The 288,358-nt window shown below is 41.1% G+C and overlaps 2 protein-coding genes and 1 long non-coding RNA gene across 12 annotated transcripts; 2 read left to right on the forward strand and 1 right to left on the reverse strand.

Annotated features, from left to right (window-relative positions):
• Positions 1 to 11,974: 11,974 nt before the first annotated feature.
• KCTD18 (potassium channel tetramerization domain containing 18) lies at positions 11,975 to 39,256 on the forward strand. Of its 2 annotated transcripts, XM_040228844.1 has the most exons (7): positions 11,975 to 12,060; positions 14,823 to 15,057; positions 16,924 to 17,135; positions 19,412 to 19,605; positions 20,695 to 20,789; positions 28,880 to 28,982; positions 33,825 to 39,256. In XM_040228844.1, exons 2-7 carry the CDS (start codon positions 14,898 to 14,900, stop codon positions 34,327 to 34,329), a joined length of 1,269 nt encoding a protein of 422 aa, XP_040084778.1. In that variant the 5' UTR covers positions 11,975 to 12,060; positions 14,823 to 14,897; the 3' UTR covers positions 34,330 to 39,256. The 2 variants fall into 2 exon arrangements, with proteins under 2 accessions (XP_040084778.1, XP_040084779.1); XM_040228845.1 differs by lacking the exon at positions 19,412 to 19,605 and having other exon boundaries at positions 16,924 to 17,113.
• A 5,852-nt stretch (positions 39,257 to 45,108) lies between these two features.
• Positions 45,109 to 227,222, reverse strand: SPATS2L (spermatogenesis associated serine rich 2 like). Of its 8 annotated transcripts, none has more exons than XM_040228846.1 (13): positions 226,033 to 226,251; positions 202,438 to 202,486; positions 139,952 to 140,012; positions 111,549 to 111,657; positions 106,770 to 106,819; positions 104,005 to 104,251; positions 84,548 to 84,754; positions 83,057 to 83,192; positions 61,688 to 61,746; positions 54,512 to 54,621; positions 51,141 to 51,243; positions 48,091 to 48,311; positions 45,109 to 46,012 (listed from the first exon to the last, which is right to left on the reverse strand). In XM_040228846.1, exons 3-13 carry the CDS (start codon positions 139,988 to 139,990, stop codon positions 45,617 to 45,619), a joined length of 1,677 nt encoding a protein of 558 aa, XP_040084780.1. In that variant the 5' UTR covers positions 139,991 to 140,012; positions 202,438 to 202,486; positions 226,033 to 226,251; the 3' UTR covers positions 45,109 to 45,616. The 8 variants fall into 8 exon arrangements, with proteins under 8 accessions (XP_040084780.1, XP_040084786.1, XP_040084785.1 ...); XM_040228848.1 differs by lacking the exon at positions 226,033 to 226,251 and adding an exon at positions 226,861 to 227,222 and having other exon boundaries at positions 45,188 to 46,012; XM_040228847.1 differs by lacking the exon at positions 226,033 to 226,251 and adding an exon at positions 226,360 to 226,578 and having other exon boundaries at positions 45,188 to 46,012.
• LOC120854646 lies at positions 225,086 to 230,719 on the forward strand. 2 transcript variants are annotated; one of them, XR_005719033.1, is made up of 3 exons: positions 225,086 to 225,155; positions 227,571 to 227,731; positions 230,114 to 230,719. It is a non-coding gene; the product is annotated as an uncharacterized LOC120854646 (long non-coding RNA). The 2 variants fall into 2 exon arrangements; XR_005719032.1 differs by lacking the exon at positions 225,086 to 225,155 and having other exon boundaries at positions 226,248 to 227,731.
• Positions 230,720 to 288,358: the final 57,639 nt, after the last annotated feature.

Here is a 288,358-nt window from a genome sequence, read left to right on the forward strand (position 1 = left end):
AAGGAGCAAGCATCTTTTGATTTCATGGCTGCAGTCACCATCTGCAGTGATTTTGGAGGCCAAGAAAATAAAGTCTCTGTTTCCATTGTTTCCTCACCTATTTGCCATGAAGTGATGCATGCATGATCTTAGCTTTTTGAACTACGCTAGCTTTTTCCCTCTCCTCTTTCATTTTCATCAAGAGGCTCTTTAGTTCCACTTCACTTTCTGCTATAAGGGTGGTGTCATCTGCATATCTGAGGTTATTGATACTTCTCCATGCAATCTAGATTCCAGTGTGTGCTTCACAGTCTGGCATTTACCATGATGTACTTTGCATATAAGTTAAATAAGCAGGCTAACAATATACAGCCTTGACGTACTCCTTTTCCAATTTGGAACTAGTCTGTTGATCCATGTCTGGTTCTAACTGTTGCTTCTTGACCTGCATACACATTTCTCAGGAGGCAGTTAAGGTGGTCTGGTATTCTCATCTCTTTAAAAAATTTTCACAGTCTGTTGTGATCCACACAGTCAAAGGCTTTGGCATAGTCAATAAAGCAGAAATAGAACTGGAACTCTTGCTTTTTCGATGATCCAACAGATATTGGCAATTTGATCTCTGGTTCCTCTTCCTTTTCTAAATCCAGCTTGATTGAACATCTGGAAGTCCTTGGTTCATGTACTGGTGAAGCCTAGCTTGGATAATTTTGAGCATTACTTTGCTGGCCTGTGAGATGAGTGCAATTGTGCGATAGTTTGAGCTCTGGCATTGCCTTTCTTTGGATTGGAATGAAAACTGACCTTTTCCAGTCCTGTAGCCACCGCTGAGTTTTCCAAATTTGCTGGCATATTGAGTGCACCACTTTCACAGCATCATCTTTTAAGATCTGAAATAGCTCAGCTGGAATTCCATCACTTCAACTAGCTTTGTTTGTACTGATGCTTCCCGAGGCCCACTTGACTTTGCACTCCAGGGTGTCTGGCTCTAGGTGAGTGATCACACCATCGTGGTTATCTGGCTCATTAAGATGTCTTTTGTATAGTTCTTCTGTGTATTCCTGTCACCTCTTCTTAGTATTTTCTGCTTCTGTTCGGCCCATACTGTTTCTGTCTGGCCCATACTGTTTCTGTCCTTTATTGTGCCCAACTTTGAATGAAATGTTCCCTTGGTATCTCTAATTTTCTTGAAGAGATCCCTAGTCTTTCCCATCCTATTGTTTTCTGCTATTTCTTTGCATTGATCACTTAGGAAGGCTTTCTTATCTTTCCTTGCTATTCTTTGGAACTCTGCATTCAGATGGGTATATCTTTCCTTTTCTCCTTTGCCTTTCACTTCTCTTCTTTTCTCAACTATTTGTAAGGCCTCCTCAGACAACTATTTTGCCTTTTTGCATTTCTATTTCTTGAGGATGGTTTTAATCACCACCTTCTCCTCCATCCATAGTTCTTCAGGCACTGTATCAGATCTAATCTCTTGAATTGATTTGTCACTTCCACTGTATAATTATAAGGGATTTGATTTGGGTCATACCTGAATGGTTTAGTGGTTTTCTCTACTTTCTTCAGTTTAAGTCTGAATTTGGCATAAGGAGTTCATGATCTGAGGCATAGTCAGCTCCTGGTCTTGTTTTTGCTGACTGTATAGGGCTTCTCCATATTTGGTACAAAGAATATAATCAATATGATTTGCTTCAAAGAATATAATCAATCTGATTTTGGAATTGACCATCTGGTGATATCCCTGTGTAGAGTCTTCTCTTGTGTTGTTGGAATAGGGTGCTTGTTATGACCAGTGCATTCTCATGGCAAAATTTTGTTAGCCTTTACTCTGCTTCATTTTGTACTCCAAGGCCAAATTTGCCTGTTACTCCAGGTGTTTCTTGACTTCCTACTTTGCATTCCAGTCCCCTATGATTAAAAGGACATCTTTTTTTGGTGTTAGTTGTAGAAGTTCTTGTAGATCATCACAGAACCATTCAACTTCAGCTTCTTCAGCATTAGTGGGTGGGGCATAGACTTGGATTACTGTGATATTGAATGGTTTGCCTTGGAAAGGAACAGAGATCATTCTCTGACCCTGCCCATCAGAACAAGACCCAGATTCCCCTGCCCATGGCCTCACCCATCAGAATAAGACCCAGATTCCCTCACAGCCAGTCCCTCTCATCAGGAAGCTTCCACAAGCTCCTTATCCTTATCCATCAGAGGGCAGACAGAATGAAAACCACCATCACAGAAAACTAACCAAACTGATCATATAGATCACAGTTTTGTCTAACTCAATGAAACTATGAGCCATGTCGTGTAGGGCCACCCAAGATAGATGGGTCATGGTGGAGAGTTCTGATAAAACACAGTCCACTGGAGAAGGCAATGGCAAACCACTTCAGTATTCTTGCCTTGAGAACCCCATGAACAGTATGAAAAGGCAAAAAGATAGGACACTGAAAGATGAACTCCCCAGGTCAGAAGGTACCCAGTATGCTACTGGAGAAGAGTGGAAAAATAACTCCAGAAAGAATGAAGAGAGAGAGCCAAAGCAAAAACAACACCCGGTTGTGGATGTGACTGGCGATGGAAGTAATGCCCAGTGCTGGAAAGAACAATATTGCATAGGAACCTGGAGTGTTAGGTCTATGAATCAGGGTAAACTGGAAGTAGTCAATCAGGAGATGGCAAGAATGAACATTGACATTTTAGGAATAAGTGAACTAAAATGGACTAGAATGGGTGAGTTTAATTCAGATGACCATTATATCTACTACTGTGGGCATGAATCCCTTAGAAGAAATGGAGTAGCCCTCACAGTCAACAAAAGAGTCCAAAATACTTGACACATTAAATGCTTAATATATGTTATATGTACCTTATTTCACAGTTTAGAGAACATAATGAACCAAACACTTTGTCAACTATAAAAAGCTCTTCAAAATGTAACTTCTTATGTATGTGCATGCTAAATCACTTCAGTTGTGTCCAACTCTTTGTGACCCTATGGACTGTAACCTGCCAAGCTTCTCTGTCCAATGGATTCTCCAGGCAAGAATACTGGAGTGGGTTGCCATGCCCTCCTCCAGGGGATCTTCCTGACCCAGGGATCAAATCCACATCTGTCTCCTGCATTTGCAGGCAGGTTCTTTATCACTAGCACCACCTGGGAAGCCCAAATTCTTATCACACACAACCACAAAGTCAAAAAGTATAATTGAAAGCGCTGAATTTAACCTAATCTCAGCTTGTTTTAGGGGCTTCCCTGGTGGCTCAGATGGTAAAGAATCTGCCTGCAATGTGGGAAATCTGGGTTTGCTCCCTTGGTTGGGAAGATCCTCTGGAAAAGGAAATGGAAACCACTCCAGTATTCTTGCCTGGAGAATTCCATGGACAGTACGGTCCATAGCGTCGCAAAGAGTCGGATATGACTGAGCAACTAATACTTTCACTTTTACCTTGGTTTTAGGTCATTTGCCTCTTGGATGGAGACAAGTAGGTAGAACCATAAGCCCTGGACTAGGAGTGTGAAGATACAGTTAGTTGTATCTTGAACACACATTACCTCTGGGTTCTTTGTCTCAAGTTCCTATCCATAAAATAAACCAGTTAAATGAGCTCACAGTTGTGTTGTGGTACTCTTATGCAGAGGGCACTGATTTTCCTCCTCTCCCTCTATTTCAATTTTCATACTCATTAATTGCCTGATTTTCTCTTCCTAAGAGTAGATTCCAGTCCATTAGAATTTGATTGTACTGAAACCCTCCCCTGCCCTCCACTCGACACACACCCAAAAAGAAGACAGAGGGAAAGGGAGAAGAGGAAAGCTTCCTACCAAACAACAACAATGAACAATCCTCTTAAACATCTCAGCATTACTAAAATAAAAATCATCTAAGAAAAACAGTCCCTGAACAGGAGCACACTGCAAATCAATAAGCCAATAAAGGTAGAAATAATGTATGTGCATCTTATTAAGCTATCTGATCTGATAGTCTTTATCAGTCTGGCAGGTTGAAAAATTAACCTAAGCTGATAGAAGCAGTAAAGGACATTGGGTTATTTAAAGCATTTCTGGAGAGGATACAGCTACAAGCTTGGAAAACAGGCAGGAACAAGGGCTCTTGGCAGCAGACAAGACTCACCCACAGTCACAGCCTGTGAGGATGCTGCTGATCCTGCATGGCCAGCTGTGGCCTTGCACGCTGCTGCTGGCACCATTGCTTCCACTACCTCTGAGAAAAGTGGGCATACTGTATTGCAGTGCTCCCTATACCTGCCACTTGGCTTCACTAGCTCCTGTTCCTAGGCCTGGGTTGAGTGTACCTGATTGGTCCAGCTTGGATCTCAGGCTACAAACGCTACCTGCAAGGGAGTCCTGAACATGCAACCTGTATCGGGCACTGTCAGGTTTTTAGTGATAGGCCATCTCTGCCTCTCACCTAGACTTAGAAGGGCATTTTGAATTGGGTAGCCAAAAGCATGACAAAAGGTTGTTTCAATATTTGGTACTACCTTACTGCTAAGCTAAGTCATTTCAGTCATGTCTGACTCTGTGCGACCCCATAGACGGCAGCTAACCAGGCTCCCCCATCCCTGGGATTCTCCAGGCAAGAACACTGGAGTGGGTTGCCATTTCCTTCTCCAATGCATGAAAGTGAACAGTGAAAGTGAAGTCGCTCAGCCGTGTCCAACTCTTAGCGACCCCATAGACTGCAGCCTACCAGGCTCCTCCGTCCATGGGATTTTCCAGGCAAGAGTACTGGAGTGGGGTGCCACTGCCTTCTCCTACTACCTTACTACAATCATTATTTCTATCCTCATTAATGAAAAGACTTCCTGCTGTGCCAGGTGAGGGACAGGTAAAAATGACAACAGCAGCAGATAACATTTATCAAGTGCTTACCATTTCCTAAGCCCTATGTCACGGAGAAGGCGACGGCACCCCACTCCAGTACTCTTGCCTGGAAAATCCCATGGACAGAGGAGCCTGGTAGGCTGCGGTCCATGGGGTCGCTAAGAGTGGGACATGACTGAGCGACTTCCCTTTCACTTTTCACTTTCATGCATTGGAGAAGGAAATGGCAACCCACTCCAGTGTTCTTGCCTGGAGAATCCCAGGGATGGGGGAGCCTGGTGGGCTGCCCTCTATGGGGTCACACAGAGTCGGACACGACTGAAGTGACTTAGCAGTAGCAGCAGTAAGCCCTATGTCAAGTCCTTTATATGCCTTTTAAATTCTCATAATGATCGCATGTGTAGTTATTATTATTTCTTTTTTATGGTTGAGGAAACTGAGGCACAGAATATATAAGTAACTTCTGTAAAGTTTAGTCCGTAGTGCAGCTGGCATTTCAACCCAGGCAGTTTGGCTTAAGCCTCTTTCTGAAAGAGCAGAACTGACTTGTCATCTGCCACTTTGGTTTCGAGGGATGATGTCCATCATGTGAATTTCACCAGGCCACTTGCTTGCCAGCCTCCTTTTTCTTCAGTATACATTTTTGGGGAGTCCCTTTAGGCATTATGCTAGAGGTAGAGGTGAATGGGTACAATGCGAAGATTATCCATTCCCATATATTTCCATAAGTAGAGGCTGGAGGTGATTTTAAACTATTTCTTTGGTTTAGGCAAGAACAGAGTGAGTGAGTGAGTGAAAGTCACTCAGTCATGCTTGAGTATTTGCGACCCCATGGACGGTGGCCCACTAGGCTCCTCTGTCCATGGAATTCTCCAGGCCAGATTACTGGAGTGGGTAGCTGTTCCCTTCTTAAGGGGATCTTCCCAACCCAGGGATCAAACCTAGGTATCCTGCATTGCAGGAGGATTCTTTACTGTCTAAACCACCAGGGAAACCCAGGGAAGGACAGGGAATATGGAATAGGAATACCAAGCATTCTTCTTTCTGATCTGGGTATGTGTATACGTGGAAGGAGGCTTCCCTGAGGAAGGACAAACTACTCAGGGGTTATGTTGGGCTACCATTTGTCCAGCTGCATAGCCTCTAGCAGTAGCTCTCACTGCACCTCTTTCAGCTATACCTCGCTGATCCACATGCTGGGCCATACTGAGAGAGAGGGAGGGGTGAGGGCAGTGTCTCCTTCCCAACCTCGATACTGTGCCTCCACAGGAGACTCCAAAAAGGTTCAAGCATTTCTTTATTCAAGACTTCCAGTGATGAAGGCTTCCCTAGTGGCTCAGACAGTAAAGGATCTGCCTGCAGTGCAGGAGACCTGGATTCAGTTTCTGGGTTGGGAAGATCCCCTGGAGAAGGGAATGACCTCTCACTCCAGTATTCCTGCCTGGAGAACTCCATGGACAGAGGAGCCTGGGAGGCTACAGTCCATGGGGTCACAAAGAGTCAGACATGACTGAGCAACTAACACTTGGGGTTTCCCAGGTGGCACTAGTAAAGAAACTGCCTGCCAACGCAGGAGATGTAAGAGATGCAGGTTTGATCCCTGGTTTGGGAATATCCTCTGGAGAAGGAAAAGGCAACCCACTCCAGTATCCTTACCTGGAGAATCCCATGGACAGATCCAAACCATACAAACTAGAGGTTTGGGGAAGGTTTGCAAAGTCAGCTGTTGTGGTCACGGCTTTACCAACAGACTTATATTCACATGTACTGTCCAACAATGTGGGGGCCCTGAAGCCCACATCTCCAGTGTTCTCTCCATGCAGACATTTCCCTGGATCTCAAGAGGTCTCTGTCCCCACACTTCCTTATCTATACTCCTTCTCCCTTCTGCTCCTCACTGCAGATGCAAAGGAATAGCAGTTGTGGAAAACAATGAATTCTGCTGTTTTCAAATCCCTTTGGGTTAACTATCCAAATAGAAATGTCCAGCAGACACACAGGTATAAAACATGGAGCCTAGAAGAAATGTCTGGATTTGGGAGTCAGCAGTTAACAGTTATAGAAATCGTTGGAGTCAGTTAAGGAGGGAGAGCATGTGTAAGCACAAGGAGGGTAGAAGATAGAACCCTGGTGAGCATCAACACAGGAAGGAAAGATGAAAGGGCAACAAAAAAGGCAGTGAAGGGGAGGAGGAGGAGACATAGGCCTCATGGAGGAGCTCACTTCAAAGAGGACACAGCCACTTTGTCTTTTGCAAGTGGAGATACGAGTGCAAACAGCCTCAGAGGTTAACAGTGAGGATGCAGCAGAGAGGATGCAGAGATGAGAGAGGAAACGATTCTTTGAGGATGAAAAGAGAAGTGACAATAGCTCCAGGGTACCCAGGGTAAAGGGATGGTTTGTGTTCTTTGTACAGGCTGGAGGAAAGGTCAGTAGAAAGAGAGAACAGATGACACAGGAAAGAAGTGGGTCGTGATGAAGCAGACTTCCATGGATGCTATGCCATGGGCTGAAGGGTTGCCTCTTCCTCTGAAGCAGGAAGAAAAGATGAAAGGCCTGATGTCGTAGACATAGATGAGTATGAAAGCAAAAGAGCTTTGTAAGCTTTCAAATTCATACAAAAGTAGGACTATTAACTATCATTTTATTTGCTTCCTTAAAAGGCCATCTCTACATTTAAAACAGTTTGATGCCTTAATTTAGTAAAAACTAAGGTCAGGGACATTAAACAAGAACCAAAACTTTCCCATCTCTGTAAACAGTTTCTCTAACAGAATGAAAGGAAATAGTTTGTGCCTAAAACTCTCAGCTGTTATCAAATCAACCATTATACAAAGTTAGGACCTCTTAAGATACAATTAGTTATAGAAATAAATATAAAAAGCGCTGGTTTCAAACTGGGTTGCCGGCTGACTAAAGCACTGTAGAATTTGAGAGGGAAAAGGTAAATACAGTGGATTGCAGATTTCTCCCAAAGTAAAAATGTAGACAATGAATGTAAATAAACTCAAACAAATAGCGTCATCAAATCAAAATTTTCTCAGCCAAGGCAGGAGCCGTAAGTAGCTAAATATTCATCATAATAGTTGGCTACAGAAAACTTTGCTACATTCACCCTTAAAGCAAATATGAAATACTTTTCTCAGTTAAAGGACAACACATAATTTTTTAAACTCACAAAACACATATTTCTCATTCTCAAAGACAGGGGACCTCACTGACCACAGGTGAACAGAAAGGCTCCTTGGAAGTCAAAGAGAAGTGATGTTAAGGGATGCTCTATCCATAGGCCTTTGCAGTAGAATTCATCCTAGCTAAGACATATGTGCACACACATGGGAGAATCCTGAGACATGCTAAACATGGACTGTGAACAAGGCAAATAAAAATGATTAGCCAAAAGAAACCCCGGAAGAAATGCCCCATAACAGTAACTTAAAATGCCATGAGGGTACGACTCAGCAACTCTCCCTCTGAGTCCACCTGTGTTTCTATCCACACATACTGTATACTCTGCCTCTAAGTAAATATTGTACTTGTTTCACTACTTTCCATCTTTGTGGAAATTCTTTTCTCCAAAGCTGAAGGACCTTGTCACTGACCGCTGGCCTAGCGGCGAAGATTTGGTGCTCTCACCACCGTGACCCAGCCTTAATCTCTGGCTGGGAACCCAAGTCCCGCTCCAAGCCATTGCACGCTGAGGTCACCAGAGATCATTTCAAGGTGGATTTTTAATTCTCTTGGGAGTTTCTGTTGTAGTTTTTTTTTTTTTTTTTCTTTTCTGCTTTGGGGTAGTTTTTTTCGGGGGGAGCACTTTTTATTAGTTGAAGTTGTCTTGTTTTTTGTTTTCTTCTTGTAACAGTTTTGTGTATATTTACTCTGTTGTCATCTATTCATTTCAAAGATTTTTGAAAGTTTTTTCTTACTGGATGGTTCTTATGTGTATATACGTCTATGCATGTGTGTATGAGTGATCTGGGCTAAAGTGAAAGTGTTAGTTGCTCAGTCGTGTCCTACTCTTTGAGACTCCATGGACTGTAGCCCACCAGGCTCCTCTGTCCATGGAATTCTCCAGGTAAGAATATTGGAGTGGGTTGCCATTTCCTTCTCCAGGAGATCTTCCCAACCCAGGGATCAAAACCAGGTCTCCTGCATGGCAGGTGAACTGTTTACCATCTGAGCCACCAGGGAAGTCCAGGGACTTATGGGCTAACGATTGCATATTTTCACAGCTTTGGATCTCTTTTTTTCTTACTTGACCTTAAAATTTCCTTTTGCTTCTTTTCTTCTTCACCAGATTCCAAAAGGGGCTTCTCCTTTTTTACCTTCTATTCCAGAAGCAAGAGTTTTACACACTGTCCCCTTGAAGTACGTCCATCTTTACTTTTTAAAAACATATGCAAGTGTTTTGATTTACCAGGGTTCTTTCCCCGTATCTTAGCACAAAAGTGGACTTTCTCCTTTTTGTGGTTATCCGAGACCAATCATACAACCACCAGTAGTCTTCTCTTCTATGTATTTTCTCTGTACTGTCCCTTATTTCTGTGTAAGTTTGCGGCAGGAGAAGGGGCACAGCTTGCTGAGATTTGGTGTTTATTTTTCTACTTCCAGATAATCTGAAGTTTGGGCATTCTCTTTTAGTTATGCAGATGACATGGGTTTTCTGCAGTTTTGTTATCTATTTTGTATCCAGTTTTATGGACAATGAGTTCAGATTTATGCTGCAATGGCTGCTATTATCTTGGCTATTCAGGAATTCTACCCCTAGTGTTATTTTGATAGAAGTGTGGTGATGCTAGTGGTAAAGAAGCCACCTGCCAATGCAAGAGGCTTTAGAGATGCAGGTTAGATCCCTGGATCAGGAAGATCCCCTGGAGGAGGGCATGGCAACCCACTTCCATATTACTGCTGGAGAATCCCGCAGAGGAGCCGGGCAGGCTACAGTCCGTAGGGATGCAGAATTGGACACAACTGAAGTGACTTAGTACACATGCACCAGAAATTTTTAAAAGAAAAACAATGCAATTCACTCAGGTTTTGCAAATAAAGGAACAACCAGACCCCTCATTCTCTTTCCAATACTTTGTCCTGGCTTGGAGGAAGAGGGTTGCTTATGGTTTGGGAATCTTTTCCTGAGGGATGAACATAAAGTTATTTACTTCTCAAACATGACAAGTCCCTATCTTTCCCATTCCAGGAAGAGCCAGAAGAGGAGGGTAGTCTTGAGTCTGATTAGGTCTGTGACTCAGGCTCTTGCTATCTCCCTTCTCCTCAAGCTCCTATGCATCAGAGCTAGGGTTGTCCTTTACTTCTGGGAGAGCTGGTGGAGGGAATAGTCACCCAAAGGCTTTCCTAATGCTTGGGTTCCTTGTAAGGCCTGCCCATTCACTCTGTTTACCATAGAATTGGGAGCAGCCAGAGGGTGACCTCAATAACTACTGAGGCCATCCAATACTGCTAAATATCTGGATTTTGGCTTTAACTTTGAACTAATAGAACATTAGGACTGCTCTCATCATGGTTCACATCCCTGTCTACCTTAATCCTCCCAGTAATTCCAAACCCTCAAGTTGTCCACTGTTCCCTGAGCTTCAGTTGCCATACTGCCAGTATGTCCATCACTCTGAGCCAATCCCCCACTCTTTCCATTCCTCTCAAACACTTCCACTGAGCCCTTTAAAATTCCTTTTTAAAACGTCCCATCTTTTTTTTTTTTTTTAATGAGAGTTCTCTGCTTCTCGTGTCTGTTTCTCCCAGTTGAACAAAAGTAGGCAAATTCTGACCCATGGGTAGCCCACACTCTACGAATGGTTTTTACATATTTAATGGGTTTTGAAATATTCAAGAATATTTCATGACACATGAAAATTACATGAAATTCAAATTTCAGTATCCATAAATAAAACTGGAATAGAGTCACTGTCATTCGTTTATGTATTATCTATGGCTGCTTTAACACTACAACAGCAAAGTTGAGTAGTTATGTATGGCCCACAGAGCCTAAAATATTTACAGACAAGGTCTTTTGACAACTGCACTAGAATGGAAATGCCGTGAGACATTAGGTCAGGGACACTGATCAGGGACATTGTTTAGTCCTTCACTTCCAGGGCCTACTTTATAGTTCTGTTGTTGTTGTTCAGTCGCCCGTGTCTGACTCTGCGACCCCATGGACGGAAGCAAGCCAGGCCTCCCTGTCCCTCACCAACTCCTGGAGTTTGCCCAAGTTCAGGTCCACTGCACCCTGGACACAACAACGGACAATATAATTACTGAGTGCTAGTTAACTAGTTCGTAGCTAGCACTCAATAATTATAGGTTGAACAAATCTTCTCCCTCTCCTGCATACTATCAATATCTGAGGGGTAGGTGGGCTTATCTCATGCTTATTCCCTTCTAAGACCCGGTTAGAAAAATTAGGAACCAATTATTATTGAGTCCGGGAAAGTACTTTGAGAATAGTACTGTGTTTTATCCATTTTGAAATACCTAGCAAAGTCTCTTCCACAAGTTAGACTGCAGTTGGAAACCAAAAGCACTCTTGGGGTTATTGTTAAGAGAAAATTAGTGCATGCAAAGGATTTAGAAGAACCTCAGGTGTACAGAAGTATTCAACAAATGTTTGCTCCTGCCTCAGTGTTCCTTTCTGTAACAGGAATAACAATACAGGACTGTCATACAGCTAATTTAAACAAGAACGCTCTGTGTGAAACATCTTTGTAAGCCATAAACACCATCCAAAAGCACAAATATTCCACTGCTTGGCATGGCATTGGGCAGCCCAGTTTGGAGGGAAGGGCCTTCATCTAGAGGTGAGAAAACCTAGACTCAGCCTCTTACCACTATGAACTGACCCTGGACGACTGCAGTTTCGGCTTTGTTTTCTCCAAGTGTAAAAGTAGCCTCTGAATGGTCAAGATCGTTCCTCGGGCATCCAGCCTGCGTCTCCGTCCAGTGACTTTTCTTTTCCCAGCAGGATAGGGAGACGAGGTGACCTCCCACCAGCCCTTCCGCAGCCTCCTCTGCGGCGGCTGAGGGGCGGGGCGCTGGAGGGGCGCGTCCGAGGCGTATCCCGGGCGGGGCCTCCTCTCCCAGGCTCTGCCGGGACGCACGGGGGCGCCGCTGGGCTCGCGCTTCTACAGGAGTTGCCGAGCAGCAGAGGAGGCGCTCACTTCCGCGTCGGGCCAGGCGGCGTCCGGCGGCGGCGGCGCCCACGGCCAGGCGGGCCGCAGGTCAGTCGGGGGTGCCGCCTACCCTGCCTCTCCCATCCGGAGGAGCGGGGCTTTGGGTGGGCCTCAGGCCCGGGAGGCGGCGCGGCGCCCTGATGAAGGCCCGGGCTGCAGACTCGGCTTCCAGCAGATTCGGGATCCCCGGAGTGCGGGGAGACCCCGGCGGGGCTTTGTGGTGTCCCAGCCCCTCCCCTTTCGTCCAGCGTCATGGGAGGAGCTCGAGGCCCTTGAGCAGCGTTTCTCAAAGTAGGGTCCGCTAGCGAACTCCTGACCCACTTCATACTTTCTGAACCGGAGTCTCTATCGTGGTCGGGGAATCTGCATTTTCAGCAAGCCTCCCTGATGGTTTTGATGCAGGTGGTCACAGGCCTGCACTCTGGGAATGCTTTCTTAGAGGACTGGGCACTTCCGACTCCCTCCGACCCAGCAGGGAGCCCAAGTGGGTCCGTTTGAGGATGGGGCCCTATGACTGGCCTGGAAGTGGTAGTCCTCTGTCTTAGGGGTTCCCTTGAATCCTTGCGCTCAGGGTGCTGCTGTGTTACTGTTGCCATCAGCAGGAGTCTTCAGATGGACAGATGTTTGGTGAGTGACGTGCCCGGGTCAGGAGCCTTAGTGAGAGTGCTGAAGGAGGCTGTGTGGCGTGCGGCTGGAAGAACTTGGAGTTGGTCCAGCTGTCCTGGATTGGGCTGACTTCACCATTTATAGCAGGGCGCGCATTCTTATATCTTTCTCCAGTGTCCTCACCTGGGGAAGGCAATGGCAACCCACTCCAGTACTCTTGCCTGGAAACTCCCCTGGGCGGAGGAGCCTGGTACGCTACAGTGCACGGGGTCGCGGAGAGACCGACAGGACTGAGCGACTTCACTTTCATGCATTGGAGAAGGAAATGGCGACCCACTCCAGTATTCTTGCCTGGCGAATCTCAGGGACCGGGGAGCCTTGTGGGCTGCTGTCTATGTGGTCGCACAGAGTCGGACACGACAAGTGACTTAGCAGCAGCAGCAGTGTCCTTACCTGTCAGTAGGGACAGGAACGCCTACTGGGTAGTAAGACTTTTCTGTGAATTAGGTAAAATCAGTCCAATGACTCCTACAGTGGCTGGCATAAAGCACTCAGTAAATGGAAATTGTTAAGGGTGACGCTAAGGGTTAGATGTCATCACCTACTCCATGGACATGAGCTTGAACAAACTCTGGGAATTAGTGAAAGACAGGGAAACCTGGCATGCTGCCTGGAGTCAGTAAGGTCTCAGAGTAGGACACAACTTAGCAACTGAAGAACAACAAAGGTGATGCAATTTATAGTCCCCCAAGCCAGAGATTTAGTCAAGTGGAATAGTATGTGGAGAGGGGTACAGAGTATATCTGGACAACAAAGATTCTAACTGGGGTTGCTTGGGAAGTTCATGTAACCAATGAGGTTTGCCTGCAGATTTGAAGAATAGAGAGGATTCCAGGGAGCTGATAACAGGGACAGCGTGAACCAGTTCCACCCCAGGCCTCAGAAGTGGTTCTTTCACATGGTTTGTTGCTGGGCTGCTGCTTGGACTTATAGGCAGTGTAGGAAGTCACACTGAAAAATGGATTTTGAAGGCTGGACTGTTGGCCCATAATAGTTTCTGTCTACTGATTATGTTTCACACACATGGTATTCCTCAGACTCTAATGGTCTCCTTCTCTTATTTCATTGGAAGTTGGCTAAATTGGAGCATCTAGGAAAAGATCATAGTTGATGGCATAGCTGAATGGCCATGGATGCCATTGAGCCTCTTGGCAGCCATTTTACACTTGCTATGAAAGGTCCAGATACATTGGGAGTGCCTTTTTCATCATGGTATTGTTTTAGGTTCCATAGAAACACTGCGGTCACCTGTGGTTCACCTGTCTCCAGAATGGATTAGGAAATAAAATCTATAAAATGTCCCCAAAGCTTCAGCTATTTTGGAGGGAAGAAGCCAGATGATTTACAGATATCATTTTGTTCCTCTAGACCAGTTTGTGTTTTGGTATACATGGAATTCTAACCTTAGTTGACAAATTATATTTGCTTAATTTAAGAATTATCATTACCATTGTTAGTAATGTCTGCTCTTAGGTTTCCTTAAATCTCTGGAGCCAATATAACGTCTTTCAGTATATACCTTCTGGTAAATTTTTATATCATTATAGATGCTATTTATCATTTATTGAGTACTTACTTGGAGCCAGAGACTGTTCTACATACTTTTAAAATTTTCTGTCAGTCATTCCTGTGATAGTCCTTTAAGGGAAGCTTCATCCTTACCTCCAGTTTAGACATGGGGAAACAGGCAAAGGAGGACTGATGTTTGCCTAAGGTCCCAGGACAGCAAGTAGTAGCGTCTAGTAGCCTGATTCCATGCTACATGCTCATAACCTCTGCAAGTCTACATTGCTCCCTAAGACTTATTATAGTCTAAAAAGATGTGTGAATACAGGAGATCATAATCACACCTCACCTATGCTCTAAATGTAACAGGCAATGCATTAGGTATCTCGTTTAATTCTTTAAGCAGTCATCTCAACACCTCGATTTGGTTATAATAGTTTATTATCATTTACATACTTGGGGACAGAGTTTTCCAGCTTCTCAGAATATCTGAGACGTCTTTTCTGTTACATAAAATCCTTCAATTCGATATTGCCAGTGCTGAGGAATTTGTTTAAAATCACATTTGACTGTATACTTTTTATTCTATTTCATGTATTATTGGAAATGTCAATGGTGATTGTCCTTTGCTTTTACAGAGGGGGACTGAGACCACATTGTTTTGCAGTTTCTGAAAGTATTTCAAGGCAAAACTTTGGGTGTTGGAGAGAGCAATGGAAGGTCACAAGGCAGAAGAAGAGATGTTAGATATTCTTCGACTGAACGTGGGTGGCTGTATTTACACAGCCAGGCGGGAGTCCTTGTGCCGCTTTAAGGATTCAATGCTGGCATCCATGTTCAGTGGTCGTTTCCCTTTAAAAACAGATGAATCAGGTAAATACCTCAAGTCTATAAGCATGATCGTGAATATTCATTAAAATAGGAGTCTAGTTTAAATTCCCTTTAATTTTTCTAATTACAACAGGATGTATTAGCTCAGTATGCTGATTACTAAGATCATTAGGACTGTATGGAGTTTCATTAAGTACCTGGAGAAATTAAATACCAGTTTCTAGAATATGTGATGCTGTTGCTAAAAGTTGACAAAAAAGTGAATGTATATAAAGGTCAAAAAGTGAAACTGTCCAACTCTTTGCAACCCCATGGACTGTAGCCCACCAGGCTCCCCTGTCCATGAGATTTCCCAGGCAAGAGTATTGGAGTGGGTATCCATTCCCCTCGTCAGGGGATCTTCCAAATCCAGGGATTGAACTCAGGGTCTCCTGAATTGCAGGCAGATTCTTTACCATCTGAGCCATCAGGGAAGCCCATATACAGTCCAACCATGGATCTGATTTGGGGGATTAATTATATTTAGAAAGGTATTACATTTATGCAACTCAGTGGGTCTTTGTATTGAGCTTGATTCAAATATATTAGCTTCTGTATGTGTTCTTCAAGTTAAAAATTGTGTTTCTTGGAGAAAGCAGCTGGCTTCATAGCTAAGGGCAGGCACTGTCAATGTAGAATTAGTGTTAAATTCACTCCTAGTCCAGCTGCAGAGCCCTGTGTGGGCTGACGTGTGTGTCACAGAAAACGTCAGTGCAGTGATACTATCAGTCAACCATGGGAGAGGACTGAAAATTGGTGTTTCAGAAGAAACTGTAAAACGCAAGGATTAGGGTCCTAGTGCTGCTCTTTGCTTCAAGTGTTTTGGGGTACACTGAACCTACTGCTGGTTGTAAAAAAAACTTCAGCAATGCAAGTAGGGCTTTTTGTACATCCTAGGGATTCTGGGGCTCAGAGCACCCACTCTTGCTTCTGTGTCAGATTGAGGAGTTCTGAGCCTGAAGGGCTGTTAGTATCCCTGGGTCTTGTTTGCCAGATGAATGGCAGTTGAAAGAATGGAAAACTCACTGATGTGTGGTGCCCAGGACTTGATGTCCATCTGGACAGAAAGGCTGTGGTGAAAAAGTGGTCAGCGGGAAGTGAGTGTTTCCTCTGCCGCAAAGTTTATACCTTCTTAATCCTTTTATTCTAAACTAATCAAGGGAGAAAAGGAATTATTGAATAACCTCATGGTGGTGGTTTAGTCACTAAGTTGTATCTGACTATGACCTCATGGACTGTAGCCTGTCAGGCTCCTCTGTCCATACAGAAGTTTTTTTTTTTTTTTAATTCTGCTGAATTGTCTAAGAAAAGCCCTTTTTCATAAAGTAGTACCCACATAGCATTTCTCTTTTAAAGTTTAGTACAAAAGGACAAGCCTAGTAAGTCCAAACATATGATGTGTCCAGGTCTTGGAACCATGGGTTTATATGTCAGTGACACTACAAGTTGATTTGTACGATCACTGACATACGAATGCCAGATGTAGTAATGAGCACTCACATACCCTCATTAGGGAAGAACTCCATACACCTCTCCTGGGCCAGCCAGGAGAACTTAGAATTCTAGAACTTAGAATTTTACCAGCAGTCTGAGGCTTCCATGGTCTTTGTGGTGGCCAGCGGTGGGAATGTGGTCATTGTATCCAAAATTCTTGATGGAGCACAGAATACATTTTCCTATGTAGTAGGTGTGAATACAGAGGATCCCCAAATTTGACTAAATCTACTTGAACACATGATATTAACTTTCTTATGAGAAAGAAACATTTCTACTTGTAGAGGTCTGCAGTCTAATTTTAGTTTGACATGTAGAAACTTTATCATGGTTATTTGTATCTATGCAATAATTTTTGAACTGAATGTTTTCTAGGAGCTTGTGTTATTGACCGTGATGGACATCTATTTAAATACCTTTTGGATTATCTTCATGGAGAAGTTCACATTCCCACAGAGGAGCAAACTCGGGTTGCTCTGCAGGAAGAAGCTGATTACTTTGGCATCCCTTATCCATACAGTCTGTCTGACCACTTGGCCAATGAAATGGAGACATATTCTTTAAGGTCAAATATAGAACTTAAAAAGGTCTTGGCATTTTCTTAAGCTTTAAAATACATATATGAATATATAATATTCATTTATTATTCACAAAGCAGTGTATGTTATTTTGCATAGCCTGTGTTGTAACATAAGCCAAAATAAGACAGTTTTACATCTTACAATTTTTGAAGTTGTCTTTCTTAATTACCAATATTCATTTTTAGGCCAAAATTCTATTTTAAGAAAGTATATTACAAAGTCACGTAAAGGTTTCTGGAGTTTTTATTCCTTGTTGAAAATTTACCACTTTTTGATGGCTTTTTATTTTTAAAAATAAAACTCTTCTACTCTTGAAGTGTTCCTTAAATTAAGAACAGCACTGTAGTATGTAAAGATATAGTGGTAATAATTTCTTTCCCAAAATGATATTTTGAAAAGATAGATATGTTAGTTGCTTAGTCATGTCCAACTTTGTGACCTCATGGACTGTAGCCCACCAAGCTCCTCTGTCCATAGAATTCTCCAGGCGAGAATCCTGGAGTGGATTGCCATTTCCTCCTCCAGGGGATCTTCCTGACCCCAGGATTGAACTCATGTCTCCAGCATTGCAGGCAGATTCTTTACCATCTGAGCAACCAGGGAAGCATAATTTTAAAAGGATGGTGATAAATAAATAAAAGATTGTATAAAATCTTTCACCTGATTGAGTGTAGCAGTTGATTATTAAGTTGAAATATGTTTGATTAGTTCACCTTGAGATCAGTAAATCTTTTTTTTTAAACTGCTTCTATTTTAAATCACATTTTAAAGGTGTTTACATGACTTGAACAGCTTCATCTTTTTTTCTCACTAATAAGTATCATATTTGTTATTACTTAGCACTTTGGGGCATCTAAGAAAAATATTTTTCCTAAAGAATTGTGCATAGTGAAAACTGGTCTGGATTGGTCTGAATTCTTTTGACTTAGACGTCAGTGTTTAGGAGAGCAAGTTGATGGTATAGTTATTAGTAATGCAGCATGAAGAGAAAGTTGATTTGGTTCCAGATTCCCTTCGGGAATTTGCATGGTTGTATAGATTCTGGTACTGGAGTTATTTATAAATTGAGTTGTTAAACAGTCTCTTGGTACTGTTTGTCGCATCTGCAGAGTGGGGCTAAAAAGAACCTAAGTAGGGTTAGTTGGGGTGGATTAACATTCACCTTTATCATCTTTCATTTCTGATTTGTATGCACAAAGGACAGAGCATGCATACGTTCATTCTATCAGCCAACTCATATTTATTTTTCATAAGACACTGTTCTGGGTACTGTGTGGGACATTCAGTTTTTGCCCTTGAACAGTTTATAGTTGATGATTTTCACTGATGTGCAAGTGAAGAGAAAAGCCAGTTCAGGAATTAGATAGCAATATTAAATGCAACGCACGTTACGGTCCTCTTTTCCTTCTCTGAGTCAGTAAATAGCAAGCATCTCCTTTGTGTGTCAGACCCTTTTCTAGGCACTTGGGATACAAAACCAACGAAACATTATTGCTCACAGCAGTAACGCCATTTCTTCCAGGGAAGGCCTGAGCCACCCCACCGGGTGAAGTCCTCTTGCTCTGTGCCCCTCAGCACCTCGTAGGCTTACCTGGTCGCACTTATTTCACTGTGTGCTGATGACTTATATTTAATGTCTGTCTGCTTCGTCAGCTATAAATTGAGGAGGGCTGGGACCCTGTCTCCAGGACCTCACACACATAGTATTCACACATCACTTAGTATTCAGGTGACTGAATGAATAGGTGGGTAAATGCCAAATGAGTTCAGATAGTAGGCATTTAGTTTCATATATTCATGTCCTTCAGTGTGAAAGACAAGTTGATCTGGTTCATCCGTGATTGGATTTTGAGTTCAGAATAAGCATCCACCATGGGGTTAGTGAATAGAAGGTAAAAGGAAAATTGAGTCAAATGGAAAATTTGGGGGAAAAGAAAGAATTCTAACTTTTAGTGATCATATGAAGATTTTAAAATGATGGTGATAGCGAGTCTAGAGGAGGAGGAAATGAGGCATAATTTCCTAGTGGAAAAGGATTCTCTAGATGAAAAGGTGTTGGATTTTGGGATAGTGAAATGCCCAAGCCCCCTCTACAACACCCCAAATTCAACAAATGTTTTGTTTTTTAAAGGCATAAAAAGTAGATTATATGTTTAGTCTTTTTATTTCCCTCACAACCAAGTGAAATGATAGCTTTACAGGAAAGTAATAGAACAAATTCATTTTTACTTTGCTCCAGAGTTAAATTCAAACTTTATATGTATATATATATTTTGCTTCAGGCTTTAACAGACTTCTGTGATTCGTATGGTTTAGTATGCAATAAACCAACAGTTTGGGTTCTCCACTATCTTAACACATCTGGTGCAAGCTGTGAGAGTAGAATTATTGGTGTATATTCCACAAAAACTGATGGAACAGATGCTATTGATAAGCAGCTGGGAGGAAGAATTCACAGTAAAAGCATTTTTAAAAGGTATGTTCATATTTAAATATGAAAAGGAACAAAATAAAGTCTTGGTCTCTTCTAAGAGGTGTTATTGAGTTTAATATGTGGTTGACTAGGAAAGACCATCAATACTTCTCAATAGACAGAGTGAGTTTCATAGCTGTTGAGATAAGCCTGCTTCATGAAGAGATTGCAATTCTGGCCATTTGTTATCTGTAGAAGCAATAGGCTATCCACCTGGTCTTACAGAGGTTCTCAGCTAGGAATAGTCACCAGAATCCCTTGAAAGGCCTTATACAGAGAGAAAAGAAGGAAGAGAAAAGCCACATGCTTGGGTGTCTCCCCTGGACAACAGTTCATGAGCAGAAGCCTGACCTAGAAGTCAGCAGGCCTGCTGAGTGACCCAGGACTGGCCTGTGTCTTGGTGTCCTGGTTTAAGAAATGCCAAGAGTCATACATGACTGAGTGACTGAACTGAACTGAAAGGCTTTTTTATCCAGTCCCATCCCAACTTGAAAATTCTATACCTTGAGCATGTTAAATTCTTAAGGGTTATTCTGTTAATGTTTTCCTTGTAATCTTATTTATACTGGTCAATTCACCTAGCAATTTTTTTTTTTAATTCTCTGGGAGGTTGGATTGGGTCATGTATTAGTGACTAATGCATGACCACATGAGCTTGCTTTTTAGACAATTAATATATCATCATTTTCTGAATTCTTTACAGACAGATGTTTGTATATAAGTACATGGCATAGTGTTAGAAAAGTTTTAGTCAAAGTTGAACCTTTTCTAACTTTGCTGGAGTTAGGTGATTTTTTAGAAAACTTATTTTAAAGATTTATTAGTTTGTCTACACAGTTTATATTGTGGAGTTAACAAATACTTTGCCACAGTAAAAAGAGGTAAAATGTAGATTAGTATGTAAGTTTAGTATATTATAATAATATAGCATGTCATATATATGCTTAAGGATCACAGAAGAACAACTACTCAGTACCGACATATTTTTTTCCTTAATTAACAAGCACTTATTAAGTATCTTATTTGCTGTATACATATACATACATTCATACTTAGGTAGTATATTTTCATTACCTTTTGTAATATTTCTAGGGAGGCGGGAAATAATGTTCAGTACATTTGGAGCTACTATTCAGTAGCAGAATTGAAGAAAATGATGGATGCCTTTGATGCCTGGGAAGGAAAAGGTACAGTACAATTTTTCTATTTCAAGGCGGAAGGTAGACTTTTCCTTAATAAGACAAAGCAAGGTCATATACTGCATTGCTGTTTTAGAGAATGTAATTTTTGGTGTGGGTCCAGGTATTTGTCACCTCATAGTAACATTGAGGCAGTTTACTTAAAAAATTTTAAAACTCATGCATTGCTGGATATTGTTAATAATTTATAGTTCAGTAACCTAAAATATTCTTTTGTTAGTTATGCTTATTTAATTCAATTTAAAAAGATTTCCTGTAACACCTTTTGGATACCTAGCATTGTCCTAGGAAGTATACATCTGGATTAAGCATAAAATGTATAATCAAAAGGAGAGAGAGAGAGAGAAAATGAAAATAATGCTGGGAAGATAGCTAAAGAGCCCTTAGAAAATAAAATATTCTTTAAATGCACACTTTGAAATTTGACCATTTTTACCAAGCTGCTAATGTGGGTTGATAATAATACTCCTACTTGATATGCAGTGTGATATGTAGTTTACACTTAGTATCTGTTAGTCCTAAAACTTTGTGCTGTTTACCATTTGTTAATGAGGAAAAGAAGTCTCAGAGAGGCATACCACTTGTTAAAGATGGCAGAGAGTTAACTGTTCTATGCTTAAATACTTTTTTTCTTATTTAACATGTATTAACACTTCAGTATTCTTGCCTTGAGAACCCCGTGAACAGTATGAAAAGGCAAAATGATAGGATACTGAAAGAGGAACTCTCCAGGTTGGTAGGTGCCCAATATGCTACTGGAGATCAGTGGAGAAATAACTCCAGAAAGAATGAAGGGATGGAGCCAAGCAAAAACAATACCCAGCAGTGGATGTGACTGGTGATAGAAGCAAGATCCAATGCTGTAAAGAGCAATATTGCATAGGAACCTGGAATGTCAGGTCCATGAATCAAAGCAAATTGGAAGTGGTCCAACAGGAGATGGCAAGAGTGAACATTGACATTCTAGGAATCAGTGAACTAAAATGGACTGGAATGGGTGAATTTAACTCAGATGACCATTATATCTACTACTGTGGGCAGGAATCCCTTAGAAGAAATGGAGTAGCCATCATGGTCAACAAGAGAGTCTGAAATGCAGTACTTGAATGCAATCTCAAAAATGACGGAATAATCTCTGTTCGTTTCTAAAGCAAACCATTCAATATCATGGTAATCCAAGCCTATGCCCCAACCAGTAACGCTGAAGAAGCTGAAGTTGAACGGTTCTATGAATACCTACAAGACCTTTTAGAACTGACACCCAAAAAAGATGTCCTTTTCATTATAGGGGACTGGAATGCAAAAGTAGGAGATCAAGAAACACCTGGAGTAACAGCAAATTTGGCCTTGGAGTATGGAATGAAGCAGGGCAAAGGCTAATAGAGTTTTGCCAAGAGAACACAGTGGTCATAGCAAACACCCTCTTCCAACAACACAAGAGAAGAGTCTACACATGGACATCACCAGATGGTCAATACCAAAATCAGATTGATTATATTCTTTGCAGCCAAAGATGGAGAAGCTCTGTACAGTCAGCAAAAACAAGACCAGGTGCTGACTGTGGCTCAGATCGTGAACTCCTTATTGCCAAATTCAGACTTAAATTGAAGAAAGAAGGGAAAACCACTAGACCATTCAGGTATGACCTAAATAAAATCCCTTATGATTATATAGTGGAAGTGAGAAATAGATTTAAGGGACTAGATCTGATAGACAGAGTGCCTGATGAACTATGGACAGGTTCATGACATTGTACTAGAGATAGGGATCAAGACCATCCCCATGGAAAAGAAATGCAAAAAAAGCAAAGTGGCTGCTGGGGAGCCCTTACAAATAGCTGTGAAAAGAAGAGAAGTGAAAAGCAAAGGAGAAAAGGAAAGATATACCCATCTGAATGCAGAGTTCCAAAGAATAGCAAGGAGAGATAAGAAAGCCTTCCTCAGCGATCAGTGCAAAGAAATAGAGGAAAGCAACAGAATGGGAAAGACTAGAGATCTCTTCAAGATAATGAGAGATACCAAGGGAACATTTCATGCAAAGATGGGCTCGATAAAGGACAGAAATGGTATGGACCTAACAGAAGCAGAAGATATTAAGAAGAGGTGGCAAGAATACACAGAAGAACTGTACAAAAAAGATCTTCATGACCCAGATAATCACGATGGTGTGATCACTTACCTAGAGCCAGACATCCTGGAATGTGAAGTCAACTGGGCCTTAGAAAGGATCACTGCGAACAAAGCTAGTGGAGGTAATGGCATTCCAGTTGAGCTATTTCAAATCCTGAAAGATGATGCTGTGAAAGTGCTGCACTCAATATGCCAGCAAATTTGGAAGACTCAGCAGTACCCACAGGACTGGAAAAGGTCAGTTTTCATTCCAATCCCAAAGAAAGGCAATGCCAAAGAATGCTCAAACTACCACACAATTGCACTCATCTCACATGCTAGTAAAGTGATGCCCAAAATTCTCCAAGCCAGGCTTCAGCAATACGTGAACCGTGAACTTCCAGATGTTCAAGGTGGTTTTAGAAAAGGCAGAGGAACCAGAGATCAAATTGCCAATATCTGCTGGATCATGGAAAAAGAGAGTTCCAGAAAAACATCTATTTCTGCTTTATTGACTATGCCAAAGGCTTTGACTGTGTGGACCACAATAAACTGTGGAAAATTCTGAGAAGAGATGGGAATACCAGACCACCTGACCTGCCTCTTGAGAAATCTGTATGCAGGTCAGGAAGCAACAGTTAGAACTGGACATGGAACAACAGACTAGTTCCAAATAGGAAAAGGAGTACATCAAGGCTGTATATTGTCACCCTGCTAATTTAACTTCTATGCAGAGTACATCATGAGAAACGCCAGGCTGGAAGAAGCACAAGCTGGAATCCAGATTGCCGGGAGAAATATCAATAACCTCAGATATGCAGATGACACCACCCTTATGGCAGAAAGTGAAGAGGAACTAAAAAGCCTCTTGAGGAAAGTGAAAGAGGAGAGTGAAAAAGTTGATTTAAAGTCAACATTCAGAAAACTCAGATCATGGCATCTGGTCCCATGACTTCATGGAAATAGATGGGGAAACAGTGGAAACAATGTCAGACTTTATCTTTAGGGGCTCCAAAATCACTGCAGATGGTGATCACAGCCATGAAATTGAAAGACGCTTACTCCTTGGAAGGAAAGTTATGACCAACCTAGATAGTATATTGAAAAGCAGAGATATTACTTGGTCAACAAAGGTCTGTCTAGTCAAGGCTATGGTTTTTCCAGTGGTCATGTGTGGATGTGAGAGTTGGACTGTGAAGAAAGCTGAGCACAGAAGAATTGATGCTTTTGAGCTGTGGTGTTGGAGAAGACTCTTGAGAGTCCCTTGGACCTCAAGGAGATCCAACCAGTCCATCCTAAAGCAGATCAGTCCTGGGTGTTCATTGGAAGGACTGATGCTGAAGTTGAAATTCCAGTACTTTGGTCACCTCATGCGAAGAATTGACCCTTTGGAAAAGACCCTGATGCTGGGAAGGATTGGGGGCTGGAGGAGAAGAGGACGACAGAGGAGGAAATGGCTGGATGGCATCACCGACTCGATGGACATGAGTTTGAGTGAACTCCAGGAGTTGGTGATGAACAGGGAGGCCTGGCGTGCTGTGATTCATGGGCTCGCAAAGAGTTGGACACGACTGAGCGACTGAACTGAACTGAACTGAACATGTATTGGTATCTGTTAGGTGCAAGCACTATAATAAATCCTAAAATATCCAAAGAGAAATAAGACACATCTTAGTCCTCAAATGATCTTAAAAGCTGGTAGAGACGACATTGCAAGTCACATAAGATTGAATAGAGAACGGAAGAGCCTTTTAAAAACTCTTCATCAGCTGTTCCTCTTTCAGGCAGGGTGCTGGTCCCAATCCTTTTTTCCTCAGTCCCCCGCCAACCCCCACTTTTCCTCCTTTTTCTTTTCATATCATACCCCTGAAACAGATAGGATGAAGTGTAATGAACAAAGTGCTATTCTCTCTAAGCTTATTTACTTGAGACTTAATTGACTTTGAGGCACTTGGGCTTAAGTTGAGGAACACCCGCCCTGGTGTTCTCAGTCTCCTTTTGTGCCCCTGGACTGCCAGGCTGCCCAGGAAGCTTTGGGAGGGCCTGGCTGGGATTCCTTCTCCAGTGACTCAGGAAGCTGGGATCTCTGACTCTAAAGAAAGCATGTATGTGTGACTGACTTTAACTTTTTAGAAAGCATGTTATAAAGTATTATTGTTTTCTTACAAAAGTTCTGGGAGGCCTGTGGAAAGCCATAATACAGGAAACAGAAATGAGAGAAAGAACTATTGAAAGAAAGAAGATGAAAGTGAAAAAAGTGTGCAAGTGTTAGCTGCTCAGTTGTGTCTGACTCTTTGCGACCCCATGGACTGCAGCCCTCCAGGCTCCTCTGTCCATGGAATTCTCCAGGCAAGAATACTGGAGTGGATTGCCAGTCCCTTCTCCAGGGTATCTTCCTGACCTAGAAATTGAACCCAGGTCTCCTGCATTGCAGGCTGATTCTTACTGTCTGAGTCACCAGGGAAACCTTAAGAAAGCTTTAAATACCAATAAAGAAGGATAGGTTATTTGAGAAACATGCTTGGGAGAAGAACATAACTTTAACCTCACAGCATTTATCAAAATACTACCAGGTAAATTTATGAATGAAAAATGAAACTTTTATAAACTATAGTTAAGATATAAGCAAATAACTGATTTCTTAATTGGAAAAGAAATTATAAGCTTAAAATGAAACATAAAGACAAAGATAAATTTGCTTATACAATATTTAATGTATTAACTTTAAAGCATAAAACATTATAAATAAAATTTTAAAACTAATTTAAAAACTTGCATGAAAGTGTTACCTTAAGCAAAGATTATCCTTACAATAAATAGAGTTTATTTAAATTGACTAGAAAATCAGTTCAACCCTATTAAAAATAAAGGTATAAGATTCATGACCATAAAATTCCCAGAAAAGGAAATAAATGTGTCAGAGGTTCAAACTCATTATTAATGAAATATGCATTAAATGAGAACTATTTTTATATACCAGATTAGTAAAGATTTCATACGTTCTTGGCAGGAGTAAAATTAATATTACTTTTTTGGAAATAATTTATCAGTATATATCAATAGCATCGATATTATTCATATCTTTTGACTCAGTAATTCTACTTCCAGAAATCTACCTTATAGACATAATCAAATGCAGAAAAAGGCTTATGTTCAGGTTTGGGAATGCATGTACACCCGTGGTGGATTCATGTCAATGTATGGCAAAACTAATACAGAATTGTAAAGTAAAAAAAATAAAAATAAAAAAATAAAAAATAAAATAAAAAAAATAAAAAAATAAATCCAAGGGGGGGGGGGAAAAGAAAAAGGCTTATGAACAGAGATGTTCAACTAGGCATTATTCACAATAGGGAAAAAGTAAAAACAATGTAAATGTCTATAATACAGGGCTAAATACATATTGGCACATCCACAGGATATAGATGGGATATAGCTATTTGAATTACCTTGAGTAACTTTTTACATTGATGAGTGCCTATGATTAAGAAATGGTCAAAAGTAGGAAACAAAATTAAATATAATGTTTTCAATTATGTGCATATCACATGAATAGAAAAAAGACTCGAATGACACATCAAAATGTCATGAGCCATGACTCCTAATCCCTTAATTAGAAGTGATTTTTATTTTTTATATATACTTTTATATATTTTCCAAGTTTTATACAATGCACATGAATTATATAGAAAAAAATAAAGTTTTAAAAACAGTTTGCTGTATATCCATATAATGGAGTTCTACTCAGAAATAAAAAGAAATGACTGTTGATACATATCTCAACACGGATGAATCTTCAAAGCATCACGCTAAAGAAGCCAGACACAAAAGACTGCATACATCGTGTATGATTCCGTTTATGTGACCCTCTGACAAAGGCAAAACTAAGGAATGGAGGGCAGGGCATTGACTATAGAAGGGCACAAGGCAACTTTTGAGGGTGATAGAAATGTTGTATATCTTGATTGTGGCCATAGTTACATGACTGTACACACTTGTCAAAACTCAGAGTACTTAAAAACAGTAAATTTTATTTTATGTAAGTTATATTTCAATAAACCTGACTTAGAGGTGAAAACTTACTGGATGAGATTTAGGAATGTTTTTGTGGTGTTTAAGTAGGTTTGGGAGTATGATCAAGCAGTTCTAGAAAGTTGCCTTAAAATGAGGTCCACAGACTTTGAGTATTGGACATGATATATATAATAATTTATGGGCTCACCTTGGTAAGTTGGTTGTTATTACTGGACCTTTAATGATTAAAAAGAAAACGCCAAATTCTTTCTTGGGATTTAAAGATTACTTTTGTTTTTAATGCCAAGCCATTTTTATTCAGCATCATTCTTTAAACTTTTTCTAATGTGTCTATGTATAATTTTTATGGTTCTTTTTTTAAAAAATTGAGGTGAAATTCACATAAGAATTAAAGTACACATTTCAGTGACATTTGCTACACTAACAGTGTGTGTAACCAGCACCTCTGTTTAGTTCTAAAACATTTCCTTCACCCTAAATGGAAACCCAGTACCCATTAAGCAGTTCCTCTACGTTCTCCTCTCCCCTCAGCCCCTGGCAACTACCAGTCTGCTTTCTATCTCAATGGATTTGCATATTCTGGATTTTTATATAAATTGAATCCTATAATATATGACCTTTTGTGTCTGGCTTCTTTCACTTAGATAATGTTTTTAAGTTTCATAAGAATACATTTTCAGCTTTCAATTAGAAATGTATCAAACTGTTACCTATAGAATAAACAACAAGGTCCTATTGTCCTGAATCCTGTGATAAACATAATGGAAAAGAATATGAAAAATAATATATACATATATATGTATAACTGAATCACTGTTGTACAGCAGAAATTAACACAGCATTTTAAATCAAGTATACGTCAATAAAATAAATTTTAAAAAGAAACAGCAGATTTAAAAATTAAGTGAACTTGACTGGAATCTTGGCTTACCATATTAACTCAGATTATTCTTTTTTTTTTAAAGTCGTATTTATTTACTTTTGGCTGTGCTCTGCTCATTGCCGCGTGTGGGCTCTCTCTAGCTGTGGTGAGCAGGCTTCTCATTGTGGTGTCTTCCCTTGTTGCGGAGCACAGGCTCCAGGCACGTGGGCTTTAGTTTGTGGCATGAGGACTCTAGGGTGCTGGCTTAGTAGTTGTGGATCACAGGCTTAGTTGCTCCCTGGCATGTGGGATCTCCCCAGACCAGGGATTGAACCTGTGTTTCCTGCACTGGCTGGTGTATTCTTAACCACTAGACCACCAGGGAAGCCCCTCAGAGTATTCTTGTTTGAACAGGTGCCTATAAAGTATTGACACCTCCTGTTCATATAGTGGTTGCCTTTTATAAAGTGGTTCACAAAATTTATCTGAATTGATAACTACCCCACAGCAACCTAGTGAGGTAGAGAGGGCAAGTGTTAGAACCCCCAGTGTCCAGTCTTCACGTTACTACCGACACTGTGACTTACGATAAAGGTACCGAACATCTCTTGAGTGCTAAGTCTGTGCCAGGCCTTGTTCTGGGCACTTTGCTTTTATTTTCTCATTTAAGGTTTGAATTCTCATCATCATTTCACAGATGAGGAAATTTGGACACAGAAAAGTTGTTAACTTTCCCAAGGTGTTATGATTAGCGAATGATAGAAATGAGATCCAGACCCAGGCAGTCTTGGCTCCAGAACCTGTGGCCTTAACCAGCATACACTCAGTTGCCCAGGTTTATATAATGACCTGCTGATTATCAGTGGCAGAGCTGGGCTGGCAGCTCTTCGTAGACCCAGGTCATGAGCTGTGTCCCTGCTGCCCTGGCTCTTCGTGGGACCTTTTCCTGTGTGTACTTTTTGTTAAACAGGAGGCATGAAGTTTAAGGTTTTCCTGGCCAGTTTTATACAAAACAATGTTGCTGAATCTTTGGCAGCGGACAGAGGTTCTCTAAATTGTCTTTTATCTTCCAGGTGTTAGCTACTGGCGGGTGCCTCACGAGCTGATAGAATGCTGGACTCTGGAAGAGCGCCCTTTACTTGGAAGTCTGAGTCACATGGCTCCAATTCGAAAGAGGTTATTTGTTCTCTGTTGATTTATTATTATTAATCTATCACCTTTATTTTTACTGCCTTTATTGGGAGAATAAATAATGGTTCTTAACCTCACTGAGCTTACTAATCACCTTGATAAATATTTTGACTTACCATCAAAATATAAATCTAGATAAATGCAAAGTTACCAGAACTATGTAAAAAGTAGAAGTAATTCTTTAAAACTGAGTTATATAGTTTATTATTATTATTTGGGGGAGAGTCTGATTTTAAAAATACTATTGGACACAGTGGGAATGCTGTGGTATTTTTCCCCACTAAAGTGAAATCTCAGGCTTTATTGGCAATAGTCAAAAAAATGTATTAGACTTAATATTTGAAATTTCCTGTGATCTACTCTGAATTCTTTTCTGTAACCACAAATACTAATAGCATTTTTATTTAGTAGTATTTTCTTATGTTCTATGAAATAATTAGCATTAAATTCACTGCACATCTGTGTCTTTCACTGTGCTTTACATACATTTAAAATTATTTCATTTTCATTGTCTGGGTATTATTCGTGGCTTTCTGATGTTCTAATTTCTTGATCATCTATTTTAGACTTTGTTTCTGTCCTATGAAATTTCAACAAACTGCTTTCTTTTACTCTCTGAATCTTTCACAGAATGCAGAGAATTTTACTTAGTGTTTAGTATTAATCCTATATTATTTAAAAAGATCTTTTTTATTAAGGGTTCTCATTTTATTATCAGTATTTCTTTTTGCCATCTGAACTTACAGCGAGCAGATATCATTTGGGTCTAGAGCAGTGGTTCTCAACCAGAGGCAGTTTTGTTATCCAGGGGATATATTTGGCAATATTTGGAGACACTGTAGGGTGGGGGATGCTGCTGGCATTTAGAGGTTTGCTTCCTAGAAGGCAGAGGGCAGCCCCTCACAACAAAGAATTATTGAACCCCAAATGGCAATAGTGCTAAGGTGGAGAAAGACGGGACTGGAGTCTTCAGTGGAAGATGCATCAAAAATGCGAAGCAAGCGGAAGGGGCTTTATGGAAGCTCTCCTCTGTGTTGGTTGTCTTTCCTCTGGGATTGTATTAAGCATTATTTTTGATTCATGGTCAAAATGGTGATAATGATGACTTAGCAGCACTTGTGAGGTCCCAAAGAACCATTTTTCACCTACAAAATTTCGGTTGTGTTCAGTAGAGTTTAAAGGTCAAATATATTCACAGTTTTCAAATGAGTATGCTGTTACGATTCCATTTCTAAGAATCTGATGTTAAGTACAGCTACTCTAGCTTTCTTTTGTTTTCTTTTGTTACTTTTGGAATATCTTTTCCCATCCCTTCACTTTTAGTCTGTGTGTCCTTACATCTAGAGTGAGTACTTTGTGGGCAGCTTAAGATGGGTGCTATTGTGTGATCTATTCAGCCACCCTATCTCTTTTGATTGGGGAATGCAGTCTGTTTTCATTTAAAGTAATTATTGATAGGTATGTATGTATTTAATTGCTCTGAAGTAGGAATCGGCAACCTGCTCCAGTATTCTTGCCTGGAAAATTCCATGGACAGAGGAGCCTGGCAGGCTACAGTCCATGGGGTCACAAAGAGTCAGACATAACTCAGTCAGACTGAGCACACACGTACTTATTTCCATTTTGTTAATTGCTTTCTGGCCGTTTTTGTAGTTCCTCTCTGTTGTTCTGTTATCTTGCTCTCTTCCTTTATAACTTTGATAACTTTCTTTAGTGGTACAAATCGTACCACTATTTGTACGTATCAATAATTGTACTATCCCATTCCATGTTTTTATGTTTTGATGTCATTTTTATACTGTCTCTTAACTGATTACTTTAATCATAGTTATTTTTATTACTTTTGACTTTTAGCCTTTATATCAGCTTAAAGTGATTAATATACTACCTTTACTACATGTTTACCTTTCCAGTAAGATTTATTCTTTCGTATGTGTTCTTGTTACTAATTAGTACCCTTTCTTTTAAGCTTAAAGAAGTTCCTTTAACCTTTCATGTAAGGCTGGTTTCAGTTCAGTTGTGTCCGACTCTTTGAGACCCCATGGACTGCAGCACGCTAGGCCTCCCTGTCCATCACCAACTCCTGGAGTCTACCCAAACTCATGTCCATTGAGTCAGTGATGCCATCCAACCATCTCATCCTCTGTCGTCCCCTTCTCCTCCTGCCCTCAATCTCCCAGCATCAGGGTCTTTTCAAATGTCAGCTCTTTGCATCAGATGGCCAAAGTATTGGAGTTTAAGCTTCAACATCAGTCCTTCCAGTGAACACCCAGGACTGATCTCCTTCAGGATGGACTGGTTGGATCTCCCTGTAGTCCAAGGGACTCTCAGGAATCTTCTCCAACACCACAGTTCAAAAGAATCAATTCTTCAGCGCTCAGCTTTCTTCATAGTCCACCTCTCACATCCATTCAAGACTACTGGAAAAATCATAGCCTTGACTAGACAGACCTTTGTTAGTCTCTGCTTTTCAAAATGCTGTCTAGGTTGGTCATAACTTTCCTTCCAAGGAGTAAGCGTCTTTTAATTTCATGGCTGCAGTCACCATCTGCAGTGATTTTGGAGCCCAAAAAACAGTCAGCCGCTATTTCCACTGTTTCCCCATCTATTTGCCATGAAGTGATGGGATCGGATGCCATGATCTTAGTTTTCTGAATGTTGAGCTCTAAGCCAACTTTTTCACTCTCTTCTTTCACTTTCATCAAGAAGCTCTTTAGTTCTTCACTTTGTGCCATAAGGGTGGTGTCATCTGCATATCTGAGGTTATTGATATTTCTCCCAGCAATCTTGATTCCAGCTTGTGCTTCATCCAGCTCAGTGTTTCTCATGATGTATATAAGTTAAATAAGCAGGGTGACAATATACAGCCTTGATGTACTCCTTTTCCTATTTGGAACCAGTCTGTTGTTCCATGTCCAGTTCTAACTGTTGCTTCCTGACCTGCGTACAGATTTCTCAAGAGGCTGGTTTAGTGGTGATGAACTGCTTTAGCTTTTGCTTGTTTGGAAAACTATTTCTCCTTCAATTCTTAATAGTTACTTTGCTGGGTAGAGTATTCTTGGTTGGATTTTTTCTTTCTTTTACCACTGTGACTATATTATGCCACTCCCTTCTGGCTTGCAAAATTTCTGCTGAAAAAATCTCTTGATAATCTTATGGGGGTTCCTTTGTATATAACAAGTTATTTTTCTCCTGCTGCTTTTAAGATTTTCTCCTTTAACTTTTGACATTTTAATTATAATGTGTCTTAGTGTAGGTCTCTTTGGCTTACCTTATTTGGAATTCTCTGGGCTTCCTGGATCTGGATGTCTTTCCTTCTTCAGCTATGTAATTTTCAGCTATTATTTATTCAAGCAAGATTTCTTCTCCTTTCTCTCTTCTGCTGCTGCTGCTAAGTCGCTTCAGTCATGTCCAACTCTGTGCGACCCCATAGACGGCAGCCTACCAGGCTCCGCCGTCCCTGGGATTCTCCAGGCAAGAACACTAGAGTGGGTTGCCATTTCCTTCTCCAATGCATGAGAGTGAAAACTGAAAGTGAAGTCACTGAGTCGTGTCCAACTCTCAGCGACCCCATGGACTGCAGCCCACTAGGCTCCTCCATCCATGGGATTTTCCAGGCAAGAGTACTGGAGTGGGGTGCCATTGCCTTCTCCATCTTCTTCTAGGAGCCCTGTAATGTGGATGTTAATTTGATGTTGTCCCATAAGTCCCTTCAGCTATCTTCAATTTTTTCACTCTTTTTCTTTCTGCTAATTGGGTGAATTCCACTGCCCTGCCTTTGAGTTGAGTGATTCTTTCTTCTGCTTCATCTGGCCTGCTGTTGAACCCCTGTAGTATATTTTACAGTTCAGTTATAGTATTCTTCAGCTCTGTGACTTCCTTATATTTTTCATATCTTTGTTGAAGTTTTTCACTGTGTTTGTTCATTCTTCTCCCAGTTCGGTGACCATTTTTATGACCATTATTGAACTCCTTATCAGCCAAATTACTTAATCTATGTTTCATTAATGTCTTTTGGTGAGATTTTATCTTGTTTTCTCATTTGAAACATTTTCCTCAGTTTTTTCATTTTAGTTGATTCTCTGTGTTGATTTCTGTACAATAGATGAAACAATCACCTGTCCACCAATGTTCCCACTTAAGGCTTTTTACAGTGAATGGTAACTCAGTTCAGGAATCTTTGAAGGTTTGTCCAATACTTCTTGAATTCGAAAAGCATCGAACTGTACCGTGGGTTTTACTAGTCTAGCAGTTCCCAGAATGTGTTCTGTAGCATGCTAATTTTACTGGGTGCCAAAGGTTACATTACAGAATGATTGGTAAATGGAGTCAACAAAGCTAAACAGGTGTCTTTACTATGGAATCTTTGTTAACATAGAGTTTAAAACTTCAATAGAATAAAATACACTTAGCATTTCTCAAGTTTTATTTGTGAAACCCATTTTTTCCCTTAATAAATCTTTTGCAGCTGCTTTTCTGGGAAAAACAACTTGGGACACTCCTGGTTACCCTCTGCATTGCATCAGGCTTTGTGAGAACAAGTGTATAATTCTAGTGTACACTTCAGATTTTAACCTATCGTTGGTATTAACATTATGCATGAGTTTAAAAGAGTGTATTTAAATTGAAACAATCTTCTGCAATCTTGCTAATTTATTTATTGACCTTGGGCAATGAGAGATGAGGTAGGTAGGTTATACGGCTAAACCTCTTGACTCAAATTCTTGACAAAAACCTTTTTGTTCACCTTGAAGTTAAACTTTGGAGACATTTTCATTAGCTATTAAACCTCTAAATGCTGACAAGGACCCACTTCTGTATTTACAGGCGACTAATAGTCAATGAAGAGGAAGAAGAAGGTGTGAACTCTAAGACCGGACCTAAGCCAGTCCGATTTTTGGGTCCTTCCACCAGCACCCAAATTAAGGTCAAGAACTCTGCTTCCATCAGGGTGTCTCCAGCCAGTGCCCCCCAACCTTGGCCCCGAGCAACGGCAAACTTGGCTGCAGGAGGAAGGGCAGCGCAGCGCTCTGCCCAGTTGAAAGCACCAACCCCGGTGGGGACCGGGCTCCCTGGGCATCCCCAGGCTGCCCAGGGGACTGGGGCTGCTGAGAACGGGGCCGTGCACCTACCTCCAGCTAAGGTTCTGCTCTCGGACAAGACGACCACCCCGCACCGAGTGATCAAACTGAAACGGACTCCCCTGTGCACCACTGGGTCTTCCCTGCCTGCCTGCACCACACCCAGGCCGACGGGTCCCCCAGAACCGTCCCCTGACGCCCTTAGCCCGCTGGGCACGTGGAACGGGCACGGGCAGGACCAGACCAAGTGATGGAAATGGGGACTCGGGACCGTTTGCCTCTCCAAGCTTCCAACCCCGTTAACACAAACAAGCAGCTCTCTTTCCCCATACTGTCTAGGTGAACACTTACGTTTCTATTTAGGATGATTAGTGTGAAGCAGGAATGGAGGAGGGAGACGGTAAGTGGTTGGGCCTATGTTTACTTCTCATTTTCCCAACGTTTAAATTATTTGTCTAGGGACAGTTTTAATTTCAGGTTTTTTAATGTGTAGGTTTTTTATTTTTTTAATGCTTAATTGGTATTAAGGCAACAAAACAGCTGGGCAAAGTCAAACCTAGGAAGCCTACTTTGTTGCTGAAATAATTATAGATTTTAGGCACTTATTTGATGTTTCTCATTTCAGCAGAGAGATAAAAGTGAAATTGAGCTTAACTCTTCCTGCCGGTGAAATAGAGGGGGTGATTTAGTGCTTCCCTGTGCTACGGTGCCAGATGGGGAAGATTTGAGAGAATATGTAGATTAAGGTGAACCCCCTGCAGGTGACTCTCAGACTCAAGAGGTAACATGAAATGATGGGGAGGGAAAAACAGTAATTTGAGATCACACTTTGACTCTCACTTAATGGAACAGTTTTCTTTCCTAGATTGACTTTTCTTACTCTTTTCCCTTAGCAGATTTATTTTATACATCACAGGAAGATTTCTTGGGTTTAGAATTATATAACATGTTTTTGGACTGAATTGTGAAAGTATTTTATTTTCATTTGGATCGTGAAGTTTTCAAAGTACTTTGAAAAAGAAAAAAAATTCAACTTTTTAACTAAACTTAATATTTTTTTTCCAGAAATGACTATTAAAGAGTTATTCTGATTATACAATATGGTTTTTATGCATAAAATTTCCACATAATTTGAATTTAATATTTTAAAACAGTATTTTGATTAATCTTCTATTTTTTCACGATTCAGTTGTATGTGTTTACACATACATGTTATATTTTGTAGTTGGATCACATATTTCTATCTTTAGTGAGCAGTATGTTTTCACTGTGTTAAAAATAAGTTCATAAAACAGGATACTTCTTACTCAGTGCTTATCATTGTACTTGCATTGGTTTAAAAAACTAAAGTAAATATACTCAAAACATTGCTTTCTATTAAATAAAGCAAAACCTTTCCATAAAAAGTGATATTTTTCTGTAACTGTAGTTATTTTTAAGTCCTGGAGCCCTTTAGTAGTTTAAAAATTTGTTCATTTATATCTGTTTCTGCTCACAAAATTGCTTTCTTGTATAGTTAATGTATGAAGTAGTTAAACCAATTTGGATAGCTATCTGAGTACCATCAGCTTTTAAAAATAAATGGTTTATTTGGGTAGAAAAAGTGAATATTTAAAGATTCATGAATGATAGTCCCCTGGGGAATATATAAAATATGCAGTCACCTTGAAAAACACTAAAATCCAGGTCTTCTGAAAATTAAAGACCAGAGTGAGTTTTAAGTACTTTCATTTAGGATATTATTGGTGTTGCTTGATCTATGACATTTTGAATTGCTGATTCATATAAGAAGATTTTATCGTAATAGATGTGTATTTTATACATAGTAAACATTTGTCTGGAGAGGAAACATTGAAAGTTAATCATGGTTGATTCAGTTGACAGCTGGCCTTTCTTTGCATCAAGTAGTTTAAGGGACATCTATTGAGCAGATTTGGCCTTTACAAGAGGTGCGTTTTTGGAATAACTACTGGGCCATGGCACAGCTAAAGTTGAAAGGTACAAACTTTCCCTTATAAATATCAGGAGTCAAAATGCTCCTGGAACTTGAAAATTACTTTATTTTGGTGTGATTGGGGCGGGGGGGTGGGGGGGGTGGTACGTTCATTTTGCATGAAGAAACATTTTTCCTAACACCAGACTCTGCAAACATACGAGTTGGCAACTCATCATAACCCCTGGCCCTTCCTGGAAAATAAAAAATTTTTTAAATGAAAGAATGCTTTATAAAATAGTAATTCAGTATCATTACTTTAGAGAAGTAGGTTTGTGCAATTGTTGGGTCAAAGGACACAATAGAAATTCTGAATGGGATGAGTTAGGGTATTTAAGTATTGTTCATTATCTTTTTTATAAAAAAGATAGTTAACTATGCCCTTCTAGGTAATCTGTGTTGAAAACTGGTTTGCCCTGATTAAAACTGGTTAGTTATGCGGTGGAAAGCCTAAGGCTGACAGTAGGAATCTACTGAAACAGTTGTTTCATTTGTATTTATAAATACCAAGTTTCTGTTTCAATATTGCCTTATGTTATAGTTTTAAAGTATTTTCATATATTTTATTTCATTGTGTTTATTTTGCTTTTTAGTTTCAGAACAACATAATGAAGGTTAGTCTTTCCTAGTCCTTTAAAGATCAGGAGGATGAAGTTAACATAGTTAAGACTGTACAATAATGACTGCGCTACTCCCAACTCACATTTTAGCTTCATAATCTAATTTTCAGACTGACACAGCATCACTGACCAAAGGAAAAGCTAGATGTAACTGACTTCACATGTCTGTCTTCTAGAGGGACTCTGCCACCTCTCTACTGGCAATGCCTGGTACATAGTAGGCCTCTAGTATGTTGCTGACAGTTAGGGCAACCACTCCACCCCCTCTTCTACCCCAATTATTTTATAAAATGTATCTGGTAGCAGTCTTCATGGGGTGCAGAAACTGATTTCTGACCTTGCAAAATTTATCTTGTCAAACAAAGGAGATGCTTGTGAAAGTCCCTTAATTTGACGATTGTTGTTCATGACCACAGTTACCATTAGTAATGATCATTACAGTTACATAGCTTGTCAAGTTGTTTAAAGTAATTCAGAGATGTGGCTCATGAGACCCCAGAGAGGTCAGACAGATGCTGCCTGACTTCTGAGAAAGGAAAAAAGCAGCCTGGCCCCTCCCCTCCTGCCTTACTGCCCCTGCTAGAATTGCTGATGCAATTTTTCATTCACAGACTGAACCCTATTGCTTCCTTAGCAGGTACTAACATTGAAAAAATTGTTGATTCACTTCGAAGTCTATGGTTAAATACAGTATAATTATTATCAACTATACCTTGATTTCTAAAGAAGGAATTGATATACAAGCATATTTGGCCTTCCCTGAGAAATCGTTCATACAGGAATTTTTATTTAAATAGCATTTTGAATGTGCCTATAGACTTGTGGTAGTAAACTGTGCTGTAAAGGCAAAACTGCTAACCTTTACATGAATGTGAGGTGCCTTGTAAAGGGTTGCCCTATTTATATACTTTCAGTCCCTTTGAATAGCTTTAATCAACATTTGGTAGGATGTTGGTTAGAAACTAAGTAGAAAGTATGAACTTCATAAAATGAAGGGAGAGAGCTTCTGCTATAGCAAGTGAAAAATATTTTTAAATGATTTACATATGTGTATTCCTAAGTTAGCCAGGAACATTTTAATTCTGGAAAATACTGTCATTCTTCCATATGCTGAAACTCTCCCTCGAAAACTGTCAACAAGTTGCTGAATTCCTCAGCCAGTGAAGAGCAGATGAGTGATGCTTGAGGGCGGCAGTTTTCAGTCAGATGAAATCAAATGCAGATTTCAAGCATGTAGTATAGTCAGGAAAGGAAACATCATGAATAACAGAAACAAAAAAGATTGGTTTCCAGCTGTTTTCAGAATTTTATATGCACGAAATTTGGTTGGTGGTGAAGCCTCAAAGGGACCATTTTCACTTACAGTTCTGTCAGCCTCATGAGCTACACATGGTTTACGTTGTTACAGAAAAGCTAATTTTTCTTTGTTCACATGTGTTGCCTCAGACAGCCAATACGCATTTTAGATTTGCTGGCTAGACACTTCCTGATGCAAGCTGTGGCTAAGACAAACAGAATTTTACAGTAACTGTCAATTGGTACCCTGTCCTACTTGTTTATTTAACAGCTTTTCATTTTATAATGTTGCTTCTCATACTTTCCCTTCTTTTACCCTAGAACTTCCATTACCTTAGTAAAATTTTGTTCAGCTACAGGAATAAATTTGAGGGCCTGAAACTTAGAAGTAAAACATTTTAAACAGAGAGCACTTTATGGAAAGAAAAAGGTCATGTATTTGCTGAAGTTGGAAGAAGACGAACATTGCTTCTTTCTGCCAAGAGTTCTTAAAAATGTGGACATTCAACTTCAGTAGCACTTCTTTCAAGAACTTATGCCCTAATTTCTGGGTTTGGAAGATGTGGGAATCCAGCTTCTATGTAGATGACATGAATAGCCCAAAGACATCAGAGAGTGTACACTGAGATTCCAGCTGAGGGCCAGATGGTCTGGATTTGCTAACGTGGGCTGAACCAGGTGGGAACCCAGTGCAGCTGGAGGAACAAGGCAGGACGTCCTTGCTCATCTGCTATTTCTGTTTTCTTTCTCCAGAGCCCTTGGAACCTCCAGATTGGGGTTTTCAGCTGTGACACTTTTGGCCTAGATAACATTTTTGGACTAGACAGTTCTTTATTGAGGACAGCTATACTGTGCACTGTGGGGTACTGAGCAGCACCCTGCCCCAGTTGTGATGATGAAAATGTTCTCAAACTTTTCCAGATGTCTCCTGGGGTTGGAGGGTGGACACAAAATCGATTACCCCAAGTTGAGAACCATTGTAGTAGTTGAATAACTTAACCTGAGCAAAATACTGGTGGCTGCCTCTCCTAATTGGGAGGTGTGGATGAGTAAGGGAACTTTAGAGCTGTCAAACACTGGCAGGAATGGAGCCCTGGGAGTTGAGGGGGAGAATAATAAAGGAAGGCTGTCCCAGGCCTGCCAATTAAAAAATTCGATCCTGTTAGTTCTCACATTTCTGGCTTTAGTATAATATTAGAGACATTTTTGTTTGCTGTTATAACCAAGCAACTATTAATATCTAATAAAAACTAAGATGTATCCTTCTAAGCCCTTTATATGTTAACTTAATTGAATACACCAACCCTATGATGTAGGTGTCTTATTATTTCCATTTTTCAGATGGGGGAAACTGAAGCACAGAAGGGTTTGGTAAACTGCGTTGCCTCTAGCAGGATTCACATGCATGTCACATGCAGGCCTTTCAGCTCTATTCTAGGCCTCTTCTTACAGGAGCTTGACATTGCTTCCAGAAATGAGCTAGATAGGACTTAGTACATCTGTGTGTCTCACAGCTATGATCTATTTATCAGGTACTCTTTTAGTGCTTTCTAAGGGTATGTGGGTGCTGTGCTTAGTTGCTCAGTCGTGTCCAACTCTTTGTGACCCCACGGACTCTAGCCTGCCAGGCTCCTCTGTTCGTGAGGATTCTCCAGGCAAGAATACTGGAGTGGGTAGCCTATCCGTTCTCCAGTGGATCTTCCTGACCCAGGAGTCAAACTGGGGTCTCCTGCATTGCAGGCGGATTCTTTACCAGCTGAGCTGGTAAGCCCTTCTAAGGGTATGCCAGGTATCAACTCTTTGCCTCTTAATTTCAAATCTACTCTTCATTGTCCTGTTTGTGATCCTAGAGCTGGACCCCATAAGCACTTCCCTTTAGCCAGCTGACTTTGCCACTGGAGGGACCCTGAAGGAAGAGGAGGCTTTGTTCAGTGAGTGTCCCTGTGTTCTTGTTCCTGCAACGAGTGCTCAGTTGGGGTGTGGGAAACCCATGGGCCCAAGTTTCAGCAACAGCAGGTTCCAGTCCCACAGGTCTCCTTGTTGGCTCCACAGTTAATTCAATACTACTTCCTGCAGGAAGTTTCCTAGCTGGTGCCCAGCAGGATTCCCAGTGAATTCAGTGGCATCCCTGGGGTTGGACCCCTGGTGAGTTGACCAGCCTGTCAAGGGAAAGTTCCTTGGTTCTCCAGTGCCCTGTAGGGAGCTTCTCTTTTGCTAGCACCTCAGGGAGCTTCTTGACCTCTACTGGAGCCATAGCCATACCCTCCCCAACAAGGTCAGAATCTCAGCCTTGGGAGCAGGGCTGGTGGGTGGTGGTGGTGAGCTTTCGCAAACTTGATCCTTTTCCTCTGCCTCAAGCTCTAACAGTAACCATCCCAGTGTCGGCTATTCCTGTTTTCTTTAGTAGCTACTCCCATTACTATTTATAACTTCATATATACATACATTTTTCTCTCTATAAAGCTTCCCCATATAAATTTATAAAGCATCTCCATTCAGATTACTCTGTGGTTACTATCTCTGTTCAAAGGGCTAGGCATTATTCCAAATTATTACTTTGCAAATATTAACTTATTCAGTCCGTGTAGCAACCCTTCAAGGTAGGTATGGTTATTAGTCCCATTTACCTGTGGAGAAATGGAGATATTGAGCTGTTTAGAAATGTGTCCACACTGACACAGCCAGGACCTGATATGGGACCCTGATATGAATCCAGATAGCCTGCCCCAGGGCTGGGACTTCAGCTGCTGGTCTCTTCCCATATTCTCTAGAATTGACAGACTGGATTATTTTGCACAAGTCATTTAGATTCCAGAATTCTCTAGCGCATTGGAGTTGGTCATTCTTTCATAGTTGCTCTCTCCTCCTTGTATTTATTGAGTACCTACTATGTGCCAGGTCTGATGTTCAAGCTGAAACTCCAGTAATTTGGCCACCTGATGTGAAGAGCTGACTCATTTGAAAAGACCCTAATGCTGGGAAGGATTGAGGGCAGGAGGAGAAGGGGACAACAGAGGATGAGATGGTTGGATGGCATCACTGACTTAATGGACATGGGTTTGGGTGGGCTCCAGGAGTTGCTGTTGGACAGGGAGGCCTGGTGTGCTGCAGCTCACAGGGTTACAGAGTCGGACACGACTGAGGGACTGAACCGAACTGAACTGGTGTGCCAGGTATTCCCTTTTAGCTCAGATGGTAAAGAATCTGCGTGCAGATGGAGGAGACTGGGCTTGATTCCTGGGTCGGGAAGATCCCCTGGAGGAGGAAATGGCAACCCACTCCAGTGTTCTTGTCTGGAGAATCCCATGGACAGAGGAGCCTGGTGGTCTATAGTCCATGGGGTCACAAGAGTTGGACATGACTAAGCGACTAAACCACCACTATGTGCCAGGCACTAGCAGAGGAGTAATGATGTTATTGGCCAGCTTAATGGTAATTTACAAAAAGTACCTGTTCTCCCAGGTACTTTTACCTAGGAATAGGTAAATCTAACTCAAACTTAAGTTAAAAATAGAGTAGTTTTCTGTCCTTGACAGGAAGTCTTTTTTATACTTATTTTCTGTAGAAGTGTCTTTGGTCATGGTTGCAATCATGGTACTAAAATACATTTTTTTTTTTTTTTGCCAGAAATCTATGCACACTCTCAGGCAAATACAGTAGACAAATTTGCCATTAAATTTATGTATTCTGTAAAAACTGTGTGTGGTTATTTCTGCTCTGAAACTTGAACTTAATAGTAACACTGAAAATGCTTCTGAGCTGTAGGAAGAAGCAGAGTTCACAGATAAGGGGACTTCTGAGAATCAGTCACCAGAAAGAATTAGTGAGAACCTTGTGTGTTTCTCTGACAGCGTGACTGAGTCCACACTGGAGTGCCTTTGCCTGAGGGGCTGCTATAATGAAATTAAACTCTCATTTGGGCTAATCTGCCTCCAAGGATCAAGGACCTGGTTCTTGGAAACTAAGAATGGACAGAAAACTTCTTTAGGATTTATAAAGCTTTGCTGGGAAAAGCAAAAGTATGAAAAACAAAAATTCTTTTGAATAGTTTGCAATGAATAGTATTAAAATTGTGCTTCAAATGAAACCCTGGCTAGCAACTCTTCCTATTTTTTCTCACCAAATTAGATCAGTTAAGATGGCTCAGTACTTTCTGAAAAATGCTAGAGCAAAGTATTAGTCATTGAGTCATTATTATTTTTTATTACCTTTCACTGTGATATGGGCTTCCCTGGTGACTCAGATGGTAGAGGATCTGCCTGCAATGCGGGAGACCTGCATTCAGTCCCTGGGTCAAGAAGATCCCCTGGAGAACTGAATAGCTACCCACTCCAGTATTCTTGCCTAGAAAACTGCATGGACAGAGAAGCCTGATGGGCTACAGTCTATAGGATTGCAAAGTCAGACACAACTGAGTGACTAACACACTTGCTATTTTATAGTTTAGGAAATTTGGGAGCAAGTGACTGTTTCTTTCACCTTTATTGTTTGTCACCCGAGGGCAGCCTGGACTCCTAGCCTACCTGTGTCTGAATTTGAGGTATAGGCTCTGAATCTAGTGTGGTTATTAAAAAATAAAGGTGTCATTTTATGTTTTATGGATGCTGTCTAGAGTATCTGCTGAGAAATGAAAATGTTACCATATCCAGACACAAGAGGGCACTCTAAACAGGCCAAGGAGGATACAGTATTGACAGGGAGGAATGGAGGGAAGGAGTAAGCTTAGTCAAAGGTAGTGTTGAATTCAGGGATCCCTCTGTCTCCAATGTTCCCCCTTCTTCTCCCCGCTAAACCACCCCACCCCCCGCAATCGTGCCTCCACTTTGCTCTAGGAAAAGAGCTGTTCAGGCCCTAGATTACCTCTTCACATGGTTAAATCGAGATTAAGGCTTTCAGAGTCAGAATTCCCAGATCTCTTACTTTGGCAAAAATCTGCATGTTGCCTTTGCTCTGCTAACTTTCCCCATTGGCCTCATTGGATATTGCTTCGATAAGAATGTTAAAATGGAATCTTTTTTTCTGATGCCAGCAGAATTGAACTGCTAGTGAACTGAGCTTTACATTGGATATAGAGTGTTATTTTTTCCCTACCCACTCTCCCCCCAGCTCTTGTAAGTACAGCCTTTATTAAGGATGAATTTTATACAAACTTGTGTTTAACCCTCTGAACCTTTCTTAGCCCCTAGAATAAGCTGGATGATTGAGCTGGAGTATGGAGAGATTCTCAAATGAAATGTAAATTTGGAATGTAATTGGTAACCCAACTGAGAGGTTTGTCTTTAACAGATGGGAGTCTTGGTGATACAGTGTAGGTGAGTTTTGAAGTTATTCAATCTTCATGAGTATTAACCTCTACTAGAGGAATGTTTAAGAAAAAAGAACCTATTCTTCTGGCTACTCTGTATTAAGTAGAGAGATTGGAGTGCTCATAGCCCATGGAATTTTTTTTAAGTTTGACACAGTTAAAAAGAATCACAGAATTTAACCCAGATTTCTAGAATCACACCAATGATTCCATCAGAATAGACAAAGATATATATTGAAATTACCATTTCAAGAAATATACATTGGTAAATGTTTACATACCTGGGTCTACAAGAAAGGCAAAATCTAGGAAAAAAACATAAACAGGTCTGCATATTTCTTAGCATGCTTTCTTGTTTTTTTTTTTCAGTAACTTCGAGCATTTGTTATGTGCTTAGGAACGTGACTGTGCTTTCTTAACCCTGAGAACAATGTGATGGGTGTGTCAAGGTTGAGAGGGGGTCCACCCCTGACAAAGACAGGTGTGCTCCTGACCTGGCAAACCCATTATTTTCCTGTTGCACGAATCACTTGACTCCTCTTTAAAGCTGTCACATTTATTTCAACTGACGTTTTCTGTGGTGAGCCAAATCTTGGTACACAAAATTTGTGCAAAGTCCTTCTGTCTTGTAAAATATAAATCCAGGGCCTCAGATGGACTAAACGGAGATTGCAGGCCCAAACGTTTATCTTTCTTATTTGAACGAACAACCCTTCCTTCCTTCCTGGAATGTGACTTAACATTTAAAATTCCTATTAAATCTCTGGATACACCCAGAGACCTCAGAAAGTTCTCTCCAGACAGAGCAAACATCCTCCTTGTATTTGGCAAAAGAAGAAACGGATGCTTGCATGGTGTGCAGACTCAGCTGCTCAGGGCTGCTCTTTAGAAGAGAAGCCCACTGAACCTGGGCTGCCAGAAAAAAATGTTAACACTGAGCTGAAAATAAGCATTTGCGCTTGAAAGAGGCCAACAAATCTGCAGAGTACATGGGAGTTCGATGGAAGCAGTAGCCAAACTGAGGCACCTTGCTCTCAAAGACTGGGGTACTTGGGGCTACTTGGGCTGTGGGCCCCTGGTATCCACTCTGTATTTCTCAGGGAACAGAGGCCCTGCTCCAGGCAGCCCCTGTGCTTTTGGGGAGCCTGCAACAACCCAACTTGGGGGTGGACTCTGATTAGTCTATGCCCATTAGCACATCTCATTTGCCGATTGGTTGAGGGACAAGCCTACCCGCAATCTGGGGCAATGATATGCAAGACCCTCCCTGGGACTTTTGAGAAAGACACTTGCTTCTTGCCGATGCTACCTGGAGAGCTTCTCTTTTCTTCTAGACCGTGTTGGGGATGAACATGACTCTGAATCTTAGGATCAAGGCAGGTATTTCACCCCATTCTGAACACAACATCAGCCTAAGGAGGAAGGGAGAGCTAAGATAATCAGGAGAAAGGAGCTAGAATCCTGATTCAGTTGGACCCAAGGCATAATTTTATGCTGGGTTTTTCAGCCACTGAACTAATTAATCATTTTCTTTACTGTTTAAAGTAGGCTGAGTTGAGGTTTATATTACTTGCAACCAAGGTTTCCAAACTGCCAAGTCATGTCCAAGATGATTGGGGTACACGTGCACCTGTATATGTGTAAGGTACTGGCAAGGCTATGGTAAGGAATTCTTTCTTCCAAAAGGACCCTTGTTCCAAGAGAAAAGAGCATTGTTCAAAGCTCTGTGTCACAACCGCTTAAGTTTTCTTGAAAGTACTACATGGTACATTTTATGATAAGTGGGCTTCAATTAAAAAAAAAACCAAGCCAGGTGTCAAATGCAGCATATTTTAATTTGTTTCAAATAAAGCAATATATGTATATATATATATATTTCAGAAAAACACCAGATGTTAAACTCTACAAAAGCGCATGTGTCTTCAGCAGATCATGTTTGTCTGATCAATAGGAATTTTGTTTCCAACATTAACTCTCTAAAGACGATCAATGGACTGACATCACTGCTACAACATAGGTTGCTACTGAGCCTCTGATCTTTAGCCACGTCTTGATTTTCCTAACAAATGAGTAAATACTGCCTGGCTAAAATGCTGCAATGTGTTGATGAGAAAAAGCGCCAACAGATCAAGCAAAGCCATGAAAGTTATGAAGCAAGCTAGAGCTGATTATTAGAATTAGTAAAAATGATTAAGAGAGGATGACACAGCCGTACAGGATTTGTGTATTCAGATTGACTCTCTTTTGGCAGCGAATTGGGTCAGCACCTCCGGCAAGGAACCGAAACTGAGTGAAAACGGCCTTTTTTTTCCCTCTCTCCACGCTCAGGCCACCAACGTCACAGCCGGGACTGAGAGAACCGTGGCATCTGTGGAAACTTCTATTCTGGTGGGGCAGAGGTTGCACTGGGAGACCCTGGCCACGTTGCCCCGGAAAGGCCTGGCCTCCGCGTTGTCCGCGGCGTGCTGCCTTCGCCGGGGCTTTTCCGGATGGGCGGGGGCCTCGGGGGTCTTTGTCCCCAAGGAGGCCTCTTGGTTTTTGGCGCCGCCCTTGTTTTTGGGACGGAAGCCGTTGTGTGGCTGTCTTCTGTGTTCGTGGCGGTTGTTGCTCTTCGCCATGGGATCGGCTTCATTACCACTGCCCTGGGGCTTGGCAGATCCATTTAGCCTGTTGTTGTGATACTGCGGATTAAATCTTCGTCTTTGGCTAGAAGACCCATTCTATAAAAAGAAAGAAAGAAAGAAAAAAAGAAAGAAAGAAAAGAGGTAGATATTAGATGCCAACAAACCCAAGGTGACATCAAACCAGGGAAACCAAACCTCTAAGTCACAGGTCACCTTTTTTTTTTCACACCCCAGAAGAATGTGACAACATGCAAATGAGGTCAAGCTGATAAAACCCTCAAGCTTAAAAGAATGGTGGACTATCTTGTAAATGGAAGTTCAAGAAAATTGCTGATGTTGAAAGAGAGGTTACAGAAGTGTAAGACAGACAATTCCAGAACCAGGCCAAATAAAACCCATCAAGTATAAACCTGAAATAAAGAAATGTAACACAGAGGCAGGGGAATGACGGTTCTCTACCATACATATTTCTGGGACATTCTGTATGGACTATATATATGCATTCTCATGATCACATTACCAGTTTACACACCCCTAGGTCTAAAGGGCGATTATCTCTGGAGGTGGGGACAAAGCTTAGGTGTGCAGGCAGGAGTGTCCACATTCCTATCTCTGTGCACAGCTCCCTCACAATGTGGGATGAAGCCAGAGTTGGGAAGAGACAATATTCAGACACATGGGATGTGGGCCTCTGCCTTTGTACTCCTGCCCTGGGCCCTGAGTTACTAGCGGCGGGTCTGCCCTAAACCAATACCATCCATCACAGTACACAAACTAAGAACTTTATATATTTGTTTCTTACAATATGATCCATCCAGGGAAGTAGTCCAGACAGACCCTGAGAATAGGCTTGGGACATTTGGGAACAGAATTCCAGGGTCTTGGGTATTTGAAGAACTTTCCAGAAGGGAGAGCGTAGATTCTGGGTAGTCACCTCTTAGTCTTACTCCGAAGGGAGGGCCATGGGCCATGGCTGGGGAGGGCCAAAAGGGTTTACTATAAAGCATGGGGCTCAGAACAAGGGCCTTTCTTGGACTTGGATATATTTTCAAATTTAAACATGCTGTCACCTGAAATGCTTTGCTGAAAATGTATCTATGTGGTTAACATTTAATCTGGCCTCCTTTGTTTTTAAATAAATTGTGACAGAAATTAAAACTAAATTTTGGACTTAATTTTAGCATGGGGTTTAATAATGAGCAAGGAACAAAATCTGTGAAGGTGTATTTCAACGACAGTGAAACAGCTTTGATTATGATCTTGAATCGAGGACTGTATGAAACACTCCTTGTCAAAGTGCAGTTTTAAAGTTCATGAAGACATCTGGGGCTAGAGAAATGCCTGTCAGAGTCACTAATGAGAATTCTAACAGACCAAGACCACAAAAGCCAACAGGGCATCTGTCAGAAAACCAGCATTTTGGAATGCTTAAAAAAAGTCTCATTATTCAAGCTCCCTTTCTGAAAGAGGATGAAAAATATCTTTATAGCATGCCCAACTTCTGAATCATCAAATCCCATTTCATGGTCATTCTTTAATAAGCAGGGATCACTTCTCAAGAATATAATGGAGAAGCAGAAGGAGAGAAGACTGTCCTTTGGATATTTCTGTTTTTAAGGATCATTGTAATGAGAATTAATAATGTCATTTTGAAATGCATGCTGAAAGCCCAAGAGAAGAAAGAGCAGTGTGAACTAACTTTGGCCTCTTATGGATAAATTAAAGATAAATGGGAATTAAAGGATCTTAAAAAACATGCCAGATTTCTTCTCACTAATGGTGTCAGTAGCCTGGTTCTCAATCTTGCTCCCGTGTCTGTGAGTCCTTTCCATGTGTGGGCCAGTTACCAGTACCTGGGTGGCACTCAAGCCATGAGAAATACCATCTCATGCAGAAGGACTCTTTGCTAATGCTATCAAGTGTGTGAAGACTACTTCCTCCACAGGGGAGAGTGCCTGTGATGGGGACCAGATGGACTAGGGGAGCTCAGGGAGGCTGGCCAGGCACATGGAGGTTCCACAAGTCAGGCTGCTGCTGGGGGCAGATGGAGCCTAGGGTGACTAGCAGTGGCTATTTTCTTCTGCTGCAAATGGGTGGTTTCTTGCCCAGGCAAGGCACCAGGGTCTGCGGGACCCCCGGAGGCAGGGCAGGGTGGCTTCCTTGGGGCGGCTTACCTGCTTATTAGCCGGCACAGCCTGGTGAGAGCTGTCGGCGGTGCTGGGAAGGTTGCTTGCCATTTTGGGGTTTGCTGCTTTACCTTCGGAGGGCTTGTTGTGACTTGATGACTTCCGGGTAAAGTTACTCTGTTTCCCAGAGGTGGCTGCGTGAGCGCTGAGCAGCGGCAGCAGGGAGCTGCAGGGAGTTCTTGAGGAATAGTTGTTCTTTGGATGTGTAACTGCAACAATAAGTGCTTGGTGTTAGGGGCTGTGCCTCAGTGGGCTCTCCTGGTGGCTCAGATGGTAAGGAATCTGCTTGCAGTGCAGGAGACCCAGGTTCGATGCCTGGATTGGGAAGATCCCCTGGAGAATCCCATGGACAGAGGAGCCTGATGGGCTACAGTTTGTGGGGTCGCAAAGAGTTGGACACAACTGAGCAACCAACATTCACTTGCTCACTTACTCACTCAGTAACCTGTTAGGAGATGAGAAGTTGGCAGGAACTTCATAAAAACCATAAGGGAAGACTTTTTTTTTTTTTTTTTTTAAAGATGTCTTTGAAAAAGCACTTAGGTGCTTGGAACCACAAAATGTCTTCTGTGGGAATCAGTGAATAGCATAATCATTCAAGCTGGGAGACATTTGTAGGAAAAGAGACAAATCTGAGCAACTTTAATATTGTCCCTTAGGTTGAGAACCACCTGGGCAAGAGGGATAAAGAAGCCCCAAAGTACCCTCTCAGCCCTGTCCACAAATGCACTCTGCCCCTTGGGTTCCCCATTACCAAACCCATTCTTGCTGTTCTTGTCAGATCCCTAGACCAGCAGGCGCTGCGGAGATGAAGAGCAACCTAGGGGCACATCCACATCCTAGACCAGCTCTGACTTGGCCGGTCAGAGCCACGGTGCTGGGAGCGTGGGGATGGAGTGATGCTCGGTGTCAGGGATTCCGTCACCCCAACTTTAAGGCCAGGCCTGCCAGCCCAAAAGATGCATCTTCTCTCTTCCATTAGAGCTATATTATCATTTGTTATCAACTCTAGAACCCCACTGCAAATCTGCAACAACTCCAATGCTAATGTCAACCCAGGCTCATCAGGCAGATTCCCAGCAGGGATTAGGAAGGTCTGTTCAATGTTTGCTATCACCCCTCCCGCTGGTTTCTGAAAGGGGTGGTTTTGATGGGATGGTTTCTATGTGATTATGCTGAACTGGGGCTGGAGGGAATCAACTCAGGGATATATTCATGACCTTCCTGTCATAGTTCACCAGAATTTGACTGCCAGTCTGGACAGCAAGACCTTTGGATCTTTAAAATGGTCACCAGTTTTGAAAAGCCATTTTCTCTACTACCTGTGTTGGCTTAGACTTAATCCCAGCATTCTTCCTGAGGATCTGGAGCATGGGTAGGGATCACAGCACATTAGAAATGGAAAGGACACGGATGCATCTCCAGGCCCTTCATCTGACAGGTCAGGTGTGATGGCATGTTGGGGGTTGTCCAAACAGGACCAGGGGATTTTAGTGGCTCTTTGCTAACAATGTTCAGTTTCTAGGGGTCATTATTAGGGTCATTTTCTAGGGTTCAGTAGCTGTGGGCTTCCAATGTGCTCTCAACAAAGCCCAGAAGTAAAGGGCCTTTTGAGGACCACTGTCTCCCAACAGGGGAGGCTGGGTTCCAGTGTGGATACTTGGGATTTGGTGAGGGATGGTTCCTCCCACTAGGTGGCACTGGTGGGCTCTGGAGGAGAGCAGGGGATGCTGCACTGGCCTCCCCTCCTCAGATGGTGGGGTCACTTGGCGTCAGGGGCTCGCCCGTTATCAAGCTGAAGTGGAAACTAGTCTGCGTAGTTAAATTTCCAACTGTGAATCATATAGTCTGGCTTTTTTCTACAAAATCTTGGGATGGAGAATGGCAAATGGAGTAGATTCTTTCATAAGAGAGGAAGTATATAGAAAAAAGAAAGAAAATAATTTAAAAGAAAGGCAGTCAGAAATTCAGATATTTGTCAAAGATAGGTGAACAAGGATGCTCACAGCAATGTTATTTTAATGGTGAGAAGATGGAAGCAACCTAAATGGCCACAATCCTGGGACTGTTTATGTCAATTATATTTAAGTAAATTATGGGTTAAAATATATTGACATGGAAAAATGTCAACCATATATTGTGAAATGATAAGAGCAAATTCTCTTACTATATATGTATGTCATGTAGTATAGTAAATAAGATGCAATATAATTAAATACACTGCATAATTTACACAATAGATTACATGTGCATAGAAGTGTGAATGAACCTCAAAAGTAATGTCATGTTCTATTTAATATAGCTGTGTAATTTTTAGATCAAGATTGTATTTTTTATACTCAGCAAAAAAATGCAATTTCCACTTTGAAAAAAAAAAGTGCAGTCAGATCTCCATTTCTTAGCTCACTGTGAGGCTGTAGATATTCCATGTCCTTCATCTGTCCTTCCTACCTCCTTGTGACTGTCCTTGGAGCCACTTAATGCAGGTTCCCACCTCCCCCAGTGGGTGGGCTGGAGCAGGGGGGAAAGAATCAGCCAATTTTGTTGCATGTTAACTGCTCTAATTAAGGGAGAGGCTCGGGAACTGCTGAGCAGTGCGTGTGTCACACACACACACACACACACACACACACACACACACACACACAGCTGGGCCTTTCATGACAATAGCCCATTGTTCCCAGACTTATTAGGGAGACTTGCTCTTCCCATAACAGGTCTCTGTAGAACCAGACTTTTGAAATGAGAGACACTTGATCCGGCAATGCTTAAGAAAAGTTTGCAAAAGGTATAAACTAGTTGACCTGTTCTGTTCTGCTTAATAAATCCTGGGGATTTACTGATGGGCAGTGGCATTTGAAGACTCGAAGTTCAGATCTTGACATTTTTAGTGACTCGTGTCATGACCTTAGATCATTAAACTTCTTTAGACCTCACTTTAGCCCCTTGGGGGACCACACACCTGACATTTCCCATACTGACTCCAATAGCGCCAGTCTTACTCACACAGAATTATTTAGCAAGTATGCAGAACTCACTTTCTCCGCAGAGCATGATTTGGGCCTTGAGCTGTTCAATGTCACAGGAGAACCGGGCAGCTTTCCCGAGCTCTTCATCATATTTACGCTCGCTGACAAAGTGCTGCGGGGAAGAGACAGAACCCCATGATGACAGAAATGACTGGGACATGCTGCTGATCCATTCTCTCTGCTCTCCCACCCCTGCTGTCGGTGTGAGAGCACCACCAGGTGGGGAGCAGGGTGACCCTGTGCTGGGAGGTGCCTTTCAAGAGGGCTTGGCTTTGTCCTGGAGCACGATCACCTTCTTGTTCTTGGGAACTTGTGCAGGTCCTGTCTTTACCCTACCTGGGCTTAGACAAAACTGTGGTTCAGGCAAGATGAGTGTCTGGACTCATCTACTTAACCTTTCAGCATCCTATGCCCTCTTTCTGGCACTTCCTGTCCTGTTGTAAGTTATGGGGTTGCCTTCTGGCCGTCTTACTAATCTGCCCAATGGCCTGCTCAGCTATCATTCCTCAAAAGAAAGTGTGTCAACCTTCCTAGACATCCGTCTCCATTTTTAATAGGGGACCAGGAAGTGGTAAAGAACCTGCCTGCCAGTGCAGGAGTTGTAAAGACATGGGTTCGATCCCTGGGTTGGGAAGATCCCCTGGAGGAGGGTGTGGCAACCCACTCCAGTATTCTTGCCTGGAGAATCCCACGGACAGAGGAACCTGGTGGGCCACAGCCTACAGGGTCGCAAAGAGTCAGACACGACTGAAACAACTTAGCACGCTTAGTAAGTCCAAAAAGCCTTTAGTAACTGGAAACCATTACCTTGAATGGTAGAATTTCAAGTGCTGTTAGGGGAAGTGGGAAAGAGATTACTTTTTAGTTCATTTAAAATTAAGATCTATGTGCAGATGACAGAGGGAGAAATACAGAAATAACTATGACTCAGTCCCTCTGTGAGTTTAGCAGGGAGTTCACCATGTGGCAAGAGAGACAGATACCATAAAATAAAATATAAGGTAGAATGTAGTAGGTGCTTTAGGAATATGAAAGGGAAAGAAATTATTTCCTGCTGAGGGGAATTAGGGAAAGAGTTATGTAAGAGGAAGCATTTGAGCTGAAACATTAAAAAAATATTGAACACTTACCAGACATGGGCCAAATTCTTAACAGATAATCTCATTTTTATCTGATCACATTATTATGAAGTCAGTACTGTTATTAACTCTGATTTACAGAGGGGGAAATGAGGTTCTAAGAATCTAAGAGAATATGTAATTAATCCAAGTTTGCAAGAGCTGGGCTATTGCATTCCAAAGCCTGTGCTATCAACCATTTTACAATGAGCAGGGTTTTGATAGGTAGAAATGAAACTTGGAAGATGAGTGGATTTCAATAGAGCAGGAAGCTGGCAATTTCCTATTCATCAAAATAAGTGTTTGTTATTTGTTTTGCCTTCCAGGATGTCTTTCTGGGTATCAGGACAGGTTTCACCAACCAGCCCCACTCTCTATTCTAATCTCCTTTGCGAGCAGAGAATGTCTGTGACATTGGAAGTGTATCTGTGTCCACAAGATGAAGGGTTTCTTCTACTGAAACTAATCAGCAATGATCATAATATATGGGGGCTTCCTAGGTGGCTCTAGTGCTAAAGAACCTGCCTGCCAATGCAGGAGACGCGGGTTTGATTCCAGGGTTGGGAAAATCCCCTGGAGGAGGGCATGGCAGCCCACTCCAGTGTTCTTGCCTGGAGAATCCCTGTGGACAGAGGAGCCTGGCAGGCTACGGTCCATGGGGTCACAAAGAGTTGGACACAACTGACATGACTTAGCACATATGCTCACATAATGTAGACTGGAGTCTGGTGGTGGACTTCGTTCTGAACGGAAGAGTACCTCAGTGGGGAAGACCAGATCTGCTCTAACAACTCCAGTCTTAGGGTGAATGGCTGAGCTGGAGGAAGACAGTGGAGGCAGAAAGGCAGGCTGGGGAGGCCGTTACAATCGACTGGTTGGAGGCAACAAAGACCAGGAGGGCATGTGAGAAGGGAAAGACCTCTAGAACTTCTCAGAAGCTTCAGGGGAAGTCCTCATCTCCACCGGGCTCCCTTTCATGTCTAACCAGGACAGAGGGGACCAAAGAGTTACTTGCCACTTTCTACTATCCCCAACCACTTTTATGCTGGGATGGGCAGATAACCCGAGTTAAAAAGCTAGCAGCAAATGTGTCTGCCTTCAATGAGGGAGACTCGGGTTCAATCTCTGGGTTGGGAAGATCCCCTGGAGAAGGAAATGGCAATCCACTCCAGTATTCTTGCCTGGAGAATTCCATGGACAGAGGAGCCTGGTGGGCTACAGTCCATGGGGTCACAAAGAGTTAGACACGACTGGGTAACTAACACACACAAATGTGACTTCAGAGCACCCCAGTTCCCTGGAAGTTGATCAGAAGCAGGGGTGCATGTGTATGTGTGTATGTTGAGTATACTAGAGAAAAAGATGGTACGGAAAATTTATTAACTGTAACTTCCTATCTTGTTGTAGATACTTTTTCTGCCTTTCTGGTGACAACTTCTTCTGGTAACTGTACCCTAACACAGTTTTGAAGATTCACAGCATTGGTGGATCTGTCAATCAAGACCTCTCTTGGCCAAATGGCGGATGTGACCCAAATGGAGGCGGTTCAGAATCTCTCTCTTTGGGATTTGAATCAAGAGAGGGTGGCTCAGGGGGTGATGACATCTGGAGGTCACTCACTCGGATGGTGGCTGGAAGAGTGTCTGGTAATTACTGCTGCCTACATCCCTGGCCAGTTGTAGCCTGGAGTCTTCAGAGCACACTTTGCTTTGGGGAACTACCTTCATATTTTTTCCAATTCTACTTGTTCCAGAGGTTAGCAGAGTCAGCTTCTGTTGTGTGCCATTGAAGAAATCCAATAAATACATATTTGTGGGTGGTATTCTTAATAAAAGGGCAAGTAAGCTAGAAAAGGATACAGGGAAGAAGTTGCCACATATTGTGCATTCCTTAGAATCCTCACTGTTATACTAGGTTCATACTTTGTGTTCACATGTGTGTGGTTTATATGCATAAATTATATATGGTGAAAATAATATCCCCTTTCCCAGATATAATTTATGGTTGAACACATTTTATTTGGGTCACTTTCAATAGCCTGTACCTCTCCTCTGTAATGCTATATCCCTTCAACCCATAGTATATTTAAATACAGTGATTAGGCGGTTCTTTACCCTTCTGTATTCTCAATTTCAACCCTGTGAAAGAGAGCGGGGTGTCTGATTTAGATCCTCAGAGAGCAGTGCTCTGTGGATGCAGAACAAACATAATAGGGATCAGAACTCTGGCTCAGGGTTCAGGCTGTGATATTTTAGAACTGACCTTAATTTCTGCCCTGAGTTCGGCCAGCTGCATCTCTGCCATCTGACTGGCTAGATCAGTAAGTCTTTTTAGTTCTTCTGCTTTCTTTTGACGAGCAGTCAGGATTTCCACTGCCAAATAAGAAGGAATAATACATTAACGCCAAGGATTTAGACATATTAAATGACCTAATTTCTTGGATCAGTTTTCCGTCTGCAGACTGATCACTTTGTTGGGCTATGACTGTTTTCTGAATTGGTCACTGAGGTGGGCTGTCCCTGGGTGCTCAGCACCAACCACTCATTTCCATATGTCTTTATCCACCACGCGTCAAACCAAACATGGTCCTTTCTGATTCACTGTACACCCACAATCTTCTTCATTTTCCCCACTGGCATCTGATCTCACTTACTTAATTTGGACTTTCAGATTTGTGCATTACTCAGAACAACAATCTCCAAGAAAAGAAACATACAAATCCTATCTGAATGATACTGCAAAGACAGGAGTCCACTAAGCAAAAGCCATTCTTCTGCGTGTGCTGTACTATTAAATTTGAACACTGGCCTCTCTGAACTTAACACATATTCATGTAGGGCAACTAGCTGTGTTATTGAAATATGACATAAAAGTTTTCTTTTATTAGCTTTCTGTGAGCTAGAAAATGCCTCTGCTTTTGCTACTCTGCAGATTTGTTTCCATTTTGCAACCAAAGAGAAGTTGCAGACCAGAGTGTCTTGTTTTTGTTACGTGTCCACAATGGAAAAATTTCCAGAGTGAGTCAAAGCCTGCTTGAACTGAATTCATGTGCACTCTTTAGCATCTGCACATACAGAGAAGACACAAAGGAGTTTTCACCATCACATTTCACACACTTGCCAGTTGAACTAAAGGTTCAAGTAGATGTGTGAGCCCACAGGTTAATTCGTATGTTTGTGTATGTTCCCCAAAAGATCATGGAGCTCAAAGCAATCAAAGCAATGAATACAAATACATTGGGTGAGATTTAAATAAGAAGTTTGATTTTATAATACATAGACTTGCAGTTCTCTCATTCCCGTCACATATGAACTGCCTTCATTTCTTTTGCACAAAGATTTTGAGTTATAACAAAAGAAAAGTCCATCTAACTAAAGGATATGCACACGGAATTCACATTCCTGTCTCAGCTGAACAAAGGTCAAGTGCTTTATTAGACCAGATTCACAGAGCACATGCCCAGCAAACAATGTGATTTCCCATTCTAAGAGTTCTTAATTTATAAATGTCCAAAATAGTCACTTCAAAAACCCCCAAAGATGTTCAGAATCAATCAAGAGTTAATATTTCCTGCAAACCATAAACCATTCTTCAGACAGGCTGAGAAACATCTATTTTTTATGCTGATACCAATGTCAAGATGTCAGTAAAATAACTGATCTGTAACTCATAAAGCCTAATCATCTGCCAGACTACTCTATTTATGCTTTGATTATTTACTGGGATGCCCCCTGCCTCCCATTTACAATACCATGTATCTGGGCAGAAGCTGAGCTGTGCCTGGTAGCATTTTAGGATACAGAGGAGCTGGAGAAAGCTTGTCCTGATGATGGGAGGCAAAGGAATTTTCATCGTATTACTGAATGACGTCCCAGGTTACCCAGTCACACTGGAAGTCACAAAAAGGTAGCCTACTATCACTTTTGGTGACAGGGTACATATATTTTGTTTGGGCCACACATTGTTGTTGTTCAGTCGCTCAGTTGTATCCGATTCTTTGAGACCCCCATGAACTGCAGCAAGCCAGGCTTTCCTGTCCTTCGCTATCTCCCAGAGTTTGCTCAAACTCATGTCCATTGAATCCGTGATACCACCCAGCCATCTCTTCCCCTATTATCCCCTTCTCTGCCTGTCCTCAATCTTTCCCAGCCTCAGGGTGTTTTCCAATGAGTCCGCTCTTTGCATCAGGTCCACACGTTACTTTTACAAATAAATTGCCCATATTTGAAAATTAAGACATTCCATTCAAAAGCTGGATTTCTGGCTATTTGTGGCCACAGTTGGCCAAGCATTCCCATATCAAGACCACCAGAGCTGAGGAGTTGCTGCCATTTTTACATGGAGCATGACATCCAGTGTGCCCTAGTCCACTGCTCCTCTGCCCCCACTCACCCTGTTTGACTCACTAATGGTACCTTCCTGGCCCCTGTGGGCATTTCCAATTCTGGCAGAAACTGCACATTTAGTTCTTTGCATTTATGATAACTAGGACCTAGTACACAGTGGGTGCCCAGTATGTTTGCTGAATGAAAGATTCCAATGAACAGATCAGTGCATTACTTAATAGGAATATGCAAAGAAAGGCAGAAGTTCCTTTTCTACAGGGCCACTTAAGAATATCTAGGACTCATACCTTTGATTGGGCTTCCCAGGTACTGCTGGTGGTAAAGATGTCCAATGCAGGAGACATAAGAGATGCAGGTTCAATTCCTGGGTGGGTAAATTCCCTGCAGGGAGTAATGGCAACCCACTCCAGTATTCCTGCCTGGAGAATCCCATGGGCAAAGAAGCCTGGCAGGCTACAGTCCATGGGTCACAAAGAGTTGGACACAGGTGAAGTGACTTAGCATACACTCACGCATACCTTTGATTAATCAATTATTTCCCATTATAATTCAACATATGGGTGGGACTAAAGCCTAGAGAATGAGAAAATGATTCTTGAGTGGAAGATGAAATGAGGTACTTTCCTCTAGCCAGAGATAAATGAGAAATTCTGAAGGTCCAGATTTGATGAGCAGCTAGTAAGGAGTCAGTAGACTCCGAGTGACTACATGGTTAAACAGATCTGACTTTTCTTAACGGATCATTTGTGGGACTGGTGACAATTAGGGGTGATTGTTCTTTTTGATTACGTAGAATTTGGGCATTCATACCAAACAAAAGATTTGGTAGAAATAAATATAAATGGGCCCTAAAATAGGAATGCAGGTGCAAGATCACCAATAAATTCTGAGTTTACACTCATGCAAATGTGCATGGGAATGAATACTTTGCATCAGCAAGTATTGGGATGAGTTTTACATATAGTCTCATTAACATTTCAAAGATTTCCATTATGAAAAAGCCCTAAAACTTGAGATCAAAAGCCAATATTCTCTGGGGGAGAAGTCAACATTTTCACCTCAGAAAAATCAATGACAGAAACAGAAAGCAAAACCAAAACAGATCAGTTCCTAAAATTCATTGATCCTATAACTTAAAATAGAATAAGTATGCTTTGAAAGCACCATCCTTTCAGAAATTTGTAGAAGGAAACAGTTCCATATGGCTTTAGATTTTCACTGCATTCAAGACTCGATTAATATTATTTATGTAGTTTTATAAACAGTCATCATCTGGTATGCTGAAATCCATTTCCTCAATAGGATTTATACTTTCCTTGAAGTTTCTGGAATACATTGGAAGCTTGTTCATATTACCTGAACCATAGAAAATTTCAGGGCTTCTTGAATAATACTCCTTAGCAGAGGGTGTATTTGAAATCCTGGTGGGTAGGGGACCAGGAGCTGGGGCAGAAGTAGCTCTTTAAACACAAAGTGTCTTTGAAATCCTTTTGATTTCTTAAAAATTCTGGTGAGTTTTGCATTTTGCTTCATAATAAATCTGTGTTCCATTAATATAATGTTTTCTTCCCATTTCTAGTAAATTCGACACTCTGGGAACATGCTTGTCTAGGCCTCCAATTCCCTGGGCATCCAAAGTTTGAGATCATAGCACTACAGCATCTTCAGTTTCTTCATCTGTAATATATAATAACTGTATACCCCTCACAGGATTATTATGGAACTAAATGAAATAGCCTATGTGAACTGTTTTGACTAGTATACTAAAAAACCCTAAATAAAAATACTATTAATATAGTGAGATATATTTATCTACTCTCTTATTGCACTTGCATTAATGCTCACTAATACTGGATCCCACAGCCCATGGATACTCAATTAACTATAATGATTCACCTAACACAATTAAGTACTCACAGTCTTCCCAGCTTTGTGTTAGGTGTCATGAGGAATAGAGACGCTTACGTTATAATTGGGGAAATGTGGCTTATATCATGTGCAGGAAATAGAAAAAATCTTGAGACAACAGGTAAGGAGGCTCAAAACGGTGGTCGTAAAGACAATTTGGGGCTTCCCATGTGGTGCAGTGGTAAAGAACCTGCTTGCCAATGCAGGAGATGCAAGAGATGCGGGTTCGACCCCTGGGTCAGGAAGGTCCTCCGGAAGAGGGCATGACAACCCGTTCCAGAATTCTTGCCTGGAGAATCTCATTGACAGAGTGGCCTGGTGGGCTATGGTTGACAGGGTTGCAAAGAGTTGGACACGACTGAAGTGACTTAGCACGCACAAAGACAGTTCAGTACTTTATAGAGAGATTTAATGGTTTCTTCTCTCCGTAAAGAAGACTCACGGTTAACAACATGTGTCACCTGAGAGAGGCTGCATAACTTACCCTCTGACTCCTGTTTTCTCAGGGGGTTGAACTAACTTCTTTACTAAGATGAGCTTTCTCTTTTGGACACACTGCATCAGGCACTGTGCTAAGGGTCCGACATGTGTCTCCTCCTTCTATCTTTACAGTAACTATTTGAGATAGACACAATTGTTATGCCCCCCTTTCCTTTTATTTTTAATTTTAACAACTTTCTGTTTAACCCAGTATATCACAATATATCATTCTTTCAACAGGTCAGCCGTACAGAAATTATGAATGTGAAATTTACTTTTTTAAAAAAAAGATATTCAGTCTTTGAAAGCTAGTGTGCATTTTACACTCATAGCACATTTCAATTTAGCCTAGCCACATTTTAAGTGCTTGGTAGCTGCGTGTGTTATGTCCCCTTTTCTGATAAGGAATCTGGCTTTGAGAACATCACAGAATAGTTCAAGGTCACACAGCCAGTAAATGGGTGGAACTTGGATATGATTTCAGTTCTGTTCACCTCCAAGGTAAGTGAGCTGGCTTCTCCAGGGCGTTGGGCAGTTCTACACCAGGAGAGATTCTTGAAATTAGGGGTATCCTGTGAACCCATCTGGCTGGTTCAGCTAGCCTGAAAGTTCTGAGTCTGCAGTTCCAGACGTATCTGTCTGCTGTGCGTCCCACTCTCCACCAGTGCTTAGCACATACAGAGCACACAGTAAATGTTCACTGACTGAATCAGTTTTAAAAATAGGGATGCTCTCCAGAGATGCCCCAAATCCCACAGGGCTTGGGATCGAATATTATTGTCCCAAGGAGGAAGAATGAACACTTGAAATCTGAAGCCTTCTGTTAACCTCTGAGAAAGTGATGTGCTAGTAACTTTCTATTTTGGTGCTAGAGAAACATTTCTGTTTGCGTTGGAAGTTAGCATTTTGGTCATTAGAAAATGGAACTGAAAATAAGCTGTACCCAAGAAATAGGGAAAATCCCGTCATGGGGTAATCTACTGCTACAGAAGAAATCAACAAATTCCATAAAAATAAAATGTTTTCACAATCAAAGGTATTGTGAAAGTATCTAAATATTCCACAGCTTCACCCCAGATCATTTTTAGTTTTATTTAATAAAACCTGCTATATTTTAGATTCTAAAATGTTGTTTAAAATTATTTAGAAAAGTCATCTAATAAAAATAATGATAGCTATTTTTCATAAAATGACTACTGAATTATGGCCAAGGGCCAGGCAAGAAAAATATTAAAAGAATGAAGAATTTAGTCTGATCCTCCACTGATTTAAAAAAAAAAAGCACTGAAGTCAAAAGTACAGGAATTTAGCTGAAAGCTTGTTGGGGATGCAGACTGCCATTTATCCAATTTATGAGATAAGATTTGGGTAAGGATGAAGAATTTAAAATGCCTAGGAGATAAAAATTGTAAAACTAAATCCCAGTTTAAAAATATGGTCTTAGGTTTCCCATTAACAAAGCAGATGAATTTAAAAATAAAAGAGGGATCAACATGTCCACTGGTGTTGAATTTGACTGAGCAGTCTTGTCTCAGCTGAAATTTCCAACTCATGAATCTCAGCCTATCTGAGATGGCAAATCCACCCTACTGGCTGTTGAGCAACTTTACAACAGTGGAAAGGTTTAGAAATAAGTGTAAAAAGAGTAAAATAAATCAAACCCAGAGTACTAATATTTTCTGTTAAATTTAGAAAAAATTTTGTAATGATCAAGACTGCCTATGTGTGTTCATTATTTTATATATAGAATATTCTGTATCTTAAAGCAATCTCACTTGTGATTTCAATTTAAAACATTTCTTTTGGAGTGTTAAGTTGGTAGGTATCAGTGAATTCGACTGAGTTTGTAAACAGAATTGGAGTGTTTTAAGAGAATTTCATTTAGTACATCTCTGAAAGTGAAAGTGTTAGTTGCTCAGTGGTGTCCCACTCTGCAACCCCATGGACTGCAGCCCACCAGGCTCCTCTGTCTATGGAATTCTCCAGGCAAGAATACTGGAGTGGGTTGCCATTCCCTTCTCCAGGGGGTCTTCTCGACCCAGGAATTGAACCCAGGTCTTCCGAATTACAGACAGATTCTTTACCATTTGAGTCACCAGGCAATTATTAATCTTATAAGTGTTGGTTAAGAGCTTGGAATACTTTGCTGGTTAGGTTTGTGAGTTTGCCTTCTCAGGTTTCTGAAGTGTTTGAAAAAATAAGCTATGTTAAATTTACAAATGTAATTCAAAATATTATATTTAAAAAATTTAATATTCAGTATCAGTTTAAACCCAGTTAATTATAAGTAGTCCTATTTAGGCACAAAAGTCTCCTGGACTTTAAATAAACCCAAGTGACACCTATTTTTTGCTGCATGCATTGCCCTCTGCTCAGTGGGTGCTTCTGTTCCATCCTTTTGGCCCCACTCAGAATCTGACTTAGATGGTAAAGAATCCGCCTGCAGTGAAGGAGACCTGGGTTCAATCCCTGGGCCAGGAAGACCCCCTAGAGATGGGAATGGCTACCCACTCCAGTATTCTTGCCTGGAGAATTCCATGGACAGAGGAGCCTGGTGGGCTACAGTCCATGGGGTCACAAACAGTCAGACATGACCGAGTGACTAACACTTTCACTTTTATTCAGAATCTGTATCACTGTCATCTGACCTATTGATTACTTCTGATTGGGAGGCTCCTAATCGAACAACCATGTGTCTACTTACTGGCTTCTTCTTTAACTTTATCCATTTCTGCCATTAATGAAACTTCTTTGTCAATGATGCTGGGGGGAAAAAAAACAAAAGCAAAGAATGCTTAATCAAAGATAAACTTTTAATAGGCACAGGAAATAAAAGAAAAATTATTTTCATTAAACAAAATACAAGATTACCATAAATATTTCTATGTTACAATGCCAGCAGTAGGCTCTGCCTTTCCAAAAATGAGGCAACATGGAAGGGATGCTCCCAGTGTTACACAGTGACATCTGCTGATTAAATCATTGTCAGCAAATCTAAAAACACAAGCCTTTTCAGACTTTCAGAATTGCACTGCTTTGAATTTCAATTTGGGAGTATTTTTGCCCTATGAATTTTCAAAGTTCCAAAACAATATAATAAGTATCTAAAAAGCTGGCACTCAGGTTATCAAGGCCAGTAGTTCTCAAATGTCTCTATGGTTCGCTCTCCCAGAATCGGTCTGGGAGGGAGAGAGAGGGCCCAGTTCTGATGCATGGGTCCTGAGAAACATGGGTCTGGGTCAATCCATCCACATGTTCTGTATTGAATCCATGCTTTCTTGTTCACCCAAATAATCATTTCAAGGTCAAATTAACCTTTTCCATTATATTTAATATATTTATTGGTTAGTCCTTTGAAAAGGTATGATCTGGAAAAGTAATAATTATCTGTCCAAAAGTTCCTCTCTCATCCTAACTCCTTGCTCCCCTTCCAGAATCAACACATCACAAATCACTTATATATTCTCACAGATTTTTATGTGTATGTAAGTAGAGATGCCAGACTTTTAAAAGTTTTCATCTCAACCATAAATATTTCAATATAGATAGTTCAAAGATAAAAACTTTGGGGGGATGTAACCACAGTATTACTACAATACCTAAAAACAATAAGTAATTTAATGTTATCAGATATATACTCAGTATTCAAAATTTCCTAATTGCTCCATACATTTTTTTTTAACTGTTTGAACCAGGATCTAAATGAGGCCTGTTCATGACAATTGGTTGACTGTCTCCTATATCCATTTTAATCTATACATTTCCTCCCATTTCTCTTTATTTTTTTCCTTTGAAATTCATTTGTTAAAAAAACCAGGCTATGTGTCCTGTAGAGTTATTCAAGGTCTTAATTTTGCAGACTGCACGTCCATGGTATTATTTAACCCAATCTTTTCTATTTTCTATACATTTGCTATGATATAGAAATTTGATTAAATTCAGATTTGTTTCTTATTTCAGGAGAAATTACTTTATGTTATATACTTCTATCAGCAGACACATAACAGGACACACTTATAAATATTCCTCTTAAAAAAAAATAAAACCTGAATGTGCTCAGACTTCTACATTTCAAAATAAATGTAAAGGAAATACAATGAACATCTCTAATGATTATTATATTAGTAGCTGTTGGTGGTCATTGCCTAGATCAACAGGATTTGAAAAATGAGAATATTTGAATTCTCTCAATCTTTCATTTATTTACTGAAAACTTCCCTAAAGAAAAACCTTCCTTTACCAACTATTTGGTTATCATGAAGTACAGTTTGCATAGATGAGTCAGGATAAATGTTCGGTTCTCTCCTTTATTTATCAGTTTTCAAAACAATAGTTGGTTCCTGCAAAAGTAATCAGTTAGATGATTTTTTTGTGGTTTGTATAGTTTAATTATGAAGCCATATTTAATGTGCTTCAATACACTTCAGTTATTATCCTTATTACTTTATTATACTCAGATTGTTCCAACAGATGTACTTTTTGTTCTCCATCAGAAGTACTTTTAAAATTTAAAGTGTGTTGAAAGTCTATTTCCCCTTAAGAGAAAATATTGTGTATTTGTCAAGGTAGGAAGTGGTTCCTGGGATGTAACTATGTCTAAGAGTTTACGGCTCCTCAACCAAGGATATAACCTAAGCACTTGCAGAGTAAGGACTGTTTGCTGAAGAGCTTGGCTCTTTCCACCCAGGAAATCCTAATGGAAAGAGCTGACGTGAACAAGGAATGGCAAATTCTCCAGAACTGGGCTTGAAGCCTAAACCATCAAGTGCAGACACGTGGCTTAAGGTCACTGGCTATGACCATTTTGGTGTAATTAGCATATTAGGAGGACTGTGCCTAATTTATTGACATTAAGTACATAGGATGTCAGTGTGTTCTAAATATAGAAAATACATGATGCAGAAAGATGGATGGCGAGAAGACAGTCATTATCCCATCTCTGTCCCAGTTTACTCAGTCCCCGTGCCTAGAGGTATCTATCTGCTACCAGTTTCTTGTGTTTCTTTCTGGAGGTCATACACCAGCATATGTTCATGAATTGTATGAAATGCTGGGTTAAGTCAATAGGCTTGTACTCCTGCAATTATCAGGTATATTTAGCTTTCCTTTAAAGTTCACAAATGCAGCTACTTAGAGGCCAAGTGAATGGAGCAGGCAATTCTATGCTAGTTTAGGAAAATAAGGGTAATGGATAAGCTGGTAGGGAGCTTAGGTGAGAACCTAGAGATCTGGGGTCAGGAGCCCAAATGACGACAACACGCTAAGCTATTCTGCCTGAGAAAATGCTTTAAATTTTTATAGTCAATCCTGAAGGAAATCAACCTTGAATATTCACTGGAAGGACTGATGCTGAAGCTGAAGCTCCAATACTTTGGCCACCTGATGTGAAGAGCCAACTCATTGGAAAAGACCCTGATGCTGGTAAAGATTGAGGGTAGGAGAAGGGGACGAAAGAGTATTAGATGGTTGGAGAGCACCACTGACTCCATGAACATGAGTTTGAGCAAACTCTGGGAGACAGAGAAAGACAGGGGAGCCTGGTGTGCTGCGGTCCACGGGGTCGCAGAGTCAGACACAGCTTAACAACAGAAAGAGAGATGAAAAGAGAGAGAGTCAGCCAGGACGGTGTAAAGGTGAAGAGGCTGGGAGAAACAACTGGTAGTGAGGTAAGCAAGGAGCTTCCAGAAGCAGGAGGACCACAGGTGCTACTGTGAGGTGTCCACTGTGTGGTGTGTGAGGTAAGCCTTGCTTGGGGCATCCAGACCTTCACACTTGGTGTGAATGGTCTGAGTGTGTGTGGATACACATGCACACACACCCCCCACAGACCCTCGCACACACAGACTGAGGAAGCGGCTGAGTTTCATGTCTGCATCAGTGCAGGGCTGAGGAGATGCGAAGAGGTCACAGCCGGAAGGCAGGGTGCAGGTGAGAATGTGGGGGTCTGGCCCACATCCCTGAACTAACACAAATCTCAGGGCTCTTGACTTTCTGCACTCATGGAACTGGAGTCCAGGGGACTGGGACTCTGCTGACTTATGGCTGCAGGTCATGTGAAACTTGCTCTATTCTCTTCATCAACACAGTGAAGCCGGGTTGCCCGGGGGGGTGGGGGGGGTGGCTATACAGGCTATGCCACAGAGAGCATGAGGGAACTCTAGTCTGTGGGGAGACTGACACACCATTCAGCCCCTGGCCAAATACTAGCTGAGGGTGGGGCTGGGGATACAGCTGTGGATTAGAAAACCCAGATTCCTGCCATCCTTGTGGAGCCTACATTCTTTTGGGGGAGCTGAGAGGAAGAAGGTGAGAGGATCTGTTGAGCTTATGGGGCAAACAGTGAAACACAGATGGAGAGAGAAGAAAATGACAATGGTGAGAAGAGGAACTTAGGATTCCCCACCCTCCATCAACCAGAAGGCTAAGATTAGAGTCTCCAGGTTCTGAGATAATGCAAGGTGCACGTGATGCCAGATGGGGTGTCTTTAGATTTCGAAGGACAGGATGGGGCAGACTGCAGTCAGAATGCCACGACAGTCTCCACAATCCCCATGGCCTCAGTCCCCAAACAGGACCACGGACCCAGCGGGGTGTCCATGTGCTAGGAGGAAGATGGTGTAGGAAGGGGCCTTTGCTAATTTCTTTATCAGCTATAAGATCACAGTTAATTTTTGTTGATTAAACTTGTTAACATAATTATGTGCTCAGAGAGTTTACAAGATGGACATTTGGGGTATAATCTGTATCCCTAGGTCTAACATGTATTAAACAAAGCTGGACATTCACACCACGGTTAGTTCAGGCCTCCTGGGCTAGCAACAGTAGGGATGAAGGCCACACACAATAAATTGTTAATCTGTTTAATGCCCACTGGAGGATGTGAAAAGCCTGTGAAGTTGGCATCAAACTATGTCTCCATTCCTCTGGGTATTTCAACAAAAAGACCGTCCTCAAGCATTTTAGTAATTCAAGCCCTGCTATGTATGATTGCTTTCAAAACTCATGCATCAAGGCGAGCCAAGGGATCTCTGCTGCGTCAGGACCCTGCTCAGAATATATGAGCTGGATGCAAAGCAGGATTAAGGTGCTGGCCCCAGGCAGCGCCCCCAGGACCTCTCCTGTGAGAATCAGTAAGGTGAACCTGAGAATTCCACTGTATTCTTTTGTCCTTTCAAGGCAGCAGGTTTCTGGAAGGGAAGACTAAGGGACGAGGATGTGGGAGTTGCAAAGGAGGATGGGACAGTAGAGGCTGGCCAGCCCTCCGGCAGGCTGTCAGACAGCAAGGAAGCAGCAGCATAGCGCGCTGAGAGCCAGTTCAAAGGAAGGTCCAAGCGGAAAGGCTGTGTCTAATCTTAGGTCCTCGACCAAGGATCAACCCGTGCCCTTAGCAGCGAGATCGTAGAGTCCTAACCACTGGACCCCCAGGGAAGTCCCTGAGCCTAACACCTTCTAAATGCCCACAGTGCCTGGTGTCATGTCCAACTTTCTGAGCAATTTCATCAGTGCCATTCACAAGTCCCACAAAAATTTCTTAGAGACACGAGGACAGAGATACACACTGAAGGGCTGTCTAACAGGAAACAACTCTCTGGGCTGGGCAAGGGCAGAGGGTGCTGGGCAAAACCCAGGAGGGAGTTAGGAGACAGGGAGGGGAGGAGGGAGGAATGGCACTGGAGAGTTGACGAGCCACAGAAAAATTAGTGTCACTGTCCCATCCCTGCTGCAGAAACAGAAAGGTCATGTGTGGGCTTTCAAGGTACCACTGTGTGTAGACAGACAGCAGCCTCCAGATGAGAGCTGTTTGTAACTTACACCCTGAGAGTGTGCTCTGTGTCCCGCACATTAGGGAGAGCATCAGTGCATCACTACAGTGAATTCATTCAAGTGTCCTAACAAACACCCTGGGAGGTATGAGCTCCTCTCTCCCCGCACCACAGGGCTCTGGCACCTGACCTTCCTGTTGCTGGAAGACCTTTCCTCCCCAACCCTGCCTTTCTTCATCTCCTTCACTTGGTGGCTTCCTTCAGGTCTCTGCTTAATCATCCATTCTTCAGAGAAACTCTGATGGAGTTTTTAAAAACTTCCATTCTTAGACTTTATGATCTTAGACTATTGTGGGCTGCTCGACAAAAATGGCTTGATAGTGATGAATGGAAGGGAAGACAGCATATTCAGTTTTCTACAGCATAACAGTAATGAAACTCCTTAATTGGTATATTGTAGTGCTTGCATATAAATCATGTTTATGCAAAAATTTATATAACTTTTGTCACTGATGGAATCTAATCATTTGAGACACAAGCTTATGAATAAAGAGTACAATGATATTCACAAAACCTCACAGGGTTTGGCTCAGAATCAAAACATGTAGAGAATGATTCTGTTTGCAAATTGGGAGGGTAATAAATTATTGAAATTTGTACTTTCCCCATGCTAATCATCTGAGATTCTAGATTTGGGGTATATTTGCTTTTCAAAGGTGACACTTGGAAGAAACACGGAAGTCTTTAATCAGCTTTCTGCTGACCACTGAAAGTTTTCTAAATGGCTGGATAAAATCCTCAGGAGGGCACCAGACTGAAGACAGACACTATCAAACATGTTCTACATAAACTGAGCTCACAAAAAACTCATGCTGATCTCACGTGTTTCAGACGTGCTCTTTATCCTTCCGAAAACACATCTTCTCGTTTTATCTAAACTGCCTAGATAGTAAAATTTTATCCTGTTGCCGTAAAAAAGCTTTTATTATTAAAGCAATAAGGTGTAAGGAGAGGAAGATTACCATGGCCGAGGCTTTAGGGTTTATTATATAGTTAATCACAGAGATAAAGTGTCATTTTATAAAAATGTTTCCACTGTCTTGATTCCTTTCTAATCATAACAATAATAAAAAGAATCAGAAAGGCACTTCCTCAGGAAGAGATTTATCATGTTCTTCTCTGTGAAAGACTTCTTTAAATGTGGAGGCGAAGACACAGAGAGACAAAATGGCTTCATTTGAGAGCGTGGAGGAGCCATGTAGAGTGGGGTGTGTTTCACGAATAAAGATGCCCTGATGGGGAGCAGCCAGTGGACTGTCACTGGGTGAGAAGCCGGAGAGCAGAAGCTACTGGCAGATACTGAGGAAGGGAAGGTAGGATTTCAATGGAAGCTGAACAAGATCAGTCTCCAACAGCAGCCGGAGTCAGATGTTAAAGAGTTAAAACTAGGCCACACTTCATCTTCCTGTACTGACTGGCCTCAGGGAGGCCGTAGTGAAAGAAACTGCTTGTGAGCATCTGATCCCAGACAATTCTGCTTCACGACCTTCTGGTGGATGAAGTGCTTCCATGTAGAGCTTTAACTCCTGGGCTGCCAAGCAGAACCAAATGGAAGAAAAAGAGCTTCAGGAAACAGACACAGCCCGTGCTCGCCAGGAGGATGAGCCTCCGGACCGCTGGTCCCTTAAGAGAGAAAAACATTGTATAGACTGGACTTCCTGATGATCCCGTGGTGAAGACTCCACCTGCCAAGGCAGGGTACACGCTTCGATCCCTGGTCTAGGAAAATGCCACATGCCGCGGGGCAATTGAGCCCTCACACCACAACTACTGAAGCCTGCGCTTGGAGAGCCTGAGCTCCACTGAAAGAGAAGCCACCACGAGAAGCCCATGCACCACAACTAGAGAGGAGCCCCCACTCACTGCAACTAGAGGAAAGCCCACGCAGCAACAAAGACCCAGTGCAGCCAAAAATAAAAAAATAATTTTTAAAAAGAAATGTGGAGATGGCTAGGGAGGTAGGATTCTACTGAATGCTAAGGGGGTAGCTATTGACAAACCTAGACAGCATATTAAAAAGCAGAGACATCACTTTGCCAACAAAACCTGGTATAGTCAACTTTTTCCAGTAGTTGGTTTTTCCAGTAGTCATGTATGGATGTGAGAGTTGGGCCATAAAGAAGGCTGTGCGCTGAAGAATTGATGCTTTCGAACTGTGGTGTTAGAGAAGACTCTTGAGAATCCCTTGGACTGCAAGGAGATCAAACCAGTCTATCCTAAAGGATATCAACCCTGAATATTCATTGGAAGGACTGATGCTGAAGCTCTAATACTTTGGCCACCTAATGTGAAGAGCCAACTCACTGGAAAAGATTTCAATGCTGTGAAAGATCAAAGGCAGGAGGAGAACACGGCAACAGAGGATGAGATGGTTGGATGGCATCACAGACTCAATGGGCATGAGTTTCAGTGAATTCTGGGAGATAGTGAAGGACAGGGAAGCCTGGTGTGCTGTAGTCCATGGGGTCGCAAAGAGACACAACTTAGCAACTAAACCTGTAACAACAACAAAAGGGGATGTTTCACTTCTTGTTGTTGCTCAGTCACTCAGTCATGTCTTTTCCTGGCCTGTATCAAATAGCTTAAAGCATGTCAATGAGAAGCCATAAAGCCAGAGCTCCTCTATAAACAATTTCCATTTCTTTCACTAAAGAGAAAGGGTAATGTACAAATATCTCCCCTCATCTTGGGCTCTGCTCCTTACTGCGGCATCAGGAGTAAGAACTGTGACCATGGGAAGAAGGCTAGCTGAGTGCCTGGCAGCCTCGTCGTGCCTAGTGGCTGCTATGTGGACCCTGAGCTGGGAGCAGGTGCTGATGGGAGAGACCACCTGTACTGCCCAGGAGTTTAGGCATCTACATCCCTTGCCCTGGAAGAAAGGATTGTGCCCACCAGGTAGAGGGCAGAAAACCTCCCTTTATCCACCTAGGGTGTACTATACTATTACCATGGGAACCATTTCTAGTCCACTCCCCACATATTGCCAAGAATTCTTGGGCCCAGGGCAAAACTAGACAGGGGTTTCAGTTCACCCATTTCTCAACGATTGCTGCTGTCAACAAAGGTGTTCCTGGCCCGACAGTCACACACACACAGCAAGACTACATGTGCTTCTCTATTCCCGGGGTCAGGAGAACAGGTTACCTACAAATGGTGCCCATGTGCTTGCATCGCTGCCAATTCCGTGTTTCTCCTTTCTTCCTTTTGCTCCCTGAAGACTAGCAGAATGTGCCACCCCAAAATACGGCACTTCGGTATACTGATTACTGCAAACACTATGGGCAGTGAAAAACAGCAAATGCAGGGACACACTTTCTCCAATCTGCTTCAAGACAGACTGTCCAAAAGGAGCTCAGTTGTCATACACCCACTTCCTTTCCCAGGAGTTTTCATCAAACAGGGCGGCTGCTGACTCTCATCACAGGAGAGACTAGAATTGACACCACAGTCAGACTTTGTCACAAGCTTCCCAGGTGGCGCTAGCTGAGCGTGCCACGGGGTCGCAAAGAGACACAACTTTGTCTCTTGGTAAAGAACCTGCCTGCCAATACTGGAGACATAAAGAGACATAGGTTCGATCTCTGGGTCGAGAAGATCCCCTGGAGGAGGGCATGACAACCCACTGCAGTATACTTGCGTGGAGAATTCCATGGACAGAGCAGCCTGGTGGGCTACAGTCCATAGGGTCACAAGGAGTCAGACGTGACTGAAGTGATTTAGCAGCAGCAGCAGCAGCATGCCTTCCATTTGCTCTTCTAAGGACCAGTTCATCTTTCCTAAAAATCATGTACTCTCCCCTCAGAGATCTACATGTCTCTCTTCTCTCCCTATTAAGATGGTATTTAATCCTGAATTCCAGGCCACTGTGGGGACTTCACTTTTCCCTAAGTGTCTCCCATGTGTACATGAGGTGCCCACGTTAATACACGTTTGTTTGTTCTTCTCTTGTTAATCTGTCTTTTATAACAGGATCCCAGTCAAGAACCCAGAAGGGTGGAGGGTAAATATTCTTCCTCCCCTGCATGTCCATCCTGGCCCCCTTCCTTGCCCTGACTGCTGGTCATTGTTCTCACCACTCACCAGTCTCCACGACACCTCTTCATTCACTTCGCATGTGATCAGGTCCTCCTGAGTTATCCCAGAAATGGCTCTCCTAACCAGCTCCACCTGCCCATGTGCCACTACAGCTCATTATCAAGGAGCTGGCTATGCTCATTTATTTAGCTTTCTGTTGGGATTCCTGAGTCTTTTACCTTCTACTCTGTCCACGATTGCATCTCAGTTTCACAACAACCCATGGTCTTCTTATAATTGGAATTTCTTTTTTCTGAATGCAGCAGTGATTTGACAATCGATCTAAAGATTTCTTGAATTCCAACGTGTTGTGCAATAAACATATGAAACCCAACATGCAAGTCTACAGCCTGTCAGCTGGGGTTGGGAGGCAACTCTTTGAACAGCTGCCTAGAAATCGTGACTCTCAGGGAAATAAAGTGGAATGTCTCTGAGCACGAATCGGAGTTAACACGTACGGCAGATCTACACCACTCTGGCAGCCAGTGAACACAGCAGCTGGGCTTCATTTGCCAATCAGGTTGAGGCCATTTTTTTTCCCTTTTTTTAAAATCAGAGGTAACATAACCCATTAATGTTAATACCTCTTAGTCTGCATATTTTATATTGGAATTAGATAATGATTTAAATTACAATTGATGAATATTTCACCACATCATCTGAGGCGCATAGACATGTGCAGATGAAGCATAATGACTAACTCTCAACACAAAATCCTGGAGTTCCTTACACACAATAGTTAATTGAAAAACAAACAAATATGGACAGGGATTCCTTTTTCTTCTTGGAATTTAAGAAATGACATCAGAGTTGCAAAATCCTGCAAATTCTACAAATCCCACATCATCACATGTTCAATTAGAAAGTATCTACATTCCTTATATACTTCTATTTAGAATTTTACATCTGATTTGATTTAATAATATAATGTCTTATCTTTGCTGACTACTTCTTAGTTTTGTTTCTTTCTATGGAGATCAGCATTCAGGGAAAGTAACTTATCTGTATTTCAGCTTGGCAACCCCACTCCAGGACTCTTGCCTGGAAAATCCCATGGACAGAGGAGCCTGGTAGGCTGCAGTCCATGGGGTCACAAAGAGTCGGACATGACTGAGCGACTTCACTTTCACTTTTCCCTTTCATGCATTTGAGAAGGAAAAGGCAACCCACTCCAGTGTTCTTGCCTGGAGAATCCCAGGGATGGCGCAGCCTGGTGGGCTGCCGTCTATGGGGTCGCACAGAGTCGGACACGACTGAAGCGACTTAGCAGCAGCATAGGTATAAAAAAGATATGACTTACTACCATCTCCTTTTTTAAAAAAATAAAAGAGCAACAAAACTACATCTATGAAAAAGAAAGCAAACTTCTATCTGTGGTGTTGATTGTCTCACAGCACAAGGGTACCACTTAAGGAAGTAACATTCTCCATTTACTTCATTTTGTGCTAAGTCACTTCAATCGTGTCTCACTCTTTGCGACCCCGTGGACTGTAGCCCACCAGGCTCCTGTGTCCATGGGATTCTCCAGGCAAGAATACTAGGGTGGGTTGCCATTTCCTCCCCCAGGGGATCTTCCCGACCCAGGGATCGAACCTGCGTCTCTTGTGTCTCCTGCACTGGCAGGCAGGTTCTTTACCACTAGTGCCACCTACAGCTCTACTTCATGTTACATGCTCATTAAAAACAAAAAACTGGGAAATGTAGAAAGGAAGATAAAACAAATTTCAACATAAAATCTCTGTCTCATACCCAAAATACAGCCAACCACTCTGAATACTGGTGCATTTCCCTCCAGCTTGTGGGGGAGAGGGCATCTAGGCAGAAGCCGTCATGGTGATGAATCACCGTTAACACAGACTCAGGAACAGAAACTAGAAGAGATTGGTAAGGCCAGGAAAAGTCACAGAAATGCTGGCCCACTTCCGACCCAAGGCGGTCAGGCCTAGCCTCCACTGCTCTGGCCTCCGGAGGACTCCTGCATCTTTTGACTCTTGTGTGAAGAGGAGAGAATGTGTACTTCTTGGTTTGGGCCAAAAGGCTCTCACCAGCCAGCATCTCCAGGCTCATCTGTTGCCCCTCATCTTCAGGACCTGCCCCAACCAATGGCTTCCCGAATAGGGGCATAAGGAAAATAGTAAAGAGCATGTACACACATTTTTTTTTTAAGTTGAGCTAGGTGGCATGCAGGATCTTCATTCCCCAACCAGGGACCAAACCTGTGCCCCCTGCATTGGAAGTGCAGAGTCGTAACCACTAGACCACCAGGAAAGTCCCAGTGTTTACTTTTCATTCCCCAAAGTCTACTTTCCCAATCTCCAGTATACAGATTAACCGTAGCACACACAAGTCATTTATAAATACTGTTTTTGGTTTGAGAGGGATGTGCTCAAAATTCACTGCGATGGAGTGAGACCCAGGGCACACACTCCTCTCAAATCATGTTGCGGTCTCTCTTATTTTCCGGTTCCTTGTGTTATTTCTTCTGCATGGAATCCTTTTGCCCTCTCAGGATGACAAATTCCTAGTCTTCCTTCAAAGACCAGCTCAAATGTCGCCTCTGTGGTCAACCCTTCCTTAACCAGGCGGTATTGATTTCTCCTCCCCCAGGCCCAGCTCCATTGCAGTATGCCTTTGTGCAGTTTCTGCATTCACCCACTAGCCCTGCGGTTCTACTGTATTGGGTGGATGAACGGAGAGAAGGGAAGGGAAGGCAGACAGAAGGGAAGGGATGGAAGAGAGAAGGCATGGCAAGGAGGCCTGATGTGGTGACAACTGTGGCCATTCGGAACCAGGGGTTCCTTTGCCTTACATCTCTCTTCACCAGGGAGTAGACAGTAAAAAGCTGTGATGAAATATCCATGTCTTATAGCCGCAATCCAGTGTAGGCTCAGTAAACGGAAAGGTGGAATGGATTCACTTCCTCCCAGTGTCTTGGTAGAGAGGAAAAGACGTTTATTAAATGCTTACCTGAAAGAGAAGAGAACCGGTCTAGACTGAACTTCTATCATGGACCAGGCAAGAAGTTTTCTAGAATAATCTGCAGAGTGCATACCTTGTACATGAATCTTCATAAAACTCCAGAAAGTGACAGTAGCCCTGTTTTGCATCTGAGTAGAAGTTAGGAAACTCCACCATATTCGGTACTAGAATATGTGGAGAGGAGATTTAAATCCTATCCTGTCTAAATCCACGCCTCATGCCTCCTAATTAAGTTGTTAATAAACCCAGGAAGATGTCACTTTTGTTCCAATATGGCCTATCAAGCACCAAAGGTAACAGTCACTGGAGCAATAATGTAACATGCATGTAAGAAAATCTACCGTATTAGCTTCAGGTACAGCTTTTATATGACTTGTTGCTGTGCTAGATGGTAAATTGTCCCAAATGGATTATATTTTAAATTTAAAAAACACACACATACAAAAGATACACACTCTCTTGGGATTGTATAGTTAGAACACTTTGCTTAATTCCTTTTTATATTTCTGTTCTATGATAAAAACTTGACGATTCCTATTCGGGAGCATGTTCTGAAGCTGATTTGACGGGTAGCCTTCATTTGCTGAAAAGATTCAGAAATCTTTTCAGATTTCAAGCTGAAATCAGAACCAACTTCTTATCCTCTAGCTCTTCTCCTGGGTTTACTATTCTGCAAGAAGGCTGCAGTGAAAGAAAGCTGACTTCCAACACTAAGTGTGCTGCTGACAAGACGTATGGAGGTAATCACACGTGGAGCTCACAAGCGCTATTAATACAGGGAGGTGCTATCTATGCTGGTTTCCCGGGGACCAGTTCTGTACTTTTTGTATTTATCAGCCTGCTCTTCCTTCATGTCGACTGATTCACTCTGTCCTTACAGTGGCCCTGGGGAAACATCTAACGTGGAGAAAAACCTTGGGGAGGAAAGAAAAGAGGCAAAGAGAAGCTTTCGCTTCCCAAGAGTGAGCTACCCCTATTTAGAATCACACATATTCATGAACAAGGCAAGATTTGAAATGCATTGTGCCACGGGGACTTGCCATAGACACAAAGTCACAGGAACCTTGAGCTCCCCCATGGTAGAAGGTATTTACCCTTTTCACAGTTTCAGAAATGGATCCTGGAACTGATTTCTGTTTATTAGACTGGTGCTGAGTAAGGACAAGGAGTCATTTTGGGCAGTTTGTCAGCTAGGCCAGTGACAGAAAAGCATACATACGGCTCTCTTGAGGCATAAATATATTTATGAGCTTCTTCTACTACTGTCTCGATATCTTTTGCAGGTGTATGCTCATCTCCATAATGTGCGTTCTTTTAAATATGCTGGCGTAATCTCCAATACTGAGTGTGGGGAGAAGGAATGGATTTGTCTAATTTCCACAGGATAACACAAATCACTAGCAGGTAGGCACTTGGAAAAAACATCTGATGAGAAGAAAAGAGATTAGCCAGAAAGTCTTGTTTGGATAGGCTTTGATCAATGAAAAGATTGTATTCCCTTGCAGGGCAGAAGGACGTAGAGACTCTGTATTAAACTTCTTGGAAGAAACATAAAATATGTAAACTCTTGGTTTTATCTGCATCATGTGTGTAGGCTAAGGAGTTGGCAAAATATAGCAATTATTTAACATGCTGTTGATATTTTAACAGGAAACCAAAGGCCTGTTAAAGTCCTCACGTGACAATACTAAGTGACTACAAAGGTTCCTAACGTCAGCTCTCTCTCCTATTGGTAATCCTGTGATAAACATCCTTTGTTGAAGGGCTCAGAGAAAAGCATCACTTTATTACTGACCAACACCCTGCCCCAGACACTCTCGATGCACTCAGAATGCTTCCTATTTCAGTCACACGGTTTTACAATGGAGTCTCAACTCATTACCCACACTGACATCCACATCCTCCATGTGACTGACCTCAAAAGCCAGATTTGCTTGTTGTCATAGCATCTGTTCTGAGGCGCAGATCTGATTCTAGGACCTGTTTCACCTAATATATATTTCTCCTGTACTTACCTATCAAAGTAGACAGAGTGCCTTAATTTCAATATTCTCCTAATTAAAAGAGGGTAATTCTCTAAGAGAGAGTCACAAATACTTGCCCAACCACTACAACATGGCAAGACTGCAAAGAGACCTTCTGTTGCCATTCAGTTTAAATAGCACAAGGGCAGGCCCACCTAAGGATGTCACTGGCACCAGAGTAGTTGGATATATACCATGTGTAGCCAGATACACCAAGCAATATTGCTGGCTGGCTAAAGCCAGAGGAAAATAATACTTCCCCAGACAGACACTTAATGGAACAATTCCCTACTGTATATATCTTTACATGCCTCAGATCTTCGTCTGAATCCGGGTCCCCACTGCGTTATTTGGTTTTATTACAAAATGAGAAAAAACAAAAAAAGACTCAGCAGAGACAGCATGGTGAATGAAAGTGATGGTCTATCACCAGCTACAACTTTCAGTTCTTAATTTTTCCATTTTCTCCTAAGGACTGACTTGAATTCTATAATGAAAAATAGGCAAAGAAGCAAAGTCCTCAATTTTCTACACTTCAGTGTAATTGTTTCTGCTGGTCTTAAGGAAACAAAAATGTAATCTGACCTTTAAAATATATAGCAAGAAGGTTTATGTTTCAGAAAGTATGGGAGAAATGCCTCCCTACTGTACTGCTGTGAAAAGAGAAAACACTATGGCTGCATTGGGGGGTATGTGAATGATCTGGGCATGGAAAGGAAATCTCCCTTCTCTTGTCTGCAGTGGTGGATTAGGAGAGCTGCTGGAGGAGGGGCAGAGAGCTACTGGGTAGTGGTGGGGGTGGGAGGGTGCAAAGGGAGGACTCTCCACCCTTCACCCAAGGAGCTGCAGCAGACCATGCAGAAGGACGGTGCAATCTTCGTCTCCCTTTCCTCTCACTCAGGCTTTCTCAGCCTTATTGATGTCTTGGACTAGATCGTTCTTTGGTGAGGGTGGGGGGTGGGGTGGAGGAGACTGTCCTGTGCTTACTAGGATAAGTATTAACAGTGGCATCCTGGTGTCTGCCTACTAGATGCCAGTAACACTACCTCTCTGCAGCTGTGACAACTTGAAATATTTCCAGACATGCCAACTGTCTCCCTGGGGGAAGACAAATTCATCTGGTTGGGAACACTGCTCTAGCCCCAGACACATCACCCTCCTTTGCGGGACTCTCAATCTGTGGTTTTCAACCACAGATGCACAAGAGAATCCCCAGGGGATCTTTAAAAGCAAAAACCCTATTTCTGGGTTCACTTATGCCCAGTGAAATCAGCATCTCTGGGCCTGGTACCAAAGCAGAGGATGACCACAGAGCTCTAGAGTTTGTAATTATAGTGCATACACACACATGTACTTTGGTACTGAGAGAAGTAAATATTAATTCTCAGGCATCATCTTTCAGTCAATGCTAAGTTATTCACAAAGAGGACAAATAAAAAACCTAAAGGGCACAGAAAAACTCGGCGTTTAGCACTGTATGGAGAGCCGGATATTAGAAAAGGCAGCTAAAAGCTTGGGGAGTTTGACCAGGGGGAGGGGAGGAAACAACCAAAGAAGAACAATCCTGTTATGGGATAAATCTGCAAAAGTGAAGACAAATGGTCTCATCTGGACTCAAGCTGAAGTAGTTCTAAGGCTGCCTGCTCCAAGAATTTGATGTTATTCGGGCACCCGAGAAGCAGCAAAGTGGGAATATGGGACAGACTGCTGCCTGGCTTGCTCTGAAATGCAACAGCCCCACTAACAATTTCTTCTTCAGGAGGCCTTCTCGAGTTCATATCCCAGAAAAAGACACAACATTTAAAATGTCACAGCAGTGATATCTGGTCTGTGCATGGGGCCACCCTGCTGACCACCCTGGTGGTCTGTGTGTGGTTCTGCTTGGCTACCCACAGGGCTTTAGCAGCAGATAAAGAGCCCTCCTTCAGAGGGGGATTTGAGAGATGCACAAGATATACTTATCTCGAAGTGGCTTTCTCTTTAGCCGGCAGTTCTCACATTTAGAGTCATTCTTTTGGCTGGAGGAGAGCTTTAACAGACTCTGTTAGCTGGTTAACATGCAAATCTGTCACTCGGGTGGGGGTGGTGGCGGGGAGGATCACATGGTCATCAAAACGATGAGATTACCAGTGACACAAAATGAGTTTCAGTCATTAAAAGGAACAAAAGAAAAAGGAGACAGAGAGCCCATTACAAGGTCCTGCGGTGTAGCAGGGGTTTTCTGGGTGGCTCAGCGATCAAGAATCCACCTGCCAGTGCAAGGGACCCAGGAGATAGAGGTTCAGTCCCTGGGTTGGGAAGATGATCTGGAGGGAGGACATGGCAACTTGCTTCAGCAAAATTCCATGGACAGAGGAGCCTGGTTGGCTACATTCCGGGGGGTGGGGTGTCTGTCACACAGTGGGGTCACAGAGTCGTTCACGACTGAGCAACTGAACACAGGCGTGATGTAGTGACTGGGGTCGCTGTGAGGAGCCCCTGGCCTGTAGGGGGCAGTAGGAAGCACACCTGCCCTTGCAGGGAGAGAGTGAACTCCAAGATTAAGGGAAAGCCGACGGAGAAAGGGAAGGTGGGCAAAGGCTTATGGTCGGGGGAGCTGGGAATCTTCTGACCTACTTCTAATTTCCTGGCACTGTTTCAGGAGAAAATAAACACAGGTCCAGGAACATGTATGGCCATTTTATACAGGAGGCATGCTTTGACTGATTTCCCTTTCCTTTTTGAAAGCAAAACGGCCTAAACATTATCCCCTCCAGCCCCCATTCTTTGCAACCTGGTTACCCAGCACATACCCTAACCCTTTGGCTCCTTACCATCTTCCGTTTTCTTTAGGAATGCTTTTAATTAGATGTTAAACTGACAATAGCACCTAACAATTTTTTTTACAGCTCTATTTTGGAATCCTTTCTCCCCCAGCATATGGCAAAACTATCAAGCATTACTCTCCTTCCTCAATGTTTTTTGAATTTAGTGTTTTATTGTTCATTTAAAACCGTCAACATCAGCTTGGTCACGCACACACAGATTTGTGAGAAGTTAGACTAGTCTGCACACAAAGCAATTAAACCTGGCAGCTATGATTCGAAAGGATGAATCTTTTCCAGTTGTGGTAGGGGGCCAATCATATAGGAAAGAAACCAGCTGCTTCATGTTAGTTCCTGATGTGACTTTTCACACAGACGCTCATGTTGCAAAATTTATTTTCTGTGAAGACATATTGAGAGGGTATTGTGTCATCTTTGTTCCCCCTCTTAAATCCCTAATTCTTTCTGGAAAAATGAGAAGGAGCCATGTAATGATCATTTAGCCCCATGCAACTGTGTCCTGGTTAAGTGCCAGCTCTGATATTATAAGTTAGCTACTTGATGGATTTCTTCAGTAACATATTGAGCAAAACATTCTTCACAGCCAGATTGGGAAGGACAAGGATTTCCTTCATTTCACTCAGACACCCGTGACTCAGTACTGAGCATGTGCAAACCACGGCTTTCTCCCAACCTCACACAATTCATTCCGGTGAATTTCAGCTTGGGGGGGGGGAATTTAGTTACTTGGGATTCACCTCCTGAAGCTGGTGCTTTGGTAGCAAAGTGAAAATGAAGGGTTTTTTTTTTTTTTTTTTTTTAACTGAGTGTCTATTTATTTCTAAACTACTCACAGCGCCTATTGAGTGCTTAGGTGAGAGAACAGGGTGGTTCCGAGGAAGTGTAGGAGAAGCTGCAGAGGGATGTACTCCACACCCCTGCTGCTTATGCCCCACATGAGTCAACATCTGCCTCAGAACCGGCACTCCTGGAAATCTCCAGAGGACACCACATCCTCCAAGTCTGGACACACTCTATGATACAACCCTGAGGTTTCCATCGTACTAAATGAATAGCGCTGCATTCAAAATTCTCTAGTGCCTAGAGTTCGTGATTTCAGCACCACTAGGGAAGTTTCATTTTTTAAGCTTTTAAGCTGCCTTCTTCTATTCCGTGACCTACTATTTTTTCAAGAGCACCACAACCCTTAAGATCCAGCCTTTGCTCCTCAGAAAATCAGAGGCTTAATTCAAGCACATCGCCCTGTTGCCTGGGCAGTATACTTATTTTGAATAGAGGCCAAGTTTTTCCCTTTGGCATAAATGCATGTTTGTGGTTGATAAAAAATACTTTAGTTTTATGTTCAAGTTAACATTTGTGTAATTATTTGGGGATTGTTTTGCTGAAGGGTTAGGTCAGAAAACAAGGAGTGGTGTTTTCCCCTTTCACAGAAATACCATACAGAAAGTAGTTGGTCTAAATGTTCTCTTGTTCATTTTGGAGGGAAAATGTCCTTTTGTCAAGGAGGTGACTTTTAAACAGCCGTATTGCTTTGGCAGAGCTCATTCAGAAGCCGTCCTTCCCATCAGTATAAAACACGATGTGAATTACAAGCAAAGATATGCATCTTCCCTGGATGCTGACTTTCCTGGCCCGACACTTCCCGTTCTTGAGGAGTAAAGCACTCAAAGAATCTGTTATAAATCTCAAGATGTCTCATGAGCCATGCGATGTTCATTTTACTAAGGAAATAAAAAATAAAAGGACTCAAAGCAGCTGGAGGAGAGAGGTAATTTGAGGTCATTGCTACACTCTGTCGATTAGTGTGTGAGTCACTCAGAGGGAAGGTGTCAAACGTGGGCCTCAGAGGAAGACTGTATCCTAAAATGCCACACCAAAGGAGAAGACAGAGCAGTCTTCTGTGAGCAGCCTCCAGACAGAGGCTCCAGACAGAGGCTGGTAAACCACGAGCCCCCTGAGCCAGATTTGGCCCCTGCCTCCGAAGGCTCTCCAGCTGCTTCCACACCCCAACAGCAGCCCTGAGTACGAGCACACAGACCTTACAGCCTATAAAGCTTAAGGTTTTTTAACCCGCCGGCACTTTACAGGTGATGTGTGCTGACTCTGGCTCCAGAGAGGAAGTCTGGATATTGCGTGTTCTTTTATTTATTTATTTTTGGCTGTGCTGGTCTTTGCTGCTGCAAGCAGGTTTTTTCTAGTTGCAGAGAGCCGGAGCTCCTCTCCAGTTGTGTGCAGGCTTCTCATTGTGGTGGCTTCTCCTGTTGTGGAACAAGGGCTCTAAGGTGCTTGGGCTCAGTAACCGTGGCACTCTGGCCTTGTTGCTCCCACTGCATGTGAGATCTTCCTGGACCAGGGATCGAATCCATGTCCCCTGCACTGGCAGGTGGACTCTTAACCGCTGGAACATCAAGGAAGCCCCTGAGCATGTGTTTACATATTAGGGTAACTTAAGGATCAATTAAGGAGGAGAAGGGAACGACAGAGGATAAGATGGCTGGATGGCATCATGGACTCGATGGACGTGAGTCTGCGTGAACTCCGGGAGTTGGTGATGGACAGGGAGGCCTGGCGTGCTGCAGTTCATGGGGTCGCAAAGAGTTGGACATGACTGAGTGACTGAACTGAACTGAAGGATAAATTGGAAAAGTTGTGTAACTGTAAAATTTAAAAATCAATGATATTAATAGTAATAATAACACTTTTTATTTGTGTAGCATCTTTACCTTCTCCGAGTACTTTCAAACATATTCTTAGAGTTTGCTTTGAACAATTAGTGAGGTTATAATCTGATCAAACAGAGAAGTGTTCCACTGGGTGGAGAGTAAATGATTCCTCACTGAATGATAACTGAAGGAGATGGTTTGTTTTCAAGTCCCTGGTGACTTATGCACCCCTGGAATCTCACATCCTAAGTAGAAGATGATTTAAAGTTTGAGACTTTTACATTAGGTTACTGTTTGACATAATCCTTAGTTTTACACTATGCTACAGTTAGCAAAAAAGCACATCAGTGTCAAAGAAAGGACTTAGAATGGGAAGAATATGCAGAAACTGTGATCAAACTCTGGAATCATGACAGGCCAATATAGCGAACATGCTATGTGAGCCTGGACATTGTGGACACGTGTTTTCTTTGTTCTAGTTTTCTCTTTAACACCACTATTTTTCTCCAGGGATCCAGGGTTCTTTACCTCTCAGTTCATGGAGTTCAGGTGGGGTTTCCCCTCCAACCTGCCAATGTCCCACCGCTAACTCTCTGGGCAGGCACGTGACTCTGGCCTGGCTAGTGGGAAGACTGTCCCTGCGGCCACAGGGACTGGTTTATGGACAGATATATGACTCAACCCAGCCAATGGGAATTAGCCCTTTTGGACTTTTTTGTCAGAACTACTGGAAACAAAGTCCTCTCTCAGATCACGGGGCTAAAGATTGTGTAAGCTTGGAGCTGCCAGCGTGTCATCTTTGCTGCTACATGGAGACACTGTACCTAAGAGTGAAATGAAGAATAGGCAGAACCAGGAGACTGTGGGGGACGCTGGGCAAGGAAAGGAGGCAGAGAGAGAGAGAGAGGAATCTGAATCCTGCTAACATACTGGGCTTAGAAACAAATTTGCCTAAAGGAATTTCCTGGGATTTTCATGTACATCAGTAATAAATCCTCTTTTCTCTTTAACTACTGTGATTTGAGGTTCTGCACTTGAAACTGAAAGTGTCCTGATGGATACACTGAGAACATTTTTCTACTGATATTAACTTAATCTTTTTACTAACAGATATTTCACTCTGACTGTGGACATAAGCAAAAGTATAAGGCTGAAAGAAATGTCTTCCATCAAAATCCATTGCAGAGCAGGGCAAGGCAGGACCTAAACCACACTGGCATACCATTTCTTAATTCCAGTCTTCAAGATACCAAGAATGGGGGTCTATCACTAAGTTTACATAAGCTGTTTCTGAATTTTGTTAAGGGAGCTTTTCTTATTTTATGATGATATCAGGCTGGAAAATATTCTTTCTGAGTAAGCATTCATGATGTTAACCTTCCAAAGATTTGTCAAAAATATAGTTTTTGAAGTTTTGTCCTTTATTGAGGTTGTGTTCTAAATCATTCATATACTTTTGACCCAACATCAAACTCCAGTGAATAATGTCTATCAGGTTTCTCTTTATTTCGAATTTTCTCTTCTTTTCTATTCCCAAGATATGCATCTGTCAGCAGGGTTTAAGAAAACTCACTGAAGTGTTCTGTGATGTTTATGTATTAAATAAACATTTTCCATCTGATGCTTTTACCTATAGGAACAGCTCAAGTACCATAAATTGATAGTTTCTAAGTGAAATTACTCACCAGTTGTGTAATTCAGCAAAGGCAGCTTTGATCTTCTTCACGGAACTATCTACTTCTTCCTTGATCATGACACGGTATCTAGTTAGAGACACAGTACAGCGTTGCAAATCCTTCACTGATTTCTCAATATTTGGGCCTGAAATTAATGTCAAGAAAGAACATGTTAAAGTGATCAGTTTATTTTTTTTATTTCTGAGCTAAACAACAACGACAAAGGCAACTATATCCCCTTCCAATAAAAAGAGATCTTCTTTTGTTTTTCAATTAAAAAAAAAAAGTTCCATTAAGAGAATATTTATAGTCCAAATTTTTTAAAATCCAGAGTGGGTGGTTTGTGTGGTCCCTGAGAAGCTGTGATCTCACCAGTGGGCTCTCGGCTGGGCCATTTTGGGCACATGTATCTCCTTTACCCTTTGCAAAGAGGCTCTGATCATTATGTTCTATTACAAACCGGAGTTTCTTAGAATCTGATACGTCTAAAGACCATTTGTGCTGCTGGCTCTCTCTATAAACACCACTCTGTGTGGTTTAAAGCCAGCAGGGCTTTTGGAAGAGGAAAATGACATAGAGGTTGGGAGAGGTACAAATGAGCTAGAGAGAGGACAGAGCATCCGTGCCAGGTATCCTGGCTCTGGCCCCATCAGTCCTGAGCCAGGCCTGTAATTATAGCAGCAGTACTTAAAGCAGCTCTGTGGGTGCCAATCTTGCCTGATTTCCTGAAACTGTCACCAGGGTTTACAGATAGTGCAGAGCAAATAGGCAAATTGTACTTATCCCAACAAGGGCATGGTTTTTTAGAAAAAAGAAATCTCTCTCAAGAAAAGTGAGAAGGTATAATCAAACCCAAGCCAAGGAAATCAGATACAACTGAGGCCTGAATGAGAATATTATTTAAATCCTCTGGTAATCAGAAAGGAAGCGATTTAGCCCCTTTCATGTTTAATACTAGTTATGCATAAAGTATCAATATATCAAAGTTCAAAAAGTAATCAAAATACAGTGTATCCAATATAAAACCCTCTTTCAGTGTCTTTTGTCTGAAAGTTCTAACACAGAACTGAATTTACATGAGGAACATCATATCAGAAGACCCGGTTGGCCTCTAAACCCATCTTCAGTCAATGCAAATTCAGAACCCATATATCAGGGAAACATTCAACATTTATGTGGCTAAAGAGGCTCCTGCATTAACATTTGCTTTATAGGATATTAGGGTACCAAGTGTTTGTGGTGCAAATTTATCCATCCCTAGAAAGAGAAGAATGGCCACAGAGAGGCAGAAAAAGGGGATATAATTCCACTTAAACATTCAAGACCTTTGATTAACAATGGAGGAATCATATCTGGTTTTCAATCTATGTGGCTCACAGAAAGAAACACAATTTCTAACTCTCTTTACTAAGCGGCATCTTTTGGAAAGTTCTGTCATTCAGGTACTTCTCTGTGTGTGCAAAATATGTTGAATCATTTGTGCAAAAGAAATCACTTTACCTCTTTTCTTTGCCAACTCATCTGGCTTTATTTCAAGATGAGCTGCAGGGGCATTGGACTTAACAGGAGATGTTTTGGTCTTAGGCTTGCTTGGGTTACAGGGCTGCTCAGCTGACCACTGTAGGCCATCTGACCTCTCTGGTGTTCCATGTATAGGTTTGGGGTTCCCATCTAAGGACAGTTTCTGTTGCAGTGGTCTGTTGCCTTCTGTAAGAAAACACCAAATAATGTCTGTGAAGTGATAAACTAAAAACACTGATGATCAGCTGATGGGGATGCCACAATTTTGGGTTTTGTTAACATGTTGGCAATAGTTCCTTTCACTGCAAACAGTCAAGAAACTGTTTTAATAGACTCCCAAGAAGATGAAAGGATATACTAGAAAAAGCCTTGTACTTGGAGTTAGAAAACCTGAGTGGGTGTTTTGACTCTAGTAATTACTTACAGAGTGACCCCAGGCAAGCCACTTATCTCTGAGTCTTAGTTTCCTCACCCATAACTACCCAGGAAGGTCCTTAGGAGCCTTATATGCATGAACAATTCCCCCACTATTCAGTAAAGGCTTAGATGTCTTTAAGTGTGATTTCAAATTGAGGCTATAAAAACATAGCCCTCCCACCTCCAAGTGCTACATCAATGTCTTGTGGTATTTTATTCGGAATTAATGAAGGCAGAAGAGAAGCTAGGGCAAGAATGAAGTGACAACAGGTTCTATGATCATTTCATCTAATTTATGGAAGGATTAAATCAGGAAACATCATCACAATAACTCAATTATATTTAAAATCTAGAGAGTCAGATTCCCTCTGGAGCTTTAACAGATGTGGCAATAAATTAGCAGCACGTTGCTTTCGGCATCTTTTAAAGGTAGGTTCCTATTTAGTTATTGCTGGAGTGGATTAAATGGCACCTCAGTGGCCTGAAAAGGAAATGTATCACACTTAACATTTTACTAACAACCAGAGAGAGCTCTGAGTATGAGAAAAAGGGAAGCCAGCCTGCTTTTGCAGGTCAGGTTCTTGGAGAAAGTTGGGTGTAATGGAAAGAGTGTAGGTTTGGCACTCCTGACCTTCCTGATGTCTGGATTACCCTGTATGAATGAGTCCATTTCTCTGGCCAACTATGGCTCATACCCAAACTGAGCACAACATCATCGCTGTGAAGCCCGGCCTCTGCCTCACCTCTCTCTACTTCCTGGTGTAACCTGGTGCATTAAATTCAACACAAAGTTTTCATGTCTGCTCCTTCCCTGCAGAGGCTAAGATGCCCTTAAAGGCGGATGCAAAATCTGATTCGTTTTTGAAGCTCCAGTACTTGTGTCTAGCTCAATAGCTATTTGTAGGATTGTGACTGAATTAAAGTACTCTTAAAATGATTTCATAGGAAAAAAAAAAAAGAAACAAAGAATACCTTTCCTGACACTGTCACAAGCATTATAGAGAATACACTTGGAAAGTACAAAAGAATAGAATTTGGTCCTAGTCAGTTTGGTTTTAGACATTTGCCCATTTATGATGGGTAAATCTGATTTTAGCTGAATCCATCATTTATTACCTGTATATCAAAAAGGCACAGCCTACGTTTTATAGGCTGAATATTGAGTGCCTCTTAAAATTTACTTAAAAGGAAATTACAGCACACAGTGGAATGTTCAGCCCAGGTGGTGAACAAAGTAAGTAAGTACTGAAAACATCATTTCCTCCAGTAATAAAACAGATTTAAATGATAGTATACAGTTTTATCTTTAGTTTTACTAAAGTTTGGAACTTCACTGCAGGGGCAGTGGTTGTCAAACTTTAGTGTGCATAACTTTCCCCCTAGTACTTATTGCAAATGCAAATTCCCTGACACCACCTGCAGAAATTTCGATTTAGAAGTGGATCCAGAATTCAGCTTCCAAGTGTTTCTGGTGGGGTGGAGTTGGATGGTACCTGGGTATTACCCTCACCAGGAGAAACTCTACTGTGAGAGATGAAAAACTAATTTTTTGATGACTGTATAAATGTTTTGTTAAAAGTGAGTAAGTATAGGCTGGTTCTAACTCTCTCTAAATCACAGTTGAGATTCAGGCTTGATGAAATTCAATAAATTAAGACTCTAAAATACAGTTCATTGTGCACAGTGTAGTAAATTAATGTTATTCTTGAAAATAAAGGGGATTTCCATTATAGCCTAGTGGAAATAATGACCTTAGAACAGAAGAAAGAAATTATTCTGTTGAATGCAAAAGCATTTTAAATGGAAGACCAGCATGCAAATGAGTTTGGGATTATTAACCTAGAGCTGAATATATTTTGTGTATCAGAGAACTGATATGAGGGCTACTGGTTCATTTCATCATTCATCCAACAAATGTTTATTGAGAAATTTGAATAGTAGTATTTTTTTTTAGGACCTGAAAGCTGTCTCAACGGTAGGGTCATTGAATGCTGGAAAGATCTGAGTTCTCAAAGACTACTTGGGTATATTTGCACACTGGTGGTACAATTTGTCTCCAAATATAGTAAAATGCTAGGATTCTTTCAGATGAAAACTGGTGAATTGGTGGAGGGTTAGAGAACTATTGACTATAACAGAATTAGTTCATTCTGACCACAGGTCCTGATATTTCTAGCAACAGAATAAAAAGAGTCCTTTCCTGGATACAGTGATTTTCCTCTAACATTATGAGCTAGAAATACCATCAGTTTTCCACCTTTCTGAAATCTACTTGTAAACTTTATTATTTTAATTAGAAATTTTTGTTTATTTATTTTTGGCTGCACCGAATTTTAGTTGTGGCACATGGGCTCTGTAGTTGTGGTGCAAGGAGTTGCCCCATGGCATATGGGATCTTAATTCCCTGACCAGGGATCGAACCTGTGTTCCTTACAGTGGAAGGCAGATTCTGAACCACAGGTCTACCAGGGAAGTCTCTCCACTTGTAATCTTCAATAGACTACAGCTGACTTGGAGTTGAATCATATCACTCTCCAGTAAGGTAGCCACTAGCCACATGAGGCTATTGAACACTTGAAACATGGCTTGTCTGAATCAAGTTGGCTCTAAGTGTAAATCACACACTGAAATGTGAAGACTTAGTACAAAAAAAAAGGAGAATTAAAAATATTCCTTTGATCAATAAAAAATAGTATCACATGTCAATATGATTGTCAATATATTTAGATAGAATAAATTACTCAATTTAAATCACCTGTTTATTTTTACTTTTTAAATGTGTCTATTAGACAATTTAAAATTACATGTACAGCTCATACTATTTTTCTATTGAAGAGCCCTAATACAAACCAAAAGAAGCATGAGATTTGTTGGCCTACAATCTATAGTCGTTACAAATTTATATTCTAGACTAAGAGTATTGATTTTAGTGAAACCTTAAAATATCCTTTTCAATTTCTACATGAGAAAAGTGGAGACAGTGATGTATGTCTTGTTCATCATTATATGCTTGGTGCCCTGTGGGTACATGATGAATACTGAATGGATGGGTGAATGAATGAATCAGTATTACTTTCGTACTTTGCATGCCTGGGGCCTTTCCAATTATAGGGAGCCTAGTTTGATATGAGTCTCTGGCTATGTCTTTATCCAATATTCATCAAATACTTGAACCAAAGGAGCTACTTCTTGGAAAGAAAAGTTATCTTTGGAAACACCCAATCTGCCCAGATTTCAATAAAAATTATATTTGAATTTAATCCTTGTCCATGTGTCTAAAAAATTGCTCCTAGAAGCTTATGTGTTTTTGGATCTATTACCCAAGGCTTCCTCTTATTAAAATTACTTATCAAATCCCAACATAGATGTTATATAGCTGAGTATGGATCTGATTTCTGATTCAATTTAACTCAACAGGCCTGTACAGAATGACCACCGTGTGCTTGCCCTGGCTAATTTGCAGGAGTTAAATGGGACATAGTCTTTCTGCCCTTAAAAACTACTATGTAAAATGTGAAAAAAGAATATAAGACTCCAGTATGATAAATCTGAGTTGACCTTTCTCCACTAAACTATTTTGGCACCTCAGCTGAAAATTTGTTGACTGTATCTGTGTGTTCTATTGCTGAACTCTATTCTATTCCACAGATCTAATTGTTTCTCCTCACCCTGATACCACACTATCTCATTTACCAATTACTATATTGCTGTTGTTGCTAAGTCACTTCAGTCGTGTCCGACTCTGTGCAACCCCATAGACGGCAGCCCACCAGGCTCCCCAGTCCTTGGGATTCTCTAGGCAAGAATACTGGAGTGGGTTGCCATTTCCTTCTCCAATGCATGAAAGAGAAAAGTGAAAGTGAAGTCACTCAGTCGTGTCCAACTCTTAGTGACCCCATGGACTGCAGCCCATCAGGCTCTTCCATCCATGGATTTTCCAGGCAAGAGTACTGGAGTGGGGTGCCATTGCCGTCTCCGAATTACTATATAATGAGTCTTAATATTAAACAATGAATGTCCTTCAATTTTACTCTTCTTTTCCAAGATTGCTTCAAGATCTTAGGTCCTTTGCATTTCAATATAAATTTAACAATGAACTTGTATATTTCTTTTAAAAAAATCTGATGGGATATTAACTGCATTTGCATTCAGTGTATAAATCAATTTGGAGATAACTGGTATCTTAGTGATACTGCATCTTTTGATTACTGGACATTATATATCTCCCCATTTCTTTAGGTTTTCTTTTATTTGTTGCATCATTTTATGGCTTTTGGTGTCTTGTGCATCTTTAGTTTTTATTCCTAGGACATCAACCCTGAATACTCTTTGCAACGACTGATGCTGAAGCTGAAGTACCAATACTTTGTCCACCTGATGTGAACTGCCAACTCATTGGAAAAGACCCTGATGCTGGAAATGATTAAAGGCAGAAGAAGAGGGCAACAAAGGATGAGATGATTGGATGGCATCACCAACTCAGTGGACATGAACTTGGGCAAACTCTGGGAGATGGTGAAGGACAGGATGGTGAAGACTGGAGTGCTGCAGTCCATGGGGTGGAAAAGAGTCAGTCACGACTTGGTGACCGAACAAAAATTTTAGATGACATGCAAAATGTCATTGTATATACAGTAATTTTTTAAAACTTCATTTCCCAATTGCTGGTTGCTAGAATACAGAAATACAAATTAGCTTTTATATACTGAACTTGTACCTAAAACACCTTGCTAATTTCCTTATCAGTTTTTTGTTTTGTAGCTTTCTTGTAATTTTCTATATGGGCAATAATGATATCTGTAAATGAAGTGTAATTTCTGTCTTTCCAATCTTTCCTTGCCTTATTAGGCTGGCTAGGAATTCTAGGACAATGTAGAACAATTACTCTTGCATTGTTCTTGATTTTAGGAAAACTACATTCAATATTTTATTATCAAGTATTATATTGGCTATACAGTATAATTTTCATATGTTTATCAGTAAGTTTTCTTATCTACTGGGAGTTTTTATTTTATCAAGTGATTTAAGATGATTATGCTGTTATTTTCTTTGATTTTGTTACAACATTGGTTGCTTTTAAAATGTTAAACCAATGCTGCATTCCTGAAAAAAACTACTTTGGTTATAGGGTATTAACTTTTTAATATATTGTCCTTATTTTGGTTTGCTAATATTTTGTTGAGGATTTTGCTCTTTTATTTATGAGCAATGTGGTTCTGAGATTTTTCCTGTAATAATTTTTGTCAGGTTTTGATAAGGCTATGCTGGCCTCATTAAATGAGTTGAAAAGTGCTGACTTCCTTCTATTTCTAAACTATTTCAGGAAATAAAGATTTGTTTAAGACTGCTATTATTTTTTCTTAAATTAAGAGTTACTGGTGAAGCCACCTCAGCCTGGAATTTTAATTACCAATTGCTTTGATGGATTTAGAGCTATTTCTATTTTCCATTTCTTCTCATGTGCATTTTAGTGACTCATATTTTTAAAGAAATTTGTTCACTTCCCTTTTCACATAAAATTCTTTTATAATATCCTGTTGCTAGTCTTTAAATAAATAAATGAGGGATCAGAATCGATTTCATTACAGATAGTGGTAACTGGGTTACTGTATTTTCATTATGGTGCAGTTCAAATTATTTTCTAGTATCTCTTGTGAATTTTTTTCCTTTGATCAATAGAGTATTTATTTTTGTTTATTTATTTTGTTTGTGCTGCATGGCTTGTGGGATCTTAGTTCCCTAACCAGGGATTGAACCCAGGTCCTCAACAGTAAAAGCACAGAGACCCAACCACTGGACTGCCAGGAAATATCCCATCAATGAATTATTTAGAAGGTTGATTAATTTCTAAATTTTTGGAAATTTTCTAGATATCTTAGTGCTATTAAATGTTATTTCACTTTTATTTTTGGTCAAAGAACATAATCTAAAGATTTTAATACTTAAATTTTTTTGAAACTTATTTTATGGTCTAGCAATTGGTAAATTTGGGTGAAAATGTCATGTGTCCTTCAAGTTGTCAGGTGTAGTGTCCTACAAATGCCAATTAGGTCAAGTTGGCTGACAACACTATTCAAAAATTCTGAAAGATTTTTGATATACTTGCTCTATCAGTTACTAATAAAATGGTGATAAAACCCATAACTATTGTGAATTTGGTCTGTTTCTGTCTTCATGTGTAAAGTGCATTTCTTTAATTAGCATATGATTGGGTCTTGCTACTGGTCTTGCTATCCAGTCTGTCAATCTCTGCTGTTTAATTAGAGTCTTTTGTCCATCTCCATTTAATATAATTATTGGTATTACTGGGTTATGTTTACCATTTTGAGTTGTGTTTATTCTTTGTTTCTTTGATCTTTTTTTCCCTTACTTCTTTTAGGTGAAATGGTTTTCAAGAAATTGTTAGTCTTATCTTTTTTGTGATACCTCTTCATTCTTTGCTTTTAGAGGTTGTTCCAAGGATTATAGTATGTATCATTAATTTATCATAGTGTCCTTTGAATCAATATTATACTGCCTCATGTATAATGTAACAATCATACAATAATAAATAAATAATTACACATACCCACTTCTATCAACTGTCTACTTATAGCCATATATTTTACCTCTGTGTTTGTTGTGAACCTCATAATACATTGTTATTATTTTTGCTTTAAGCAGCCAATTGATTTTCAAAAAAAACAAAGAGGGAAAAAAAAACATTTTTCTTTCTATCCATATATTTACCATTTTCAGTGTTTTTCATTTCTTCCAGCAGATTCAAATTTCAATCTAGTATCATTTACTTTCAACTTAAAGAATATCCTTTAGCTTGTTTTGTAGTGCAACTCTGTTGGTGAAAAATTCTTTCCATTTTTGTTTATCTTAAAATATCTTGACTTTATCTTCCTTTTTGAAGGATATTTTCTCTCTCTCTCTCTCTCTCTCTATATATATATATATATATATATATATATATAAAATTCCATATTGGCAGTTATTCCTATTACATTATAGATTTCATTCTGGAGTTTCCTGGCCCATATCATTTCTGATGAGAAGTTAACCTTTACTCTTCTTGTTGTCTCCTGTTTGTTATGTGTCTTTTATCCTTTGACTGCTTTTAAACTTTTATCTTCATTCCTGACTTTCAGCAGTTTGACTATGACACGCTTTGGTGTGATTTTCTATCATTTACTCTGCTTGGATTTTGCTGAGCTTTTTGGATATGTGGGTTATTGTTTTATGTTAAATTTGGAAAACCTGTGGGCATTGTTTCTTCATATGTCCCCCTGTTTCTCCATTCTCTCCTTTTTTCTTCTGAGATTCCAATTACATATCTATGAGAATGCTTGATATTGTCCCTTGAGTCACTGAGGCTCTGCTTCTTTTGTCACCATTTTGTTTTCTCTTTTCTTCAGTTTGGATAATTTCTTTTGACCTGTCTTCAATTTCACTGATCCCTTAGTCTTTATTGTCCAAATTGCTACCAAATTGCATCTGATGACTTCCAAAAACTTCAAATACCATACTTATTAGTTCCAGGATTGTCATTTCATTCTTTCCATCTCTCCTGAAATTCTCCTCCCTTGACCTATTAAGTCCACTTTTTTGGGCAAAATTTTAAAACATATTGATAATCCTTGTCTGTGGATTTCAACATCTGGGTTGTCTATGGGTCTGCTTCTAATGACTAATCTTTCTCTTCACTAAAGGTCACATTTTCTTCTTGCAATGTCTAGTAGTATAGTAATACTTCAAACTGGATACTGAATATTGTGGATGACACTTTGAGAAACACTGGGTTTTGTTATTTTCTTGTGAAGAATTTTGGATTTTATTCCAACGGTCATTAAAATACTAGCATATCACTTTCTGCTCTCCCTACTCCCACCCCTCCCTTTTTACCTTGAAGGCAAATGTTAGACATCTTATAAAACAAACTGGAATGTCTTTATTTAATTACCCTGCTTTATACCTCTCTTTCTAAGCTTGTCCCCCATCCTAAAAGCCAACTCTAGATCTAGAGTTTCCCCATTTTCTGCCAGGCAGTCAGCATCCTTCCTGCCAAAGCTCCCTCCCTCTGAAGTCTTTGCTGCAACTTCCCACATTCTACTTCATCAATCCTCTCCCATCTACTTTTCTTCCTCTAGAAACTGGGGTTCTCTTTTCCCTTTCCTTCATCATTGTGGATTTCCATATTTTAAAATTCCTTTACTATAATTTAGTAGGGTTTGTGATGAAGAAGACATAAATTCTTGCCTTTATTTTTCTTAAAAAATTATTTATATGCTTTGCCAAATTATTTGCTAGTCACTTAGACCCACTGACACTCAACTGTAGTGCATGTAATTGTACTTACACTTAACTCTTGTCAATACTGAGAACTATCCATTTTCCAGTTACTACATCTTAGTATCTACTTACATATTTGACTTGTCCTTGATTTATTTTACAGAGTAAAACATGAACAGAGTTGATTGTTTTCTATTAACAGTATCAAAGAAAATAAATCTTCTTTTGGGGAGAAATATATAAACTTAGATCCAAAGATTTTCATAATATATGTACAACTATGTATGTGTTCAGATTTGAAAGTCTGTGAAAACTCCCTTGTCTCTTTAGCTTTTTGGTGAAAGCCTTTTGTACTTAAAGGTAGACTGAAGGAAGTATACACAGAATTCAAGTCTAAATTTAAAGGATGTATTAAGGGACTTCCCTGATGGTCCAGTGACTAAGACTCCTTGCTTCCACTGCAGGAGACATGGGTTCAATCCCTAGTGGGGAAACTAGATCCAACATGCTGCAACTAAGACCCAGCATAGTTAAAAAAATAAAAATAAATATTAAAGGATATATTTATTATAGAGTAGTTCTAAAACAATTATTTTAACTCACTGAGTTAAGATGATTTCATAGTCTCCCATACAAATGTAATTTCAGTAAATCACATCATCTCATGATGATTAACTTAGTATTGTAAGTGGTTCTATCAAGAAAAAAAACTTTGATAAAATATAATTTTGCTATTATAAAATAATGCCTAAAATTTCTAATGTCTGTGTTACTTAAAGCATTACTATTCTCTTAAAAGGACTTATGCGAATACAATAGTGTTTTCTGATAACCAATAATACAGTAATTGGTAGTTTTTTGACCACTGATCTTAGTGCTCTTAAATATTCACAAAAAAAGAAATGAAAATGGAAATTAAACATCGCAAAATGCTCCATTTTCTTACTAATCAGTTTTACAAATAAAACAATGAGATTAGTGCAATCTTTTTGGACAGCAAATATTAAGAATTTTTAAAATATTCATACCCTTTGAACCCAATAATTCTACTTCTAAGAAAGTACGTCAAGAAAATGATTGTTCATAAAGATTTATATACAAAAAAATGTTCATTACAGCATTGTTTATAATAGCAAGTGGAAACAATGCATATGGACAACAGTTTGGAAATAATTAAAATAAATGGCAAATTCATAAAAACACAGCACAGCTATTAAGGTCATGTTTTTAAAGAACAAAATGATATGAGGTAATGTTTATAATGTCATGTTAAGTAAAAAGCAAGATACAAAAGTTCACACACTACATTACATTTGTAAAAATGACCCCTATATATCTATAAATCTAAAACATTCTGAAATGAAATTTAACAGTGGTTGTTTCTAGGAGGTAGGCTTTTTCCCCCTAAACCTTACTGTATTTTTCACATCTCTTCAATTAATATAAATGTCTTTTAAAATCGGAAATACAAAATCCACAATGATCTTTTAAAAGCAGCATAGGAACTCAAACATTTTAAATTCAGGCAAGAATACCGGAGTGGGTTGCCATGCCCTCCTCCAGGAGATCTTTCCGACCCAGGGGTTGAACCGAAGTCTCCCACAGTGCAGACAGAGTCTCCACCATCTGAGCCACCAGGGAAGCCCCAAATTAACCTATACATAGCCATCTATTTATTATTAATAACTCAATACAAATCATGAAAAAGGCTTGAGTGCTTATTATGTCCAGTTGTTGTTCTAGACACCAAAAAGTGGTAAAAGACATCTGTGGTTTCCATCTCATAGAGCTTGCAGCCTCAGAGGAAGACACATAAACCACACCACCACACAAACACACGTAGAATTACAACTCTGATAAGTTTTATGGAAACAAAAGTACACAGTCCTGAAATCTACACTTGGTATTTGACTTAGGGATATCAAGAATGAATTCTCCACAGAAGAAACAACTAAGCTCACCTGAAATCACATAAAAAAACTAATCAGATGAAGAGGGAAGAAAGCTGCATTCCAGGCAGAGTGTTTGAAGCAATTATCAAATTATTATCTCTTGACTCTAAATCTACCCTTGTTTGCCCTACTTTGTGATAACTAACAGTGGACCCTGTAAACAATTTTCTTTTGCCAATTGGTAGATTGTTAGCTTTGTTAGTAGAGGGCAACAGAGAGTCCCCTGCAAGGTGATGAGGGCATAAATACACTTCTGGTTTTGGTCCTTCATCATTATTGTTATTCCCTACAGGAGCCAGCAGCCATGCAGAGGAGTGGCGGATGCACGCTCCTGCCATGTTCCCTGACTCCCCCCGGTGGCAAGGGCTTTGAGCAGTTCCAGTCCATCCACACTCTCCAGAAATGGCAGGCTTCTTCTATAGGACAGCTTGGTCCAGGCCTTATGCCAAGATCTTTTGTCACCACAAGGCTGCAAGCATGTTCCCCTGGTAGCCATGACTATTGACTGGAAGGACTGATGCTGCAGCTGGAGCTTCAGAACTTTGGCCACTGGATGTAAAGAGCCAACTCATCGGAAAAGACCCTGATGCTAGGAAACATGGAGGGCAGGAGGAGAAAGGGATGACAGAGGGTGAGATGGTTGGATGGCATCACCGACTCAATGGACGTGAATTTGAGCAAACTCCGGGAGACAGGGAAGGACAGGGAAGCTTGGCGTGCTGCAGTCCATGGGGTTGCAGAGTCAGGCACGACTGAGTGACTGAACAAACAACAACTGGTAGCCACACACTTTATTTGATGAGGTCAGAATCTAGTTTTAGACCAGGGGAATCTCCCAGTCCTACTTCCTTTATTGTCCAGCCTTCTTGGAAATAGTAACTGTTCTCTTGACAAGCCTAGACCCCTGAGAGTCCTCACTTACCCATTTAGTAGTTAGCCACCTCTTACTATTTTAGTTAGCAGTTCTTGCTATTACATTCCACCTATTCAAGTAACCAGTGTGCCTTCTCTCTCCTGACTTAAACCTGACTGATGTACACAGCCCCTTTGTGGGACTAAGAGGAGACCAGTATGGCTGAAGCAAAGAGCAAGAATCAACACACCAGATCCTGAGGCTGGAATGGGACACAGGGGCCAGAATGTGCAGGAAATGGCAACTCACTCCAGTACTCTTGCCTGGAAAATCCCATGGACAGAGAAGCCTGATAGATTACAGTCCATGGGATTGCAAAGAGTCGGACACGACTGAGCGACTTCACTTTCACTTACAGGCCAGAGTAAGACTTTTGGTCTTTATCTTTAAGAGTCCAAATATGTGTTATCTGAAGAGATTACAGGATAGAGAATGATTTAGAGGGGAACAGAATGAATGCCAGGTGATTAAGGAGTGGATTACTATAGCAGCAGAGACAAGAGAAGATGGTTTGGATGGGAATGTAGAGATCAAGATAGTGAGAAATGGATGGATGCCAGGAACATTTGAAAAAGAAAATCAAGAGGACTTGGTGATCAATTGAATATCAGGGGAGAGGAAGATGTCTTGACTGATGCCTAGATTTCTGTCTTGCTTCAGGATGGATGGATGGTACACTAAGATCAAAAAGCTAAGACTGGGAAGGGAGATCAGGAGTTTGTTTTGAGCATGATGTTAGAGTGCTTTGAAATATCAAAGTGAAAATATCAAGTAGGAGTCTAAGTTCAGAGAGTAGCCTCAACTGGGATGAGGAGTATGTGAGCCAGCATACACAATCAAAGTTACAGCACGACCGAGATGATCTAAGAAGAGAGAGCTTTATGTGAGAAAGGACTTGGAACTAATCCAGCCATGATGAGCCTCAACAATTAACAGAGAGTTAGAGGAGAAGAACCCTCAAAGGAAACACAGAAGCAATGAAGATGGAGGGGAGAAATCAGGAAAAGTGTCAGGTCATAGATACCATGATGGTTGAGGAAAGAGTGGTCAATAGTCCTGCAAGGAAAAGGTAACTTAAGGATTGGAAAAATGTCTGCTAGATTCAACACATGGAGGCCAATGGTAAACTCAGTGGGGGCAATTTCTTTGGAGTGATGGGATCTTAAAAAACTGATAAGTGAGAGAGAGGTGAAGACATGGAGACAGTGAGTAAAGATAATTTTCTTAAGATGTTATAGTGATGAAACCCCAAGGAAACTCTTTTCACATTACAATTATTGTATACCTTAATTTTCATCTTACATCATTCTTCTATCACTACGTGACAGGGCAATTAACAGAAATTCAGAGGAGCCAATAACTTTGGAACAAAGACTTAGATAGGTTTAGTCCATTCTGTAAAACTGGATTGGCTCAGATCAAGCTGGGAACTTTCTGACTGGAAACCAGTCTTTTAATTTATATTGTCTTTACAAGGTCTTAAATATCATTAATACCTTTAAAGGTTTCAATTCAATTCAGTTCAGTCGCTCAGCCCTGTCTGACTCTTTGTGACCCCATGGACTGTAGCACACCAGGCCTCCCTGTCCATCACCAACTCCCGGAGTTTACCCAAACTCATGTCCATTGAGTCAGTGATGCCATCCAACCATCTCATCCTCTGTCGTTCCCCTTTCCTCCTGCCTTCAATCTTTCCCAGCATCAGGGTCTTTTCAAATGAGTCAGTTCTTCGCATCAGGTAGCCAAAGTTTTGGAGTTTCAGCTTCAGCATCAGTCCTTCCAATGAATATTCAGGACTGATTTCCTTTAGGCTGGACTGGTTGGATCTCCTTGCAGTCCAAAAAATTAATGGAAGGCATTTTATTCTTTGCAAGGAGTGCATTCCATTTAATTAAGTCTGTTTGTAACTGAAACCTTGTAACTAACAAGGTTTGAGTGGGAAGTTGGGAAGGTATCAGCTATTCAGAGATGAAAATGGTTTGAATTTTTGCTGTAGAGATGCAGCAAAAGTAGTTTTCAAATGAGAAAGAGAAGGGAGAGGGCTCTGGAGTTCACTCTCTCCAGGTGACAGAAAAATACCCGAGGGGTTTTATATATCCCGTGTCCCTGTGTCACTACATCTTGTGTCTGTTTCCGTCTCCTGCTTTATCACACACAGAGAAAGGAAGCACAGGTCTAAGACACGGAAAACACAACGTAAGGCTGCCTCTGATATTACCTGAACTATTCAGACACCGTGCTGCTGGAAGCTGAGTTTGAGACTGAACAACAAACAGCTACAAACGGGAGTTAACACTAAAGCATTAGATGCCAAAATAACAGAGTGAGAATAATGATAAATGTGCTTTAAACTATATGCTTCAAAATGCCTGTTCACATGACTGTACTTAATGTCAGCTATATAGCCTAACAAAGCACTATATCTTTAATTAAAAACCAATGGTTACAACGCTACAAGGGCTTTAGCTAAAATAATCCTTAAGTAAGGTTTAAATAAAACATTGGCTGTTTAGACCAAGATAGCCTGATGTCAGAGAACGTGAACGGGGGCTCCCTCAGCATCCACATATCCTCTTCTTCACCCATTCACACAGGGCCTTATCTGAAGTTGCTACACACACCCCTCTTCCTGCCCCAGCCTCTATCCTACTTGCTGGCTTCACAACATTTACTACAATCTATAAACATTTAAACTTCCCTGGCAGCTCAGATGGTAAAGAATCAGCTAACAATGCAGGAGACCCAGGCATGATCCCTGGGTCAGAAGATCCTCTGGAGAAGTAAATAGTAACCCACTCCAGCATCCTTGCCTGGAGAACTCCATGGACAGAGGAGCCTAGTAGGCTGCAGTCCACGGGGTCACAAAGAGTTGGACACCTCTAAGTGACTAACACTTTCACATAAACATTTTGGTGTATTCTGGTTTACTGTGCATCTCTTCTCCCCATTCCCACAAAAGAACGTAAACTCCAGAAAGGCAAAAACTTTTTTATTTTGTTTACTTCATCTAGAAGAATTGCTGGCACATGTTAGATGCTTAAGATATTTCCTATATAGATAAAGAAATGACTTCAGGGTTTACTCTGTGCCAAATACTATGCTAATCACTTTATTTATCTCATTTACTCCTCATCACAATTGCAGAATATTTTGCAGGTGAGACACGAAAGGGGTCACACAACTAGTAAGTGACGAGACCAAGATTTGAATCCAAACATGTTTAATGCTAAAGCCCTGCTTCTTAGCAATGATATTATGTTGCTTCCATCTGAGAGCTGGAACGGCTGAAACCCTGGAATACACACATTTCGCTTTTCTATTAAAGTTCTCAGCAAGCTGCTTTCTTCTTGTTGATCTTTTCTAATCCTCTGGTCCAATATAGCATTCAGAAAAGCAGAGGAGATAATCTTGGAGCTAGGGCCAACAACAGGATTTAAAAATCTGCTTGGAAATCTTATAGGGAACCCCACACCACAAAAATATTGTACAATAGTCTGTTGTTGTTTTCTTCTTTTTTATATGAAGCACAAATGAGCGACAGGCAGCCAACATTCTAAAATAACAGGACCCTTTCTCTCACATTTGCTTCAGTTCACCTAGAGAATAAGAAAGCGGTTCTGTTCCAGAGAAATGCCACATGCAGAATCTGCATGGCAAAGGTAAAATGATGAGGCTGCCCCTGTTCTCCCACACAGGGCAAAAGCCCAGACCGTGGAGGTCAGTGAACATAGCATGGGGCCTTCTGTTAGAAACTAGTAACAGGTAACAGAAGAGCTGGCTTCCCAAGATGCTTTACAAGATGAGAGGAAATAAAGGAAGCCTGCTGGGAAGAGGAGCTGAAGAAAAGGAAAGCCCCGCCCCCAAGCTTATCTCAATGGAGCCAATTGGTAGCCCACAATCCTGCTTCTTTCCTATTGGATGGGAATTGTGTCCAGGGGGAGAAGGACAGCAGAGGAATCTGAATTCCTATTCTAGCCCATGCAGTGATAAGCATATAGACATTTCAGCAATCTGACCCTTAGGGAAAATAGAGTAGGAGCCACATTTGGGAAAAATGAAACCTAAGGTCATAATGCACTTTAACCATTTAGATAGAGCCTTAGAAATAAAAGTGACCCTTGGCATTACTTCTGTGAAAATAAATCTTGATCTACTCCTTGTCTGACTTTGTACTTAGATGCAGATAATCTTGATTGCATTATGTAAAAGATCTAATTTGAGTGGTTATTAAAAATTCTGAAATACAGAAAAAACTACTCCAAGGCTTAAAAAAGTAATTTTGTACTAAGTTTAAATCAAACTCCCCAACTTCAGAGCTATACGCTGACTTGCAGCATTGTCCCACTCGACAGTACTATATTTACAGCCTGAAACGATGATGCCTTTGGTGGTTATTTTTCACGTGGGAAGTCACACTAACACCCCGGAACCACCTGCACATATCTTAAGGCTAACTTTTCCCCTACCAGCAAATGATCCTTTTTAAAACCTTTAGAAAGAGAGATCTTGAATGTCAAGGTGTTATAAAAGATAAAACACGCTTTCCACATGTTCACAGCCTGCTGCCCAACTGGGCATTCAGGGCAAGCTTCCCTGAGCCAGTTTCATCACTGGAAAGCTTGATAAATGTTCCACCACCAGCAGACTGGAGATTTCTTTAAGGCTCATACTTTGAACTCACTCAAGTACAGCATATAATTATATGGTTTTGTTATGATTACTTTTCCCTAATTTTTCAATTATATACATCTTTCAGGAGTTATGGAGCCTGTGGTTTTAGTAATAACTCTCTAATGCATGCATCAAATTGCATGGATTTGAGTCAGGCTTTTGCTAACCAGACAGAGTTACCCCTGGGGCATAGATCTTCTCAGCTTTTCGACCCTGGGGCCTTGGTCTACTCAGCTATAAAGTGAGGGGATTAAGGGATTGTTCCCATCCTGCCCAGTTTCAAAGGTCTACTCAAAAGGGGGTGCAGTAATATGCAAGATCCGACACTCATCTGTAAAATATTTAGCAGAGATCTCAGGATTTCTGAAAAATTGAACAAAGCACTTCAGAAGTCATTTGATAGTTTTGGCATCAACCTCCTGATTAATCTTCATTATCTTTGCAAAGAAACTTAACTAGCTATAAACTCATTTTGAAATTTATGATCACAAGCTGTTGGTGAAGTTAATGGTCAACCAGAAGAATTTCCTTCCTTTTGCAAAAACTTCTGATAACCTTCCACTGTTGTCATTTATTCTTTAACAGAAAGATTTACATGAGTAATATATTTATTAATTATTAACAAATAATACTGATATACCTTAATGACTTCATGCTAAACTTACAAAGCTGAGGGATCCTGGGATGGTTCTTTGTGCAATAAAGTATTCTTTGCCAACAGTTTCATGACAGGGTTCACAAAAGCCCCCTTGTACAGAGAACTCATCTGCTGGGTATTTAACTTTCAAGGCAGCTCTCCACTGTGAAGTGAAGAGCTTCAATATTGCATTTGCTCTAATGTCATATACTTGATAGAGTTACTGAAATTGTTTTAGGAAGAAGGTATAAATTATAAGTAAATGAACAAATATATGTGCTGGGCTTTTAATGTATGATTGATATCACAACAGCAACCTGAGTAATTAGATTTTGAAAGTAATTCGTGTGAAAGCAATCACAGGCAAAGTTGGGAATGTGCCATTCGATTATTTAATTTCTTTCTCTTGCCCTCACCATAAATCAAAACATTGTCAAAATTGTAGGCAGAGGAAAAGCTGAATTAAAAGATGACTGGAACATCCAGATTCTAAAGAGAAATAGGTTATTTTTGTTGTTTGTTATATCATTGTGTAGTAAGGATTTTCTGAATTATGGCACTATTAATAGTGTTGTTAGGTAATGTTTATGGCAGAAAAGCAGAGCTTTGTGAGCAATTAGAAAACTTCTTAATGTGTTACACAGTGTCAGTTATTTCATGCTTCCTCATGGTAATCTCTGATTTAGAACAGGTTATCATGTGATTTTCTGTTTGCCCCTGTCTCTTCTGCTCGACTAAACTCTCCCCGTAGGTTGTTGTTCAGTTGCTAAGTCATGTCCAACTCTTTGTGACCCCAAGGATTGCAGCATGCCAGGCTTCCCTGTCCTTCACTATCTCCCAGAGTTTGCTCAAACTTATGTCCATTGAATCAGTGATGCCATCCAACCATCTCATCCTCTGTCACCCCCTTCTCCTCCCATCCTCAATCTTTCCCAGCATCAGGGTCTTTTCCAATTTTAGTCAGCTCTTTGCATCCGGTGGCCAAAGTACTGGAGCTTCAGCTTCAGCATCAGTCCTTCCAATAAATATTCAGGATTAATTTCCCTTAGAATTGGCTGATTTGATCTCCCTGCAGTCCAAGGCACTCTCAAAGTCTTCTCCCACACTACAGTTTGAAATAATCAATTCTTTGGCACTCAGCCTTCTTTGTGGTTCAACGGTCCCATTCATATCATACATGACTACTGGAAAAACCATAGCCTTGACTATACGAATCTTTGTCTGAAAAGTGATGTCTCTGCTTTTTAAGCCCCTGTTTTATTCATCTTTGGTTTATTTTAGGAGATGTTTTGAAAAACTTTTAAAATTTATCTAAATAATTTTGTATGGGTGGGTGTTGGGGGCAGGATGCTAGATGACTCACAATCACAGGAATCCCACACAACGAAGAACTGCCCAGTGACCTGAATTTTCTCATGTCTTCCCAGACACGTGACATATAAACTCAAAGTATTTTTTGTACAGTTTTCCTGTGGATTTACAAGATTTACTTGGATTTCCAGGGTTTAACTACTATATACATTAAGAGAAAACTGTACTCTCTGGTGTTTATAACTTTACCAAGAGTTTTTCACCATTTGGAAAATTCCATGGCCAATCACAAGGGCAGTCACAGTATTTGAGTGGATAATTAGCAATTTTCACTCTGCATTTGTAGCAGCTGCTTTCCCAGTGACCCCACGTCTACATTAAAATATACTTATTTAGTTTTTACTTCACATGTTGAATATAAAGGAAGTATTCATGTTATCCAGTTGACTACTGTCTCCCTTCCTGTAAGTGTAAAGCGATTCATGATAAGTGTATGGTATGAACATTTGACCATTTTATTAAGCCTTCTATTTTAGCTATTCTTGAACTTCTTATATTTTTATATTATTGATATTCTGTTTCTAGGTAGATTTATATTATCTATGAATTTTACTCTAGGACTTGACATAAAAATGGAGCTTTGGGCCAAACAGTATTGAAGACCACAGATCTAGTAGAATCCTGTACAGCTGCCATATTTTACAGAAAGGAAATGGGACACTAGAGATGAAATGATGCCTTAAGGTCATACAGTTGATTAAGAAGCAGCCTTTCATTGAGTGATGACTATATAGCTGTAGCACAAATAAAGAATATTCCAGATTCTAACACCCTGGAAGATTATATTCTATTGCACGATATAAAATACCAGGAGATAAAATAATTTGGTCTACCCTTTTATTAATAACATTTCCTTTGGTCACCAATTATCTCTCCCTTATCCTAGCCAAAGTGCCTTTAGAAAGAAAATTTCTTTAAGCTGGAATTTCTATTTTCCTGATGATTCCAATAGAGACTAGAAGTATATTTTTTAGATTAAAAAAATCCTCTGACTTTTGCAGGGCTGGATTGGACATGTCTTCTCTGGGCCTGTGACTTTCCTCCCGGCCCCTACCATCCTGCCTAAAGACCATTTGAATGTTGCAGGACAATCTTTTCCTTTCACCACCAACAACAGTAGCAGGGACGGTCCCAGTGGGTCCCCTGCCATCCTTTTCTTCTATGTCTTCCTAAGCAACTTTACTTAAGAATAACTGACCTGTGACCCCACGGAGTGCCTTTGAAGGCTCCTCGAGTATTGAGATCTTTTTCTCACGAGGGGGAAGGGCTGGTTTTTCACTGGCAGAATCGGTGGATGAGCTGTCCTTCTCACAGCCGTTGATGTGGCCATTCTGTATCTGGGGTGGTGGTGGCTGCATGGGCCCTGCCTCAGGCCTCTCTGCCTTGTCTTTAGCATCTTTGTTGCCTTGATGCTGCTTGGACTTGCTTCGTTTTCTCTTATTGTTCTAGAATGAGAAACAAATGAGAAATGAATATCATGCAGCTCACAAGCACCTTGAAATAGAATGTGAATCCGAGAAAGCAAAATAAGATATGTTATCCTTTTGCTTTTTTTTGTTTTCTGACTCTTCAAATAAAATGGGTGAAAATACTGATGTCTTTATTAACCACCCAAGTTACTATAAATATCTTCTTTCCCACAATGAGTTGTATAAACTTTTACTTCATAAACATAGAAGACAAAAAGTTTCCTTTACAAGCAAAAAACAGCAGGAAATGGCTTAAAATAGCTGACATATCATTTGAGCAAACTGAGGACCTACATATCTGAATGGTCATAGAGTAAAAAATCTCGTGGTTACTACCCTAGAGGAACTTGAATTCAGCTACTGTGCTATTGGAGAAGAGTTCTCATTCCTTATAGAGACCATGAGGTTGGGAGGAGGGCAGGGAAGACCCTGAGGTTCTGCTCCTCTGGGGAGGAGGGAAACCTGAGGGGAGGGTGGGAACAGAAGAGGCTGGCGCCTCCTTGCAGAATGAGGAAGTGGAGTCAAATCCCCAAAGTCCAGGTTGGGTCTTTGAAAAGGCACCCCCCCCAAACCAGGCCACCCCTGGATTGCTGCCACACTATCCAGGAAGTCCCAGAATCATCCTCATGAACATTCAAGCTGGAGTGGAGAACTACTACAAAGCATTGCCAAACCAACATGGGCCCATCTGAATTCTGTGCCCCTGGAATACTTGGCTGCTAGCTCAACAGCACCATAAGACTTTTCTCACATTTAGCTCAGAATAACACAACTATGCATTTTATTTCATTTTTTATTTATATCTTTTAGTAATTTAATTAATGTATTTATTGGCCACATCTTGCAGTATGTAGGATCTTAGTTCCCTGAAGAGGGATCGAACCTATGCCCCATGCAGTGGAAGTGTGGAATTTTCATCACTGAACCACCAGGAAAGTCCCTACCCCGAATTTTAGGTAACTGAAATTTTTTAGACCTTGGTACAGGCCTCAGCCAACAGACAAGGGACCTGTCAGGACAGACCCTGGCCTGCCTGCAGCATCAGTGTCCCACCAGCTAAACATCAGCCCGGCTTTGTTCTGCAACATGTTTGAAAAGAAATAAGAAACAATTTTCTCTTGATTCTCCTCCCTATTCCCTTTCTTTTCCTTTGAAACCGCAAGCATGGCTCTTTGTAAGGGCTCCTCCAGGGGAGAGAAGTGCAATGACTGGGTGAAGGAAAGGCCCAGGGGCACCTATTCCTACAGGAGCCCTGAGTCTCCTAGGCTGGGAGACATCTTCCCATTTAACCTTGAAGAAGAAGGTTTGGTAATGAGTTGGGTCTGCAGCTGCTGTCTGCTCTTTTTTTTTTTTTTCCACATCAGAGAAATTTAATACCCAATCCACACATCTGAAATTTCTCCATGTAAGTATAAATACTGCCTTTCAATCACTTGCAAACCACCTTCATTTCATACAGAAGTCTGGGAAGCTATGATTAGAGATAAGCAGACATTGTCAAAGATGGTGGCATACAAATGTTGAACAAAAAACCTCATAATTCTCCCGGTTCTCCATGAAGCGAGGAGGAGAAAAAGGAGGAAAGGATCATTCCAGTAATTCCAGTGATCTTGGGAATTTATGAAAGTAATACTGCTTTCATGCGTGAGTTTGTTAAAACCTATTCCTCGGGCCGGTGATCCTCCCTCAGTGGGAAGAGGATATACTGGGATTCCCCTTGGGGAAGTTACTTTGCAAAGAGAAGCAGATTTTTTGTCAAAGTAATGAAACAGATGACAGGCCTAAAACAGGAAGTTGCACTTCCAAGGAGCCAGCGAGCACCCATAAACGCTCACAAGACCGGGAAGGCCAGTGTGCGCACGGCACACCACACCTGTGCCCGGAGGTCGGAACGCTGTGACTAGATAAGAAAGAAAAATCACTCGAGTGGGGCGGCTTAAAATCTCCCCTCTGCTCACAAGGAGCAGTCAGTCTGCCAGGGTTCGAAAGAAAGGAAAACAGGTCCCTGACTTACTATGGCTTTAAAGCACATCCTTTATTAAAAATCTAGCTTATTAGAACTCAGGAAAAATGTTTCTGGGGGCAGCCCTGGACAGATTCTCTCGGCTGGAAAAACATGTGAAAATGTATTTAGAGCTTTTCAAGTATCTTTAAAAAGCTCCTTAATGTTTTCCTTTGTGCTGTGGGATACGTTCAGGCAAGTTAACATCTAGAATCCTTTGAATTCTCTGGTTGGGCTTGCCTTAATACTTAAAAAGAAAAACTCTGGGACTTCTAAAGCACACCTGGTGGTTAAAAACACTTGAACAGAAAACAAGGGCATTAGTAGGGAGGGTGGCTTTTAATTTAAGAGAGTCATGAATCTGGAAGCTTCCTGGGTATACATATTAACACATTTGAAAGCAGCACAAAATTGGCACCCTTGTTAAAATGATAACAACCACGAAGATTCTGATGGAAGATGTTACTAATTTACAATCCATATCAATCTTACCTTCTTTTTTCCTGTCATATTCCATTCTTTTAGAACTTGAATTGCACTGCCTAGACAAAGACAAAGAATCTTCAACATGTATTCACATAATAAAACACCACACAAAATTCATCTCTGTCTTTCCATCCTGGTAGCGATTTTTTTCCTGGCTTTTTCATTTGTTTTGATACATCCTACCTTAATAAAAATGCCAGTTTCATTTTTTATTTCCAGATTTGCATTTAATTCACTGCATGATCTTGGTTTTATCAAAGTATTAAGCCCCACTACATGAAGCTTACTTTGTTTTATCATTATGTTGTCTTAGAGAAAATGAAATATATCTTGAGAATTTTCTGATAGCTTCATTGCCATAGGTAGAATTAAAATTGTTCTGTTTTATATATGAATCAAAATACCTATAATCTTCTAGGCCAAACATGGGATTTTGAATATTATTAACTATGTGAATCCCAACTTTTTGTTTGGCTATTTCTGCTCATTTTCTGCCTCTACTCATTATGTTCACAACCTACAGGGTGACAAGAAGGACAGATGATCTGATGTTAGTTTTGTTCATGTCACTGTGGATAAGGACAGGACGCAGTCTTTGCAAGGTTCCACTTTGAAATAAAAGAAGCTCATTAAATAACAAGTGGAGTCCCAGGTTCTGAAATACTCTTCATGTGAATATGTGGCATCGCCCAGATGCAGAGGAAAAGTCTAACTTGATTAAATTAGAAAATATTTTAAAAGAAATGCTTAATCAGCGGTCAGCTACAAGAAGTATCTTCATGTAATCTAAGTTTCTTCACTCACTCCAAGGTGCTAGTGGTAAAGAACCCACCTGCTAACACAGGAGATGTTAGAGACTTGGGTTCAATCACTGGGTCAGGGAGATCTGGAGGAGGGCATGGCAACCTACTCCAGTATTCTTGCCTGGAGAATCCCACAGACAGAGGAGCCTGGCGGGCTATGGTCCATAGTGTCACAAAGAGTTAGACACGACTGAAGCGACTTAGCATGCACTCACTCACTCACTCCAAACTGCTGGGGGTAATTTCAACAAGTTATTGGTAATGAGTAGACTGGCTGTTCTTATTTAAATAGGTATTTCTAAAGAGCAGCTCTTAAATGTATTCTTTCAACAATTTTAAGCATTCTCATACAATTTCATTAGACTAATAGTTTTCTACAATGAGTATGTTGGCTAAACAAAGATAAACTTCAGGCTAGTCTTTATAACAGATTTCAAATTAGTAGGGCCCCAATTATTGAGTCTACTGTCACTGTTAGATAAGCAGAAGGCCATATTGCTTTGACTAATGTTTAAAATGACTAATTATTCCTGTCCATTCAGAGTTTCCAATTCAATGCCCCTCGAAGGCTTTTTGCGTTACATGTACTTGAAATAGTAAGACTGCATTTAAAAGTAAGCTATAATTCAGACTTTTTATTAACTAGGCTGATCTTTTCCTAATTTGCCTAGAGAATTAATGTTTCATAGTAATTTCCTTTCGAAGAACTTTAGGAAGTCACTTTCACTAGGTTACTTCCTAAGTCACACCAGTGGCTAAGAATTATTAGGGTAGTTCTTACTTACAGCTCAACTTCAGTATTCCAGATAAAATTAAATTAAAAAAATGTTGAAGACTGTTCTTTTAAATCAGAGAAAGGGGGTGAGTTGTTTACTACTTTCAACTGCAATATTCAATTATTCCTCTAATTTTTATATTTGGACATAAATTCTATTTGCAATTTGGACCATGAGCTTTTACAGGGTAATTCTGAAGAACCTGTGTTTACAGACAATTCTGAGACTGTTATTATTAAACTTTAATTATACTAAAATTGCTTGGAGTTTTTTTTGTATACATCATTTAGTTCATTTATTTTTGGCTATACTGGGTCTTCGTGGCCTCAGGGACTCTTCTCTAGCTGCAGCCAGCGGGGTTACTCTCCAGGTGTGGTGTGCAGGCTTCTCCTTGCACTGGCTTCTCTTGCTGCAGAGCACGGGTTCTAGGGTTCCAAGACATCAGCAGCTGCAGCGCGTGGGCTCGGGCTCGGTAATGCCGGTTCCCTGGCTCTAGGGTACAGGCTCAAGAGTTGTGGCACGGGGGCGTAGTTGCTCCAGGGCATGTGGGATCTTCCTGGATCAGGGATCAAATCCGTGTCTCCTGCAGCGGCAGGAGGATTCTTGACCAGTGAGCCAGGGAAGTCCTGTTTGGAGCTTTTTAAGCCACTCAGAACGTGTGCTTTTAGTGTGCCTCATAAGTGATTCCTAGTGATTACTTCTGATTTTCAGTGATCTTTAAACAAGTTTTCCTATTGACCCCCATCCAAAATGATATCTCAGCAGTCGATGAGTTTTTTAAAATGAAACCTTAATCCTGACAAGGTGAAAATTTCAAGAAGGACAAGTATGGTGCTGTATTTAAATACAGTTGGATTTGATGACACTCCATCAGTTACTGAGCATCTGGGCATCTCATCAGGGTCACTTTGTAATAAAAGCGTTCAGGATGGAGAATGTGGGGGCCTCACTCCAGCTGAGGGTGGGGAGGCATGGGGATAGTAACCTGTTTGCTTTCCTAAAGCTTTTTCCCATGTGAGTGATGCTGGCAAGTGAAACTGAAAAGAGAGTTTATCTGAGCCAGGCTGTGCACTTCTCAATTTCTTTTGTGAGACAAACTGTACCAAATGTTGCAAAGTTGGATTAGCATCCCATTCTCTGTATTTGTTTCTTACAAATAAAGATTGCATATTTGTTCATACATGAAGCAGGAAGAATAGTCAGAAAAGCTATGCACTGTGGGCTGCCTGCAGGTCTATTTTGAACCATATGTGCTAAGTCACTTTAGTCATGTCTGACTCTTTGCGACCCCATGGACTGTGGCCCACCAGGCTCCCATGTCCGAGGGATTCTCCAAGCAAGAATACTGCAGTGAGTTGCCCTCTTCCATGGGATCTTCCTGACCCAGGGATCAAACCCTGGTCTCTTGCATCTCCTGCGTTGGCAGGCAGGTTCTTTACCACTAGCGCCAGCTGGGAAGTCCCATTTTGAATGATGTGTGTGTGTGCGTGTTAGACACTCAGTTGTGTCTGACTCTTTGTGACCCTATGGACTGTGGCCTACCAGGCTCCTCTGTCCAAGGGATTTTCCAGGCAAGAGTATTGGAGCGGGTTGCCATTTCCTTCTCCAATTTTGAATGATAATCATTTTTAATTCAATTAGCACTCTAAACTCTGACTGCAGATATCAGAATGTGAGTGTGCTATCTGGTTCCAAGACCTTGCCTGAAATGCAATTATAATATATGTAGAAACTTAGGAAGATTGTTCTATTTCCAGGAAATTGAGTAAATTTAACAGAAAACAAAACTAGTATAAAAGGAGGAATATGCTGAAAGGTATTCCCTGAACTTTCGGTCAGATTATGTTTAGTTAGTCCATGTTAACAAAACAGAAACTAATGCTAGGACAGAAGATATATGATATCAAAGAACGGGTATAAGATATTTGTTCATAAATGAAATTTGTTTAATTTGTCTAGGAGAGAATAATTTCCCATAATTTATAGGAAATGTAAAACAGTAGGTTATACATTTATAAAATAACTACATTCCTGAGAATTTAGATTCTGTAACATCACTGGAAATGGGCTGTTCAAAAAATCAAATTTTTTTAGACAGCAAAAACGTTCTAGAGGTGGATAAGATGAACTAATATTCTGACTAATTAGGAAATTTCACAATGATAAACTAAGGATATTAAAGACTAAATCAGTCCCCTCAGACTACCTAAACATCAAGTTCAAGGATTCCAATCCTAAGGCCAAGTAGAACTATGCTGGTTGAAGAGTTGAAAAGGCTTTTCAGATCAGGAATGAAGTTCATTATCCTCCATTAACAAGGACATCATCAAATACAGGGCATTGTTTAATAACAGATTGGACAGACTCGTCGACAGTGGAATTAGTAGCATTAGAACAGGTATCCTTTGCAAACCATCTATAGTCTGTCTTCTGTTTTTTCCCAATGAGGAAAAAAGAACTTCCAAATTCTGCTCTTAATACATAGATGTGTTTTTTAAAATGCTGTTTTCTGTGGTAAAATTCACATAATATAAAACATACTGTGAGCTTAGTTGCTCAGCCATGTCCAACTCTTTGCGACCCTGTGGTCTCTAGCCCACCAGTCTCCTCTATTCATGGGATTCTCCAGGCAAGAACACTGATGTGGGTTGCCATGCCCTCCTCCAGGGGATCTTTCCAGCCCAGGGATCAAACCCAGGTCTCCCACATTGCAGGGTGGATTCTTTACCCGTTGAGCCACTAGGGAAGCCCAAGAATACTGGAGTGGGTAGCCTATCCCTTCTCCAGGGGATCTTCCCGACTCAGGAATCAAACTGGGGTCTCCTGCACTGCAGGTGGATTCTTTAGCAGCTGAGCTATCCAGAAAGCCCCTGAAACACACTGTCTTAACTATATTTAACTGTACAGTTCAGGGGCACTGAGTACATTCACATTGTTGTGCAACTCTCACCATCATCCGTCTCCTGAGTTTTTCCTTTCCTAAACTGAAACTCTGTCCCCATTAAACCTAAGTCCCCATCCCTCACCACCTCCAGGACCCTGGCAAGCACCAATGTATGTAGACGTGTTTTTAAAACCTAGCATATTTTTATGAAAAATAAAGTATTAGTAAATAATTGGTATTCAATTCATTCAAAGAAGAAAACACAGAATATATGGAATATTTAGTTCTAACATCTACAGGTTCACAGGACATGTATACTCACCATCCACAAAGGCCTGCACTGCTTTATCTACATTAAAATCAAACTGCTGTAGCACCAGGACTATTTCATTATTGCTTTTGTTGGGAACAACTGATCGAACTGCATAGATCTGGAAAGGAGAGGAAAAGAGAAAGGCAAACATTGTGAATGTTTTTCATCCATGAATCTCTCACTGGATAGAAAAAAAAAAAAACTGTTCTAAAGGCCTTAAAAAGCTGACTAATCTATCTTCTTGCCATCAAGCATACTCAAGGCATTTTGGACCCATAAAAGTTAATCCTGGTAATCACCTTGATACCCTCTTTATTTGAATACACATTTCTACAAAGATTTCCCTGTTAGGACTGGAGCAGCAAGTCTGAAGAGCCAACTCTGGTTTTGCAATCTACTCCCCTCCCCCGCAGCCCATGCCCAGGACTCCAGATGCACACAACATGTGTTTTCAGTGAGCACACAGATAGTCCTCTGTCTCTGGCTCTCTTCTCCATGAGCTCAGGGCCTATCTTTGGAAAATTTACAGAAATAGCTTCATGCCTGAGCTTCTCTTATCTCCACAGTGGAGACAGTCACATTGCAGTTCACGAAAGTATGTTGTGAAACTCCATTAATGTTTATAGAGATATAAAAATGTGGGGCATTGTGTTTTTGAAATGGCAATCTTAGCCATAATACAGAAAAGGTTGCCCAGCACACTTCTGAAAAATCAAACATTTAAACCAGTGTAAATACATACATGAGAGCTAAGGATTTCAACAGGTTAAGCTAATATTCAATTTTTAATGACCTATAGATATTTCTTAGTCAAATTTTGCACATTTTCTTCTTGCCTAATAGAATTCATTGACCTTTAGCTCACAAAACTTGCAATTACTACAGGATACTTTATCCACTTTAGCAAAACCTGGCTCTCTCTGCTTTCTATCAAGGGGATTACTGCAGCCACTACTGACAAATGTGAGAATACTATATGGTGCCAAGGTGAGCGGCATTCACATTGATGATCACAAAAGCATTACACAGTCCTTACTTGTTTTCAGTGAATATTTTCTGAAAGCCTACCTTGTGACAAGGCACCAAACTTCTTGCAATTTACTGACTGGAGGGGACATATCAGTATGCACATACTGATCAAATGATCACACAAATAAATATCTATGTACATGCTGCAATAAATGCCATAAATCATGACAAGGAGACTTGAGTGTATATAGGTGTGCTGAAATCTGATGGACAAAAGAGAAGAGATGGCTGGGGGGTTAAGAGGGAGGGCATCTTAGAGGGGACAGCATGAATGAGGAGCCAGGCACAGATGAGGAGGGAGTATGGAGCGGGACAGAGATTGAGGCTTCCAGAAGTACAAGATGAGGCCAGAGGCAGGCAGAGACCAGATCATGTAGCCCACAAGGTCATGTAAAAGATTTTGGTCTTGTGACCACCCCTCAACCACCCTCAATGCTGTCCTTTCTTATTCATTCATCATGTTAGAAAGATATCTCTTGGGAACTCCCCAGCAGTCCAGTGGTTAAGACTCTGCACGTTCACTGCCAAGGGCAAGAGTTCCATTCCTGGTCAGGGAAGTAAGATCCTACAAGCTACACAGTGTGGCCAAAACCAAAACAAAACAAAAACATTACAAAAAAAGAAAAATAGCTCTTTCCCTCTTCCCTCTCTCTCCGTATGTATGTATGGTATTACCTTCTATATCCAACACTTGTGTTGCTTCCATAGCTTGGCTATTGGTGTGTATACACACACACACACACATATACACACACACAATGGAATATTACTTAGCCATAAAAAAATGAAATTCTGCCATTTGCAGCAACATGGATGGATCCAGCGAATATCATGCTTAGTGAAGTAGATCAGACAAAGACATAGACTTTAACACTGTATGATATTACTTATAAGTGCAATCTAAAAAATAAAATGAATGTATGTAGCAAAACAGAAACAGACTTGCAGAGAAAACAAAACAGTGGTTACTGATAGAGACAGGGAAGCAGGGAGGGGCAAGATTTGGGCATAAAATTAAGAAATAGAAATGACAATGTATAAAATACACAAGCAACAAAGATATATTGTACAGCACAGGGAATTATAGCCATTATCTTATAGTAACTTTTAATGGAGGATAAGCTATAAAAATGCCTAATAACTGTGCTGTATACCTGAAAACTAATATAATATTTTAAATCAACTATACTTCAATTTAAAAAAAACACAAAATTTTCAATCTACCTCCACAGTTGTGTGATCAGTAAAGATCAAGAAGTATGGACTAAACATAAATAGTTGTTTGCTCTGTTTCCAGACTCTCCTCTGCAAAACATTATTTTATTATGTTAAGGCAAAACATGATATAAACCATAGCTTATAGAGATATTTCCTCTTTAAAAAGGTATACAGCTCTTGCCTGTTCCTCTTTAAAAGAACAAGAAAAAATCCAACATGGTAGAATACAGAACATCTATCCTTGTCACTTTATATATCCTATCTCTGAACATATCCTCAGAAAATTGTCAATAACTGAGTTCTGATATCAAATATAACTATGAATATCGCAAATAGTTCCCAGAGGAAGACACTTAATTAAAACAAGAATGTCAAGTTGTAAAGAAACTAAAGGAAGGAAAGGAAAAAAAAATCTATTCTTAGATATTCCATAGTAATGTTGAATTCTAGTGCATTTCTCGGCCAAGTTTCTGCTTTAATCACAGTACTTGGCTAATGTGAAAAGAGTAGCATTGTTTTTCTACCTTCTTATTTATGAATTCACTACATTTGTTTTGCTATGAAAATGTCTTGGAGGAAGACGGAGGAATCCAGATACTAATATGCATGCATAAGCATACAGAAACTTCACAGTGTCACTATTTAAGGTGCAGCAGTCATAAGGGGTATAAGCATTTAAATCTAAAAAAGGTCTTCTTATGAAGGAGCTTTAAAACGTAAGGTGTGGATGACAAAGGCAGTGTTACAGGGAGGTTGTGCTGAAAAGCTGCCTTTGCGTTAGGAAACGAAGCTCCTGGAGCAATGGATCAATCAATGCGTGACTAATGGTAGTTTGCATATGGGGCGCTCATAAAATTCTCGCCTGCAGTGGCTGTTTTGCAAAGGCTGTTTCTGGCACCGCTTCACACACGCACAGCCTTTACGTTGCTGCCACAGCCTAAGCTGGTGAACCCGCTGCTGCAGCTTCACACTGAAGCCCACTGTTCGAATCTGCACGCGACTGCATCCCTCAAGGGTTCTCACATCATAAAACAGTCTCCTGGGGGGCCGACCAGGCGGCAGCACAGGATGCTGGGGGACAATCTGGACCATGAGTTAGGGGTTCATTTAGCAACTGCTTTACCTTTCCCTAATTACTGTTCCCTGTTTGGCTTTTACTAATTTAAATGGCAAATTCAATTTGCTATTGACAAATCTGCCTTTTGCACCTCAATAGTTGTTTTGATTTTAAACGTTTTTGCACAGCAAAGGAAACCACTGATAAAATGAAAAGACAGCCTAATTAATGGGAGAATATGCTTGCAAATGGTATGACCAATAAGGGGCTAATAATCATCATATAGAAACAGCTTATACAACTCAACATAAAAAAAAAAGAAGATTAAAAAATGGGTAGAAGAGTTGAACAGACATTTTTCCAAAGAGGAAATGTAGATGGCTAACAGGTAAATGAAAAGATGTTTAACATCGTTAATCACCAGCGAAATACAAGTCAAAACCACAATGAGCTATTTATTACCTCACACCTACCAGAATGGCTATCATCAAAAAGAATACAAACAACAAATGTTGGTGAAGATGTGGGAAAAGATGAACCCTGGTACACTGTTGGTGGGAAACTAAATTACTGCAGTTACTGAGGAAAACAGTATGGAGGTTTCTCAAACAACCAAAACTAGATCTACCATATATGACCCAGCAATTCCACTCACGGGTATACATCTGAAAAAAACAAAAACAGTAATTCAAAAAGATACATGCACCCCTAATGTTCATAACCACATTCTTTACAATTGCCAAGATATGGACACAATGTGTTTATCAACAGATGAAGGGATTAAGAAGATGTGGTGTAGATATGTATAACGGAATACCACTTAGCCATAAAAAAGAATGAGATTTTGCCATTTGTAGCAATAAGCATGGATTTGGAGGGTACAATGGCAAGGGAAGTAAGTCAGCCAGAGAAAGACAAACACCGTATGATATCACTATAAATGGAATCTAAGAAATACAACAAATAAGTGATTATAACAAAAAAGAAGCAGACACAAATATAGTGAACCAACTAGTGGTTACCAGCGGGAAGAGGAAAGAGGGCAGGGGCAAAATAAGAGTAGGGGATTAAGAGGTACAAACTATTACATATAAAATAAACTACAAGGATATACTGCATAACTGTACAACGCTGCACAATGTAGGGAACACAGCAAATATTTCTAGTAATTCTAAATGGAATATAACCTTCAAAAATTGTGAATCACTGTATTTTACACCTGTAACATATAATACTGTACATCAACTATATCTCAATAAAAAATAGACGTTTAAAAAAGTGTTTTGATTTAACTTAAGCATTCTAATCTCCCTGGGGTTGTCTATCTAAGGTGGCAGGTTTTGCCCCATTCTGTCTCAGGCCCGTCCTGCTGGCATTTTCTTTTTCTTTCTTTATTTTTAAACTTATTTATTTTTTAATTGAAGGGTAATTGTTTTATAGAATTTTGTGGTTTTCTGTCATACATCAACAAGAATCAGCTATAGGTACACCCATGTCCCCTCCCTCCTGAACCTCCCTCCCATCCCTCTCCCTGTCCCATCCATAGAGACTGTCACAGAGCCCCTCTTTGAGTTCCCTGGTTCATACAGTAAATTCCTATTGGCTATCTATTTTACACATGGTATTGTAAGATTCCATGTTACTCTCTCCATACATCTCACCCTCTCCCTCCTCCGCTCTCCCTGTCTCCATAGGTCTGTTCTCTATGTCTGGCATTTTGCCAGCACTAGGCAGCAAGGCAGTGTGGCTTTCACAGAGGTGGTTTACTTCAGCTTCCCACATTAACTTACCTCTCCTGGACCTGACTTGTCTGGCTTAAGAGCTGTTAGCAGATTTCTTCATTCACACTGTGCATTTTTTGAGCCTATCTGTGATGACTCCTTAGAAATTCTCCTTGGCTTACAGATGAGTCACTTAAGACTATGTCTGAGTTTCAAAAAATGGTTCTAACAGAAGTTTTCAATCCACCTACACACCTGTGTGATCAGTAAAGACCCAGTATTATCAAATAAACAGAAAATTACAGTTCCCTCTGCTTCTGGTCTCCCACCTACAAATTCATCCTGAGCCTGTTGCCAGACTACTCTTCTTCAAGTATAATTAGGACTACTTCCCCATCTTCCTTAAGAGTAAAATTCAGTGTCTACAACCTAGCACTCAAGACCATCGACAACTGGGCACTCATCTGCTTTTCCAAATGCCCTGCTTGCTCTGCCCTTTACAGATGAGCACAAGCCCAGTGTTGGCCACTTACCCCTACCTCCATGTGAGTTTTGTCCTTGATAAAAAGCAGAGACAAAAAAAAAAGAGTAGAGATGTCACTTTGCTGACAAAGATGTGTATAGTCAAAGTTATGGCTTTTCCAGTAGTCATTTTATGGATATGAGCGTTGGACCACGAAGAAGGTTGAGTGCCTAATAACTGATGCTTTTAAACTATGGTGCTGGAGAAGACTCTTGAGTCCCCTAGACTGCAAGGAGATCAAACCAGTCAATCCTAAAGAAATCAGTCCTGAATATTCATTGGAAGGACTGATGCTGAAGCTGAAGATGCAATACTTTGGCCACCTGATGTGAAGAACTGACTCACTGCAAAGGACCCTGATGCTGGGAAAGATTGAAGGCAGGAGAAAGGGACACAGAAGATGAGATAGTTGGATGGCATCACCAACTCGATGGATGTGAGTTTGAGCAAGCTCTGGGAGTTGGTGATGGACAGGGAAGCCTAGTGTGCTGCAGTCCATGGGGTCACAAAGAATCGATGTGTCCACTTGCCCAAATTTTATACTCCACCTGAAATGCCAGGTATCCTGTGAAGCTCTTTGTCTCCACCATCCCTGCCGTAAGTCATCTCTGTCTCCTTTCAACTCCCGCAGACCTTATCAGTGGATGTCTCCTAAGCCCAGCACCTTCTACATCACAGGCCTGTCTGTGTGAGGTGTGTATTCTAAATGATAAGGAACATGCAGGCAGAATTCTCCTCCCAGTCATTTCTGCATCTTCACCATGCTCACCCGAGTGACTAATAATGTGCACAGATAGATGGATATGAAAGCGAAAGTCGCTCAGTTGTGTCTGATTCTTTGCAACCCCATGGACTATACAGACCATGGAATTCTCCAGACCAGAATACTGCAGTGGGTAGCTGTTTCCTTCTCCAGGGGATCTTCCCAACCCAGGGATCAAATCCAGGTCTCCTGCATTGCAGGCAGATTCTTTATCAGCTCAGCCACAAGGGAAGCCCAAGAATACTGGAGTGGGTAGCCTATCTCTTCTCTAGCAGATCTTCCCGATCCAGGAATCGAACCGGGGTCTCCTGCATTGCAGGTGGATTCTTTACCAACTGATCTATCAGGGAAGCCCAAATGTGCACAGAGTAGGTATTTAATAGCAATCTGTTGAATGAGAGAATGTCAATTTGTAGCTATACCAGGCTGTCTTTTTTTGACATGTTATGCTAATATTTTTATTACTTTTCCATTAGTTCATATGTGTTATTGTGCTACAGTGGGGTTTTGCTAATCGTATATAAATATGCTAAAAAGCTCTCCTTCATTCTCTACCCTCTAAAATCATTTTTTTAAATTGGTGTATAGTTCATTTAGAATGTTGTGTTAGTTTCAGCTGTACAGCAAAGTGAATCAGCTATACATATACATACACCTATTCTTTTTAAGATTCTTTTCCCTTATAGGCCGTTACATAATATTGAGTACAGTTCCCTGTGCTCTACAGTCAGTCCTTATTCAGGCTACTCTTCTGAGTCAAAGGAATATTCTGCTAGTGCTGGACCATCACTCTGCATCTACTACCACAACAATAGACAGGTGAGTCTCCACTGACTATTATGTGACCTAAGCATTATACACTTATAGAGAATAGACACATGCTCTTTAAATTTCAGTAACAGAGATGGGAAGAATATTTATGACATTTCTATATAATGATACTCATGATACTTTGTGGAGTTTTAAAAATAGCACAGTAACTACCTATCCTTCTGAAGCTCAGCCCAGGTTTTGGTTGGGCCTCCACTAGGTACCAGGCGCTGAGGACACAACTGCCCTAAGACAGACAGCACTGCAGGGCGGCCAGAATATCTGCACCTGAAAGCATGTAAACGCTGTGCAGCTTGTATGAGAAAGGCTGGAGTGTCACAGAGAAGAGAGCAGTCAAGGAGGGGAGAATAGAGAGGAAACAGCCAAATAACACGCAAGCAGCTCTGGAATTAAACAGACCTGTTCTCTAACCTTGGCTCTGTTACCTGTTAGTTCTATGACCTTGGATGAATGGTTGAAATTGTTGAAACTTAGCTCTGTAGCTGTAAAATGAGGATATTACCTGCTAGAGTCTCAGTAAAAATGAAAAGAGATGATGCATGGAAAGTGTCTGATATAGAATCTGGCATATATTAGCTGCTCAATAAATTTTAAAAAGGAAAGTGTGGAAGCATTTACATTGGGCCATGAAGGAGAAGGGTGTCTCTAGGTATAAAGGTTGGTATGCCTTTGAAACGTAAAGAATGTATGTCTACCCTGGTGACCAGGACTTATCTGGGGGAGATCATCCTATATACAACGCTTCTTAAGAACATTCCTCCTCAGCCTTGCTGAGCAGTGGACCCAAGGCTGTGTTCAGTCTTTTCCTCCCCTGCAAGCTGAGTGGTGGCCAACAATATGCGCTCCTGGCCTCCCCCCACCCCACCCACCCCCTTCCTTGGTCTCATTCTTTCCTGTATTTATTTACTAAATGCCTGCTGTGGTCGGGATGAAGCAGTACACTGTGTGCATATCGCATACTGCACTATGGCTGGATACAGCAGAAATAAAACAGATACGGTCGCTACCAAACCTAGAGAGGAAAACAGATGTGAAGCACACAAACCGAAAAAAAACGTAACTACAACTTATGCTGAGTGAGTGACACGAAGGAAGCAGAGTATAGTGACAATGATTGCAGCAGTCAGGAAGGGGCCTGTCTGAAAAGACCAAGTGGGCCAACCAGGCTCTCTGCCTTGGAGTCTGGACTATTCCACACAAAGGGAGAGAAGCCAGAGTGCAGGTGAAGAAGGGTTGTTTGGGAGCTGCCTCACTTCCTGCCTTTTCTGCTTCTTTAACTTGTTCTGAAGTCCCATGAGTCCCTACTTCATCTGTAGAGTAACCTCTTTTTTACTTGCACTAGCTGGAGCGTTTTCATTTTCTAGAACAAGTAAAGACTGCCTAGAGACAACATTAGTACCTAGGGCTGGAAATAAAAGTAATAAAGCCAGATAACTAATCCAACTGGCAAAGGGGAGAGGTAGGCAACATTAAAGATAAATCCCGCTAGAATGGGAAGGACAGATCAGAGGAGAGAGGCCCAGGAGCCTTGTTCACAGACCTTGTTTAGCACTCACGTCACCCTAATTATTTACTTATGTGACTGTTTGTCCCACTGGAATGTGAGCTCATAAATGACAGGGATCACAGCTGTATATCCACAGGGCCTAGAACAATGGGTGCCATTCAGTAGATGATTCATAAATGTTCAAATAGATGAATGAACAAAAGGAAGTAGGGAGTCCAGTAAGATGGTCATTGAAATATTCCACTCTTATTTATCTAATTTTTTTTTTTTCACTGCATCTCTGTAATTCAACATAACATATTGTATGGTAGTGAAAAGAATCCAAATGTGTGAAGTGCCTCCTAGGTCTCAGACATTGCTGGTCCTTACCTTGAGGACTTGTCATCTTAGAGGTGAGCTTAATCTTTTTGCCTACAAAAGGAGAAACAGCCTACAACTTCGTTTTTGCACCAGTGAGACCCAGTTATTTATGGGTTGCCATTCCTGCAATTCTGAAAGGAATTTTATAATCAGCTTTGGTCACATTTCTCAAATGCTGAGCCTTTCAGAGATGCCTTAAAAACAGCTCATCTGTGTACGTTTTGCTTCACTTGCTGGGCCACTAATATTATCTATACACTAATGAAGGCTGTTCTCCTATGAATCTTCTTGAGAAAGAAAATATTCTTTGCGGGCCAGTACCTTTGCATCATGGATAACTTTATAATTTAATTGCCTTTTCTAACACCTACTTTCTGCCAGTAAAAAATATGCATGAAGTGTTGTCGTCTTCTTCATGGTTGGCTTTTGGGGAATTAACACCAGGGGTATAAATCAAAATTAACTTTTTTTTTTTGGCAGGAAACCGGGATTAGAAGGATTAATGAAGATTTGAAAGTGGGGAAAAAATGCAGTTTTCACAGAATTGTGGCAAGTTTAAAGTAGAGGGAAGCTTACAGGTAGCTTACTAGTGACTTCTCAAATGTTAAAGTACATTCAAATCCCCTGGGGATCCAATGAAAATGCAGATTCTGATTCCGAGACTTGGGGGTGGAGCCCCATTCTGTATTTCTAATAAGCTCCCAGGTGGTGGAGATGCTGCCTGTCCAAGGATGTGGCAGCTGAATAGTAGCCCCAAAGCCATCTACCCCACCTAATCCCCCAGAACCAGGGAATACGTAAGGTTATTGGCAAATTAAGGCTGCAGATAGAATTACGGTTATTAATCAGATGACCTGGAGAAGGGGAGATTATCTAGATTATCTCAGTGACCCCAATATAATCACAAGGGTCCTTATAAGTAGAAGGAGAATAAAGATAGTATAAGATGGACTCACTGTGAGAAAGACCTACCAGCCATTGCTGGGTTTGAAGATGAAAGGGGGCCACGAGCCAAGGAACGCAGGCAGCTTCTAGAAGCTGCAAAAGGCAAGAAGACGAATTTTCCCCAGAGCTTCCAGAAAGCAATGCAGCCCTGCTGACACCTTGATTTTGACCCAATGAGACCCATTTCAGACTTCCGTTCTCCAGAATTGTAAGATAGTAAATTTGTGGTGTTTTAAGTCACTAAGCTGTGGCCATTTGTCATAGCAAATCCCATCTGTTACAGCAATGGGAAAACACTACAAACGGGCCATGTGTTGAGGAACAAAGGTCTATTCTTCTCTTCTTCCTAATATGGAGCTACCTTTCCCTTTCTCAACGATGATCCTCTTTTTAAAAAAACATACCTTGCAGGGGGCAGCTCTCCCTCCATCCCTACCCCCACTCCTACCCCTACCCCTGCCCCCACCTCTTGTTTTAAGGAAGTTCTAAGCATTTGTTCAAAGCTCCATTTTATGCAGGAAAGTGAGAAGAAATTGTGAGATGAATCTGACACGGTATTTGCCCCCAAGGAGCTGACAAAACCACAGGAAAATAAGACAAAGTCATAAACAGCAACTAACTCAAGGTCACTCTGACAACAAAATCCTGTCAGAATCTCACCTGTTCTATATTTCTTCCTTTCCTACCCTGGACAGTTTCCCTCTGCCTTTCACCTGGACTCTAGAAAAAGCCTTCTAATTGAACTCTCTGGCTTGGTTTCTCTCTCTCCAATCCATCTTAAAAAACAACCACCACACAATTAATCTCCACGAAGCACTTGAGTGTGTCCACTGAGGAGGTAAGAGAGCTGGCACTGAGGAAGCATTTGAAGAGAGGAAAATACAGAAGATAAATTATGAAGCAAAGTCCCAGAGGAAATGGAAGAAAATGGTATCAAAATCCATGTGGAAATAGAAGCTTTGGAAGGAAAGACAGATTCTTTCTCTTTCTCAGAATTCTGAGGAAGGAAGGAAGGAGAGAAAGGAAGAATGAAGACAGAGAAGAAATCTGAGATTGTGAAGAGAAAGTTTAAGGAAACTATTCTGAGTGAGAATTTTGGAGTTTGCTTTAGGGTTAAAAAGTGGGGAAAGCGGGACTTCCCTGGTGCTGCAGTGGCTAAGACTCTGTGCTCTCAATGCAAGCAATCCCTGGTCAGGGGACTAGATCCCACATGCCGCAACTAGCACCCGGCACAGCCAAATAAATACTTTTTTTTTTTTTTTAAGTGGGAAAAGGTTTAGAACTTCCTTACGGGAATGTGATAGAATATGGCCTAGATGAATGAAAGAGCTGAGCCAGACTGAGGGGCCACTAATGCTGGATGGTATGGATTTGTCATGGAGCCAACTGGCCTGGCTTTCTCCAAGCAATTCTCTACATGCCAGATGGAGGAGCAAAGAAAAGGAATGAGCCAAATTATGAACTCTAAAAAAAACCTAGTGGTAGATCCTAGGTCTCAGGGGTACGGGGGCCGAGAATCATAAGGCACTTAATCAAGGCATCTGTGGTCTATGAAGGGGGATGATGAACCCAGAGACTAGGGACAGACTAAGGGATGAGAGATCCTGTTGAGAACACAGAGCAGATGCTCAAGAGAATGAGCAGATGAGAGAGGTTAGCTCTCACCACCCTGGTCAAACTCCTTCGAGTGTATGTTGATGAAATGTGGTTCCATAAATGAAGTACATTGTTCCAGAGATAGTTGGATCAAGGCAGGGGACTGTGGAAACTGCACCTCTCTTGGTGTGGCTCTACTTTTCCATTAAAGGAATCTAAGATGGCATGAACAGTACCAGGAGCCTCACCAATTATAGTAAGTCCCCTACATGTGAACTTTCAGTTGAAGACTTTCAAAGATGCAAACCTGCATTCGCATGTCCCGCCACATAAATTAGTTCACATGTCTGGCGTACAATGCGTGCATCCTCTACAAGTGGTTGTGCTTTTGTGTACTTTACTGTACAGTACTGAATATAGTTCAGTAGCACAGTATCTTTATTTCAAGACCAGGATGTCTGGAAGCAAGTGTAAAAGCAGCAGTGATGTAGCTAGTGCTACTGCAAGGTATTGTAGTGTAAGATAAAAAATGTTTTATTTTTTGTGTTTTCTTTTTATGTACATATTATTTGTGTGAAAAGTAGTATAAACCTATTACAGTATAGCACTATATAGCCAATTGTATTAGTTGGGTACTTAGGTTAATTTTGTTGGACTTATAAACAAATTGGACTTAATGAACGTGCTCTCATATGTAGGGGACTTACTGTACTGGCTCAAACAGAACTTACTATGCTACTAACACACCCTGGACTGTTTCTGTGACAAGTGTACCCTGTCGGATACTTGCATAGTGACTAGAATGCAAGGACAGGATACTGCATTTACCTTTATTAAATTACAGTCTGTAAGTTCTGACCCGTCACTCCAGCTAGCTGTTAGGTTTTAGAACCTTGCTTTCTGCCATTAAACACAGGGAATACATTAGCCAATCCTTTCAATTTTATATCATTTAAAAGAAGTTGCCGTCTTCTAAAACTTATTCAAATTGTTGATCTGAATTTTAAATGGGCCATAGCCAAGCACAGATTCAGCATATCACCCCAAGAACTTCCCTCAGAGCTGATATGGCTCTCTTAATCCACATTCACTTGTTTATTCATTCATTCAGTCACCAATGAACAGAGGAGTATATGCAGTGACGTATACATTTCATGCGGAGAAGGCAATGGCATCCCACTCCTAGCAGCAGCATACATTTCATGACCTGCCTGGGAGCTTATAGTCTAGCAAGGCAGATGTTTGATGAGCTTTCCAGAAGAGTAAGTAAAGATGCTTTGGGCAATTGTAACAGGGGAACCTACCTAAACCAGAGACTCAGAGAAACCCTATCTGAGGCTCTGGAGTCTGTTTAAACTCAGGATAAAGGACAATAAAGACCAAGCCAGGAGAGGGAAAGGGAAAAGGAGATGGAACATTCCAGGAAGAGTTTACAGCATCTCCTCACAGACAGGACTGAGTATCTGGGAGCATGTTCAAAGGGAATGAAGGCCCAGGATCGCTGGAGCATTACATGAAGGAATGGGATTTCAGATGAAGCTTGATCCAAAAGGCATGAAGCAAAGTGTGCCAGGCATCACAAGCCATCTTATGATTCTGAGTCTTATTCTAAAGGTAGCCATTCAAGGGATTTACTCAGAAGAGTGTGATTATTTGTGCATTTAAGAAATTCACTGTGGTTTCTATGTGGATGAGTTAGAAGACAGCAGACGGATGCCTGGCAGGATTTTAATGCAGCGAGAGAATGTAGACCAAGATGGAGCAGTAGAGACTGACTCATAATTTAATTGGGTGGAAGTAACTGCTGTGTATTTAACTAGATGCAGGGAAGCCCCCAGGTGACTCAGTGGTAAAGAATTTGCCCATGCCGGAGCTACAGGAGACATGGGTTTGATTCCTGGGTCGGGAAGGTCCCCTGGAGACGGGAATGGCAACCCACCCCAGTATTCTTGTCTGCAGAATTCCATGGACAGAGGAGCCTGGCGGGCTACAGTCTGGGGGGTTGCAAAGAGTCAGACATGACTAAGCGACTGAGCATACCCACACAGACACAGGGAATGAGGAAGACGGAGGTGAAGGAATCTGGACGGTTCCTGGGTGTCTGGCTTGAACATTTCTGTGGACGGTGGTGTCATTTCCTGAGAGAAGGAGTGGTGGTAGAAATGGAGCATTCTGAGAGGGCTGGGAGACCTCCACTTCCAGGTGTTTAGGAAGCAGCTGATTTTATGAACCTGTAGCTCCAGGGAAGAACGGAGCCAGGGATAGAGATATGGGTGCTGTTAGCATCCAACAGTGATGAAGGCGATGGCACCCCACTCCAGTACTCTTGCCTGGAAAATCCCATGGATGGAGGAGCCTGGTGGGCTGCAGTCCATGGGGTCGCACAGAGTCGGACACGACTGAAGCGACTTAGCAGCAGCAGCAGCAGCAGCATCCAACAGTGGTTCTCAGCCCTGTCTGTAAACTGGAACCACCTGGTGAGATTTAAAATGTACCTACATTCGGGTCCCACCTCAAGCAATTAAATATGGGCCTGGACATTTATTATTTTTTTCTAAGTTTTCCTAGTGGCTCTGGGAGTTGGTGATGGACAGGAAGCCTGGCGTGCTGCAGCCGATGGGGTCACAAAGAGTCAGACGTGGCTAAGCAACTGAACTGAACTGAAGTGGCTCTAACGTTCACCCACAACTGAAAAGCATGAGTGAGCGATGCAAGGGAAGGCATGAATAGCTAAGGCAGAGTATGGAAACAAGAGAAAAGAAGGTGGCTAGGACAAAAGCTCTTTTTAGGTGTAACTGCTTGCCCTATCAACTAATTTACCTGTGCCTACTATCTACTCGTCCACACTTCTGCATAGTTTATGCAACAGTGTCATTTTTAAAACATCAGCTCTAGTTTAGAACAGTTTTACTTTCTAGAAGGTATTTCAGTTATTTACTGCTGCATAACAAGTCATCTCAAATTTCGTGGCTACAAACAAAATCAGTTATGATATTTCAATGTTTCTGTGGGTCAGGAGTTGAAGAGGAGTTCGGCTGAGAAGGTCTACCTTGGGGTCTTTCAGGCAGACAGAGAGAGGAGCTGGTGCAGTAGGGGAGGGGGCCACTGGTCCAGCCGGAGGCTAGCTGACCATCTCTCTCTCTCTCTCTCCAGGTATTATGCTCAGGCATTCTCCATGTGGTTCTTCTGGGTTCATCTGGGCTTCCTCACAGCATGGAGGCCTGAGAATAGTTAGACTGTTGACATGGCTGCCCAGAGTTTCAAAACAAGTGTCCCAACTAGTGAGCAAGAAGCTCAATCACCCACTGTGAAAGCCACACAGTCAGTCAAAGCCTACCCAATTTTAAGGGGAGGGGGCACAGACCCACCTCTTAACAGGAGAGATCCTGTTAGAGCCGCTAGAGAACACCATCTGGCTCAAAGGGTTAAAGCAACAACAACCCAGGCTTCTTTCCATCAACTCGGGGTCTACACTTTCTCAAGTCATTGAGCATTTGAGGGGCAAAAAAGCAAATTAATGTAATAGTATACTAAATGAAAATCGATAGCTTAAAGAAGTTACAAAACTTCTCTGATTCCTAGAAATAAGACTGAGAAGTTGACTTGTCTTTACTGATACTTAAAAGACACTTTTCAGATGAAGTATCTTCAGTTCAGTTCAACTTAGTTGTGTCTGACTGTTTGTGACCCCATGGACTATAGCATTCCAGGCTTCCCTGTCCATCATTTACTCTTGGAGCTTGCTTAAACTCATGTCCATCAAGTCAGTGATGCCCTCAAACCATCTCATCCTCTGTCATTCACTTCTCCTCCTGCCTTCAATCTTTCCCAGTTATCAGGATCTTTTCCAATGAGTCAGTTTTTTGCATCAGGTGGTCAAAGTATTGGAGTTTCAGCTTCAGCATCAGTCTTTCCAACGAGTACTCAGGACTGATTTCCTTTAGGATTGATTGTTGGATCTCCTTGCAGTCCAAGGGAATCTCAAGAGTTCTCCAACACCATAGTTCAAAAGCATCAATTCTTTGGTGCTCAGCTTTCTTTATAGCCCAACTCTCACATCTGTACATGACTACTGGAAAAACCATAGCTTTGACTAGACGGACCTTTGTTGGCAAAGTAATGTCTCTGCTTTTTAATATGCTGTCTATGTTTAATTTAGTCCAAGACACATTTTTCATATCAGAAGTTTCACCTTTCATCTACCACACATAGGTTTGATGTATATCTCAAATAGTTGCTATTGGTAGCAGCTATCCTACCAATTTATATTGAGACAAGCAATGGACTTAACACACATTTCATTTCACCTACTTAGCTACTAGCATGTATTCAGTGTATACCCACATGTTCTGCATACGTGCACTTTATTCTTCCTCGTATTTTCCCAGAAACACCAGACCTGCACATAATTTAGGATCAGTTCAGTTCAATTCAGTCGCTCAGTCGTGTCTGACTCTTTGCAACTCCATGGACTGCAGCATGCCAGGCTTCCCTGTCCATCACCTACTCCTGGAGTTCACTCAAACTCGTCCATCAAGTTGGTGATGCCATCCAACCATCTCATCCTCTGTCATCCCCTTCTCCTCCCGCCTTCAATCCTTCCTAGCATCAGGGTCTTTTCAAATGAGTCAGTTCTTCGCATCAGGTGGCCAAAGTATTGGAGTTTCAGCTTCAGCATCAGTCCTTACAATGGATATTCAGGACTGATTTCCTTTAGGATGGACTGGTTGGATCTCCTTGAAGTCCAAGGGACTCTCAAGAGTCTTCTCCAACACCAAGTTCAAAGGCATCAATTCTTAGGCGCTTAGCTTTCTTTATGGTCCAACTCTTACATCCATACATGACTACTGGAAAAACCATAGCTTTGACTAGACTGACCTTTGTTGGCAAAGTAATGTCTCTGCTTTTTAATATGCTGTCTAGGTTGGTCATAACTTTCCTTCCAAGGAGTAAGTGTCTTTTAATTTCATGGCTGCAGTCACCATCTGCAGTGATTCTGGAGCTCCCCAAAATAAAGCCTCTCATTGTTTCCATTGTTTCCCCATCTATTTGCCATGAAGTGATGGGACCAGATGCCATGATCTTAGTTTTCTGAATGTTGAATTTTAAGCCAACTTTTTCACTCTCCTCTTTCACTTTCATGAAGAGGTTCTTTAGTTCTTCACTTTCTGCCGTAAGGTGGTGTCATCTGCATATCTGAGGTTATTGATATTTCTCCTGGCAATCTTGATTCCAGCTTGTTCTTCATCCAGTCCAGAATTTCTCATGATGTATTCTGCATATAAGTTAAATAAGCAGGGAGACAATATACAGCCTTGACGTACTCCTTTCCTGATTTGGAACCAGTCTGTTCCATGTCCGGTTCTAACTCTTGTTTCTTGACCTGCATACAGATTTCTCAGGGGGCAGGTCAGGTGGTCTGGTAATTTAGGATAGAGTGAAGTTTTTTTTTTTTTTTTAGCCAGCCTTTTATATCCACACAGTGTTAGGATTTAGGAAAATATTTCTGTTGAGCTTGAGCAATGTTCTCTGATGAAATTCATACTTGAATTTATTAGTGAAGGCAAAAAGAAAGTGGGAATTTTATTTTTACAAGGCATTTTTGTTTTTTTTTTTTAAGTTTTAATTGATTCAACTCCCCTTTTTTTTGGCCACACAGTGCAGCATATGGGATCTAGTTCCCTGACCAGGGATTGAACCTGTACCCTGTGCAGACTTTTAACCACTGGACCACCAGGGAAGTCTGATTTTGCTATTTTAATCAAAACAGAAAAGTGAGATATTTTAAACTTATCTTTTGCTTGTAACTTAGAATAGTCAGTAAAAAATCTTTCCTCACTTCCTTTGGAACTTAGTGTCTCCACTCCAGGGAGGAAGTTAATTATTGAAATCTACTCTCCCTGTGGGTATTTCCCCCTGCGCGTATTTCCCCCTGCTCATTCACAAAACTCTTCAGATAAAGAGTACCATGAAGGTACTAGTCACTATATACTTTGCTGCTGCTGCTGTTACTAAGTCGCTTCAGTCGTGTCCGACTCTGTGTGACCCCATAGACGGCAGCCCACCAGGCTCCCCCGTCCCTGGGATTTTCCAGGCAAGAACACTGGAGTGGGTTGCCATTTCCTTCTCCAATGCATGAAAGTGAAAAGTGAAAGTGAAGTTGCTCAGTCATGTCCGACTCATAGCGACCCCATGGACTGCAGCCTACCAGGCTCCTCCGCCCATGGGATTTTCCAGGCAAGAGTACTGGAGTGGGTTGCCATTGCCTTCTCCTTTATTATACTTTAATCAATACCAAGTAAAGAAGTTAGTTATCCCTTGTGCATGCATGCTTAGTCACTCAGTTGTGTTCAGTTCTTGGCAACTCTATGAACTGTAGCCTGCTAGTCTCCTCTGTCCACGGATTTTTCAGGCAAGAATACTGAAATGGGTTGCCATTTCCTCCTCCAGGGGATCTTCCTGATCCAGGGATTGCAACCACATCTCCTGCACTGCAGGCATATTCTTTACCACTAGTACGACCTGGGAAGCCCTAGTCACCCCCTTAGTCAATACCAGAACAAAGGAGTTAAGTTAATCTCTAAATTATATTAATCTTGGATATTTCTTCATGTGGCATGAAGGATGGAGACCATCTCACCATCATGGAAACCAGGAGCATGCCCTTTCTTTAGGAGAAGTGTATTTGTTCACCCAGACACTTTTTTTTAAAAAAAACTTTAACAGATTTGACCAATTTTAACAAGGCATTCTGATTTAAACATCAGTAAAAATTATAATCTGTCTGGCCACATGTTGTTTTCCCAATGATTTTACAATTTTGTTTGCTTTTTCTCTAAAAATGATAAAAAGAGTTAAAACTAGTTTGTGGATTCAGCCTTAGTCAAATAGCTACAATTACAGTCTGAGTCAATAAAAACCTATACGGAAAAAGAATCTGGAAAAAAATGGTTATATGTATACATATAACTGAATCACTTTACTTATTAAACTACCACAACATTTTAAAGCAACTATACTCCAAAGTAAAATTAAATTTAATAATAGATTGGAAAAACTGGAAAAAAACCAGCAAACAAACATCCACTGGTGGATGAGTAGGTAAAGAAAATATGATATATACATACAGAGGAATATTATTCAGCCTTTAAAAAGAAGGAAATCCTGGTTATATGCAACAGTGTGGATAAACCTTGAGGACATTATGTTAAATGAAATAAGTCAGAAACATGACAAATACTGCATGATTCCACTTACATGAGGTATCGTGTTAACACAGTCAAACTCACAGAAGCAGAGAGGAGGAACAGTGGTTGCTAGGGAATGGGGGAAAGAAAATGGGGAGCTGCTGTTCAGTGGGTAGAAAATTTCAGTTACGCGAGCTGATTAAGTTCTAGAGATCTGCTGGGCAACACTGTGCTAGATTAACAACATTGTAGTGAACGCTCAAAGAGTAATCTCCTGTTAAACGCTCTCACTGCAATAAAAGAAAGAAAAACGTTAACTTTAAAGTGTATCATGGCTCTTCAATCATCATTTCAGTACATTTTTATGGATAATTATCTTCAGGAACTGAGCAAAAGACATATTCACTACTATGTATAAAATAGATAATTAATGAGAGTCGACTGCATATTACAGGGAGCTCTACTCCAAGCTCTGTGATGATCTAAATGTGAGGGAAATCCCAGAAAGAGGTGATATATGTATACATGAAGCTGATTCGTTTTGCTGTGAAGTAGAAACTAATACAACACTGTGAAGCAACTATACGCCAATTAGAAAAAAAAAAAAAAAGAGCAGCATAGTTTTGAAGGATCTGTAGACAGTCATCAGACATGCCATACAAGTGAACCATAAATGTGGCTTACAAATAGTTTAATCAAATTTTTATTTAAACAAGAAACTGAGTATAGAGAGGTTGTGTGCTGCTATGCTTAGTTGCTCAGTCAAGTCTGACTTTTTACCATCCCATAGTCTGCAGCCCACCAGGCTCCTCTGTCCATGGGGATTCTCTAGGCAAGAATACTGAATGGGTTGACATGCCCTCCTCCATGGGAACTTCTCAACCCAGGGATCAAACCCAGGTCTCATGCATTTCAGGCAGATTCTTTACCAGCTGAGCCACAAAGGAAGCCCAAGAATACTGGAGTGGATAGCCTGTCCCTTCTGCAGCGCAGCTTCCCAACCCAGGAATCAAACTGGGGTCTCCTGCATTGCAGGCAAATTCTTTATCAGCTGAGCTACCCAGCAAGCCCAGAGAGGTTGTGTACCACTGTCTAGTGGAGGCCACTGATTAAAATCAGGACCAAGGCTGCCATCAGGGTCTTTGATCCATGGTACAATCCCCCTTTCTGTCTTTTATGGTGCTTATGAGGTGGGAAAGTCCATAGATTCCTCCACTATTAGAGCTGGAAAGGATTTTGGAGCTCCTCCACATGAAGGAGAGTCCTCATTTGGCAGATAAGGATACTAAAGTCCAATGTGCCAAAGGACACACAATTTTTCAGTAAAATTAATGTGTTCCTTTATTTCCTTAAATGTGGTTAGAGTATACTTGAATAGAAAATGAGACTCCTAAATCATCCCTTCCCTAGAAGTCACAAAGACTCCCTATGCTAGTGGCAGAATGGCTCATTTGCCAAAGGAAGGGAAATTCTAGTAACTATATTTTAATTTACTAATTAACAGTGGCTCTCAAATGTTTTATGGATTCTTTTCAATAAGCATATAAATCTCATGCTATTATCTTACATGATTCAATTCCAAAGTAGTTATTTCAGTTTCTTTTGTAAATCTAAAATTGTGTTATCCTCTCAAAAATATCCCTTTGCGGGAAACAGAGGTGACCAACAGCCCAGTTACCATTCCTCTGGGTCCACCCAAGCTACACTCCCCTCACCCAGGCACACAAGTCACACTCCACCTGGATGCACCATACGATGCCTCTGGTAGGTGGCAGGGTACTAGTGCAAGTTCATTACAGGATGAGGGTTGTGGGAGACCCCCTAGCTGGGGTCTGAGGATGCCTCAGACCTGCACAAACTTCCTTAGAACTGCACTCACTGCCCAGGGAGACTCTTCCTACCCTGTTTTCTTGTTTTCTCCTGCTTCTTTCAACAATAGTGGACCAGCATGCATGGCAGTCTATAAATTCTCCCTGCCTGCCCCTTCCGCTCTTTTACAAGCACCTGCCTACCCTGCTTCCCACCCCAAGAAATCTCTTACTCATGTAATCCCACCTTGGCTTCTGCTTTTGGAGGACTCAAATGAACACAAATACGTCTTTTCCCATCTTTTTCTTACTGACATTCTAAGGCTTGCCTCAACACAGGGAGGCACGCTCTACTTGCTTTTCCTTTCTTCCTGTTGCCTGAGAATCACCGTTACAGAATCTTGGCTCAGTTATTTAGCTAAATACTGATTAACAAATATTTGGGGGGCATAAATTCTATGATGTTACTACTATAGAAGCTACTGAGTACACAAATAAATTAAAAGTCCATTTGTGCTTATAAGAGGCTTATAATCAAGTTGTGGATAAATCTCAGAGAAAAAGTGGTTTTAACAATAATACAAGCAGTATGCTGTTAAGTGCTGACTCAATCAGTCTACCTACCTACCTATTTAATCTATCTGGACAGATTTTTAATGCTCAAGGTCAGAAGAGAAGAAACCATCGCAATTTTATCATTTTGTGTGTGTGTGTGAAAAATAACTAGAATATTGGTAAAGTCCCCGTAAATTCCAAGGGATTGCCAATAGAGGTAACTTTTATTCCTGTCACCAAAGCTTTTAATTTTTACATGCTCTTGTATCGTTTAGCATTAACCATCTAGCTTGTATCTACCTCTCAGCCACAGTGCAAAAGGGGCTATGATGAAAGGCTGGAAGGAGGTGAGGGGCAGGAGAAACAGAACAGAAACACTGTGAATTCCGATTGTGTAGCTTGGAAAAAAGCAATGTGATGCTAATCCTACAATAGTAAATTTCTTCTTATTCCCAGAAACTGATGCTGGCATTTCCATTTATTCATTCAGTTCCTTTAGACTCCTTGTCAAATCTCTTCTAGTTGCCAAGCAACAATAACAGCAGTTCTGTACATAAGCATTAGGCAATAACTACTGTCAATGTTTCTCCTTTCTTTGAAAGGGGAATTTAATGACCCTTTCCTATGAGAAAATGATGACAAGAACCTATTCCTGGTGAAACGTAAAAGCTGTGTGTGTGGTTTGTGTTTTTGCTGCCTGAATCCAAGAACTGGGCTAAACTGACCTAAACACTATTACAAAAGGATGAAACAAAAATTTGCTCCAATGCTTGCATTATTTGGTCTTTAAAAACAACTGCATATCATTAAAACTTGTCCACATCCCATGAAATGAGTTCTCTATTAAATGGAGTCAATATTTTAAAGATGCATGATGATGGGTCTCTTCTGTACTTTCTCCGATCCTGCTAAAATCTCTTTAATCAAACTCTTGGGTTTTTCTGACAATACTCCTCCACAGTAAAGAATCTGCCTGTAATACAGGAGACCCGGCTTCGATCCCTGGGTAGGGAAGATCCTCTGGAAAGGGCAATGGCAACCTACTCCAGTATTCTTGCCTGGAGAATCCCATGGACAGAGGAACCTGGTGGGATACAGTCCATGGGGTCACAAAGAATCGGATACAACTGAGTGACTAACACTTTCACTCCTCCACCTAAAGACTTGAACCATATTTCAGTCCTTTGTAAAACACAGATCAAGACAATTATAGGGAAAAATGAAATGGAACATCTGCCCGCCTATTGAGGACAGACTCCAGGACACAGAGTCTATGTGAGGCACCAGCACGATGGTTGAGATGACCCCTCCCTGTTCCCACTGTGGACCAAAGGCTCCTCTCCTCTTATCTAGTCCTCCTCCTCCATTTTAATGAGTCTGTATGATTATTGTTTACAACCCAATTTACCTCTATAACTTTAACAGCTCAAAAAGCTATTCACAGTAAGTGACACATTGCAGCAAGGATATTGTAGACTAAGCAGTTCCCCATTTCCATATCATCATATTTTCTAGTCTCACTTATTTTTTGTGAGGCTCAGCAATAGCTATAAAGGTTTGAAAAAGTCCAGTCCAGTTTTATGTCCTTTTTCTCATTTGGGATTTTTATTATGTTTGCTTTCTGATCTCGTTTCTGTGTGAATTATACTTTGAGTTCCAAACAAAAACATGAACTCCTTTTTAATAAACTCTTTTTTCCTTTTTTTAAAATAATAAAATACACAGATGAGCTCCCCCAGATGCTCTATAGTTCATAGGATTAAGAGCTTATAAAGCTGCCGTACATTTATTATCATATTTGATGACTTTGTCAGGTAGGTTTTATTTTCATGTCTCACCTACAGATCAGGAAACTGAGGCCCAGAAAAGTCAAGTGACTTGCTCCAGACCACTCAACTAGTAATCGGGGAGAGCTAATAAGCTCTGCTCCTGTTTCCAATCTCCACTCTCCTTCCATGACTTTACCTGGCTGGAGATCACTTCCCGAGCATACTTGCTTCTCTGTGGCTTAAGGGTCACTTTTGGCTGGGATTTGTTATCAGATCAAAACTGTCCATTCAGCAAATATTATTTTGTAACTCCATCTGTAATCCTATTTTACAAACAAGGATCTCCTTGGCTTTCCATCACCAAATTGTACTGCTGAATTGTATTCTATTTAAACTGATTTATAATAATGCATGAAAATATCTGACTAAAAATGTTATTTTGTGGATGCCAGTTGCAATAATCTTTCCTTATTCAAATGAGAATTACATCTAAAACTTTATAAATCAATTTAGTTTGGTACCCTAGTGCTTCACATGAGAAATAATGTAATAGTCACCATTGAGCCCTATCTTTAACTCATCTATGAGTTTCTAGTGTTAAATTTTTTTTTTTCCTCTTCTTTCTTTTTTTAAAGGCATTACTTAGTAAAGAGCTGTAAAAAGTGAATTGGCCCTAAACATAAGATCCCTGATTGGGTTCCCCAGGTGGCACAGTGGTAAAGAATCCAGGCAACACAGGTTTGACCCCTGGGTCAGGAAGATCCCCTGGAGTAGGAAATGTCAAGCCACTCCAGTATTCTTGCCTGGACAATCCCATGGACAGAGGAGTCTGGTAGGCTACAGTCCGTGGGGTTACAATGATTTGGATGCAACTGTGCATGCACATAAGATCCCTGATTAGCCTGAAGATTTTGTTCTGGTATCTTTCTTTAACAAAGTGAGATATTCTTCCTATTTTTTGGAAAGGGTACAGTGAGATAAGACTGGTTACTCACCAAAGGACCTCATCTGTTATCACTGAAACCTACCTGAGACCACCTGTATTCGATAACTATCTCATAAAGATGCTGCTTTTCTACAGAACCACAGGGAGTCAACCTAAGTAACCTAAGCTTGTTTTTAGAAGCGATTTAAAACTTGCTTTATTTAATAGAAAAGCAAGTACTAAAATGAGATGACATTTCCATTAACCTACATTTCAATTTTCAAGAACGCTTGAGGTTCTGCAAAATATTGTGAATGGGAAATTTGTCTATAAAGAACGTTACAATTCAGGCAGGCAGGTTCATTCATTTGTCATCCATTCATTTATTTAACGCACTTTGGGGTCAGTTATGTGTCAAAATTAAGAATATGAAGACAAGAAAGGCCCCGTGCCTGCCCCCAAGCAGCACACAATCTCCCTTGGGAGACAGACCACTAACCATCACAGTACAGGGTCAGAAGGCAGAGAACCCCACTGAAGCACAAAAGAGAACAGTAGAAGGGCCAGTAATTCCAGAGGGGTAGGAAGGCAGAGAAAGGAGGCACCTGAAAGGATTCCTAAAGGCTAGGACACGCAGAGTGTCAACTGCAAATGCCAGTTGTCTTGGATGTGAGACCTGAAGTTATGTCTTTGGATTAAAAGCTGCATGAGGACAGAAATGATGCTCTCACCTCTTCCTTTCCAATTCATCCAAGAGCGGACCCACCAGAGATAACTGAGGAACTCATCTCACTGCAAGACGTTAACTAAGTAGTTAACTTCCCACAGCGCTTGACTAGATAGTGTATAAACACACCATGCAGATTTGTTCTCACATCTCCTAAGAGCTTATAATTGATAATGTAAGACATAACAGTTGTTATTATTCTTAATCTTCAGAACTGAAATGTCACTGCTGTGTGACAGATTGGGAAACAAACTAATCATAAAAAGGCCATAAAAGCTAATAACTAAAGGAAATAAAAGTGCAAAAATAAATCAATGTGAAATTACAAATGATCAGAATTTTCAGTTGTTTATTATGATTTATTTTATTGAGCTAAGAAATCTATTAACCTTTTGATATGGGAAGATGGAATTTACTAACTGAGTTAGAGGAGCTCTACTTTCATTGTCATGCAGATGGATAATATTTACAACTTAAACATCACCCTCTTTCAAAATAATGCCAACACTTTGATAAGTTACTGAAATGCAACAGCAAAAACACCATCTACTGTTCATCTTCATACATACATATGGCATTGGTCAGGACAAACAGATGAACGTGGCGCTTAAGCCAATGCGTGGAGCATTCACACTGAACCTCTATTGTCTGTGAGATGATGGATCAGCCTCCTTCCACATTTTGGCTCGACACTACCTCTATTTTGAATAGGACACTCTACCTGCTGAGCCTACCATATTGGTCTGTCCACTGGCCGGGTTTTGTAGGGAATCAACTATTATGACTGATTCTTTAAAGTGCTTTTCCTTCTCATAACCCAACTTTAAGAGCTGTTCAGCCCATCCATCAACAGACGTTTGAAAAGGGGCCAATATCTGGTCAGCACTGTGGTGCCAAACTCAGCTTCTTCAACTGGGAACACACTCTTGCCCGAGGGTGTGACTGTGAGTCACAGAGAATATGAAGCCACAAGATAAAAGGGCACAGACTTCTGCCACTGTTCACTCAGTGGTCAATAAGTGAACACAGTTCTGTATTAATATAATATAGGGAATATAATATGGAATACAATAGATTAAAAATTTGCACCCATTTTTAAGATAACACAGAAGATCCCAAAGGAATTCTATGTGGAAGTTGGTTTTAACCATGTCCCCAAGGAGGAGGTTTGTTCTTCTGTGCTCTGGGGTTATTCTGGTGGAATGCTCTGGGAAGTGGTAATGTAGAGGAAAGAGCAAGAGAAAGAACCAGAACCAGACAGAGCTGAGTTTAAATCCTTGCTTTTTCACATTCCCTGAAAGTCTAACTTTGACCAAATCACTTTATCTCAAGCCTTTGTATCTTCATCAGACAAGTAGTACTTGTTTATAGATCTTCATATTAAATAACTTTTCCTGGTGCTGGGAAAGATTGAAAGCAGGAGGAGAAGGGGACGACAGAGGATGAGATGGTTGAATGGCATCACCGACTCAATGGATATGAGTTTGAGTAAGCTCTGGGGCATGGTGAAGGACAGGGAAGCCTGGTGTATTTCAAAGCACAGCTGACAAAGCTGGGGGAGCTTTTAAAAATACACCATAAAAAAAATAAAATAAAATAAAATAAAATAAAAAATAAAAATACACCATATCAGGTCATGTTCCTGCTTAATTCCTTTCAGTGGATACTTTTGCCCTTTGAATAAAACCCTACATGCTTCTATGTCAGGTTCTAAATTTTGGGGGGCACAGAACCCCTATGACAGTCTGGTAAAGCCTTGGGGGTCCTTCTCAGAATAATAGTTAACTAAAGTACATAGGATTACAGAGTAAATCACTCATATTGAAATAGCGTTAACATTAATAAAAAGTTTATGCTACAGTAATATATATGTGCTTCTCTGTCAACATCAAATAACACAATAGGGTGGTAAGTTCTGTAACTACAGCAATTTTACAGTGTGTGCTAAGCCGCTTGGGTTGTGGCCGACTCTTTACAACTCTACAGACTATACCCCACAAGGCTCCTCTGTCCGTGCGATTCTCCAGGCAGGTATTCCTGGAGTGGGTTGCCATGCCCTTCTCCAGGGGATCTTCCTGACCCAAGGATGGAACCCTTGTCTCCCGGGGCTCCTGCACTGCAGAAAGGTTCTTTACTGCTGAGCCACTGGGGAAGTCCCGATTTTGCAACAGAGATGGACAAATAGCATTTTAGGATGTCTGTAACAAATGTAATTTGATATGAAGATATTTGTGATTTCTAGTTGTGAAAGTCACAGGTACTCCAGCTATTCCTGTGGGTTGTTTTTCTCCCTTGCCTATATTCATGATTGAAGGAAATTTTAAATTTCATTCAGATATGAGTAAAGATGAAAATTCATCTTTTCCCATTCAGCTTTGTGGACCCCTGGCTTCCACTCATGGATGCTGTGGAGACTGAGGAACACACAGGTGTGGAGCCAAAATTCTACCAATACTGGTTCGTGCCCTGCTCTCTGATCTCGTCTCCCATCACCATTCCTCTGCCTACCACACTGTGCTCAACCAGCCACTTGCCTACTTGCTCTTCAAACACGATGAACTTTAGTCCTCCTCAGGCATCTGGTTTTGCTTTTCTACCTGGAACACTCTGCCCTTGGATCATTGCATGATGTTCCTTTCCTGTTTTCTTTATCTCATCTTGCATCACCTCCTCTGAGAGAGCTGCCCTGATCAAGCCCACCTAAGTAGCCACCTACCTGTGCTACCCTGCTGTATTTTTCTCATCGTAACATTATTACCTGAAACGATCACGTTCATTTACTTGTTCTTGTGTTTACTCTCTGTTTTCCTGCCCTAAAAAGCAAGCTCCATGGGAGCAGGACCCTCATCTACACATTCAGTGCCACACTGCCGGCATCTAGAACAGTGTAGAGGACAAAGTAGGCGTCTGATACTTCTTGGCTAAATGGAGGCAAAATTACTAAGGATTCCAGCAATGTTACTTCTCTTGTTGTTCATTCAGTATTTGAGGTACTAGGAGGATACAAAGAGATGAAAGACAAACTCCTGCCCTAGAGCAGTTCAAGGCCTAGTGGAGGTGGGAGGCAGCCGGCCATGTAGAAAGCTGGAGGGAGTTCCAGAGGAGGCTCCTCCACTCTCCTGTGCAACCATGGACAAAGCTCTGGGAGGGCCTCATCTCCCCTAGTGCAGATGAGTGGTCTGGACAAACTGATCTCCATAATTTCCTATGATCTACAGTTTATGATCGTTTAAGAGCTAACAGTGCAAGGGAGCAGATACGGCAGGTGAGGGGTTGTGACCCGAAGTGGAGGAAAGTCACAGAGGAGGACAAGATTTGGAAGGACTCTGATATCATCAGCCTCCAACAAATAATGAGGAGGGGGGATTTTCAGACTCTTGAACTCTGTGTTGAAAGACACTGTAAAGGCCACCCAGCATGACCACTAGGTAACGCTTTGGATAAGCCTATGTGGCTGTTTTTGGAAATGTAACATAATACCCTTGCGTTTAGATGGAACCCAGCGTGGCGGATAAGAGTATCAACGGTAGAATGGCACTGCTGGCTTCAAATCCCAGCTCTGTTGCTTACTAGCTATGTGAACTTAGGCAAAGCACTTACCTTCTCTGTGTCTCAATTCCCTCCTCTGTAAAATGAAAATAACTACATGGGGTTATAGTCAAGACTAAATGAGGAAATGAATGTAATAGGTGTAACACACATTCAGTACATGCTACTTATGATTGTGTGGAATGGCTTTCTCCTGTGTCAAACTTATTATGTATCCCTCACCACCCGCCCCCCTCCCCGAAACCGTTTTCCTCTTGTTCCATTATAACTGAGTTTTTACTAGCTAGAGACTACATTGTCCAGTTTGGAGTTTCTGCAAACCAATATATAATTATATCTTACCTTTTCCTTGACATTCACATGAGTATGGAGTTCAGCCATCTTGCTTCTAGTGGAATAAGCCCTACCAAGAAGGAAAAAAAAAATGAACTTTTAAAATGGATTTCTCAATCTGTTATTTTTATGCTCTCTTCCAATATAGTAAACAATTTCATTTTGCCATAATCATAAATACCAATTTAGAATATAAAAATACTTTCAAGTTAAGCACTTGTCTTAGACACGGTCTAAAAGCATGTTACAATAATTCCAGATGACGACGTAAAATCTTTTATTCATACTGTACTGACACAGAAAATGACAAAATCAGATGGGTATGCACCTAATCTGTGTTCTTTATTATGTAAAAGAATGGTGGTCAAAACACAGTGAGAGGAGGAAAAGTGTACCTATTTTAACTAAGCACTGTCATCATAATCTCTACTGCTTCAATGTTTTTCAGTCTCAGTATAGCAAACACTGATTGAGTCTTTCCTGCATGTATGTAACTATACCAAAACACTCCAGGGAGAAACAGAAGAAATGATTTCACATTAAAACGTAAAAAACACATAACAGTTTTAAAACTTGCATTTTCACTTATCAGTATAGAAATATCCCTCTGAATCTACACATATATACATACCTTTATCATATTTTTAATGACTATAAATTCATGATCTCTAGTCTCAGAGGCACTCTTAAAACTGCCCATAATCATTGTCTCCTAAAGTTCTTTAGGTTTTAAGCCTTTGGTATCCAATCTTCTTTGAGAAGTGGCCCACTATGAGAAGATCTTTATTCTTAATATCTAGCTGTGGCACTACCTTCTCATCTGGTCTAAATCCTTTGCTATTATTAAAGAAGATAGACTATAAGTCTTTTATAGTTTCAATCTCTTTCTGAAATTGAGCACAAATGACTTACAATGGACAAAAAGATTGGTGCGGAAATTAGCAGCTAGATAGGCCAAGATATCAATATACTATCAATTTGCATGTTTTGTCAATCAAAATTTACTTTCTATTTGCTTTTTTGTCAATCAAGAACCACTAAAGCTCTTTCTTATATTCTTTGACTTTTGCTACAGTGTATCTAGGAGACTTCCCTAACGATCCAGTGGTTAAGACTCCATGCTTCCAATGTAGTGGCCACAGGTTCAATCCTTGATTGGGGAACTAAGATCATACCAAAATAAATAAATAAGTAAAACAAAATAGCTTACCTCCAATCTAGAAAAACCAAGAGTGTATCTAGATTTGATACATTTCAAGGTTAACTTGCAAAAATTCTGATTTCTCCCCACCATTTCTTTTAAGCTTAGGTCTTAAATAAAGCATAAATTCAGATCCATTACCTTCTGTTGAGCTTGGCAATATGTAACCTTAACTCTATTACCACTCAAAGAAGAATCCATATACTATTATCTGTTATTAAATATGTTAGAAACAGTAAAATTTTATTTTTACAAGCTTCCAAATGATACTGTCACTAACATATGAATTTGGGCACTGTGGTGGGGGAGACGCTGCATATTCAATCACCAGAGAGACAGCTCCTTTCCATATACTCTGCAAAGAGTGCCCATCCCACTGGATACACCTTCCATTTCACTAACTCTTCCAAATGGTAAATCTTGTATCCTCTGCCTTGGCATAGGGAGAAAGTAAATAATGCTAGCTGGCAAATAATGTCTGAATTTCATTCTCATATATTTTCGCCCTTGAGAGTAACTAGTAAAAGACAATAGGATTATTTTCTGATTATCCATAACAGTGAATAGAGATGGTATGTGAAGTATAAGGACAAATATCAGTTGTTTGGGGTTGTTTTTTTTTTAACAAGCCATAGATGTGAAACCTTTGATCAGTTATCACAGTGCCTGCAAGACGGTCAATAAGCATGATATCTGAAGACATTTTAATGGTTGATTTTCGTATTCAAATGGAGGTTCTGGCATTATGCAAACATACATGGCTTATGCATGGATTTTTCCACGTGATAGTGTATGTATGTGCGAGAGAGAACGAGGATGGGGGAGATAGTGAAAGAGACCCAGGCTGCAACAATGGAGTAAGGAAGGCTCAAAGGATACAGGAGGACTTGGGGCTGTTTGTCAGGATGGATCTGAGCCACACGTCCTCTCATTAGACTAGATTAGCTAAGTCTTCCAGACACATCTACTCCTGCCATTAGAGAGGTGTGAAATCTGATAGAAAAAGGGGTTTTGTTTTTGTTTTGCTTTGATGTCTAAGATTTGAGTGTGCAGCGTTTTCTAAAGCTGGAGTGTTGTAATCTACATAAGAATCAGGGAGGAATTCCACGGAGCACAGAAAATTTCTGAGATCTGAGTAACTGGCAGTATGGAATGGTGAGCTAGATTCATAGAAATAGACAATTTCCTTGGCAATTTCCTTTCTCATTGACCTCGGCATCTAAGTCAAAGAAGACTCTTTGGTTGTGATGCCAGTAAGATTAATTACAATATTATTTGGGGGTGGGGGGAAGGCTGACTGTGAGGGTAGAATGGGGCTATTACAGGTTCCTCAGATGGGAAGATAAGATAAAAATAATTTGTAGGGAGCTGTTGTTTGTCTATGTTATGCTTTTTTTCTTCTTCCCCTTGCGTGAAGGGCTGCCTGTACAGGCGACCCCTTCCAGCTGGATTCTAATGGCCTCTGCATGCCAAGGCTCTCCACTGGTTGGAGCGTAACAGAGAGACTGAAAAATCAGCTACAGCTCCAGTTATGGAAACTAGAGGAAAGATTTCAAAATAAATAGAAAGTAAATCTGGTTTGCCTTAAAGAATTAAGAGTTTAAGTGGTTACAATTAAGAGTTTAGATAGTTAAATTGGGTTTTATTAATAAAGACGAACAACAAGGACAAGGCTGATCTTCATTGTCAAAGGTCCTTGCTGAGTCCACACCTGGGCTTGGCAATAGCCTGCCCAGAATACTCCAAAGCACGCCTCGCCCTGGCACAGCATCATGTGTTCATTGCCTTTCCTCTGACCCCCTCGCTCCTCTGAAAATGAAATTGAAATGAAAAAATGAAAAACAGTGCTATGCCCCTGTTTTCTGGGATTCTGTTCTCTGTTATGAACTGTATCTGGACAGTCAAATCCCCTGAATATGACTTGTTTAATTTGTATAGTTAAGGAACTTTTCCTCTAAGAAACAATATATTGGCACCTCCTCCTAAATGACAGGTCCAGAGTTCAGCAATTGGAAACTCCATCCCTCAAAATTGCAGATCCTTTGGGTTAACCTGAGAAGCCTTGGATGCTGTGAATAAGAGACAGAAGTCTGGGGCCAACAGATCTATTTCTTCCCCTCTCACCACACTTGGTCACCACCCTTGATGGTCTATCAGTAACATAGGTTGATCTTGGAGTTTTAAATCCAAAAGAAAGGTACAATGATCCCACACTCTGACTTCTTGGGAAAGAACCTGGTTTCTAATCCTGTTATCACTTAAAATTGCTCTTAGAACAGACCAATGACTGAGGCCTAACTATTCAAATCCACACATACACGTCCCATGCATGTAACTAATCAATAGAAAATGAAGATAACCAGAAACACAAGTCCTGATCCTGGAACAACATTTCAACAGCTTAGGAATGTTTGAAAATTTTTTCCTGTAATTTTATACTTTGGCTTTCAATTTTACATATAGCCCAGAGAAAAATAAAGATCAAGGAAACTGTTGAAATTTTATTTATGAAATCTCAGATTAATCGCTTACCTCAGTCTAGATGCATATTCCATAGTCAAAAACTTATTAGGAAAGATATCAGTCCCAAAGGAAAGAATTTCACTGTTTATCACCAATATGTCATCTATATACTTCTCCAGTGTAAAATTAATAATGCACAACTATAGTTACCACCAATCACTTCATGAACAAAGTTATATCAAACTGAACTTACTTATGCAAAAATCTTACTTAATATGCATTAATGCTAGTCAGAAAATCTATTAGTTTGTAAAAAAGAAATATTCTTTATGAAAAATAAACCTGAAGAGTATAAATTCTGGAACATATGTTTGTTTCAGCATTTCTAATTAGTACAATTCAGAGAAGGTTAATATATACAACAACCTGAACAACAACTTGAAAAAGATATTACATATATATTAATATATCTCATGCAATCATATAAATTATAAAAAGTTAAGAGTGTAAAAGAAGGTGTTAGTTGCTCAGGCATGTCTTACTCTTTGTGACTGCATGGACTATAGCCCACCAAGCTCTTCTGTCCATGGAATTCTTCAGACAAGAATACTGGAGTGGGTAGCCAATTCTCCTCTCCAGGGTATCTCCTGACTCTGATCAAACCAGGATCTTCTGCATCGTAGGTGGATTCTTTACCATCTGAGCCACCAGGGAAGCCCAGTCTCTGTTTTCGCTTGTTTCACTGTGTAGGCAGTAATAAAAGTTTCACTTTTGTTTCTCTGAAACCTATTACTACTCTTAGACTGACTTCCCTGTTTTCATGTATCCTCTTACTTTTCTGGAATGGAATTTAGAGGCAGAGGAAATACATAAGAAAAAAAAATTTTAATAATCATTTTAACAATTTTTTCAAGGTCATTTATGCAAAGTCCTCCCATGATTTATAAAAACCTAATAGAGAATGTCAGTTGGTATGGGAGGGTGGAGGTCAGAAAAAAGAAACTTACTCATGTCATTTACTTGCAAAGCCAGATTTGAATGTGGGTTGGTCTGAACTGGAATGTCCTGTAAAATACTTCCTGGATTTCAAAGGCATGCTAAAGAAAAGGAATGTAAGCTGTCTCAATACTAATTTATGTCAATCGTGTGTTGAAATGATAATATTGGATGTGTTGAGTTAAATAAAACATTAAAATTTAACTTCACCCATTTCTTTTCACTTTTTTACTGTGTCTACTAGAAAAATTTACATGGCCTATGTGGCTTACATCTGCTAGAAGCTGGTGTCCTGGAGCAGTGGTTCTTCAAATGGGCTTCCCAGAGGAGCAGCAGCAGCATCTGAGAACTTGTTAGAAATGTAAATTCTCAGCCCTTTTACAGAAGGACTGGATCAGAAGCTCTGGGAGTGGGTACAGTGGTCAGTGCTCCAAACTGCCCTCCAGGGCATTCAGACCCACGGAGACTAAACTGAGATCCACTGCCTGGGAATATTAAGAATGAGCTCTTCTTTGATCCCAGTCACTACACACAACAAATAGACTCTACAGAAGCCTAGACAGATAAACAGGGTGTGGGAGTTTAGGGGGTGGTTTCCTACCAATTACCTTGTTAGGGAATGGTCATTTCACCAACATACTAATTATAATAATAGCAATAAATATGGAGCACTAATATTGTGCCAGGCACTCTTAGTGCTTGACATAAATTTATCCATTTAACCCTTGTGTGAAGTCGCTCAGTCGTGTCCAACTCTTTGCGACCCCGTGGACTGTAGCCCGCCAGGCTCCTCTGTCCATGGGATTCTCCAGGCAAGAATATTGGAGTGGATTGCCATTTCCTTCTCCAAGGGATCTTCCTAACCCAGGGATCAAACCTGGGTCTCCTGCATTGCAGGCAGATGCTTTATCCTCTGAGCCACCAGGGAAGCTTATTTAACCTTTATACCTCTATAAAGTAGAAACTGATTATGCCTATTTCATACACATGAATGCTGAGCAACAGAGGTTCAGTGACTAACCCAGAGTCCATGGTAAGTGACAGGGCCAGGACTCAGGCACAGGCATTGTGACTCTGGAGCCCAGAGCCGCTGTGCTGAAAACACTTCAAAACAAACAAGTCATGGAGTGCATTACATATGAACTGCAGGAAGAACTCTGCAAGGAGAATAAAACCAGTCCCAGCCACTGCCTTTTCCAGTCAGGCAGGGATGTGATGTATGCCTTGTATTATACACTCACAGGGCACACAGACTGCCGAGCGAACCACTAAACTCGCATGGGAATGGGCGGGAATGTACCTATTATAAAGAGAGGGCTATTTTCCTGCGGCTTCTGCCTCTGATGAGTGTTAGAAGCTGCATTTAGTGGGCCCTTGGCCAACGAGCTGCTTCCCTGATTCTACGATGTTGCCCAGAGGCGCCACGACATTCCAGAGTCTAATGTTTAACTACTACATCTTTCTAAATTAAAGTAATTAAAGTGTCTCTGCAGCCAATTTTTGTACAGCCTTGACAGTGTTGTGATCACATAGATCCTGAGACGTCGTCTCGTGGCTGCCTCAGAGAGGAAGAATCGGGACTGATCTTGTGGTGCTAAGTGCTAGGTCATTTCAGTCGTGTGTGACTCTGTGATCCTGTGGACTGTAGCCCACCAGGCTCCTCTGTCCATGAGATTCTCCAGGCAAGAATGCTGCAGTGGGTTGCCATGCCCTCCTCCAGGAGATCTTTCCTACCCAGGGATTGAACAGGAGTCTCATGTCTCCAGCATTAGCAGGCGGGTTGTTTTATCACTAGCGCCACCTGGGAAGCCCTGATCTTGTGGGGAGGAAATCAATTATGTGGCATGACTGGAAAAGTAGCAGAAAGCCTCTCTGTCAAAACAGAGCGCCCCATGATCTCCCAGAGTGCCAACGCCTAGGCTGGGAAAATCTCTTAAGAGATGTCTACATTCTTACTTAGCTTATGGCATGCTATCATCTCCTGAAGAAAGGGTGACTTCATATGTTAATTTATTTCATTCTCTACTGCCATCCTTTGGCCCTTTGCAGAGAGTGGTGCTCTGAGAGAATGAGAGACAGGACAGGTAAGAGAGAATGGGAGACAGGACAGGTGAGTTTTGACAGAGATCTAGGGAGAGGCTGCAAATTTATCTATAGGGCCACCATTCGTCCTGGTGGAACATCTGAGCAGAGGTTCTAGGTTATTACAGCATGAAGGCCTCAGGTCTCCAGCTGCAGAAAAAGAGGATGGAGTTCTAGAGGAGGAAAAGTAATTTCCCTCTTACCCTTTGAGTTCTTAGTTGGGACTCCTGTAATAAAAGATTAATACGAGAGAAACAAACACATGCTTATTAACATGTATATCTCATGGTATCGCTCAGTTGTGTTTGACTCTTTGCAACCCCATGACTGTAGCCTGCCAGGTTCCTCTGTCCATGGGGTTTTCCAGGCAGGAATAATGGAGTGGGTAGCCATTCCCTTCCCCAGGGATTGAAGCCACGTTTCTTGCATTGCAGGCAGACTCTTTACCATCTGAGCCACAAGGGAAACCCCATATCTCATGGATACATGGAAGATGGTCAGGAGAAAGTGAAGAATTCTCCCCAAGGTAACCTAGAATTCAGGATAAATACCATCTTAACAGGGAAAGCAGAGGGGGTACAAGCCTCTGAAGGGACAGTAAATGATTTTTAGGAAAGACAAACAGGTCCTTAAAAGAGCAGATGGGAGCTATGATAGCTTCTGACAAAGTCTGCTGAGTGTGGTGTCAAATCTAGTTTCCTCTTCTGTGATGAGAGTCAACACGCCCCCTGGGAGTTTCACCAACCAGGGAGGGAATTTATGGCAACTGAGTTCTTGAACGATCTGTCTTTAAGCAGAAATGCAGAATTCAAAGAAAGCCTCTTCCTGTAGTTGCTGTTTTTCAGTGCCCATAGCTCACCAAATACACCAAAGCAGCATATTTGGGGGTACCATGCTCTGAACTCCCACAGCCATGTTTTGAGATGGCATCTTCTCCAACCTTCAGAGCACGGGACCTCTGTGGCCCTCTTCAGCTCATAGGTACTCAAGTCTGTAAGGGCCCTCGGGGTGATGGGAGCAGTGAGCAGCCAGAGCAGCTGAAAGCTGAAAATTTACCTTAAAAAAAAAAAAAGACATGGGTGCTGTCTCCCATATATTTGGCTATTTCTCTGTAAAGATCATCTTTAAACTGGCCAAGGACTAACTCTCCAGTCGCCTAAGCACAGTCAAGGTGGACTGACATGCTAGCTCAAGAGGGAAACTGCTCCCTCTATAAAACTGGAACCTTGTCTAAATGTAACAACATACAGGTTTTCCATTGCTCAACTTTTCCATTGCTTAATCTCTCTTCCATTTTGTGCTCTCTTGCCTTTCACTCCCACCTTTGCAGTTCCTTATCTGGTCCTGTAATTGCTGAGGTCTCTCATATTCCAAGTACTTTAGCTATTTCTTTTCTGGTTTAATTCCCACAGTTTAATAAAGGTTCTTGTGCAGTGCCTTGCTCCTTGGAGGAAAGTTGCTTTAATTATTAGGAATGAGGACATATAAACAATGAAACAGGGAATGGTGACTGAAATATGACTTTCATATGAAGACTCCTAACCTAGACTTTTTTGTGCGTAATTTGAAGGGGGGAATAAAGATCTCAAGGTTGCATTTTTATTCAAAGACACTTCAGTGGACTAAACCCACTGTTAGAACAGCTTCACGGAAAAGCATTTTAAGGGCAAATGTCAGGGGAAAAAAATTCACATTTAAAAGCCCAGTTTCTGCCTCTTTTGAAAAGCAGGGTTAGCCTTTGGTTTAGAAATGTCACTGCCTACTAAGTTCTTTGTAGGGGGAAGAAAGAAAATTGAATGTTTTCTTTAAACAGGTCATTAACAGTCAATACTTATTTGAAAAATCCTGCTTCCAGAGGCAGATAAAAGCTTCCAATCACTCAGGATATCACTTGAGCACATCCAGGGCAAGATGGGCTGATGCAAGTTTCAGACCTTTCTGAGAGAATGTCTTGACTCAACAGCCCCGGGTGCTTGTAGAGGAGGCAGAGTCATCTGGATTGTACGCCCTTGTACACGCTGCACACACAGAGTGGTCTGGGAGAGCACAAAGCAGACTTGATGGCGAGCCCAGCTTTGCATTTTCCATTTTAGTACCGGCAAATGCGTATGAATGAAGATTAACCATTTTTGCATAAAGTGCCAAACCACCTCCTCACTCACTGCAGCAGAATGCAAATAGGAGCAAAAGAGCAAAGGACAGCTAAAATAAACGCGTAGATCTCAGGCCCCTGAGAGCACAGGGGGAGGGTGCATGGCAGGCTCTATTAGCATTCATCTGTGGCCTGATTTTTCTATTTAATTTGAAATTATTTCATTGCATAGGTCTCTGACAGCTCGAGAATATAAATAAATGCCTTTTTCTAAAAGTGACCCAATGCTGGCTCCTGGAAGCCTCTGCTTCTGATTGCTGGGCTTTCAAGCAAACATGTGTTTCCATAGAGATGTGGTTGAGCGGGGCCCAGTGCAAGTACCCACTTGTATCAGCAATTCAATTATGCTGCATTCTTTCAAGATGCAATGATGTCAGCTCAAGTCTTTACAACAGGCCCATCCTCAGAGATGCCTTGGGAAAGGTGAAGTGGCCGGCGTTTTGAGGTTCGGAAGAATAAATCCATTCTCTCCAAGCATGCTATAATAAGCTGTCTGCCCACAGATCACACCGCCTTGCCCACCAACCCTCTACTGCCCACAGAACATATCCCAAACCCCAGAAGCATTCAGACAAAAGATCAAGCACAGTTCTCCTCACACCCCTGAGCACCAAAGCACCTCACACCAACTCCCCAAATGTTGAAAAGGAAATAACACACCTTCTCTTTCTTTTTTTTCCCTTTCCCCCAGCTCTTTACCCAGCTATGGCAATTCCTACACAAAGTTTTTTCTTAATATCTGACAAACATTTACTAAACACCTACAACATGCTGGGCTCTATGGAGAATGCTGGCAATAGTCACAAAATAACACTTATGGAACTCTTCCTGTATACTCCAGGTGGCTCAGACTGTAAAGAATCCAGGTTTGATCCCTGGGTTGGGAAGATTCCCTGGAGAAAGGAATGGCCATCCACTCCAGTATTCTTGCCTGGAGAATTCCATGGACAGAGTAGCCTGGTGGGTTACAGAGTTGGACACGACATAGCAACTAACACACACACACGCTTTCCTGTATACCCAAGTATGAACTTGGGCACTTCCCAAGTATAAACTAATTTAATTCTCATAAAGACCCTGTGGAGTATGTTAACCTTCATTTTATAGAGAAAGAAATATGAGCACACAATGGTGAGCTCCTTAAGTCACAGTGCAGGCAAGTGCCTGAGCTGGGATCTGAACTCAGACCTCCTGACTCCAGGAGTTCTGTTCAGTTCATTTCAATCACTCAGTCATGTCCAACTCTTTGTGACCCCATGAACCGCAGCACCCCAGGCCTCCCTGTCCATCGCCAACTGCCGGAGTCTACCCAAACCCATGTCCATTGAGTTGGTGATGCCATCCAACCATCTCATCCTCTGTTGTCCCCTTCTCCTCCTGCCCTCAATCATTCCCAGCATCAGGGTCTTTTCAAATGAGTTAGCTCTTCGCATCAGGTGGCCAAAGTATTGGAGTTTCGGCTTCAGCATCAGTCCTTCCAATGAACACCCAGGACTGATCTGCTTTAGGATGGACTGGTTGGATCTCCTTGCAGTCCAAGGGACTCTCAAGAGTCTTCTCCAATACCACAGTTCAAAAGCATCAATTCTTCAGCGCTCAGCTTTCTTTATAGTCCAACTCTCACATCCATACATGACCACTGGATAAACCATAGCCTTGACTAGATGGACCATTGTGGACAAAGTAACATCTCTGCTTTTTAATATGCTGTCTAGGTTGGTTATAACTTTCCTTCCAAGGAGCAAGCGTCTTTTAATTTCATGGCTACTATCACCATCTGCAGCGATTCTGGAGCCCAAAAAAACACCTGCCCCCAAAGAAGCTTAAACCATGTGACGGAGATAGATATACAAGTGAAAATACAGAAAAGAGGAGATGGGGGAGGAAAGCAGCATGTGGACTCAGGAAATTAGACCTGGAATTGACCTGGCTAAAGGTTTGGGGCAGAGCACCACTGGGGTTGTGATCAATCCAGCTGGCCAGTCTCATCAGAGGGTTAGGGGCAGACTTGCAGAGGGGGTGGGCTGGAGGTCGGCTTGTTTTCACAGCAAATCTTGAAGGAAAACACTGATACCCATCTCCAAAGAAAACACGTGCTGTGGTTCTGCACTATAGCTCTGGCCTGGCAAAGAAAAGTACTAACAAAACCTGGCAAACAAAGCTCTACCTTCACCGCCAGTTCAGGGAAGTGGTCTCACTTGTCACGGAATAAACATCTGGTAAAGAAAGCCACCATCTCTCCAGGGTGTATTCTGGTTTCAAAAATCTTTCTTCTAAGGAACTCACAATATTCCTGCTTCATTAAATCAGCACCCTCCTAGTAAACACTGAATGGTTTTCTCAAAGTAGCGGAGAAAGTCAGGTCCCTCCTACTTCCTTGAAACGTTTGCCCCTGGCACCGACTGAATCAAAATGGGCTATGATGGCATCTGCTGGGAGAGAAATGCTAGGGAACTGAGGCAGAAGAGAACTAGAGGCAGCTGGACCCTCTCAAGCCTCCTTCCCCAACCCAGTACCATTGCTCCTAAGCCTTTCTCACAAAATCCACCTCGACTCACTTGGTAAAGTGTCTAAATCAGGGCTTCCCATGCACAGCTTGGCTGTCTTTCTCAACAGACAGATAAGCCTTTCCCCTGAACTGACCACCTTTATCAACTTGCTTTTACTGCGTCCAGTCATCTTAAAAGTGGGACTCAGGTGGAGTCACAGACTGGAGTAGGTAGCAGGATCCTGAGTGTGGTGGCTGGGTAACCAGGGGTGGGATGGTGGCTGAGGACACCTGAGGCTTGGAGGGACTCACCTTCTGCAAAAATTGCCCCGTGCTCTGGCTTTCAGGCCTCTGTTAGCGAATGCTCAGTTTTTTCGTTCTTCTCCACTTGGGGAAGGCAGAGCTGTAAGATTGAACTCGCAACTTTTACACCGACTGCCCCAGGGACTCAGAGACAGTGCGGGCGGGACCGCAGTCATCCTTCCAAAGGTCAGTTTCTGAGAATGTGAGTCAGTTAAGGGCTTCTAATCTTGCCGTGACACCAGGACAGGCAGGTCAATCAATCAGCAAACATTCCTCGCCCTGCACCTCCTCCCTGTTCTAAAACCTGTTCCTGGCTCCAGACTTAACTGGAGGCAACTGCCAGCTAATCTTACACCCAATGAATAAGGTACTACTGTGTCCAGGGGTATATACATTTTATTTGGGCTGATGCTGTCACCCAGAGGAATGAAGTTTTCAAAGTGGATTTTACCAATGAAGTGTAAGGAGCTTGGGGGCAGGGATAACCATTGGAACTCAGAAGAGAGAAGGCTTTCTTGCCTATCAGGCCTGTGCCACCTACAGGCACCTTAGTCTCATATATGTTTCTTTGTTGGTTTGATATTTTTTAAAAAAGAAAGAAAGAAAAATCACTCATAAATTCAACACATTCTGAGAAAGGCACTGTTTCTCTTTAGGTTCAGGCCTCTCTTGGTCCCCATCGTCTCGCTAACCACTCCCAGGCAGTCAGCCAGCCCTGTGGCAGGGGTGTCTGCATTAATTATGGTGCCACAGTCACCAGACACACAGGATCTTTGGTGTTTGTCGTTCAGTCGCTCAGTTGCGCCCAACTCTTCACGACCCCATGAGGTGTAGCACACCAGGCTTCCCTGTCCTTTACCATCCCCAAGAATTTGCTCAAACTCATGTCCATTGAGTCAATGATGCCATTCAACCATCTCATCCTCTGTCGTCCCCCTTCTCCTCCTGCCTTCAATCTTTCCCAGCATCTGGGTCTTTTCCAGTGAGTCAGCTCTTCGAATCAGGTGGTCAAAGCATTGGAGCTTCAGCTTCAGCATCAGTTCTTCTAATGAATATTCAGGGTTGATTTCCTTTAGGATTGACTGATTTGATCTCCCCTTGCTGTCCAAGGGATTCCCAAGAGTCTTCTTCAGCATCACAGTTTGAAAGCATCAATTCTTTGGTGCTCAGCCTTATTTAATGACTACTGGAAAAACCACAGCTTTGATTATACAGACCTTTATTGGCAAAGTGAAGTCTCTGCTTTTTAATATGCTGTCTAGATTTGTCATAACTTTTCCTCCAAGGAGCAAGCATCTTTTAATTTCATGGCTGCAGTCACTGTCCACAGTGATTTTGGAGCCAAAGAAAATACAGTCTGTCACTGTTTCCATTTCCCCCATCTATTTGCCACAGAATCAGGGTCCCCTAAATGATCACAAAGACGAAAAACTGCCCATTTTCTGCTATTTAGATTCTTCCTTATCTTCTTATGATAGAAAATAAGTAACTGCGATTTACCAAATTTGAATCTCAACTCTGCCTCTTACTGGTTTGGGGACCTAGGTAATTTACTCAACCTCTCTACGCCTTTATTTCCTCATCAGTAAACTGAGGCTATTTATAGTAACTACCTCAGAGTGTAGTAATGAAGATGAAATGAGTTCATATTTTTCAAGTGATTAAAACAGTGCTTGGGGCACACTATGTGCTATAAAATAAATCTAAACAGATAAATAATCTCATCAGTTCCTCCGTAGCATGTGTGGTTGCTTTCCTCCATCTTCACTTTGCAGGTGAAAAACTACGCCATAAAAGGCCATGGTCATGCATCTGGCCAGCGATGGAGCTGGGCCTTGAAACACAATCTTCTGACCACAAGGTGCCCTCATGTAGATACACCCTTCCCTCGCCGTGGATGCTGCCACTTTAAATGAGGCAAAGGGCAATTCCAGGGAGCTGTGGGTGGCAGCACAAGGCTGAGGTCTGACTGCAGCATCTTGAGAAACTCTAAGGGTTCGGTGTCCACAGAGCCATTTGTTTATCACGTTCTTAAAATTTCAGCACAAGCAAAAGTAAATCCAAGACTATAACACCTCTCCCTTGTAGAATGACTCAGAAACCCACGCCAGATCACACTTTCCTGCCTTGTGGCTGGCAGATGTGGTCAGTGCTCTAGTGACCAAGTTCACCTCCAAGGTACTCGTCTTCAGAGGGCAATGAGCAGCTATAACACGGAAAGGACAAAGTTCAAATAAAGCCTTAGAGCTAATAACAGAACAGCCTAAAAATTATGAAATCTCCTTTGATACATGCTGATTTTAGGTAATTGTATCAAGATGGATAAAAGATAATTAACATAATTTTAATGTCCTTGAATTTATTCTAATGCAATCACAGATAATAAAACTCATTTTGACTGATAGGTTCAAAATTCTAGACGTCATATTCACTGCCTTAGCAAATTTTATTTCAATTTCTAGCTATAATAAAAAATAAAAATTTGCCAACTGAAATATATGTTGTTTTGGGACTATTAATAAGTACTTTTAAAAATGAATTATAGAAAGAATCCCTTCCTTTTAAAAAGCCTGTCTCTGACCAATTTAACTTCTCCTTTCTCTTTTCCAAAGTACTTAGGAGAGTGTCCTTGACCTTTGAAATGTTCAATAAAGACATGTGGAAAAAGAGGAATAAATGTCTTCTCACTTTTATTTTTCCTTTCTTGGTTGCAATGATCCATTCCCCAGGTTTCAACATCAAGTATTGGGGAATCACTTAAAACAAACATTGTCACCATTAAAACAAGCGGTGTCAAATGCCACTCTAGCCACCTCACTTACACACCCTCCAATCCACTCCTCCTTCTCCCCACTTATCTCCAACCCAGCAGTGTTCCAGTCAGTCATGGACACCGAAGCCCTCTATATCTTCCCATACTGGACCCCATGTATCCCATGTCTTTAACCAGGTAACTTCCCCAACATCTCCTACTTATTTTCTTAACTCAGAGACTTGTATGCAGGATAATCAGGTAGCTAGACTAGCCCTCCAGTTCATCTCCATCAAAGCTCTGTCTGAGAATGTATCTTTTCTGTGGAATATGAGGAAAAAAGAGTGGTTTCTAGCCCAATGCTAAACACATTTAACCACTAACCTCACCATTAAATACTCTCTAACTCCACCTACAGATATGGATTTTCATTGCTGTTGATACCCTTATGCACACTATGGGTTCTTTGTAAACCTTCTCACAACCTGTCTGCTTATTTCTTTACTGTACAACAATCAAACGCCTGAAAGCATACACCTTGCTTTGAGTCCCAGCCTGCCCTATGGCTCAACTCACACTGGGTGAAGTTTGGAAGATACCAAATGCTTATGACTGTCTATAAGCCACAGCGATATATAGTTTAATCTCTTCCAAATCATTTTTCTAAAGACTGAACGATTCAAAACTGGTTTTTGTACAGTAGTTCAAATATTGTACAGGTCTCTCAAATAAATATAATACTATATATTACTTCCCTTTGAAAGACTTTCTGTTAGTCATCCAATCTACTTTAAAGCAATTTTGAGGTGTAAATGTATTAGGTTTTGATCATTTATCTGATGAAAAAAATCCATCTCTCACAGCCTTGATTCCATTTATACCCATTCTTGGCAGACTGATAGAAACAAACAATCAGGGCTGTCTGGCTTTTTTCACTAATGTTAAACATTTCATTACCCAGCTGTAGAACACGTCCTTTGAGTGTGCTTTCCATGGGTGGACACTGCATGTGTAGGGGTGTGCCTGTGTGTATTGCTGTGGGAAATAAGACTCAATGCCTATTCTTGAGGTGTGTATATTGTAGAGGTATGAATGATGCCAGAGCCAAGAGAAATTAGAATCTTAAATCATTCTGAAATGACTACAACCATGTTTATAAAACAGGCTTCTCAATGGGTGAGATGGCTTCAGTTTAGGTGGGTTAATCAGGGGAAGGAGGCACTCTTCTGCACTGTTTTGAGGCAATACTGCCAATGATGCGAATGGCATTTCAGGTAAGAGAAAGAGCAAAACCAAAACCTCTCTGGCATAAACGAGTCAGCCATGCATGAGGCCAGAAAGAAAACCCACCTGCACAGTCCACAAAACTCAACAAATATTTACTGGGAGTCCAGTGTGTTTTGGCTAGATGAGATGTGTTTAGCTAATGGTAACTCAGCGTAATTTTAAGATAGGCTCCAATTAGCAGGCAGTAAGTAATTAGATGACATCAGAAGGCAGTATGTGAAAAGGTGTTATGTGCTTTGGTTTCAATTATACACTTGTCCTGTTCATAACAGTGAAGAGATAACATCCTTGTTTCGTTTTCCTTTTAGCAAATGGGAGAGTTCCTTCTCATTCCCACCCCACCCCAACTCCACATCCCACCCCATTGTCAGAAATCAGACTCTATTTTCTCTGCTATTCTTGAAATGCTGAATCAAACACTGGAGTTTTTTTGTTTTTTTTTTTTAACCAGTTCAACTTGATTCTTTGTCCTTACAGTTTTATAAAAACATTAGTTTTAATCTGACTAACATGAAAGGCCTGCAAACAAACAAAAGCTATGAAGCTGAGTTTCACTTAGCTCTAGGAAAGAAAGTCATAAATTATATTACAGATTTCATTTGTGTTTTTTTTTTACCCGGGAGATGACCAACGGCTAATACTATGTAATTTACCAAATTCAGCCTTGAAAAAGAGATAATTAGACACTGGAAACATATTCCTGTTGTTTTACTAAATGCTTCTTTTAAAAATGAGGAAATCTTAAAGAGGAAAAAGTCTTAGAAAATTAATCTACTTAGGAAAAAAAATCTATTTCTGAATGGCTATCAGCCAGATTTAACTTGGTTTCATTTTTCTTTTCAAGCTTTCAAATAATATCTGACTAGACAAAATGAGAAGAATGGAAGTCCTTACCCCATTTTTCTCAGGGAAGAAATGGGGTAAGAACTGAGGAAACACTACAAAGATGACCTAAAGGTCATAGTTTTATTTTAGTTTTTTAAAAATCCTGAAGCTATGCTGTATAATGGGAAAAAATAAATTTAGCTATGACAAAGCATTCCCCTTCTTCAAACCTGTGAATAATCAGTCTGTTGCTTTACAAAGACTTCTCATGATAACACTGCTATTCCCAGATAGCTCAGTTGGTAAAGAATCCACCTGCAGTGCAGGAGACCCTGGTTTAATTCCTGGGTTGGGAAGATCCCTTGGAGAAGGGATAGGCTACCCACCCTAGTATTCTTGGGCTTCCCTTGTGGCTCAGCTGGTAAAGAATCTGCCTGCAATTTGGGACGTTTCATCCCTGGGTTGGGAAGAACCCCTGGAGAAGGGACAGGCTACCCACTCCAGTATTCTGGCCTGGAGAATTCCATGGACTATCCATGGGGTCACAAAGAGTTGGACACGACTTAATGACTTTCACTTTCAACCTTTACTGAACATATTCATTCATTAGGTATTCACTTAGAAAACACTTCCTAGCACCTTCTCTGTGTCAGGCACCAGCCTACTTCTTCGGGCTACAATAGTGAAGAAAACGAAACCCTCTTAGGCACCATGCCGTAAAATTTTATCTCTTTATGTCTACTTCCCGAGTCCTCAGGATGTTCCTGCGAGGTAGGCGTTATTGTTGCCATCTTCTAGATGAGGGAACTAGGCGTTGAGACTTTAAGGCCAAGGTCCTAGAGCCAGTTAATAGCAAGAAGGGGACTCAACCTCTGGGACTGACTGCCAAGCTTCTGCCTATTCTACTAGTCTGCTGCCATTGTTTTGGCTCAATGCAAATAAAGGGACTCATTTAAAAATTATTTAGTGGGTTCATTTCACTAAATTGAAAAACCTTAGTATTCCCTAGAACTAGAATCAAAAATGGAAAGTTGACTTGGTTAAAAAACAAAAAAAGTCAAATGGGGTAGAAAATTATTAATGGGAAGAAGAACAATGATTTTAAATTTTGCTCTAAGATTGCATTTTGTTGACAATCACACTATTCATTGGTCACAGTGAGGCAATATTAAATGAGACTCCCAAGACTTCCTGATTTGCTATAAGTCCTATCTTTCCAATCTTTACTTTTGCAGTTGATTTATTTGGAATTTGAGTGTATGAGTTTACATTTGGCTCAAATTAATTACATCTTTATTCTCTGGGCTAATTTTTCCATTCTAGTGTTATTTTGGGGGGTGGGGGCACCAAAGCTCTAACTTTACATTTTACCTGTACATTTTACTTTGTTGTTGTTTATTTATAGTTGCTCAGCTGTGTCCAACTCTTTTTGCAATCCCGTGGACAGCAGCCTGCAAGGCTCCTCTGTCTGTGGGATTTCCCAGGGAAGAATACTGGAGTGGGTTGCCATTTCCTTCTCCAGAGGATCTTCCCGACCGAGGGATCGAAGCCATGTCTCCTGTGTTGGCAAGCGGATTCTTTACCACTGAGCCACCTGCAAAGCCTCACATTTCACTTTGGTCATCCACATATTGATGGATATAATTCATATAACTTATGCCATTAAGTAAACAGTCTGGGCTTTAATCTCAGTTCTGCTGAGACCTTGAGGAAGTCAAGGAAGTATATAAAACTGTGTGACCTTGAGGAAGTTACTTCAACCTTCTGTGCTGCTTATTTGTAAAGTGGAGATAAAAATCTCAACTACATAGGACTATTGTTTTACATAAATGAATACATACAGAATAACAGAAGAGTTCAATGGATGTTTCTTATTTCTATTATTTTTATCAGAGTAATCATCATTCAAGTCATTGATAAAGGATCTATAGAATAACACAAGTAGATGTCTATAGGTCACCCTGTGATCACATGGACCCATTCTTTAGCACTCCTTGGGCTTGGTTATGCAAACCTTGCTGTGAATCCACTTAACTATTCTGTTATTCAGTTCATGCTGCTGCTGCTGCTGCTGCTGCTGCTGCTGCTGCTGCTAAGTCGCTTCAGTCGTGTCCGACTCTGTGCGACCCCATAGATGGCAGCCCACCAGGCTCTGCCATCCCTGGGATTCTCCAGGCAAGAACACTGGAGTGGGTTGCCATTTCCTTCTCCAATGCGTGAAAGGGAAAAGTGAAAGTGAAGTCGCTCAGTCATGTCTGACTCATCGCGACCCCATGGACTGCAGCCTACCAGGCTCCTCTGTCCATGGGACTTTCCAGGCAAGAGTACTGGAGTGGGTTGCCATTGCCTCATTAAATTCATAATAGGATCTTGAGATGTTGTGAAAACTGCCTGGATGAAATCCATATACACCATATATACCACATTTCTTCATCTTGCATTCTAGTTACTCCAGTGAACAGGAAAATCATTTAGTCCTGCTTGACGACTTCTTGGTGCCTGATGGTTATCTCTTTCTTTTCTGAGTGTTCTCAAAGTTTCAGAATAAATTTTTGAATTTTCCTGGGATTTCATATTTTCTATTTTTTGTCAATCACCAGGCATTTGGGGAGTTTTCCATTCACAAATGCCTCCAAGATGGCTGGCTGGAGTGGGACAGTTACAGGCATGAGTGTTCTCAGGCTACAGCCTGGGCCAGGAGACCCGGATACACACCAAACAGCTAAGGATCTGGTGTTTCAAGGCTGTGGGCCTCAATTCCCTCTTGTTTACATTTTGTTCTGTTCTACCAGGTGAGAAATCATGATCCTTGATTAAAAGGCAAAAATAGGAAGAGATGACTAGCCTCTTGTTATTCTCATCAGAGGTCCTATCCATTTCTTGTCCTTTTTTCTACAAAAGTAAAATGAAAATCTACAAATAAAAATAAAAATAAAAAATAGTATCCCGGTCTTGACAGAAATAATAACTATGTCATTAGCAAAAATGGGCATAGTACTGAACATCACAAGCATTCCAGTTTTCTATGTTTGGCTTATTTTGTCACCGTCATTTTCTGTAGCATTGTTCCTTGCCAGCTTTTTAAGTCTCTTTTGTTGTTTTTAGAATTTCTTACATACTTCAGCTCACTCTGGACTTTAGGCTTCCTGACACTATTCTAATGGGATTGTCTCTCTCTTTGGTATTTGTTCTGTGTAATTCGCCTCTCCCTGCATTCTTCTTGAAATGGTCTTTTATATTGTGAGTTACTTTGAGCGTGCCCTTTGTAGCCAGAGCCATTTCTTTTCCTCATTAGTTAGAACTTTTAACCCTTTAATTCTAATCATTCAAAAAACTGAACTGTTAGACTTGGAATGTGTGTGCGAGGGTGTACATTATCTTTGGTCATCCGGAAAAATACTCAGGATTATATTATCAGAATTTCATTACTGTTTACTGCTTACTTCATTATATATATAATGAATTGTGGGTGTGAGTATATGTGGGTGTGTGAGTGTAAGCTTTGTGCCAGGTACTGTCCTACTTGCTAGGATACAAAGATAAGTGTTGATAGATGCAACCCTGCTGTCTTAAAGCTTAAAGTGAAAGTGTTAGTTGCTCAGTCACGTCCAACTGTTGGCAACCCCATGGACTGTAGCCCACCAGGCTCCTCTGTCCATGGGATTCTCCAGGCAAGAATACTGGAGTGGATAGCCTTTTCCTTCTTCAGGGTACCTTCCCAACCCAGGGATCGAACCCAGGTCTCTTACATTTCAGGCAGATTCTTTACCATCTGAGCCACCAGGGAAGTTCGTAAAGCATAAAGCTTCAGAGTAGAGATGAGTGCAGGGGAATTATGATTGAGCCCTGACACTGGACGTGTCAAGGGGTTTTGAGGAGCTTCAGGAACACATAGAAAGGGCCCTAATCTGAATTTAAGGGTTGGGTTTCTCATTTCCTTTGTCATCTTCTCTTTTAGAGTCTCAGACTATAGAATCACATCTACTTCTTTGACTATTTGAAATTTCCCTCCTCAAGTCCACAGCATGTACGCCACCTGCTCCCTGGTTATCACAAAAGCTAAGATGACATCATGGCCACTGTCCTCCGAGTGCCTGAACACAGCAAATGCCCACTGAATATCTGTTGAATAAATGGACACACATTCTTTCCACTTCTATTACACCAAGCAATCTCTTCTTGGTTAAAATTTGATCCCCAAATAGACATTTCCTTCATCTTCTTTACCTTTCTTTTCTTTTAAAAATTTGTGTTTATTTTTGACTGTGCTGGGTCTTCATTGCCACACAGGCTTCTCTCTAGTTGCAGAGAGTGGGGGCTCTCTCTGGTTGTGACACACGGGCTTCTCATCGCGACGGCTTCTCCTGTTGCGGAGCACGGGCTCTAGGCTGAGCAGACCTCAGGGGTTATGGCTCTCGGCCTCTAGAGCACAGGCTCAGCAGTGGTGCACCTCCTTAGTTGCTCTGTGGCATGTGGGATCTTCCTGGATCAGGGATTGAACCCAGATCTCCTGCACTGGCAGGCAGATTCTTTATCACTGAGCGACCAGGGAAGCCCTTGTTCACCTTTCTAAAGATGAAAATGTCAGTTAGGTAAACTGGTATCTAAGATTTGTCTTCATTTAAACATGAATAAGACTTCTAGTGATGCCCAAAGAGCTTAAGGCTCTCCACACCCCTACTAACCACCTTTGTGTCACTTCTGTACTCTATATCAGAAGTAAATTAGACCCCTGCTTCAGATGGTTGTGTAGTCTAAGTTCATTTATTTGCACAAAACTATTTATTGAGTGCTTGCTATGTGCAAAGAACTGTTCTGGGCACTGTACTCTTTCCTTCTTCCTTTTAACTTCTCCAAACACGTCCTTCCCTGCGTTTTTGGCTATTCACACTTCTGACTCTCATAGCACATCTGGATTCCTCCTCCATGGGAACAACTCATTTCCTTGTTTCAGTTCAGTTCTGAACTGTAGTACTGGAGTTTCAGCTTTAGCATCAGTCCTTCCAATGAACACCCAGGACTGATCTCCTTTAGGATGGACTGGTTGGATCTCCGTGCAGTCCAAGGGACTCTCAAGAGTCTTCTCCAACACCACAGTTCAAAAGCATCAATTCTTCGGCGCTCAGCTTTCTTCAGTTTATTCTCCATCAAAAATATTGCCATAGACCAACTTTTTCTTAACTGCAGATTAGTTAAAACAGGTTTCTCAATCTTCTGATAATGAAAACCTTTCTTATTTTCCCATAATGCTATTTGAAATTTCAAATTAAGTAATCTAAAAAATCAGAGCTACAAGACAGCATACTACATTATTTATAAAACAGTCCTGAACTTCCCTGGGGGTCCAGTGGTAAAGAATCCACCTTCGGTGCAGGGGACACAGGTTCGATCTCTGGTCTGGGAAGACTTCACATGTTGTGGGGCAACTAAACCTGCGAGTCACAACTACTGAGCCCATGCTCTAGAGCCCAGGAGCCACAACTACTGAGCCCATGCGCTTCAGCTGCTGAAGCCTGCATGCTCTAAAGCCTGTGCTTTGCAACAAGAGAAGCCACTGCAATAAGAAGCCTGTGCATCGCAACCAGAGAGTAGCCCCGCTTACCAGAACTAAAGAAAGCCCACGGGCAGCAAAGACAACCCAGAGCAGAGTATTAGAGTGTAGGACATGTAAATATGAGCACTACTTTGTTAATTTTCCAATGCTAAAGCTGAAACTCCAGTACTTTGGCCACCTCATGTGAAGAGTTGACTCATTGGAAAAGACTCTGATGCTGGGAGGGATTGGGGGCAGGAGGAGAAGGGGACGACAGAGGATGAAATGGCTGGATGGCATCACTGACTCGATGGACGCGAATCTGAGTGAACTCCGGGAGTTGGGGATGGACAGGGAGGCCTGGAGTGCTGCGATTCATGGGGTGGCAAAGAGTCGGACACGATTCAGCGACTGAACTGAACTTGTTAATTTTTCTAGCTTACTTTTTGAAAAGTAATTTAAGTAATCTATAATAAAATGCAAAAGCTGTTTCAAATAAACCACCACAATTTTCCACATGAAATAAATATATACTCTTACTTTCTTAAAAATATAGATTTTCATCAAGGTTTCTGTACCAAGTATTTGAGTCATTAAATCATTTTCACTGGTTGTGATTTAGAGTAACTTGTAAGTAGAGGAACAACAAATGCATTTGTCTTTGGTGTTTTCCTGATGTGCTGCTAAAAGACTGTGCTCTGTCCAAACAAGGTCATGGCCAGCTGACCTGGAAGCAGGCTTTGCTGAGCCACAAGGTCAGAGATCATCATGGATTGCTACATAAGCAACAATATACAAAAGTAAGAGGAAAAGAACCCTAATGGTAATTAGCCTATAAACTAGCCATATACAGTTTTGTCCAAAGATAAAAGAAATTCTGTATTGGACAAGATAACTTTCAGTTAAAAACAGAAAATAAAATGTATTTGTAATGAGTTTACCTAGAATACTTATGTTATTGCTGTTTTAACCCATCAGGTATATCATTTTAATAACATTGAATTGAGCAAGGCTTCGTAGTAAGGTTAAGAAATAATTTTGAGGGGTGAGCAGGGCACGGCCAGGGTCAGCGGGAGCAAGGTTTGCGCTGCAGGCTCGGAAAAAAAAAAAGAAAAGAATTTTGAAATTCAGCTTTTAAGTCTTGAATTAGTCATAATTACCAGGAAACAGAGAATAAATTTTAGGAAAAATTAATTGCACCTATAGAAACTCTTAGTAAATTACTACTTCAGATTACTACACATAAATTAATGAAATACCTAAATATGTTTAATTTAGTAGCAAGAAGTACTTGAGACATGGTAAGATTCTGATTCCTATGATAATAAGCGCTAAGAATGTACATGGAAGCAGCCTCCAAAATCTTTAAGCTCAGATGCAGTCTTGTAGTTTGACACGGATTCCCTCATAAGGGATAAACTAGAAGACATCATGTGTGAGTCACTGCAATGATTAACATTTCATATTCATATTCTTATAGCTGGCATGTTGGTAGTTCTCTTTTTCCCTTTCATTTTCATATTAAATATTCTACATTGTTAATATATGGTATTATGTCCATTACCAACTCAAGTTCACCAAAAAAAAATCAGCAAAACTTGCAGATCTTTTTGTTATTTGATAGTGCTGTTCTCATATAATGGCTTATTTAATTACCTTCACTTGAAATTATTAGTACAGCAAAAGATTTCATTAAGTCCCTCTAAGTAAAAAATTAGTGGACATAAGAACAAAACTGTGGACATAAACAGAATTTATCATTTTCTCAGGCTTCAAAGGCTCCTTTCAGATATTTCTATCAGTATAGATGCAGAGAGTATTCCAGCAAAAAATAAACCCTTGAGTTAAGGACAGAAAAATCAACACAAGAACAGGTATTAATCTACTGACTATTAATATACATATAAGTGGATGAAGTGAAATAATCAATCCATGTTCAAAAAATGAATTCCGTGGCAATGCTCCCAACTTAACATTTGAAAGATATGACTGACTACTGATTTATAGCTTCTGGATAGCTAACAAGTTGCATTACAATCCCAACATGTTCATGACTGGAAAGAATTTCATATCATCTCAATGAAATTTCTCTTTTCATAAATGAGGAAACTGAGGACCTACAATTTCCTACATATAAAGCAAAAGTCACACACTAGAAAGTGGCAAGGCAAAGGCTTCAACAGAGGTCTTTCATTCTCTATTCATTCAAGAAAACTTTATTAAGCACCTCCTGAATATGCAGGCTGTGACAAGTACTAGGTAGAAAAGTAATAGTGAATGAAAGATGGACCCAGCCTCAGAGAACTTTGATTCTGGTGAGGGTTACCAGATAGATAAACAGGACACAATTCAACACAAACTATTACAGAGGAAGCACAAGTTTTATTAGATGACTTTGACTTGAGGGTGGGAGCAAATAACTGAGATTAGGAGGATCAGAGGAAGCTTCCAGATGGATGCTAGGTCTAAGTTGTGCCCTGAAATAGACAGATAAATGGGTTACAGTGAAGAGGAAAAAACTAGGAAGACTATGATCTTAGCAATGGGACCAGAATAAACCAAAGCACAGATGCAAAAAAGATTCAGAGCTGACAGAGGTGTTCAATATCCCTAAAACTGAGTGAAGAGAGAGGCGATGACTCCAAAGAGAGAAAGGTTTGTGACTTAAGTAATGGAGCTTCAGCTTTAACCTGAGGGGAGCAAGGTGTCCCTGAGTGGTCCTTCAAGGGAGTGAAATGGCCGGATGCATATTTCAGGAATAACTCAGGGGCACTGACGGGATCAGACTGGAATGAAGGGCAAGAGAAGTCTGTGAGCCCTTGATTTTGGAAAGAGGATGTCCTTCCTGGTCCTTAGAAAGAAGAAATGCTGTATTAATAAAGACATAAGCCTTCTGGCTGATCCATCAGCCATAGAAAAACTATGTTAGCCCAAGAATATCACTAGAGAGTCTAAGTATCTCTGAGCTCACAGAAAAAGTGCAGTGTATGGACCAGCAAGACTAAAAATTAGGTTTTGAAACAAGGCCTCAATGGAAAGGACCTGCCTAGGCAACCAGCTAGCAGCAGCCCCACACAGTGGGTTACATCGCTGTCCCAGTCAAGCCAATACAGTTGCCATCCTCCGGACCCTTGGGGCCTCAGCTGGAAATGGGGGTCATGATATCTATTTATTTATTTCAGAGTGATATTGTGAAGATACACCCCCTTCTTCGGCAAGAAGTGAGAGTAGTAATATCTATTTTACAATGATGCTGCGAAGACTCAACAATAACCATATGTAAATATACATCGTTTTAGCACTTAAGTAGTAGGGATACAGTTCCACTGGTTTCCTTTCCTGTGATAAATCAAAAGCTGTTCTCTGTGAAAACAACTGACTCAACAAAGAGAGAAAAACCTGTGGCCTTCACTTCATTCACACTAGGCTCAACCCAACTGACTTAATGAAGCAAGTCAGTGAATGCTACATTGTGAGGAGTCTCATTTCAGTGGGATTTTCTCAGTCATTAAAAAAAAAAAAAAAAAAACAGCATACAAGAATGAACACACACACACACACACAGAGTCTTTAAGTTAAAAAAAGAAAACAATCCAAGTTCATTATTCTCAGCACAGTCAGGCTCTAAGTTGGAGTGTCTTTCTGGAATGGCAGCCCACTTGGGACTCCCCCTCCCTCACCAGGGTGCTTGACAGCTGGCCCTTTTCTCCTCGCTACCACTGCTGGGAGTCTCTTTCTCCACCACCTCACCAAAGCTTCAGACAGATCAGAAGAGGGGAAAAGAATGGGGGTAGAACTATTTGAAGGAAGGACCTAAGAGTTAGGGATACTCAAAAGGTGCTGAAAAGAACATCCCTCAGTTGAAATAAAATCAATACATGATGGTTATCTTAGGTCAGTCTCCCAAGGCAATGTAACAAAAGCAAATATAAATGGGACCTAATCAAACTTACAGGCTTCTGTACAGCAAAGGAAGCCATAAAGAGAGCAAAAAAAACAGTCTACAAACTGGTAGCAAATAGTTGCAAATTATGCAACTGGCAAGGGCTTAATTTTCAAAATATACAAACAGCTCATATAACTTAATAACAAAGAAACAACCTGATCAAAAAATGGGCAGAAGACTTCAACAGACACTTCTTCAAAGAAGACAAACAGATGGCCAACAGGCATATGAAAAGATGTTCATTCTTGCTAATTATCAGATAAATGATGATCAAAATTATGAGGTACTACTTCACACCAGTCAGAATGGCCACCATTAAAAAGTCTACCAATAATACATGTTGGAGAGGGTGTGGAGAAAAGGGAACTCTTTTACTCTGTTGGTGAGAATGTAAATTGGTGCAGTCATTATGGAAAACAATACGGAGGTTCCGCAAAAAACTAAAAAGAGAGTTGCCATATGATCCAGCAATCTCACTCTTTGGCATATTCCCAGACGAGACTATAATTTGAAAAGATACACGCACCCCTCCCCACGTTCACAGCAGCACTGTTTACAAGAGCCAAGACATGGGAACACTCTAAATGTCCATCAGCAGATCGATGGATAAAGAAGATGTGGTACCTATATAAAATGGAACACTGCTGCTGCTGCTGCGAAGGCACTTCAGTCGTGTCTGACTCTGTGCGACCCCATAGACGGCATCCCACCAGGCTCCCCCGTCCCTGGAAGACTACTCAGCCACAAAAAAGATAATGCCATTTACAGTAACATGGGTGCAACTAGAGATGATCATACTAAGTGAAGTACATCAGAAAGGGAAAGACAACACCATCTGATATGACATAGACGTGGAATCTAAAATACGACACAACTGAACGTATCCATCAAACAGAAACTGACTCAGGAAGCAGACTTGTGGGCTGTGGTGGGGAGGTGGGGTGAGGGGAGGACAGGGTGAGGATGAGGGGTGCATTGGAAGTTTGGGGTTAGCAGATGCAAACTAAAAGTACATATGCATGGATAAACAAGGTCCTACTATATTGCACAGGGAACTATATTCAATGTCCTGTGATGAACCAAAATGAAAAGAAATATGAAAAAGAATGTACATACGCATAACTGAGTCATTTTGCTGTTCAGCGGAAATTAACATCGTAAATCAACTCTGCTTGAATAAAATTTTTAAAAATAAAATCAATACATGACAAATCTGAGGAGCTATCTACCAAGTCCCTTTAAAGTGACAGAGTCAGTTGAAGGTCTGACTGTTGTCAAAATAATCAGAGATATAATCAGAATAATCAGAAATAATCAGAGAAAGAAACTTCTCGGCAACCTCGGCATGGGAAAGTACAGAGGGCACAGACGTTGCCCGTATGAGCACCGTCAAGTCTTGAGTGGGTCACTATGTTCCTTATGCTAAGTACCACTCACAGATTATTTTCTTTAATGCTTACAACAAACCTGTGACGTGTATCATTCTATTCTTCTCAGTGAACAGGAGAGAAAACTGAGTGCATTCATTTTCTACTGCAGCTGGAACAAAGGAGCACAAACTAAGGGGCTTCAACACACTTTTATTACCTTACAGACCGGTAACTGTAGAGGAGGACCTGTTCCCTTGCTTTTCCAGGTTCTGGAGTCTCTCCACACTCCATAGCTTGGGTCCCCTCCCCCTACCTTCAAGGCTGGCATGGTAGCATCTCTCTGACTATCCCGTGTCACAGCTCTCTCACTCTACCACTTACACCCTCAAGCACCAGTTTTCACCCCCATGAGGGAAATGCAGCCCCTGTTGAGAATGCACAGTCTATACAGACAGAAATAATGGTACTGAAGTAGAAGCCGATTGCTTTTCTTTCTTCCAAAGCTCCCAAGTATCCTTTCCTCTGTTGTGTACCAGCCATACAGTTTGGGTGCCACCAATTCAAGGCTTAAACTTTGACCACAGAAATTGGTGCTGGGAAGATATAAATTGAACACTCAACAAATGAGTTTTTATTATTCCCTGATTATTATTTCTACAATAAGCAATGAGAATGTTGATTTTGTATATCAAGTACAACATCAGCTGAAAAACACACTTAAATGGAATTCTTAACATCCCCTATATACTCAAATGAATCCAATACTTAGAGCATTATATTTCTTTTTGTTCCTGGTTAAAATAATGGATGTTCCTGATCTAATTCTGCCTTGGTTTTTTATTACTTTTCTCAATAACAAAAGCCAGGGACAAAATCAGATTTGGCTTCTAGCAGTTTAAATAGATAAAAATCAGTGTGACTGTCAAAATCCAGGTTGGTCTTGTCAGGATAAGATGAAAACCAGGGTTATATTTGGAAAAGATGAATGTGGACACTAACAGGAAAAAGCGCCTGGCTAATCAAGTAAACAAATATGACATGCAAGTCCCAGATGGAGTATGTATAGCACTGTAATCATCAAAGTGTTTTTTTACCATTATTTTCCTAGAACATTCTTAAAGAATGCAGACCTTACAATGGGGTGGGGCAGTACTACAATTGTTAAACTCAAACTTTTTCACTTGCTAGCACTTTAAAAAGTTTTATTTTTATCATGACAGGGCTCAAATACATGTTACTGCCCCGTTCAGAGAATGATCTGGACCTCGGGGCAAGAGGGCAGCATGGTTTTTATAGCCTGAAATCACTGTAACGGAACCATGTGGGGTCTTGGCTTTGTATTGAACCTATTTAGCCTGGAAACTTCTCCTAGAAAATCTATTTTAACTCAGTCGTACAGTAGTAAAAGACATTTCTGGAATTAAGCTTCAATTTCTCTCCCAGTGGCAGGAGACGTATGCCTTATTGTTGAACTCCAGGCCTGAAACCCACAAGGTTGCAACACCAAGCTTATCCAGGAGTCTCAGGTTCTACATCCAGCAAGACTCTCTCCTTCTTCATATCCTTAGGTATCATCTCTGCGGCTTACAAGTTCCCTAGTGAAGTCATGGTTCTCGATCTGAAACACGATTCTCTAGACTAGCCCTACCAAGCCAGGTGCAGATCTAACTGTTGTCTCTCAAATCCATCTTTCTTTCTTCCTCCAGTAATAGAACTTTGCAGTCTCACTTGGAAACATGACCCTCCAGTTCTTAGACAGACTTTCCAGCCTCCCTTGCAGCTCAGTGACCATGTAGCTACATTCTGGCCAACAGGATGTGAAAAGAAGGGATACCCAAGCACAACTTCTTGGCTGTACTCTTAAAACGAAAGACTGGTGCTTTCCACTTCCCCTTGTACCCTTCTTCTTGCTGGCTGGTGTATAAGATCTTGAAACGGAAGCCATGAAGACAGCATGGCAGTAACAATATAGTAAGACTAGTCCCTATCACTGTGGGGCCTCCACATCCGCCTGTACACTTAGACTGTTCATAGGCAGAGAGCAACTTGCAAGTGTTTAAGTCACTGTAGTTTGGTGTTTATCACAGCAGCCAAGTCAGAACCCTAATTAATATTTTAGTCAAACCATTTTCTGAACTGGCCTTCCTGAAATTGTCAGCATTCATATTTTGGGATTAAAAAGATTTCTCTGTCTTAAAGACTTAGGTATGAATATCCTCAGTTCAGTTCAGTCGCTCAGTCGTGTCTGACTCTTTGCAACCCCATGAATGGCAGCACGCCAGGCCTCCCTGTCCATCACTATCTCCCAGAGTTCACTCAGACTCACGTCCATCGAGTCAGTGATGCCATCCAGCCATCTCATCCTGGGTCGTCCCCTTCTCCTCCTGCCCCCAATCCCTCCCAGCATCAGAGTTTTTTCCAATGAATCAACTCTTCGCATGAGGTGGCCAAAGTACGGGAGTTTCAGCTTTAGCATCATTCCTTCCAAAGAAATCCCAGGGTTGATCTCCTTCAGAATGGACTGGTTGGATCTCCTTGCAGTCCAAGGGACTCTATACCCTAAAAAACCTGAATGGACAGGTCAAGAGCTGGTTCTGAGTGAGCATTGTTGATTTAAAGCTGAGTACATGGGAGGATCACATGGAAGCACATAGAAACCATCCTGTCATCTTTATATTTAGTTTCCACAACTAAAGTGGGAACCAAACTGGGGAAGATATAGACAGGTACCACAGAGATGAATCAAGGTAAACAAAAGTAGATGCATGAATGGACTGGTTTATTCAGTCATAAATCTAGTGGTCAATTGAATATCCCTGAATCAGACAAAGAGTGGTGATAAACTGTCCTGTCCACTACGGAAAGAAAACCATTTAAAACTGAAGCAAGAAAGCCTTGAAAGTTTCAAGAATGGTGGTTGCTGAGCCCCAGGTTAATCATCTTTGTTTTTAATGTATAAACTACATTTAATTGATTTCTTATTCTTTAAAAAATTTATTGGAGTATATCTGATTTACAATGTGGCATTAGTTTCAGGTGTATAGCAAAGTGAATCAGTTATACATATATCCACTCTTAATCATCCTAATTAGTTATTGAGGGTAGTTGTGACATCTTTCTCTGTAGATGTTTACAGATTTTAACTGGGCAGATTTTAACCTTCTAGGATATCATGTTAAGAGTTCTGCCCTGTGAGTCAGGAAGGAGTGCCGATGGACTAGATGACCTCAACAAGGTCCCTCGCCTGGGGACCAGAGGTGCTTTCCATGCATCTCTCTCTCATGACATGAAATTGTTTTCTGATTATGAGCAATGAGAAGCAACAAGCTTTGGTTTCTCTTTGCTTTACTTCTCATGACCACATGCTTTGATCTATGTCTTCTCTTCCACAATGTGCCAGAGACTACAAAATTTAATAGCAGCAACAGCTGGGGGTGGGGGGTGCCAGAGGGGAGTGTGCACAGTGGAGCATGGGCTGGTCCAGCTGAGAAAACTGTTGTACAATGTATTTAGATGAGATGGACAGCCACACTATTCTTTCCAAAGAAACACATACACAGGCACACAGGGCTCTTTTCTGTGTAATCAACTCTGGAGCAGGGTCACATAAGGCGTATCTTAGACCTTCAAGCACACAATTCAAAATCAGATCAACGGGATTTATGTGTTTTGCTTTTTCTTGTGGTAAAAGAGAGGAGTGCTCCTTCATAGGGAGACAGATTGGTCACAATAGAAAATCTTTCTTATTAGGAGGTGTCCCTTGTGGTTGAGCTGATAAAGAATCCACCTGCAATGTGGGAGACCTTGGTTTGATCCCTGGGTTGGGAAGATCCCCTGGAGGAGGGAAAGGCTACCCACTTCAGTATTCTGGCCTGGAGAACTCTGTGGACTGTATAGTCCATGGGGTCACAAAGAATCAGACACGACTGAGCGACTTTCACTCACTCACTCACTCAAAAGCTGAAGCAACAGTGGCATACTTATGAGCAGGGACCACACCCCCCAACCTCACAGTAACAACTGCCCACCTCTCTCTACCGGCTACCTCCTTTCCTTCCCCCAAGAAGGAGTAGCCTATCTCATAGGTGCATTTGAAAGAATAAAGCAAACAGCCCCATTCCACCTCTCCCTTCTGTCAGAAGCCACCAGCCTTTGCTGTTGGTCACACTGGAAGCTTTGTGTGCAGCCCTGGGAAGGAGGGAGGTAGAAAAGGCGCTGCCTCTGTCTATCTACTTTGCCTGCGACTTGTCTGCTAACCCGAGGGGAGAAATATTAGCAAACCATCTCGGTCCCGATCTAAAGTCACATTTTCAAGGGAGCTTTTATCAGAAATAAAACTAAAACTTTGATCTCTCCAGATTTCTCTCTTAAGCTGCCCGGGACACTGCAGGGAAAGGGTAAACAAGTTTTGAATGAGAGAATGAGTGTGTCTGGATGGGCCAGTCTGCTGACCTTCGAAAACTGCAATGCAATTGTCCTGAATTTGAGGCTTTATATATTTTTTGATCACTCACTATTATTAAAATGGACTCCTCAATATATGTATATTATTTATTGTAAATGTTACACATGTATCTCTGTAGTAAATATACTTTATAAAATACTCCAAAATAGAAATTTTTAGAGAGATGAAAGTACGTAAATAGAAGTTCCAAGAGATTCCTCCTGAACCCTGGGGTTATTCTGAGCACTCCACTCCATAGTCTTCTGGTCTAGACTTTAAGTACTTAGAAGTTCAGAAGAGAAGGATGTGGCAGTCTGGTGTGGTCCAGACAGACTTAAGCAGTACAGTATGACTCCATTTTACACAGCCTTATGCTCCTCATGATATCCTGTGTAGGGTGACTTTCAATCTGATGGCACGGTCTCAGTCGGCAGGTGTTTACCAGGGCCTCCCTGGTGGCTCAGGTGGTAAAGAATCTGCCTGCAATGCGGGAGACCCAGGTTCAATCCCTGGGTTGGAAAGATCCCCTGGAGAAGGAGATGGCAACCCATCCCTGCCTGGAGAATTCCATGGACAGAGGAGCCTGACGGGCTACAGTCCACGGGGTCACAAAGAGTTGGACATGACTGAGCAACTAACATATATATAGCTCAGTCGGTATGTGTTAAATAAATTGAACTGGAAGGAAATGGTGAGTGGGTGTCTATCAAGCTATTAACAGAAGGAGAAAGGGAAGGGTATCCCAAGTGAGACTATCTTATTCCAAGTACAGACATCACAGAAATGCAAGAGAGGCTTGAGCACTAACACACTGTAGAGAAGCAGGAAATAAAGTCAGTTACTGAATGAGAGAGAGAAGAGAGAAGGTAGCAGGGTACCCTGAACCATGAAATCTAGGCAGAGAGGATCTACATCTAATGTGCTGTAGAACAAAACAGGAAAACACAGACTGATTTTGAGCATCATCATGACATCAATGTTTTCTGAAGATACACTGGGATTAGCATGCATATTAGATGGAACAAAATTTGGATTTTGTTCAGTTTGATCAGTTCTGAGTCTAGAATGAGGAACCATGAGAGTCTGTCAAGGGGAATGCAGGTAATAATAGAGAGAAAAAGTATGAAACTAAAAGTCTATTAGAGGGAACAGGATCAAGTGTTGTAACCAATGAGATATAAGGGAAGAAAGAGAAGAAACAAAATAATCCTAGAGGTAATTCCACCATTTGGAAAATGAACAATATTAATTGACTTCTTGATGTTTTCCTCTACCTTGAATTGCTATGATAAGTAATCTCCGTGTGGGTTGATATTTCTTTGCTCCTATTGAAAAGCTTGGGGCTCACCCTACAACCTCAAAGTAAAATTCTTAAACACAGAACATGAACTAAAATCTTTATGAGTCCAAGGTACCAAGTTTTCTGGAAGATGCAATTTAGAAATGGCACTCTGCCTCAAAAACAAGGGAAACATCATGTATGTGTATTTGCAGTTGTCAACTGTTGGTTTTCTACACTCAAGTGAATAATCTAGTGAAAGACAAGATTAGTAATAAATCCATGACCTTTTCAGCCACATTTTTCCTTTATGTGAACTCCACGGTATTGTAAGAGACAGAGTTTAGCTCTGGAGTAATTCAGCCTGCTGAATAATTTTTTTAAAAAAAAAGGATAGGATAGAGGAGTAGGTTATAACAATGCTGGAAGAGAAAGAAAACCAAGCATTTTCATCAAATAGCAATAATTCTGTGGACAGGTTAAACAATGAGCCTACGTTTGTGCAGTTCATTTTTTTTGAAATCTATGTGCTTTATCCCTCAATGACTCATTCTGAAAGTGGTCTCCTAAGATGGTAAGAAATGACCAAAAATTACATAAAGCTCACTTTCCAAATAGAGTTCTGCAGAAAATACAGCTGCCATCTGGCCTTCTGGCTAACTTCACTTCTTTCCTTTTAGGCAGATATTATTTAATCCAGACCACACAGTTTGTGTGTCTAGTTGGTTCATGAAAATTTCAGAACATGAATCTGTAGCAAGAATGTTTGGCAAGTGACAGAACATTAGCTGCTTGACATGAGGGCAGTTTCCCTGTCTCAGTGGTTAAGCAGGTCTCTCCCAGGCTCTGTGCGCTTGGGTGCCTTCAGCTATGAAGCCAAACCGATTATCCTTGTCATTTCTCAAAGGTGATGTCTGCAGCACACTCTGATACAGGTACTGCTCCTGTACATACACCGATGCTTTAAAATTACTAAGATTTTAAAACCCAGGGCCAGTTCACAGTTAACATGATGATGGTCTACTTGAATGTAAATGGATTTAAACCAAATTACCACAGTTGTCATTTCATACAAAATAAGAATAAAGTTTCCCTATTCTTATTATATAAAATACAACCTGTGCTTTAAATTAATCCAGGGTGTATTAAAGTAAGGGAAAAGTAATTTGGTCTGGGTTGGTTTTTCAAATCCTGTTTAAACTAAGAAAAGAGGCATTTACCAACAATAACAACAAATCACATCAGTTACATAGATCCTTTTTCTTCTTTCCAGGTTTATCAAAAGGCAGAAATTGTTGGTCTCTGTAACTGCCTACCTGTCTCCAAAGAAAGCGAGAGGGTGAGAGAGTCAGAGCCTGCAAACTCCTGTGACATTTAGATAGGGAAAGTCTTTTCAACACACTCTAGGTTTGGCTTAATTTTTCAGTGGTCTCACTTAAGTAGCAGTGCTAAAGACTGCAGCAGAGTCCAAAGCATAAATCTACAGATACTGCCAATGAAATTACCGTTGGGAAAAGTAGTAACCTACCCAAGTGAAGGAGATTAGAAGGATCAACCTATGTTAAACAAAACAAAACAACACCTGGCCATACAGTAAAAGTGAATGGAACAGCTTTCAACATTTCTGAAGAATGTTGGAGGATGACATATTACAGGTTTCAAGAAAATATTCAGGTAGAACTTGATACAATTCTAATCAGGAACAAGATTTTAGCAAATAATAATTCCATGATCCTTGAGGTTTTATTAGATATTTATCAAGTTTTCAGATTTTCATTTCCTATTAAGTTGAATTTATAAGTTCAGCATTCATGTGTATCATTCCATTTCCTTCATCATTTCATATTCAGAGCACGACATCATGGAGTCAGAGAATGGAAACTGTTTCTATACTTTGGGAGAAGAAATAGCAATGTTTGTGATAAACCAATTTTTTCCTTCCTTCTAAGTTAAAACAGTTATAATCCTTAACACATGTTTTCTCTTGGAACCATTTTTACTTCTGGCTTTACGTAAAATGTGAAAATTCTCCATCTCGGAAAGTGGCACCAGTTCATCTCTTATGATGCTCCCATTGTATGTTCACTGCTAGTGAGATAATCAGTTTAGACCCACCATTATTATTACTATAAATCAACCTGTATAGTGTACTTTTATGCAGTCATTTTCAGTTTCAGAATTGTTATTTAGGCCCTGATCAGGAATGTTATCACATGAAAATATTTACTGAACCTGGCTCTCAGGTATGAAATTCAAATACACTTTGTAGCTACAAATAATACTCATTTACTGAGAGTGGACTGACTTACTATAAGTAATTCAAAACCACAGATGTAAACATACTATCAGTGTTGGAATTAGGTCTGTAAACAGAAATATAATTCATGGATTTTATTATTTAACCAACCACTACATAGGTATTTGTCAGTCAAGTTGCAAAATCTTAACATGGCCTCTAAGTGTGTTTTGTAGGCACACACAGTACTCTCAATCTCTAATGCTTATGAAATAAGACCCCCTCATCTAATTTTCACCTTCCAGGTACAAGGATCTTAAAAAATAGCAGAATATCGAGGTCAGACATGGTTTGAGAGTCTCTGAATTGTTTGCTGATCATATGCAAACATATTTGCTTCACTTAAAAAGGCAGAGCTGTGATCATGTGTATATACAAAAACCCAGACATGTATAAAAATACACACCCAATGGGATATGGAAAACAAGAACTGGATTCCAAATTTGAATTTGCAGTTTCTAAAGTCCTGCCTGCAGCATCTCAAACGTTGCAAACTGAGTTAGGAGTCTCACCATTTGCAAAGCAGCTGTGAAGAACAGATGCCTGTGGGGAAACCTTTTGTCAACAGTGAGATATACAACACTAAGCGACACTCCAGGGCTGTGCTGGTGTGTGTGGCCATCGTAGCCTGACCCAGTTCATACAAACATACAAATGAAAGAAGGCTGCTTTCTTCGTTTCTCTCACAGACATCCCATATCTTTAAAAAAAAAAAAAAAGTCCAAATGAATAAAAGTAAATGGAGCTTAAAAGACTCCTACCACATTAGAGAGAATAATGGGGGCATCCACCTGGCCCTGCCCAGGAGCTGTCTCTGGGGTCAGGCCCAATTGTGCCCATTGTGTTCAGCTTCTTCGTCTACTTTAGAAACCACAGTTTTTCCAGAAGAGCCAAGTTTTTCCATGGCAGTTTCCATGGCAGTGCTGAAATGGCTCTGGCATTGAGAGGACATGAGGGGGGGGGGGGGGGGGGAAGGGCAAAGAGGAGAAATGAAAGGGATCCTGAGAACGCAGAGGGTGGAGGAAGGGCAGCCTTTTCTGTCTCCTGGAAACTTGTTTGTCAAGTTCTTGTAAGGTGGGGATTGTATGTATACCCAACCACACTTAACTACAGTTTTTAAAAAAGTCATTCACGGTTGACATTTCCTAAATGTCATGTTTAGCTACGAAACACAACCCGGGCAAAGCGTCAAAGGTACTGCCTTTGTTGCTAAAACCTGGTCTGTTCGGTCACAGCAAATAACTACCAAATTTATGGCTGTGTGTGTGTGTGTGTGTGTGTGTGCACACGCACGCACACCCACATGCTCAGTTGTGTCTGACTCTTTGCAACCTCATGGACTGTGGCCCGCCAGGTTTGTTTGTCCATGAAATTTTCCAGGCAAGAATACTGGAGTGGATTGCCATTTCCCCCTCCAAAGAATTTTTTCGACCCAGAGATTGAACCCATGTCTCTTGCATCTCCTGCATGGGCAGGCAGATTCTTTACCACTAGCTCCACCTGGGAAGCCCAAACTCATGGCTATTTTCTCTTAAATGGAAAAGCATCTTCTCAAAGATCCCAGAAAGTACTTTAAAATACATCTGCTGCTGCTGCTGCTGCTAAGTCACTTCAGTCATGTCCCACTCAGGCTCCCTCGTCCCTGGGATTCTCCAGGCAATAACACTGGAGTGGTTGCCATTTCCTTCTCCAATGCATAAAAATGAAAAGTGAAAGTGAAGTCACTCAGTCATGGCTGACTCATCGCGACCCCATGGACTGCAGCCTACCAGGCTCCTCCGTCCATGGGATTTTCCAGAGGTACATCTGCTGACAGTTAAAAGGTACGTGTGTTTTCTACAAACTACCCCATAAGGTGAGAAGAAAAGACATTAACAAGAATCCTTGGCCATATGTAGCCTCCCACATTGGTGAGGACCTCCGAGGCTGAAGCAGGTAAACAAAGGGAATTGGCCACACACGACTATAGTGGGGCTGGTTAACTGCATCAGCCCTAGGGCTCCGTGACCAGGGTCTCCAGGCAAAGCTGAAGTCATCTCATTGCAGGAAGGTAAGAAGCCTCAGTCGGAGAAGGCAATGGCACCCCACTCCAGTACTTTTTTTTTTTTTCCACTCCAGTAATTTTGCCTGGAAAATCCCATGGACAGAGGAGCCTGGTCGGCTGCAGTCCATGCGGTCGCAAAGAGTCGGACACGACTGAGCAACTTCACTTTCACTTTTCACTTCCATGCATTGGGGAAGGAAATGGCAACCCACTCCAGTGTTCTTGCCTGGAGAATCCCAGGGACGGGGAAGCCTGGTGGGCTGCCATCTATGGGGTCGCACAGAGTCGGACATGACTGAAGCGACTTAGCAGCAGCAGCAGCAGCAGCAAGTAGCCTCAATATCTGTTTCTACCAAGAACAAAGAGCCTTCACTAAGCTGTATGGTCTGACCAATACATTTTTTCCTCTTTGGGATAAAAGATGGGGTCTGAGGTAATGATGTACAGTGTTAAAATTATAGACAAAGGAAAACACTTATTCACGGTTAGCTAAACTTCAGTCTGCTGCAACATGCCTTCCTGAAGCAACTCCTCTCAAAAACAAACTCTCTTGGCAAATGTTTAACTTCATTAAGGCTGAATGACATCAAGAGGGTACATTTCCAATAGACTCGGACATGCAAAATATGGATCAGGCATCTTTACTGAAGGCCATGTTGATATTTGTGGAATGTTCTCAAATGAAGATAAGACCAGAGTGTGGCCAAGAAAATGGAAAAGCTGTCATTTCCTACAATAGCGTGGTATATTTCTGTTTTAGACTCTAGTGCGGTACTTGGAAAAGTCACTGCTTCCATAAGTGCCGATTACGTGTTTACTTCTCAAGAATAAAGTGACTGAGTGGCAAACACCTTCAGAATTATTTTTTTTAAAGGATAAGCTAAACTAAGTCAAATTTCTCTGTGAAAGAAGGGATGTGGCAAGACAAATGGTGTTGAGATTTAAAGTCTGAAAATTTGGGGTCTGGTAGCTATTGAGGGTGGGGGATGGTGAAGGCTTTTTGGAAGAGGGTGAGAAGATCCAAGGACCACAGTCATGTGCTCTGGTTTTCCTCTTTAGGGGCAGTGACCTCTTTTGAAAAATGAGAGGTTTATTTTCCTAACAGGCAGTGAGGAATAGCTAGGCAGATGTGTGTGGGCTGCTTCTGGCCCTTGATTAGCAGACAGAAATGATGCTGCCTTTACGTTTCACCAAATATATCCATCCAAACACATACGAGGGACCTCCACTTCAGTTGCACAATCAAGATCCTAAATTTCAATGCAGCGATGATGCTGTTTTAGGAAAGTTTACATGGGACCAAAATTCCATTAGCAGAACCATCCTCAGATGTGGTTAGCAAATAACATGGACTTTTTCTCCCTGCTGTTCACTCCCCTAGGTTGAAAAGTCTGAAATCAAGGTATTTGGGAAATGTTTCTGCATCTTGGTCAAGGAGGCAGTTGATAGGGGCCAGATATAATTCTCAGGGCAAAGTGAAGACTACGACCAGACCCCTTCCTCTATAAACAAGAAAGGTCCCAGCCTTTTAAAGACTGTCTCTGTCACGTACAATATGTAGATGCTCTTGTCAGTGTAGCTCGGTTTTTGACAGTTAAAATTGGAGTGTGGCTTTGAGCACTCAACTACAAAGCTCCCTGTGCAGCTATGTTTGTGTGTCAATGTGGGTGTTCCCCCTCCCCCTGCTTTTTCCGTGGGCTTTTTTTTCCCCTCCTAGAATAGGGGGTTTTGTGCTGTTAATCCTCTTGGAATGTAGCTCTTATCACCACCTAGATGAATTCATTACCCTTTCGCCCTCAGTGCTCCCCAGCCCCATGAGACTTGGGAACAAGAGGGTAATTGTCTTGGGAGCTGCCCCTTGAATTCAGGTGTGCTGGCACTGGGTTACCATGCATCCAATTTTTCCTATAATCAAAAGAGAAGGGGAAAAATTAATCATGCATCCTTCTCCAAGGGAGTGGGAGGAAAAGAGCCTTCAGGAACATAGGCTGAGGCCCCCTGCCATTAAATCCAGCTATTCTAAAGCTAAAGGTTTAAGGGGGAAAAAACGGCACCAGGTTCACAAGAGCATTTTTGTAATGTGTCTGCACAAGGCCAGAGCAACTGATCAACACAGTGGGGAAAAAACTAGCTAAACCAGTTATCTGGATGATGTTTAAGACAGACAGAGGGAAACACTGTTTGCTTGTCTTTATTGTTTTTAACCTTCTGCTGGTTATACAGTGGCATCAAAACCAAAATGTTCTGTATTGTACATAGAGTTTGAAAACTCATTTTACGTCTTTAAGTGTCGGCCCTTTTCCATCATCTTTAAATTGTCAGTTTTGCTCACAGGAGAAAACCAAATCGGAAGACAAGCATACGTCTCTGGGTTGTAAACCATGAGGTGTTGTCATGTCACCAAGGCAAGAGGTGGGGACATGCAGGAGTGCATTCATCTCTGGCTCTTCCTTCAAGCACATAAACGGAGATACACGCTGAAACAGGCACCGACCCCAACCAGAGAGGTGACCAAATGTACTGGAGAAGAGATATGAAGGGCATTCTCAGAATGCACCAGGAGACAACAGAAAGCAGCCATTAACTAAACAACTCCTAACTAGACCCCTCTCTTAAAGAACTATGTCAAGGGGGCAGGGATTTATAACCAAACTCCTCAGATAATTCCAGAATCCAGTACTTCCTGAAGGAAGTCCACAGGACCTCTAAGTTCTACATTCTTGTTAGCTAAGGGCTTCCCGGATGGCTCAGACAGTAAAGAATCCGCCTGCAATGCGGGAGACCTGGGTTTGATCCCTGGGTAGGGAAGATCCCCTGGAGGCGGGCATGGCAACCCACTCTAGTATCTTGCCTGGAGAATCCCCTTGGATAGAGGAGCCTGGCAGGCTACAATCCTTGGGCTCGCAAAGAGCTGGACACGAATGAGAGACAAAGCACGTGGTCTCACAAGGCTGAACTGTACTTGTATCAAAATAAAACTCAATTTGTGATCCCTCACCTTGGGGGTGGTGGGGGGAGGAGTGAATACAAAACTTCTCATGGCTTCTCCTTCAGTCTACGGCTATGTAGTAAATCAACCATCAATTCTGAATACAATGTTAGTGAACCCCTTTGGTAACAATAATGTATGTCAGAACACTGGGAATAATGGGGTACTAACTAAAATACATCAGGAGTTGGGTAAAAATTACTGACAGGCTAATATATTTATTTTTTTTATAGAAAATTTTAGTTCTTGGCAAAATAAAATATGTGCCATTTACTTAATTTTATTTTCTCCGGAGTTTGAAAAGCATCTTGCCTTGTTTTTATTGCAAACACACTGCAGGAGTCACAAAAACATTTACCATACATTAAATTTATTCACTTAACAAACACTTCTTCCTCTGCAGTCCTGGTAGGTACACAGGCAGAGGAAAGCTTCTTCTTGTTGGCTGGTGCCTCTAAAAACAAAAACACTAAGAGATGTTCAGCGCTTCTTCCCAGCAAGAGTTCAGCTACAGATGAAATACACAAACATGCCTCTCCTTCAGTGGTTCTCACTGATTCCCAGCCATTGATTTCATAGTGGCACATTTCATTTTCAAAACACTTTCATAAACATGATAGTGAGCCACGCGGGGAGGTTAATTTTTGGTGATAACACAAAACCTGATAAGATTTGTTTTGCAGAAGGTTCTCGGCAGTGAAGGAAGGTATGTTGCATTCTTTGCTGAGTGCAGCTCCTCACACCCAAGAACTCCTTAACGCATCCTCTGTACTGCTGAGGGCCAAGGTCCTTAACACTCAAAAAAAAAATTTTTTTTTTTTTAACTGCATTCAGTTCTGGTCAGTTACTACCCACTGGGCTTCAGATCCACCTTAGAACCTTGAATTAAGAGAGACAGAAATAAACAAGGTATAAACCCCAAAAGACCACAGATGGTAGAGGAGACAAAAGTGGCTGAGATGTGACATGACAATTGGAAAAGGTAGAGAGCAAACAGAGGAGTGTACCTGACTCAGCAGAGGCCAGTGAGAAGAACACAAATGAGAAGCCAGCCAGTGAGGCCCCCAAAGAGCCCCAGAAGGCTCGGGATGTGGACAGGTCCACACCACTCAGGGCAGCCCAGCAGCCATCCCTCCCCAGCCCTGTGGGACACAGAGGTTTATTCTCTAGAGAAACTGAACCCAAGGAGCCGGAGTCCAGACATTAGAAGAAGACAGTATGGGGCACCGTGATGAAAATAAGGGGCTGCCTGGACAGTAACTGTGAGGCCTTCCATTCAACAGTGAGCATGGGGGCTACTCTGGTCTAAGAGTAGGTAGGAGCTGTAGGTTCCGTTTGTGGGAGATGACGTGGCCACAGTAGGAAGTCCTACAGATGTTGACATTCTGGGAGGGAGTGAGGTGGCTTCTAACAAACTGAACTTGCCGAAAGGAATGAGTTCCTGTCCTTCAGTTGTTGGATGAGACCAGCAATTAGAAAAAACCCAGAAAGAGTGGTTTTGAGGATACCCAGGAGTCTAGGGACTACTGCCATCCTTGAGCTGGGCATCAGGAACCTCAGGTTTAAGGTCCTGCCTGCGACACTGACTCTGTGTGTGGCCTTTGAGTTACTTTCTCTTTCCAGGCTGCAGTTCCCTCATTGTACAATGAAGGGTTACATTCCTAGGGTCCTGTTACTCTGAGATGCTCACTCTCCCCAGCAGATGCAAAATGACAGACAGATAGAGTCTCAGGGGTCCCTGACAAGGTACCATGCAGCCGGAGGCTTCACTGACTTCTCAGGTCCTTGCAGCTGCCACAGCAGGTGGCTGTCATTCCTGGATATGATCCAATGACACACTCCTTCCAAAAAGGCTATTTGCAACCAACTCGCATCAGAAGTACAGGACAGGACTCTAAAACACCTACAATATGCCCGTATCCACTCTCTATTTTTTCCATATAACAAAGTAAAAGCATCGTCAGGTGGAGCAGACCCAAACTCAACTGCCTTCCTGTCACACTTTCTTTTTTTTCTTAATGAAACTCAGAAGAAAAGAGTGAAAAATTCAGCACTCTTCCCTCTTTTCAAGGGACAACTCTGAAAACAAAAAAGTACTTAATGTTTACTGAGCAAGCAGGATAGGTCTGAGGCACTGGGCTAGAACAATGTAAACGCCTTCTCTCACTAGATTCTCAAATACTCCCATCTTACAAATGATGAAATCGAGGCTCCAAGAGCTTAAGTACATGTGGAAGAGCCAGTGTCAAACCTAAATCTCTAAATCACAGGGGCCACACTCTCGTTCCTACTATCTTCAGCCCAGATAGCCAGTCCCCCAGCCACTGCAAGAATGCTTTCTACAGGCCACACTCCAGTGATGCTTTCCAGTAGCTTCAAAGGATGGACATGATCAGGCCTTCCTTCTCCTTCAGAATGGGGGCATTCTGAAAAATCAATACTGGCTTCTGCAAGAAGCAGCCTTGCCCAAAGCTAATTGAAAGCCATCTGAACATTTTCAGAACCGCGGCCACAGTCATCTGTCTTGTGGTGTGCTGTGTTCCATCATGCGACTGCAGTAAACCACTTCCAGATCACATCTACGTGGTCACTCCTACAAAACAGCAGCCCACGGTGTTTGCTGTTATTGCCCAGTGACGCCTCCACCTAAACTCAGAGCACTGGAATTATGGTGACATAATAGGCAGCTTGCTGACACTACTATTTTAAAGTACCACTTTTTCAGGGTTTATCACAAGTCATTTTAAATTTGATTTAGCTGTAACTCGTTATATAACTTCATGTTTGGAGACAACGTCCTCGGCTGCATCAACAAGCTATGTTGGAAACATAGTTATTTGGGGTCTAAAAAAAAATTTTTTTTTTTTTTTGGCAAACTTTGATTTCTATCCTTTTAGAAGGCCATAAATAGGGCGGTGATGAAAAAGGGAAGTTATATGGCTTATTGCAAGATGTTAATCTGGAGAACTAAAAAATATGTATTTTTATATTTCATCTAGATTTATTGTATGGCCTTCAATTTCTTTAACAAAATGAATCCAAAGACCAAATCATTATTGAGTGTAACTCTGCAAACCAAATAATCATCTACTCAATACTAGAGACTATAACTCAGAAAAGCAACTGGAAAATTTGGTGGGGGAGATGTGTGTGGTTTGGTCATCATCCAGTATCTGTCCCTTCCCACTTCTCCTGGGAGGTCCGATGAATCCATCAGCACATCACTCTGTATGTCTCAGTTATGGGTTCAACACAACTCCAACTGAGGAATCAAGTCAAAAAGAAGCCAATTCAGGGTTTTGCTTGAGCTCCTGGGGAATTGGACTTTCTTTCTGCCAGGCTTTAGTAGAAGAAAGTGACAGGACTCACACTGTGCAGTGGTGAGTCCACCTGCCAACACAGGAGATGAAAGAGACATGGGTTTAATCCCTGGGTAGGGAAGATCCCCTGGAGGAAGAAATGGCAACCCACTCCAGCATTCTTGCCTGGAGAAGCCCATGGACAGAGGAGCCACAGTCCAGTGGGTCACAAAGAGTCAGATACGACTCATGGACAGAGGAGCCATAGTCCATTGGGTCACAAAGAGTCAGATACGACTGAGCACAGCAACAACAACAAAGCGTCCTCAGCCGCAGTGTGCACACATGGAGCTCGGAAAGGAGAGTCTACAGAAAAATACAGAGGAAGCAGAGTCAAGAAATACACATCCCAGTCAACTCCTGCCAAAGAGGTTTCCTGAAAGTCCCAACTAACAATTTCCCCATTGGCTACCCGCTAACTGCAAGGGAGGCTGGGAAATGTAGTCTTTCCCCTTGAATAAAACCAGAGTGGGCTACTAAGAAAGAAAGAATGGGCATTGGGTGGGCGATTAGTAGTCTCCACTGTGGCCTGTTTCGGTTGGGTTTCCTGTGCTTATTACAGAAAACAGATATCCTATAGATGTAAAAGTGTTAGTTGCTCAATCACATCTGATTCTTTGTGACCCTATGGACTGTAAGGTCCATATTCCTCTGTCCATGGAATTCTCCAGGCAAGAATACTGGAGTGGGTAGCCATTTCCTTCTCCAGGGGATTTTTCCGACCCAGGGATCGAACCCAGGTCTTCTGCACTGCAGACAAATTCTTTACCATCTGAGCTATCAGGAGTCTACAAATGAGAAATTAAGTAAAAACACCCAAATGTTTGATTTATAAAATCTTTCGTTAGGGTAACCTGATTCTCCTTTTACAGTAGATTCATTTGAAATAATTACTCAATTTTAAAATATGCTATCTACAATTAAAAATGCAGGATCAGCAAGCATGAGCAGCAGCCCAATTTTGCATATTCAGTGTATATAGTGAAAAAAATGTTGCTAAAAATGTTAAATATCCTAATTTCTTCTAAATTATAGGGACAAATCATACTACATATTTATGAGTTCACTGTCTCAAGGGAGGAATTTTTCTGTTTCAGATTTGCCTTAGACTTCTATAGGTTAGGTTAGAAATGATAACAAATATAGGAATCTTTGAATTGACATTTAGCTCTCATTTAGTTCTCAGGGCATAGCTTTAAAAACTAGAGAAGCAGCTGCTATTAAGAATTTCTTTTCACTAGTCACAAAGACACATCATACATTAGATATAGAGCATGCTAAAATGAGATGGAAATTATTTAGTGTGGCACAAGAAAAGGAACATAAACAAGAAAACAGGGTTTGTTGCACCAAGAGAGATAAGAGCTGGATTGTTAACAGACACCCTGCTTTCGGTCTAGAGTCATGTAGGCAACAATAAATGGCCTTTGTAGATCATTTTCATATAATTTTAGAGCTGGAAGGAAGCTTGAAAACCACTGAATTCAACCCTCTCACTTTAGAGAGGAGAAAAACTTGGACCTAAAAAGAAAAAACCTCTAAGGTTCTACAAGTTCATGGCCGAGTCAGGTTTCTTTCCTAACTCATGGCACAATATTCTTTCCAACTTCCATTCAGAAGTTACAGAATTAGGAAGTCAGCCTGCCAGATGTGTACTGTAATTTACCTCTATGTTGATTGTGAACTCATTCTGAAATTGTATGTTTACGGGTAGGAGGGACTGATTGTAATACCGTGACATCTACCCAGAGTGATTAATGAGAAAAAATGTACAACATCGCGCCTCACTGAGCTAAACCTGGCCGAGGACAGACAGAGCTCTCCTTAATACCAAAGGAGGAGGCTGGCAGGGTTAACAGCTGGCGGGGCTTTTATTTTCTAGTGGAAGTGAGTTCTTTGTCACTGTCTCCTTCAACTGCTTCCCACCTACTGCTGACGTTCCCCCAAAACACTGGGGCAGTCATGTTATATGCTCTGTTATGTGACCCTCATCATACACAAGTTCTCCCCAAACACTCAAAACGAGGGTAATCAACATGTGATGGAAAAACTAGATCATTTGAAGGTCTCTCTCTCCAAAGTATCAGAGGACAGATTCAAGGACAGTCTTTCAGAGTGGGTTGGTTTGAATGTACTACGAATAATAAGATGAATACTTATTCATACACCTTCATCATATGGCAGCTTGTAATTAGCGCAGCGGTTTCTCTGAATAAAGGACAGACCTAGCATTTGGGAGTAGGAAGAAACCCCAGAGATAATCTAATAAATTGAGTTCCTTCGTTTCGCAGAGATTAAGAAGAAAACTAATAAGCTCTGCTAAGTCAAGTGTAGGAGAGAGCAGTTACTGGTCTCGAATCATGGCATTTTCAGCTGAAGAATGTTTACAAATATATTCCACTGAAAAGTACCACGAGGTTCTAGGATCCATCTGGATCATGTGGTTTGACTCATATATTTTCCTTTTTTCAATTAAAAATAAACTTTGTTGGTTCTTTCTTATTAGAAAAGCAATATATGTTTAGAGCAGGAAATTAAAGACAGAAAAACATTTGAAATGCTCATGGATCTTACTACCCAGAGAATCTCTTTTAAAACCCTCAAATATATTTCCAGATCATTTTCTAAGAATATATCCATATATTAGCAAAAATGTGATCATTCTGTGCATACTTGGAGGGATTTTTTAAAAGAATTTTTGCTTTTTTAATGGGGGCTTCCCTGGTAGCTCAGATGGTGAAGAATCTACCTGTAATGCAGGAGACCAGGGTTCGATCCCTGGGTCAGGAAGATCCCCTGGAGAAGGGAATGTCTTTTTTTTTAATAATAGGATTTCATCACTTAACAATATATGATGAACATCTTTTCATTATCAATATTTGTCTAAATCATTAGAGTAGCTGAACAGTAGTTCACTATAACATAATATATATACATATTAATATATATACATATTAATATATACAACTAATCTGTTATTGTGGTATATGTAAGCAATTTCCTATTTACCCTTTTATAAGCAATGATGTGATTAACACCTTTGTGGCCAAAACAGTTGCACATATCTTTGATTATTTCCCTAGCATACATTTCTAGAAATAAAATTTCTGTTACAAAACAGTGAACACATTTTAAAAGATCTTTTAAAAATACATACTGCCTACAAAGGTCCATATAGTCAGAGATATGGTTTTTCCGGAGAAGGCAATGGCACCCCACTCCAGTACTCTTGCCTGGAAAATCCAAGGGACGGAGGAGCCTGGTAGGCTGCAGTTCATGGGGTCGCTAAGAGTCAGACACGACTGAAGCAACTTAGCAGCAGCATGGTTTTTCCAGTAGTCATGTATGGATATGAAAGTTGGACCATAAAGAAGGCTGAGTGCTGAAGAATTGATGCTTTCAAACTGTGGTGTTGGAGAAAACTCTTAAGAGTCCCTTGGACAGCAAAGAGATCAAACCAGTCAAACTTAATGGAAATCAACCATGAATATTCACTGGAAGGACTGATGCTAAAGCTGAAGCTCCAACATTCTGGCCACCTGATGCAAAGAGCTGACTCACTGGAAAAGACCCTGATGCTGGGAAAGATTGAAGGCAAAAGGAGAAGGCGGTGGCAGAGGATGAGATGATTAGATAACATCACCAACTCAATGGACATGAATTTGAGCAAACCCTGGGAGATATGAAGGACAGGGGAGCCTGGTGTATTGCAGTTGATGGGACTGCAAAGGGTCAGACATGACTTAGCAACTTAACAACAACAAAATTGCTTCTACAAATTGAGTCAACACTTTAATTTACTTGAGTTACATGCATATCTAGTATTCTGATCAGTTCAGCACTCCATGAAGAGAAATCTTATAGGTGTGGGCTGGTGTAATAGATGTGCTTTTATCTATAATTCTGATGTTTGTTACTGCAAACACCTTAATCAATTAGATAAGCTTTTCACTAGAAGCTCTCTATATACCTGACTTATACATTCCATTTCGACTTTTTCTTTGGAATTTGATGCTTTTTCTCCCTCCCGTATTAAGTACTCTTTTCACATGCCAATATTCTTAAAGAGATTCTAGATACTTAGTCTCTGACAACATTCTTGTAGAGCGCTGATTATATGCATCAGCTAGAAAATATATCATCCAAGTTATGCTCCCAGTTAGATGCCAGAACCAGTTTGGAGTCTGACAGTTTAATGAAATGATAAAAATGACACTTGAAGTTCAGGCAAAATCAACAAGTATCTGCAAGACTAAAGAGAGGAAGTAGAACGTGTTGTCAGACCACATGTTGTACTTTAACTTTTTTATTTACTCATTTTTATTCCACCTGATTCCAAAAAAGGACTTAAGGCAGCTTTTCTTTTTAAATGTATCTTCTAAATTGGACATTTCACATCACGAGGCTGCCAACCCCTTTCTTAACATAAGGATATTCTTCTATCATGACTACTTGCTATATTTGAAAATTGAATGGCAAGGATATTGTTCTTATTCAGAAAAGAGGGAAAAATAACTCATTATGATCATGACTCCTGTCTGGAAGCCTCTCCAAACAGCATGCCCTAGGTATAAAATGCCAGTCTCATTAAAAAACCAGGAAGAACTCCATTTCTAGGATGCGTGAAAGCTCCAACATCACACAGTTAGGCCTTTGCATATTCACTTCTCGCAAGAATGCAGATCTCCGACACTGACTTGTGAGAACATTGTGAGACCCGAGAACTAAAACGCATAGGGGGCCTGAGGGCAGGGAAAGCCAGCTGGGCATCATGGGGAAGGCAGAAGCCTCCATCTCCCCCAGACCAGTTGCAGGAAACCTCCATCTCCTGCTTGGTTTGTTCTTCTGAGTCTGTACTTTATGTTTCTTCCCAGGCCCTCCCACGCTTCTAGCACCACTGGTCAGACCTCTTAGGGGTCTGGCTTTGGTCTCCTGTCCTGTGCTTTGAAACACGGGGTTTTTAGCACATGGTCTTTCTAAATCCTCCTCTTGAGACTCAATGTCCATCTGTCTTCCATCAGCCTAAACCTTGTCTGGTATCTCCTGTGTCAGGGCCACGTGCTAGAAAGACACGGTCCCAGACCCCGCACTATACACTTAAGCACCCTTTATGACAAGTACTTGGTATGAGGTAAATAGAAGACTTGGAAGAAAATTAATCTTGCACGCTTTAGGAAAAAAGCGACGGGTGTTAAGTGCTACATTAATGTTAAAGGGGTTAAAGGGAACAAATATTACTGAATGTACTTGGCATATTAAAAGCCTAACGCTGAGTTTTGCCTGTGCTCTACATCAGTGGCCACCAATCTTTCTGCACCAGTGACCAGTTACATGGAAGACAACTTTTCCACAGATTGATGGGAAGGGGGGCGGGGGGGATGGTTTGGGGATAATTCAAACACATTACATTTATTGTGAACTTTACTTCTATTATTATTACATCAGCTCCATCTCAGATCATCAGGCATTAGATCCTAGAGTTTGGGGACCCCTGCTCTAAACACTCCCAAATGCCACCATTGAGGAATACAAGGATCATTTTCATTGTGAGATCTAAGGTTTTCCTAAATTTCAAACAAAAACAAAAAACCTCAAGACAAACACTCAGCATTTTAATAGGACATCCAGGGAGCACGGACCAGATTCAATCACTAAAATCCACCTATTAGAAAATATCATCTTGACAGTTAGCCCAAACTTAACCCCGAGGCTTTAGTGTTTCACAATCCACTGGGCCCTTTCAAATGATTACTTCATTTGATCCTCCCCACAATTTAGTAAGGCAGATGTCACTAGTCCCACTTCAGAGATGAGGAATCAGGCTCCCAGGGGTTACACGATGTACTTGTGGCGCTTAGGCAGCTAGTTCAGCAGTTGAGAATGTGGGCACTGAGGCAGACGCCCCCAGGTTCAAGTCCAGGTCCTGATCACTGTGAACTATGTGAACTCGGGCAACTAACTTACTCTCACTGTGCTTCGATGTCTACATCGTAGAACACAGACAAATAACGATACTACCCACCTCACAGGGACGTTGTGAGGAATAGTTGAATTAGTACATTAAAGAGGGTATAGAATTAGTCAGTCTGCAGGTGTCTGGCACACAGTTAGCACTTAAGAATTGTTCACAAGACTCAATTCCCAGAGCTAAGGGGTTTAAGGCCAGATGAGGTATCCTTATCTTTAGCAATTACACTGCTTCTATGATTCATCATTTTATCAGTAGAGAAATTAGCAATTTCTCACCAAAGGAAAAGACATGCTAAATTTACGGCAACCTTGAACTGGATATGACTCGAAAAGGAAGGAAAGGGCAAAAGTTCAAGTGTGGCTTCTTAAAAGAACCCCATTTATTTTTGTTTCCAGAAAATTACTGTATGCCATTTAAGTATTTTCAGTCATTTCAGAGCACAATGAAAGGTCAAGTTAAATGGAAGTAATATTTGTGAAGCTCATGGTGACTGTCTGGGAGTCTGTTTCCCATGGCCTGGCCCTGGGTGTAGACAATGAAGCACTTCTCTGGGAGGGCACCCCTCACCCCCAGCACTCCCCTGCACCCACTCCACTGGAGCTCGGGGCAAGACAGGAGGACAAAGATGCAGCTGGCAACGCTGGAGTGCTAAGGACAGGAGCAATCTCACCCGGGAAGAGGGCAGACGAACAGCACCAGCACACACTTCGTTGCTTCCAGTTTCCTGCAGCTCTGACGACCCCAAAGGAGGCTGGAGGGCAGAGAAGTGGTGCTGGGAGGACAGACAGAGTGCCCAAGACATCCAAGACACGGGGAAAAAACAACATATGGCTAGAAGAGCCTGCTGGAGATGCCGAAGCAGCAGAGAGCATCCTAGAAGAGAAGGCCTGGAAAAGGAGGATCAGAGGACCCTACGGTGGGTCATATAAGGCCACGAATGAGTGACTTCTCAGTCCTCTTCAGGTAGACTTCGAGTGGGCCTGGGAAATGGCCATGGTGGGGCTCTTAGCCATCATCTGTAGAGCGCAGCTGTGATGTAAGTCGAGATACCTTCCTAGAAATCACACCGCCTTCTAAACCATCATGTGAAACCTGCTCCTCCCAGCACAAGTGTAGTCTGGAGTGTTCAAAAGTCAAGTGCTGTGTGAAAGAATCCAATTAAGGAACTCAGGGAGTCTCTGACACAAGAGTTATATGTGAAAAAGGACATTTCACTTGAAACAGGAACATATTCAGCATTAAAACACAAGTTATGGACTGTCATTCAGCTCAGAAGTCCTGCATGTCACAAGTGTAAAGATAACGATAACATTCATATCGCACTTTAAAGTTTATAAAGAATTTTTTTGTAGAAGTCTGGACCACGTGGATGTTTTTCATACCCTAACAAGACATGTTCTTCATATTATTATGAGTCCCTAAGCATTGCTTTATACCACTGCAAATACTTTTTTTTTAATCTATAAATATTACACATAGAATTTTATCTAAAGTACTATACATAATGCCCGGAGAAGGAAATGGCAGCCCACTCCAGTACTCTTGCCTGGAAATTTTCATGGACAGAGGAGCCTGGTGGGCTACAGTCCATGGAGTTGCTAAGAGTTGGACACGACTGAGCATGCACACACTCACTATACATAACAGGCAAATGGTGAGTTTTAGGTACTGAATCTATTCTAAAATATCTACTATTTTCCCAGAATGACTAATTAAATATAATTTACGTTAACTGAACTAGGTGTAAATATTGCAATACTCTGCACAGACCATTAAGCATATCTCATTAAGAAGTTTCTATATTTCCAAACCCTCAGACATTCTGAAGCAGTACTACAGATGAATAATTATTTTTAAAAAGAATGTGTTAAAGGATATCCCTCAAGGGTCTTTAAAAATGGCTCTTAATAGCATAAACAGGAAGCATGCCATAAGGTAATGAAGAATGGTGGAATAAAAATGATTGTGGCCTATTTCCATAAAGAAGCATGGAAAAAAAGAAAACAAGCTAAAATTACTTTCAGCTTGCTGAGTTAAAATGAACTGTTATGTCATTAGGCAAGTGTCTTATTTACTCTTTGCCCTATATACAATAATAACATGTGCTGTTGAGAGTCAAGAGTTCACATTAGCATTTTTTAATTTAGGAAAAAGAGGAAATTGTAAATCCTGAGGAATGGTTTTCCGGTTGACACAGTTGAGCATGCCTGGAGGGTGATGTGTATTTTGTACCCAATCTTTATTAAACGTTCTGTCCTTGAGACACAAAGATAACACTTCCGACCCACAGTCAGCAGAGCATTCACTCTGAGGTTCTTTCTCTCAGCTCTGACAATAAATTTGTGCTGATTTACCCTCTTTGGGTCATCTGGTTTCCTATGTTACTGACAGCGTACATTTGGGAGACAGCTGCCTGGCTCTGCAAGAGAAGTTGCAGCTTGGAGAAGGGAAGTGAAGCAGAGGGCTAACCCTTGGCCTTGGCACTGGGTGCTTGCCAACTGATGTGTTAAAAGCAAGATTCTGTACAGTTGAAACTGATACCATCAGTATGGTAAGAACTCTGCAAATGTATTTACATTAAGAAAAGCTGCAATAGCTGGATATGCTAACTTCTAGAGTGAGTTAAGCCTCCTGGAAGGTTGTATCAGTTCTTTCCATATTCCTGAGTATTTGGGTTGTTCCAAGTGTTGGTTTCTTCAAGCCCTTAATTCTCCATCATATTGGAAAATCACACTCTACGAAATTTAGATATTGAGTCCTTGATCAGAATTAATCTGGCCTAGAGTATGTGCATGCTAAGTCGCTTCAGTTGTGTCTGGCTCTGTGCGATCCTATGGACTGCAGCCCACTAGACTCCCTCTGTCCATGGGATTCTCCAGGGCAGAATACTAGACTAGGTTTCCATGCCCTCCTTCAGGAGATCTTATAAACCCCAGGATCAAACCTGGATCTCTTATGTCTCCTGCATTGGCAAGTGGGTTCTTTGCCACTAGTGCCACCTGGGAAGCTCTGAGTATACCTGGCCCAATATCAGTATCAATTCAGTATCAGTTAGTCGCTCAGTCATGTCTGACTCTTTGCAACCCCATGAACCGCAGCTTACCAGGCCTCCCTGTCCGTCACCAGCCCCCAGAGTTTACCCAAACTCATGTCCATTGAGTCGGTGATGCCATCTAACCATCTCATCCTCTGTCATCCCCTTCTCCTCCAGCCTTCAATCCTTCCCAACATCAGAGTCTTTTCAAATGAGTCAGCTCTTTGCATGCAATGGCCAAAATATTGGAATTTCAGCTTCAACATCAGTCCTTCCAATGAACACCCAGGACTGATTTCCTTTAGGATGGACTGGTTGGATATCCTTGCAGTCCAAGGGACTCTCAAGAGTCTTCTCCAACACTATAGTTCAAATGCATCAATTCTTTGGCGCTCAGCTTTCTTGATAGTCCAACTCTCACATCCATACATGACTACTGGAAAAATCATAGCCTTGACTAGACAGACCTTTGTTGACAACGTAATGTCTCTGTTTTTTAATATGCTGTCTAGGTTGGTCATAACTTTCCTTCCAAGGAGTAAGCGTCTTTTAATTTCATGGCTGCAGTCACCATCTGCAGTGATTTTGGAGCCCCCAAAAATAAAGTCTGACACTGTTTCCACTGTTTCCCATTTATTTGCCATGAAGTGATGGGACCGGATGCCATGATCTTAGGTTTTTGAATGTTGAGCTTTAAGCCAACTTTTCCACTCTTCCTAAGAGGCTCTTTAGTTCTTCTTCACTTTCTGCCATAAAGGTGGTGTCATCTGTAAATCTGATGTTATTGATATTTCTCTTGGCAATCTTGATCCCAGCTTGTGCTTCATCCAGCCCAGCGTATCTCATGATGTACTCTGCATAGAAGTTAAATAAGCAGGGTGACAGTATACAGCCTTGACGTACTCCTTTTCCTATTTGGAACCAGTCTATTGTTCCATGTCCAGTTCTAACTGTTGCTTCCTGACCTGCATACAGATTTCTCAAGAGGCAGGTCAGGTGGTCTGGTATTCCCATCTCTTGAAGAATTTTTCACAGTTTCTTGTGATCCACACAGTCAAAGGCTTTGGCATAGTCAATAAAGCAGAAACAGATGTTTTTTTCTGGAACTCTGGCTTTTTCGATGATCCAGCGTATGTTGGCAATTTGATGTCTGGTTCCTCTGCCTTTTCTAAAACCAGCTTGAACAAAACTGGAAGTTCACAGTTCATGTATTGCTAAAGCCTGGCTTGGAGAATTTTGAGCATTACTTTACTAGCATGTGAGATGAGTGCAATTGTGCGGTAGTTTGAGCATTCTTTGGCATTGCCTTTCTTTGGGATTGGAATGAAAACTGACCTTTGCCAGTTTTGTGGCCACTGCTGAGTTTTCCAAATTTGCTGGCATATTGAGTGCAGTGCTTTCACAGCATCATCTTTTAGGATTTGAAACAGCTGAACTGGAATTCCATCAGCTCCATTAGCTTTATTTATAGTGATACTTCCTAAGGCCCACTTGACTTCACATTCCAGGATGTCTGGCCCAATATACAAATCACCAATTTACAGATCATAGAGAGACCTGCCTGAATATATTCCTTCATTCAACAAATACTAATTGAACATTTCTTAGGTATCAAGTAGTGGTCACAGCACTGGAAAAACTAGTGAACAGAACTTACACTCAGCTGGTGGTCTATCATGGGGCTAGCTGAATATATCATGCACTATGTTGCTACATCTTTGAGTAGAACATAGAGAGAGAAGAAAAAAAGAGAATATCAGCTCATTAATCAGAGAGCAAGCTGAGAGGACAAAGCCACATCTCTTTTCACTTGTTGGTTTCCTTTCCCTAACTCTTTGTTACTCTAGGTGAGCAGCGCACGCTTCTTAATTGGCTCTTCAAGCTCTCTTTTCAGAAACCTCTGCAAAAGTCTTACAAACAATTCTGCGATTCCAGAAAATGTTAATGCTCAAGGTATTTCTTTGAAAGAAAAGGAAAATTCTTTTGAATTTTTTTTTCTCAGTAGCTAGGAATGCAATTAGGCCTATACTTGGCAACTTTGTCAGTTCTCAGAGCCAAGAGATCTCAGGGTTAGGAGAATAAAGCTACCAAAACGCTTTAGCTATTGATGTGCTGGCCCCAAATTCAAGAGTTAAAGCCCGAGAACATTTTACCCTTTTAATTTCCCATATAAGTAACTTCCAAATACCAAAGCTTAGAGGACCTAGAATGCAAAATCCTTTCCATTACTTTATTGAAAAATTATGTATGCTGTGATTTATTGCTAATGCTGGACTTTCAAAGCATTAGTCAGGACATCTGCAAACCTTTGGACAATAGCTGCCAATACAATTTTAGCATTTCATGGGTCAGCATTTAAAATCTAACGAATAATATATCGTCCTTATAAGCTAACCAGTGTGAGACACTGGGTTGGTAATCTATTGAGAGCTGGTTTAAAAAGTAAAATCATAGACTATGTTATAACTCAGCAACTTGGGAAAATGGAGACTGGGTAAAATAATGATTGTTTTTACCACATCTCTTTCTTCAATGGTACTCTTTCTCTAAGAAGGAACTTGTCTTTTGATTTAAAAAATTTAACTGCATGTTAACAACCTAAAATTTGATCATTACATTAAGTCTATATGCTTAAAAAACAAAGAATTTCTTTTCTCTTTACAGCTAATAGTGAATGTTCCTAAGGGGACAATATCCATTTAGGACTTGCCAGGGCAATATTTGATAGCATATCAAATTTATTTCTCAGGGATATAAACATTTTCATCTTTTCCATTATTGGAATATTGCACGTATCTGCCTGAGCCCTGATAGAACAAATGGTAAGCACTGAATACCCTTTTGGTGTGAGGGTGTGAGACAGCTATTTATGTCTGTCTAGGAATGGCTGTGATATATTCAAATATACTTTGATAGGCTCACAAGATTGGTATGATGACTTGCCTGTGGTACACAGACTCTGCACCTCTCTTACCTTCTTTCCACATTCCATAAAATTTTAGGGCAAGTCAAGCTGTCAGTGAGAAGAGCATCAGCATTAGGAACGCTAAAATTGACTTAATACCTTCTTTCTAACAAGAAAGACTTCCCTGGTGGCTTAGATGGTAAAGCGTCTGTCTACAATGCGGGAGACCCAGGTTCGATCCCTGGGTTGGGAAGATCCCCTGGAGAAGGAAATGGCAATCCACTCCAATACTACTGCCTGGAAAATTCCATGGACAGAGGAGCCTGGTAGGCTACAGCCCATGGAGTCACAAAGAATCGGACATGACTGAGCGACTTCACTTTCTTCTAACAAGAGGTAAACCAGTAGCTAAAGGTAGAAATGGAGTGAAACCTTAGAGAAGTAGCCTGGGCAGGAGGACCCCCTGGGACCTTCAGAGAATCTTCGGCATCTAATGAAAGTGATTTCAAGTCCAGTGTTCACCTCAAGAAATATATGAGAAGCCCAGGCTCAATTAGGTGCATTGACATTTACTGAAAAAAACACTTGTATATACTTCCATACTGTATTAATATTTCTTTGATTCTTTTTATTCACATCCCTTAAAGAGAGTTGAATCATTAGCAACTATGGAAACATTAATACCAATGGTAGGCAGAAGCTCACAGGTTTGCCTGATTTTCTGAGAGGACCCAGACATGCAGAGCCAGAGATCCCAGGAATCTTGTCCATCCTCTGTGACCTCATCTCCTCACCTGAGGCTGACTGGTCAAAAGGCGACTCACCAACCCAAGTTGGATAAATTAGATTTCCCCTTCATGGAGCCTCAGATTTGGAACCATGAACCCCAGAGGGCAGAAGTCATCGGCGATCCATCACACTGACAGCAATGCCTTAGAGAAGAGGCCACAAAGTCCTATGCTAAGACTGCAAAGCCTTCTCTGGTGGTGGCCCTTTGTGCAGTTTGAAGTTTCCACCATCCCTTCAATTCTGTGAGTGCAGGTGCATGTTCAGCATCCAACTCTTTGTGACCCTTTGGACCGTAGCCCACCAGGCGCCTCTGTCCATGAGATTCTCCAGGCAAGAATACTGGAGTGGGTTGCCATGCCCTCCTCCAGGGGATCTTCCCGACCCAGGGATCGGACCCGCGTCTCCTGCATCCCCTGCACTGGCAGGCAGGTTCTTTACCGCTAGCGCTACCTGGAAAGCCCGAAATAGAAGGGACAGGACCATAATTCCTTCTGTTTGAAGGAAACTCCATTTTAAAGAGGCTCTTATATGTGATCCCTGTGCCAGGTCAGGGAAGGGTTGCTATCACAACCCTCATGATAGAGAAAAGGCAAAGACAGCTCAGGGAGGTCCTGCCTCTGTGCTGTGGCCTGGCTGCTGGCAGAACCAGGCTCAGAATCAGGTCTCCTGACTGCTGGTCAAGCACCCTGTCCACTGCACCTTGGTGGGTATGCATAGATGTAATCATAAAGGAATCTTACAGGGAATATAAACAAAATAGAAAAACAGAGTCATTCTGAGTATATATCTTTTTTCATTTTCTCCTACCCAACTGCCAGCCAAGGGCTTGGGGAAAGTCTTAATAAAGTAAAATATATAAACCCTTGCTTTACTGTTGGTATTTATCAATTAACAAAATTAAGGCTAAGAAGTGCATCTTTTTGATATGGATAGCAAGTTTACTCTGTTCTACACATTTTAACTGTTGGCAAGGAGTCACCTTTGAACTTCATGGCAGTGAAGCCCAAGGTATTTTCATCCTAGATGTTGGAACAAAAAAGTTTCCTTGTTTACAATTCATATATATATGTTATTGTACTAACATGTTATATATCTTATAAAACATGATTAAAATAGAAAAGAATGACAGAATTGATGTACTATTTTGCTAACTATGATGTCTCAAAACAACATACTCAGAACAAGGTTCAAGATTAACTAACCACAGTGGATGTAAATCTATACATCTTTCAGATAATTTAGAATTTTGGTGGTCAGCTTCTTACCAGATCTGATTCGACTGATCACAGTCATTACCTCATACCGGGGCCAACAAAGTTCATTTTAAACTTTGCCATTTTCTTGCGTGCAACATTAAAATTATCTTCAATCTATGGGAATTCTTTGCAGACACTATTTAAGACAGTTTGTGAGGGTTTGTTAAAAGTAAAACATTGAATTTGTAAATCCAGGTGACCAGGTATGATATATTCCATAAAATAACCAAGGCAGATGAGCCAGAGGGGAAGCCACTGTGAAGAGGTCATACCTCCCTCCCTCCAGGTGATACTGGAACATCTGACACGTGGACTCAGCAAGGATGCCAGTGTCAATACAGTTACCTGTTATCATAATGTTTCATGATAATGAGATGAAAGTAAACGCAAGTTCTAATCAATTTCCTTCTCAACCAAATGGATCTTCTCAAGAGCTCCCTGGGGTGCATATTTTATGTTAGAGACCACTTTGCCAGGCAGGGAGGCAGTAGTTTACTTCTAGAGCCACTTATAACCACAGGAATCTCTTGGCCTAAAACTATCAGGACAAGGATAAACCAACCTGGGTTGGAGAGAGTTTATTCTGCCTTTTTAAAAAACTTTTAAAATTATGAACTCTAAACCTACAACCAGAAAAGCAGATAAAACATTAATGTAATTAATATAAATATAATTAACATTATATATATATGCTATATATAAAGTGTCTGCCTACAATGCGGGAGACCCAGGTTCAATCCCTGGGTTGGGAAGATCTCCTGGAGAAGGAAATAGTAATCCACTCCAGTATTCTTGTCTGGAAAATCCCATGGACCGAGAAGCCTGGTAGGCTACAGGCCATGGGGTCGCAAAGAGTCAGACACGACTGAACGACTTCACTTTCACTTTTATATATATATATATATTATAATACACTGTTTTACCCATGCAACTATGTGCATATGCTTAGCCACTCAGATGTGTCTGAGTCTTTGTGACCCTATGGACTGTAGCCTGCCAGGTTCCTCTGTCCATGGACTTCTCCAGGTGAGGATACTGGAGTGGGTTACCATTTCTTCCTCCAGGGGAATCTTCCTGATCCAGGAATTGAACCTGTGTCTCCTGTGTCTCCTACACTGTCAGGGAAATTCTTGACTACTGAGCCACCTGGGAAGCCTATGTACCTACAAGCTCCAGTCAAAAACCAGAACATTGCCAGGACTCACCGGAGTCCCACAGCTCTTCTGTCTTCCCCAGCACACCCTCCTTTAGAAGGGATTTGTTCAACAGTAAATTCCCGGTCACTTTTGTCCGTACCCCTTAGCAACAGAGTGTAGTTTTTGTGTGTATTCACACTTTGCACAAATGAAATAAGATTGCTACGTAGTCTTCTGTATCTTCTTTCTTTCAACATTATGTCTTAGGATGTATCCCTGTTATTGTGTGTAGCTCCAAGTTTTTTTTCATTGCTGTATAACAGTCCACCCTACAATTATAGAAATCATAACTTCTTATTATTACAGCACAGTTTATTCATCTATTCTACAACTGATGGCTATTCTGTGTTTCTAAGTTGAGATGAATATAAGTAATGCTGCTAAGAACAACTTACATATCTCTGGATATATGCGACTGCACATTTCTCTAGCATATACACACAAGTGCACATCTATGCGTGCATGAGAGTAGAACTGCTGGACCAACCTTAGTTTCTGGAGGGGGAAAAAAAACTTAAGAAAGGTAATTCTAGTGAATCACTTGGCAATCAATTTTAAAATAAACTCTTATGTAGCCATGAGGAAAGCTCATTAAATTACTAGATTTATCTTTCCCTAGACTTTTACTCCTGCACACTGATTAAATCTGAACTAAGACATTAAATGCATTTAACTCTGTTAAAAAATAGTTTGAAAGTTTCCAATGAATTTACTGAAGTCAATTCCCCCAAGCCTCCTCTCCTCACCACATATATTTTTTACATATCATAATTGCATTTTTCATTTTAATGAGGACTAGGATTGTGCCTACTGAGAGAACAAAATGTTCATTCACATTTTAAAACAATTTTACACCAAAAAATTTCATATTGATCAAGCATGGAAAGCCAAAAATGTTAATCCTAAACTAAACTGAGGTGTACAAATACAAACAACAGAGATTAATTCCAAGCTCAGAGTCCCCAATGTATCATTACCATCATGAGTGATCCCCAAATGGATGACATAAATGGGACAAACTTGCATGACAATATTGCGGCGCCAGCAAACTGCTCATCAGTCTCCTACTGTCTTATCAACAATAAACATAATAAGTAGCATCTATCATAGTGCCAGGGACCGTCTGCATGTTAGTTCATACCTGCAATGCCTTTTCAATCCTTAAAACAACCCTATGAGGTAGGTACTATTATTCCTCCCATTTACAAAAGGAAACTGAAAAACAGGGAAAGTAACTTGGCCCAGATCCCATGGCTGTAAAGAGTTGCGCTGGGAATCAAAACCAGTTCCTGGTGCCTCAGTTCATATTCTACCGCCCGGCAACATGTTAGTTTTGTTATCGTCATTGTTATAATTTTGATAACAACAAGAACAATTCTTTAAGACCATAAGCAAATGTGTGAACCATAGGGGGGGAAAAAATCTATGTATGCTTGTTTTTATTGGAAAATTTTGTGAAAATGATTATAACCAAGCAACTCTAATTCTGGGAGAACTAATTAAGAAATGAATTAAGGGATTCAATGGATACCCAAATTAGTCATTAGAGCTTGAAGATCTGGAGTTCTGGTCTAAATCCAGCTTTGGCACTTGCATCCAAAATAAACATGACCAGATAAGTACCACAGATCACAATTAAAATGGATTTATATGGCTTATGCATCCACATGGGAGAGGTCGCTTCCTAATTGAATTCGGACACCTCTTCAGTTACTGTGGGTTTCATTTGCCATCTCTCTGTTCTTTTGTAACTGCCGGCAATAGGATTAGGCTGAGGGAGAAATCATTTCCATCAGTGATGTCTGTAGAATGAACATAAAAAGATAAAAGTAAAGCCTTTGAACTATAATTAGAAAATTCCTTAAGTGTGCTCATGTGACATGTTTCAGACTGTGACCAATTGGCAAGATGAGTTACAGAATGGACGCCCAATGTCACTGTTCTGGGATAAGCAGCCAGTAAAACTAGTGTTCCAACAGGAGACTAGAGTGATCTTTTGCAGGCCAAAACATTCCTGCTTTCTACCTCTAATATAATTAGTGACAGACAGCTGGAGGCATCTCATTCTCCTGACAAAAATATGATCAGAATTGTTTTCAATTGGTACATCTTTCCATCAAGCTGCTTGTTGCCTTCAAGCAGAATAATCAGTTTCTGATTATTTGGTATGTTCCAAGAAAACAGGAATTGATTGTGCCCTTGCTTGTCTGATGGGGAGAAGGCTGCCAGAATTTACATAGTAACTCTTCAGTTGCCTAAGGGAAAGAACAACTAGAGTGTGTGTGTGTGTGTGTGTGTGTGACACAGAAAGGGAGAGAGAAAAATCAGTCAGTAGTTTCCATAATAATTCCCTTTGAACAACAATAAAGAAAATGTTTTTATGGTGATTCAGATTTCAGATATGAGGAAGTAAAACACTGTATTCCATTAATGGAAAACAACCAACTCCCACCAATGTTAATGACTCTTTTCCAAAAAGTTACAGTCATCTTACTCCTGAAGTTTCAGGGTTTTAGAAAAAGAATCAAGCTTAAATATTCATGGTAACATTCAGGTGCAATAAGACCTCTTTATTTTGGACTACTTCAATTTGGAATTTATAATCATTTGACAGGTTCTATCAGAGATGATCTTTTCACAATGAATATATGGCTTGCTAAGCAAATTTCTTTAAACAAGCAAGACTGCTGGTGGAGAAAATGAAAATATTTCAGGGAAAGTATGAGGAATAAAAAAAAAAATACATGCTTTCCCCTCCAGAAAATACTTGTGATGAGCCCATTCAAATATCAATAAATAATAATAATAATTGCCATTGAATTGAATGTCAATCTTATGCAGTCCACTTTACACACATGAGCTAGAAAAATCCCAGCAACTCTTGCAGAGATGGGTATAATTAGCTCCATATTAGAGAGGAGGAAACTGAGGCTCAGAGAAGCCAGGGACATGCAGAGACACTACAGTTACTAGGCAGCAGAAGCAGGATGCCAAGCCAGGTTGTCTGGCTCAAAAGGCTGTGTCCTTCCACTACAAGTCAACACTGAGTTAGCACTGAAGACTGCAAACCAGACTTCTAGATTCACGGAACCAGGCTTTTCAACAACACCAATCATGGTTATCAGTGCAAGGAGGGGAAACCAAGTAGTTTGGCTCCAGAGCCTGCCAGTCTTAACCATAATTCCTTTCTACAACACAAGGATCTCTATAAAAGACTTTTCCCCCTGGTACTTTGAAGTATTTTACGTGCATGAAACTACACTACAGAAACAGTGAGGTGGGTGGAAAAGGTGCACGTGGGTGGGGTAGCAGTGCTTCCGGTCCTCTGTTCCTCTCCCCCACACCCCACTTCCCACCCCAGCACCAGCAACTTGGCCCTTCAGCTTGTGAACCCATACATAAGCGCTCTGGTGCTAAAACCCTGGAAGATTGACAGCCTATGACAAAACCCCTGGGAATCAGCGACAGGTGCAGAGGCAGCCGGCCATGTGGGCAGGAGGACGACACAGAGAAGGGAGGGAGCACCTCTGCTTACCTGGGAATCCACGGAGATAGTCCTGAAAGTGGCCAGGGTCTGGAGTGCTCTGGGGGAAAAAAGAAATTTGGGAAATTAGATCTCAGGTTTCAAAGCCACACTGCTCATCTTCCTCACACTCACACCCAAGCTCAGGCTGTCTTACCCGAGACTTAAAACTGTGTGGGTGGGGTACCTCTCTGTGCCTCAGTCTCCTCAACTGTAAAATGGAGGATAATAATAGCAGCTTCCTCACAGAGATGTTGGCAAGACCAGATAGTATATAATTTGTGCAATGAATTTACTACTCACAGCAGTGATATTTTAATAATAACAATAGCTAACATTTACTGCTTGGTATTGTTCCAGGGCTTCCATGAGTTAAGTCTACAATACTCTGAAAGAAATTGAAAGTGTCAGTCGCTCATTGGTGTCTAACTCTTTGCCACTCTATGGACTGTAGCCTGCCATGCCCTCCTCCAGGAGATCTTCCCAGCCCAGGGATCAAACCTGGGTCTCCTGCAATGCAGGCAGATCCTTTACCTTCTGAGCTACCAGGGAAGCCAATACTCTTGAGAGAATCACTTTTGCCACTGGCATTGTGCAGATAAAGAAAATGAGGCACTGAAAGTTGAAAGCACCTGTCTCATAAAAATATACAGGACAAGTGATGGAGCTGGGATTCTGTGACCATCTGACCACAGGGCCTGGACTCAAAACCACAGGGATATCCTGCCTAATTTATCACAAATAGATGTTAGTTATTATTGTTTCTATGATAGTCTCCTTTCCAAAAGATAGCCTGTAATATCCATACAAGCCCAGCTAGTAACCACTTAGGCATTAGAGACAGCTGCTGGGCTGGTTAGTCAACCAGGCAAACACTCACTAAGTCCACAGTCTCTCCAAGCCTTCCCTGAGAATCCCTCTGCATCCGTTGCTCTGTTAAGCTCCGCGTGGGGCTTCAAAAGCTCTGGTCACTGATCCTGCAAAGTCAGCTCAACCTCCCTGAAACAACCAAGGAAAGATGACAGGAGCGAGAGCTGGGAAGGACGGGACAAGACCTCAGGACGCCGGATGCTGGGCCTGGCTTGGCGCCAACTCTCTGGGTGACCTTCTCCAAGTCAGCTGACTGCTCCGGGTTTCATCTTTAAGTGAGAGGACCGACTGAGAGGCTCTTTTAAGCTCTGAGATTCTAATCCACAATTCTATTCTGACTCTCTTTCAATCGGACTAACTTATCCTTCCAACTGTCCATTTCTGAGAGAATATATTGTAACCCTTCATTTTGCTAACACGCTGAGCGAACACAATGCCAGACACAATGCTATGAATGTGTCCGGGATATCAACACAAGTCAAAGCCTACACTCTGTGATGAGCTCTGAGAGCTTGATGAAGCCTCAGGAAATCCTGGCAATCGGAAAACCAGGGAAGAGCGCAGCCCTTAGGACAACTGCGCATGCCCGGTGGGCCCCCATTTGGGGTGGGGCCCCGAAGAACTCTGAGCCAATCTTAGGACCCAGGGTCCTGGTGTTCCAGGTGCCCAGCAGTCTGGAAAGAGGGTGCTGTGCTAAGCCGATGGGGTAGATAAGAATGCGAAAAATAAGGCAGAAACCAGACAATAAGGGAGATGCTTGAGTTGAGGGTTAGGTTTGTTTTCTGAAAGCAACAGTGTTGTGTACAATAAACCAAAGAGATGAGAACTCAGCTGGCACTTGACTTTTTTCTTCAACTACTTGACTTTCTTCACTTTAATAAAGTATACCAACGGTCATTTCGGTAGCAATCTTTTCTTTTACGTATGTGTGTGTCTGTGCTCATGCGTGCCTGCTTCTTTGAGAAACATTTACTTTGACACAAGATGCTACCGACTTTATTTAAAGATCAGTTCATCACACTTAAGATATATTTGCTTTTACAGAAGCTCCTTGGAGGGAAATCATTCAGTGAGTATAACACTTCCATTAAAAAGAAATTGATTTTAAAAATGTGCTTTTTCAAACTTTTGACAAAAACAATTCTTTGATTTTCTTTATGTACCACAAAAGGCAAAGATTGTTGTGTGGATTCTGTAATAAATAACATGAGTTGTCAAATGAGATAGTAAACATTTATAGATTTAATTTTTAATAAAGACTTTTAAATATAACCCAAAATGTCCACCAATCTTTGACATGGGAGGAAGCAGCATTTTGGTAAACTCCATCTCCTAGCACAACAGAAGTGGCAGAGGATGTTTGTGGTTCTTAGAGAGGGTAATGATGGTATTCTTTACAGGATGGTCAAATATTTGCAGCACATAATTTTAGAAGGCACAAAAGGTAGAACATAAAATGTATTATTCTGACAAGTATTTAGGGAATGGACACACTATCTTTGCTATGTCTCTACTAAAGTACCCAGTGCATGGGAATCTACAGAGAATTTAGTACCTAAATTGGCTCTGAAAAAGGTTCTAAAAATGCTTTAAGCAAGGGCAACTGTTGTTTGAGAACATGAATACACTTCAAGGATGCCAACTCTGAAGAACAATACTCTCTAAGATATATAAATTATAGCTTTCTTTAGCTTAGAAAGAAAAATAAAATTTAGTACTGATTATCCTTGGGGTGAAGAATTATGAGTGATTTTTTTTCTTATCATTTTGTCTGCTTTCCAAGCTTCCTATAATGAGCATGTGTAACTTTAACAATTAAAAAAAAATTTTTTTTTCATTCTCAAGACACCTGTTGAAAAAAGTGTAAAGGGTTTGGAATCAGACTAACTTGGGTTCAAATCCCTGCTTATACCCGTTCTAGCTTGGTGCCCTCAGATAAGTTATTCAGAGTTGACACTGAACCTGAAATGGAAATAATAATACATGCATTAAAGCATCATTTTAACTATGAGAGATGAGATATTGTAAGTGCTTAGCACAGAGTAGGAGCCCAAGAAATGACAGCCACTCTTCTATTCACAGTACAGGCAAGAGAAGCTCAATTTTCCGAAAACAGTAAATATATTTGATGATGTTTATATTGATGCTTCAGGGCATTTGTTTACAGAAACACTGAACTTCTGAACTTTTAATACGTAATTTTCAGAAAGCTTCTAACAATTAAAAGTTCCAAGAAAAAGTCAGTAAGAGGCTTTCACCTTACTCTCCCATCCATCCCAATGATTAGATTCCTACAATCTGAGACTCTTGGGTTCACTAGTATTTGCCACTTTGTGGGTATGTTCAGAAATCCTCTGACTGGGACAAAAGATGGGACAGTGTGTTCAGGTGAACCCTTTAGAGCAAAGAGAAATAAATCATAGCTATCACAATCAAGATCTTATCCATATTGTAATTCCTTATGATGAAATTGAGCTAAATAAATTTGGGATTGCTTAAAGGAAGAATGAGGGACAAGATCAGAAATTTTCTGTTTTTTTTAAAACGGTAGATTTGTGAATTATTTTCAACCTGTTCATGTGAAAGTAGTTCAGTCAAGTAGGTTTATGATAAAATATATGTACTTAACAACAGAAGTCAAATGGGCTTTTGGAAGCATCACTATGAAAAAAGCTAGTGGAGGTGATAGAATTCCAGTTGAGCTATTTCAGATCCTAAAAGATGATGCTGTGAAAGTGCCGCATTCAGTATGCCAGCAAATTTGGAAAACTCAGCAGTGGCCAGAGGACTGGAAAAGGTCAGTATTCATTCCAATCCCAAAGAAAGGCAATGCCAAAGAATGTTGAAACTACTGTGCAATTGCACTCATCTCACACGCTAACAAAGTCATGCTCAAAATTCTCCAAGTCAGGCTTCAACAGTACATGAACCGTGAACTTCCATATGTTCAAGATGGATTTAGAAAAGGCAGAGGAACCAGAGATCAAATTGCCAACATCTGTTGGATCATCAAAAAAGCAAGAGAGTTCCAGAAAAACATCTACTTCTGCTTTACTGACTACCCCAAAGCATTTGACTGTGTGGATTACAACAAACTGGAAAATTCTGAAAGAGACGGGAATTCCAGAACACCTTACCTGCCTCCTGAGAAATCTGTATGAAGGTCAAGAAGCACCAGTTAGAACCGGACATGGAACAACAGACTGGTTTGAAATAGGGAAAAGCGTATGTCAAGGCTGTATATTATCACCCTGCTTATTTAACTTATATGCAGAGTACATCATGAGAAACGCTGGGCTGGAGGAAGCACAAGGGGGAATCAAGATTGCCGGGATAAATATCAATAACCTCAGATACGCAAATGACACCGCTCTTATAGCAGAAAGCAAAGAGCTAAAGAACCTCTTGATGAAAGTGAAAGAGGAGAGTGAAAAAGTTGGCTTAAAATTCAACATTCAAAAAACTAAGATCATGGCATCTGATCCCATCAGTTCATGGCAAATAGATGGGGAAACAATGGAAACAGTGACAGGCTTTATTTTCTTGGGCTCCAAAATTACTGCAGATGGTGACTGCAGCCATGAAATTAAAAGATGCTTGCTCCTTGGAAGAAAAGCTATGATCAACTTAGACAGCATATTAAAAAGCAGAGACATTACTTTGCTGACAAAGTTCCATCTATTCAAAGCTACTGTTTTTCCAGTAGTCATGTATGGATGTAAGAGTTGGACTATAAAGAAAGCTGAGTGCCAAAGAATTGATGCTTTTGAACTGTGGTGTTGGGGAAGACTCTTGAGAGTCCCTTGGACAGCAAGGAGATCAAACCAGTCGATCCTAAAAGAAATCAGTCCTGAATATTCTTTGGAAGGACTGATGCTGAAGCTGTCCAATACTTTGGCCACCTGATGTGAAGAACTGACCCACTGGAAAAGATCCTGATGCTGGGAAAGAATGAAGGCAGGAGGAGTAGAGGACAACAGAGGATAAGATGGTTGAATGGCATCAGTGACTCAAAGGACATGCATTTGAGCAAGTTCTGGTGGGTGGTGATGGATAGGGAAGCCTGGCATGCTGTAGTCCATGGGGTCGCAAAGAGTTGGACACAACTGAGAGACTGAACTAAACTGAACAAAATAAGACTGGTAGGGTTATGCTGCCCTTGGATATATGTTGCTGTACCTTCACTAGAGCAAGAAATATTGATTTAACTGGCTTCACTATCAAATCAAGTATTTGCTGACACGTTGAAATGAACAATATAGAGGAAAAACTTGATATAGAAGTCAAGTCCCATTTCAACTCACTCCAAGGGGCTGTCCAAAGTCTTCTTTTGCATTGAAATTGTGTTCTAATGATGTTTGCTTCAGTCACAGATAACAGGAATTTTCATATTATAATTGGATTTGTTACATAAATGAACATTGGTATAGATTTTTATGTAGCACAATTTATTATAGAAAATACAGCTCAAAAAAAAAAAATCATTACGTACTTAACTTCTCCCTTTCTCTCAACCCTGGAGACATATTTTGCTTTCTACCTGAGGTGTGAACTGTTCTCTCCTTTTCAATGTTTGATTTATTTCTGTTCCTCTCAGAGTACCCAGTATAGAGCAGACACTCAAGAAATAGCTGATGAAGAAATGAAATGAATGAAATGCAGTAGCAAAGCAAATAAGGGAAATTCAGAATAGTTTCCTGTATAAAAGGAGAAACGGCTTCCCAGGTGGCGCTGGTGGTAAAGAACCCGCCTGCCAATGCAGCAGACAGAAGAGACGCAGGTTAGACCCCTGGGTCGGGAAGATCCCTGGAGGAGGGCATGGCAACCCACTCCAGTATTCCTGCCTGGAGAATCCCATGGACAGAGGAGACTGGTGGGCTACAGTCCATAGGTTTGCAAAGAGTCGGACATGACTGAAGCAACTTAGCAGGCACACGCATAGAAGGAGAAACAAAATTTCAAAACCAATTCAAGATGAGTACAGCAAGCAGGGTTAGCCATTCCCAGGTAGCAAGTTCTTCTACCGCCAAGTGTTCATGGGGGTTTGTATAAAACATCTAGCAGTTGGCTCACACCACTCCCCTCCCCACCATCTCTGAGGAATGCCACAGAGACACTTCAGTCATTATGGACCTGAAACACATTCAGGTGAGCTCAAACTGGTGGCCAATGAACCAATCCTGTCCTTCTAAAGGACTGAGAGAAAGGGTCACCACGACCAGCCGGGAGGCAAGAAAAAGGCAGGGAGGTTAGCCCAAAACATCCCAGGGAAAGGGAGTAAGTGCAGCCCCATGGGTGAGATGGACTCTCTGGCAGCCAGACACAGAAGCAGTTTCTGAGCCGCTGCCAACATTACCAGGGCTGCAGGGGAACCACAGGAGACTTCAGAAAAGTGTGTGTGATGTCCAGTGTCAAAATTCCTAACTTCTTCTCTTTCCTTCTCTCCTTTGGCAAAATGATTGCTTTAATAATCAAAGAGCTGCTTATAACTGTTTATAATGCAACCCTGTTGGAACGTTTTCCTATCTGATATCTTTTTATAAAACTTTTTTATTGAAAGCTAAAATAATGTATCAAACATACAAGTTTTGCGTCTATCTTGAAACAACACAGCAGACTTAAATGCCTGTTTTTATAAAGGTCTAGATTGTGTTCAAAGGAACCACCTACTGATGCCAAGGGCCTCCTTCCTTCATCAGAGGGATGTGCCATGGGATTGAGCATTCAAGCTCTGAGAGACGCCATGCTCACTGGGTGCCAGGTGCTTCCTGGGCAGGCATGGAGACTATCCCCTTATTATTGCAAAATGTATAAGCGAACAGTTAGGAGAGTCAAGTGAGGTTAGCGCCAGGAATGGTATATTTTTACAAATATTCCCAAATATTTGAAAATATTTAAAATGGTAAACTGACTTCTCCTTGGGAGGCAGGACCTGTGACTATTAATTTTTAACTTGGGAGCTAACCATCAGAGCACTTTTGAGTTAACCCGTTGGTTGGCTCAATGCATTTAATCCTCCCTATGACCTCGGACTGTGCAGGAGTCAATATCTCCCTGCAAAAGCAGAGGGACCCAAGGCTCAGAGGCAGTAAAGCACTTATCCCAGCGTTACACAGCTACCGAGGGCTGGGTGAAGCCACATCTCAGATCCAATCTGCAGATCCAGAGTCCATCCTCTGTCCACAGTTGTAACTGCTCACTAGTTGTGCAGAGAGCCCACACTCAACTCACAGGCCCTTCCCACCTGCTACAGCACCATGGGCAACATACTCTCCACAGGCAGAGTTGGTGGTCATGCTGTGTCAAGATGCAAAACCTTCTTAGTTCTTGGGCTATGAGGGACATTATTTCTCCCCTGCAAGAACTAAAATGATCTGAAGGGAAACTGAGACAATTATAAGGCAAGAATGTATAAGCTCAAGGACTATGAAAATTCAAAAACTCAGAAACCAAAGGTAGCTTTCTTGACTAGACAAGAGTTGGTTATAAACTCAGCAACAAAGTACCTCTTAGATATGAGATATTACTACCAGGGCATTTTTTTTCTCTTTCATTTTTTGCTAAGAACTGAAACCTACAAAATGACAAGCCAGGATTACCCTATTAAAAGACAACTTCAATTGTTCCTTTGTTCTAAGAAACTGTGTGTTAGGTACTGACTGGCAATACTTTCTACCTTGATCTTCGTATTAATTATGCATTTTTCCTACAAAAATTGACTGCCACACTACACAGTGTAGAGCTGCCAAGATACATGTTCTGAATGGCTGACTTTTTAAAGACAACCTGTCAGTTCACCAAATAATTCTTTGGAGGTTTGTCCCAGCATTTTTATGTTTCCCTTATACCTATACTTATACCTATAGCAATTGTTTGGGCTCTTTCCTGATATATCATCTTACAATGAAGGCTAAAGATTTTTCCTTTCAACCCTTAATATACAAGTAATGAAACTTATAATCCCTTTTGACAGCATCCATTTACTTTGGCTGTTATTGTTTAATTCCTATACTGATGTGTGTGAAATACTCAGATTGCTAGGGAGGTAAGCAATTCCGGCCTAGCCCATCCAACTAAAACAAAGACGATTTCTGTATTTTTTGACTAAATAAATGCTTTCTTCCTCAAGGTTTGCTTTCATCAAATTATCATACCAATGTTTTGTTTCCTTTAGTTAACACTTTAATGAGGCTTGATTTCAAAACATATAAGAACATAAGCACATGGGCAGTGCTATATTGAGCAAGCTCAGAGTCCCAGCCAAGTGTCCTATCTTTTATGTGGCACCAAGTGACATTTCGTGAAAAACACAATGGTAACTATTCATCCCGCCAGCCTTAAACAGATAGGCACGAGCTGCCTGCCAGAATGGAAAGGCTTAAGCTTTGAAATCAGACAGCTGGCTTCAAACACCATCTCCACCACCACTGTCTCTGTGACCTTGGGCAAGCTGCCTGTCTCCCATCAGAGGTTTTTCATCCAAAAACTGGGGTAACAGATGTACCTCAATGGGGTTATGGAAGAGTTAAATGAGAATTTTGAGATAAAAAAATCCCTAGCATATCACCTGGCACATTAGCAGATACTAAACAATTGTTCGTTTTTTTCTGCCTCTCTGTAAAATGCCATTAGTAATTCATTTTGTTGTCTATGCACAGAAATGAATGTAAAGGATATTAACTGTGGCGCTCTTCATGACAGCAAAAAACTGGAAATGGTCTAAGCATAGAGAAATGATTACATTAAGGTATATTCATGTATTGAAATATATGCAGTCATTCCAAATACTTCTCAAGTAATGTTTTTTGACAAGAGAAATTGCTACTAGAAAATAAAGTGAGGACAAGAGACAAGAGAACCTGTATAATAACAATAGCTCACACTTACTGAGCATTTACTACGAGGCGTGTACCATGCTAAGTATTTTATATGTATTATTTTATTAATTCTTATGCAATAAACCTAGTAGATGCATACTACTATTATCCTCATTTTATAGAAGTAGAAATGGAAGTTTTGATAGTTTAAGCAATTTACAGTCACTACATAAGTAGTATAGCCCGGTCTAAAATTTCAAACTGTCTGATTCCAAGGCATTTTTAAGTCATACTGACTGTTCAGTACAAACTTCTCAGGTCCACCATGAAGCTAGTTTAAGCATACACACACACACACACACACACACACACACACACACACACACACACGCACAATGTATGTACATACTCACAACCACACATGAATGCATATCTGAAAGGAAAATACACCAGGTGCTGACAAAGATGGTCTCTGGGTGGTGAAATTTTAGCTGACTTTTAATTCTTTTACCCACTTCAGTATTTTTTCCAAATTCAATGATATGCAATTATTTTTTTAGACAGAAAAAAAGTTTTTTGCAAAAAAACAAAAAAACTTTTTGAAAGTATTTTGTAAAATATAAAGCACTACCAAAGAGCCGTATTTCTAGGAAGCAAGAGTATTTCTTTTTATTGCAGGTTTGAATTCCTCAGTGCTACTGTTCTTTCACATTATTTTTTCTTCCCATTGAGTCCAAGGTAAAAAGCATGTAGAAGACTATTTTGTACACAAAGTAAACAAAATACAGCACATAAATATTGTTTGTATAATTGACATTTGATACTAATGAAAAAGTCAAAGAGTTTGTGTGGTGGGTGGCAGGGGTGGGGAACTTTTTCAAATAATACAGAATTTTCCACTTGGAGAAAACACGTCCGTTAGAGACACGATGCCATCAGTGCATTCTCGTAGTGGTCACAGTTAGTGGAGCTGTCGTGGAGCCACTGACATAGATGCCAGCACGCTGTGTGGACATGCCTCAGTGTGATTCATGCCTGTCCCAGGAGGAGTGAGTATAACGATGTGCTGGAGTGACACCCAAGGTCTGATTTCCCATCCCACCACCAATTAGTTTTCAAAGCAATGATTCCATAAAGAGAACTGAGTGATACACAAGAAAGCAATTCCTTTGAACCAAACAAGCTCATATGAGTTAAAATTAGAGGAGAAGTATGAGTTTACTTTACAAAATTATTTTCTAAAAATAAATAAAAAATAGGGTCATTTACATATGCTCTTGAGTAAACTTTTCTAAAGAAAAATGTATGCAATCTACAAGTTACTCCAAATTAATCTCATTACATTTCATAATGCAGGTTCTATGATTGGCAGTAAGTGGATCAATAATGATGGTATCACTAAGGCATCTGATTAAGTCTTTCCTGGCTGTATCCTCTTAGAGAGAGCTTGGGGGCAAGAAAGTAAACCCAAGTGCAAGATGATCAAACTCATTCAAAGAAACAAACAAACAAAACACAGCTAACAATTCATGTATGGATGTCAAGAAGTCTCTTGGAGAAAGTCACAGAACTCTGTCTTTGGACTGTCTTGGTCCACATTTTATCAATGACAAAGGAAACACCTTCCTCAAAAGTATAATTGACAAACAAGTGAAAGACGTACCACTGAGAGATTAAGTTTTTAAAAGTTAGAATCCAAAAATGTCTCGATAGAGAGAAAAAATGATTTGCAAAAAAAGGAACAATTTTCATCAACCTTCATGAAGATACTTCTAGTGCATTTCCATAAGGAACAGCTAAATATGCCTCGCCTTAACAAATGAGAAATAACCACAGACAATCCAGAAGATTCAGAAGGTGAAATCCTACCAAGGTTTGGAAATGATAAATTAATGTTGTCATGACCACCTCAGTTGATACTGCCCACTGCAACAGTTCTTATTCCGAGACTAGTAGAACAATAAATGAGTTTATATGTTAATGCCACAAACTGACACTAAATAATATTTTTAATGCTATTATTTTTAACAGCATTAAAGGTAGCAGGTTTATACTCTCTTTTTGAGTGTTCACGGGTTGAATATGAGACTCCACTGACACTATAGTATCACCATGGAGCGATCAATTGCATCAAGGGCCCAGGAAGCCATTGACAGCCCCTGCATGCACTGAATCCAGTCCATCATTTAGACTTCACAGGATAAATACAGGAAAAAGGACAAAGACCTTCCGGATGAGGACACTAGCAGTCACAGTAGCCAGCATAACATCTTCCGCTTTCCCCTTTAAAAATTATACGACTGCCCCCATTCCTATAATAAACACAGGTCAGTTAGAAGTGGCAGTATGTCAGATCCAGCTCTGTTTACAGGTTTCCTCAGTTATGTATTAGCAATCACTACAATACAGGAAAGTTAGCCCACACTGAGAACAACACGCTTCCAATCAAAACCATTCTCTCCTGAGTATACTAAAGCTTTCTCTCTCTTTTTGTCAGCAACAAAGGTGACAAACAAAAGAACTTCCCAAACACCCACAGTTAAGGAAAGAATGGCTCCAACAAAGTGAGTGTGAAGCCTGTCCCTGGTATCTAATTTGTATATGAATCTTTCTTTTCTGGGTTATTTTAGTGGCTTCCTTTATCTATAATTTATCAGCAAAGAATAGAAATAAAAGTTTATTTTGATGGCAGTGCACCTGACTATTCAGAGATTCAAAAACTTGCTTTGTTTATTCTTATATTATCCTGGCAGAGGATGTAAACGTGTCTTTTTTTTTTTTCCCCATAGCTTCATACTGCATTCATAATCCCAGATGAATATTTTCACAAATGCAAACCATTAGGCAGGACTGGCCTTAAGCAAAAATGTGAAGGCAACTTCCTTCTGATCCTTTTTCACCCAGGGATGGCTGAATTCTGGGTCTCTAGACCCAGATTTCTTATCTTCTTCCTTATCAGTCTCAGGAAAGGGTCTGTAAAATCTGATAAGTTGCCACTTCCTTAGCACTGCATTTTAGGCCCTGCTGCTGGGCACTTTATACCTTATTTAGCCATAAAAAATCGTAACAAAGCAAGTAGGTATTATTAATTTCACTTCATAAATGAGAAAACTGAGGTTCAGAAAAATTAATCTTCAGGAAGATCAAGTAATTGGCTCAAGTTCATTACATCCAGTCAATTACATGAGTCAAAACTAGGCTTTCCAAGCATCAAATTTGCCCTCTTTCTCTTCCAAACCATATTGGTCTTGGGAAAGAAAACAGAGCTTTTACAATGTAGGCTTTTGCATATTAGAGAGCAAGGAAGAGTAAGTATTGATATTTGAAAAGCTCTTTTAAGTAGAATGAATTCTGAAATCACACCATTATAAAGGCAGCAGCTACCTTTCTAGTCTATATGTAAGACCAACTTTCCCGCAGGGAACAAAGAAGCAGATATACCATAATTTAGGAAAATCAGCCTACACTTGCCTTCCCCTTCTCTTCCCAAATTGCATCTGTGGTACAAATGGGACCACAGAGACCAGCAGGGCAGCCAAACTAAGTTTCTGGCCCTTTGCTGGCAGGAGTCAGTTTTAAAGAAGCTTGAAATGGAGCAGCAGACACTTAATATATAGGGCTTGTAGCTCAGAGGCAAGACTATCGGCTTAAGAAAGCTTAGAGGTAAGTGATGGGACCCTTACCAAAGGCAATCTGGGATTCCTACACAAGAACTCAAAGTGGGGACTTGGGAACATGAGAGAGAACCTGGGGTGCAAAGTGGAAATTCAGTACCCGAGAGTGAGACGGTTCTGGCTTCCCGGGTAAGGGGAGGCAGACTGCACGGTCAGTCCAATGGAGAGTCACTCAGCTTCAGATGGAAAGAAGCTGGAGCCCCTGCCAAGGGCCCGAACTGGTCCCAGATGTTGCCAAAGGGAGAGCAGTCACCACACCTTGGTGGTCACCACTTTCTCAGGCCAGTCTCTGTACAGTATGACTTTCAAACTTTTAACACAACCGCCTTTCCCCCTACCAGAATCTTATACTAATGCCTGATATACAAAGGCAAGTCAGAACAACTGCCCAGGGCGTTCTTGTTAGAACTGAGGGGTTCAATAGAACACAGCATGCAAACCACCAGAATACAAGCGCTGAGGCCCACTGCCTATCAGCCTCACCGGCATGGGATTCCATGGGACTTTTCCCTTAAGAGTAATGGCTTCTTCTCTTTACCTTCACGTTTCTCCTGGCTCCAACCTGATAAGTTCTGCTTTCCTATCACTGTTTGGCTTTTCCACTTGAAGACAGAAAGCTCTGCGTATCTCTTAGGACATATTATCTTCCGGGTCCTTGTGACAGCTCTATAGGCCAAATGATCCACAGACTGCTGCCCCCAGTATCCTAAGGCACAACTGAGGAGAACGTACCAGCTGTTAGGCAGGTCATCTTGTTTGATGCACAGTGGCTTCATCATGGACATATTATTGAGACTCAAGACTGGGGAAGGATCCACGGCAGGATGGGGGATCTCAGAGGTCCTAGCTCCTGGTGTTCTGTCTGCACCTTACAAGCAGGAGGCTTCCTGGGAACGGGGCACCTCTTGCCCTGCCCTTGCTCCTCCTATCTGCCTCAAAGTCTCCCTCCAACACAGTCTCCCTGCTTCCCTCTCCCGAGGGAGACTGGGTGGGTCGGGGGAGACAGATGCGCCCGACTTGGGATTTCAGCCCTGAATACGTGGTACGAGGGGCTCCCTGCTGCAATTTTCACAATCTGTCTCTGTGAAACTAAATCTTATCTAAAGCATTTAATATCTCAGTTCAGTTCAGTTCAGTCGCTCAGTCGTGTCTGACTCTTTGTGACCCCATGGACTGCAGCACGGTCCATCTATACCAACTTGGTATCTCTGGATTTACGAAATGGAGCAACTGCTGCTTCTCTACACCTGTAGGGTTGACTTAATCATTCAGAAAGCTTTTGGGAGTGGTTCAAACAAGATGTATCTCCTGGGAGCAAGGAGATGTCCTCCACTGATGCTGTCCAATAGCACTACTGTGCGAGCCACACAGTGAAAGTGTGGAAGTGTTAGTTGTTCAGTCATGTCCGACTCTTTGCCACCCCATGGACTGTAGCCTGCCAGGCTCCTCTGTCCACGGGATTCTCCAGGTAAGAATGCTGGAGTGGGTTGCCATTTCCTTCTCCAGGGCATCTTCCTGACCCAGGGATGCCTGCATTGCAGGCATACTCTTTACCATCTGAGCCACCAGGGAAGCCCAAACACAGGTAGTTTACAATTTCCTAGTAGCCATGTTAAAAAATAAAATAAAAAGAAACGTGAAATTAACTTTAATAATGTTTTATTCAACCTACTATATTCGAAATGTTACTGTTTTAACATGGGATCAATATTAAAATTTGATAATGAGCTATTTTACGCACTTTTTTTTGCATGCTGAATCTGAATCCGTGATGTATTTCACTCATATCTCTGTTTGGACCAGGTGTGTTTCAAGTGCTCGGCAGCCACAGGCAGCTAGTGGTCATGGTACAGGACACCACAGCCCTGTAATCTCTTCTCTGTTCCCATACCTCCTCTCATTTCTCTCCTGTAACAACTCATTTCCTTTAGGAGGGATGCTGTGGGCAAGGGTAGTCAGTGGGGACCAGGATCATTAGAGAAGACTTTGATACACACCCGAAGGGAGAGCCAGATCACAAAGGAGCTTTTGTGCCAGGCTAGGGAGCTTAGATTTTTATCCTGGAGGAGCAGTGACTCTGCAGAAGGATTTTAAGCAGCAGAGAGTCCGTGATCAAATTTGCCTTTTAGAAAGGCGGCAGTGTGGGGAAGGGATTGGAAGCAGGCCAGACAGAAGGCAGCGAGACCAGTTACAAAGCTACGGCAGTAACCCTCGAGAGAGTGATGAGGGCCTGAACCAAGGCAGTTGTGGAGGTAATGGCCTGGAGAGGTGAGGGCAGAGTTAAGGGTTTGAGAAGATAGTTTTTACATGGCTAAGTTATCAATGAAGAATAGGGGTTGAGTAAGAAAGAGGATCCTAGAACAATTCCCAGATTTTAAAATTGATCAGATGGCTTCATTAGTTGAGGTAGAGAACACAGAAGGAGTAGGCTGGCTGTAGAAGTAGAGTTTTGAACTCACTGGGTTTAAGATGCCTGGCACAGTTTATCAGGAGAGTTCACGGTCGGAGTTGCAGACTGAGGAATCGACAGCTATAGGTGGTAACAGAATAAAGGAGTAGGTGAGCAGAGAGGGTTGAAGGATGAACCTTCAAGAGTGCTGAGGTCTGGGAGGAAAAGAGGAGCCTGCAGAGAACTCTAGTACAGAGCAGTTGGGCAATAGCGAAGAAATCTGGAGAGGAATGACTCAGAAAACCGGTGGGCAAGGTTTCAAGGTGGAGAGATCAGCAACACCAGAGGCAGTGCACAGGTCAAGAATTATAAGAAAATCCTGGGCCATGGGTCTGGCGGTTTGAAGCACAGAGGCGGCTGTTACAAGAGGACAGAGCTGTAGAGGGTGGAGAAGAAAGGGGAGTTGGGGCAGGGTAGGTGATGTGTGAGGACCTGTTCTTCAAGGAGATGCCTTCTCAGACCAGGGAGGGAGATGGAACATGACCAGACTGACAAGGAAGGGACCACGAGGATTTTGTTTGACTTCTCTTGTTATTAAAGAATGAGAAAGATTTATGAATGCTATGAGACAAAAATGAAGGCTGGTTGAGACCCTGAGGGAAAGAGAGATGATGGAAAGAGACACTTGAGGAAGAAAGAGGGGATGGTGTCCAGACAGATGGGCCTCAGAGTACAGCATAGTAAAACCAAGAAAAGGAGTGAGGAAGACAGATTTACAAGGAAGACACAAAAGTACCATCGTGAAACTACTTTTTTTTATTCAGAAATCTGTGTGAAATACAATTATAGTGTGTGTGTGTTAGTTGCTCAGTTGTATCTGACTCTTTGCAACCCCACGGACTATAGCTCGCCAAGCTCCTTAGTCCATAGAATTCTCCAGGCAAGAATACTGGAGTGGGTTGCCATTCCCTTCTTCAGGGGATCTTCCCGAACTAGGGATCGAACTTGCGTCCCTTACATCTCCGGAATTGGCAGGTGGGTTCTTTACCACTAGTGTCACTGGGAATCCCTACTACGTCTGAAGTGTAAAATCAGATAAATGCCGAACATAAAAAGAAGGCACTACAGTTTTCTGGAACTCCAGATGTGTCATCTTGGTGAACTACCAAGCTTTCGCATCCCTTCAGACCTTGCCTCAACAGGACCTCAAGGGACTCCCATCTCTGAGAAGAATCACAGTGTCGTGTATCGCTGGTGGCCTCTCTGAATGGTTGGTGTCTATGCTGAACTGATAGGTAAATATGTCTGACATCATCACCATGCATTACCTTAAAGGGTGATATGAGAAAAAAGCCGCTTATCAACTCTGTAGATTTGATCAAGCTATGCAACTTGGCAGAGCTATGGCACCCCTTCCTTAAAAGGATACATAATCCCTACCTTGCAAGATGGCTGTTAGTTCTAAATCAGTGAATGGTAGCCATCATGATGGTGATGGTTGCATTCTCTTTGTTCTGAATTTATAGGAATTGGGTGCTGCTGTTGATGAATTATTGTGCTTGGCAACAATTAGCATCTTGATCCCCCAAGGAGAATTAAGACTCGATACTAGCGCGAGGAAGCGTCCTTAAAAATCCTAGTGGCCATCTGAGGTTTGCCCCCTTTCCTCTTCCAGTACATATTCAGTCTCTGCTTTCAAACTGCCAGGGTTGACACCTGCTCTGTAATATACTCACCACTCAGCCTTTCTAGGCTTCAGGATGGCCCATGGGTAAAATGAGGTGGGAGGTGGCAATAGCATTGATTTGAGGAAAGATGGAGCTAATGCATGTATGTAGACATTGCCTGGTATAGGCCATGCCTGAATACATTTAGTCACAGAATCTTATCACCTCGTGAAATAGCTCGATCCATTACAGGACCACTTTCCTTATCCTGACCCCAAATCTGTCTCCCTGAAACGCATACCCATTTGTCCTAGTTTCATAATCCATGGGGTCAGAATCAGAACCTGGGAACTACATAACAGCATATTTACTCATGCAGCTATTTATTCATGCTCTGCTAGGATCGCAGTGTCCCACAGATGCCTGGTTACTTAGGACCACGATCAGGGCTGACCTGTTTACATTAATAAGAAAGTTTCAGCCTTCAGTGGTGTTTCCACGTTGCAAGAATCTTTTTCAGGTATTCTAGGCAAGCTGGATGCTACCCAGAAACACACCAATTATAATCCTTACAAGATTTATTTTGCGCTTTATGTCATGGTCAGTTCAGCACTTGGCACCAAAAGTAACAATTGCAGGTATTCATATATCCTTTAAGTTTCATTACTACACCCAGGAGGGTCCTAGTAGCATTTCAGCTTTGGTGCAGTGGTAGTAAAATATATGAGGACTGATGTTAGAGTCAAAAAACTCTGGGATGCCTGCCCTGTGCTCCTCCCAATGCTGTGGCCCCTTCCCCACCTCTATATTCCCAATATAGTTACTGAAATCTCACCCAAAGCCTTTCAATAATCAGCTCAAACAACCGTTATCTTGGAAGGCCCTCACCACTCCCCAGGCAGAAGGAAATTTTCCCTTCTGAGCTCTCTTAGACCTTTGTTTCTGGGATGCATATGTTCTTTCTCCTGCTGAACTATAAACTCCTTCCCGTCAGAAACAGGGCCTTGTACAAAGTGAGTCTTATTAAAAGTTGAAAGAACTGAATTTTGTCCTGATACAGAAGAATGGGTGTGGCAATTTTTCCCTACCTCACTTTTCATCCCTAGATGGATTCCCAGATTTTTTTTTTAATGTTCAAGAAGCTTTTAAATAAAACGATTGGGTTGCTCTGCAACTGTCGTTGCTGTTGTTTAGTCACTAAGTTGTGTCCGATTCTTTGTGACCCCATGGACTGTAGCCCGCCAGGCTCCTCTGTCCATGGGATTTCCTAGGCAAGAATACTGGAGCGGGTTGCCATTTTCTTCTCCAGGAAATCTTCCCGACCCAGGGATCAAATCCACGTCTCCTGCTTCACAGGCAGATTCTTTACCACTGAGCCACCCAGGAAGCCCTTAGAGCTGATTAGCCTGAATATTTATAGAAATACATGCATGCATGTTAAGCTGCTTCAGTTGTGTCCAACTCTTTGCAACGCTATGGACCGTAGCCCGGCAGGCTCCTCTGTTCATAGGCTTCTCCAGGCAAGAATACTGGGGCAGGTTGCTGGGCCCTCCTCCAGGGGATCTTTCTGACCCAGGGACTGAAACCACGTCTCTTTTGGCAGGTTCTTTACCACTAGCGCCACCTGGGAAGCCCATTTATAGACATGACAACTCTGTGTATAAAATACTGGCATAAGGCCTCAGTGCTTTCATTTGTGCTCACTAATGGGACCCATCACTCCACCTTAAAATAACGACAGCCTCCTTAATTCTAACTCACAACTGCCAGCCTCCATCATTATCTCAACTCCAGAAAATGCCGAGGTCTCAGAATCCTCACAGCTGATGAATGAAGAGACTGATTAGAACCACTGGAAAAAAAACCGGGAAAAACTCCTTGACAGACTCTTCTTCAAATGCTGGTCACTTTCATCCAAAGTCAACATTAATTTCTACATTAACAAACATTTATTGAGGTCATGACTAGGTGTCAAGCTGCAAATTAGGCTCTGAAGACACAATGATGAGCAGTACACAGGCAATATCAAAGCCCATCTTTTAAAAAAACAACAACAACAAAAATACCTTTCTAATTGATTGATTCTACAGGTCTACTTATCAAGGGTGTGCTGTGCCCAAGGCTTGTAGATGGTTCAAAGACATCATACAAGGTCCATCAGTGCCTTCTGAGGACTTGCAGTCTAGTTGGGAAAGCAAGAATTAAGAACACAATGGTATAAGGGAGTATAAGAGAGAGTATATAAGAGTGTTCTAAAGAATGATGCAGGCGAAAGGGTAGAAGAAGAATCCAAGGAGAGTAACATGATTAGGGCAAGTGGACTTAACCTGGAGATTGTGCTTAGGTCAGAGGAAAAAGGAAAAGGCATTCTAAAACAGAGAGCATGAACAAATTAGAAGGGCTGCTGCTGCTGCTGCTAAGTCGCATCAGTCATGTCCGACTCTGTGCGACCCCCTAGACGGCAGCCCACCAGGCTCCCCCATCCCTGGGATTCTCCAGGCAAGAACACTGGAGTGGGTTGCCATTTCCTTCTCCAACGCGTGAAAGTGAAAGTGAAGTTGCTCAGTTGTGTCAGACTCTTCGAGACCCCATGGACAGTAGCCTACCAGGCTCCTCCATCCCTGTCCATGGGATTTTTCAGCAAGAGTACTGGAGTGGGTTGCCATTGCCTTCTCCAATTAGACGGGCAGTGAGATTCAATTAGTAGGAACAGAAGCTTCATGTTAGAAAAGTAGGAAATAAAATTGATAAGTAAAATTTGAGCAAGAGTCAGGTACATTAACAGAGAAGGCAATGGCAACCCTCTCCAGTACTCTTGCCTGGAGAATCCCATGGACGGAGGAGCCTGGTGGGCTGCAGTCCATGGGGTCGCTAAGAGTCAGACACGACTGAGTGACTTCACTTTCACTTTTCCCTTTCATGCATTGGAGAAGGAAATGGCAACCCACTCCAGTGTTCTTGCCTGGAGAATCCCAGAGACAGAGGAGTCTGGTGGGCTGCCGTCTATGGGGTCGCACAGAGTCGGACACGACTGATGCAACTTAGCAGCAGCAGCAGCAGCAGCAGGTACATTAAAACCAGGTTGAGAGGTTGGACCAAATGTGGTGGGTAGAAGGCATAATAAATATTTGAACTAGTGAAAAGAGTACCAATTTTGGAATCAGACAAATCTAAGTTCAATTCCGTCTTCTCGTGAGACAATCCTTGGATAAGAATTCTAAAGAGCAGAGTTTTAGGAACACTGATAAGATGAAATGCGAAACATTGGGAGAACTCAATTACAGAGATACAGGATGTAGCCAACTGTATTCATCCTAGAATCGTGATGGCCGAGGGTCTCGGCTCTTGGGGGAGGCAGTGAAGAAATGTCAGGGCTGGCTCGGAGAAACTCTTACAAAGGAAGAGGTGACAAGATTTGGTGCCCACTTGGGCTTTCCTGGTGGCTCAGCTGGTAAAGAATCCGCCTGCAATGTGGGAGGCCTGGGCTGGATCCCTGGGTTGGGAAGATCCTCTGGAGAAACGAACGGCTACCCATCCCAGTATTCTGGCCTGGAGAACCCCATGGACTCTATAGTCCATGGGGTCGAAAAGAGCTGGACACGACTGAGCGACTTTCACTTTCTCTTTACTAATGGAATGAATGAGAGAGAAGTCAGGATGGTTCCTAGGTCTGAGTCTGAGTGATGAAGCGAATGCTACCAGTAGAAAGAAAAGGAAAGTCTGTTCATTGTGAAAGGAAGAGGTTTAGCAGAAAAATATAAAAAGTTGATCAGGCATGTAGCTTCTGCCCTAACTACAGGGCATCAATCGTGAAAACTATTAAACAAGTGCATAAATGAGAAGAGAGTTTGAGTCAGGACTACAATGATTGGTACATATAAGAATAGACGACAACATCACATTTAAGAATAGTTTTATTAGAAAATAAAAACACTAGCTGTTAAGCAAAAATATGGGAATGATATACACAGTAGAAATGCATCTTCACGGGCTATTTTTCTTAGCTATGGTACTTAGGGGATCCTATCCATTATCACAGCATTGAATGAATAAACTTCTGTAGAAATTCAACATATGGCCTATTTACATAACAAGCGTCACAACTCCAAATTAGCCATTTTGATGTGTCAAGGAAATAACACCTTCACAGCAGACTACTTCAAAAAAAAAGGAAGAAAAAAAAGAAAGGTTTGTTTTTGTTCTATAATTATGTGTACTGGTGTTTTTTAACTGTTTGTGTCATGAAAATCACATTTTAATTGTGTGATTACACACTAAGACAGAACAGTGATGGAATGAATTGATTGGCTGAATTATGCACAATCATTCAGTGATCAATAAACAGACTCCATCACTTAAATCTGCCCATATTATGCAGCTGCCGTCATGTCCTGTGTCATGCTTGTGAAAGCAACTGTTCTGGGTACAGACATTGTAACAGCCATCTGATTCAATTACCACCTTTAAATAACAGTGAAGGGTCTACAGAAGATGACTAGTGAAGAAGCACAAGGGAGCAGTGAGCAGGCAGTATCCATGTCACACAAAACCCACTCCACTCTATAATCACATGGGGAGACACATGGTTGCCCTTTAGATCATACCACGAGCAATCTCAACTTCTTCCACTTATCCATCAAACAGTAACCCAAAGTTTTTGTCCTGCCTCACAAGATGCTGATTAAAGCTGTGTAAAGATAACACAGGTAACAGGATGAAGATCACCTAAGAGCCTTCAACACAAAAGCCATAAATGAATATTCATTGATAACAGCACAATTCTATCATCAGAGACAGAGAAACTGATAAAACTTAGAACCAAAAATGAAACATTTCTAAAGCTTGACTTCTGATGGAAAGTATTTCCATCTGCATGGCAAAGTAGGTCTTTGAGATGCTTCCTATTGGCAGAGTATCAAAGACTGCAATGGTGTGGCCTAAGCATTTTCTTTTCCTGATCGTTACAGAGATTGGCTGAGCAGCCTCACAAGCCCACAGAAATCTATCCCCCACAAAGGCCACTTGAAAATCAGGCAAGCACAGCAACAGTCAATTGGAGACTTTCATTAGGGGGCTCCCTAAAACAAAATGAATACAAAAGGAGTCTTGAACATTTTGCCTTAGTAAGTACTTTAAACTAAATTGATTCCTAGAAAAGTATTTAATATTTTTACAGGCAAGGATTAAAGAAAGAAAATTGCCAATTAATATACTCCTTTCCCTGATGTTGAGTTTCGGGTTTTTTTTCCCTAACCATCCTCTTAGATATTCTCTGCATTCAAGTGATTGTATTTTTATGCAAATTATCCTTTGGAGCTAGTCGTGTGTGTGTGTGTGTGTGTGTGTGTGTGTGTGTGTGTGTGCAAGCGCGCGCGTGCATATGTGTTTAAAGCCACACACAGATAAAGAATTGGACATATTTTTTGTTCTGCTGCTCCATAAAATAGTCTTTAACAAAGCTTGAGTTTAATCCAAAACTCTAATTAGAGACTGCAGCAGCATTTGCCTTGTCCAAATAGAAAATCATTCCCAAAGTTGATTTTCCCTTAGTTAGAGATCGAACAAATATTTTCATACACAGGTATTTTTTTAAAATACTACAATTACTTGATAAAAATCCTGCCCCATCTATACAACCCGCTGCATTTTAGCTGATATAATTTTATAAAGGCGAATCAAATACAAAAAGCGACTGGAGACTTCATTTCAGAGTATATTTCAAAGTAAATGGATTTGTTACTTGGATAATATTTTTTCTTTTTTTCAGAATGAAGCAATTCTGACTTCCTGTCTCTTCTCTCTGCCATATTACACATCTGCTTAATCTCTAGAAAACAAAATCAATCAGATACGGCAATGAATCGTTCTTTTAGGACAAACTAAACCAGTCATAAAGGTCACACGACCTTACTCTTTCAAATACTGGCATAAAGCTCTTCTTCTGCATAGGTTCTAAAATTTGAGTCATTTTTTTCTGATGTGCCAGAGGATTGGTAAAAGTTTTTAATATAAATTTTTTAAATTAAATAAGCAAGTAAAAAATATTGCACATAACATTTCATGAAAGAGGCTGTGTTTGAAGTTCAAGGTTCTTCCCTAGTTCTCAAGCTACAGATTTTGTAGCTCACTCAAAGGAAAATGCTGCACAGAAAGAATCTTTAAAATGTCAAGCCTCCAAAATCTTGGCATTTGCTAAAACCCGGACTACTGGGAATCAAAAGCTCAGGAAGTTCACAAACACACACACCAACCCCCTAAGAGGTGGAAACCTCAAGCTGACAAGATAGGAGGTTTCAGTCGCATCCCTGTCCAGGTGAAAGTCTCTCAACCCTTCTTCTCCCACGTCTGCAGTAAGTATTAATCACCAAACAGAGTGCGAACGAGCGGGACCGATATTCCGAGGCACGGAAAAGTCGGGAGTGGGCATAGAGCGGGAAGACCCTCTCGCATCTCTGGAACCACAGCTGTCTCGAGCTCTGGCCAACGTCGGCCGACTCCGGGTCCGCCCGCCCAGTCGCGGCGACGCGAAAGCTTAGTCCCGCGGCCACAAGTCTCCAGGCATCGGCTCCCGTCACCCTGAGGACCACCACGGCGAGTTTACCCGCTCCGGGAGCCAACGCATCCGGCTCCCATCGAGCACCGAGGGGAGCGGGTTTCCTTGGACCGGCTGCCCCCGGGCCGGACGGCGATCAAGGGCGTGAGGCTGCCGGCAGAGGCGGCTCGGAGCAGGAGCGCGGCGGCGGGAGGGGATCGGTCTCCGGCCGCCCGGCGGGTGGAAGGGGGCGCTCGCGTAGGGGAGGGCAGGCGAGGGACCGCGGCCGATTCAGATCCGGGGCGGGCGGGTCCACGTCGGAGCGCCGCCGCCACACGCTCGCCCTGGACGCGCGAATGTGCGCCGCACCCGGCGCCTCCTCCCGCCCGCCGGCTCGCTCGCCAGGGCCGGCCCGAGAAAGGCAGGACGGCGACCTCCGCGTCCGATCCGCGCTGCCAGCCCGCGTCGGCGCCAAGCGGGGGCCACACCCAGCGCCCCGGGAGGCGGCGGGGGCTGGGCGACTCAGGCTGCGGATCGCGCTGCCCGGGCTCAGCCACCGTCCCGGCTGCGCAGGCCCCGCCGCGTCCCGGCCCGAGCCCGGCGGGCGAGCGGGGAGTGGGTCCCGGGAGGCGGCGGCGGCCGGAGATCCCAGGCTTACCTCTGTGCCGAGCGCCGGCCTCTCCGTCCCGGACCGGGGACGGGGATCGGGAGCGCGGTTGCCGGGGGGAGGCGCGGCGGCGGTGGCGGCCCCTGCGGCGCGGAGGGCGGGCCGAGCAGGAGCCGCTGCCTGGGCCGCGCGCCGTCCGGAGCTAGCCCCGCGCTGCCGGCGCTCGCGGCGGAGGGCGCAGCCGGCTCGGCCCCCGGGCTAGATTCCTTCACTGACACAACTCCGGGTCGGCCCGCTCCACGCAGGGACACTCCCGCCCCTCGCAGGCTGCTCCCGCCCGCTGGCCAGCCGGCTAGCCCGCCCCTCGGTGTCACTCACCCAGGCGCACACACCCAGAGCCGGCGCCCCTCGCTCCCGCTCGCGTACACAGCGCTGCTCACGCCTCTCTCGGGTTTTGTATCCGCTCACACGCACGTTCTGACACAGATCCCTTCCCTCCACACGCCCTCCCTAGCTCCTTTCCCACCCCACTTTCTAGAAGAATCCCCATACAGCTTCCGCACTTTGCTTGCTTGCCCCACACCACCCTCCTCGCCTTCCCCCGAACCTCTCCCTCACTTAAGCTGCCTCTGAGCGATTCAGAGATGTTGCCACCACCGGCACGTGTTGCAGGAGAGGCACCCTCCCCTGCCCAGGAGAAGGAACTTTGCTCCCCCAGCACTGTCTATAAACGCAAGAGTCTTCTCTTTTTTAGAAAGCACTAAGGCTTTCTAGTGCTGAGCCAAGCTCAACATGTAAACAAAGGTAGCCGACTTCCGAAATGACCAGAAGAACCAACAGCGGGAAAAGTAGCGGGGGTGGGGTTGGGTTGGGTCTGACCTTAGAAACGCGGCTCACCCCAAGTGTCCCGGCCCCTCCCTTTCGCTGCCTTTCACGCTGAGTACTGGTTGCTCTAAACGTGTGTGATAACCAAGTTCCAGATAGATGTCGTGGGCACCAGCCCATGGATTTCTGCCTGAAAGTACAGTAGTCGGAGAGTAAAGGCAGTTTCTCCGTCATTATTCATGATGGAAGCACTTTAGATAACACACCTCTTCCAGAGGCAGCAGAGTGAAATGCAGGCAGCTCTCCAGTTTTTTTTTTTTTTTTCAGGGTGACTTAACCTCCCTTTTTCTCAATACCAATAACTTTCTCAGCGGCTCCTTAGACATACGCAGGCCAGAGTTCCTTACGACTCTCAACCCAACACTCGAAAAGGCCCCTGAGTGTATAGCAGCATGGTACATCATCCAATGTTCAGGAATTCATAATTTGAAATTAGATACAAACACCTTTCTGGCAAAGCTTAAATCTGCTAACGTAATGTGCTCATGTTGACAAAGCACTGTTCTAATAAGGGATAGAGGAGCCGAAAGTGGAGGAACTTAAATTCTCATGCAACTTGTTATGGTTCTTGTTATCCTGGATGGGAGTATGGGGTCATATAATTTTTTAAAAAATTTGTAAAATCTTTGTAAGTATTAACTCAATTATTTCTTTAAATAGTCCAGTCAGATAAGTAGTATTTTTGAACTTTGTTTTTTTTATAGATAAACTGAGTCAAGGAGAGGAGAAATGGTAGAGGAAGGATTTGAACCTACACAGTCTGGCCCCATCGATGCTACTGAAAAGAAAGTTTGCTTCTAGAAGCCGTATTATATGCAAATATAAAGGATAAACTTCATACTGCTTATCATATTTAGATGGAAAGGTAACTTGTAACAATTTGACTTGGAATTTGATGCATTTTTTAGGTCCTCTGGCAAAATAATTCACTTAAGTTTTGAGGAGTTTCTCCTCATAATTAGAATTCCAAAATGAGTAATAAATTATTGTTTTCCTAGGAAGGGCTTTGGAAATAATATTGAACTCAGTCCTTTCATTCCATTCTTCTACTTCATTACCTCCTGGGACTCCAAAGCCAATTTGTTTAAAAGTCTAAAAGCAGAAAGCCTTCACGACCTGGATATGACCAGAGGGAAGAAAGGGTTTTCTGAGGCCTGTACCTGGCCTTTTACCTTTGAGGGCTACTTCTCAGTAAGTAGGTAGTCACGCTTGCTTAGCCATTCAGTGGAGTCTGACTCTTTGCGACCCAATGGACTATAGCCCACCAGGCTTCTCTGTCCATGGGATTTTTTTCAAGGCAAAGTAGGTAACTGGTATGTGTATGGCGGGTGAAAATGTTAAAGCATTGAATGTGATGAAAATTAAATAAATGGAGAATGGGTGTATAGTAGTAGCCACTGTAACACAAATTAGACTAAAACTAATTCTACTCTGGGAATGGAGGCCTAGTCCATCAAGAGACAATTATAAAGTAAAAGAAAATAATTACAACTTTCATCAGTTACTTAAGGGACCTAGCAAAAGAACTCAGACTTTTAAAAGTTTATACAAGGACTTCCCTGGTGGTCCAGTGATAAGACTCCATGCCCCCAGTACAGGGTTCCCTGGTTCGATCCCTGGTCAGGGAACTAGATCCTGCATGCATACTGTAACTAAGAAGTCCACGTGCTGTAACGGTGATCCTGCAAGCCACAACACAGCCAAAGTAGATAAATATTTAAAAGTTTACACACAGTGAGTTTCAAATAAAACTTTAACCTTTTGGTGCTCAGATTAATTTACTCTAGGGGAAAGAAAAGTGAAAACTTCTGTTTCTGAGAGGGAGGGTTTACTCAATAAGCATTCAAATTGATTATTGAAAAATATGTAAAAATTTCTTGGACATCAAATAACTAACAAAGCAGTATTTTGATGAGTTAAGCGTAAATGATTAAAACATGAGTTAACATTGCTATAATTTCGTGGAGATAGAAACATTCAAAGAAGTAGAATATGAAAAAGATATGTATTGGTGTTGGCACCAGATATGGAGAATTTACTTGAAAAATTACATTATTTGAAGGTTTAATCAAAAGGTAATATGTTTAAAGCTAGTATGACTTATTCAAAATGATTCTGTGATTATAATCCATTTTACTATTTTCTAAGCTAAATAGGAAGTGAAAGTCTTTCCTTAAGCAAACAAATAGAATCATAAGAGTAAACATTTTCTGAAAGATGAACAAAGTATAGTAGTTTGTATACTATTTTCACAAAGGTATTTTTCATCTGTATCTACTGCTTCCCTCCATATAGTCACTTACCCCCTTTATCTGATATGCTTAATTATAAACATGGGGGAACAATATGTATCCTACAAGGAGGCTGACCTTTTCCTTGCAAGATTTCAGCAAAATGCCATAGTTCTTATTTTCCAGCTTCTAGATTGTCCTGATTCTCTAGGCATGGCCATACAGACATGGACACCACTCAGATCCCAGAAGCCTGTTTCAGGGCGTGGTCAGCTGTCTTTAGGATTTGGGCATCCAAATAAGTGTGAGGACAGAGAGTGACTTTAGTTGCCTGGCTCCAGACCACTGAGCACTGGGCTCCAGAGTGCTCTTCAGACCTACTGGAAAGCCTTTTATCTAGAGAGCCTTGACTTTGACTAGGTGCAGGGACTGCGTGGTATCTGGCAGATCTCCTTTGGGGGGGAGATAAATGCGCTCTGTGTGTGTGAGCGTGGTGTTCATTAGAACTGTTTACAAATATTCCAGCTCTACCTCCTTCAAAGCATATGGGAGGATTGCCTGTCTACTAAAGAATCCCTTGGACTGCAAAGAGATCAAACCAGTCAATTCTAAAGTAAATCAACCCTAAAAATTTATTTGAAGGACTGTTGCTGAAGCTGAAGCTCCCTGATGCCAACAGCTAACTCATTGGAAAAGACCCTGATACGGGGAAAGATTGAAGGAAAAAGAAAAAAGGGGCAGCAGATGATGAGATGGTTAGATAGCATCACTGACTCAATGGACATGAATTTGAACAAACCCTGGGAAATAGTGGAGGACAGGGAAGCCTGGCTCCATGGAGTTGCCAAGAGCTGGACACGACTTAGCGACTGAACAATAACAAAAGCCTACTAATGTACAGAGTAGCTCTGGGACTTGCTTCAGCCAGTGAAAAGTAGATGGAAGTGATGAGTATCAGTTCTGGGCAGAAGTTAAGAGCTAGTACAGGTATGACGCTGTTCTGTTTTTCCCTGTAGCACCTAGCCAGCAAGGTGCTTGTGGCGGCTGCTCTATTGGACTGCAGTGAATGACGACCATGAGGAATGCCACACCTGCCTACCATCCCTTACTGGACCTGAGCATGAGTGAGAAATAAAGTCACTGAAATATAGGGGTTGTTTGTTTCTGCAGTATAATCTAGACCATTCTGATTAAAAGTAGGGAGGAAGAAAGATATAAATAATTGCAGGGCACATCGAAGCAGAGAATGGCTAATAATTCTACAACTCTTTCCTCCCGGGTGCACAACTAATTCACATTTTTCAGCCTCCTATGTAATGAAGTGAGGCCATAGGACTGAATTCTGCCGAGTGTAATGTAGATGAAAGTTTTGTGCTCTACCTCCAGTCTTCACTGTGGAAAACCTGCATGGTCTCTCATCTCCATCTGCCACATGGAAACTACGGATTCTAGAGCAGGAGTCAGCCCTTTTTCTATAAAGGGCCATATGGTAAATATTTTAGGCTTTGTGGGTAATGAGTTCTCTGTCATAACTATCTGCTGTTTTACAGGAAAATAGTCAGAAGCATTATGTAAACAAATGGACATGGTTGTGTTCCAATAAAACTTTATTTAAAAAAATAGGCAGTGGGTCCACATTTCCTTGGGGTGATTATTTGCTAACTTCTTACCTAGTGGAGGGTAGAAACACAGGGTGTAGGATAGAAACACAGGATGGAGGGATCCTGAGTCTCTGAGTTCCTCTATGGTATTTACGTGCTGAACACACACATTGAAATGTTATCTGAATTAAAAAAGCAAACTTCTGATGAGTTAAGCATAATTAATATGCTATCTTATCCCAGATTGCAGAAAAAATTCTGGATGGATTAATAAGCAAAGAAAACTGTAAAAGACTAAAAGAAAATGGAGGAAATTCTTTAACAATACTGTTTATCTTTGTAAAACTAGTTAGAAATATCATGATAAAACCCCAGAAACTATAACAGAAAAGATTAAACAGATTTGACTACAGAATAAACAACCCAAGCATTTTTATACAGTGACAGGTACCATAAACAATATTACTTAAAGGGGACAAAATAAATGTAATATATAGGAAATAGGAAAGATTAATATGCAAAATACCAAATAGCTTCTAGAAATCAATATAAAAAAGAGAAGCAGGAAAATAAAACAAGCACAGGACATGAAGAAGTAATTTTTCAGAAGGAGGAATATGTGCTAATGAACATATGGAAACATATTCAGCCTCATCAATGATCAGAGTGTAAATTACAAGACAGCATTTTTTACTTATTACACTGGCAAGGAAATGTTTTAATATAAGATGTTTGTGAGTGCACATTAAAAATACAACTTTCATATTCAACCAACTGTAGTATGAATTGATGATATAGTATGAACATTTCCGGAAAGCAGTTTGCAGTATCTGTAAATATTAAAAATGCGTATATACTTTGACCATGCATTTCCACTACAAGTAAGCTATCCTACAGAAATACTTATGTGTGCAAGAGTGTACTTACATGTATGTCTGTTACAGCATTATTTGTAAGAGAAAAAAATCAGACTGCACTTCAACACTTATGAATAGAGGAATGGTTAGAAAAATTGTATGTATATACACTGTGGAATAATAAATAACTGTTTAAAAATCAGGGAGCTATGCATGTGTTGACACAGAATAGTGTTCATGACATATTTTTGAGTGATAAGAGCGAGTCAGAACAATATGTACAATATGTGCTCTAAAAAAAGGGGAAGGAGGGCGGAAGTCCACTTATCTTGAAGGATATGCACCCTGTTGACTTTGGTAACCCTCATATTAAGACATTTTTAACTTTGTACACTTCTCTTTTTCTCTTTGTACATCATTTTTATAATTAAAGTGTCTTTAAAAAGTGAAAGGACTGAAGTCAAGAGAGACTGAAAAAGAAGCCCGTTGTGGACCCTGGCCAACACTGAGAGGCTGAGGGGTGGACGGGCATAGAAACAAAGACTTGCTGTAGACTCGCTGAGGCAAATCCACAGGCATGGGTCACTCCCTTGGAGTCCAGTGGCAGCAGACCGAGTTGTTATGACCTGGAACCAGGGTTCTGCTTGGAAATTTTCCAGGAAAGAGGAACACTTAGGGTGAGAAGAGAAAGGATAACCTTGCTGGCCTAAGGGCAAAACATGTTGGAAACACAAAAACCAAGTAATGTCCTTCGGATGAAACTTCTTAGTCTATACAGGTGCTAAATATTATATTTTCATTGCTCCAGATTTTATTTAGGTTAAAAACCTTCTCAGAAGCTGAAATGAATAGATACCTAATAGAAAGGTTTCTTATTTATTTATTTATTTGGCTTTAAAGTTTCCATGTCACTGTGTATTCTAGGAAGATAATTCAAGGTTCATTCAACCTTAGTTGTGCTAACAGGAAGACAAATGGCCCCAGTGTGTGTTATAGAGGTATAGGTTGTCACTCATTCAGGAGGCCTTTCATTTGTTCTCTGATGTGTATTAGCAATTTCTGGTGACCAAGAGTAGTTTTGTCAGAAGTCTGATTCTAGTGAGACAGAATGTCATGTATGTTTATTGACCATTTAAGTAAAGCTATGTTGATGTGTTACTTAACAGAACGTTTTATCTTTTGGGTATAGCTTGTACTCCAAAAGTGCCCGTATTATTGACTGTTACTTTTTACCTTATAAACAAAAGCCCACCCTAGGAATGAACCAAAGGCAGATTCGGGCGTTTTTCTGGTTGGTTGTACTCTGAGTGCCTTTGCCCTTCCCACACGTGGGACTGGCCTTGCCTGGAATGGAGCCTGAAACATGGTATATGCTGGTGATAGGGAAATGATGTTTTAGTTTGCTAGGGCTGCCATAAAGAAGCACCAGAGACGGGGTGGGCAGCTTACCACAGGAATTTATTGTCTCAGAGTTCTGGAGACTGAAAGTCTGAAAGCCTGGTGTTAACAGACTTGATTTCTCTGAGAGCTATGAGGGAAGGATCTGTTCCAGGCTTTGCTTGGCTTATAGACGGCTGACTTTTCCCTGTGTCTGTTCACATCATGTCCCGTCTATGTGCATCAGTCTTCACGTACAAATTTCCCCTTTTTATAAAGACACCAACCATATTGGATTAGGGCTCACCCTGATGACGTCATGGGCTTCCATGGTGGCTCAGCAGTAAAGAATCTGCCTGCAACACAGGAGGCATAAGAGATGTGGGTTCGATCCCTGGGTCAAGAACATCCTCTGGAGGAGGGCCTGGCAACCCACTCCAGTATCCTTGCCTAGAGAATCCCATGGACAAAGAGGCCTGGCAGGGTACACTCCACAGGGTCACAAAGAGTTGGGCACGACTGAAGCGACTTAGCATGCACAATTACTTCATATTAAAGACCCCACCTCCAAATGAGATGACATTCTCAGGTACTGGGGGTTAGGACCCCAACATATCTTTTTTCTTTTTTTTCTTTTTCTCTTTTTTTAAAATTTTTGTAGGGCACGACAGCAGGGGCAATTCAACCACAATTAATGGCATAATGAAGTTAACAGTAAAAGTGGGGTCAGAGCCTGGCTGTCTGACTAGTTACCCGGGATTTTTTTTTTTTTTAATCAGACCTCCCTTATCTCTGTGTTCCAAGCAGTCTTCCTGCCCCTTTTCCGGGGTTCCTATTGATTCCAGGGCATTTCTGTAATGTAATAATTAGGTAATTGGGCATTTATCTCTGTGGTGAGAGATAAACACTGGCTGTGAGGAGGGACCATGTCTTTTGTTCCTGGATCTAGCACAGTGCCTGACTCAGACAAGGTAACTGAATGAAGAGCAACATCTGTCTTGTAAAGAAGGCCAGTCCACACTGTCATTTGTCTTCCTGATCACACAACTAAATATAAGTACCTCCAGACTCAGCCCTGTGAAACAAAGTGACATGAAAACTTGAAAAACTTAAAAATCCTTACTAAATATATTGTGGCACATTGTGGACAGAACCTTCTAGATAGGGTGGTGGAGTAAGGAAGTCCCAAACAGGAGTCCTTACATGCAGTTGCTTCAAAAGCAAAGCAAGTTCAGCCAAAGGATAGTGCGCCCAGCTTACATTCATAATGAACTTTAAAGTCTAACTTAAAAATTACAGTTAGATAAAGCAGAAATGCTGCTGTAGAAATTATTCAATGGTTAGTAAATAGAGTTCATGAGGAAGCCCTATGGGAGTTGTGGGTTTTTAAAACCAAGAGAATACCAAGTCAGAAGGGCAACTTAGTCTTCAATGGAAACACAGGCATGTTGATGAGTTTTTCTGTCTCTACTGAAGGCAGAACAAGAATAGTTTATGCCACAGCAAGCAAGAGTTGGGTTGACTATGAAGGAAGCATTTCCTGATAGAATATTAAATATCAGGGTGGCTTGGATTCCAATACAAGCTTCAGTTTTGCATCTTTCTATCACTTAAATGAAAACTAAAATATAGGTAGCCAAGCTCTTTCACTTACTAGCCACAAGACCATGGAAAAGTTACATCTTTTCACTGAGAGTCTGTTTCCTTACTTAATTTTTACCTTAGAGAGAGTAGTAAGAGATTGAATATCAAGCATGTAGTAAGCTCCAAGCACACTGTAAGCACTCCGGAAATAGTGTTATTAATGAACTTGAGAGCAAATATTTTAAATTCTGATTTATTATTTTAAGTACCTCATGTGCTATTTCATTTTGGTTTCACAATAATCATGTGAAGTAGGTGCTTTTATTTCCATTTTACAGATGAGAAAAATGAGGCACAGAGAAATTAAGTAACTTGCCCCCAAATCATAGAGATAGTAAGTGACAAAGCTCCAGAGTAAATCCAGCCCATCTGTCTCCAGAGTCTGTATTTCTAGTCACTTGACTAGCAACCTCTACATGTTTATAGCAACTAAACATTAGATTTTTAAAAATAAAAATGTGGAGTGCTCTTTAAAAATTCAGTCTAGTGGTCCCCAGCCATTCAATGTCCTTTTTGTTTTTACCTTCCATGTTTTGAATGATTTTCTTTACTAAAGTACTTCAGTGATAAATAATAATTTATTTTTCATTGCTGTTAATCAAAGAAATATGTGACAGAGCTCCAGATCAATATGAAGTAACAGCATGATCTCATAAAACTCTTGTCAGAAGCAAACAACTTGATGTTTTGGTTGGCTCATGCGGTTTTATCACTGCATGGCTTGCACCAAAGTTTCTGAAATACCTGTAATAATTAGCTGGTCTTCCTTCCACTCTGAAGTTCACAGAAGTTAATATCCTGTGATGAATCATCTATGATACTGATATATGAGTTCCTTCTACTGAGACATCATAGTAAGTAGGTTCCCCCCCAAAAAATGATTCCTCCATGTGATTAACTGCACTCTGAAGACACAGATGTACTACACTGTTGACGTTGTTCTGTCACTGCAGCACGCCAGGCTTCCCTATCCTCCTCTGTCTCCTGGGGTTTGCTCAGATTCATGTCCACTGAGTCGGTGATGCTATCTAACCATCTCATCCTCTGCAGCTCTATTATCCTTTTGCCGTCAATCTTTCCCAGAATCAGGATCTTTTCCAATGAGTTGGCTCTTCCCATCAGGTGGCCAAAGTATTGGAGCTTTAGCTTTAGCTACATTAGTATTTCTCAAATAGTGTGGTCAGCAGTTTTGGATAGGTCGAGTTATGGTCCGGAAAAGGCAATGGCACCCCACTCCAGTACTCTTGCCTGGAAAACCCCATGGACAGAGGAGCCTGGTAAGCTGTAGTCCATGGGGTCGCTAAGAGTCAGACATGACTGAGCGACTTCACTTTCAATTTTCACTTTCCACTTTCATGCATTGAAGAAGGAAATGGCAACCCACTCCAGTGTTCTTGCCTGGAGAATCCCAGGGATGAGGGAGCCTGGTGGGCTGCTGTCTATGGGGTTGGACACGACTGAAGCGACTTAGCAGCAGCAGCAGCAGTTAAGATCCAGAATGTATTTAAATAAATAAATATATAAATATATATATATATTCCATTACTAAATGTTTAAAGTGAATGTTTTAAAGTAAGAAAAAAAATCACTGGTTTTAGGTGAGTGTGAAAGTGTTCTCTGTGGCTGGAAGCTAATGTAGACTGGAGAGATGAGGATCTGGCATTAGAGCTGTCCACTGAGTGCCTGTGTGTGTGTGTGTGTGTGTGTGTACATGTGCAGCTATGCAGGGGGCAATTATGGAGGAGAAACAAGCAGTGGTGTGATAGTATACCACCTTTAAGGGGAAAAAATGGCCCCAGTTGCTAGCATTTACCAATTTCCATGTTATAAATACTTCTACCATGGCCAATTTCAAGCTACCAACAGTTTGACAACATTATTTATTTATATTTATTTTAATATATTTTTATACTTAACAGTTCGCTCTATTAAGCCACCATAAGCCTCTTCCATCAAATCCCTGGAAATAAACAAACGTTTATCAGTAGTCTCAAGATAGAACCTGGAGATGCTATTGATGAGAACGAGCCTCTGACCATGCAGGTGAAGGAGAAAGTCAAGAAAACAGAGTTTCTGAGATGAAGCCTATGACTGATGACTTATAGCCAGAAATGACCCCGAACCAAGGAAGCTACAAAGAGGAGAAATTTTGGAAGGCAGCAGTCTAGTTGCCAAACTGGGAACGAAAGACTTGGATCCAGGGGATTATCACAGAGATGATGACTAATCGGACAAGGAGAAGAGGGGAGGACGATGATGCAGTACAAGGAGACAGGATCTGCTCATCCCAGACCAGCTGTATTTCTGTACCAATCGAAACTCTTGTCTGATATAGCCAAGCTACAAACTAGGTACTAAGGAACAGGAAGACAGTGGGGATTTCATTCCAAGAATTCTAGTACCGGATGAGGAAGAAGGAGGAAAGATACTTACTAGGACTAAGATTAGGACATAAGATAAAAGCCAAACTGACAACCCTACTCAAAGTCTACTTCTCTGAAAGAGAGCTGTGTGTGTGTTAATTGTTCAGTCGTGTGTAACTCTTTGCGACCCCATGGACAGTAGCCCATCAGGCTCCTCTGTCCACGGAATTCTCCAGGCAAGAATCTGGAGTGGGTAGCCATTCCCTTCACCACGGGGTCTTCCTGACACAGGAACTGAACCCAGGTCTCCTGCATTGCAGGCAGATTCTTTATGGTCTGAGCCACTGGGGAGCTGCTTAAATCCAAATCTGAAAAGCTTCCACCAGACATCCCCTTTTGCCAAAAGCCACAAGCGGAAGAACAGATGGTCTTCCCGTAGCAGTCAAGTGCTTGCAGCTGTGAGCAGAGACGTGGCGTGTCTCAGTACAAGGGAACAGGTAGGTCATTATACTAAAGAGTAAACTGCATTGGTTGTGAAGATTTCAGACATTTCAGTGTAGTTTTTGTCTGGAAAATCAAATTACGTTTAGCATCTCACAGCCTGGTGACCAAACTCTCTAGGCTACCCCTGGTCCGACAGTACAACCCTTTCCCTGCTCCCCATCATATCAGGACCAAATTTCTGGATGTCTGAAGATGGTGAGTGGTGGAAGGATTCTGAGGAAGTGGGAATGATGGATGTGGACCCCTCTTTCTAACAGCTTGAAGGAGAGAGATGGAGATAGAAAGAAATAAGGGCTTGAGTGAAGGAGAAAAAGAATAATAAAGTGAGGACTTCTGTGAATTCTGACCAAAATTAGGCATATGAGTATGTTTATCTGGGGAAAGACAAAGTAGAGAAGTGAAAGCTAGTAGTCTAGACACACAGATGTCTTTCTTTCAGTGCTCCAGTGTGCTGTAACGTCCTGAGAAGGGATGATATGACTGCCCAACTGCTTCTTTTCTGCCTGCTTTATGATAACCAAAGTACAAGGCAAGAGTATTAGAGCATTGGTGTCTTAGAGCATTCACCTCTGCAATGACACGCAAAGTATCTCCCTACCAAGGTCACCAGAGACTTCCAATTTGCCCAATTCGGTTGACAGTGTCCACCCTTTATCTTCCCCAGCCTCCTTGAGTGATCTGACACTGTCCTCCTTTTGAGAACACATAAAGAATCTGCCTGCCAATTCAGGAGCTGCAGGAGATGCGGGTTCAATCCCTGGGTCCAGCAGATCCGATGGAGAAGGAATGGCAACCTATTCCAGTATTCTTGCCTGGAATATTCCACAGACAAGGAAGCCTGGCTGACTACAGTTCATGGGGTCCCAAAGAGTCAGACATGACTGAGTGACTGAGAACTGCTTCCCTGTGCTGCCACTCTGAGCTGTTATCCATGTTCCGGGTTGGTCTCTTTCCAGTCTCACACTGGGGCATCTTCCTCTTACTACTAGTGTCCTTTTTTGGTCATTTCACTCCTCAATCTATATTTCTAGATTACCTCCTCCATGTAAGTTGTTTCATTGGCTCTGTACAGATGGTAGGTCCAATATCTTTATCTTTAGCTTACAGCTCTGTCCTTGGCTCTAGACTTCTCGATCCTAAATCTATGTAATTATGTCCCACAAACAACTCCACTCCCCTAGTCCAAAATTAGAACTCTCCATCAACTTTGAAAGACTTTGGAGTATAGACATTACATCTCATGCTTATTTTTATATCTTCACTGCACAGAAGGTTCAGCAACTATTGTCAAATGACAACATGGCAGGATATTTTCAACAAACATTTGAATTTCATTTATTTAGTATATTTACTGAGATACAATTGATATACAATAAATTGCACATATTTAAAGTATACAATTTGATATTTTAATATGTGCATACCTTTCACCACAACCAAGATGGGGAATAAAGTCATAACCTCCAAGTTTCTTCTTTGTGCCCCTTCTGACCCCTCCTTCTGTCTTCCTTACCCTACTCTCACCGCTAGGCAACCACTGATCCAATTTCTGTCACTATACTAACTTATATTTTCTATAATTTTAAGTAAATGGTCTCATACATTATATACTCTTGTTTTTGGTCTGGCCTCCTTCACTCAGCATAATTATTTTATTGTTCTTCTGTCTCATGTCTTAATAGTTCACGCCCTTTTATTGCTGAATAGCATTCTCTTCTATTGGTATATCACCAATTGTTTATTTATCATCTGTTGATGGATCAAGATCATCCCCATGGAAAAGAAATGCAAAAAAGCAAAATGGCTGTCTGGGGAGGCCTTACAAATAGCTGTGAAAAGAAGAGAGGCAAAAAACAAAGGAGAAAAGGAAAGATATAAGCATCTGAATGCAGAGTTCCAAAGAATAGCAAGAAGAGATAAGAAAGCCTTCTTCAGCGATCAATGCAAAGAAATAGAGGAAAAGAACAGAATGGGAAAGACTAGAGATCTCTTCAAGAAAATTAGAGATACAAGGGAACATTTCATGCAAAGATGGGCTCAATAAAGCACAGAAATGGTATGGACCTAACAGAAGCAGAAGATATTAAGAAGAGGTGGCAAGAATACACAGAAGAACTGTACAAAAAAGACCCAGATAATCATGATGGTGTGATCACTCATCTAGAGCCAGACATCCTGGAATGTGAAGCCAAGTGGGTCTTAGAAAGCATCACTACGAAAAGGCTAGTGGAGGTGATGGAATTCCAGTTGAGCTATTTCAAATCCTGAAAGATGATGCTGTGAAAGTGCTACACTGAATATGCCAGCAAATTTGGAAAACTCAGCAGTGGCCACAGGACTGGCAAAGGTCAGTTTTCATCCCAATCCCAAAGAAACGCAATGCCAAAGAATGCTCAAACTACCGCACAATTGCACTAATCTCACATGCTAAGTAAAGTAATGCTCAAAATTCTCCAAGCCAGGCTTCAGCAATACATGAACCGTAAACTTCCAGATGTTCAAGCTGGTTTTAGAAAAGGCAGAGGAACCAGAGATCAAATTGCCAACATCTGCTGGGTCATGGAAAAAGCAAGAGAGTTCCAGAAAAACATCTATTTCTGCTTTATTGACTATGCCAAAGCCTTTGACTGTGTGGATCACAAGAAACTGTGGAAAATTCTGAAAGAGATGGGAATACCAGACCACCTGACCTGCCTCTTGAGAAATCTGTATGCAGGTCAGGAAGCAACAGTTAGAACTGGACATGGAACAACAGACTAGTTCCAAATAGGAAAAGGAGTGCATCAAGGCTGTATATTGTCACTCTGCTTATTTAACTTCTATGCAGAGTACATCATGAGAAATGCTGGACTGGAAGAAACACAAGCTGGAATCAAGATTGCCAGGAGAAATATCAATAACCTCAGATATGCAGATAACACCACCCTTATGGCAGAAAGTAAAGAGGAACTAAAAAGCCTCTTGATGAAAGTGAAAGAGGAGAGCGAAGAAGTTGGCTTAAAGCTCAACATTCAGAAAATGAAGATCATGGCATCTGGTCCCATCACTTCATGGGAAATAGATGGGGAAACGGTGGAAACAGTGTCAGACTTTATTTTGGGGGGCTCCAAAATCACTGTAGATGGTGATTGCAGCCATGAAATTAAAAGATGCTTACTCCTTGGAAGAAAAGTTATGACCAATCTAGATAGCATATTCAAAAGCAGAGACATTATTTTGCCAACAAAGGTCCGTCTAGTCAAGGCTATGGTTTTTCCTGTGGTCATGTATGGATTTGAGGGTTGGACTGTGAAGAAGGCTGAGCACCGAAGAATTGATGCCTTTGAACTGTGGTGTTGGAGAAGACTCTTGAGAGTCCCTTGGACTGCAAGGAGATCCAACCAGTCCATTATGAAGGAGATCAGTCCTGGGATTTCTTTGGAAGAAATGATGCTAAAGCTGAAGCTCCAATACTTTGGCCACCTCATGTGAAGAGTTGACTCATTGGAAAAGACTCTGATGCTGGGAGGGATTGGGGGCAAGAGGAGAAGGGGACGACAGAGGATGAGATGGCTGGATGGCATCACTGACTTGATGGACGTGAGTCTGAGTGAACTCCGGGAGTTGGTGATGGACAGGGAGGCCTGGGGTGCTGCAATTCATGGGGTCGCAAAGAGTCGGACCTGACTGAGCGACTGAACTGAACTGACTGAATGATGTTGAGTATCTTTTCATGGCTTATCTGCCATCCATGTATCTTCTTTGGTCAGGTGTTCATTTCTTTTGCCCATTTGAAAAATGTGTTATAGTATTTTGAGAGTTCTTTATGCATCCTGAATGTAAGTTCCTTGTATATGTATATATATGATTTGCAAGTATTTTCTTCCAGTGTGTGGCTTATTTGTTTATTCCTCTAACTATGTCTTTTGAAGAGTAGAAAATTTTAATTTTGGTGAAATTCATTTTGTTCTCTTATGAATTGTGCTTTTGGTATCATACTCAAAAAAAATCTTTGCCTAACCAATGGTCACAGAAAAGAATCCTATATTTTCTTCCAGAAATGTTATTATTTTACATTTTACAATTAAATATATGATCCATTTTGAGTTAATTTTTATATATGGTGGTAGATATCAATTGAAGTTTGTTATTTCAAAAGTGGATATTTAATTTGTTGAAACACATATACATTTAAACAAATTATGGGGGAGTCTGTCCTTATTTTAAATGTGTCCTTATTTTAAAATTTTTAAGTCAAAAATAATGTGCCAGTGCCCAAACTACCTAGTTTTTATAAGCATAGTCTTTACTTATTCTATTTTTGAATTAATTCATTAACTTTTAAATTGTTTAGAATTTATTTTATTGAAATATACCTGATTTACAATGTTGTGCTAATTTCTACTGTACAGCAAGGTGAATCAGTTTCACATGTATTTTTATTTTTTCATATTCTTTTCCATTATGACTTGTCACAGGACATGAATATAGTTCCCTGTGCTATACAATAGGACTAATTTTTAAATTTTTATTATAAAGGAATAAATTGACATTTATGTCTTGTGTCCTATTGGCTTATCAGCTTATCAGGTTTGAGTTCTATAAGCTTGTTTTTATCCAAATTGTTTTTAGGCCTTTCAGAGTGGGAAAGGAATAATGGGAAGCAGGTTAGTATGAAGTAGGGATAAATGTGCCTCATTGACATCTCATTAAAATGCTCATAATTCTGAGGTGGCACATTGAGGAGCCTCTAGGATTATTGCCTGATGCATCTTTTCTGCACAGATTTTGACTCAGGCAAGAATGGAATACTTTAACAGTATGTGTGTGTCTGTGTATTTTATTAGAAGGCAGGGAGAAAATGGCTGATTATGGATCTTGTTTATTTCAGTTTAGTAAAGAGAAAAATCTGAGACAAACCCATCTTCCCTCTTTGGAATGACCCACCAGAGTTTAATAAAAAATGACTCAAATATCTGGAGTGGTCTGTGAAGTCCTGAAGCCATTCTTGGGCCAGAGATGACAAATGGGCATTTTCAGCCTGCTCTGTGCAGTTGAGAGGAATGTTATTGTGGGTATTGGGAAGTAATTTTGACCATTAAAAAAGTATCCACTGTTTAAAATGAGACACAATTTGTCATTAGCATCCTAAGTCTCTTCTTCTCTACTTCCCCTTTGGTAGTTTCTTCTCCTTTCTAGGTATTCGAGGCTCTCATGCTTTCAAGTGATTTCTTGCTTCCTGAAAACTACACCTGGCCATGATTTATGATTATGTCTGAATATATTATCCTACAAGGGATACTTGCACATTAGTAGAGGACCAAGGCTTAACCAAAGGGCTTTCTCAGCTTGGAATGCTAGGGCTCAATAAACCAATAGAAGTGGTATATCCTTGGGTAGCCATTTAGGCTAGGAAATGGACATAGGCAGATATTGGGTTACTTCCAAACATTCATTTTCCACTGTGCAATTCTTCATAGGCCCCAGTGTCTTTGGGAAGCCATGAACCTCTATGAAAATTGAAGCCACTTCTAACTTCAGGTGTGGAACATTGACAAATTAGCTCTTTCAATGTTCCTGGCCCTTGAGATTGGTTTGTGGATGGGAATATTACATTAGGTGGTTCAGTGGGAGTAAATCCCAAGATTTGTATGGAAACTACCAGAAGTTTCTTCACTATTCCTCCAAGGACCGAATTGTAAAATTGTAAGGGTTGAAATCACTGCCACCATGAGAGGAAAGCTATTTGAAACCTGAAAATCAAGCTAACCCTGTAGATGGCAGAAGGGATAGTCAATAAGAAAAGTTCTTGCTGATGTCATTGAACTGCTAGATCAAACTTCACTTGACTACTTCAAGACTATCCAGTTGTATAAGGTAGTATGTTTCCTTTTTCTTTTATGCCTGTCGCTTAACTGAAAGATATAATGGGATATCTTAAGGCTGCAAAGAACTGAGGTCTGTTAAAGTCTCCTCAGGTTTGTTAGGATAAAAACACAATGCCTCAGCAGGTCTTCTGAACAAGTAAATATTGGTTTAAGAAACAGTTGAACTTGCTTGAATCTAATTTTTTAACTTCCTCAGAAATTAGTATCTAATCCTATTCTGGTGCTCAGCTATGTTGGTGATTTACCTGTTTTCTGCCTCAAATGCTACCAGTTACCCAATTATCTTCTATTCTATTTCACATTCAAATTTTAGTCCAGTCAGTTGGTTACAATTCCAGAACCCCTCTCAAACATCACTGGCAAACATCTGGACCAGACATCTGCCTGGTCCACTCCACCCTGGCAGATAATAAGATGGGGGTATTAAAAAGCATGGTGAATGGTGATGAGGGGGTAAGGAAATCTTCAATTGTTTTGTAAGCTCTGCAAGTGTGAAAGTCTCTCTGAGTTTTCTCAAAACGGAGTCTTGTTAGGTATCATGGATGGGCTGTGCCAGGCAGTGTGCTTTCTGGGATCCCTGCACTGGTGATGGATCCTAGGAGATGGGGAGCTGAGAGTTGGCAGGGATTGACCATGTGTCTATAGGAACTTCTGGAATGGTCTTGTTGGCAGTTCTTATGTAATCATATAATAAAAATGTTAAAATATGATTTTGACAAAAATCACACTGGAATGTAAATGCCCAGGTGATGTGGGTGGGGCCCTGACAGTGTCTCATATGACTATTTACTAGCTTTCCTGACTTTGGCTTTCAGCTGGATTCAGTCCAGAGGGAGCCATGATGAAAGGGGAGAGATGGAGGAGAGTGATATATGGGCTATTTATGCCCCTGCTTCCTTCCTATGGGATTGCCTCAGTCTGGCTGTCTTGACCAAAGGTCACTGCTTTGCATTCTGAAGGCCACAACTACTCCCAAGGTGAGCTTTTCTATACGATTTGCTTTCTCTGGTTTCTGGCAACTGTTGCCTGCCCTCTGCTGTTACCAGCTCTGGTCTGGAATTATCTCTCTTGGTTTCCCTCTATCCTGCTTACACTTTTATAAAAAGTCTTCTGCCAAGTAAATCTCAGTTTGTTTTAATTTGTGGCTTATCTATTCTTTTTCTTAACAGTGTCTTTTGATGAGCAGAAGTTTTTGGTTTTGGTGAAGTCTAATTTATCATTTTTCCAGAGTAGTGATTGCTTTTGTATCCCAAAGCCCCAAGAACATGTTATCCCTCCCCAGATCTTGAAACCTTTTCCTAGGTTCTCTTCTTAAAGCATTATGGTTTTCACTTACATATTTACACCTCTGATCCACTGAAAATTAATAACTGTGTCCAATGTGAGCTAACGGTCAATTTTTTCCTTATATGTATAATCTTGTTATTCTAGTGTCTTTTGTTGAAAAGACTCTTTTCACCATTGAAAAGCTTATATTCATATGGTTGGATTTATGTCTACCATTTTGATTTTCATTTTATGTTTGTTCTTGTTATCATTTGTTCCTCTGTTTCTCCCTTTATGCCTTCTTTTGGATCAATTGCATATATTTTAGAATTCCCTTTTAATCTACTAGCTATACTTCTTTGCATTAAATGCTTTAACCAATTGCTCTAGGAATTAAACTACCATTCTTGACTTTTTAAGGCCCTCTTAGGTTATTCTTTATCATTTAGTGTGAAATGTAGAAACCTTACGACGATAGAAATTGCATTTACTAGCCTTTTCCCTTATGCTATGGTTTAGTCACCAAGTCGTGTCTGACTCTTGCAGCCCCATGGACTGTAGCCTGCCAGGCTCATCTGTCCATGGAATTCATGCTATAATGGCCCTATTTCTTGCATCTCCATATAGAGTAAGTCCTCAAAGACAATGTTATAATTTTGCTTTATGAATCCTTAAAGGTTGAAGAAAAAAAAAACGGTTTTCTAAATACCTAGCTCTTTGCTATTCCCAATGTTCTTTATTCCTTCCTGAGGATCCAAGTTTCCATCTGATATTATCTCCTTCAGCCTGAAGAATGTCCTTTGTATTTCTTGTAGTACAGGACTTCTGATGATGCATACTCTTAGCTTCTTTTTCTTAAATCTGAAATGTTTTGACTTCGTTTTTATTCTTGCAGGAAATTTTTGCTGAATAGAAATTTCTTCAGCACCTTAAATATGTCACTGCACTGTATTCTGTCCTCCATTGTTTCAGATACAATGTTAACAATAACCTAGAAGAAATGTAGTATTTATTTCTATCTCAAGCTACATTCAAATACTTTTATTTTCTTTTTTAAAGCAGTTTGATTTTCATGTGCTGGGTACAGTTTTCCTTATATTTATATTGCTCGAGTTTTGCTGAGCTTCTTCAATCTGTAAATAGTTCAATAGCTGCTTTAAAACTCTTGTCTCCTAATTCTGATTTCGGAATCATTTTGGTTTTGGTCTGTATTGATTGTTGTTTCTCTAGAGACTCAACTGCAATTTCTTGGTGTTTATATGTTGGGGGTATTTGTGGCTGTATCCTAAACATTGTGAAAATTATGTTGTAGAGACTGGATTGTATTAAATTCTTCAGAAGAGCTTGACTTTGTGCTCTTTTTCACTTGGCTTTGGTTTATCAGGCAATTGACTTGGCTTGACTCAGACTTCAAACTTCCTATTCCTTAGATGGCAGTTCAAATCTCAGTTCAGTTCTTTTATTGTTAGCTAGACTTCAGGGGTCTGGCAGCTCTGTGTGGAGAGTATTAACTCCATCTATGTAAATATTTTCTGGGATAATTCTCTTGTTTCTTGCAGCTGTATTTCTCTGCACTCTGTCTTCTGGTTGTTCAGAGTTGTTCTGAGCTTTCTATCGGAGTTCTAGCTGCCCTGCATGGTGTCAACTGCAGCCTATCCCTGGGTTAAAAGCCATAAAAGTGGGAAATTCACCTTATGCCATTCTATCCTTCTAAGTGTCTTCTCCTTTCCAAAATCCGTCCTCTTTCATTTACTCTCTAACCTTCAGATTGTTATACCTAACAATGTAGGTAGCATATTCTATGTTGATTTTTCTCACTCATTTTCTCTACAAGCTGTCCAAGTTTTCTGTTACCACTTATTAGAGCCATTTGATTCTCCAAAGGGTACTTTCCAGTTTACATTTTTATGGGCATCCTATTTATGGCTTTAAGGGAATGCCGTTCAGTACTTCTTGCATCTGAATTCTCTCAAGAAATGCCGTTCTGGTTTGCTCCCTGAAATTATGAGTCTTTCTCTTTCACATTTCTTTTGGGCCCCATTGGCCTCTCGAGAACCAGCAATGCCAAAACATCACCCTGTTTTATACTCCCATATTTCTAACAAGTTAGATTTTCCCTACTTCATTGATTGTCTGGCCTTTAGTATTTATTTTTCTCTTCATATCTTTTTAGCCTAACTACTAACTAAGATCCATTTTTTCCCAAGGAAATTTCTTTTTTCTTCCAGCTTAATCAGCCTATATTTCTTTATTTTTCTTTTACTCCCTTGCTGCTCTGTTCTGAAAGTAAGTCAAAGGCATGTTCTAATATTATCTTTATGTTCATAAAAGAAATACATGTATATGTATCAAAGAGTCAAATAATATTACAAAGTTGTAACAAACACCAGCTGTTTCTTGCCCACCTGTTTCCTAGGGCTTTTCCCAAATCCCCTCCCCAGAGCAATCACTTTCGATTGTTTTACGTGTTTCTTCTGGTGCAATCCTCTATGTTTCTAAACAATATGCTTAAACTTGAGTAGTCATTTCTTGATTGATCCATTCACCCTGTATATGTGCGTGCTTAGTCGCTCCTGCCGTGTCTGACTCAGTGCGACCCTGTGGACTGTAGCCGTCAGGCTCCTCTGTCCATGGGATTCTCCAGGCAAGAACACTGGAGTGGATCGCCATTCCCTCCTCCAGGGGATCTTCCCGACCCAGGGATCAAACTTGCGTCTCCGGCATTTCCTTCATTGCAGGTGAATTCTTTTAACTGCTGAGCCACTGGGGAAGCCCACCCTGTTTATGCTACTGGTGTAATTTGGGTGCACCCAGAGGAGACATGAGTCAAAGACTTGAGGAAAATAGTTTATCCAGGAGGTAATCCTTAGAAGTATAGGTAGGACAATGGGGAAATGAGACAAGGAGCCTAATAGAGAGTATACAATCAAGCATATTGCCATCGTGGACACTTAAGACTCCATCCTACTGGGGAACTCTGGGAGATAGTTCAGAAGATGCCTTGAAATTATTTCAGAGGAGCAAGAGCCTGAGACAGTTGTCCTTCAAGTCCTATCAGTCATTGATTGAGGGGTGCTTTCAGAACCCGTTATCTGTCTGGAACTTTCAGCTGCTCAGTATGCAGGTCAAATATATTCTGTTGGTCTGAGAAATCCATCAGACAGAGAGTTGCCAGTGCTTTCCATTAGAAGCCATTGAGTAGCATACCTTGCAATGGGTGGTGCCAAAATGGCAAGATAATATGAGTGGGATTGCAATAGCTTACTTGTATGTCAGAGTTCTCTAGAGAAACAAAACCAATAGGTAGGGGCAGGGGAGGAGGGATTTATTATAAGGTATGGGCTCTTGTCATTACGGAGGCTGAGAAATCCCACAATCTGCTGTCTGTAAGCTGGAGAACCAGGAAAGCCAGTGGTGTTTGTTGTTCTAACGCCTGAGAACTGGAGAATCCATGGTGTGGGTTCCAGTCTGGGTCTGAAGGCCTGAGAACCAGGAACACCAAGGGCAAGAGAAGACCAAGACATTCAGCTCATGCTGAGAGTGAATTCAGCCTTCTTTTGTCCTATTGTTCTATTTGGGTCCTCAACAGATTGGATGGTGGCCACCCACACTGGGGAGCATTGTGCTAGCACAGTCCCTTGCACTTTTCTTACACTCTGCTCCCATCTTTGTAAATTGTCCCTTTGTAAATATTTCCTCCTCAAATTATTCCAATTTGAATGTGCCATCTGCTTCTTTTGTTTCGGGACCCTGATGGGAGAATGTGGTTTGAAACAGCAGCTAAATGGTTTTGAACTAGACTACCTGCTCAGATCCACCACACGAGTGTAATTCTACCCCATGGAGGGTGAGCCTTTTCTTGCAGAAGAGGATAATTTTTTCCCTGAGGACTCACCATACCAAAAGCAGAAAGAACTAAGCTAGGAACAGTTCTGTTCCTTTTCCCAAATCCATCAGTTAGATACATCACTCTTCATTTCTTGAAGTGAAATGAGGACGGATGCTCTCTTCCCATTACTTCCAAAGAAGTGGACTTTATGGGCCAAGGAAGGAGTACTGGGAGGAGGAGGAGAAACTGATCTCTACCACTCAGTGAATTTGAGCTCAGTAAAATCTACACGTACGATGTTTCCACACTCACAGTGCTGTGGGTCTGTAGGGAGGTAGGTTTAGTCACTAAGTCATGTCCAGCTCTTACAACTTCATGGATGGTAGCCCACCAGGATCCTCTGTCCATGGGATTTCCCAGGCAAGAATACTGTAGTGGGTTGCCATTGCCTTCTTCAGGGGATCTTCCCAACCCAGGGATCGAACCCATGTTACCTGCATTGCAGGCAGACTCTTTACCAACTGAACCACCAGGGAAACCCCTGTGGGTTTGTCTCAGGTGTCAAAACCTGGTAGCAGACTGAAGTGTTAGTTGAATTGTCAGTTTACAAGCAGCTGATATTGATTAGAAAAGTGAATTACTTATAGTGTGTGACTAACAGTAAAATAATAAAGCTATTCCCATCACAAAAGGGAATGCTTATAATCTGCATTCTTAAGATTGCTGTAATTTTTAAAATTTTCTTTCCTTTGAATGTGCTTGGAATTCACCAGCCTGAGAACATGAAAGAAGTTGCATTTATTAATAATATTCAGCAATCTCTTTATTCCCCCTTGCATTGCTCTCAGATCTCAGCCCCACCCTCCACTGGAATCTCCTTGAGCTTCCCTGGCTCCCTCCTGGGAGTTCCTAGCTGGTATCTCAGGGTTGCTCAGTTCTTTTGACCCTGCCTCTGGGAGGTTTGGGTGGGAGGCAGTTGTCTGCCAGCCACTTGGAGGAGGCAGGTTTTCATGGCCTCTGCTGCTGGTATCCTCACTGATAATGCCTTGATATTGCCTCCTAATGCTTTTGAGGTCCTCCTGCCACCAAAGCCACAGGTGTTCTGAGAAAAAAATGGGTTGAATGATTTTCTTCCCAACTCTGTGATGACTTTTGTCCTCTGGACCCCAAATAGTATTACATGAACTTCAAGACTCTGCAGATTCTTGGACAGCTAAACAAAATACCATAGGCTGAGCGGCTTATAAACAACAGAAATTTGTTTCTCATAGCTCTAGAGACTGGAAGTCTAAGGTCAAGGTGCCAGATTTGATGTCTGATAAGAGTCTGCTTCCTGGTTCATAGATGGCTGTCTTTTTCTACATCTTCACATAGCAGAAGGGGTGAGGGAGCTCTTACAAAGTCACTCCTTAGAAGGGCACTGATCCCATTCCTGAAGGCTCCACCCTCATGACCTAAACATCTTCCAAAAGCCCCACCCTCCTAATACCATCACATTGGGAACTAGGTTTCCACATATGAATTTTGGGGAATGGTGGGACACAAACATTTAATCTCTAGTACCTGGCTTCCAAAAATTGATCTAAGACTTTCTCCTTAGATAGACTTGCTGACCCTAAAACAGCCTGAGTAGACAGATTATGGTAATATTCCTGGATCTGGGAGATCCCCAAAATCCAATGGTTAAAATAATACTGTTTCTTTCATTCCACTGCCTCTTCCATTCTCACTCTTTCTTCTGAAACACACTCATTTAGTACTTAAGGATGAGATTAACAGTTGTGTAGGTTGTAGGCTAAGTAGAACATTCTAGAGTTGTGCAGCTCACACTCACACCACATGACCCAATTAGCACTAAAGCCATTATTGCTGACCTATTGGCTATTTCCTTGCAGCTCTAGTAATCTATTCATTAGCCACTACATTAAATAAAACCAGTAGAATGTAAAATATAACTCAAAGAGTGGACCATGGGAAAAGGTAACCCTTCTACATTGTTGGTGGGAATATCAATTGGCACAGCCACTTTAAAAAAACAGTATGCAGGTTCCTTAAAAACACTAAGAAAATTTTTTGCCATATGATCTAGCAATCCCATTTCTGGGTATATATCCAGAGAAAACTATAATTCAAAAAAATATATGCACCCTAATGTTCATAGCAGCACTATCTACAATAGCCAAGACATGGAAATAATCTAATGTCCATTAATAGATGAATGAAGAAGATGTGGTACATATATACAATGGAATACTATTCAGCCATAAAAAAGAATGAAATAATGCCATTTGCAGCAAAAGCATCTTCTTAGATGCTCAGGTCTCTCCTAGATCTACCGAATCAGAATCTTTGGGACTCTGTTTTAACAAGCTTTCTAGGTGATTTTTATGTTTGAAAAGCACTGGGCTATAATCTACACAATTTCTTGAGTTTGGTTAAGCTAACAGGAGTTGAATATAGGTGAGACATAACAAACGTAAATAATTGTGTCCATCTGATGTTCTCAATTAAACCTCTTGGAAAATGGGACCAATAGTGAGTTTAAGATAAGTGACCAGCCATTCTTATCTTGGCCTGCTGCTATTTCAGTATCTGCAGTAAAAAGGGAGTGATGATGATGATAGAGAACTTACCAGGTTCTTGTGAAAATCAAATGAAAAAATGTGATGATTCTTTGCTCCCAAATGTCAATAACTGCTATTAATAACATAAATCTTTTGAGTCATTTGGGTCCTGTTTATTAAATTTCCACTTTAGTAAACTACAATGGTATGCATCAATTTCTCATAATGCCAACTTTCAATCAATCAATAGAAATGCCACTGACATCGCTATTATAAGTTTTAATGTTTGAAAATATTTATTCATATTTTTTCTCTCTATGGATAATTAAAGAATGTCTTCTTATACTCTACCTTCCACAGATTGCTTGTAGAAGGGGCCAGATATTTTTATATTTTTTCCCTTAGGAGATTGGATTTTTTTTAAGATCTTTTGTCTTAGTAACTATTAATTGCCAATCAGGATCAAAAAGATCTTGCCCCACTAATAATTTCTATTTTACAGTAACATACTTGGACAATTTCAGTATACTTTAAAGATACTAATAAGTGCTATTACTTTTTAATTGCTATTTTTGCTACACACTCATTAACAATTCAAAATTTGAATTAGAAGTAACCTAAAAATGTCTTACTCTATGTCAATGGAGTCTATTAGATACAAATGAAATCCATTTTTACAACACTCGAAGAAGAACATATCACACCTAATGCAAATCTGTTCTCAGATTTCCTAGAAAATAAGCCAAACAAAGGGAGGACTAAGTAAAATGCAATTTTAATATTGAATTAACATGACAGAAGAGGAGAAATAGAGTCAAAATGCTGAACACATTTTCAGTTATCAAGGTGAGCCCAGGGGGTTTTATTTTAATTATACACGAGTGGTGATATTTTTAGGAAGTTCAAATAAATACTCATTATTCAACTTGACCTTTAACTAGGTGTTGAAACCTTCAGCAAAGGGAAGGAAACCATTCAACAAAATGAAAAGGCAGCCTACTGAATGGGAGTAGATATTTTCAAATTAGATATCCAATGTGGGGTTAATATATAAGAAACTCATACAACTCAATATCAAAAAAACAAATAATTCAATTAGAAAATGGGTAGAGAACCTGAATAGACATTTTCCCAAAGACAACATAAAGACAGCCAAGAGACAGATGAAAAAATGCTCAACATCACTAATCATCAAGGAAATGCAAATCAAACCCAGAGTGAGTTATCACCTCATACCTGTCAGAACTGCTATCATAAAAAAGCAGCAAAGAACAAGTGTTGGTGAGGATGTGGAGAAAAGGAACCTTTGTGCACTGTTGGTGGGAATGTAAATTGGTGCAGCCTCTTTGGAAAATAGTATGGAAGTTCCTAAAATAATTAAAAATAGAACTACCATACATTCTACTTCTGGGTATTTACTCAAAGAAAACAAAAACACTAGATTGAAAAGACTTACGCATTCCCATGTTCACTGCAACACTATTTGTCACAGCCGAGATATAGAAGCAAAGATGTGGCATGCACACACACACACACACACACACACACACACACGAATATTACTCAGTCATAAAAAAGAATGAAATCTTACCATTTGTGACAACATGGATGGATCTAGAGGGTATTATGCTAAGTGAGATAAGTCAAAAAGGACAAATACCATATGATTTCACTTATACATGGTATCTAAAACACAAAACAAATGAACAAACAAAACAAAACAGAAACAAGCTCAGAGGGGAGCAAAATTGGTATTTGCCAGAAAGAAGGTGAGAGAAGAGACAGATGAGGTACAAATTTCCAGTAACAAAATAAATGAGTCACAGGAATGTATTAATAACAAAGAGAATAAAGAATATAGTTGGTAATATTGTAAAAACTTTGTATGGTGACCAATAGTAATTAGATTTATGGTGGTCACCTTGTAATGTATTTAAGTGTCAAATCACTCTGTTGTACCTCTGAAACTAATATAATATTGTATATCAGCTATACTTCAGTTATAAATAAATAAATGAATAAGGCATTAAAAAATCTTTGTAAATTCAGTAGAATCATCAGACTTCTGTTATATCCTCAAAGCTCATTACTTTTCCTTTGTTTTCCTATAAGCTTTTTATCTATAATTAAATGAGAGAAAATATATGAAAGTACCTAGCATATGAGTTAACACATATGTACATAATAAATGGTTGTTTCTTTTCTTTCTCTGTTTAATAAACTTAAAGAGACATTAAATTTCTGCTCACATATTTATCTTGGCTTTCTTTAGCCATTTTTAAAAGAGCAAGTAGATATGTTTGAAAATAGAATTAAACCTCCAGGGAAAATTAGAGCTGTATGAAGACAAAATCTTTTTAGTGTTCTTAAGTGTTTAAAATATTACATAATCACATGCACTCGTAGTAAGAATTTTAACTTGAGCATAATTGTGGGTATGTTGTTGATGTTTACATTTTAAACTAATATTTTTAGGATTATAAATTCATGCACAGAACTCAATTCAGAGGGAAGTTGGGAGCCTCAGATGACAAATGATTTCTAAAAAGAAATTCATATTTCAAATAAAAGTAAAAGAACTCCTTTAATTATTTTTAGATCATTGGCAGAAATTCTAACCAAAAAATTTTAAAATGACTAATCCTGCAGTCCTAGAATTATGAATATTTGTTTCTTACGATTGAACATTTTAGACTCATACAAAATGATATAAAGATTCAATTGTATAAACCTATAAGTTAAAAAAATCCCAGTTATTAATAGGCAGAATAGGTGTTACATATTAATTAAATTGAATTTTATGAGTGTTTGTGTGTGAATATGTTTATGACATGAATCATAGAATGTTCAGCTTTTGTAAGTTCAGAAATGTCTCCCTTCAAATGGAAATTAGGGCTCTCAAGGATTCCAGACTTGAATACAGGAAATGAAAGTTCCTGAAATGCCCACAGAATAGGTACCAGATGGAGATCAGGGTTACTCAGTATTTGGGGCAAAGCAACACAGGAGATTATATCCAAGTAAATGACAAATGAAAGTAGCTGAACCGTTCAGTACACCCTGTGGCTCATTATGCAGCCAAACGTAGCAGTACTGTCTCTCTTCTCTCTTTAATCACGTAGGTTGGAGTTTTCAATAGGGCCATAAGGGATTTTAGATCAATCTAGTTTGATCTCTTTATTATACAAATGAGGCTCAGAAAGATTAAGTGACTAGTTCAAATCACAAAAGCAATAAGAGGAAGAATAGGGTCTTGAACTCTGCTCTCTCTGTTCTCAGCCCAGAGCTTCCCCCATTCTTTTCCAAGGCCTTTCTCCAGTATTATCAGCATCACAAATGCTGCCTGGGGGCTGAGATCAAAGGTTGGCTCTCCCTTTGGTGTTGCAGACAGGGAGGGATTCTAGTCCTGCCCAGACCTGCCTGGAGGTTGAGACTGGTACAAGGAATCCTTGGAACCAAGGATTGTGGTTGGAAGGTGAGTGTGTGGTATGTGAAGATACACCCCAAAAGGAGGCTGGAACCATAAGGTGGGGCCCTCAACTGCCCTCATCTTCCCCGATGGCTCAGATGGTAAGGAATCTGCCTCCATGCCGGAGACTTGGGTTCAATCTCTGGGACAGGAAGATCTTCAGGAGAACAGAATGGATATCCACGCCAGTATTCTTGCCTAGAGAATGTCATAGACAGAGAAGACCTGGTGGGTTATAGTCCATGGAGTTACAAAGAGTTGGACATGACTGAGTGACTAACACAGCTGCCAGGCTACTGAATTTGATATTTATTTGAACTGCCAACAGGTGCCCCTCCTGTGTTTCTACCACAGTGTAGGTATTACTGTATGCCAAGAGTCAGACACAACTGAACAACTACACTATTAATGTGTATTTGTTATATAAATGAGTGAGCCCTTAGTAGTCTGTGAGTGATTCTAGGATATGTTCTGATCAGAGATGCACTTCAGGCTGTATTAATCCTTCAGTGAGATTTGACTGAGTTTCTAGGAGGCTGGCAGTCAGGAGAGTAGATTCAATCACAAAGATGAGAAAGAGACTACGAATCTACCGACCCATCAAGTACCCGAGTCCTCTGTTCACCACTCATGGTATGTTGTTCTGTTGTTCAATGGCTAAGTCATGTCCAATTCTTTGTGACCCCACAGACTGCAGCACACTAGGCTTCACTGTCCTTCACTATCTCCCAGAGTTTGCTGAAATTCATGTCCACTGAATAGATGATGCCATCCAACCATCCCATCCTCTGTCACCCCCTTCTCCTCCTGCCCTCAATCTTTCCCAGCATCAGGGTTTTTTCCAACGAGTCAGCTCTTCACATCAGGTGGCCAAAGTATTGGAGCTCCAGCTTCATCATCAGTCCTCCAAGGACAATTCAGAAAGGATTTCCTTTAAAATTGATCTCCTTACTGTCCAAGGGACTCTCAAGAGACTTCTCTAGCACCACAATTCAAAAGCATCAATTCTTCAGCACTCAACCTTCTTTATGGTCCAGCTCTCACATCCATACATGACTATGGGAAAAACCATAGCTTTGACTATACATATGGACCTTTGTCAGCAAAGTGATGTCTTTGCTTTTAAAATATGCTGTCTAGGTTTCTCATGGGGGCTTCCCAGATGGTGCTAGTGGTAAAGAACTCACCTGCCAATGCAGGAGACATAAGAGACACAGGTTCAATCCCTGGGTCAGGAAGATCCCCTGGAGGAGGGCATGGTAACACACTCCAGTATTTTTGCCTGGAGAATCCCACGGACAGAGGAGCCTGGTGGGCTACAGTCCATGGGGCTGCAAAGAATCAGATATGACTAAAGCAACTTAGCACGTATGCATGCATGCATGCACGCGCGTGTGCGCGCACACACACACACACACACAGGACTTTTCTTCCAAGGAGTAAGCATATTTTAATTTCATGGCTGCAGTTAACATCAGCAGTGATTTTGGAAACCAAGAAAATAAAATCTGTCACTGCTTTCACTTTTTTTCCCTTCTATTTGCCATGAAGTGATCGGACTGGATGCGATGATCTTAGTTTTTTGAATGTTGAGTTTCAAGCCAGCTTTTCTACTCTCCTTTTGCACCTTCATCAAGAGGCTCTTTATTTCCTATTCACTTTTTGCCATTAGGGTGGTATTATTTGCATATCTGAGGTTGTTGATTTTTCTCCTGGCAATTTTGATTCCAGTTTATGATGCATCCAGCCTGACATTTCGCATGATGTACTCTGCATGTGTTAAATAATCAAGGTGGCATATACAGCCTTGTTGTCTTCCTTTCCCAATATTGAACCAGTCCGTTGGTCCATGTAAGGTTCTGCTCTGCTAAAGGAGCAAGCATAGTAAACATAGCAATTATTTCCATTTATAAGGAAAAGTGACTGCCTTATAAAAGATGTTAATATTAATCTTTAGTGAAGTTGAAAAAGTGGCTAACTTGTGATGTGAACATATTCATAGATGCTATGTGACTCTGAGCGGAAAAAAAAAAAGACTCAGGAGAAAAGCTGGGAAGCTATAAAGGCACTTCCATATTCTTGATTTTAGGAACTTGAGAAAGTCTCATATCATCTCCCGTGGACAGTGTGTCTTCATGTGAATGATGTCTTCATCATCTTTGAAACCTGTTTGTGGCACATGATAGATTTTCTGTGAAGCCTTGTTGGAGGAATAGGTTTGTTTTTTTTTTTTTTTTAATCGATGAATGAAGAAGTCAGTGTGTCATCAGTCTGGTCTTGGTGAGTAAAGACCTCATGAAATCAGAGGTCACCTGGAAAACCCTTGTGTGCCTTGGTGAAGAGAGTGGGGACTAGTTAGGACCCCCCTCCCTAACTATAACTGGGTAAATGACATAGGGATAACAACCTTGACATTCAACTTAAAACAGCACCACTTCTTCTGAGGCCCTTGGGGCCATACTTGGGTCAGACTTGTCTGAGCCCAATAGTGGAGACCTGACTGGAGATTAGAAGTTCATGCAAGGGCTGTTTGCAGAAAAAGAAATTTCTGGTGCTCATCTTTAAGTAAACTGCTGATTTTAACTATAAACTCTTGAGTTGAAGGTATTATTTTAAAAATCCTGTATTGTTTAGTGCTTTATTTATTTCATATTTCTTTTCCACACATTATTTCTTTACTCATCATGATATCTATAGAATGGATTCAGTTTATCCCATAATTTAAAATGTAAAAAAAAAAAGGTTGTATTAGTCAGATTTCTCCAGAGAAACAGAACTGATAAATTAAAAAGAAGAAAAATAAAAAGAGAGAGAGTTTTAAGGAGCTGGTTCACATGATTATAGAGGCTGGCAAGTCTCAGCAGCTGAAGATCCAGAGATGAGCTGTTGTTGCAGTTCAAGTTTAAAGGTTGTCTGTCTGCTGCAGAATTCTTTCCTGATCCAGGGACATCAGTCTTTTTACTCTATTCAGGTCTTCAACTGATTGGATGAGGCCCACCTACACTATAGAGGGCAACCTGTTTTATACAAAGTCCACTGCTGCAAAAATATTTCACAGAAGCATCCAGAATAACATTTGACCACATACCTGGGCATTGAGGCCCGGCCAAATTAATATATAAAATTAACCATCACAAGAATTCTGGAGTCCAGGACTTGCTCAAGCCTATGGAGTTAATTAGTCACAAGACTGTTTCTAAAATTCTGAGCTTCTGACATTTAGTTCCCATGACAGACTTACTGGACATTAGAATTAGGTGACGATTTCTCATAAATTCTGATGTAGGGAGCAAGCATGGGAAGGAGCTAGCTAGTAGTCAGAAATATTTCTCAGTAAATGCTTAAAGTAAGAATCAGACTTCAGGTAGTCACAATCCACGACAAACCTCAATCCTCCTTAAGTAATGTTATGGTAATGCAGAATCATAAACAAATTCAAAACAAGAGAAAAGAAATTAAAACATCTGCTAAATTTAGAACGAAGCCCTTAGAAATACAAGTCTCAGTCATCTCCAGTGAGCATTTCATCATAGCAACTTCTAGGGCAGGGGTGGGCGGGTGAGGAACTGGGCTCAACTGGGAGGCTAGGAAGGCTGATCTACTTTGGGGGCAGGTTTAGGCTTCTAGACTTCCAGACAAACCAAGAAGGCAGAATATCAAGTAGCACATGTTCTTTCCCTTCCACATATGGCTCTCCAGCCCTCCTTATCTTGTCAGGGGTCTCCATGTCTCACATAGCTCAGCCAAAGCAACTCCCCAGCATGATGAGTCTGTGATCTGTGGCAAGAATTCATATTCAAACCCCATAAACCCATAAACTGATGATTCTGGAGGTTTTCCTGTCACAACGCTGTGCAGTAAAATCCTTAAGCATCACAGAGTCTCTCCCATGACCTGTTATAATGAAGAATACAATTTGTATGAATATTTGAAGACCTCAGATAATCCCCAAGCTTAATTTTAAGTTAAAAGCTTTTTAAGTTTTCAGCTTTCTGTTTCACAAAACAGTGTTCTTTCAGCCAGTTCTTCCTTTAGCCCTTCCTTCACAAAACTGGATGGAGGCAAAATGGTACACACAGATAGAAGTCCTGTTTCTTACCCTCAACGTATCATGGAAAAATTGGATGTAAATTGCGCATTTTAAATGTACCCCAAGAGAGGGAACTTTCAGTTAAAATGATCCTGTAGTAAAGGAAAGAGTCCTTTGATTTTACAGTATTTGTGTTCTAGTTTAGCAGCCTAAAATATTTTGATTTTCACAAAGCATAGTTACCTTAAGTAGACATTATTAATGGAAAAATGGCTTCCCAGATGGCACAGTGGTAAATAATCTCCTGCAAGAGATGCGGGGTGGATCCCTGGGTTGGTCAGATCCCAAGGAGAGAAAGTGATAGTCTCTCAGTCATGACCGACTCTTTGTGAGTCCATGGACTGTAGCCTGCCAGGCTCCTTTGTCCGTGGAATTCTCCAGGCCAGTATACTGGAGTGGGTAGCAGTTCCCTTCTCCAGGGCATCTTCCTACCTAAGGATTAAACCCAGGTCTTCCACACTGCAGGCAGATTCTCTCCCTTCACTCACCAGAAAAGTCCAAGATCCCGAGGAGAAGGGAATGGTAACCCACTCCAGTATCCTTGCCTGGAAAACTCAGTGGACAAAGAAGCCTGATGGTCTGCCGTCCATGGGGTCGCAAAGAGTTAGACACGACTGAGCATGACAGGGCACACTAGACATTATTAATGGGAAAATACAAACTATTACGCACCCACTAAGTGCCAGGTAATATGCTGTACACGGCACACTCAGCGAGAATGAGGTGTGTTGATGTCTTAGCTTCCCAAGAAGTATTTTGTAGCCTGACACCAACATTAAGGACTAGTATGCCTCTAACACGGAAAAGCAAACTCCGGTATTTAGCATGGTTGTGGAACAGTAAACGTGCGGCTGCTTAAGACAGAACAATGAATCACGTTTCATTTCCCGGCCTGAACAAGAGAAGTGACTCTTTGTCCTGCCTTTCCTTCAAACTCAGCAGATGCTGGCTCCCCCACCCCCCACCAAAGATAAAGCATTCTTTGTGTGCTGTGCCCCCAGCTTCCCTGTGTATTGGATGGCAGCTTCTGTATGCAGATGCTGAAAAATCTTTCTGGGAGTATTTACATAGTAGTTGTCTCTTGAGCACATGTTTATTTTTAGTGGTAAATTATCAGAGCTTGTGAGGCTGAAACCTCAGCTACTTTTTCCATGTGTTTTCAGTAGCCAAATTCCAGACCAGGGCACCACACACTGCCTATCAGCCGTGAAGATGATTTCCAGACCTCATCCTCCCGTCCTGCCAGGTAATTGAAATTGATTAATGACTTACCAATTTAACAATGGTCGGCGAGGGCCCATAAAATGCTTATTTTCAGATTGTTCATCGTCGGAAGTCTATTTATTCATCACAAGGAGGAATGAGCTAAAATATTTCTGTTTGTGGAGGTAGAAAACTTAGATCAGTGATCTCAATTCATTGCTCAGCATCTGCCGGGAGTCAGAGCAAAGAAAAAGGGTCAAGTCCCAAGATCTGATGGCAAACCGTTCAAATTGCTAATAGGGAGGCGAAGGCTGCCTTGGTTGCGTAGGATTCAAGATGCTGCTTTCAGTAACATCCTTGATATTGAAGGAGACAGGCAGGTATTGCACCAGATCTTTTTGGAAGAGACCTGGAAACACAGTGAACTGGTATTCAAGAGCTGTACTTCTGGGAACAGCAAATGAAGAGCGAAGCAGCTGTACCAGGCTCTCTACTTTGCACCACGTTACTCTCAAGAGATTAAAGGCTGCAGCTCCACTAACTGCAGGGTTTAAGGATAGTGTAGATTTTCTTTTTCTTTTTTAAGTTAGGACTCTTGGGTCCAAGCAACAGATACTCAATCTAACTTCTTATACTTTCAACCTAACTACACATGCTGCTTCTTAAACTTGCAGCTACATCAAACAAACAAACCCTGAAAAAATGAGTACATACAAAATGTTTTGCTTATGTCTGTGTGTGTTTCACATGACTGAAAGTTTAAGAAATATATCCAAGAGTTCAAATGATGTCATCAGGGTCCTGTTACTCTCTCCAAGTTTTGGCACTGTTTGTCTCTGCCTGGCTTTATTCCACTTATATACTCTTTCCATATTGTGGGCCGTTTTGGTCTGTGGTTAGAAATCACACTGTAAACAAAATAGCTTCTACTTCTGTCTATGAATCAATGCCCCAAGTGGATTCTGATTGGCTCTACTTGGAACACAGGCACATCTCTGGACCTATCACAGTGCCTTGAAGAACATGATTGGATGATTTGAGGAGTCATGTGCCTATTCTTATGGCCAATAGGGGCAGGGCTGTGTTGTGATTAATAGCTCCATTGGGGTCTCACCATGTATGAAAGGGGTAGATTCTTCAAGGAAGGAATGAAGATAAATTTTTTAAAATGTCCACTATAACATGTGAGTTATCCATAAAACTCTAATGGTCTAAAAATAAATGGGAGACTACCAACTGTTCCTTCTTTCCACTCATGCTCTTCCTCTGCCCTTCAAGGCATTCCTTGATGTATGAAGTGAAGTCGCTCAGTCGTGTCCGACTCTTTGCGACCCCATAGACTGGGGCCTACCAGGCTCCTCTGTCCATGGGATTTTCTAGGCAATAGTACTGGAATGGATTGCCATTTCCTTCTCCAGGGGATCTTCCCAACCCAGGGCTCAAACCTGGGTCTCCTGCATTGTAGACAGACGCTTTACCGTCTGAGCCACCAGGGAAGTCCCCCTTGATGTATAGTCCTTGTTAAATGTAAAGATTTGGAATGGGTCCTAATAAGTCCTGTGCTATGTATTACTCTACAACTAGTAAAACTCACGTTGTTGCTACTTTCATTAAACCTAATTCTTCTGTTAGGATAACATGCCATCCAGTGATGTTTGGTAGACCAAAATGGAGAGAAATAGTGGTAAAGAGTCCACCTGCCAACGCAGGTAGAGACATGGGTTCAGTCCCTGAGTCAGGAAGATCCCCTGGAGGAAGGCACGGCAACACACTCCAGTGTTCTTGCCTGGAGAATAGAGGCTGCAGCCCAGAGGGTCACATAGAGTTGGACATGACTGAAGCGACTTAGCACTTGAGCTCCTCGGGAAGTAGAACTTGATTTCACTTATCTTTGTTTTTCCTATAACACTGAGCTCAGTGTCTAGCACATGGGAACCCCAGATCATTGTTTTGAATTGCATAATGTAAGCAAACATGTTGTCTGTTTAATAGGAGAATCTACATCCTCTGAGAACTCTTAGTCCCCTCAAACTCTTCCATACCAAAAATCTGATTTTTTTTTCAAAAGGATTCCTTTAACTAAAGACCTTGAGAGAACGCAAGCAGGTAATATATGAGGTCAGCCTATTATGATAGCTGAATTTTGAGGATTAGACCTGGCTTTAAAATTTCCAGTGTCTTATCGTATGACCCAGCATAACACTTTTGGATATTTATTTGAAGAAAAGAAAAATTTAAATTTTGAATGGAAAGATATGTGCACCCCCATGTTCATTGCAGCATTATTGCTGATAATCAGCACATGGAAACAACCTAAATGTCCACAGATGAATGAAAGGATAAGAAAAAGCAGTATATACACAATAGAATGTAATTCAGCCATAAAAAGAAGGGAAATCCTGTCATTTGTCACACCATGAATGGAGCTTAAGGGCATTATGCTAAGTGAAATAAGACAGAGGGAGAAATATTGTCTCATAGGTATATTTTGAGAACAGTTTGGTGGTTCTTAAAGATGGAGAGTTGGCAGTGGTGAAATGGATAAAAGAGGTCAAAAGGTACAAATTTCTAGTTATAAAGTAAATAGGTCCTGGGAATATAGTGTATAGCATAGTGACTATAGTTAATCATACCATATTGCATATTTAAAAGTTGCTAAGAGAGTAGATCTTAAAAGTTCTCATCACAAGAAAATTTTTTTTTCTATGTTTGGTGATGGATATTAGTTAAGTTTATTATTGTGATCATTTTGCAGTATATACAAATATCAAGTCATTATATCATATACCTGAAACTGATATAATATCATATGTCAGTTATGCCTTAGTAAAAAAAAATTTCCAATTTTAATAAAATTTCCAGTGCTTTGGGCTGTCTTGGGCAAGTAATTTAATTTCACGGATCCTCAGTTTTCCCTCATTGTTATCTTCAGTGAAAAGGTAATAATAATACCTATCTTACAGACTGATATGAGGAAAGCAGAAATAATATTTTATTAAATAAAAAAATCTTACACCTAACAACTAGACAGTTATTGTTGAAGGAACAGAGACAGGTACTGATAGATGGACCAGGAGATGGAAGAAGTACCTAGGGTGGTAAGGGTTTGAATGGGAAAGTTGAAGGTTCAGAAGACAAAATTCACCCACTTACAACTTGCCCACAACAATGTATTTGTACTGTTGTGACTATAAAAGTTAAAATCATTGGTGGAGAGGATGCCCATTAATTTCCTCCCCATCTTGCATCCTTGGGGCCCAGCCTCTACAGTTTGATCACGGTATTTTTATCGCCATCTTGTGGCATCATAACAAAATTGCAGGGATAGCTATCAAAGTGAAACATCACCTGAAACTAGATGCCAAGAAACCTAATCCCAGAGGTGAGAATAGCTTTGAGGAGGCAACAGCATTCAGTGACATTTTTATTAAACACAAAGACACATTTATAAACTTCACTAGACTATGAAAATTTCAGAGAAATAGCTTAATGTGAAACCTTTATTTTTTAATGTGTTACTGAAATATAAAGTAACAGAAAAACCTCCCACTCCTAATGGCTTGTGTTGAATTAAGTAGTGTTATTTTTGAGAAACGTTTGCTTTTCTCCCAATGCAAATCTATTTAAAGGTAAGCTAAACTCAACTAAAAAAAAAAAAAAAAACCAATAAAACACCCAAGTTGGCCTGCTGCTAATGCTTTCCATATTCCATTTATAAAAAGACTGGTTGGTGTAATGCTATATATTGACAGTTGGTACGTCTGCTGTTATATATTGATGATTTCTGTATTGGCTCAACTGGAAATTATGGGTTGTGTGGTTTTTTGTACACAATAATTCATTTTTTAGCACGAGCTGTATGATGCAAACGTGAAAACTTGTACTTTTCATAACTTTGAAAATAGTTTGTGGTATGATTTTTAAAAGAGTAAAATTTAAAATAATATGGAAAAAATTCAGCCCACATTAGACTTCCATGGACCTGTACATGATACTAGGATTGGCCCAGTGCTGCTTCTAGCTCAGACTATCTGTATAGCTGTCTTTTCTCCCTTCCTACATATCTAAGAGATCTGTCTGGTTTCCTCTAGGGAAATAAGAAAGGCATAACTGAAGTAATGGCAGAGAAAAACTTTTAAGAGAGTTAACAAATCTTACAAAGTATTCTTTTGACAAATGTCCTTGCTTGAAAATTCCTGTTTGCTCTTCCTCTATAGGCCCTGTGGACTTCTCATAATCAACATGGCTAAAACTCGAGCTAATCTTTTCTTTGCAAAACCTATCAATTCCTCATTGATTACTACGTGTTGATGGCACCATCTCCACCCAGTCCACCTGAATAGAAGCTTTGAATCACTTTTGAACTTGTCCTTAGCCTTTATCTCTATATCAAATTGATCACATGTACTTCCCTAGTATATGTCCAAATGGTTTCTTGGTTTCGATCTTTTTATTATCGCTGTCATGTCACTGTTAGACACTTAACTGCTTTTTGCTTTGACTTTGGTCAAGTGTCCTCTGTGGCTTCCCTCTTTCTTTCCCGGCATTCTTTCCTATTTATTGTCCTATTTCCTATTCTTTCCTATTTATTGTCCACAGAACAGCAGACTTTATATTTTTACAAAGCATAGACACAAGTACCTACTCCCCTGCCTAAAAAACAAAAGACAATCATCCAAGGTTTTTGTTGATAACTTTGATCTATGAAAAATCTTATCAATATTTAAGGATTGCATTATGCAAATAATTGAGAATCATTACAATAATATTGCAACAAAGTTTATGGAAAGGTGAAACTTAGTGAAGCAAGATCAGCACAGACAGATTTTTAGAACTTCGCCTAGGAAACTATACTACATTTAGAGTTACATCGAAACCCTGTTAAAATCATGACTTCTTATGGAGACATATTAATTTCTGTTTGTACCTCAAAACAAATTTAAAATACTAATTGGTTAAAAGCTAAGCAAACAATATTATTAAAGGTTGAGTTATTTTTCTATTCAAAATTAATCAAGATTGCATTAAAGAGTGACAAAGATAATGAACTACCGTTATGCTTGGTTAATTCCCACTGACCATGTATACTCTGAACAACAACAAAATAACACATATACTGTTTTAAAGTATTTGGAAGACTAAAAGAAAAAATTTAAATGCAATAATATTTTTTCATAATTTCTAAAATTATGGTAGCAAAAGATGCTATGCAATATAAACAATAATTGGTTTATTTTTTGCCTTATCATTAAAAACTGCTGTTAGATATGCCCAAAGATTATAAGTAAGTGTATGTTAATTATAATAATAAAATAATAAATAATAAAATAGATAATAAAATAAACAATAGAGAATATGCCACCCACCCAAGAATAGGAGCATTAGGTATAGTTTTTCTAACTTGGTTTGCTCCTTTTCTATATAGCCTCCATTTCTCCTGCAGAGGTAACCCTATCCAGACAGTTGTGATATCAGGAGTGGTTGGAGAAAGGGTGATAAGATGAGAGTCTGAAGCTGGATCATGCACCTACTCATTGGCAGTGAGGTCCCCATCACTGAGGTGGGACGAGTAAGTATAGCCCCTGGCCCAAGGTGACAATCCATGGTTAACATTCTCATCAGAGGTGAACCAGGGATGGTGTAATAGTTGGGTGTAGTTCACTAGCTGGTATGACATAACAGGCAGTTGAGAAGTATATGGGGAAATGGTAACCTTAAGGGCAATGAGATTGGATGGCTATTACTACCCAGTGTTGATGCCCTGGAAAAAGATGATGTAATGCTGTAAGAGATGAACAGGTAATTTCAAAAGCTAAGTATGAAAACAGAAGGCTTCCTGGGTAGCTTACAAAGGACTGTCATAAAAGAGTCCAGTTGGGCACAACTTTTGTAATGATTGGGTAGGTGGAAGGGACAGCTGAGGGAGATCATCCTACAAAGACTTACAGAGAAGTGTAATAGCACATGGCAGTCTTAGATGCAAAATAGATGGGCAGCTGACAAGGGTGCTACTTAGTTTATACTGTCAGAAAAAAAAAAATCAACGACAAATGACCAACAGCCTAAGGGTAGTAGCAATAAAAAGTCATAATCCTTTGCTTAATGTCTGAACCTTCACTGATTGTCAAACTTAGAAACTGAATACCAGGTCCCCAGTAGGGAGAACTAAATATACCATGACAAGTACACATGGGAATGACTACCCTGGAGCTTTTCCATGGGGATCCAAGACCATTTACTCTGGTAACTTGGGGAAAGGAAGTACTCAAATAGTCCCAAGACTATTGGAGAGGTGTCATCATGGCCTATTAGCATGAAGCACAGTAGGGCTAGGTGGTCAGTGAAGCCCTGGCCAATGTCAACTCATAGCAGGTCCCTTGGCACACGTGTTTAGTCATTTCTTTGGTCTTGACTTCCCTTGAATCTCATCTGGTAAAGAATTCGTCTGCACTGCGGGAGACCTGGGTTCGATCCCTAGGTTGGGAAGATCCTTTGGAGAAGGAAAAGGCTACCCACTCCAGTATTCTGGCCTGGAGAATTCCATGGACTGTATAGCGCATGGGATCACAGAATCAGACACGACAGAGCGACTTTCATTTCACTTCACTTCTTTGGTCTTGGAATGTATAGTTAGAATTCTTATGCATGGCAATTATAATGATTCCCATATTGTATCTTTTTTCCTGAGAGCAACGCGAAGTGGAGGCCTCCAAAACTCCTCTGGGAATGATAGTTGGGATTGGTGTCACTTTTAAGGATCTAAAGCAACTTGGCAAACTTTCTCTTAAAGGGCCAGATGACAAAGATTTAAGGGCTTAACAGTCTCTGTTAACTATTGAAAAGTACTCCTGTAGCAAAAAGTATCCCCTGACAATATAATAAACAAATGGGCATGGCTGTGTTTCCCCAGATGCAATTCACTTCTTCAGCCTCATTGGAGGTCTGGGCTCACATAAGGTGTCTGAAGTTCCTCTTGCTCTTGGCACAGTGGGCCATGTCCTTGGCCAACCAGTCTTAGGCAATACCGTCCCTTCCAGCTGTGCCAGTTCCTGCCATTTCTCATCTCAGGTGATTTTAGGGAAAAGATTTCGGAACTCATCCCGTCTCTTGTGAAGCCGGTCATGTCTCAGTGTGCCTTCAAGAGAATTTAGTTGTTTTAAAGCCAAAGAGTCCTCTGAAGCGTCCAGTCAGCCATATTGATGGAAGATGATCTTTGTTTTAAATATACAATAGAAAAGGATTTATTAAGCCAAATGTGTGAGAACTTGTTCTTATTCTATTCATATTTACGTGCATGTATTGAGCATGACTCTAATAAGAGCTTTTTGAAGGTAATTGTGCTTTAGATAAATATTTTTTGGAAAATATTTTAAGTATGAAAAACTTCAAGTGTCTGCAAAAGGAGAGATTGTAGTAGAATGAGCCTTTATGTACTTTTCATCCAACAGCAACAATTTTCAACTCATGGCCATGCTAATTTCATTTGTCCTTTCCTCCTTTCTCTTGATAATTTTGAAGCAAATCCAGTTCAGTTCAGTTCAATCGTTCAGTCATGTCTGACTCTTTGAGATCCCGTGTACTGTAATGCATCAGGCTTCCCTGTTCATCACCAACTCCCGGAGTTTATTCAAATTCATGTCCATTGAGTCAGTGGTGCCATCCAACCATCTCATCCTCTATTGTCCCCTTCTCCTTCCACCTTCAATCTTTCCCAGCATCAGGGTCTTTTCCAGTGAGTCAGTTCTTCGCATTAGGTGGCCAAAATATTGGAGTTTCAGCTTTAGCATCAGTCCTTCCAAAGAAATCCCACAGCTGATCTCTTTCAGAATGGATTGATTGGATTTCCTTGCAGTCCAAGGGACTCTCAAGAATCTTCTCCAACACCATAGTTCAAAAGCATCAATTCTTCAGTGCTCAGCTTTCTTTATAGTCCAAGTCTCACATCCATACATGACTACTGGAAAAAACATAGCCTTGACTGGCAACCAACTGGACCTTGATTGGCAGAGTAATGTCTCTGCTTTTTAATATGCTGTCTCAGTTCAGTTCAGTTCAGTTGCTCAGTCATGTCCGACTCTTTGCGACCATGAATCGCAGCACGCCAGGCTTCCCTGTCCATCACCAACTCCTGGAGTTCACTTAAACTCACGTCCATTGAGTCGGTGATGCCATCCAGCCATCTCATCCTCTGTCGTCCCCTTCTCCTCTTGCTCCCAATCCCTCCCAGCATCAGAGTCTTTTCCAATGAGTCAACTCTTCGCATGAGGTGGCCAAAGTATTGGAGCTTCAGCTTCAGCATCAGTCCTTCCAAAGAAATCCCAGGGCTGAATTCCTTCAGAATGGACCGGTTGGATCTCCTTGCAGTCCAAGGGACTCTCAAGAGTCTTCTCCAACACCACAGTTCAAAAGCAACAATTCTTCTGTGCTCAGCTTTCTTCACAGTCCAACTCTCACATCCATACATGACCACTGGAAAAACCATAGGCTTGACTAGTTGGACCTTTGTTGGCAAAGTAATGTCTCTGCTTTTGAATATACTATCTAGGTTGGTCATAACTTTCCTTCCAAGGAGTAAGCATCTTTTAATTTCTTGGCTGCAATCACCATCTGCAGTGATTTTGGAGCCCCCCAAAATAAAGTCTGACACTGTTTCTACTGTTTCCCCATCTATTTGCCATGAAGTGATGGGACCAGATGCCATGATCTTCGTTTTCTGAATGTTGAACTTTAAGCCAACTTCTTTGCTCTCCTCTTTCACTTTCCTCAAGAGGCTTTTTAGTTCCTCTTCACTTTCTGCCATAAGGGTGGTGTCATCTGCATATCTGAGGTGATTGATATTTCTCCCAGAAATCTTGATTCCAGCTTGTGTTTCTTCCAGCCCAGCATTTCTCATGATGTACTCTGCATAGAAGTTAAATAAGCAGGGTGACAATATACAGCCTTGACAGACTCCTTTTCCTATTTGGAACCAGTCTGTTGTTCCATGTCCAGTTCTAACTGTTGCCTCCTGACCTGCATACAGGTTTTTCAAGAGGCAGGTCAGGTGGTCTGGTATTCCCATCTCTTTCAGAATTTTCCACAGTTTCTTGTGATCCACACAGTCAAAGGCTTTGGCAGGCCAATAAAGCAGAAATAGATGTTTTTCTGGAACTCTCTTGCTTTTTCGACAATCCAACAGATGTTGGCAATTTGATCTCTGGTTCCTCTGCCTTTTCTAAATCCAGCTTGAACATCTGGAATTTCACAGTTCATATACTGTTGAAGCCTGGCTTGGAGAATTTTGAGCATTACTTTGTTAGCATGTGAGATGAGTGCAATTGTGCAGTAGTTTGAGCATTCTTTGGCATTGCCTTTCTTTGGGATTGGGATGAAAACTGACCTTTTCCAGTCCTGTGGCCACTGCTGAGTTTTCCAAATTTGCTGACATATTGAGTGCAGCACTTTCACAGCATCATCTTTCAGGATTTGAAATAGCTCAACTGGAATTCCATCACCTCCACTAGCTTTGTTCATAGTGATGCTTTCTAAAGCCCACTTGACTTCACATTCCAAGATGTCTGGCTCTAGGTGAGTGATCACACCATCATGATTATCTTGGTCATGAAGATCTTTTTTGTATAGTTCATCTGTGTATTCTTGCCACCTCTTCTTAATATCTTCTGCTTCTGTTGGGTCCATACTATTTCTGTCCTTTATTGAGCCCATCTTTGCAAGAAATGCTCCCTTGGTATCTCTAATTTTCTTGAAGAGATCTCTAGTCTTTCTTATTCTATTGTTTTCCTCTATTTCTTTGCACTGATCACTGAGGAAAGCTTTCTTATCTCTCCTTGCTATTCTTTGGAACTGTGCATTCAAATGGGTATATCTTTCCCTTTCTCCTCTGCCTTTCGCTTCTCTTCTATTCACAGCTATTTGTAAGGCTTCTTCAGACAATCATTTTGCCTTTTGCATTTCTTTCCCTTGGAGATGGTCTTGATCACTGCCTCCTGTACAATGTCACGAACCTCTGTCTGTCCAAAGCACTTCAGGCACTCTATCAGATCAAATCCCTTGAATCTATTTCTCACTTCCACTATATAATCGTAAGGGATTTGATTTAGGTCATACCTGAATGATCTAGTGGTTTTCCCTACTTTCTTCAATTTAAGTCTGAATTTGGCAGTAAGGAGTTCATGAACTGAGCCACAGTCAGCTTCTGGTCTTGTTTTTGCTGATTGTATAGAGCTTCTCCATCTTTGGCTGCAAAGAATATAATCAATCTGATTTCAGTATTGACCATCTGGTGATGTCCATGTGTAGAGTCTTCTCTTGTGTTGTTGGAAGAGGGTGTTTGCTATGACCAGTGTGTTCTCTTGGCAAAACTCTATTAGTCTTTGCCCTGCTTCATTCCATATTCCAAGGCCAAATCTGCCTGTTACTCCAGGTGTTTCTTGACTTCCTACTTTTGCATTTCAGTTCCCCATAATGAAAGGGGCATCTTTTTGGGTGTCAGTTCTAGAAGGTCTGGTAGGTCTTCATAGAGCTGTTCAACTTCAACTTCTTCAGCATTACTGTTCAGGGCACAGACTTGGATTACCATGATATTGAATGGTTTGCCTTAAGACAACCTATAAATTTATCCATGAATATTTGAATAAATATCTCTAAACAATAAAGACTATTTTTTCAAAAATATAACCACAAGAGCAGGATCACACCTAAAGATCTGACAATGATTCCTTTATATTATCAAATGTAGTAGGGATATTAACCCCTTTGAAATAAAAATTTTTCCTACTTTGTCATTTGTCTTCATATTTTGCTTATAGTGTACTTTGCCATTTAAGAGTTATTTTTATTATATATTGCCAAATATATCAATATTTCCCCTACTGCTTTTGGATATTTGAATTCTGGTTAAGAAAGTTTTCCCTATTCCCAAATTTTAAATTCAGTCACGCTGTTTTCTTCCAGTTATTACATGACTTTACTTTTTTATATTAAAAATTTTTTTTACCATTTTTATTTATTTATTTTGGCCACACAGCATAGCTTTTGGGATCTTGGTTCCCCAACCAGGGATTGAACTTGGGCCAATGCAGTGAAAAGGCTGAGTTCTAATCACTGGACTGCCAGGAAACCCCCTTTACTTTTTTACATTTAAGTTTCCAATCCATTTGGATTTTATCCTGGTGTTGGCATGAGAATGGACCCAATTTTATATTATTTCTTATAATTCTTTCATTATTGCTAACCATTGACCAAATCATACATTTTCCCCTCACTGATTTAAGATGTCAAGTTTATCATACATTATAATCTCATATGCAATTGAGTCTATTTCTTCATTTTCTTTTCCTTTCCCTTGGTTTTTCCCTCTCTTCTTGTGCCAATGGCACACAATTTTAATTATAGAGGCTTGATAACGTATTTTAACAACTGATTGAACTATTGTTCCCCTACAATTGATCCTTTTAAAAAGATTTCCCCCTGCTATTCTTTCTTGTTTTTCTTACCTATGAACTTTAAAATCAGCTTAAAGCCCTCATTCTTAACAGATATGATTTTTACTAAAACAGAAGTATCTTGCTAGTTAAGTTATATTTAATATTTTACTTGCCTATATATAAGTCAGTATTTCTCAATACACTGCAGTGATAGTTACAAAAACTGTGTATTGCATAGTGTTGATGCCTTTATTTTGAGCAATTTCTGGTATTTGTCTTTGCACTCAGTTCAGTTCAGTCGCTCAATTGTGTCCGACTCTTTGTGACCCCATGGACTGCAGCACACCAGGCCTCCTAAGCTGGAGCCTATATTAGCTGAAGCTGAAAGTAGCTTATTAATAGCCTCTATGCAAATTATCTGGTTTTCCTGGGTATTAGTAACTCTCATTTCACTAATGTTTAAATAAATCCCTCCTTTTTGGAGATCCTGTGCTTTCAGAGGGATAACACAGTGCTGGTTACTTGTTCGTTAGCTTTTGCATGGCAAATATACATTCTCATTATATTGTTTATATTTATAAAGAACTTGCCAGAAGCAAAGCACCATGCTGAGTGCTGTGCAAGGCATAAAGATGAGATGAGACTGAAGAGTTTACCTTAGGAAAGAGTAGCTGTGTACTTCAGTAATTATCCCACAAGACCCATAACCTAGTAGAGATGTGCAGATGCATATTATGGAAAAAGAAAAGAAATTCATTCCAGCTGGAGGACTGAGCAACAAGTCAGTATGTCAGAGTCTTATTTGTTATGAGAATTAATCAACTAAGAAACTTACCTATTGAGGAATCAGGGCAGAACTATCAGTTTGTCTAGTTGGTTTGCAGGAAGAGAAATTTGTGCACATTTCCTTGTAAAGCAGTCAATTCTTTCCTTCCATATTTACTTACTGTCATGTAGATATGCCCTAGAGAAGTGCATATTTTGGCTGGTGAGAAGGTAATAAGTTACTTGTAAGTCATTATTATAAAGAAGCTATTAGGCCAGAATGATATTCATGGATTCTTCATCTGGATGCAAGACACACAAGTGCCTGAATAAGCCTTGGGAAGTGTTGGTGCACCCTAATATAAGAAGGAGGGTACGGCTTGGATGTGGCTTGAAGCTGCAGTGTATTTCTGATTGCAAAATGAAATGAAATGAACCATGAAAGACAAAGCAAAGCAGAAAAATCAGCTCTCTAGGACTGACCCATGAGCCCAGTCAACAATCAACCATGAGCTCCCTTTGTTTTCTCTTTGAACAACCTCATCGTTCCCTCAGTTGTGCGTTCAACAAAGGGAGCTCTTGAACCTGTGATAGGGAGGTGTAAGGTCTGAGGTATTTCCTGTGGGAAGAAGTGGTTTTTCTGGACGTGTCTAGTGAGATATCAGGTAGAGGCCTCTTTAGGCATCCCACAGAGCCACTTAGAGGCTCTTACCAGACTCCCCGTCCACCCTGCTGCTGATTCTGCCTTTGCAATCTATTCGCTTCAACTCACAGGAAGGTTGCCCCTTCAGGAGAGATGCTGAAAGTAGGAAAACATCTGTGAGGGGACTCCTTCAATATTGGGCATGCCCTTGCCCCCAAAAGATGAATTCTGGGCCATTCTCAGACAAACAGGCAGAGACACTTCCCATACTACATTCTATCGAATAAAAAATACTGTTTTAATTATAATTTTATAAACCAGCTGTGATGGTTAATTTTATGTGTCATCTTGCCTGGCACATGGAGTACCCAGAACTCTGACTAATGGACTAGCCTTGTGATGCTATTGCTCATTTTGCTGAAATGTTCAATATAACACAAATGGTACAGACATGAATGATAATCTGATTTATCTTCTTACTATATCCTTGGGAGAGTTCTAAAGAGTAACAGAGGATGACTTGGCCAAAGCAAAATAAAAAAAAAATCTGTGGTTGTAACTGGAAATAGATAATAAGACACATGACTCACATATGAATTTCTACTAGACCATATTGCATCCTGAGAACACTCACTTTCATGTAAAACAGAATCTTTTGCTTTCCCTATCTTTGTGGGGATCTGAAAGAGTTCCTAGTTGTCATTTCAAGAATGTTTGAGGTGCATGAGGTGTCTCATTACTAGAATCTCACTATATTTCTCATTTGAGTTTTATTGTAACATGCTATCATTAAGACAGTATATCTGCTATCAAAAGATACTCTGGCTAGAGTGGCTGAAGAAAAACTATAGCGTCCCGTGGTACAATGTTACTTAGTGTATCATCCAAGAAAACCTGCAACCTAGCAGCCAAAGGTAATCAAAGAGCCCCTCACACCTTTGTGTTTTTGAAAGAGATTTTATTATGCGGTTATTGGCTGGTTTTACCTTATGATCAAGTTCACAATCTTTTTTTTTTTTTTTTAACATTTCCGAGGGTCTCTATTTCTCTCCAGTTTTCTCAAATACCAAGAGATGAGGAGCTTCTCATTCTCTTAACTCTTACTTCTCACCTTTTTAGCAGCTCTCTTCTCTCAGTCTCAGCCCCCATGGCCCTGGTCTCCTCTCCACTTTCTCTTACATTTCTGGTCCTAATTTGCTCCTGTTCATCTACCTGATTCTGCCTCACAGAACCTGGACCCTGGGCTGGCCAAGAAAGAAGGCTGTTTGTAAAGTAGTAGAGAGAAAGAAGTTGAGACGACAAAAGCCTAAGTCTTTTTCAAGAGGAAATCTTAAGAGGCCGATCTTATTTCTGCTCATTGTCATGCACGTTCCACTGCTTGTCAGCCAGCAATAAAAGCCACGTGAGCTGTTGCTTCAGGGTCCTGGGACTATGTTTCTTTTTTCCTTTTTTTATTCAAGTACAGTTGATTTACAATATTATATTAAGTTCATGCGTACAAAAGTGATTCAGTATTTTGATGGATAAACTCCATTTAAAGTTATTGTAAAACAATGGGTATATGTCTCTGTGTTATATAACACATCCTTGTTGCTTATGTATTTTATACATAGTAGTTTGTATCTGCTAATCCCCACTTCATTCTCACCACTGGTTTGTTCTCTGTATTTGTGAATCTGTTTCTGTTTTGTTTTATTCATTTCTTTTATTTTTCAGATTTCACATGGGATAACATAAAGTATTTGTCTTTCTCCGTCTGACTTATTTCACTTAGTACAAAACCCTCCATGGTACATGTTGTTGCAAATGGCAGAATTTCATTCCTTTTTATGGCTGTGTAATAGTCTAATGTACATATATGTGTGTGTAAGTATGTGTGTGTGTTTGTGTGTGTAGCACACACATACCACACTCTTTTTATCCATTCATCTGTTGTTGGACACTTAGGTTGCTTATATATCTTGGCTATTATAAATAATACCACTCTGAACGTTGAAGTGTGAGGTACGTTTCTTTCATCCACAGTTGACTGCACAGTGGCCCTGGATTGCCCATCTATAAGAAAGTTGCCACACCTCAGAGACTTTGCTAAGCTCCAGCCACACTCTTTTGTATGTTTTCTCATCCTTTTCAATAACCCAAGACACTTGGACCCCTCCTCCTATGCACAGATGGTGTCAGGCACTGACAACCAGAGGCTGCGATGGAATGTGAAAAATCTCAGTGTTGGTGCAGGATTGGATGCCTGTTGTACATACTACTTACTCATTTCTCTTCCAGAACCACCCTGCATGATGGGCAGGAGCAAGTCTGAATATTATTGTTCTCATTTAATAGCCTACCAGGCTCGGCATTTCTATTAAATTTTGTGAGTGCTTCAGAGCAGTAGGGAGATTTGTTCAGACTAATCGTAATTTTATTAACTCACGTGAAGCACCCTGGATAGTTTTTCCACTTTTATACTAAAAAAATGTCCATTTTCAGATGTGAAATATACATCTTTTTTTCCACTAGAAATCATGAACTGCATCTTTTACAAAGAAAAATATTAAATTTATAAGCATACTTATAATCATTTCCTGTGATTACTTTTCATTTTTATGCTAATATAATGAGAATTTACATAGAGCATTATTTTTTCATAGTGCATCTATTCTGATAAATACAGGAAAAAAGCACCCAAAAACATCTTCTGAGAAGGGCCATAAATATACCTTTTTATCATCGTCAGGCTTCCCTAGTAGCTCAGATGGTAAAACATCTGCCTGCAATGCAGGAGACCTGGGTTCAATCCCTGGGTCGGGAAGATCCCTGGGAGAAGGAAATGGCAACCCACTCCAGTATTCTTGCCGGGAGAATCCCCATGGACAGAGGATCCTGGCTGGCTATAGTCTATTGGGTTGCAAAGAGTCAGACACGACTAACACACACACAGAAAAACATTCTTTACTTTTCTTCTCTCTCTTTTTCTCTCTCTCTGCTGGTTAGAAACAATTTGTAATATTTATAGATACTACATAGGTTTAGAAGTACATTTATTTATAGACATAAAGTTGATATGAACCTTAGTTCACTAAAAAACGAGCCTTTCATCAGTTTCCATGAATCTCCTGAATTTGCAGCCTGTTCAAATGCATGATCTGACCTTTCCTTGGTCTGTGAGATTTTGGAGGACCATTATGCAGATTACAAACTCACCTCTGGGTGAACTGATTGCTCTGATTGACACAAATTACCTTTGGGCAACAGTAAGAGTGTAAGGGAAGCATGACCCTTGACAGCCCGAGGAATATATCTGAGGTGAAAAAAAGATGAGACCTGGCCTTAACAGCTCAGATGTCCATCCTTTGAACATGGGCCACACAAGGTTTCCAGAGACACCCCCACATCTTATGAGACTGTGGCAGGCATGGGGAGGGAAGAGGCATAAACTAAATGGCAGGTCTGTGTCACATTAAGGAGGTGGGATTTAACACCCAGTTGCCTGGCATTGTTTTTTCCACTTAAAGCTTTAATTTAATAATCAGGTTTAGGTTTTTTTTTTTTCCCCCTGACCAGGAAAAACACACCAGGTTGAAATCTGTGGAAGTGTTTGTATTCCTCATGACCAAGGCTCAGGAACCTTCCTGTTCTAGGGACGTATAGGAAAAGCAGCTACCTCAGGGAGCTGAGGTTGTCTTCATTTTCTTAAGGAACTGAATAAAGATAGGTGGAATAGAGAAAAGCCCAGACTGACAAAGATCTCTGAAAAGAACTCAGGTTGTGTTGTGGTTAAGACACGAGCAGGGCCACCCCTCCAGTGTTCCAGTTGTGGGAGCCGGCCTTCGATGGGCTCTCCTGACCTCGTGGGCTTGTGTTCTTTCTGATGCCTTCCCCCTTGTCCCCCAGCATGGGAGGTCATGCTGTACCACTGCTGTCTAATTGCCTGCTCTCTTGCATCATTCCCTACAGCTCACACCAGCTTCCCTTCTTTAGGGAGTTCCCACCCCCTGCGTTGGAGAAGGAAATGCAACCCACTCTAGTTCTGGCCTGGGAAATCCCACCCACAGTGGAGCCTGGTGGGCTACAGTCCATGGGGTCGTAAGAGTCGGACATGATTTAGCCACTAGACCACCACCACCACCATCCACCTGCGTCTCCCCAGTCTTTGCACAGGGTTGATTCATGGCAAAGTGCTTCAGCATCTTGAATGTGGCTCTTATTTGAAAGTATGAAGCAACATGCGTGTCATCTTTCTCCCTTGTAAATTGTGTCCTCCAGCAGCCATGGTGGCTCCAGGGAAGCGACCGTAATGTCCTCAACAGAGACAGATCTGACCAGAGCTGCTGCTAGTCCCTGTAGTTCGCTTGTGAAAATGAGAAAAAGGATCTTTTTGCTCTATGCAGTCCAGTGCCAGGGCTCTTGCTGGGTGAGTGGAGGGCAACCTAGATTTCAAATCCTACTGTTGTCTCATTCCTGCAAAGACCACAACCTCTGACTGTGCATGGTGGTCCCTGATGGAACACAGGGCTAAACTCTGATAGATTGGAAGAAGGAAAATAATAGCTTATCCTTCTGATTCTCAAGGGGTTGTGGGGGGAGGAGAAAGACAGAAGTAAGAAAAGCATCAACCGTGAGTCCTAATCATTCCTCTTCAGAGAGAAATCCCAGAGGGTGCAGCATTTTGGATAAGTTCAGGGGAAAGCCCACAGAAGAGGGTGTTTACCCTCATTCCTGTTGTATCTGGGACTCTAGAGGATACCCCCTCATAGCATGTACCTTGTACTCCCTGTAAAATGATGTCACAGTGTGGCTGAGCAGAGAGGAAGATTGTGCTGGCATTGCTCTGCTCTTGGGTGGCACTGCAGAGACCTGCTGGTCTGAGAGTTTGGCTGGGCAACTCTCAGAGGGAGACATCACAGCAGAGACCCAGTGACCTTTACAGAGTGCCATCCAGGGTGGACGCCATCCAGGGTGGCCATTCAACGAAGTCACAGCTGAACTTCAGGGTGTCCTAATGTCTGAGGGATACTTGGGGTGTGTAGACAGCAGAGGGATGGGCTATACCCTGATTCAGCCAAGGCAGCCACTGCCCATTCCTACGTCCTAGATTAGCATTCAGTGGTGCCCTGCAGGCAATGTACAAGGGCTAAGAGACCAGGCAGCAGGCTGACAGGTCTGAGTCCTTGAGGCCCAGCTTGGAAGTTCCCCTTTCTTCTGCCACTCGGAAACACACCCTCCCCCTGTTCTCTTGGACCAGAAATGGAACATCTGAAAGAATAGCACCTGCCTGATACAGATGGGTTTACCTAAAGTCTGTTTAAATGATTGGATGAGGCAATGTTGATTAGACTGGAATTTCAGGTTGTCCTCTTTATACAGTGGAACGGGGGCTTATATGAGAGACTGCAACAGCTCTGGGAGATAAATAAGCTATTTTTTTCTTACCTGCATTTGTGGAATTGGTCCCAACTTCACCCACATTCTGTATCCTCTCTCCAACCATCATGTAGCATGAGTGGAACAGGAAAAGCTGAGGGTTAGGAGACTTGGCCAAGAGCAAACTTCTGGATGGTGGTGAAGTCTGGACTTGAACATGGGCCCTCCCACCCAAGTCTAGTCTCTGGAGGGTCCCTCAAGGGGTCCCTCAGGGGACTTGCTGAGGCCGATCTGGGAAGAAGCGTTTACCCACGTTCCTCTGAAGCTAGCCAAAAATGAAGGTTGACGTGCAAGTGAACTACTAAGGAATGGCTCCCGGGAGAAAGCAGGAAAGGAGCAGGGGAAGCAGAGTGGGTTGGGAGGGAAGCCAGGCAGCGCCAAGGGGTGATGGAGCTTCAGGGGTGAGCCTAGCATCAGCCTGGTCATAGGTAAATCACCCCATCAGAGAGGTCCATCTCTAAGGAAGGGATCTGGGCTTTCACACCCAACAGGAGTCAGGCACACCCATGTACTTCTGGTTTTCTGAATGTGAACCCAAAGAAACTCTAGAAGCCCCAGGGCTGTCCTCTGCAGAAGGCTGCTGGTAGAATTGGTTAGAAACAAAGCACAGAACGGGTGGTGATGGTACAGAATCAAAAAGTGTCTGAGGGGACCTGGGATGACCTAAGAAACTCCTGACAGTGTCTGCCTTCTCCCTCCCTCCCTCTCTCTCTCTCTGGCTCTCACTCTGTTGTTTAAGGCTACTGGCTATCCTTTCTTGGGGAAGAATAGTCTTTTATTCCAAGAGTACATTCTTCTTGCTTTTTGTTATTAGTGTTGCTCCTTTTAGGAAAACCTGGTAATGGTGGGTAATAAGGCATACTATCGTTGTTTTAATGCCTTACTTGGCCAATAAAAGCTGTCCACGGTCTCTCAGTTTCCCAACTTATTTTTGACATATTACTGGTCCATGAAACCCCAAAGTCTGGGAACCACTGCAGCAGTCCACGTCGCTTTTCTTTTTCAGTTGGTTTCCAAAGTACTTCCTAATCATCTCTCTGATTTAAAACAGACAACTAAAACAATAAAGAGTTTGGACCCCAGCTTAGTAATAATTGTGTAAACACTGCCTTTCCTCCCAGGAGGGCCCCTGCAGTCATCAGCAGCATGCACTTTCCCATGTAACTTGTAGGCAGGAGGGTGAGGGGAAACTGACTCGGGAGTGTCAGCAGACTCACCCTTGCCTTACCTCTCCTCCACAAATCCTAGGCTGAGCAGGACTGGCAGAGAGCATATGTGGGAGAGAAGAATCCTGCTATCCTTCAATCTCACCGTGAAATCCCTAGAAATTCTCCAGATGTGAGTGTGTGTGGAGGTGGCTGTGTGCTGCAGGAGAACTGTGAGGAAGGATAATTGTGATCAGAGTGCAGTTAAATGTGAAAATTAGGAGTTAGTCGGTCTGTGCCTGTTCCTGCTCACAGAAATAAGTTGCATCACCTAATATTCTTCCCAGTGACAAATTCTTAGAGCTGAAAGTTGTTTTTTTTTTCCCTTTCTACTTTACCAAGAATGGCTGAGTTTTCCATTTGGATAAAGCTTCATGCGTTTCTCATCTGCCAGCTGAAAATTGCAAACAAGAAAATTCTGTTCGTTGGAGCAGTTCCTGGAGCAGAGGAATAGTTTCAGTTGACCAAAAGGGTTTATACTGCCTGATGCTTTTTACTTTGAACTTGAATAATAGAAGATTTATTTTTGTAAAGGAGTTTGGCTGATTATTCAGTTCAATCATACACTATTGACGCTGGAAAAAATGCATAACAATTGATACAGGTATTCTAATGTTCTCATTTTAATGAGTAATAATCAATATTTCTAGTGGTAAAGAATCCACCTGCCAGTGCAGGAGACACAAGAGATGCCAGTTCAATCCATGGGCTGGGTAGATCACCTGGAGAAGGAAATGGCAACCCACACCCATATTCTTGCCTGGAAAACCCCATGGACAGAAGAGCCTGGCAGACACAGTACATAGGATCGAAAAGAGTTAGACATAACTGAGCACACACATGCCACACCAATCAATATTTCTATTTTGATTCCATATGATCTTATAAAAATTTTATTTTAAAACTATGATTTAGGATATCATTATATGTCTAAGATTGATTTAATAAATTATTATTATATTCAGCTAACATTTATTTATACCAAGTATGTTCTAGGCACAGGTCTAGGTGCTGAGTTGCAGCAGTGAGCAAAAACCGTTAAAAGCTGTGGTATAGTAATTGCCAAAGAGTTAAGCTAGCATTTCCTGTGAAATTGCCTTTGAAATAAAGTATTTTCATGGGGGCAATCCAATGTTATATGATGCAGAAATTGAAAGTTACCAAAAAATATAGAATTGCTATTATTTCATCCCTAGAGTGAAAAACAATGTTCTCCCCAAGGCAGAAAAGATCACATTGTAATACAGATTTATAATAGATGAACTCTTCTCTCAAAATAAGTAATGCATTTAAATAGAAAATAATTTTTGAAGTTCAGAAGTTCCCAAGTCTTTAAGATTTAAACAGTTTTAGAGTCAGAAAAAAAACCTGGATTTCATCAGCCAGACGAGGACAGGGAAATCATGTTGCGAAAAGCCCTAATTTCCTTCCCTGAGACCAATGTAACCTATGGATTATCTAGATACTTGTCTTAATTCTCTGTCTTTAAAGATAACCTGAAAAGCTAGATCATGTGAAAACTTATTTAGTGCTGCTTAGTTCTCTGAATTTGTTAACAATGTAAGGAGATTTACCATTAACTGCATCAAATCACCAAGCCAGGGGCTGTGAATCTGCTGAAGTGTGTGGTACTGAAACCTATAAAATCCCCAGAGAGTTTCTTGTCAAGAATTCTGGGCGGACAAGTGATCAAGAGGGAACAGGTTGGCTCTTTTCAATGAATGACACTCTGGAATGTGACCTATAGCTTGCTACATCACTCCGATGGTGCATCTTTTTCATCTCTAAATATATATTAATCTGCTGTATTATTTTGCCACATGATGCCAATAAAGGGTCATTTCATTAATTTCTGGAGAGGGCCAATTCTGTATATAGAGGCCTTTCTAAACAAATACAGAGTTTAGTAAGAATAATCATGCAAACAGTGGAAACAGTGTCAGACTTTATTTTTTGGGGGCTCCAAAATCACTGCAGATGGTGATTGCAGCCATGAAATTAAAAGACGCTTACTCCTTGGAAGGAAAGTTATGACCAACCTAGATAGCATATTCAAAAGGAGAGACATTACTTTGCCAACAAAAGTCCATCTAGTCAAGGCTATGGTTTTTCCTGTGGTCATGTATGGATGTGAGAGTTGGACTGTGAAGAAAGCTGAGCACCAAAGAATTGATGCTTTTGAACTGTGGTGTTAGAGAAGACTCTTGAGAGTCTCTTGGACTGCAAGGAGATCCAACCAGTCCATCTTAAACGAGATCAGTCCTGGGTGTTCATTGGAAAGACTGATGCTGAAGCTGAAATTCCAATACTTTGGCCACCTCATGCGAAGAGTTGACTCATTGGAAAAGACTCTGATGCTGGGAGGGATTGCGGGCAGGAGTAGAAGGGGACGACAGAGGATGAGATGGCTGGATGGCATCAGCAACTCGATGGACGTGAGTCTGAGTGAACTCAGGGAGTTGGAGATGGGCAGGGAGGCCTGGCGTGCTGCAATTCATGGGGTCGCGAAGAGTCGGACATGACTGAGCGACTGAACTGAACTGAACGGAACCTAAAGTGATCTGCTTATGAGAGATTAAAAAAAAAAAGCCTCATAGATACTTGCTATGTTCCTTTTCGGGTCCTAAAAATGTACTTGAACAATAGCATTCACCATACATTTTCCATATACCAGACATTTCCCCAAGTATTGGGTTGGCCAAAAAGTTCATTTGAGTTTTTCCATAAGCTGTTACAGAAAAACCCAAAGTAACTTTCTGGCCAACCCAATACTTTCCTTGCATTATGTCATTTAGTTCCCATAAAGCCCTATAAGGTAGGTACTCCTGTTTCAGAGCATTAAGGGAGGATTCAGAGAGGTTAGGCAAATTTCCCAAAGTCATCCAGACAGTAAGGAGAAGAGTCAGGACAAGGAACATGTCCACTTAATACCACAGTGATGCTACCAGAAAAGAAGTCAAATTCCAGGATCATCAGCCAATTCCTGGTAATTTGGAGAAATGATGGGATCTCTTCTCCTAGAGTTGTTTTGGTCTCCTAGTCTCTCTCCCATCCACCCATGTAACATAAGGACGCTATTGTGCCTACAGTGTGAATTTCTCAGTTGAGTAAACACTCACCTAGCCAGCTGGATCCCACACCTAGCTGCTTCCTAGTACAAATAAACACTCGCTATTTATAACATTAATTACCCTGTGCAGTACAATTCTTTGAGGAAAATGTATGATGTGTACTCAAAAAAGCATTTTTTTCTCCCACACAATCTTGTTAATCAAAAGAGTTGGCAAGCGATCATAAGAACATCATAAGCCTTGCATAGGATGTAAGAAAAATAAAAATACCACTGAATTTAAAGAGGGTGTGTTCATTTCAGAGATGTTTTTGCTTGTTAATGATCATTCTTCCTTTAAGTCTAAGAGGCTGTGTTTCTGATGAGGATAGTCCTATTCTGTCTCCAAAGGTCACTCTTTAGTTCAACTTTCCAAGGGACTCTGTAATTTGAAAATAACATTGTGAAAAAAGAAAGAAGCACACATATCATTTAAAGTTTTGTATACCTGTGTTATTTTTTTAGAGTGGAGATTTTGAAATAAGCTTAGAATTTCTGAGACAAGAAGTTTTTAGAATTTAAATAACTTTTGAGAGAAAATTTAGTTCAGTATTAAGACAGATGCATAAAAGAAAAAGCAAAATTGAGTCCTTGTTTTTCAACTCACTCAAGATTCAAAATACCTAAATATTCATAAACTATAGCTGATAAATCTAAAGGTGATCATCTTCAAATTTTAAAAATATGTAGATTTAGAGAATAACATACTAGTCAATAATAATTTGCAGGTAATTACTTGCCTACTTCAAGTATATTCCAAATTTTCTGGCAAAGAATCTTGGATCTGAAATTTAACCAGAAAATGTATATTGTTTCAAAAAAAATATAGTCCCTGGGCTAATGGCTAGTGGTCACAGGTGTGGGCATAAGATGGCTGCCAGCTGCATGTGACCTCAGCTATATCACTTAACTCCTCAAAACTTCATATGTGTCATTTCTAAAGAGATGAGCTAGATCTAATGGGTCACAACCTACTATTAGGCTGAGAAATCAAGTTGTGTATCAAAATTAGTGATTAAAAAACAAGTCAGAATCAAACAGAGAATGGAAAATATCTGCATCATGCATAAGAGGAAAAAGTATTATTTTATGTAACTTAGGTTTCAGATACATACATACATACCCATGTGGTGTCCTGGGTTATGATGTAAAATTTATTTTATTCTGTATGTCACTGTCAAAAAGCTTGAGTAATGCTAAGGTAGATAACTTCCAGAGTCAGGACTGGACTGACACTCAACATTCTTTAGACTTGTTGTGTAAGTGACAGTGCAACAGAGACTGCAAACAAATTGTCAACCCTAATTAATGCTCCCATCCATATGACAAAGTCCTGGCTATGGACCCAGGGACTGTAATACCTAGCTCTTTGTCCAACCAGGTGGGCCCACATGACTTGTTCTTGCCAGTGAAGTGTAAGCAGAGTGAAAGATTACTTCTGGGTTGAAGGCGGAAAGCCAGTGAGTTTTTTCATGCTCTTCTTCCCTTTCTACTTCAGCTCACCGCAAATATCAACCTTGGAAATGCTGTGTTGAATGAAGATGGTGGAGCCAGAAGATGGAAGGAACCTGGTGCTTCAAATCTTCACATGAACAAGAAATAAAATTCTGTTGACTTTGGGGCTGTTATACATGTTGAGGGTCTGCTTGTCACGAGAGTGTTACTTTGACTAATCCAGAGACATCCAACAGCTGGAGGTACATGAATTACTGGTCTAGTTTCTGTGTGCTTGTCCTGCATGCTAAAGGCCTAACAGAATATGTGTTCTGTCCTTTTGTGTTTTGAAAATTGTTTGACAAAACTTTTTGGATACAGATTAGTTTCCTGTGTCTAACCATCAGAAAGTTAGAGGATACACAGAAAAGCCTTCTTCTGCCAAGATAGCCTCTTAATAGCAATTAGAAAAATAATTAGGAAAATAAAAGACTACATATTCCATCATCTAAAGAAAATCAGTAGGTTTAGTTGAAAACAGCATTTCATTTCTCTTTTTAAAAACTAATATCTTGTGTTTCTCTGATCCTTCACAAGTCTGCAAAGCACTTTTGTGTCAGATACATCATGTGATTCTGCTAACAATCCTGGTGGGTTGCCCCATTTTACAGATGAGAAAATAAAGGCTTTGTGAAATTAAGTGATTTAAAGTTTACATTAACAGTAGCAGAGCCAGTACCTCAGTGGCACCACTTTCAAGTCCAAATCCTTTTTCTCCTCTGATGTCATATAGGGCTAGGTCTTGTTTGCTGCTGTGTTTCCAGTGCCAGCCTGGAACATAGTAAATATTTCACACTGCATCCTCTGGTTTGGTTTCAAACATCTCCTGTCTCTGTGGTATGAAGAAGTCCTTTTTTTTTTTTTTTTTTAAATTATGTCCAACAAAGGGTCATTGACAGCAGACCTGAGAGCTGAGTCAGTTAAGGTCGTGTTAGAACGTGAAAAGTAGAGTGCTGTGCATTCTGCTGGTTAAAAAGAGTAATTTGGGGATTTAATGACATTTAAACATTTTAACAACAGAGTGGTTTCAAATAGGAAAAGGAGTACATCAAGGCTGTATATTGTCACCCTGCTTATTTAACTTATATGCAGAGTACATCATGAGAAATGCTGGGCTGGAAGAAACACAAGCTGGAATCAAGATTGCCAGGAGAAATATCAATAATCTCAGATATGCAGATGACACCACCCTTATGGCAGAAAGTGAAGAGGAACTAAAAAGCCTCTTGATGAAAGTGAAAGAGGAGAGTGGAAAAGTTGGCTTAAAGCTCAACATTCAGAAAATGAGGATCATGGCATCTGGTCCCATCACTTCATGGCAAATAGAGGGGGAAACAGTGGAAACAGTGTCACACTTTATTTTGGGGGGCTCCAAAATCACTGCAGATGGTGACTGCAGCCATGAAATTAAAAGATGCTTACTCCTTGGAAGAAAAGTTATGACCAATCTAGATAGCATATTCAAAAGCAGAGACATTGCTTTGCTGACTAAGGTCCGTCTAGTCAAGGCTATGGTTTTTCCAGTGGTCATCTATGGATGTAAGATTTGGACTGAAGAAGGCTGAGCACCGAAGAATTGATCCTTTTGAACTGTGGTGTTGGAGAAGACTCTTGAGAGTCCCTTGGACTGCAAGGAGATCCAACCAGTCCATTCTGAAGGAGATCAGCCCTGGGATTTCTTTGGAAGGAATGATGCTAAAGCTGAAACTCCAGTACTTTGGCCACCTCATGCAAAGAGTTGACTCATTGGAAAAGACTCTGATGCTGGGAGGGATTGGGGGCAAGAGGAGAAGGGGACGACCGAGGATGAGATGGCTGGATGGCATCACTGACTCCATGGACGTGAGTCTGAGTGAACTCTGGGAGATAGTGATGGACAGGGAGGCCTGGCGTGCTGCAATTCATGGGTTCGCGAAGAGTCGGACACGACTGAGCGACTGAACTGAACTGAAACATTTTTACATGGTTTTCCAGGGAATTCAAAACTCCTTTGGAATTATAACATTTAAGCCGTATGGTGACAATATACACCGCGTGGTTAAGTATTAAGTGAAATATCCACAACTATTTTTACATGTTTAAATATAGGACTTGTAAAATAGAACAAAACACACCTTGGTTTTCTGGGGGGAAAAGTTTTTATCAATGAAGTGCCAAAGTGTAAGCAGATGAAGAGGCTCTGTCTCACTGGCTTTCATAGCCGTGTTTACATTGACCGAGGTGGCTGTTGAGGAAAAACAGAGGTGCTTTTGATTTTACCAGTTGAAAGAACTTTTCCAGAAATCACACACACACAAAAAGATTAAATACTGGGCCCCACATAACTATTTCAAAAATGGTATTTTTGTAGCTATGTATAAATAAAACCATTTCCAAAGCAGAGGTCTCTGTAGGAATTTTCAGACCAGTGTTTCCATTATTAAATATGTCTATGAGCTGAAAAGTTTCCTAGATCCAAACCTGGCCTGTCTAGTTATTTTTGGACACAGTGGAGCCTCAAGCTCACAGGAAAACGTCTGCCGTGTTCTCTGCTGTGTCACAGGGAGACTGGAGCCCAACCCCGAGCCACTTTCTGAGGAGCGGAGCCGGCACCACCTGGCTTCCTCGTGGGGTGGGGCGCGTTTTGTCCCAGAAGACCCCAAATAGGCACTGGATCTATTCTTGAGAACGGGATCCGAAGTTCGTCTGAAAATTTAATAGCCAGAGTTGGGGGTAACAGTCCACACCACAGGGAAGTGTGCCGCTGCTGTTTAGCTGCTGAGTTGTGTCTGACTCTTTGCAATCCCTTCTGAGGGGTCTGAAAAGGGGTGACTGGGAGTTGGAGCTTATGGCAAATGTTTTCATAACTGGAACATATCTTAAATTGGTTCTTAAGGACACATACCTTTAATTGGAGAGCTAATCTAGTTTGGTGATCAGCCCAATATGTGTAAAAACCAAATGTTCTGCTCTGTTTTCAGATTAGCACAACTGATCAAGTATTTTAAAAATATGCGTGTGTGTGTGTGTGCGTGTGTGTGTGTGTGTCTGTGTAGAGACTTCCCAGGTAGTTCAGTGGGTAAAGAATCTGCCTGCAATACAGAAGACACGGGTTCAGTCCCTGGGTTGGGAAGATCTTATGGAGAAGGGCATAGCAACCCACTCCAGTATTCTTGCCTGGAGAATTGCATGAACAGAGGAGCCTGGCAGGCTATAGCCTATGGGGTTGCAGAGAGCCAGACACGACTGAAGGGACTGAGCAGGCACATGCACACGTGTGTGTGCGTGTGCGTGTGTGTGTGTGCGTGTGCGTGTGCGTGTGTGTGTGTGTGTGTGTGTGTGGCTCTGCATGCTGATATTTTCTTCCAAACATCAGGGAGGGAGAGGATTGAATGCCCTGATGTCTACAACGTTTCCATTTTGGAGACTGAGTTCATATGGGCTGGACATCCTCTAAGAGACTCCTTCTTGAATCTGGAATTAATTAAAAGAAATTACCAATCCAATACACATATGTTAATTACCTTCACATTCACTCATTAAAGAGGTGGAAAATACTACCACTCTGAAACCACCCTATACGTGCCCATAAAAGATTCAGACTCCTTGTCATAGCACATGCAAGACACAGCTCCCAGCATGGTGCAATGTTTAATGAAAACCTCAGCGGAGGGCTGACTGCATGGGGAAAGGCTCACATCAGACAACAGTGTTTACCAGAGTACATTACATGTTCATTGCAATGATTAGAGGAAAATGCTTTTCTAGACAGGCATTTGCTAAAGGAAAACAAAAACAAACCAACATTAGCTTCTTTCTCTGTACTGGCCTTTATATTTTCCTATATACGTGAGCAGAAAAAAAAAGTCTTATTAGCAATTTTGAGGGGAGAAGGAAAAACCGTATTCCATTCCACAACAATTCTGAACCTAAAAGGACCATGACAATGTCGAAGGGTTTTGATTATTCATTCACTAAAAACAATTATGGAAAACCTCAAAGGCCAAAGGCAATGCTTGAGGGACTAAAGAGAATGCACAATCTAGAAAATGAAACAGAAGAGACCACAAACATCTCTAAAATCAGGCCCAGGGTGAGAAGAGACGTTTAGTGTAACAGGAGCAAAAAAAATGGAGGCAGAAATGATTCTGGGGATGAGGGAGGTTTTAAGATGGAGGAAACAACTGAACTGTGCTTGGAAGGATAAGTAAGATTTCAACTGGGGAATTGCAGGGAAAGCAAAAAGCCGTTCCTTCTGCAGAGGAGGAAAGGCATGAAGGCACCATAGGGAAGGAAGTGGTAGGGAAGGAGGTGGTAAGGGAGGAGGAGGTGGGGTGTTGTGGGGACCTGATCTGGTGGATAACACCACGAATGGAATCTGTGCCTGGGAAGTGCAATGGGAGACAGGCCCGACAGGAAACAGGAACAATTGTAAAATTCCTTTAAAAGTACTTTATAGAGTCGGGGTGTTGCCACTGCCTCCAGGGAAATTGCATTCTGCACCTTACTCACCAGCTGAATTAAGGACATAATTGGTTGTTTTAAGTCCAATTATATTTAACTCAGTTGAAGGTAAGGATTATGGATT

Source organism: Oryx dammah, unplaced genomic scaffold (assembly GCF_014754425.2).
Source record: "Oryx dammah isolate SB20612 unplaced genomic scaffold, SCBI_Odam_1.1 HiC_scaffold_27, whole genome shotgun sequence".
Lineage (NCBI taxonomy): Eukaryota > Metazoa > Chordata > Mammalia > Artiodactyla > Bovidae > Oryx > Oryx dammah.

Excerpts from the sequence above, each read along its gene's own strand:
- KCTD18 (XM_040228844.1), top strand. The coding sequence starts at position 14,898 with ATGGAAGGTCACAAGGCAGAAGAAGAGATGTTAGATATTCTTCGACTG. Across the intron at positions 17,136-19,411 it reads CAAATATAGAACTTAAAAAG|GCTTTAACAGACTTCTGTGA; the intron begins GTCTTGGCATTT and ends ATTTTGCTTCAG. Across the intron at positions 19,606-20,694 it reads AGTAAAAGCATTTTTAAAAG|GGAGGCGGGAAATAATGTTC; the intron begins GTATGTTCATAT and ends TAATATTTCTAG.
- SPATS2L (XM_040228846.1), bottom strand. The coding sequence starts at position 139,990 with ATGGCTGAACTCCATACTCATGTGAATGTCAAGGAAAAG. Across the intron at positions 111,658-139,951 it reads ATGTGAATGTCAAGGAAAAG|ATCTATGCAGTTCGATCAGT; the intron begins GTAAGATATAAT and ends TCTCCTTTCCAG. Across the intron at positions 54,622-61,687 it reads TAAAGTTAAAGAAGAAGCCA|TGGAAATCCTGACTGCTCGT; the intron begins GTAAGTAGACAC and ends CTTATTTGGCAG.